Source organism: Aotus nancymaae, unplaced genomic scaffold, assembly GCF_030222135.1.
Source record: "Aotus nancymaae isolate 86718 unplaced genomic scaffold, 86718_ANA_hifiasm-v0.15.2.pri h1tg000014l, whole genome shotgun sequence".
In the NCBI taxonomy this organism is placed as follows: domain Eukaryota; kingdom Metazoa; phylum Chordata; class Mammalia; order Primates; family Aotidae; genus Aotus; species Aotus nancymaae.
In genome coordinates this window covers 71660990-71898184 of record NW_026988425.1, presented here as the reverse complement: position 1 = coordinate 71898184, position 237195 = coordinate 71660990, and the positions used below count along the sequence as shown (strand labels likewise).

General features: G+C 38.6%; 1 protein-coding gene, 1 long non-coding RNA gene, 1 other non-coding gene and 1 pseudogene across 3 annotated transcripts; 3 read left to right on the top strand and 1 right to left on the bottom strand.

Moving 5' to 3' along the window:
• Positions 1-21553: 21553 nt before the first annotated feature.
• LOC135274839 (large ribosomal subunit protein eL8-like) lies at positions 21554-23993 on the bottom strand (annotated as a pseudogene).
• A 12061-nt stretch (positions 23994-36054) lies between these two features.
• Positions 36055-177537, top strand: HOMER1 (homer scaffold protein 1). Its single transcript, XM_012462095.2, has 9 exons — positions 36055-37434; positions 93676-93832; positions 98887-99018; positions 102879-102971; positions 111199-111338; positions 146310-146466; positions 151440-151550; positions 152164-152244; positions 174600-177537. Exons 1-9 carry the CDS (start codon positions 37430-37432, stop codon positions 174786-174788), a joined length of 1065 nt encoding a protein of 354 aa, XP_012317518.1. The 5' UTR covers positions 36055-37429; the 3' UTR covers positions 174789-177537.
• LOC135275026 (small nucleolar RNA SNORA21) lies at positions 81180-81315 on the top strand. Its single transcript, XR_010342749.1, has one exon. It is a non-coding gene; the product is annotated as a small nucleolar RNA SNORA21 (small nucleolar RNA).
• A 2181-nt stretch (positions 177538-179718) lies between the features above and the next one.
• Positions 179719-185410, top strand: LOC135274878 (uncharacterized). Its single transcript, XR_010342604.1, has 3 exons — positions 179719-180598; positions 183560-183612; positions 185333-185410. It is a non-coding gene; the product is annotated as an uncharacterized LOC135274878 (long non-coding RNA).
• Positions 185411-237195: the final 51785 nt, after the last annotated feature.

Genomic DNA, 237195 nt, shown 5'->3' with positions numbered 1-237195 from the left:
AACAGAGAATCACTCAAGCTAACTCAAGAGAAGGGCTGGGCTGTGGGTATTTTTAAGATGCTGCAGTGATATTGTGGTGATCCAAGCACAGGAAGCCTCATGGGAAATGGGGCTGGTCCAGAGCAGCCCTTTCATCTCTTGTCATGTCACACCGTCTTTCCATGTATGTGCTCTAATGCTTTTCGCTCAGCTCCGTTTTCATTTTCCTGGTAACTTGCCTGTGAATTTTGGCTATAATTCAAGTCCCTAACATACTTTCACTTCTTGCCCTCACTATGTCCTCCCTTTTTCTCAAATTTCAGACCCATAAGGGAGAACTCTAATTGACACAGTTCATCTATTTGACCCAAGTCACAGTCATTCATTTATCAAATATTTACGGAACACCCAATATGTGCCAAGGACTCATCTAGATGCTGGGGTAAAGACAGTGAAAAAGACAGATAAACATGTCTGCCCTCATGGAGTTTACATTCTGTCCACCACAAGTGAGTCACTGAACTGGCAATACCTAGGCCAGACGCTATCTTTTGACATCATCACCTGGGGTGGAAGTGGAGAGGCAGGGTCATGTGGCATAAAACATGGCCATTTGGTCAGCAAAGGTGGGCAGGGGAGATTCCCCAAAAGGAGGTGTGGGCAGGCATGGAAGGACTTCAGCACAATTTTAGTTTGAATTTTCTCCATATTATTCAGATCCCTTTACTTTATTCTCCTTGTTTCCTATATATCTCATATTATGGCTTTAAAAGCTTTTTTTAAATCTTACCTTCCTTGATTCATGCAAGGACATCTTGATATCTGAACACATTGTTACATCTTCTAATCTTGAAAAGTAATTGGAAAGACTTTACCTTAAGAAAAATCTAAAATTCGAAATGTTTTTCAACGCCTATAGAGCACATTCCAAGACAGGACGGTTAACCTTCTACTTTGAATTTGTCTTGGCTCACTTTGCAAGTACCAGATGTTGTTATTCCCATTTCTATCTTGTAGTTGGGGACAAAAGAAACTACTTTAGAAGCCTTTAGTAACAAACCCTAAATGCCATTAAAGTGTATCTTTCTGTGTGAGTCTGCCTTTCTTTTTCTTTTCTTTTCCTTTCTTTCTTCCTTCCTTCCTTCCTTTCTTTTTTCTTTCTTCCTTTCTTTCTTTCTCTTTCTCTTTTTCTTTCTTTCTTTTTTCCTTCCTTCCTTCTTTCTTTCTCTTTTTTTTTTTCAGAGTCTCACTCTGTTGCCTACACTGGAGTGCAATGGCATTATCTCTGCTCATCACATCCTCCACTTCCTAGGTTCAAGTGATTCTCTTGCCTCAGCCTCCAGAGTAGCTGGGATTACAGGCATGCGCCACTACATCCGGCTAATTTTTTGTATTTTTAGTAGAGATGGGGTTTCACCATGTTGGCCAGGCTGGTCTCGAACTCCTAACCTCGTGATCCACCCGCTTTGGCCTCCCAAAGTGCTGGGATTACAGGCATGAGCCACTGCACCCGGCCATGAGTCTGCCTTTCTAGGATGACTGTGTGCATGGGCACAAGTGTGTGTTTGTGCACAAAAGTCAACACGTCATATTATTTTCACTGTCTCTTAATATGTCTGTCTTTATTTCTTTGTTCATCTTTTCCTCCCTCTACCTCTCCATTTTTTCTCCCTTCTCTTCCCTCAGCCCCCAAGTCTGTTTGTCTCCCTCAACTAATGATGATATAGAATTGAAATCAATGTTTCAGTACTGATGCCACCACTTGACTGATGTGAAATGATAGATTAGTACCCCAAGACTAAATTACCATTTGGTAGTACGCCTAAAATTCAGTTAGCTGCCAACAGATGAGAAGTAATGACTCAGCTATAGGCCTATACTGGAAGGCTTCTTACAGGAGTAGCTCCCATCAAGTGATACCTTTTCACTTACATAAGTATCCGTAAGATACTGAAATGCATAAATGCATTATGTAAAATTCATAATGATGTTGGTCATAGATTTTTTATTAGAAAATGGTCACAATGCATGACAGTGTCAAGAAAAATCTAACATCTTTCTACAGTCAAGAACTTTGCTCATTAAACTTAACCTAACTATAGTCAAACACTCTCCTCAATAATCCTGTGCTTAAACTAGCCCAGGGTTACTTAGGCCTACACAGATTAAATTTGCCATAAATATCTTCAAATCAAAAGTCTACAAGGGTCCTGACTCCAGGACCATGGGACTTTGTAACAACTTACCATAAATAAACTCTTGTTGGTAGTTTTCACTCTGCTTCTATTTTAATTTTAACTTTATATAATAATTTATTCTCTTATTTTTAAAGACAGAATCTCAGTCTGTTGCCCAGGCTGGAGTGCAGTGGCGCGATCTTGGCTCACTGCCTCCATTTCCAGAGTTGAAGTGATTCTTCTGCCTCAGCCTCCTGAGTAGCTACGACTACAGGCACCCGTCACCACACACAATTTTTTTTTTTTTTTGAGACTGAGTCTCTCTCTGTTGCCCAGGCTGGAGTGCAGTGGTGTGATCTCTGCTCACTGCAACCTCCACCTCCCAGGTTCAAGTGATTCTTGTGCTTCAGCCTCCCAAGTAGTTGGGATTATAGGCACAAACCACCATATCCGGCTAATGTTTGTATTTTTAGTAGATACTGGGTTTCATCATGTTGGCCAGGCTGGTCTTGAACTCCTAGCCTCAAACAATCCACCCGCCTCAGCCTCCCAAAGTGCTGGGAATACAGGTGTGAGCCACAGCACCCGGCCCACTCTGCTTTTAAACTCCAAGTGGATCTATGACAGTTTGCTTACAAATTATTGAAAGCTAGCATTCATTACTTTCTCTAACTCTCCTTGTTCCTTCTTACCGCATCTCTTTGATCTCTTAGCAAAAGTGTATGGCAGCAAGAACAGGGGTAGGGGAGACAATGTTTCAGCATGATCTAGACTGGAATAAAAATCCTAGGATGATCCTTTTTCAGTCAAAAGGCAATTCTACAACTGTTGACTAACTTCATCCGATTCCTTCCACACTGGTAATTGAATTTATACCTACACTTGCCATGTATATATTATTGACTCATTTCAAACAGCTTTAATAACATTATTCCATCTTTTTTAAAAACTTGCTTCTTAATGTGATACAATCTTGAAGTGATATTAGACATTACCCTCTTGTTCTAAAACATTTTTGAAACATGTTAAACTAACGAGAATTTTAAAACAATTTGTTTAATTTTTCACCAAACATTTATTGAGCCCCCACTAGTGCTAGACACTAAGAATATACCTGAATACAACAGATAAGAATCTTGCCCTCATAGAGCTTACATTCTAGTGGAGATGAAAAAGACACAACAAAGTAACTAACAAGTATGCCGTATGCAAAAAGAAGTGTTATAGAGAAAAAAAATGAGAAAAGGTAGATATGAAGTTGGGATTGCAATACAAAACAAGGGGATCAGATAGGCTGAGTCTTTTGAGATAGTTTTGTATTTTATTGTGTGTGTGTGTGTGTGTGTGTGTGTGTTGTTTTTTGTTTTTCTTTTTTTGAGACATGGAGTGCAGTGGCGCGATCTCAGCTCACTGCAAACTCCACCTCCCGGGTTCAAGTGATTCTCCTGCCTCAGCCTCCTGAGTAGCCGGGATTACAGGCATGTGGTAATTTTGTATTTTCAGTAGAGACAGGGTTTTTCCATGTTGGTCAGGCTGGTCTCGAACTCTTGACCCCAGGTGATCCACCCACCTTGGCCTCCCAAAGTGCTGGGATTACAAGTGTGAGCCACCATACCCAGCCACTTAAATACTCTGATTAAGTATTTGGATCAATACTTAATCCAAATACTGATTAAGTGTTGGATCTTCTGCCAGAAAATAAATAAATAAATAAATAAACTAAACCAGAGCTTAGGTTTTGCTGGTTGTCTCTGGTTGCTTCAATTTATCAACTTTATAACAACATTCTACTTTCTGAATTGACTGGCAATTTTGGGCATCAGAAGACATGTACCTAAAAGCTGATGATTCCAGAGAAAAAGAGTACTCTAGATTGTCTGGGACCAAAAAACTCTGGTGAAGCTGTCTGATTTTAGTCACGTCAAGTTAATGAAGAAAATTCTTGCATTTCATGTCCATTTCACGTACAACAGATAACAATACTAAACAACTATAAGAGCAATTTAAATTGTTTTCAAGTCTATGAGAATGGATTTAGGTTATCTATTTCTGTTGCTTTCCTGCCTTTTTTTGAGTACTTTCTCTTTTTTATTTTTATTTTTCTCTCACCTTGGAAAAAACCTCTATAGAGTACCTACTTAGCAGCCAAATAGTTATGGGACATCACTTAAGCTTCTGTTAAACCAAACCAGTGGTGCTTAACCCTGGCTGTGCACTGGAATCATCTTTTAAGATTACTGATGTCGGCCAGGCACGGTGGCTCATGCCTGTAATCCCAGCACTTTGAGAGGCCAAGGCAGGCGGATCACGAGGTCAGGAGTTCAAGACCAGACTGGCCAATGGTGAAACCCGTCTCTACTAAAAAATTCAAAAATTAGCTGGGCATGGTGGCTCATGCCTGTAATCCCAGCTACTTGGGAGGCTGAGGTTGGAGAATTGCTTGAATCTGACCTGGGAAGCGAAGGTTGCAGTGAGCCAGGATCGGTCCACTGCACTCCAGCCTGGGCTACAGAGCAAGACTCCATTTCAAAAAAAAAAAAAAAGATTACTCATGTCTGGGCCCTGATTCCAATTTAACCAGAATTTCTAGGAGTGGGACCCAGACATGAGTACTTATTTATTTATTTATTTTGCAATCAATCATGTTTTCATTTTCTTCCTCTCTTCCTACATTGCTTCTTTCTTTCATCTTTCATTTGTTCACATATGCCTCACATATATTTATAATTTTAAATAAAACCATGCCATTATACTCCACATTCTGACTTTTTAAAAAATTCCAATTACTTTGAAGATTCCAATGCACAGCTTAGGCTAAGAATCTCTGAACTTAGCCTACAAGCCCCCAGCAGCCTCCCACCCGGCACCTCTGAGGGTGTTCTAAGGTAATCAATCAGTACTTTGTTACCTCTGTGGGGATTTCAGCTTTCACCTCATTCTCTTATCCTTTCAACTCCTTTCCTCCCTCTCCTTTACTTCTTGTCCCCTCTTGTCTGCTGCTGCCTGAGGCCTGCTGACAGTACCTGCTAACACTGTTTAGCCCCATGGGTGGCCAGCATTGGGTTAGATTTTCAGCCCCTGATGCAAAAACAGATCTTGTTACCTGGAGATTGCCCACTCATCACTTCTGCGGCTGCTTCTGTGGTTCTCTGGGGCCTCTCCACACCTGCCAGGCTGGCTGCTCTTCATGGCTGATGCTGCCATGAGCCAATCCCAAGATGGCATGCTTTGAATTCCTTAGAATTCCTTTCTAAGAAGTGCTATCAAAGCATGTGTGTATGCTCTCAGTGCGGCAGGTAAGGCGTTTCATCATCTGGCCCTTTCCCTCTGTCCCATCTCACTTCCCACTATCACCACCGCAGCACTCCCCAGCTGCCATACACACATGTCACCTTATGTGTGCTATCATGTTTCCCTAGATAAAACCTTTTCTGAATCTGGAAAAATGCATATTCATTCTGCAGAATGGAACTCAGCTGTCACTCCCCTAGGAAGCCTTCTCCAATCCCCTTGATCACAGTGCTGTTCACATTGCATCCTGCTGGCTTGTGTGTTTATGTTCCTGGCTTCTCTAGGCTCAAGGCAGAGGCTGGCTCTTTATTATAAATGTCTTTAAATAGATAAGAGCTTCTCAGTAAATGCTGAATGGAAGAAAATGTGAATAGACCCAAGGAATGTACATGGCAAACTACAGTTACCTTGTGGACCACATCTGGCTCATCATTTGTTTTTGTATCTAGAGTTTTGTTGAAATACAGCTACACACATTTGTTTATGTATTCTATACAATTGCAACAGAGACCATATGGCCCACAAAAGGCAAAAATATTTACTCTCCAGCCCTTTGCTGAAAAAGTTTGCTGATCTCTGGTCTAAAAAAAATCTGAGAGATCTCCTCAGTAACATATCCAGTAGAAAGATAATACAAGCCATACAGGTAATTTTAAATTTGCTAGTAACCACATTAAAAAAGAAAAGAAACTGGTAAAAATTATTTTAATAATATATTTTATTTAATCCAATATATGCACACATTATCATTTCAACATGCAATTAATATAAAAATTGTTTTGTAGTGAGATATTTTACATTCTTGGTGTGGTACTCAGTCTTTGAAATCCAATGGGTATTTTATACTTACAGAATGTGTTAATTTTGACTAGCTTCATTTTAAGTGCTCCATAGTTACATGTGTGGCTAGTGACTATCTTATTGGACAATTCTAGATCAAATCCATCAGGTTATAGTTGAAGAAATCGGTCCAGAGAGAGTAAAAGTTTAATCTAATGTTACATTTAGTGGAAAAATTGGGCATTAAACCTGGCTGTCTTTATGCCTAGCAAAGTGATTCTGTCACATCATACCAGCTTTGGCCTTATTGTTTGTTCACTAGAAGAGATATGATAAGAAGATCTAGTTCCTAATTCTGTACAAGCATTAATAAGTTGTGTGACTTTGGGATATTTCTTAGCTTCTTAGGATTTTCATTTCCTCATCTGTAAAATAAAAGCACTCAACTCTGGGAGGCTGAGGCGGGTGGATCACGAGGTCAAGGGATCGAGACCATCCCGGTCAACATGGTGAAACCCCGTCTCTACTAAAAATACAAAAAATTAGCTGGGCATGGTGGCGCATGCCTGTAATCCCAGCTACTCAGGAGGCTGAGGCAGGAGAATTGCCTGAACCCAGGAGGCGGAGGTTGCAGTGAGCCGAGATCGAGCCATTGCACTCCAGCCTGGGTAACAAGAGCGAAACTCCGTCTCAAAAAAAAAAAAAAAAAAAGCACTCAACTCACTAAATCTTAAAAGATTTTTAGTTTTAATGTTATCAAACCACACTACAGTTATGTTGCCTGAGAATTCTTTTCCTAAGAAGCTGTGTGCAAATATGAATTCAAGGCTATGTTGGCTGTCCCCATAACTTGAGGAAAGCTCTTAGAGGCCAGATTTCTGACGGACAATCCATCCACAACTACATTTTAGTAATTAGGACCAAGAGATTTGGAAATGATCCAAGAAAAGCAAAGAAGGGACTGGTGTTAGGGTACATATGGGGCAGCAGAATGGCTTCCTTTCTCTGCTATACAGCACCAGGGTCTGTCACAGGCAACAGAGCAGTGAAAGGAAATGCAGCTGGCATATCTATAAGAAATTAGGGGATAGGAAACTGTGACCAAGATTAGATAACCACATATGATTATTTAATTTAATTTTATTATTTTTTTGAGACAGGGTCTCACTTTGTTGCTTGGGCTGGAGTGCAATGGCACGATTTTGGCTCACTGCAACCTCGATTTCCTGGACTCAGGCGATCCTTCCATCTCAGCCTCCCGAGTGGGTGGGACCACCAGGCATGTGCCAACACGCCCAGATAATTTTTTTGTATTTTTTATAGAGGCAGGGTTTTGCCATGTTGCCCAGGCTGGTCTTAAACTCCTGGGCTCAGGCGATCTGCTTGTCTAGGCCTCCCAAAATGCTGGGATTAGCCACTGTGCATAGCTTTTATTTTGTAAATAGCAAATATTGTAACAGAATCAATAGCTTTATTAAATTTGTACTCCAAACCACAGAAGAAATGTAACAATGTAGGAGAAAGGCACATTGAAATGGAGAAATAGAGGTGGGCAGGCACCAAAAACAAATGTGCTTTTTAAAAAAAGCTTACCTAAGATTAATTGTGTTTGCCACGTATGCACCTATGCAACAACCTTGCATGTTTTTCACATGTACCCCAAAACCTAAAATGCAATAAAAATAAATAAATAAATAAATAAATAAAACCCATTTACACCTTGCCCCTTCCTCTTTTTTTTTTTTTTTTTTTTTTTGAGACAGAGTTTCGCTCTTGTTACCCAGGCTGGAGTGCAATGGCGTGATCTTGGCTCACCGCAACCTCCGCCTCCTGGGTTCAGGCAATTCTCCTGCCTCAGCCTCCTGAGTAGCTGGGATTACAGGCACGCGCCACCATGCCCAGCTAATTTTTTGTATTTTTAGTAGAGACGGGGTTTCACCATGTTGACCAGGATGGTTTCGATCTCTTGACCTTGTGATCCACCCGCCTCGGCCTCCCAAAGTGCTGGGATTACAGGTATGAGCCACCGCGCCCCGCGGGCCCCTTCCTCTTAACAGAAACATTGCTTTCCTTCAGGGTCTGGAGAAGATTGCAGCGCAAAGCAAAAGGTATGGGCTTTGGAGTTAGACAGACTTGAGTATGAGCCCCAGATCCTCCAGTAAAAATTATATGGCCTTGGCACAAGTTCGTGCCTCAGTTTCCTCCTCTGTAAAATGTGCATAATAACAGTACCTACCTCACAGAAGATTAAATGATTAAATGAGGCAATATATGAAAAGTTCTTAGCACAGTGGGTATCACATATTCAGCTCTAAATTAACCTTAGCTATTAGTCTCATTCTAAAAATAGGATTCAAGAGGCAGGAGAACTGCCAGTGTGATGGATCCACAGCTGGCTATAGGTGAATCAGAACTGGTCCACCATGTTTATGGAAATGGTGGTATAAATTAAATTGTGTACATGTAAATTAGTGCAACTCTAGAGCATTCCAAGGAGATCTGACTGTGCCACTGAATCCTCTGTTACAAATGCCTCTAGATAGTGAGTGGGCAGCTGGACATGAAGAAGTCTCCCAGGAAATTCTGCCAGACATCTTGGTTTTGTTACCTGATAGGTAAGTTCTTCAGAATTCTAAAACAGAGTTTTGTTTCTTTATGGCAGTATTTCATTTTTATAAGTGTGTGCATTGCTAACTGACTTTAGAATGGTTTTGTTATCTTTCATCTTTCTAAAAAAAAATGACGCAAGAGTTTAAGTGGCTTCAAGTTTACATCTTGTGTAGGAGAATTTGCCCCCCAGTACCAAATGACTTTATAAAACAAAACTTGTGCATTTGTGCAACCAGCAGAGGTGGGTTCCCTCCCAGCTGACTCATCTACCACACTTCCTGCAGGATGGATTCAATTTAGCATATTTGCAATCACTGGCCAAAGACCAAGGAGACAGCCCTGGGGATTTCTTCCTGGGACACTTCTCAAGGAAAACTCAGCTCCTTAGAACAGCAGATTTATTTTGAACCAACCATCAGCTACAATTGAACTAGGAGACTACTGTTTTTCATGTAATTTAGAGTATTTAAAAGAAATATACAATAATAATTACATCCAACACTTATGTAGCATTTACTGCCCACCACTATTCTGTTTTACTTTTATTAACTCATTTAATCTTAACAACCCTATGAAGTCCATACTGCTATTGTCATCATTCCCATTTAACAGATAAGGAAACTGAAGGACAATGAGGTTAAGTAACTTGTCTAAGACTACACAGCAAGTAAGAAGCAGAGCCTGAGATCAAATGGAAGCAGTCTGGCTCCAATCTGTGCCTTGTTTACCGGTGCCACCATCTACAAGTGCCTTTTTAATTTTTGGCCAATGTTTTTGATGCGACTGCAAATATGTAGACTTTAAAGACTTTTATTTAATCAAAATTATTTATAATATTTGATTTTGATACTAAGTCAGTTTGCACTTTTTCAGGACTTTTGAGTTGTTAGTTCTTTGCCAAAATGATTATGGGATTACAATACATTTTATTTTGTGGATAAAGAATGAGAAACAGGCCGGGCACAGTGACTCATGTATAATCCTAGCACTTTGGGAGGCCAAGGCGAGTGGATTACTCTGAGCTCAAGAGTTTGAGACCAGCCTGAGCAACATGGCAAAACCCCGTCTCTACAAAAAACACAAAAATTAGCCAGGTATGGTGGCGTGCACCTGTAGTCCCAGCTACTCAGGAGGCTGAGGCAGGAGGATTGCTTGAGCCCAGAAGGAAGAGGTTGTAGTGAGCTATGATCTCACCACTGTATTCCAGCCTGGGCGACAGAGGAAGACCTTGTCTCCATTAAAAAAAAGAGAGTTATGTGGAATTGTGGTATTGTTTTTTTTTTGTTGTTGTTGTTGTTTTTGTTTGTTTGTTTTTTGAGACAGAGTCTCGCTCTTTTGCCAGGCTGGAGTGCAATGGTGCAATCTTGGCTCACTGCAACCTCCACCTCCCAGGTGCAAGCAATTCTGCCTCAGCCTCCTGAGTAGCTGTGATTACAGGCGTGCGCCACCATGCCTAGCTAATTTTTGTATTTTTAGTAGAGACGGTGTTTCACCATGTTGGCCAGAGTGGTCTCAATCTCTTGCCCTCATGATCTGCCTGCCTCGGCCTCCCAAAGTGTTGGGATTACAGGCATGAGCCACTGCGACCAGCCGGAACTGTGGTATTGTATCTAAAGTATTATGATTATAAAATATATCTTTGCTTTTTTGTTTTTTGTATGCTGTCATTTTTCATTATTATTTCTATGAAGAAAATATCATTTTTCATTGTGTTAAAATGAGCAAGGGTAAACTGGGCGCGGTGGCTCACACCCGTAATCCAGCACTTTGGGAGACCAAGGCGGGAGGATCATTTGAAGTCAGGAGTTTGAGACCAGCTTGGCCAACATGGTAAAACCTTGTCTCTACTAAAAAAATACACAAATTAGCTGGGCATGGTGGGGCATGCCTGTAATCTCAGCTACTCGGGAGATGGAGGCAAGAGAATTGCATGAACCCACGAGGCAGAGGTCGCAGTGAGCCAAGATTGCACCACTGCACTCAAGCCTGAATGACAAAGTGAGACTCCATCTCAAAAAATAAAAACAAATGAGCAAATATACACACATCAGATTTTAGCGGAACAAGGAGCACAGCACTGCAGCTCAATTACACACATAGAAGCAAATACATTTATGTAACCACTTAAATTTTACCACTTAAGCACTGCTTTTTACAAGAATAAAAGTAAAGTTATTATATTGCATAATCTTTGGTTAAAATTAGTTGAAAACCAATATGGTTCTAACATGTTGTAATTTACCTAGCAGCCAATATTAACAATATATTGTTTAAAATCCAAAATTTATGTAACTTCTGCTACTAAGCATATTTGCATGGCCTGAATTAAAACAAAACTTAAGCTTATGCTACTTCTAACTGGCTTCCCGAGTTTAATATAAGAGCTCTTTTCAATTAAATTTTTTTGATCAATATTTATAATTTATTTTACCATTCTAAGAGAATATAGTTTCACTCATTTAAATTATAAACATGTTGCTGTTCACAATGTTTTTAATATAAGTATTATGAATCCTGGACCTCAGATTCCCTACGGGGCTTTTGGGAACTTGTAGTAAATATTTAATAGAGGATATGAGCTTTCTTTTTTATTTTAATCTTTATTTTTCCTGAAGGGGATATTATTTGATCCATCCATATTTACTCTATGTTTCTGTAAGATAACGCCACTGGGGATGTAGTGGATTTATGGAATCTAACTTCCAAATTCCCAAAGGCTCGTTGTATTTTGTATGTTTGCTATAACGGGATATTGCAGTCTAGTGAACAAAGTGAAGCAATTAGTCAAAGGATGTCAAAAGAACAATTTTTGTTCCTTTTTTTTTTTTTTTTGAGACAATTTCTTGCTCTGTTGCCCGGGCTGGAGTGCAGTGGCGCGATCTCAGCTTACTGCAACCTCCACCTCCTAGGTTCAAGCAATTCTCCAACCTCAGCCTACTGAGTAGCTGGGGCGACAGGCATGTGCCACCACACCCGGCTAATTTCTTGTATTTTTAATAGAGACAGGGTTTCACCATGTTGCCCAGGCTGGTCTTGAACTTCTGAGCTCAAGTGATCCACCAGCCTAGGCCTCTCAAAGTGCTAGGATTACAGGTGTGCAATCCTACACACCTTAGCCTACAATATTTTTTCTTATGCACATTTACAACTAATTGTGAAGATTTCTAAGAATTAATCTAGAACCAAACTGGTTTTGCAAATGAAGTACTGGAGAATTTTTTTCTTCATGTACATCCTTTGAGATGTAAAAAGAAGCTATTATTTTCATGGAGTCATCTTGCCTTAAAAAATATTTGTGTTGTTTTTAAATGTGTGGGTTGCTCTATTTTAAAACAATAACAATGGGAAATTTTATTTTATTTTATTTTTATTTATTATTATTATTATTGTTTTTTGAGATGGAGTTTCACTCTTGTTGCCCAGGCTGGAGTGCAAAGGCGCGATCTTGGCTCACTGCAACCTCCGCCTCCCGGGTTCAAGCGATTCTCTTGCCTCAGCCTCCCAAGTAGCTGGGATTACAGGTATGCACCATCATGCCTGGCTAATTTTGTTTTTAGTAGAGACGGGGTTTCTCCATGTTGGTCAGGCTGGTCTCAAACTCCCAACTTTAGGTGATCTATCTGCCTCGGCCTCCCAAAGTGCTGGGATTACAGGCATGAACCACCACTCCCAGCTTTATTTTATTTTTTGAGATGGCGTCTCCCTCTGTCGCTCAGGCTGGAGTGCAGTGGTGTTGTCTCAGCTTACCGCAGCCTCTGCCTCCCAGATTCAAGCAATTCTCCTGCCTCAGCCTCCCAAGTAGCTTGGATTACAGGCGCACACCACCATGACTGGCTAATTTTTATATTTTTAGTAGAGACAGAGTTTCACCATGTTGGCCAGTCTGATCTCAAACTCCTGAACTCAAGTGATCCACCTGCCTCAGCCTCCCAAAGTGCTGGGATTACAGGCATGAGTCACCACGCTCAGCCAATAATGGGAAATTTTTAGTCACCCATAATCTCACCATCCTCACAAAATAAAATTTCATTATTGTATGTTTCTGCATCGTTTTGCATGTTGCTAGACAGGCTGTCACATTATAATTTTAATAACATCATAGTTCCTCTCTCTCTCTCTCTCTCATATATATATATATATTTTTTTTTCAGTCATCAATCAGGCATTTTTAACAGGTATGAAAATGGACGAACACAGGAAAATAAGGGAGGATAACCATTTGTCTTTGAAATGGCTGAATCTTTTAAGTATCTCCCTTTGCAGACAATCTACACTCTTCATGGTTTGCTTCTGACAGCAAATAGCAAAGCTAACCTTGGTCATTACCAGTACTACCTTTTGTGCAAGTCCAAGTTGACCTTGTTCAAACTACATTCTAGCCATTTTAGTTGATTTCTCTCTGGGGGTTAGAATGCATCAACAAACATGTGGATCTTTGATTTGTTGGCCACAAACAAAAGCTAAACATCTTACAAGAGGATAAAACTCACCTTTGTTTCAGCTTCTGTTAGCAGGAAGAGTTGTTTCAGCCCCATGGACACTCTGAACAGTATTTTGAACTTACTGCCTGGTGCTTCAGAGCAATGGGATCAATATTTGGAGGCATTTTTTCAAATCTTACAATTCCAAATCAACCTCAGCAGATCAAACTAAACTTTATCTGGTCTTAACAATACAAATATTCAATATTTCTTTCCAGATGTTTGCAAGTCAATCATATCTGCTCTTTAATGTGTTTAGGTTTTGTTTGAAGCATGGGTCTTTCATCGTTTGTAATCTTAACTTTTTATGCTCATGAAAGTAATATAAGCTCATTATTAAAAGTTAAAACAGTACATAAATATTGTAGAAAATTAAACTTTTGTGATGTAGAGAGCCATTGTTAATAAAGAAATAGCAGATATTCATCAAAAATGTTTTCCTGATTACTAGTACATATCCCTATATAGACTTTTTAAATTCAACAATTCCTTGACCATTATTATATAGCTCTTAGAAACATACCAATCATACATTATATATTGCTTTGCACATTGTATCATCTTATATCTCTTAGCTCTCTTTCCCTGTTAGGACTTAGAAATTCTACTTCATTCTTTTCTTTTTTTTTTTTTTTTTCTTTTTTTGAGATGGAGTCTCACTCTATCGCTCAGGCTGGAGTGCAGTGGTGCGATCTTGGCTCACTGCCACCTCTGCTGACTGGGTTCAAGCAATCCTCCTGCCTTAGTCTCCAGAGTAGCTGGGATTACAGGCACGTGCCACCATGCCCAGCTAATTTTTGTATTTTTGGTAGAGACAAAGTTTTACCATGTTGGCCAGGATGATCTCAATCTCCTGACCTCGTGATCCGCCCCACCTCAGCCTCTCAAAGTTCTGGGATTACAAGTGTGAGCCACTGTGCCTGGCCTTTACTTCATTCTTTTTATTAGTCACATAGTATTCACGTATATGTACATATACATATATTAACTTAAATCCATAATGATGGATATTTGAGTTGTTTTCAGATTGGTTTTGTTTCTTTGTGTTGTTTTGTCATACCAATGCCACTGTGAATATTCCTTTTAAACATACCTGTATATATGTGGAACACAGTACTTTAAAGCTTTAAAAAGGAATGTAATGAAATCATACTATTTTAATGTATTTCATTCTTGTTAGCAGTTCATTATTACCAGCCTACCAAGTGTGTAATAAATATTCCAAAAATTTTGTTCAATGCATTTTTCTAGAATTTAAGAATATTGTCCTACAAATGACCTTCCAACATGGCCTTTTATGATTCATTGAATGATAGTAATAATGATTCCTTGACCATTATATAGCTCTTCAGTTTACAAAGCACCTTCACATAATTATCTCATCTGACTCTCACATCAATGTGCTGTATGCAGGACAGGTTTATAGGAAAAAAATGATGCTGAGTTGGAAATTTTTACTGCCTAAAATAGTATACAAAGTCCTTTGTTCTGCTAACTCAAGGGGTCAAGTCCACTGTCATGATGGGATTGTGGTATCATATTGGTACCTTAATGTGAAAAAACACTTCTACATCACTTCAATAACTAATGTTAAATTACTATCCAGTTTTCAAGCATTTTATTTAATTATCTGATGTCTAGAGATTAGGCTCAGCAGGCATTTTTCAGATAAGTGCTCCAGTAATTGCTACTCCCAAGCCAAGTATTTAAAAGACATTTACGCAGTAGTTGTTAAAGGTTGATGAGTTTCAGTGCCACTTTTTCTTTTTTAGGATGGGAAGAACAGAGGGTAAATATGGGGGAAAAATAGTCCATAGAAATACAGTGCCAACAGGACAGTGCCTGCTAAGACTGGAAATTCCTATCCCCACCCATTATTATTTCTGTGTCCCTGTGATCCTTCCTTTAAACAGTGCCTATAATGATTAGGTGCATAATAAATGGTGATGCTTCTCTCATTTCCCACACTCCTGGTAGGAAGTAGGCTCCTATACAGGAAGAGAAAATCATTGTCCTGTTGCCTCCCACTTTGAGAAAGGAAGCAATCTTGAATGACACTATTGTTTCCATAGCTGTAAATTTACTTTGTCTCATTAGTAAATCTATCCACACCCTCAGTTTAGCTGAGAATGCACTTCTGAATTTCCTCTCTTCCTACATCTACTGTAACATGTACAGGAATTCAAAATCAGTTCCCAGATCTGAAATCTTATGAGATTGTCTAAGTCCATTTTCTGTTGTTTATAACAGAATGTCTGAATCTGAGTAATTTATAAAGAAAAAGAATTTGTTTCTTACAGTTATGGAGGCTGAGCAGTCCAAGGTTGAGGAGCCACATCTGGTGAGAGCCTTCTTATTAGTAGGGACTCTCTGCAGAGTCTCAAGGAGGCACAGGGCATCACATGGTGAGGGGTGTGAGTGTGCCAACTCAGGTCTCTTTTTCTCTTCTTATAAAGCCACAAGTCCCACACCTTGGATAACCCATTAATCCATGAATGAATTAATCCATTAATGAGAGCAGAGCCCTCAGGACCCAATCACCTCTTAAAGGCTTCTCATCACTGCCACACTGGGGATTAAGTTTCAACGTGAGTTTCAGAGAGGATCAATTTTCAAACCATAGCAGAGATCCAGTCCACTTGAAGCTCTGCTTGAATATGATAGCAATTTCTAAGCAACCATGATCGTACAGAGTGGCTACATTAATATTTAAAAATCAGTTATATTACTTACAGAGAAATCACATTGCTAATACTTTGAAATTCTGATGCAGTGTTCTTTTCCATCAATAGAATTATAGGAAGTTGATCTGCCCTTATCCCATCTGTCCAATATTACTTTGTACTGCTTAAATTGTTCTTGGCTATCAAGTCTTCACTGTCTGGTCTCTTCACTGTCCTGTGTGTAACACCTAGCTCATTCTCACTTCTCTGCCTTTCCTTATATTGTTGCTGTCCTTCAAATCTTCCTGTCTGACCTATATGAATTCAAATCAAGTTTTGAGAGCAAACTCCCAAGTCACACCACATAAAGCCTTCCCTCCTGTGACAAATAGCCCCACTGTTGTTGGTACACAGCAGAGAGAACTCAACACCTTTCTACACATTCTGATGTTTTTCTATTCCTAACTTGTATCAAATCGGTACTCTTGAAACCAAACTTTTAAAACAGTAACATGTTTATTGGGTTGCAATAATCATATTAGACACCAGAGTGTAGCATATGCCTTGCCCATTGTCACATCCCTAGGGCCTTCTCTCTGACCCATATGGGGAGATATACTGACTAACAAGGTTGGGTTTTAATGCATATCTCTTGGTCTATCAAAATACTCCCATTGAAAATAAGAGTCATCAGTTGATCAGTTTCTTATGCAAGTAGTGTATGGGAATGGTAGATAGTTCCAGATTGATCAACGGTAAATGTCCTGCCCTTCTTGTTTGACAAACAAATTCCCCTTTTGTACACAAGAATGACCTATTGGCCCACATGATATTTATACAGCAGGTACCTTTGGACACATTTCACTGACTCAGGGTATTTTGAGCATGAATATTCCACAACTGTTGACATTTCACTAACATATATACATATATATATGTATATATGTATATATATGTATATGTATATTGGAGACACAGGAGTCTTGTATGTTGCCCAGGCTGGTCTCTAAACTCCTGGGCTCAAGCTTATCCTCCTGCGGTGGCTTCCCAAAGTGCTGGGATTGTGGGCATGAGTTACCATGCCCAGTTTTCACTAATACTTTCTAGTTCACAACAATATATTTCATGTCTAATGAATTAAAAAATTCCAATTCGGATCATTTTAAAATGCAGGCACTCCAGCCTGGGCAAAAGAGTGAGACCTTGTCTCAAAAAGAAAAGAAAAGCTTAAAATCTCCCAAATAGGCTCCCCTGACTTGTTCTGTTTTCTTCTACTTATGTTCTTTAAAAAAAAAAATTATCTGATTTCACCTGGCTAGTCCTATGAGCTACCTAATTTAAGATTTAAAGCCCTAAGTTACATGTTAATTGTTTAATGTGTTGATCGTGCACTTCCTAACTAGATAATAAACTTCTCAAGGGCAAGGACATGACACAAATGACTTTTTTTTCTTAAGGCTAGTCAAGTGAAGCAGTGGGAGTGGAGAAGGAACAAAGAAATCTGCAACTGGTTGTGATCAATTTGTTGTAGACACCACTGTACTTGGGCCAGCCTTAAATGGCTCTTGTACCTGTCATAGCTCATGGTATACCCTTAAGCACATCAAGATGCTCAATACGTACTCATTGACTGAAGTCAATGTCATCTTTGGGATGAGGTGCTTAAATTCCAATTCAATGAGTTTTAGGTAAGTGATAGTGAATCAGATGGGGTCCTGGGGAAGAAACAAAATTCATCCTAGATAGTTCAAATGAAGAGACTTTAATGAAAAGACTACTCAAAGATATGTAAGCCAGGTTAAGAAAAGAGACAAAGTTCTGTGAGATACCCAGGGACCAGCTTCAGAGGGAAAACCACTTTCCCTCTGAAGAAAGGGCTATAGAAACAAAGAAAGAAAATAGAATAATTAGCAGGGCCCAGTAGAAGCTGGTTCTGGGAAAGAAGGCCAGTTTGGTTGGGAAGTGTGCAGCTATTGTGAAAGATGGGGTGCCAAAGTGGGGCCAGGGAAGACATACCTGACTTTACACTCTTAGATCTCCTATGTGTTTCAATTCAAAACGACTTATGGAAACACAGTTAGCACATTTCAGCCTTCTGAGGCACAGTGCAGGGCAGAGATGGGGGTGAAGAGATGCAGGTGGAGAAGAAAGGGCAGGACTGGGCAAGATTGGCAAACTAACCAGCATAGAAGGTTTCCATTATAAATGGGAACAAGGAAAGGCTGGATCAGTATGTACAGAATAAGAAAAGCCTGGAAACCCTAAAATTATCTGGGAAACACTAAATCTAACTTAGCCAAATTTAGGCCACACAATTATAGGATGTTGATCTGTCCCATCCCATCTGACATAGTGTTAATTTCTTCATTAAATCTCTCTGAATACACTCTGAATAAATAGATTAAATACTATTAACATTCAGTTTCAATTTTTGCAGGAAATAAACATATATATCTATCCCCCATAGCAATGAATAAAATTCATTTACAGACATAACTGCTGTCACACTCAAAAGTTAGGGCTCTACTGCTTAAATGAGCATCTCTGTTTTCATTTGCTTTTGGCTGCAAAGTAAAACAATAAAATGAACATGTATCTTCTGTTAAAATTTATTTTAAATTTAAATTTAAAGTTTTTTACTTTGGTTTTGTGCTATTCATAACCACATGGGGGTTAGTGAATATTTACATAAATAGAATCACAGAATAGAAAACATTAAAGTCTTGTAATCTATCGTCTCATTTAGCAGGTTCCCACCAGTTAATTCACCTGGCGTTGATCAAATAGTTGGTTGTGGCAAAGCCAGACCAGAATACAGGTAGTCTGCATCCTAATCCACCTACCAATAGTTCTAGAAACGCTTGATTTAGTTCTAATTAAATGGCAAAAGAGCATAGAGGTTAGGGGCAAAGGTTTGGAATTAGGCAGATTTAGGTTCAAATCCAGGTGGATTTTAGGCAAATGACAAATTCCTACTCATCTTCTTTTCCTTCCCTATAAAGATGGCATGAATACAAAATACCTACCCCATTAGGGTTGTTATGGGTTGGCTGAGGAAATATATATTAGCATAATGCTTGGTATATAGTTCTCTCTCTTTTTTTTTTTTTTTTTGTTTGAGACAGTCTCACTGTGTTGTCCAGACTAGAGTTCAGTGGTGCGATCTCATGATCTTGGCTCACTGCAACCTCCACTTCCTGGGTTCAAGTGATTCTCCTGCCTCAGCCTCCCAAGTACCTGGGATTACAGGCGCCTGCCACTACGCCTGGCTAATTTTTGTATTTTCAGTAGAGATGGAGTTTCACCATGACCTCATGGTTTCCAACTCCTGACCTCAGGTAATCCACCACCTCAGCCTCCCGAAGTGCTGGGATTACAGGCGTGAGCCAATGTGCCTGGCTAGATTCCACTTTTGAGAGCAGTTTTAGGTTTACAGGAAAAATAATTACCTTTTGATTCACAGAGATTGATATTAGACTCAGTGAAAAGCTGAAAATAGCTAAAAAGCATAAAGCACTATACAAATATAAGTTGGTATTTTTCTTATGAATAAATAGTGGGAAATGCCCAGGACCTAGTTAACACACCAAAAATAGATAAATCAACAGAATTTGATCTAACTAGGATTTTAAAGAATATCAAGGGTAAAGTTGTGCAATTGCTAGCAAAGTTGTGTGCTCTGTTATGGCAAACTTTCCAGAGGACTGATGAATTGCCTATCTGAATTCTATCTTAAAAGAAGAATTGCAAGCATGGCTGTGGAAACATACACATAGTGAATATAACACTATACTGGACAAACTAGTTGAATCTGTAATTAAATGGTATGATCACTGAAAAATACAAAAACAATCTACTGGGAAAAGGCACCACGGCTTATAAGGAAAGTTCATGTAGAAATATTGTGAGCTTTTTAGGGAAATAATGACTATTTTGCCAAAGGGGAAACCAGCAAATAAAATTTACAGACATAAGACTTCTCAAAAATCTTTATATGTAGAGACATTTCCTATTCTTAAATAAGAATTTTTTTTTTTGAGACAGAGTCACTCTGTCGCCCAGGCTAGAATGCAGTGGCAGAGTCTCAGCTCACTGTAACCTCCACCTCCTGGGTTCAAGTGATTCTCCTGCCTCAGACTCCCGTAAATAAGAATTTTTAAAGATTGGGTTATCATTGGATTGGCAGCACTTTAAAAAAATATATGGGACAGGGGCAGTGGCTCAAGCCTGTAATCCCAGCACTTTAGTAGGCTGAGGCAGGCAGATTGCTTGAGCCCACAAGTTCAAGACAAGCCTGGCCAACATGGTGAAAACCCGTCTCTACAAAAAATACAAAAATTAGCCAGGCATGGTGGTGCGTGCCTGTAGTCTCAGCTACTTAAGCCTGGGAGGCAGAGGTTGCTGTGAGCTGAGATTGTGCCACTGCACTCCAGCCTGGGCGATAGAGTCAGAACTTGTGTAAAAAAAAAAAAAAAAAAAAAAAAAAAAAAAATATATATATATATATATATATATATATGAATGGGATGGGAGCTGGCTTAAATTGAAGCAAGAGTATATGAATCAATGGAGAAGCTAAACTAAAGAGCAAGATTTCAAAGATCCCTCTGCTGGGACAAGTATATTTAAAATTTGTGTAAGCAATCTGGAGGACAGAATACAAGGGTCATAGATGATTCTGGCTTCTTCTAAGTAGAGAATGCCTACAATAGCAATGAGAGAAATGACAGGAAAACTTCAAGTTCAGGCAAGTAGGGTAGAAAGGTAGCAGCTTCCATTCTTTTATACTAAATGTACAGGAGTGTTGATTCCCTTTTTAAATGAAGGGATCACAGGGAGATACTGTTTTTCAAGGGAGTGCCATGGGCAAAAGGAAAGCTCCATGTAGCTGAAGCCTCAGTGTTCATTCTAAAGTAGGTTTTGGGCAAGGGATAGAGGTGGGCTTTCTCTCTGGGTCTAAAATGTGCAACATCCTGTCATTCCAGAGAAGTCTTCTATAGGAGTGGGGTGGGCAAAAGAACTATGAAGACAGGCTTTTCCCTTAAGGGTAAATGCTTTGTGGAGGGTTAGCTAAAAATTGTAGTTAGGTACTCTAATGTATGAGCTCAGTTAACTCATGGGCAAGCTTTGAAGGCCAACTTTGATGGAGATTTCCTAAGGCCTTCGAAAGATGACATGAGCTTTTTTGCAAGAAAAGGCATTCTTAAAAGGCCATGAGTTTATCCTGGTACCTAAGCGATAAATCCAAGTCAATGATAATCTGAACTCCCGTTTACAGATGAAAAAGACCAAAATGTAGCTTAGTTCAGAAGGATTCAGAGATCACTGAACAGGAAGTATAAAAGATTTTCTATTTGTATGCTAGAGTCTCTGTTTGCTTTCCTTTTACACTTGATAAGATCACAGAGTTGGTATGGTATGCCTCTGTGTAAAAAAAACACAGGTTTTGGATGCTTTAAATGAAAAGAATACATTTCAGAAAGTATTTTGAAGTCAGTTTCCCTAATTCTTTTTTTTTTAAGGAAAATTTGTATTAATTACTTTTATGTACAGAAAGCTCAACAGTGTATATTCAGCCCAGTTTGGTGGCACATTCTTTAGCCTATGGGGATCACTCCACCAGCGTAGAGACCCCTCTGTGTCTCCGCCATTACGGAGTTAGAGCCTGGACATATTCTCCCCCCGCTGAGGGCAGTTGAGCTGAGGAAAAGAAGGAAGTGAAAGAGGCCTGAGTTTGCAGAAGCCTATTCTTGATCCACTGAGCTAATGGCATGTCTGGGTGAGGCCTGCATGACCATTTACGAGACTACTGTCTCCCTTGAAGTTCCCATTCTGGGCTGGTTTTATGACTCTGTTTACCTGCATTCACTAAATCCTGTGATCGCTCACATGTTACTAGAATATTGCTACCCCTCAAATTATTGCTTGCCTTGATGTTACTTACTGTAACTGTAGTTATTGATAAGAGGATAAGAATCTTTATAGGATAAGAATCTTTTGTTTGTTTTGTGTTCAGTGACCTTTAGATAAACCTGTATGCTACCCCCTCCCCTGCTTACTTTGTAATCTTCTGTTCCCTCCTGATAAAACTTTTGTAATGGGACCTACGTCAGTCATATGTAAAAACATATATAAACTCTTGTGCACGAGAATAAACTGCTGTCTTGGGCATGGCCTGATTCAGCCCTCCAGACCTCATTCTTTCTGTCATTCTTTTCTTCCGCACACTCTCTCTTCCAGATATTGGGACCCTCTTGCTGGTCAGGAGACCCCCGGCAGACGTGCTGATCTCACGGACCACAACATTAGCCTCTGCCTTTTTGAGCTTGCCAATGTGAGCCATAGACTTGGGACCCAGGATGTTGCCTCCCCAGTGACGGTGGATCTCATCATATTTGTCATTGTAGTTGGTCCTGATAGCTTCCAGCTTAGCCCAAGCTCCTTTGTCTTCCAAGTTAACCTATGTGAAGGTGACAATGATGCAGGTCTTCCTGTGGACTAGACAACCCAGTCTTGCTTCCCCCTTGATAAGCAGTAAGGGATCCCTATTTTACAACACAGGGCAGGCAGGAAGACAACCAGCTCGAGGGGATCCATGTCGTGTGCAATCACCACCAGCTGAGCTTTCTTGTGCTCCACCAAGGTTCGACGGTGTAAACTCCTGCTTGAAGGACAGGTGGTCTCTTAATGGGGATATCCCCTTTGCTTGTAGCTTTCTTCTCAGTCAGGCCAACAGCCTCTGCTTCTTCTCCTTGTTTTGTCACTGGCCTGTACTTGTGGGCTAGCTTAAGCAGCTAAGTAGCCGTTTGGTGGTTCAGGCCTGAATGAACTGGTTAATCACAGGAGGCACTTGCAGCCACTTGTGGAGGATGGCTCTCTGCCACTGCAATGTGATATAGCAAGGCCATTTCACAAAGCGGGTGAGGTTTCTTTTGGGCTGGATGTCCTGTCCAGTGCCAAAATTCTTAGGCCTTTTCTCAAACAGGGGATTCATCACTTTCTTGGCCTCAGGCTTCTTCACGACAGCAGGGACTGGAGCCACCTTCTTCCCCTTTGGCCTTCTTTCAGTTTGGCATGTTGGACGGTAGAGGAGAGAGCCAGTTTCCCTAATTCTTACATAGTCTAATGTTCCCTTTTCATTTTATAGTTCCTCTTAAGTAGCTGATTATAAGGTAATATAAGCAGTAGAAAACATACAACTAATTTTCACATCAGTAAAAGAAACAGAAAACTGACAACTGTCTTTCTTATGTAAAGCATGCATTTACTAAGCATTTGCTTAGTAAATATTTTATTTAATTATTATAACAAACCCTTCAGGTACTAACATTATTCACATCTTAGAATCTGGGAGACTGAGGCTCAGAGATATTAAATAACACATCCTGTGCTACCTGGCTAGGCCAAGAGAACTCAAACTCAAAATCCATGTTCTTAATATCCCTATATAAGAATTTACTGATATTCTCAAAGTTCATGTTTGTATTTGAGTGTGATTAGTATTAACATTACAAAGGGCAGTTTCATTAAAATTCTTTCTCTTTTTAAATCTCTAATTATCTTTAATTTCTGCTTTTTTTTTTTTTTTTTTTTTTTAGATGGAGTCTTCCTCTTATCACCCAGGCTGGAGTGCAATGGCACTATCTCAGCTTACTGCAACCTCCACCTCCTGGGTTCAAGCAATTCTCCTGCCTCAGCCTCCCAAGTAGCTGGGACTACAGGCGGCTGCCACCACGACCAGCTAATTTTTGTATTTTTAGTAGAGATGGGGTTTTGCCATGTTCACCAGGCTGGTCTCAGACTCCTGATCTCAGGTGACCCGGCTGTCTCAGCCTTCCAAAGTGCTGAGATTCCAGGCATAAGCCACCGTGCCTGGACTTCAATCTCTACTTTTAAAATATTTTTCATTTTATTCTACATGCAGCTTACCCTGTTAGTACAACATCCAACATTATAGATTCTAAAAACTGTTTTTCAATAGGGACATGTTGCTGAATGTCATGACTATTCATGTGCTGGTTCTGGTGCTTTCAAATACATTTGCTTTGTGGTGCCCACTCTACTGCATTTTGAGTAGGTTGTAAATCTTGTTAAAAACCAATAGAAAATATAATTTCAGAATGTTTCAAAAGTAATCTCTCATGTTACTGGAATCTCAAATCTTTTATGTTTCTACTTCTTTGCACAGTTCAAAAGGAATTCTGATAAAAATAATTTTATCTTTAAAATAACATTTTATTCTGATTCCAAAAGGTAATACATGCTCACTTGAAAGAATTTATAATACATACAAATGTACAAAGAAAAAGAGTATTCAAAATTTCATTAACCAGAGATAAAATATAATGAACATTTTAATGTACTTCCTTTAAATATATATAAGACCAAAATGTTAACTTTGGTTTCTTTTGGGGGCGGTGATGGAAAAATTTTAAGTAAAGCTATATGTATATATTCATCTTGGGTATTCATCTCAGTTTTCAAATGCTTTCTCTAGCTTAAACTTATCCCATTTCTTTACATAGCGACTATGAACTGTTATGATGATAAGCAAAAATGTGGCTAATTGGCCGGGTGAAGTGGCTCATGACTGTAATCCCTGCATCTTGGGAGGCCAAGGCAGGCAGATCACCTGAGGTCTGGAGTTCAAGACCAGCCTGGCCAACACAATAAAACCCCGTCTCTACTAAAAATACAAAAAATTAGCTGAGTGTGGTGGCACGTGCCTGTAATCCCAGCTATTCAGGAGGCTGAGGCAGGAGTATCACTTGAACCCGAGAGGCAGAGCTTGTGGTGACTGGAGATCGTGCCACTGGGCAACAAGAGCAAAACTCCGTCTCAAAAAAAAAGTGTCTAATTAGAATAGTTGTGAACTGAAAAATGTAAATTAATGAGATATAACAGAAAATTTGGCATTTTTGTGTGTTTTAATTGGCTTTGTTTACAGTGACATGTAGTCAGTATATACAAATCAAATAACACAGAAAAGTCTTAAAAATAGCTAAGATTTGTTGAGTGCTTTTTGTGGACCAGGCACTGTTCCAAGGGTTTGTTTGTTTTCATTCACTGAATCCTCACAACTGTTTGAGGTAAGGACTATTATTTATTCTCCATTTTACAAAAAAGAAAGCTTAGGCATCAAGAGGCTAAGTAATTTGCTTGAAGTCTTGGTTTGCCAAGAAACCAATCATGGCAAACTAGAATTTTTGTTGTTGTTGTTGTTGTTCATTGGGTTACTTAAAATGTAATGGGAAAAGAAAGATGATAAATTAGGGTATTATCATGGACATATTATATCTTCATTTCAGGAAGGAAAATGATAGTTCCACATGATGTTCTTGTAGATGAAGAAGGTATTAATAAAAGGGGTGAATGCACTTCTAAGAGAGACTGGAGCTGGCTGAGCCCTTGGATTGAAAGGGCAGGTTAGTGGATCAGTATCAAGAACATGAAGTTACTAAATGACAGAGCTGAAATTCAAACCCAGACAGGATGTCCCCAGAGTCTATACTTAACCACACCCTAAATTGCCTCTATAAAGTATAATGAAGAAAGTGGCAAAAAGGAAGCCAGAGTCTTCGGATTCCATGACCCAGTGACAAGTGCCATCACTTTGTTTTTTTGTTGTTTGTTTTCAGAGACATGGTCTTGCTCTGTTGCCCAATATGGAGCGCACTGGCATGATCATAGCTTACCGCAGTCTCGAACTCCTGGGTTCAAGTGGTCTTCCTGTCTCAGCCTCCTGAGTAGCTAGGACTATATAGGTGCTCTCCACCACATCCGGCCAATTTATTTTTTTATCTATTGTAGAAACAGGGTCTCTCTGTGTTGGCCAGGTTTGTCTTTAACTCCTGGACTCAAGTAGTCTTCCTGCCTTGGCCTCTCAAAGTGCTGGGATTACAGGCATGAGCCATCGTGCCCAGCCCATTACTTTGGCAAACATATTTCCAGACCTTTTTTCATGCAAGCCTTAACTGTAGCTGACATAAATTCTGGCAGAATATGTTGTGATCCTCCTGGAACATGAGACCATGGGAGGCTAGGGAGGAGTTGCTTCAAGGCCATTTCTCACTTGCCTCCCTGACTTTCAGGAGGGTGTCATGAGATAGTTTCTCATTGTCTCTTGGGTTCTGAGGCAGTATGAGGTTTTTTAGCCTGCAATGCAATTATCCTGCTAACTACTTGGACTTAGGTAACATTTCACAGGCTAAGGGCACAGTCTCCCATGAGACTGACCTCACTTCAGATACCAGCTACTTACATTTCTGATCAACTGGCTACAAACTCAGGGGGCCCCACTATCCCCTTCCATTAGCTAACTTGCTAGAATGATTCACAGAACTCAGAAAAGTGCTACACTTATGATTACAGTTTTATTATAAAGGACACAAGGCCAGTTGTAGTGGCTCACACCTGTAGTCTCAGCACTTCGGGAGGCTGAGGTGGGTGGATCACGAAGTCAGGAGATGGAGACCATCCTGGCCAACATGGTGAAACTCCATCTCTACTAAAAGTACAAAAATTAGCTGGGTGTGGTGACAGGTGCCAGTAGTCCCAGTTACTTGGGAGGCTGAGGCAGGAGAATCACTTGAACCTGGGAGGTGGAGGTTGCAGTGAGCTGAGATGGTGCCTGTACTCCAGCCTGGTGACAGAGTGAGACCTTGTCTCAAAAATAAAATAAAATAAAATAAAATAAAAGGATACAAATCAGGACCAAACATGTAAAAAGACATATAGGGTAAAATCTTGGAGGGTCCCAATGTGAAGCTTCTGTGTCCTCAGGACACCTTCCTGGCAACACCAATGTATGATCACTAACCAGGGAAGTCCATCTGAGCCTCAGTGTCCAGAGTTTTTATTAGCGATTCTTTAAATAGGGATCATGGATTGATTCACTGGCCATGTGATTGAACTCAGTTCCTAGCCCCTTTCTCCTCCTCAGAGGTTGGGCTGATAATGTCTTACTCAAAGTCCTCACCCTCTAATCATATACTTGGTATTTCTGGTATGGCCTAGCCCTGTCCTAAGTAATTTCATTAGCTTAAATTCAGGTATGATCTAAGGACCCCCCATGAATATAAATTATTTTTTTATACAACACTTCCTTCCCCTCTTAACATACAACTGTAAAACTGCTTAGCTGCCTCGTAGAATTGACTCTTCAGCAACAGGGTATCCCACCATTCATGTTGCATTGTCATAAAAAATTGTTTCTGTGTTGTTCTGTGAGATAAGAGACATGGGAGAATGGGCACTTTTGCTGTTTTTTTTTTTTTCTTATCTGCTATCTATGTGAGTAATAAATTGTCTAAATTGTAAAAGGGCTTCTTGTTTCTTTATCAGCCAAATCTGTTAGCCTTGCTTATCCTATCATGTACAGAAATAAGAAGGATCCCAAGAGGAAGAGTATGAGGGGAGTTAAAGTGTTTAACTTGCTTTACTCATTTTGATTTTTAAGAACATGTAAATAGACCATTTCAGTGGGCTAGATGTGAGAATCAAGCGTGGAAGACAGTGCCAAAACTAAGTTGTGCAGTGGCAATGACTGACACCAAAGGAAAGAATGAGTCATTTGAAAGAGACAAGGTAGGGAAGTTAATGGTGAAGGACAACTTTGATGTGAGCTCAGACTTGAGTTGTCATAACACTTTGAATAAAAGTTGACTTTGGGGGCTTTAAATTTAACCTATTATCTGATGCAAGCATCTTTTCTACATCATTCCAACAACTGATCAAGCAGCCAGTTTCTGCTTCAGATCTAATGAGGAAGAGCTAAACAAATTATTCTCAGGGCAACCAATTCTACTGATATAGATCTGATTGTTTTTGCATTCTTTCTCATACTGAGCTGAAACCTGAATTTTAATACTTTATAAAACCCTTGATTCTTTACTATCTCATGGAGCACATATTTATATAGCCATTATTTATCCTTTGTGACAGCCCTTCTATGAAGTCAACTATCGTATCTCCCCTTGATTTTGTATTCAGCAAATTAAACATCTGTCTTCACTGATGCTCACATGGCCTTGTTTTGGTCTTCACCATCTTGGTTATCCTGCTATCTCATCAGTATCTCTCCTAAAATAGAATATCCAGATCTGGTTTCATCAGTGATGAATACAACAGAATTACCACTTCCAATAAAATACTTTATTTCAAATTTTTCTTTTTATAAATGTATTTTGTAAACTTATAGTATTTTCTACCAAAAAGGATATAAAGAAAAGGAAGATAGGAAAATTAAATGTATATAAATGTCTTATTCTGTCCTCCTGCATTGAATTTTAAACATATTTGTGTATTTTTAATGTTTTCAAAATAATTTGGTTTTGTTTTGTATTATTACAATAATATATACTCATGATAAAAAATGCAAACAATACAAATGCTGTTAAATTTTTTAAAAAATGTCTCTCTCTAAATCTATTTAAAATTCCACTCCCTAAAGTTAAGCACAATTCAATTTATTATATCTATCCAGAATTTTTTTCTGTATTAGACATCTTTCCATATCAGGGTTGTGCACCTACCTCATTGTTTTTAATAGCTGCATAGTATTTTATTATATGATTGTACCAGTCCTGTATTGATAGACATACAGGTTGTCCCCTCTCCCTTTTTTCATTTTAAAGCAACATAAAAAAAAAAACTATGTGTTTCTTTGAACACTTGAAAAAGCATACCTGTAGGATAAATTCCTTAAAGTGGAACTGCTGTGTCAAAATTTATGTATCTCTTCAAGGTTATACCAATTTACACTCCTACTAACTGTGGTAGTACTTGTTTTCCCATATGCCAAACTTTAAAAAAATTGCTAATCTAATAGCTGAATAGAATAGAATTTGGCCTGGATATCTTTAGTTTGCCTCTCCAGATCCATCTTTGAGCTTTCTTTCTCCTGCTCCTTGCCCCAGGATGATATGGACTACATCACTGGGCTCCTCTGCCCAGCTTCCTGTATGTCAGCTTTAGAAGGAGGAATGCAACAGGAGATGGAAGATGGGGTGGGAAGGAGAGTAAAGGTGAGTGATTCATTTTCTGGGCTGCCACCTTGTGAGGTCTCTGTGAGCAGCCTGTGACCCTTAAGCAAAGCACACAGCTACTTCAGGCAATGCTTTCCACACAGCTGTCTCCGACTCCAGGTTCCATTCATTGCTCCTTCCTCCTGTCCTTTCAGGCACAAAGGGGATAGTCTGTGCTGCTATGTCAGATACTGTCCTCTCTCTTATGGTTTTCCTATACTGTGCCCCACCTTTGTAAAGAGTAACATTTTGTTGGGCATAGTGGCTCACACCTGTAATCTTAACACTTTGGAAGGCTGAGGCGGAAGGATTGCTTGGGCCCAGGAATTTGAGCCAGTATGAGCAATATAGTGAGACTCCCATCTCTACAAAACATACAAAAAATAGTTGGCTGTATTGGCACGTACCTGTAGTCCCAGCTACTTGGGAGACTGAGGGAGGAGGATCACTTGACCCTGGGAGGTTGAGGCTGCAGTTTTTTTTCAAAAAAAAAAAAGCAGGTTTTTTTTGTTTGTTTGTTTGAGACAGAGTTTTGATCTTGTTGCCCAGGTTGGAGGGCAGTGGTGTGATCTCAGCTCACTGTAACCTCTGCCTCCCGGGTTCAAGTGATTCTCATGGTTCAGCCTCCCAAGTAGCTGGGATTACAGGCATGTGCCACCACACCCAGCTAATTTTTGTATTATTAGTAGAGACAGGTTTCACCATGTTAGCCAAGCTGGTCTCAAACTCCTGACCTCAGGTGATCCTTGGCCTCCCAAAGTGCTGGGATTATAGGCATGAGCCACCATGCCTGGCCAGGAAAACTATATTTTTAGCATATATTTTTATCATATATATCAAGGGTCTCCAACCCCTGGGCCATGGACTGATATGGGTCCGTGGTCTGTGAGGAACAGGGTAGCACAGCAGGAGGTGAGTGGTGGGTGAGTAAGCATTACTGCCTGAGTTCTACCTCCCACCTTCTGTCCAATCAGCAGCATGAACCCTAGGAGCATGAAGGTTCAGGGTTCTTTCTCATACTAGCATGAACCCTATTGTGAACTGTGCATGCAAGGAATCTAGGTTGTGTGCTTCTTATGAGAGTCTAACTGATGCCTGATGACCTGAGGAAGAATGGTTTCATCCTGAAACCATCTCCCCCACCCTTCCCCCGAGAAAAATTGTCTTCCACAAAACCAGTCCCTGGTGCTAAAAAGGTTGGGGACCGCTGATACATATGATAAAAATATAATATATGCTTCATTATTAACAATAATAGAATATTGACTAAAGATATGAAGGTTTGAGTGTCTACTTGACTGGCTTAAGGGATGCACAAGTAGTGAGTAAAGGATTATTTCTGGGTGTGTCTGTGAGGGTGGTTCTAGAAGAGAATGGCATTTGAATCTGTGGACTGAGTACAGAAGATCCACCCTCACCAATGTAGGTGGGCACTATCCATCTGTCGAGGACCTGGGTAGAACAAAAAGGCAAGGGGAAAGGAAGATTGTCTCTCTCTTCTGGAGCTGGGACACTTGCCTTCTCCTGTTCTTGAACATCAGAACTCCAAGTTCTCAGGCCTTCAGCCTTGAGCTGAGAGTTACATCATTGGTTTCCCGGGTTCTCAGGCCTTGTAGACTGAGACTTAATTATGCTGCCAGCTTCCCGAGTTCTTCAGCTTCATACATTGATTTCTTGGCCTCCATAATCACATGAGCCGTGTCCCATAATAAATCTCCTCTTATCTATCTACGTATCTATCAATCATCTACCTACCTGTCTACCTCTCTTGGTTCTGTTTCTCTAGAGAACTCCAACTAATACAGATACATTTACCATTTCCATTTTAATATTTAGAGAAATTAAAATTTACAACAAGGTTTTTAAAAATAAAAAGCCTCATAAATAATTCATGAAATATTTTGGCTGAAACCCCGAAGTGTTGAGAATCTTCATTTATTTCTGACTTTTTATGCTTGGGAGAAACTTTAACATGGGTTATAGGTCTTGCTTCTGCCCGCTTTCGCCATAAACATAATATTTATCAATTATGTTCTGCTTCAGAGAGTTTGCAATTGCCATCGTAAAGCCCCATATCTCTTTGAAATACTCCAGAATTTTTGCCTCAGCCTGTCTCTCTGAAAAGGCAATTTCCTTCCATAAGCATGACTGTCCTAAATATCCTGCGAGTTGTTTTTGTTTTAGCTGGCACCAAAACAGTCACAAAATAAGGTAGCTCATTTAAAACATTTTCCTCCTGGTTGTTCTATTCCCCCATTCAGGAAAAAGATTATTGGTTACCATGGCAATCAGCTTCCACAGCATTCCATTGTAAGTAACTGTACAGGTACAGCACAAGCTTTACTCCACATTCCTTACTGTAGTTCTCTGCAGATCTGCATATTTTTCTAGTCTGTTTTCTCTAACTCTTGCTTAAAACAATCAACCAACCAACTCGGGTTAAGCCAGACAATTTTTTTCAAAGGCACCATATCCCCATTTTTTCTGAATATTTAAAAAATTTAACATAGACAGTTGTACTACCATTTCTTTGTTCTATCTGGGCCCTCAATGGCACCTAACTGAAAGCTTTCTATTATCCTCTTTCACTATCCAGAATTATATTTGTATCCCTCTGACCATATTTGGAAAATAAATGAATTTACAGTAAAAATCAGAGCAGGAGGTGGTTCTGAGATTATTTCCCATAGCTATCTACCATAGTTTTCCTAAGGTGAATTCTTTAGCTTCCTCTCCTCTACCACTCTCAAACCTCACTGACACATTGTCCTCAAGCCTTTGCCTTGAAGATGCCAAATACTTGTGTTCCCACCCTTGAGACTGTTTAATTACTTTGCTTCTGTTCAGAACATTATTGATAATAAAAGGTGGTTTTCTACAGGCCATACACAACGCAATGGTACCTGGTATCTGCTATATCATGGAGGAAGTGGGATGACTTTGGAAAGTCACTGGATAAATTGTTTCCCTGCAACTCTTTCATTCTTAATCATTATGTTGACTCTTTGCTGGTTAGTTTCTTCATGACCATATATTATAAACTAGGAATTATGATATTTCTTTTATATGGAGAGTTATCTTTTAGCCTATTTTTTAATCTGACTTTATTTGAATTGATAGTGGTATTTTGGTAATTAAAAAGAGGGCACTTAAAAGGAAATTGTTATTATCTAATGTAAGACAATTAAAAATAAAATCTGGCTTTTACACTCTTTACTGCAAAGTTTTTCTATCTCATAGATATCTTTTCATTGAAAAGACATATCTCATGACCAATCTATGAAAACGCCATTGAAGATTGCCATCTCCTATTAAGGGCATGGAAATAAACTCTGTAACTAAAACAGATGCCTTCGCCCACAGATTCTAAAATCAGAGGGTATTCATAAACCGCCCTACAAATTTTCAGAGCATAGTGGGAAACAGGAACTGTTAAAATCTGAAACTCTACTAAAGTACTTTCTTCCTCTTCCGGTAAAGGAAATATATTACTTTCTAGGAAGTTTACTATTTAAAAAAACATACAAAGAAATTAGGGTTGGGAATTCACAACTAAAATTTAGGATACATCAGCTCATCTTAGGAGAAAAGATATTTATTTACTTATAGATGAAAAGTCATAGAATGCATTTCTGAGTCCTCTTAAAACTGTACTGGAATTGTTTCAAGTAGGGAGAAGAGGCTATTTTCTCTGAGAAGACATGCCATATTACATAGAATGTTTCAAAGTTTTACATATTGTTTTGATTACATGGACATATGTACTTACTAATAATGATCCCATATAAGCTGGCAAGAAATTTATACCTATACTTAATCAATTATAGGTAGAATTTTCTAGATTAAGAGGCTGAAGTTAAATAATTGCATAAACTCTGAGTAATTATCACAGTGTACCATTAGATTGATGTAGAATAAAGCTGCTCTCAATTTTCAGTTGACAGAGCAGCTGAGAAGAGACGATGTGGTTGTGAAAAGCAGAAACTAATAAAGGGTCAGCGCTCTAAAGGCAGGGAGGCAGCTGAAAAGCTGTTTTGACAGTTGGGTAAATATAAGTGGAAAAAAGACTGTAAGTGAGAGGAAGTTGTGAAGAAAGGGTAGAATAAAGTGTTTGAAAATGGTAAAGTGAGAGCTTTAATTAACATGGAGAGAAGGTAAGAGAGAAGTTATTTAGTTAGGTAGGAAATAGTTTGTAGAGAAATCTTAGTGCAATAACATAATTTGTATTTTAATCTGCAAGGGCCAAAGGATGACATTATTTGAAGAATGACAGCTTTATTGTTTTAACATTTTGGATATAATAAACTCCACTTGTCTGAAATACAAATTGGTACAAGTTTCTATTAATCTGTTAATAATATACATTAGACAAATTGGCAAGCAGGGATCTGCCTTTCATTAACCTTTTGTTACAATCTTTAAAAACAAAAAAAAGGCCGAGGTGGCTCACGCCTGTAATCCCAGCACTTTGGGAGGCCGAGGCGGGCAGATCACGAGTTCAGGAGTTCGAGGCCAGTTTGGCCAACGTAGTGAAACCCATTTCTACTAAAAATACAAACATTAGCCCAGTATGGTGGCACACACCTGTAGTCCCAGCTGAGGAGGGACTGAGGGAAGCTGAGGTGGAAGAATCGCTTGAACTCGGGAGGCAGAGGTGGCAGTGAGCTGAGACCACGCCATTGCACTTCAGCCTGGGTGACAGAGTGAGACTCCATCTCAAAAAAAAAAAGAAGTAAAGAAAGAAAAAGAAAAGAAAGAAAGAAAAGAAAGGAAGGAAAGGAAGAAAGAAAGAAGAAAAAAAACTGGGCTGGGCAGGAAGCTCAGGCGGTCGGATCACCTGAGGCCAGGAGTTCGAAATGAGCCTGGCCAACACAGCGAAACCCCATTGCTACTAAAAATACAAAAATTAGCCGGGCGTCGCGGCGAGCGCCTGTAATCCCAGACACTTGGAAGGCCGCTGCACGAGAACTCCTTGAACCTGGGAGGTAGAGGTTGCAGTGAGCCGAGATGGCGCCACTGCACTCCAGTCTGGGCAACAGAGCGAGACTCGGTCTCAAAAAAGACTTCTAGTATTTCAAACTTTAAGCAAGATCATAATTTATAACGTGAAGATGATCAGAGTGTTTCAATCAGTCACAAATTCGTCTTTTTTTGTTGTTGGTGGTGTTCTTTAATCTTGGGCTCCTAAATTGAGCAAGAATGTAAATACAGAAAGCTGCAAAACAATGTTCCTTAATTTGGAGCCACGTGAGTAGTTTAACATTACAAGCAGTTTCTAAAAGTCACACGTGGTACACATTAGAGTTTTAGCTCTTTTATTTAAACTGTGTTGATAGTAATCTATAACTTTCCTAATAATCACTTCATAGTTTGGTAATTCTGATTTTCCAGGTCACTTCAGATTCAATTTTTTTTTTCTAATGTCAAATGGTATCTCTAGATTTTAATTTGGAAAACAGGGTCACTAAATTTGTAGACTAATTCTGAAACAGTTTTGGCCTTTGGCAATACGTAGCAATTCTATTTCTTGGCCATGATTATCAAGTTAAGTAAAATAAAAGTTTACTATATGAATTTACTCAATAAGCTATTTTAAAATAATGAGGACATTTAAGAACTCTGTAGTAATTTACAATTTAAAAAGCATTCATAATATGGCGTTTATAGACACAAACACATACATAGCTAGTAAACCTATAGATAGCTACTCACCCTTGCCATACAGAAAATGCAAAACAACACACTTAGGATATATTGTAATTATATATGATGTGGTCAAAACTAAAGAAGACAAAAATATGCTTGTGTTAATGAAAAAGGATTTTGTGGTCTTATTTTTAATCTCCACAGACCGAAACCCATATATATTTTCCTCTCTGTTTTATTGGCTGGAGCCAAGTGTCATGGAACTCAGCTTCTTGATGAAGAGGAACTGAGAGGACACACTGGCATTTGCTATGCGACGATAATTATCTGAGTGAACTAAGATTGACTAATTTTCCTGTCAAAACTGCTATTTTGCAAATAAAATTACTACCCTTCATAACATTATTTCGTGTGCTTATTGCTCTGGTCTTTATTCTTTAGTGTTTCAGGTAACCACTAAGAGAAAAAGTTAATTTAAAAGTCGACTCTGTCCAGAATGGCACTCATTAACTAAAAATTGAGGTGATTTTCCCGAAGTCCTGTTGGAAGTAAATCTACCAGTAGTGATCAGGCTCTCCCTCCCACATTTCCCTGCTAGTTAGGACAAGAGAAGCCCGGGTGCTGCTTCAATAGGGGTGGGAGTGGGAGATAGGATATTACCCGCTTGACAGTTCTGCACTTTTGCTACGAATGAGTCACTCGGGTTTGGCACATTTGTTGCAAGGAAATCTCCTCCTCCCGCCGCTTCCTTGTTCGAGCTCCTCTCGGGCTGTCTTCTGTGCTTTGGCCTTTAAGGATAAGTGAGAGCAGGTGGGCACACAGGAGCTCGCCGAGTCCTCCTCCCCCTGCTCCTTCCCTAATTTAGCAGTACTTCCGGCCGCGTGACATCATCCCCCGCACCCCGGTGACGTGAGCGGCGGGTGACGTGTGTGCGCAGAGGAGCGCGCTGACGTTGCTATTTAAAGGTCCTCCTGTGGGGAGGATGGAGACACAGCGCGAGCGCCTGGTGTGGGGCGCGGAGGAGGCTGTGGCGGCCGGGAGCGGGGCCAAGAGCCAGCGGAGGAGTAGAGCTCACTGCCCGCCCGTCGCCGGCCTGTAGGGGAGTGGGGGGAAAAGAAGGACGGACGAACTGAGGGCCTGTCCCCGGCCCAGCTCCCCACGGGGGCCGCTCGGCCCCGCACCACCAGCCTCTCCGCCGCCTCGCGGCTGCTGCTTTCTCCTGCTGCCCGCTGCCCGCTGCCCGCTGCCCGCAGGGCCCGTCGGGCTCCCGGGACCGCTCCGCGTCCCACCTCCCGGCCGCGGCTCCGCGGCGGCCACCGCCTCCCGCTCCCTCCCGCAAGCAGGGGGAGGGACCGCCCTCGCCCCCCGTTCTCTCCGCCCCCTTCCCGCCCCCCGCAGCCTGCTCTGCCGCCGCGCTTGCCTCACGCCGGCGGCGCTGACCGGGAAAGCGGCACCCTCCGCTCTGCCAGTCAGCGGGTGGAGGCAGAGGCAGCCGCGGGCTTCAGGCCGCCCTGGCTGGCGTTGTTCTCTGCCGGGCGGGAGCCGGAGGCCGGCGGAGGCGGGCGCTGATGGAAGTGTGAAGAGGCGGCGGCGGGGCCCGGGGAATGTGAGGCGGCGCGTGGCGGCGGCGCGGAGCGTGAGAGACGAGGAGCAGGGGTGGGGGCGCTGGAGCGGCGGCTGCGCTACGGCTTCAAGCCCAGCTCTCCTGGCCCCGACGCGGGCTTAGCCTCCTGCCTTGGCTCGGGCGAGCGCCCGTTGACCCTTCGGCCCTCTCCTCCTGCTGCTCGCCCGCCCTGGAGCTGGGGGCAGGGTGCCATTGGAAGCGTGGGGCTTGGCTCTCTGATTCATTCATTCTCCGCTGACTGGAGCCTCAGACCCTCTGTGCTCCGAAGAGAGGAGGGAAGAGGGGGCAGCCGCGAATGAAGGGCCGGGTGCGAGCCGGGCTCCATTGTGCTCGGCGGCGAGGGGCGGGAAGGGGCTGAGGGAGGTGGGATCGGGCCCCCTCCTCCAGCTCCGCGGCGTGCGCTGCGCCCCCAGCCTGCTGCCAGCCTGGAAATGGCTCCGTTTATTCTCCTTGGGAGAATGAATCGATCCTGCCTAGCCTTCTCTTCCTCCTCCCCACCTCGTCTCTGCTCCGAGTCTTAGGAGGAGAAACACTAAAAAAGACAGATTCCAATGTGGAGTGCCGTGCAGGTTGCGAGCTGCTGGGTTTGCACTTCGAGGAGATTTTTCTATGTAGTTTTTTTCCTAATGTGAGCGCAGGGAAACAGTGGCATTACTGCTTTTGGGATTTTTATTCACGTGCGCGTCGCGTTTGGTTGCTCGCTCCACCCCTGGGGACCTGGTGTGGAGAAATTTGAACCCGCAGCCTTAGCTCCGAAAAGGCCGAGTTACCTGGCTCCCCCTGAGTGTCGAGGAGAACTTGAGCGAAATGACCAGCGAACTCATTTTTAATAGGACTTGGTGAAGCCGGATTCTGCATTTTCCTACTTGTAGACTCATTTTATGGAATAGAGTTGATCGCTGTCTCCTCCGCAAAGCATTTTAACTCCAATAAGCAAATGCCGCCTCTGTTTGAACGTTTTGATATTTACAAGAGAGAAATCATTTTACCTAAGAGAACTAATTGAATTGGCAGCATCCTTGAAATACCTCCGGACAAGGATCTGGGGGTGGGGGTGGAAAAGCAACTGCGAAATAGCAGACGGAGAAATTCCTTTGGAAGTTATTCCGTAGCATAAGAGCTGAAACTTCAGAGCAAGTTTTCATTGGGCAAAATGGGGTAAGGAATTTTGTGCTTAACAGCTTCGAATCTGTTTATGTATGTGTATTATTTAGCAGTGGTGGCGATTGTGTTTTGTGTTTTCAAATAAACTTGCCACCTTGCTAAGCTGGTCATACTTTAAAGAAATAAGCATGCTAACCTTTTTGGTTATTTTTGCATTTTTGTAGAGTAGTACCAGAGGTCATAAATAAGGAGCACATATCGTTTGTAACTTGAATATGGATTTGTGAGTAATATTTACAAAGAAACGCATCCTACACTTTACTGGTCAGACCGTTGCATCAGTTTGTAATCAGAATCTCATTATCTTAGCTTTTGCTGATGGTTCTCTTTCAAAGAGAAGTACTGCATTCTCTCAGTACTTTTAGAATAATCAGTTGCACAAAGGAACGATTGTAGTGAGTGGTTAGACAACAGTCCTTGAAAGTGATCCAGAGTAAATTGTTGCCCTCACCGTGCCCTCTGTTTTGCCCTTGAATATTCAAAGCTAAAATGTATAGAATTGATTTACTGGAGAGTAAAACGAAAATCTGAAATTCAGTTTTACTGGTGCGGTCACCATGGTGCGGGTGCATTCCACAGGAAAAGGCTTTTTGTTGAAGAAACTTGTTCACTCCTTTGGTTTTTCGCTTTTAAGCTCAGCCCTTCAGTTTGTGTTAACATATCAAATCTACACCTGCCTTCAGACCCAGAGCCAACCAAAAGTGCATTTTCCAGCCTTTTATTAACTCTTCACATTGTGGGTTGATGAAATGCTAGTGACACTTCCTAATTTAAGCTGGAAACCCATAATATGTTAATGGAGTAACCTCATTTCATTGACATATTGTCAGTGCTTTTTGGCAGAAGGACTTTGAGAATTTTCTCTTTGTATGTGTGGTTGAACAAACACATCTAAAGTGTAGTTGAAGGACAGGTTTTAATGGACTCTGAAATTCATTGTGATGCTTTAGGGATGTACACATGCTTGAAACTTTCTGAGGAAAGTTCTTGAATAGTACCTTCTTTTTGGAGTTAGAATTTGAAGTTTAATATGCATAGCTTTGAACATTTAGAACATGTTGTAGGAGACTTTCCTCAGGAATTAATGACAAAAGTGATAATGGTTTTAAAAACTTAAATGACAAGTGATGAGTGTATATATAACTTTCATGATTTGGGGATACTGCTAAGAGTAATTAAAATACCTCATTCTATTTCTAGCGCTGCTATTAGTAGCTTAGTGATCTGAGGCAAATTACTTAACCTCTGTGGACTGTATTTCTTGTCTGTAAAATGAAGGAGTTAGAGATGACTTAAAGATTTTTCCAACCTATAAAAAACGAATTATTTTCTTTTTATTCTCCTCATTTCAGTGATCACTATTTGGTTTCTGGAAGTAGATCTTTCTGATGGAGACCTTTTTCTCTCTAAGCAGTTTAAGCACTTACGCTGAAAAATAATGGCATTTGAAAAATGTTTTGGATGAATTGCACCCATTTAAAATGAGAGAAAATACTGAAAAATACTACTGTTCAAAACCTTTGAAATATGGCTTCCCTTGAGCATCTGCAACTCTGTTTAAAACATGTTGGAGGAAAAAAAAATCAAGCAGCAGTTTTTCATGTTGATGGCTGCATTTTGTCTAGACTGTGGAGTAGCAGCACCATGGAAGAAAATCAGTTTTCCACAACCTTTAAGCTGCATGAATGCCCGTCATTTTACCAAGGGAAGCTTAGAATGAATTTTTTTTTTCCTGCCTCAGATTTATTTGTATAAATACCACAGGAGGACCTCAGCCCCATGCAGACGGCGGCCTGGGCTGGGTGGTGGGGGTAGGGTCGCACTAGTCCTTCCGTCCTTACGTTGGTAAACAGAGATCTTTACTCTGAAGCCTTTGTAGGGGCCTGGGCACCTTTGGGAGCCTGAGCTGGAACTGAAGCTGGAGCTGCATGCAGCCTGGGCCTTGGTTTGATCCTTGGACTTGGCCTTGGCCTTTAGCCGGCACAGCCTGAGCCCCTTGGCAGTGCGGGCACGAGCATGCTTCCCAAGCTTGGGGTGGGCAATGTAGGCAAGTCAATTGGGCTTGCGGCTGACACCCTGTGGGATCTTGGGCTTAACCTCCTTGGGCTTTATGAGGACCTTGATAGCCTCGGCACGTGCACTCATGGCCTTGGTGGTGTTAGCCTGCATCTGTAGGCCCTTCTTGTTGTGCTTCTTGGCAAAGCACATGTTCCTCAGGAACTTAGGGTCCACCCCTTTAAGAGATTCGTATCTTTGTGATTGGAGTTTCTTGGTACCATTTCTGTGCCATTTTCGGGACCGGTTGTGTGTGGTATGTGGTTCTTGGACTTGGCCACGTTTGCACCTTAAGCCACTGCTCTCGAAGGGCCTAGAACTGGAAGAGAGGATAATTTAATACTGAGGGGGCTAGTGTTTAAAATGGGAGAGTAAGTGCCACACCTAACATGCCTTTAGACACTTAGCAAAATTAAATTTGTTTACAAATGAATGTATCCGCCCTTTAGTTAATAAAGTCCTATGTGTGGACTGAGGAGATAAAGGAGTGAGCATTTGTGGTGCGTTTTTTTTTTTTTTTTTTGGAAAGCCTATATTTGGAGTTGTGACCCTTTCTGACCCTTTCTCATTGATAGTGACTTGTTTTATCTGAGTTGAGAGAGGAAGGGTAGGTGGAAGTAGAAGAGAAGAGCATACAGCAAAGGCATTTGCTGACATTTCCACATTTTATGGGTATTTATGCCTAATATTTGTGGAATTAGCATAGCTGCCTGGACCTATTTAAAACAAAAGCAAACAGGACTTTAAATGGCCTTTTACCTGGGCAATCCTTAATAACCTTACTGTAATAGATACCTAAAATTAAATACTGTGAGTAAAGTGTTTCACATATTACAACTTTTTTTTTTAACTAATGTTAGGTTGTAATAAGGATTTATCTTTGTCTTAATTGTAGATATTATTGCAAGTCTAGGGGCAATCTAAGCAAAGGAATTATTTTTAATAAAATAAGTGATTGGGCAGAAAAAATTTATGGCTCCCCTAATAGTAGTTGATGAACTTTGTGGAAATGGAAAAGAACAGCTGAAACTTGACAGTTGGCAAAGTCTGTCAAAGTATCTTGGATGCTGCATGAACTGTTGTTAATTGCAGTGAAGACAACTAAAGTAAGGGTTTGTAAAATAGGTGTATCAGATCCCCTAAAAATTAAGGCATTCATTTACATAAAATGAAGTCTTTGAAAAATTTTGAAGCCTCAGTGAGGAGCCCCTGTTAGGTATGACCTCCCACCCCCAACCTCCAAATACTATCTCATAATGACAGCAGTGAATCAGTAGCTATTTCAGAACTATTAGAGTAAGCAACAGAAATCTAGTAATTTCAGCCAGTTACTTCATGATACCCTTTGTTTTTACTTACCTCATATTGGTGACCTAGTGCCATCAGCAGTGGATAAGAATTCTTTCTCTCTTTTCCCCTATTAAGAGCTAGTTATACATAAAATGGGGCTCTCCCTGCTAATGGAATCTGTTAATGCTGTTTCTGATTTATCTCACCTGCCCATGGGAACCTCTGGAGTCCTTCCTCTCCCTTTTTCCCCAAATAACTTCCAGAAGCATGGAAATGAGTGCTGCTACATTGCAGCCCAAACTGAGTTTCTTTGCTGAAAGACACAAAGCTGACACCTCCTTCTGCCTCGGTCTGCATTCTGCTCTCTAGGGGTTGTAGCAAAAATGTGAAAATCTTGATCCAATACTGTGAATGGGTTTTTTGCAAGGATAATCATCCTATCATTCCTGACAACAGACGGGTTGGATGCAAGTCCTTAATTCTTCATTTGTTCATTTAACCAACTTTGAACCTGTATTATAGTGCATGTACTTAGCTCAGTGCTGCTGATATGAAGGCTGGTACAATGTACTCCTTCCCTTAGTTTATACTTTAGAAGTTAAGAAGACAGTCAAGCCTAAAATTAAAATGTGCAATGAAATTTTGTAGGAGCTATAATAATGTAGGGGGTTATAGAGACACAAAGTGTGTGTGTTGGGGGGGCATTCGCTGCTGAAGGAAGGATAAAAAGGCTTTGTGGGGAGGTGATAGGTGTTAAATACTGAAAGACGAGTACAAGTGAGCCTCTTAGACAAATTAGAGGGCATTCAAGGCAGAGAGAAAAGTGATTGACAATACTAAAATGAGGAACTGAAAGAAGTTTGGCATGACAAGCTTATTTGCTTGAGCTCCCTTTGGTGTAGCAAAAGATAGGTCTAGAGCCTTATTATTCAGGGGCTGAGTTAGAGAGCCATGTAGATAAATGAAAGATTGGATGATCCTGTAGTTTAGTGTGTTTGGAGGGTTTTTTGGCTATGACCCATTGTAAGCATCTTTACATTGCAACCTAATATGCTTGTATATAAATGATAAAATGTCACTACATGATACCTATGCTTTGTATGATCCACTCTGGTAGTTTCTATTCTGTTCCATTCTATTTTATTTTTAAGATAGACTAATGATGGTGACCCACTCTATTTAAAAACGCTATAGTAGCAACTGGTAATTTGAAAAGCACTTCTCTTCTGTGTGAAGATTACTAAAGGGTTTTAAGCAGAGTAAGGACATGATCAGGGAAGTAGAGTGAGGAAGCAGTTTTAAAAATCATTTAAAATTTGGTTTTGTGTCTTGCATCCTGTGGAAACACCAAGCCAGAACAATGAACCCTGGCTGGGTAGAGGAAGTGGATAGTTGGGCAGGCCCTGGAAAGTTCCAAAGTGGAGAAGGAAGGGATGGTGACTTAGAGATGTATAGTTGGCTGAGTGGGGCTCCTTCAGAATTAGGGCATTTCATGTGCAGAGGTAATAATGTAGCAAAGAGCATGGTGTGTTCCTAGCAAGGTCACTAACTCAGATGGGTCATAAAATAGTGAATTTGGGAGTTAAGGGGTTGATAGAAGAAACTTTCCTTATTCATAGTTTATAGTTTTGAGTGATTAAACATCTCAGAAGAAAAGATGGTAACATCCCCAAAGGTCTAACCTCCCTACTGCCATGTGATTTTTGTGTGTTTTTTTTTCTTAAGTCTTTAGTGTTTAATTGAAGTATTTATTTTTGGTTACTGGATTGTTATTTGGGATTAATATAACTAACTGGACAGAAGAATAGGGAAAATAAGTGCCGAGTGCTTAATGTTTACTGATATAATTTTTTCTCATGTATTTTTTAAGTGACTGACTACAAAACAATTTACGCTGATTTATATCTCGGGACCTATCTAGTGGAATGAAATGGCAGTTTTTTTGTGTGTGTTACATATTTGTAATGCCTTATGACCTATGGCTAATATTTATTTGCTTTTGAAAAATTGAGTGACTTTGAGGCATTGTACATTTTCAGGTTTGTTAAATATTTTCATTTCAAAATAATCTATATATGATAAAGAATATTTATGTAGATTTTAGGTCATCTACAAGAATTGAGATAAAATTTTCAAATCTTAATGAGTATTGCAAGAGTAGGTGAAACTTTTTAAAAGCGAATCATTCAGTGGTCTTCAACATGTGAATAAAATCATATATATATTTATATTTGTTTTCTTTCTTTCTTTCTTTCCTTCTTTCTTTCTTCTTTCTTTCTCTCTCTCTTTCTTTCTCTCTCTCTTTCTTTCTTTCTTTCCTTCTTTCTTTCTTTTTCTTTTCTTTCTTTCGAGACAGTGCAGTGGCCCATGCTGGAGTGCAGTGGTGCGATCATGGCTCATTGCAGCCTTGACCTCTCAGGCTCAAGTAATCCTCCAACTTCAGCCTCCTGAGTAGCTGGGACTTAGAGGTTCACACCACCATGGCAGGCTAATTTTTGTATTTTTTGTAGAGATGGGGTTTCATCATGCTGCCTAGGCTGGTCTTGAACCCCTGGACTCAAGTGATCTGTCTGCCTTGCTATGAGCCATCGCACCTGGCCAAAGTCATATATTTTAATCTTAATTTTTGTAGCACACCTCTCCATAGTCTCTAAAATTAGAACATCCATAATGACTCTCTGTTAAAAGAGTCAGTTTTATTGATGAACTTATGTTTTTAATTTTAGCATTTCATACCTTTTGATACTCCTTTTTCCATCTGTCCTGAGTGTAACATGTTGGTCATTTCTGTGCTCCTTCATGAAATGTCTGAGAAAGGAAAAAAGGGTGAAACTGGTAAGAATCCTGCTTGTTTAAACAGTATTTTTGAGGGAAATTATATTATCGACACATATAGTCTTGTTTTGTCTTCTTTCATTTTTTAAAATCATGTTTTTAAAAGTTTTAAAAAATTTGTTCACTTCTCTAGTAAGTACAATTTAGAACTATTATTTTTTTGTCTGCTAAACATTTCAGATAATGGAATTAATTTTATAGGGACATCTTTTTAACTATTCTTTCAATGAGGTTTTGACCCTCCAATAATGGATTGTGAAGCCAGTATGGCTCTTGTGTAGCTAAAATAATTTTATATATAGAACTAACATTTGTCTTAGTTAAGAACTGAATTTTATTTACCTTTATATGTGTTTTTTTCTTTTAAGGTAGGCTAGTAAAGGAAGGCAGAAAGTCACTGTTTTCTGTTTTGTATCAGAAAATAGAAGTGTTTCTAAACCTGCCCCCAAATCAGCAATCTAATCAATATTTTATCTTAATAGTATACTTACCTTTGCATTTTCTCTACCTTTTGAAAAATCACCATCTCTTAACACCTAATACTAATATTAGCTTAAAAAATAGCTTGACTTTATGAACATCTTATTTTAATGTTCTTCCACAAAATAAGAAGAGTTTCCATGTTATCTTTTGAGAAGTGTTGGCACTAAGTCGTCAAAACACAACAGTTGTAAGAATTGAGGACTTTTTGTAAAATTACCAAGCAAGAGTTAGGTAGAAATTAAACATAAGCAAATAACTGTGTTAGGAGCCACAGATACTAAGGCTATTTCATTGTAAGGTCATTGAAAGTCATGTTTATTATGTCAGATCTATTGGCATGTCTGGATCCATGTGGTCACATGCTTCAGAGTCCAGAGGCCTGTAGAAGAGAATGTCCTTGATTTCCCTCTCCCTTTTCCCCAGAATGGTTTGTTCCTCATTTGTCACTGTCTAGTTGGGGAGTCTTTTTTGAGATGGAGTCTTGCTGTGTTGCCCAGGCTGGAGTGAAATGGCTCGATCTCAGCTCAGTGCAACCTCCACCTCCTGGGCTCAGGTGAACCTCCTGCTTCAGCCTCAAGAGTAGTTGGGACTATAGGTGGCGCCACTATACCTGGCTAATTTTTGTATTTTTGTAGAGCGATCCTGACCTCAAGTGATCTGCCCACCTCGGCCTTTCAAAGTGCTGGGATTATAGGCATGAGCCACTGCACCCAGCCTAGTTGGGGAGTCTTAATAGAAATCTGCTGAGAGGCATAGCTCTGATACATATCTCTTTGGGTACTATACATTGTTCTTCCTAACCCACTAGTTTACAGTGCAGTACACATGTGCAATATTGGAAGGATTTGGGGGAATTAGTGCTCATATACAGAAAATCCTGATTTCCAGCAGTTGGGCCTATACAGTTATTTTTCTCATAATTTTTGTAGCTAAATTTTTGGATCCTTTTACCTTTATATTTACATATATCTCAATCTTAAGTAGTTATAATCTTTCTTCTGTTTTACTTAAGTATTTATAAGGGTTGTTCTGAACAAGACTTCGTGTGAGTTGGAATTTTCTGCCTAGTTACTTTCCAGTTGCCCTCATTAGGCTCTTAATGATCATCTTTAGGACATGACTATCAAAGACCTCAGAATACTCATGTTAGGAATTTCTGTCAGTAAGTCCTCCTGGAAGGTAAGTCTGTACATTCCTAAATGTATATGGGAGAGTTATTTTGAACCTATTATAATATTTAAGTTGTTTATCCCTTTACCTTTCTTTGCCCTTTTGTTTTTTGTTTTTTTTTTGCTTATTCCTTTGTAAAACAGTACTGTTTTCTCTCTAACTCTGTTGTTAGGAATCACTGTCTCATGGCTTTTAACATTAAAATTTGTGGGCTTTGCTTAATCACCCTGCCAGCTCTCAAGATGTTTACAGATTGAGGATTCCACCTACTCTTGTTTACTCAGTATTGTCAGGGATCTGTATACATTAAGCTCAATGGGACTATTCCCAAGTCACTCTTAAACTCATCTTTCTTGAGATTCTGTTGATTAAAAAAAAAAAAAACTAGGTCTTGCAGGCTGCTGTTTTCCTTACCCAACTGATAATCTATAAGATTTTAGTTGTGTATTTCATTGCTGCTTTCATTTAGTATTTTACTATTGTTAAATCGATATTTATTTCTATGCCTAATAGTGGAAATAGATATTAATGATGACATTACTGTTTAATTTTATTTTGCAACATGTTAGTACAGATGCTTTTGAACAACATAGGTTTTAACTGTGTGGATTCACTTATATGCAGAGTTTCTTCCACCTCTGTCATCCCTGAGAAAGCAAGACCAACCCTTCCTCTTCCTCCTCCTCAGCCTACTCAACATGAAGATGAGGAGGATAAGGATGTTTATGATGATCCAATTCCACTTATGGATAGTAAATACATTTTCTCTTACAATTTTTCTTTTTCTTTCTTTTTCCTTTGAGACAGAGTCTCACTCTGTTGCCCAGGCTGGAGTGCAGTGGTGTGATCTTGGCTTACTCCAACCTCTGCCTCCTGGGTTCAAGCAATTCTCTTGCCTTAGCCTCGTGAGTAGCTGGGATTATAGGTGCAGCCACCACGCCTAATTTTTGTATTTTTAGTAGAGATAGGGTTTCGTCGTGTTGTCCAAGCTGGTCTCGAACTCCTGACCTCAAGTGATCTGCCCACTACAGCCTCCCAAAGTGCAGGGATTACAGGTATGAGGCACCAAGCCTGGCCTGATTTTCTTTTCTTTTTTTTTTTTTTTTGAGACGGAGTTTTGCTCTTGTTATCCAGGCTGGAGTGCAATGGCGCGATCTCGGCTCACCGCAAACTCCGCCTCTTGGGTTCAGGCAATTCTTCCGTCTCACCTTCCTGAGTAGCTGGGATTACAGGCACGCGCCATCATGCCCAGCTAATTTTTTGTATTTTTAGTAGAGACGGGGTTTCACCATGTTGACAGGATGGTCTCGATCTTTGACCTCGTGATCCACCCGCCTCGGCCTCCCGAAGTGCTGGGATTACAGGTGTGAGCCACCGCGCCCGGCCCCCGATTTTCTTAATAACATGGTCTTTTCTCTAGCTTACTTAATTGTGTGAATACAGTATATAATACATGTAACATACAAAATGTGTGTTAATTGACTGTGTTATCGATAAGGCTTCTAGTCAACAGTAGGTTATAAATAAAGTTTTTGAGGAGTCAAAAGTTACATGCAGATTTTTTACTGAGTGTGGGTCAGTGCCCTTACCTCACAAATTGTTTAAGGGTCAACTGTATATTTTGAGTAATCAGTATAAAATCTAGGTTGTTACATTATGGCTATTCATGTGGTGGAAGCTGTCCCAAAGAATGTTTTCAAAGATGGTACAGTGGTCAATTAGAAATCAGGATGTGAAATTTTATGTTCTGTATGACCTCAAATATATAAAATTCTGTATATACATAAAAATGTTTGAAAGAGACTCATTAAAGCGCTACCATGTTTATTTCTGGGAGATAAGATTGTAAAATTTTGTTTTTTAGTCTTTCTGAATCTTGTAGTTTCTCTGTAGTGAGCATACTAAGTTTTAGAACATCTCTTGGGTTTTAAGGGTGAGGTGTTGAACAAGGAACTCTTGAGTTTTAAGGGTGAGGATTAAAAAGAGAACTTCTCTTGGGTTATTTATTTTGAGACAGAGTTTCACTATTGTTGCCCAGGCTGGAGTGCAATGGTGCGATCTTGGCCCACTGCAGCCTCTGCCTCTTGGGTTCAAGCGATTCTCCTGCCTCAGCCCCAAGTAGCTGGGATTACAGGCATGTGCCACCACGTTTGGCTAATTTTGTGTTTTTAATTGAGATGGAGTTTCTCCATGTTGGTCAGGCCGATCTTGAACTTCCGACCTCAGGTGATTTGCGCACCTCAGCCTCCCAAAGTGCTGGGATTACAGGCATGAGCCACCACACCTGGCCTCTCTTGGGATTTAAGGGTGAGAGTTTTAAAAAAATGTTGATTATCTACAGTAAAATATCAGGACCAGTCATTATTCCTACATCTAGATACATATATATATTTGTATCAATTTTAGCTTTATCTCAAATTCTATCTCATTCTTTTCAAGATTGGCTAAAGAATAGTTACTCTAGTGCTAGCAAAACTTGTTGAAGTGTAAGGCTTACGTCTCTTGTCAGTTATTAGAGTATTAGCACTAAACTGTACTTTGTATGGAGAAGGAGACGCAGCTCAAAGGGAAAGTGTGACTATGGGAGGTTGTGCAGCTTTGACATGGCAGAGAGTATGCTCGATCCCCTAGCTCCTTATGGTGCTTACCATTAGAACAGGTGCTCCTCAATGAATACTTACATAGATACAGATTCATTTGGAGAAGGGTTTCTGACTCCTCATAGTGCTTTACAAAGATTTATTTTTACTGCAAACTTAGTTTCTTATAGGTGAGTTCATTAAATGTATCTTGTTTTCCTTCTAGATGGTACTGAAAAAAGCTGCATTTTAATTTTAGTGTAAGTCTCTGCACAATGCATTATGCAATTGTCCCTTGAACATGGTGGAGGTTAGAGGTACTAATTGCCCCACCAACCCACATTTAACTTTTGACTCTCTCAGAGCTTAATTACTAATAGCCTACAGTTGATTGGAAGCCTTATCAATAACATAGTCGATTAAAACATATTTTATATGTTATATGTTTTATCTACTGTATTCGTACACTATAGTAAGCTAGAGAAAACAAAGTGTTATTAAGAAAATCATAAGGAGCCTGGCACAGTGGCTCACGCCTGTAATCCCCACACTTTGGGAGGTGGATCACTTGAGGCCAGGAGTTTGAGACCAGCCTGGCCCACATGGCAAAACCCCATCTCTACTAAAAATAGAAAAATTAGCCAGGCGTAGTAGCGCACACCTGTAGTCCCGGCTACTCAGGAGACTGAGGCACAAGAATCGCATCACTTGAGACCGGGAGATGAAGGTTGCAGTGAGCCATTGCACTCCAGCCTGGGTGACAGAGGGAAACTGTGTTTCAAAAAAAAAAAATCAGAAGGAAGAGAAAATATATTTACTATTCATTACATGGAAGTGAATCATCTTAAAGATCTTCATCCTCATTTCTTCATATTGAGTAGACTGAGGAAGAGGAGGGGTTGGTTTTGTCATCTGTGGTGGCAGAGGCATCTGCATTAAAAGCCTGTTCAGACAAATATCCTTTCTCCTCAGTGATTTTCCTAATGGTATCTGGGAACGCATGTACTGCTTTTTGGTGGGCAGAAGCTGCTTTTCCTGTTATCTGGACATTTTTTAAGCCAAAGCTCTTCTAATATTATCAAACCATCCTTTCCTGGCATTAAATTCTCCAGCTTTAGATTCTTCATCTTGTTTTTGCTTTAAGTTATCATAAATCTGCTTTTTCTCAAATCATATTAAATAGCTTTTTTTTATAGTAACCCTTCACCCACATAGAAGCCTCATTTTCAGTACGAGATTAAAAGGTATTTTGCAAAAATTGCAAGGTTTTTGCACCTGCTGGTATAGCAACAGAGATGGTTTCACAAATTGTCTTTCTTTTTTGCAGTGGTCCTTACTCTGAATTCATTTATCTTGAAATGGTAGGCAACTGCAGCTGCAGACCTCAATCTGCAGTACATATCAGGCAGTCAGCTTTTTCTTGTAAAGCATGACTTTGCTTCTTGGGAGCACTTCCAGCATCACTAGTGGCACTTCATATGGGTCTCGTGATGTTATTCAAAGTTTATGGTATTGCACTAAACAGGATGAAAAATATTCAAGAACTGTGATTTTACTGTGATACACAATTTACTGGGGCATTTTAAGCACATATTCACAGCACTTGAGCTCACTGCAATATCAACAAGAGTTAGCTACAAATTATTACAGTAGAATAATATGTACTGGTTAATGTTATGCTATGAGGTAATACTGCATCTTTATGTGTATTTGCACTTTTCTGGATGTGCCATGTATGGTCTGTAAGTTTTAGCCTAAGTTTTGATACATTTTAACTCTTTATAATAGATTTGTATATATTTTATGATAGTAAATGAAAAAATAGACTAGAATCTGCATATATTTTATGCACTCATAACGTCTTTTTCTTATTTTTTTTTTTAGTATTTCTAAGCTATGCAGTTCATCTGTAGATTTTTTTCAAATTATAGCAAATCTCCAAAAATTTCTCCAATACATTTATTGAAAAAATCAATTATAAAAACTATTCTGAGTGTACGGGTGCAGTTCAAACTCATTTAAGGGTCTACTCTACTGTATTTTGAATAAAGTACTTCTCATAAATGATTTGTTATTACATGTGTTTGGTATAGAGTTTTCAAAGTTGATATTAAAATCCATCAGTCAACCTTGTTAACTTTTAAAGTCCAATAACCTTTGTAGTTATTGGGCACATGAGCCTCTGGAATACTTATGTATCTATTTACATAATACATAGGCAGTCTCTAATTCTCTGAAGAACTCAAGACCAGAAAAAGAAAGCTTGAGACGTTATCTTAAAACATTTTTTCTGGAGCTTAAAAGTGGAGACCTACAAGTAGGTCCAAGAAGGACCAATCATAGCATATTGTACAATTTCTGAATCATTCCAAGGTAATTATAAGTTACTTGATTTTCTCACTTGTAAGGAGAAGGTTGGACCATATTGTATCCAGATTTAAAATTATTATTTTGGAATTATTTTTCCCAGAGCTTTCAAACTCTTATATTGTCATTGGCTGAGCAGAAAAATGTGTGATAGTATAAGGTAGAAGACAGTAGGGATTGGTGGAGACTATAGGAAAGTGAAGAGAAGAGGTCCTGCCTGAAGACATTCATATCCAGTGTATTCTTGAAACCCTCTGACCAAAGAAGGACACCTGAAGCCTGACCCCTTATTCAGCAAACATAATTGAGCTCCTACTGGCAATTGTGACACTCTAATATAGGTCAGATGCAGTCAGTTTGGAAATGCTTTAACTCTTGACTGAAGGAGGAAGACCAGAGCATCAGAGTCTAGTATGACAGTGGCAGAAATACTTATTAGATCAGTGGTTCTCAATTTTGAACCTGCATCAGAATCACCTTGGGGCCTTGTTAAAAGAAAACACAGATCGCTGGAGTTCCTTCACCCCCAGAGTTTTTGATTCAGTGGGTCTAGTAATGGGGCCCATGAATTTACTCTTCTAACAGATTCCCAGGTCATGCTGATGCTGCTGGTCCAAGGAACGTACTTCGAAAGTGGCTGCATTTGATAAATGAAGCTTAACAATCAAATGTGAGAAACTTTTGTCCATTCAAAAGTTTCAGTGACTCATAAAGCACTCTTGCTTCCTTGCTACCCCTTCCTTTTGAAGTTGCAAAACTAGAACCTTGAACTAAGAGGGATAAACCTGATTGAGCTGCCCTTTTTTTTTGTTTCTTTGAGACAGAGTTTTACTCTGTCTCCCAGGCTGGAGTGCACGATCTTGGCTCACTGCAACCTCCACCTCCTGAGTTCAAATGATTTTCCTGTCTCAGCTTCCTGAGTAGCTGGGATCACAGATGCGCACCACCACTGCTGGCTAATTTTTGTATTTTTTTTAGTAGAGATGAGACTTCACCGTGTTGGCCAGTCTGGTCTTGAAATCCTGACCTCAGGTGATCCACCCACCTTAGCCTCCCAAAGTGCTGAGATTACAGGTGTGAGCCACTGCACCTAGCCCTATCTATTTTTTATAAGTGAAAATATCCAAGACAACTTGAAATTGGTCTCTAATCTTTTTAAACCTGATTACTTTTAACAGTATTTACCAGTTATGTCCATTTCTTGGTTAGAGTTACTTCTGCTTTTTGATATTTCTGGATGTATTGTTTTTTAAGCTACCAGATACTACTTTGACTTTTGAAGTTTTCTGCTTTTGGAAGAAATCTTATTTACTTCTAAGTTAATTTATTCTCTCTAGATATCCTTAAGTTTGTTAAGATAAAGTCTTACTCTGTTACCCAGGTTGGAGTGCAGTGGCGTGATCTCAGCTCACTATAGCCTTCTGGGTTCAGACAATTCTCCTGCCTCAACCTCCCGAATAGCTGGGACTAAGGTGCATGCCACCACACTTGGCTAATTTTTGTATTTTTTAGTAGAGATGAGGTTTCACCATGTTGGCCAGGCTGGTCTTGAACTCCTGGCCTCAAGTGATCCACCCACCTTGGCCTCCCAAAGTGCTGGAATTACAGGCATGAGCAACCGTGTCTGGCCTGAAAATTTTCTATTCCCTAAATTATCTTTCTTTTGTGTTCCTTTGTTGTTAGTTTAGTTTATTTCATTTTGGAAGCTATCCTGGAATACCTGATGAGCCTCAGTTGTATATGATACTAAAAAGTTTTTTGTGAATCAGTGAGTCCTGTCACTGGCCGACTTCGTCTTAGAGATTTAGGTGGTGAACTGGCCTAATTTTTTTTGGCTAGTCCCCAAGTGTCATTCTGGGGAGATCTGTTGTCTAAGATGGTAAGTTTTTCTATGACAGTGTTCATTTTCTTTAGAGGCGAATCTTCCCATGTAGAGTTCTAATCTTGACATTCTGAGAGCAAGGTAAGTATATTTTTCTGTTACATACCTATAAGATACATCGTCTGCTGTAATCTGAAAGCCAGGAATGGGAAAGTTTTTGTAGGGGCAAGGTTCTGTTTGCAGCCTTTCTCTTGGTGCTTCTATTTTAGGCACCACTCCTGTCTTCTGCTATTGGAAAAGGTAGTTGACTGACTGTGGGAAGGGGTGGGAGTCTCATTGCTCTGTTATATAAACCTTCAGTCAGCTCCTCCATTTCAGTCCCATACTTCACGCCTCCTCTGTGGTCCCTTTGCCTCTAAATTCTAGCCAGCAGATTGTTCACTTAGTTCCCTCTTTGCATGCACTTTTATTATAGTTTCCTTGGTTTTGTCAAGCCAGGCATTATTTCTTCTATTTTCCATCTTTAATACATTTTGAAAACTGTATAAAGTTACTTAGGAACTACTGCTGCTTTTTACAGTCTTTGGTGTTTTAAGTTTAAATACTTTTTTCCCCTTCACTTTCATTTTAGTGGAATTTTGGAAAAGGAAGATAAATGAGTACAATTAATTTGCCATGTTTGACGAGAATCACTGAACCCTTAGCTTTTGAATTTCTATAAGGCATCTTTCAGAATGTGCTGACACTGTTGACAGTTAATTGATTGGAATTTGGTGGATGATAAAGTGTTGGCTTTCCAAAAATCGCTCCCTGTAACCAACACCTGAAAACTCAATGTATGATGTAAGCACATCTTAAAATTAAAAACTTAAAATTGATCATCAACCCAAACCTAAGGAAAACAGAGCACTGACTCAGCTGTGTCAGGTAACTTAAGGTATTGCCTAACACTGTGCCTCATGAGCACTTGTAAAAAACATGAAGCACTTAATTTGTGTCATGAGTCATGCCAGGCACTGGTAATACCAAGATGAATAGATGGCCATGTAAACAAGAAATTACATTACTGTGATTTAAGTGCTGTAATAGAAATGCATGTTGTGTTTGGGAGCACAGAGAAGGAAGTGCCCACCTCCACCTTGGAGGATCAGAGAAAGCTTCACATAGCCAGTCATGTTTGTTTTGAGCCTTAACAAACAAGAGTTGGGGAAGGGGAAGTTGTGTGAGGGGTTGTAAGGGTATTTTAGGCAGAGAGGTGGCATAAGTAAAGCTTCAGAGGTGAAGTATGCTAGTTAGAAAGTTAAAGTAGTTAAGGGAGATGCAACTAGAAGGATAGAGGCTAGATCATGACTATGTCATGTTAAGAGGATTGTACTCTTCCTCTAGATTAACGGTCTTCAAATGTTTTTGATGCAGCATCCATCTCAAAGATTTTGAACATCTTCTTCCATGTGTGTATGTTTATAAAATTACATGTACTCTCTGTATTAATATATATACATATTTAATGTGTTTGTCATAAAACATATATAAAAATAGAAATGACAGAGGGGAATAACTTCTTCCTGCTTACAACTTTAGAAGCTATTAAGTAACGGTGAGCAGTAGAACAATTTTAAGTTGGTATTATTACCATGCTTGCATGTTAGATCAACTACTCAGGCTGCAATATGGAGGAAGTTTTGGACTTGGAGAAGGCAGGTAGGGGTGTGTGTGTGTGTGTGTGTGTGTGTGTGTGTGTGTGAAAGAGAGAGAGAAATGCTTGGGGGTCTTAGAGACACTCAAATTTTATTATTATTATTATTTTTTGAGATGGAGTTTTGCTCTTGTTGCCCAGTCTGGAGTGCAATGGCGCGATCTGGGCTCACTGAAACCTCTGCCTCCTGAGTTCAAGTGATTTTTCCCACCTCAGCCTTCCTAGTAGCTGGGATTACAGGGACCTGCCATCATGCCCAGCTAATTTTTGTATTTTCAGTAGAACTAGAGTTTCACCATTATGGTCAGGCTGGTCTCAAACTCCTGACTTCAAGTGTTGACCTGCCTCAGCCTCCCAAAGTATTGGGATTAGAGGCATGCGCCACCGCACCCAGCTGAGACACTCAAATTTAATTGCAAGATAGGTTAATTGCAGCAATTTAGTCAAGCATAATGGCTTGAATTAAAACAATATAACAGGGCTTGAATTCAAGAGATTTAAGTAGTAATGTTTATAGAGTTGACAGTGAACTGGATAGATATTACTATTTTGGAAACAGTTTCACAAGTTATCCTATCTTCCTTATTCTTGGTAAATATTTTAGGTCTTTCTGGACAGGGTACACTTTTCAGTCAAAGTAGTTTCACACAAAATAACTTTACCTGTATACTAATTCTATTATATCCTCAGTCGTGGATTTTTTTAAACTAGGGGACTTACATGATGATGGAATGCATTTAACTACATTAAGCAATATTTGTTAAATGATAATAAGAAATAGTTAAGAGACAGAGGCCTCAACATGAAATTTTACTTTATCCTTTGTTACATAAAACATAACTTCATTATTAAGCTCTAAATTGATTGGACTGGATCCTTTAGAGGACTTTAAACTTTGGCATAGAGATTTAGGCCACAAAAGCTGTAATTACGATAAAGTGTAGCATGATACAGTACAGACCGAACAATTTAGCAATCAAGTGAGGTTTCTAGAGCCAGGTAGTGGCTATAAATTAGTGATTCTATCATGAGCTCCATTATCTTGGGCAAGTTACTTATGTTTTGTGTTTCTCAGTTTCCTCATCTGTAAAATGGGGATACAGTTACGAAGATTAAGGGATAAACAAGTTTGCTAAAAGTGTTTGTTGTACATAATAACTTCTCAATAACTCATAACTATGATTACTATGGATTTCTTTTTCTATATTTTACTTTACTGGATATATAAGGAAAACAACAAGTTGACTAACCAGTTCTAGAACTACTGTGATAGTGTTAATTGAGAAGGAAATGAGATTGGAAGGAAAACCTTTCATTTCTTCCCCAAACATATATTGCCAGTATCACAGTAACTCATAACAACACATGCAACACAGGCTGATTTTCAACATAAAGACAGCCCAAACAAGAGGGGTGAGTATTCAGTTATATTTCTAGTATTTAACTGAATTGTATTATTTAACTCCTTTTTTTTTTTTTTTTTTTAATAGACAGGGTCTCATTCTTGTCATCCAGGCTGGAATGTAGTGGCACAGTCTTGGCTTACTGCACCCTCGACCTCTGGGGCTCTAGTGATCTTCTGCCTCCCACCTCCCCTCTTGCCTTGCCACCAAGTAGCTTCGACTACAGGCACACCCCACCATGCCTGGCTATTTTTTGTAGAGATGGGATTTCGTCATGTTGCTCAGGCTGGTCTCAAACTCCTGAACTCAAGAGATCCACCCGCTTCGGCCTCCCAAAGTGCTGGAATTACAGGTGTGAGCCACTGGTGCCTGACCTGTAATTTTTTAACTTCTAAATAACATGAAAACATTAAAAAAAATTTTCAGTACTACTGAAGGCCAAAAGTAATTTTATGGAATGTATCTGTTCCTTCCAGTCAAAATCCACTTAAAATTTTTTGTTTTCCTTTTCTTCCCTTATATTTCCAAGAAACTTATCTATTTATTTACTTACCTATTTTACAGACAGGGTCTTGCTTTGTCACCCAGCCTGCAGCCTCAACACCTGGGTTCAAGGAATCCTCCTGCCTCAGCCTCCCAAGTAGCTAGGTCTGCAGGCTTATGCCACCATACCTGGCTAATTTATTTTTATTTTTTTAATTTTCATTTTGGTAGAAATGGTGTCTCACTTTATTGGCCAGGCTGGCATCAAACTCCTGGCCTCAAGCAATCCCTCCACCTTAGCCTTTCAAAGTGCTGGGATTATAGATATGGACCACCATGTTCAACAAGCTTATCTATTTAATGTTCTGACTTCATTGATTCTTTTGAAATATGCTGATTTTAGGGGCTGTAGTGGAGCCATGAAAATATTACTTCTTAGTAAGCAATTTGAGGTTTAAATATCATTTATGATATGAGTAATCACTAATTCTACTGTTATAAATTTTATAAGATACACTTAAGTAATACTGTTTTTTATGAAAACTCTTCTGTATAGGTAAGCCATCTTATTGATTAGGCTACAGAAAAGTATTTAAATATGTGATTTGGTCTTATTAAACCTGTTCACCAGTTATGGGAACTTTAAGGTCAGATATTGTTACTTTATTCAGACTGGGGTTCAATATATGAAAAGTTAATTAAAAAAAACCAAAATTTATGCCTGTAATCCCAGCACTTTGGGAGGCCGAGGTGGGTGGATCACGAGGTCAAGTGATCGAGACCATCCTGGCCAACATGGTGAAACCCCTTCTCTACTAAAAATACAAAAAATTAGCCGGGTGTGGTGGTGCGTGCCTGTAGTCCCAGGTACTCAGGAGGCTGAGGCAGGAGAATTGCTTGAAACCGGAAAACGGAAATTGCAGTGAGCCAGGATCGCGCCACTGTACTCCAGCCTGGTGATAGAGTGAGACTCTGTCTCAAAAAAAAAAAACCAAAAATTGAACAAGCTCGTATTGTCTAAAAATATGTTTCTAAATTCTTATGGTAGCATCAGTTTATAAATGTCATGAGGGCAGGGATTACTTTGTCTATAAATTCATTTAACAAATGTCTGTTGAGTGCTTACTGTGTGCCTGGCACTCTTCTAAATGTTGGAAGTATGACAGCAGTGGACATAATAGAAAATCCCTGCCCTCATAAAATAGCATTTTTATGTAAGTTATATCTGCAGTGCTTGACATCCCCATGACCTTTAGGTGCCTCAGGCTGAGTACAGGGATGCAACCTAGACCTATTGCCTAGCTAGTTTCAGATACAGGTTACAAGTCAAGCTATGCCAGGGAACTTCATATGTCCCCTCATGAGTCAGTCTGTATAGATCTTGGGAATTTCTGAAGGATTCTAAGTATCAGAGTGAAATTTCAGTTCACCTAAAAAATGTAGCATCTATGCAAAAAATGTACTAATTTCACACTAGAGGGGCTGTTTTTCTCTTTTAGTAATTTTGAATGTTGTAGTCTAACTTGAGCAAAAGAGAAAATTACTATGGTAGTGTATTAACATTTTAAAGTTTAGAGATAATCCTGCCTTTTAAAAATTTTTAATGTTTTATTTTTATTTGTTTTCAAGTACAGAATGGCCTCTTGTAAATTGGTGTCTGTGTTATTTATTTATTTTTATTTTTATTTATTTATTTTTGAGATGGAGTCTTGCTCTGTTGCCCAGGATAGAGTACAGTGTCACAATCTTGGCTCACTGCAACCTCCGCCTCCTGGGTTCAAGCAATTCTCCTGCCTCAGCCTCCCAAGTAGCTGGGATTACAGATGCGGTGCCTGTGTTATTTTTAAGTGAGGTAACTGAGGACTTTACCCAAAGTCCCTGTGCTAGCTGGTGGTAGAGCCTATCCTTCTGTTGCTTGGCCATATATTCTTTCCTTTAGAAATAGAAATGTCTGCCACTTAGTACGGTAATCCAATTAGTACAATGTCAACCTAAAAATTGGCTGCTTAATGAGTTTGGTTCTTGAAGGTGTTTTGAAGTCTCTCTCTCCTGAATCCTCATAGTGCTTTATATTACCTCCCCATGGCATTTATTGCTTTCCACTCATAGTGTAATTATCTTCTATTTTTTTGTATCATTCTTGACTTTGATTTTCTTTCTCTCTGTGTGTGTGCGTGTGTGTGTATAATTATCTTCTATTAACAGGATTCTTTTTTTTATTTTAAATGAACTGTCTTTGAGAATAAGGTCTTTGTATGTTTCTTCTTTGTGTATTCCCCACAGCTCTTGACAGAATGCCTGGCATTCACTAGGTACTCAAATTATTAAACATGCACTCATAGAGATTATATTTTGGGTTTGGTAACAATGTGAAACCATTGGAATCTATTTAATAGTCTACAACATTTTAAGAGGCTGTTTGGCGTACCATCAGATCTAGGTTTGAATTTTTGCTCCATCTTCATCTTGGCTGTGTGATCTTGAATTAGGTCACTTAACATCATTTTCCTCATCTGTGAAATGAGAATATGTGCCCCATCCAGGTAAGATTTAGGTAAAATGTATACAAAGGATCTAGTGCCTGATGTACTATTTGTTACTCAATGAATCGTAACTATTATTATTACATTTGAAATTTGTTTTCTATTTATTATAAATGCATTTTAAATGGGACTTTTAAGAACTGGGTTTACCATACAAAAAATCAGAGACTAGAATGGCAATAAATGTATAAACTAGAATAACAATTTATTTTAGTTTATTAATGTATAAACTAGAATGTCAAGTTATTAATAAGTCATTAAAAATGTATTCTCTCACATAGAAAACAAATGCCACAGTGGAAGCCAGATTATAATCAGAAGCTTGCTAGAGGAATAAGGATAGTGGATTGGATATCTAGTACTACATTAATCTCTTGCATCAATCTCAGCCTGCCACTTGACTACATCAGGACCCCTTCTCTTCTAGAGAGTGCTAAAGGCACTGCCTAATCACCTCTCATAAATCCCATGTTCTAACTTACATACATGCTGTCAGCTTTCAGATTGTGTGTTCTTAAAGCAGACAGCAAAACATTGGAGGAGGTTTTATACTTAGTCATTAGCCTGTTATTCCTGCTGGAGTTTTACAACCTCACTTTAGTTGGATTTTGGGAGCTTAAACAGACTTCTAAAAATGTTTTAAATTTAAACTTTGTATTAAGTGTACAGAAAATTTTAAGTATATAAAAACCTAGGAGGATTGTATAACCCTGTGTATTCATCACCTAGCTTCCACAGTTACTAACATGTGGCACATATTATCTGTACTGCCTGCTTCTCTCTAGATTATTTTAAAGTAAATTCCAGGCATCATATAATTTTACCTGTAAATACATGACCATGTATTACTAAGAAATAAGGACTCTTAAGAAAACACTTAATAAAAAAACTCTTAATAATTCCATAATAGCTATTAAGTGATCAAGTTCCCCAGTTGCCTCATCAGTGTCTTTTTTACTATTCGATTATTCAAATCAGCTTTCAAACACGGTCCACACATTATATTTGGTTGGTATTTGTGGATCTCTTTTAATCTATAACAGCCTCCTTCCCCTCCTTTTCTTGCTGTTTGTTTATCCAATTTGTCCTGTGGAATTTTTCACAATCTTTATTTGGCAGACTCATGGTATCCTTTAAAATGTTCCTCTGTTCTGTTTCTGGTCAACTTGTTGCTAGATCTGGGCATGCTGAGATTCAGGTTTTAATTTTTTTCCCTCCCAGGAATATGTCATGGGTGGTGTGGTATGCTTCCTGCCTGTTGGGTTATGCAGGGAGGCACATAACAATATCTGTCTTGCCATTTCTCTTTTTTTTTGTTTTTTTTTTTTTTGTTTTGAGACGGAGTTTCGCTCGTTACCCAGCCTGGAGTGCAGGGGCGCGATCTCGGCTCACCGCAACCTCCGCCTCCTGGGTTCAGGCAATTCTCCTGCCTCAGCCTCCTGAGTAGCTGCGATTATAGGCACGCGCCACCATGCCCAGCTAATTTTTTGTGTTAGTAGAGACGTGGTTACACCATGTTGACCAGGATGGTCTCGATCTCTTGACCTCGTGATCCACCCGCCTCAGCCTCCCAAAGTGCTGGGATTACAGGCTTGAGCCACCGGCCATTTCTCTTTTTATGTGTTAAAGTTGATCATGAGGTTATGTGTTAAAGTTGATCATGAGGTTCAGTGTTATTAGCTTGATCCAGCCTTTATGAAATGTATGCTTTCTTTTTTTTTTTCTTTTTTTTTGAGACGAAGTCTTGCTCTTGCCCAGGCTAGAGTGCAGTGACGCGATCTTGGTTCACTGCAACCTCCACCTCCCGAGTTCAAGCGATTCTCCTGCCTCAGCCTCCAGAGTAGGTGGGATTACAGGTGTGCACCACCACACCCAGCTAATTTTTGTATTTTTAGTAGAGATGGGGTTTCACCATGTTGGCCAGGATGGTCTCAATCTCTTGACCTTGATATCCACCCGCCTCAGCCTCCCAAAGTGCTGGGATTACAGGCGTAAGCCACTGCGCCCAGCTGAAATGTATTCTTTCAATGAACTATTATATTTTGGGTCTTCTAATTTTATTCTCGAAGGGTATTTTGCTGTCAAATGTTAATGCCTTCTAATATGTTTTCTGTATGCAGCCAGCATGACTTTTAAATATAAAATGGATTATGTACTACTTACCTTGCTTAAAACTCATTTCTGTTCCATTGCTTGTAAACTGACACCTAAACTTCCTACCATACTCTATAGCAATCTGCATAGCTTGGCCTTTATCTGGCTTTCTAAACCTCATTTTATGCCATTCTGTCCTTTGAGAGGCAGTGTGGCATTGTTAATAGCTTGGGCTCTTGCACTAAACTGGGGTTGGGGTGTGATCTTGTGTAAGTCACTGAAATGCCCTGTTCCTCCATTTTTTTCATATCAAAAATTGGTGTTCTAATAGTATCTACCAGTAGGATTGCCATGATTAGATAAGACAGTGTCAATATTGTGATGATTAAATAACCAGTATCAGTCGCCTACAACAATGTCTGTATAACACAACAAATACCAAATGTTAGCTGTTGTGGTTGCTGATGATGTTGATGCTGTTGTTTTTTATCTCCGTGTTCAGCCACACTGTACTTTTCAGTTTCTGGACCTGCCAAGCACTTGCCAGCCTCAAGATCTTTGCACACTGTTCTCATTGTCTCTTGCAACGTGACAAATCATTCCAAATTTAGTGACTTAAAACAACAATCATTTAGCTTAAAAATTTGCAATTTCGGCAGACCGTTTGAGAGATAGCTCATCTCGGTTCCACATGGCATTGGCTGGGGTGGCTTAACTGAGGGCTATGGGGTTTACTTTTAAACGAGTCACTTGTGGTTGGCAAGACAGTCTTTACTCTTGGCCAGAAAGTCAACTAGGGTAGAGGTCTTGATTCCTCTCCATAAGCTGCTTGTCCTTACAATGTACTGGCTGGGTTCTAAGAGTGAGTAGCCTAAGAGAAGCAGGCTGAAGCTGAATGGTCTAATACAATGCAGACTCAAGAAGTACACCGTGTAACTTTTGCTTTATTATTTTGATTAAGGTAGTCACAAAGGTCCACCAGGCTTAAGGGGAAAGCACATAGACTCTACCTCTTGATGGGGGAATAATAAGGTTTTCTAAAAGAGGAGCAGGAGATACTGTTGAAGCCATCTTTGGGAATGTACTTTGCCATACACATGTTGCAGCCTGAACCTGAAACGCTATTCTCTGTCAGATTCCCACTCTTTAGCAAACTAACCAACTTCAATTAGGTCCCTCTTTTTCCATTGCCTTTGTTTGCTCTCTTTCTCATAGCTCTTTATTTTCCTTGGTAACACTTCCCACAGTTTGTAATTTTTTAAAGTCCATAGGTGTTAGGACCTGTTATGTACTAAGTACCTAGCATTGAAATGTTGAAATGTTAAAATGTGTTGTTACTTACAAATCTAAACATCGTGTCACATTTGCACTAAGGAAAGCATGTTCCAAACTTTGTGGAAAAAAAAGAAACAGATACACAGAAACACCAGGAGTCAGTCCTTTAACTCCTTATATTTCATGCCTTACTTAGCTTAGGGTGAGGATATTATGAAGAAAAACATACGTAAAAATGTTGGGGTGGGAGGAGAACTCAGTTGGAATAGCTGAATCCCTACTCACCCTCCCCATACTTTAAAAACACAAACCCACAAATCTGTTTTCTATTCCTCTATCACTCTGTTCATGGCAAGAAGTTTCTAGCTGGTCCTTAAAATATTTTTGTTGACAAGAAAGCATGACAACTGAGTAAAGTAAATATACTTTCCCTGAGGAAAGTAAATACACTTGGCTATTCCGAGAGTATCTCTTATTTATTTTTAAGAATATCTCTTATAATATTTCTTATTTAGTACTCTCACATATTTATAAATATAATATTTATGAGTATCTCTTATATTTCTTATTTAGTACTCTCAAGGAATAGCCAAGTATATTTACTTTACTCAGGGAAAGCAAAACACACCTTCAGTCAGTACTAGCGTTCTTTTACTTTTGGCACAGTTCTAACAAGATTGGTTATCAGGTTTCTCAGCCCCCAAGAGACTGGGCAGGGAAAAGAGAATAGACTTTTGAAGTGAGGTATAGATAATAGCAAGGAGAATAGCTATTGATGGCCTCAGATAGGAAATAGTTTTTTAAAACTTTGAGCTCTAGAGGGACAGAACTAATAATAAATAAATAAATAGAAATAAAAAACTTTGAGCAATGATGACGTTGTAGCCTGGTAATCATAGTAATGTGGGGTAGAAGGTCCCACAAATTTTAAAAGGATTTCATTCACTTAACAGATATTGTATGCAGTCTTGCTGGTTGTTGGAGACACAGGGTGAACAAAATACACATGGCCCCTGCCTTCATGGAGATTTCATTGTGGGGATGGGGCAGACCTTCTGGTTAGTGTTTGCAAGGTATATAGTTTTCCATCCTCTTTTAACCTATAGGTGTCTTTATATTTAAAATGGTTTTTAAGGTGGTCTTCAAATGATTTTCTTGTAAGCATCATATAGTTGGTGGTTGCTTTATATACAATCTGACAGTTTCTATCTTTTATTTTTTAAATTTTAGTTTATTTTTTAAGAGACAGGGTCTTGCAGTGTTGCCTAGGCTGGACTTCAAATTCCTGAGCTCACTTCAGCCTTTCAGACAGCAGGGACTGTAGGCAAATGCCATGGTACCTGGCTAATCTCTGCCTTTTAATTGTGGGTGTTTAGACCATGTACACTTAATATGATTGATATGCTTGGGTTTAAGTCTACCATCTTATATATGCTTGGTTTGTCCCATCTGTTCTTTTTTTTTTTTTTTTTTTTGAGATGGAGTCTCACTCTGTCACCAGGCTGGAGTGCAGTAGCATGATCTCAGCTCACTGCAACTTCCGCCTCCCGGGTTCAAGTGATTCTTTTGCCTCAGCCTCCCAAGTAGCTGGGATTACAAGTGCGTGCCATCATGCCCACCTGATTTTTGTATTTTTAGTAGAGATGGGGTTTCACCATGTTGGCTAGGATGGTCTCAATCTCCTGACCTCATGATCCACCTGCCTTGGGCTCCCAAAGTGCTGGGATTACAGGCGTGAGCCACCATGCCCAGCTGCCCCATCTGTTCTTTATTCCCCTCCTCCTTTCCTCTTTTGCCTTACTTTAAATTAAGTATTGTTTAATGATTTATTTAATAAATCATATTTCATGTGAATTATTTCATATTTTACTCTTTTGTTAGTTTACTAACTATACCTCTTCCTTTTAAATAATTGGTGCTCTTCATTCCTTTGAGTAGATCCAGATATCTTTATGGAAACCTTTTCTTCTTCCTAACTTTTCTTTAACATATTCTCACAGTCAGGTCCACTAATGATGTATTCTTTCAGTATTTGTATGTCTGAGAAAATCTTTATTCCACTCTCTTGTTTTTAAGAGGTTTTTTTTTTTTTTTTAGGTAAAATTCACATAACATAAACCATTAACCATTTAACAGTGCAATTCAGTGGCATTAAGTACATTCACAGTGTTATGTAACCATCACCTCTGTGTAGTTCTAAGACATTTTCATTACCCTAAATTCACCTGGGTAAATTTTGAAAGATGAAAGATGTTTTTTGCTCTGTAGAAAATTTTTAGGTTGACAGGTTTTTTTCCTTTCTATACTTTATAGACAATCTGTCTTCTTCTGGTTTGCATTGTTTCCAATAAGTCAGCTGCCAGGTGGGTGGATCACGAGGTCAAGAGATCGAGACCATCCTGGTCAACATGGTGAAACCCCGTCTCTACTAAAAATACAAAAAATTAGCTGGGCATGGTGGCGCGTGCCTGTAATCCCAGCTACTCAGGAGGCTGAGGCAGGAGAATTGCCCGAACCCAGGAGGCGGAGGTTGCAGTGAGCCGAGATCACCCCATTACACTCCACTCCAGCCTGGGTAACAAGAGCAAAACTCCGTCTCAAAAAAAAAAAAGAAGTCAGCTGCCATTCTTATTTTCATTTGTATGTAGTGTGCTCCATACCCCAAGACTCTGCTTAAGATTTTATCATTGGCTTTAAGTAATTTAATTATGTTGCCCATTTGCCTTTGGTATGGTTTTCTTAATGTTTTTTGTGCTTGTGGTTTGTTGAGCTTCTCAGGTCTGTGGCTTTATAGTATTACCAGATTTGGACATTTTTTTCAAGCAAAATTCTTTTAAAAAAATTTATTTTGGAAACAGATATTCCCGTTGCCCAGGCTGGAGTGCAGTGGCACGATCACAGCTCACTGCGGCCTCGACCTCCTGGGCTCAAGCAATTCTTCCACCTCAGCCTCTTGAGTAGCTGGGACCATGGGTGTGAGCCACCATGTTTGGCTATTTTTTTTTTTTTTTTAATTTCTCATAGAGACAGGGTCTCGCTATGTTGCCCAGACTGGTTTTGAACTCCTGGCCTCAAGATTCTCCCACCTTAGCCTCCAAAAGTTCTGGGATTACAGGAATGAGCTACAGTACCAAACCCAATTTTAAAAAAATCCCTCCCACCTTTGAGGACTTAAGTCGGACGTATATTAGGCTGCTCGAAGTTATCCCACAGTGATCAATCACATTGGTAGTATATATATATATTTTCAGTGTTTTTCTGTGCTTCATTTTGGATAGTTTTGATTTTTATCTCATCAAATTAACTGGTTTCCTTTTTTTTTCCTGTAATGTCTTTTTGCTTTTTATTTCATCTAGACATTTTTATCTCTAGAAAATTGATTTGGGGATTTTTTTATATATTCAAGTGTAACTGCTTATGTGTTCGTCTGCCTTATTGAACACGTAGACTGTAGGTTTAATAACTATCTTAATGTCTTTGTCTACCCGTTCTCTCATCTATGCCATTTCTTGGGTGTGTTTCTGTTGACTGAATTTCCTGCTCATTAAAGGTTGGGTTTTAGTTACTCGTTGAATGTTAGGTATCTATGATTTTATCTTATTGGGTGCTATTTTTATATTCATTTATTTATTTATTTAGAGACGGAGTCTCGCTCTGTCGCCCAGGCTGGAGTACAGTGGCGTGATCTTGGCTCACTGCAACGTCCACCTTCCATGTTTAAGCAGTTCTCCTGCCTCAGCCTCCCTGAGTAGCTGGGACTACAGGAACACACCACCACACCAAGCTAATTTTTGTGTTTTTAGGAGAGACAGAGTTTCACCATATTGGCCAGGCCGGCCTCGAACTACTGAACTCGTGATCCACCCACCTCGGCCTTCCAAAGTGTTGGGATTACAGGCGTGAGCCACCACATCTGGCTATTTTTTTTTTTATCTTTTTGAGACAGGGTCTTACTCTTGTTGCCTAGGCTGGAGTGCCCTGGTGCAGCCGTGGCTAACTGCAGCCTCAACTTCCTGGATTCAAGTGATCCTCCCACCTCAGTCTCCCAAGTAGCTGGGACTACATGTACACACCACCATGTCTAGCTAATTTTTTTTTTTTTTTTTTTTGAGCTGGAGTCTTGCTCCGTCGCCCAGGCTGGCGTTCAGCGGCGCCATCTTGGTTCACTGCAACCTCCACCTCCCGGGTTCAAGCGATTCTCCTGCCTCAGCTACCCGACTAGCTGGGACTACAAGTGCACACCGCCACATCCGGCTAATTTTTTATGTTTTTCGTAGAGACAGGGTTTCACCATGTTGCCCAGGCTGGTGTTGAATTCTTGGGCTCAGGCGATCTGCCTGCCTCCGTCTCCCAAAGTGCTGGGATTACAGGCATGAGCTACCACACCCAGCCAATTTTTTGTATCTTCAGAAGAGGTGGAGTTTTACCATGTTGCTCAGGCTTGTCTTGAATTCCTGCGCTCAAGCGATCTGCCTGCCTTGGCCTCTCAAAATGCTGGGCTTACAGGTGTGAGCCACCATGCCTGGCCATGTATTCTTTTAAATATTCTTGAGCTTTGTTCTGAGACTCAGTGAAGTTGCTTGGAAATAGTATGATGTTTTCAAAGCTTGCTTTTAAGCTGTATTGTGTGGGACCAGAGCAACCTTTTACTCTACAGCTAATTTTAGCTCACTACTGAGGAGATGCCTTTATGGAAACTTTACCCAATGTCCCATGTCCTTTCCCTTCTGGCTGGATGAACATGAACTGTTTCTTGTTTTATGTGAGTCCTGAGGATTGTTCTACTTGCTCTTCCTAGTGGTTCTTCTCCGGACTTAGACTGTCTTATCAAAGGTATATACTGATCACTAAGCTGAAAACATGAGAAGAATCCTCTATCGATTTCGAGTGCTTTTTCTGTGCAGCTCACCTGCGTTCAGCTCCCTTCTCTTTAATACTCGGTCCTGCAGATTTTAGCTGCCTTACCTCTCCAAATGTTCAACCTTGTCTTAAACTCAGTGCTTTGTTATGACTCCCTTTCCCGTGCTGTGGTCTGGAGCCCTCTCCAGTCAGTAAGCGAGAGTATTTGTAGGGCAAGGTTATTTCCTGTCTCTCAGAGATCGCAGTGCTGTGCTATTTTGCAGTGTCTGAAAACTTGTTTCGTATATTTTGTCTAGTGTTTTAGTTATTTAAGGTGGGAGGATACATCTGGTACTCCATAACTATCTGGGGGTAGACTCTTAAAATACCACAGATAAAAATAAAGTTGTAGGCCGGGCGTGGCGGCTCACGCCTGTAATCCCAGCACTTTGGGAGGCTGAGGTGGGCAGATCACTTGAGGTCGGGAGTTTGAGACTAGTCTGACCAACATGGAAAAACCCCGTCTCTACTAAAAATACAAAATTAGCCAGCCGTGGTGGTGCATGCCTGTAATCCCAGCTACTCGGAGGGCTGAGGCAGGAGAATCGCTTGAACCCGGGAGGCAGAGGTTGCATGAGCCGAGATCGCACCATTACACTGCAGCCTGGGCAACAAGAGTGAAACTCCGTCTCAAAAATAAAGTTATAACTGTGACGTGTCAGGAAGGAGAAATAACTGGTGCTGTGAGAGTGTTTACTTGGAGAATCTGAAAGTGCGGCCCATTAATCATTCCATACCTAAGTGTTGAAAGAAAAAGCAATTAAGAAGATGGAAAGTGTGAAATGTAAATGTGTTGTAGATAGATCTGTATCATAAATGATTAGTAATCACTAATATAGATTATTGCTTTATGTGGGGCAAATAGAGCATTGTGATGGTTGGAAAGTATCTTTTTGTTCTGTTTCTTTGCATCATTCTTTGATGACACATCACACATTGTAACTTTTGATTATTTAGTAGTCTGCCTCCCCTCCCAACTAGACCATTAATTTGACAAGACTAGGACCTGTCTGCTTTAATTGACATTGTGTCTAACATAAGACACAAGTAGATAGTCAATAAATAAATGTTGAAGGAATGACTAAGACCATGTTTCATACTTGAGGGTTTTCAGTTAAGCAAAGTTTGTTTGCGTGAGCAAAGTTAAAATTCTCAGTTTGTAAAAGGGCCTGGCCTAATCGAAGAAATAAAATATTTTCTAACATTTACATGGAAGTACAATAATTTACAGGGCATAGGGCTGTCTTGGAGTGAGAAAATAGAATGTATTTTGCCAGCATGACAGTAACAAAGATTTATAATTTATGAGATTTTTGAGTTGGTCATTGAGTTATTTAGAAGTAAAGAAAGAAGAAATTTAAGTTTAGTTTTTTTTTTTTACCAGATACCTTTTTTTCTTTGGCAGTAGTGAAAGATTATGGGCTTTGGAGTTAGTCTTGGATTTTAATCTCAAGAATACCAATACTAGCTGTGACCTTTGGCTAGTTATTTAAACTGCTCCCTCCTCCAACAAGTCTCATTATCATTATTTTCTACTTTTATATCTTAGAGTTGTTTGAAATATATATATATATATATATATATATATATATGGTGTTTACATGTAATAGGAATTCAACAAAATGTTTCTTTCTCCACCTTTTCAGATGTTTTATTTTTGTAACAGTTGCTGCTGCTACTTTTCATTGTTTTATTATTTAAAAAATTTTTCTTCTTGTTTCTTATTCTCTGGTTGAATTTCATTATTTTTATTTTTGCCTCTGAAACAGTGCTACTTCTAAGTGACATGTTGGTTTGCTGTTTAGTGAAAAGAGAAAAATACACTTACCACTCAACTGTACTTGTTACTTTTGAATAATTGCTATAACTTGTCCCATGACAGTAATTTGTTGTTCTTGAGCTTTAATTTTCATCAGATTACATTGCAGTTGAAGATACCCAGTTGGCAAACATACTGCCTAAAATTGCTTTAATAAGTATAAAGTTTTTATTAAGAGCTTATGCTGGTTTTCAGTCATTGTATCACTATTAAACATTCTTAATAAAAAACACGTAATAGAATTTAGAATAATTCTAGGTGGTGGAGAGTTGATAGATTTTAACTGGATGAAGGTTCTATCACTATTATTGTATTAGTTTCCTGTATCTACTATAACAAATTACACAAACTTGGTGGCTTAAGACAACACACATTCATTCTTATATAGTTCTAGAGTGCAAAACTATGAAAGCAGTTTAACTGAGCTGAAATCAAAGTGTCAGAATCCCGCACTCCCTCAGGAGGCTGTAGGGGACAATGGTTTCCTTGACTTTTCTAGCTTCTAGAACTGCATTCCTCGTTCATGGCCTCTCCTTTCATCTTCAAAGCTAGCACATGGACTCTTCAGATCTGTATCTCCTTCATCATATCAGCTTCTGTAGCTAAATGTCCCTTTGCATCCCTCTTTTGAGGATAGTTATGATTACATTTAGGGCCGGCCTGGCTAATCCGGGGTAATCCTCCACCTCAAGATCCTTAACTTAATCACATCTGCAAAATCCCTTTTGCCAAATAAGGCAACATCCACAGGTTCTACATATATATAAAGTTCTAGATTTCTTTGGGGGCCACTATTCAGCCTTCTACACTCATTTGAAGGGGCTATCAACAAATCTGATTTTTCAAACGTTAGAGTGTTTTTTATGCAGCCCTACATTTAAAAGTCTGTCAATTTATTGAAGTCTTCTGTTGATCTTCCCTCTTCTATTTGAGGTTTCACCCAGCGAAGTATGTTTTTCCTTCTTTGCTTGTATCACAAATATTTAGTTGTGATGATTCAGAAGAAAAAAAACCTACCTTAAAAGTTGCATCATTTTCAAAGAACTAATAATAAGTACTTTCTAAAATAGGCCATAGTAAAATTTATTTTTATAGAATCCAGGCTTGTTTTTTTTTTTGTTTTGTTTTTTTGAGGCGGAGTCTTGCTCTGTCACCCAGACTGGAGTGCAGTGGCATGATCTCAGCTCACTCTAACCTCAGCCTCCTAGGTTCAAGTGATTCTCCCGCCTCAGCCTACTGACTAGCTGGGATTTCAGGCACCTGCCATCATTCCCAGCTGATTTTTGTATTTTTGAAGAGACGAGGTTTCACCATGTTGGCCAGGCTGGTCTTAAATTCCTGACCTCAGGTGATCTACCAGCCTCTACCTCCCAAAGTGCTGGGATTACAGGCGTGAGCCACCGCACCTGGCCAGAATCCAGGCTTTCTGACCACATGTGTGCATGCCTATATTTGTGTTTGTAGTAATCCTGTAATGACTCAGAAAGCTTTTACAAAATATATACAACTTCCCCACAAGTACAATTAGTAGAGAATTAAATTTTTAAAACTAAAGCAAGTTGTTTTCCTGGAAAAACTTCTTTATCAGAGACTGAGGAGCGTGGACTAGCTATGACATTTTATCTTAATGCATTTTGGGATGTTGTGAAATAGTGATACTATGGTTGTTTTGTTGTTGTTGTTTTGTTTCTGTTTTTGTTTTTGTTTTGAGACACAGTCTGTCACCCAGGCTGGAGTGCAGTGGTGCAATCTTGGCTCACTGTAACCTCTACCTCCCAGGTTCAAGCTATTTGCCTGCCTCAGCCTCCCAAGTAGCTGGGATTATGGGCGCCCACCATCATGCCCTGCTTATTCTTGTATTTTTAGTAGATACGGGATTTCACCATGTTGGTCAGGCTGGTCTTGAAGTCCTGACCTCAGATGATCTGCCTGCCTCAGGCTCCCAAAGTGCTGGGATTACAGGCGTGAGCCACTATGCCCAGCCTATGGTTGACTTTTGACAGATTGGAATTATTATTTTGAATGACATTTTAAGGGAAATTAAGGTCATTGCACATAGCATGAGTTTAAAAATAATCCAGGTTGTTTGGCAAACTTTTTAGTACTTTATATTTCTAACTAAATTCTAAAGCTTTCCTTTGAACCATCTAGCAAAATTTTCATTGGCCAGTTTAACAAGTCTTGGCATGTTACAGGCCTCTTTATCCTTCTATAATCTGAACACCATGCATAAAGGTATTAATTATTATTATCAAGAGTTTCTGAAATGAGAGTATAGTAAGTATTTCAATGCATGTGAGATTTGTTGGAGTTCTACAGCAAAGGTATATTGAAATCAGTACAGAACAGTAATAGAACTCTGATTTTGGAACCAGAAGATGTGGTTTCTAATCCTGACTCTCTAAATGCCTTGTTGTAAGTATAAAAATGGTCTTGTTCAAATGCCGTTTCTACTTCCCAAGACTGATTATGAATACAATTGATAGTCCATGCTAACTGAAAATAATTTATTGTACCAATGCAGACATTTTTAGCATTTTGTTATTCAGTCTGTGGCGTACCTTTAGGTATACTTTCATCATCTTTTCTCTGCTGACATTTCTTACCAAGGAAGGAGAAAATAAAACCATGATAAGGACTGATTAAAAAAAGTCGTGTGAAGCATGCTTACAACTCCTGGCTAAACTTAGATTTAGAATTTATCTTGGACCTGTTTTCTATCTCTTCTTTGCTTTTATTACAATTTAAAGGTGGTTGTACTAAAGCATCCATGTCATTGTCTTCTCTCAAATTGCTTTTTTTTTGCTCTCCATTTGCTTGGTAAATCTTCCTACATCCCTTTATTTTGAGCCTTTGTGTATCCTTGCATGTGAGATGGGTTTCCTGGATATAGCACACCAATGGGTTTTGGCTTTTTATCCAATTTGCCGGTCTGTGTCTTTTGATTGGGGCATTTAGCCCATTTACATTTAGGGTTAATATTGTTATGTATGAATTTGATCCTGCCATTTTGATGCTAGCTGGCTGTTTTGCCCCTTAGTTAATAAGGTTTCTTCATTGTGTTGATGCTCTTTACCATTTGGTATGTTTTTGGAGTGGCTGGTACTGGTTGTTCCTTTCTATATTTAGTGCTTCTTTCAGGAGCTCTTGTAAAGCAGGTCTGGTGGTGATGAAATCTCTGAGTACTTGCTTGTTCATAAAGGATTTTATTTTTCCTTCACTTATAAAGCTTAGTTTGGCTGGATATGAAATTCTGGGTTGAAAGTTCTTTTCTTTAAGGATGTTGAATATTGGCCCCCACTCTCTTCTGGCTTGTAGGGTTTCTGCTGAGAGATCTGCTGTGAGTCTGATGGACTTCCCTTTTTGGGTAACCCGACCTTTCTCTCTGGTTGCCCTTAGCATTTTCTCCTTCATTTCTACACTGGTGAATCTGATGATTGTGTGCCTTGGGGTTGCTCTTCTTGAGGAATATCTTTGTGGTGTTCTCTGTATTTCCTGGACTTGAATATTGGCCTGCCTTGCTAGGTTGGGGAAGTTTTCCTGGATAATATCCTGAAGAGTATTTTCCAGGTTGGATTGATTCTCTCCGTCACATTCAGGTACACCTATCAAACGTAGATTAGGTCTTTTCACACAGTCCCATATTTCTTGTTGACTTTGTTTATTCCTTTTTACCCTTTTTTCTCTAATCTTGCCTTCTCGTTTTATTTCATTGAGTTGATCTTCGACCTCTGATATCCTTTCTTCTGCTTGGTCAATTTGGCTCTTGAAACTTGTGTATGCTTCGCAAAGTTCTCGTGTTGTGTTTTTCAGCTCCATCAATTCACTACTATTCCTCTCCAAGTTGTTTATTCTTGAAAAAAATCTTTTTTCAAGATTCTTAGTTTCTTTGCATTGGGTTAGAACATGTTCTTTTAGCTCACAGAAGTTTCTTATTACCCACCTTCTGAAGCCTGATTCTGTCAATTCATCAGACTCATTCTCTCTCCAGCCTTGTTCCCTTGCTGGCGAGGAGTTGTGATCCCTTGTAGGAGGAGAGGTGTTCTGATTTCGGGTGTTTTCATCCTTTTTGCACTGGTTTCTTCCCATCTTTGTGTATTTATCCACCTGTCATCTTTGTAGTTGTTGACTTTCAGATTGGGTCTCTGAGTGGATGTCCTGTTTGTTGATGATGAAGTTATTTCTTTCTGTTTCTTACTTTTCCTTCTACCAGTCAGGCCCCTCTGCTGTAGGACCGTTTAGATCCGCTCCAGGCCCTGCTTGCCTGGGGATCACCTGCAGCAGCTGCAGAACAGTAAGATAGTTCTTCTGCTATCTTTGTCCCTGAAGGATACCCACCTGATGTCAGTCTGAGCTCTCCTTTATGAGGTGACTCTTTGGATATACAGGGGTCAGGGAGCTGCTTGAGGAGATAGTCTGTCCTTTATAGGAGCTCAAGGGCTGAGCTGTGAGCTCCGTCGTTCATTCAGAGTTGCTGGGCAGGTACGTTTAAGTCTGCTGCAGCTGAACTCAACCCCCTTTTTTTATCCCCAGGTGCTCTGTCCCTGGGAGTTAGGGCTTTATTTATGAGTTTCTGTTGTGCTGCTGGCTTTTTTCAGGGCTGCCCTGCCCAGTGAGGAGGCAGCCTACTCACTATCTGCCTGCAGAGGCTTTGCTGAGCTGCTGTGGGCTCCGCCCAGCTGCCATGTGAACTTCCCTGCAGTCCTGTTCATACGGGTGTAGTTAGAACTGCCTCAGCAATGGCGGCCCACCTCTGTAATGGCAGACACTCTCTGTAATGGCTGGCTGCCTTGGCAACAGCAGGCTGCCTCAGCAATGGCTGACTACCTCCGTAGTGATGGAGTTCCTCGGTAATGGTGGATGCCCCTCCCCCACAGAGCTGGACTGTCCCGAGTTCAGTTGTATTTGCTGTGAAACTCTCAATCCAGAGCATTTCCCATTGCTGTTTTTTTGTGGGGGTGGGACCAGCCGAGCCTGATCATCTGGCTCCCTGCCTCAGAGCCTTTTTTGTTGTCTCCCAGGTGTTCCAGTCACCTGTTGAAAAGGCACCAGTATGTGTGTGATTTCCTGTGCAGTGACCCACTGCACCAGCTGAAACAGCCGCGCTGAGATTCGTGGCGCTTTTTTGCCCGGGAATCTCCTGGCCTGGCTCCCTGTTTCAGTCCCCTTTTCTATCAGTTGAATGGGCGACTGTGTCTTCCCTGAGCTCCAATTGCCAGCTAAAACGGTGCCTGGACCCTTGTATTTTGTACGGAGAACCGCCGAGCTGGGTTGCTGGCCAAAACAGCTGCTCCGGCTGAAATAGCCGCGCTGGCCAAAACAGCTGCGCTGGCAACCCGTGGGGCTCCTCTGCCTGGGAATCTCCTGGTCTGTGGGCAATAAAAATCTGTCTGGAAATGTGGTGTCCACTCACCCTCCGTGCTTTCGCTGGTAGCTGCAATCCTGAGCTGCTCCTAATCGGCCATCTTGGATCTCTTTCCTGGCTCATAACTTTCATAGTCTTTGTTACAGTCTATATAATGTTGTTACACTGTTGGGGTGCTTTAGGCCTCAGAAGCAGTTCTCAGGAAATAGAATTTCTCTCTGACCTGTTTTTTTGTCCTCCTTTTGACCAGATCCTCATTTCAGAGAGGGTCCTGCCCCATACTCTAGAGAGAGGAATGTGCACAGAAAGGCCAGAAAAATCTGAAGAGACAGGCCTCATTGGTTTTTTCAATCAGTTTATTAGCATTAAATTACACCGTTTTTGTCCAATCACATTTTGACATGGTTATCCATGCTTCATTCATGGCTATCCAGTGAAGTCTCCATAAAAGGCCCAAGACAACAGGATTTGGGAACTTCTAGGTAGCTAAATGTGTGTGGAGGTTCCTGGAGGGCAGCATGCCTAGAGAGAGCCTGGAGTCTTCACATCCTTTCCCCCTTTTGCCCTACACATTTTTTTCATCTATATTCCTTTTAATATCCTCTATAATAAACCAGTAAATGTCAGTGTTTCCCTGAGTTGTATGGCTGTTCCAGCAAATTAATCGAACTCAAAGAGGGGGTTGTAGAAACCCCAACTCAAAGCCAGTTGGTCAGAATTTCTGGAGACCCAGAGTGGCAACGAGTGTCTCAAGAGAGGGCAGTTTTGGGGGACTGAGCCCTCAGCCTATGCAATCTGACACTATTTCCAGGTAGATAGTGTCTAAATTAAATTAGAGGACACCCAGCTGGTGTCTACTACAAAAATGATTGCTTGTTGGTTGGTGGGGAGAAATTCTCCACATTTAGTCACAGTCTTTTGTTTGTGTTAATTGTTGTTGTGGTGTGAGGGAAAAAAATAAAGCTTGAGTTCGTGTTTTTTCCACTCAGAATTGTTTTCTTAGAACCCTTTCATTTTCATCATTTCAATTGGAAGACATGTGGAAAGGAGGAGAGATGAGCAATGCCATCAATGCAGATGGCAGATTCCTGAGTGATGTTGATGACTGGATTCCTATTTACATAGTATTTGGGGGCTTTGTGCTATTACTATTGTCAGGTATGATATTTCAGTAACAGCACTGAGAGAACTGTGAAGAGCATGGTACTAGCATCCAGACTAAGTGACAAGTTATTGATAGATCTTCATAATTATCTCTCTACTGAATTTTATTGACAGTGGGATAGTACAGCAACATAATTATGATTACTTTTAAGGGTACCTGAGTATTTTCATGAGGTGTATATATGTGCCCTGATAACACATTTTATCTGTATTTTGAAGGCAGTTTGTGTTATAGTACTTCATTGGAGTGATAGTGTGGTTTGGAAGGCTCTGAAAGCTTATTTTCAGTCATTACAATTATTCTAGTTTTTGAGTCTTCCTTCTGCAAGGGAAAGTAATCTGTTTGATGAATGATCCCACTTCTGTAACAGATTATAAAAAATAATAATAGTTTTAGCCTTTTGAGGCTTTGAGACTGGAAGTTGGTTGTTCATTCCAAAGCATCTCATATTTGCTTTAGACATTGGCTAGATCTTATCACATGTGGTATTCTGAGAAGGATGACATGATAGAATATTTTGATAAAATAGGAGGTACAAAAATACCTTCTACTTTTCCCCTGCTATTCTTCTCATCTGGATTTGGTTTCTTTCAGGCCAAAAAAAAAAAAAAAAAAAAAAAGTCTAAGCATTTAATTTTTTCAGCATTTATTGAACACCTTGCATGGGTCAGGCATGAGTTTGCTAACAGCAGCAAACTCTCAGGTTTACGTGATAAAAGAATTATTCTCCCATCCAGTGACTCAGTATAAGATAAAGATATGGACCCTAGGGTCAGACTGTATGCCGGCTCTATAATGTGTCATCTTGAGAGGTTATATACTGTCTCCATGCTTCAGGTTCCTCATCTTCAAAAGGGGGATAGTAGTAACTACTTCATAAAGGCCGAGAGTTCAGTAACACAGGCACAGTGCTTAGAACAGTGTCTGACCACATAGTAAACTCTTTAAAATGTTAATTATAGCCAGAGAATGTACCACATATCCATTTTATAAGTTTAGGCCTTTGTCTTCAGATTTAAGAGTAGCATATTTAAATTAGTAAGTTTGAATTATGCAGCCTGTGGTTTCCTTCCTTTGGCACAAATGATGGAAGTTGTTGAGTAATTTGTGTGCTCATTAATATATGAAAGAAAAATTGCTGAGACATCACATAATTCCAACTGTAGAAGGTTAAAACTGTCATCAGCTTTTTTTTTCCTGTCACTGTTACTTTTTTGAGTTTGTCAATGATGGTTAAGCTATGCAGTTTTTATTATATTAGATCTGTAATCATTAAGTTTCTGCAGAGAATTTTTAATATTTTATAAAATCAGGAACAAGGTGAAACAGGATGGTTGAACACAATGTTGAAAAGAAAAAGATGAGTAAATGTAGCGGGAACCTGAGATGAGATCATTATGAGAGTGGAAAACGACCTGACTGAGTTTCTTGGCAAATGAGTGAGGAATGGATTGAGGTGTAGTCTTGTTTGAGTATAACAGCAACACACGATTTTTTTGCCTAGCACTGTCATTAAGATACTGAGTGGTGGCCGGGCATGGTGGCTCTTGCCTGTAATCCCAGCACTTTGGAAGGCCAAGGTGGGTGGAACCCAAGGTCAGGAATTTGATACCAGCCTGGCCAACATAGTGAAACCTCATGTCTGCTAAAAATACAAAACTTAGCCAGACATGATGGCGGGAGCCTGTAGTCCCAGCTACTCGGGAGGCTGAGGCAGGAGAATTGCTTGAACCCAGGAGGTGGAGGTTGCCGTGAGCTGAGATTGAGCCATGTACTCCAGCCTGGGCAACAAGAGTGAAACTCTGTCTCCAAAAAAAAAAAAAGAGATACTGAGTGGTATGGTGATCCAGTGGAAGTTTCTTTTATCAATCAATTCAAGAGCTTTAAATCTTAATTCAGTGAAAGCATCTTTTAGGGAATTGAGATAATCATAAATTTGCCATCTCACTATATTACTAATAAAGAGGGAAATAATTTTCGTCTTAAAAAGTTTAGAAAGGCCAGGAGCAGTGTGGCTCAGACCTGTAATCTCAGCTCTTTGGGAGGCCAAGGCAGGATGATCCGGATGATCCCTTCAAGCCAGGAGTTGTAGATCAGCCTGGAAAACAAAGTGAGACCCTGTCTCTACCAAAAAAAAGGTTGAGCATGATGGTGCACATCTTTAGTCCCAGCTACTTGGGAGGCTGACTAGGTAGGATCACGTAGCCTAGGAGTTCGAGGCTGCAGTGAGCTATAAACTATGAGCTGCTGTACTCCACCCTGGGTGACAGAGTCAGAGCCTGTCTCTATTTTTTTCTTTTTTAAAAAAGAAAGTTCAGAATACTTAACAGGCTCCTTAGTTAACAGGCTCTAAAACAAATACTTTTGCTCTTTCTGCCAAAGTACCTAAATAAATAACAGAAAAGAGAATACATTTAGGATATACTGGTGATAGGATAGTGTCAAATTCTTTGTAATGTTAGGGTATAACTTAGAAATTTACATAAACTTTGCATATTTCACCATAGTTTAGCCATACTTATTATTATTGGAATAAAATTTTTAAAATTACTGCCACTGATGTGAAATTGTTGCAGGGTGGTATGTTATGCTCATGCTGTTGTTTATAGTACCCTTGTAATTCTTATACCACTCCTTTCTCTTTTCTTAAGAAATAAGATTAACTTGTTCTTCTCAAATGTCTCAGAAGAGCACTTGATTGAAATTCTAGAACTCTTTTTCATGTAATGAGAGGCTGTTTTTGATTAACAAAGATTTAAGAGTAGGTATTACCACTTTGTCCAGACTCTGGGGCATGAATTTTTAAAGCACTAAAAATAACTGGTTCTTAAATGGTTGGATGAGGCAACCGAAATTGGAGTTCTAATATTAATATCATTGATTTAAATATTGTAAAATGTCTGCCAAATACAAAGACTTTAGTACAAGGGTGTCCAATCTTTTGGCTTCCCTGGGCCATGTTGGAAGAAGAAGAATTGTCTTGGGTCACACATATAATATACTAACACTAACGATAACTGATGAGTTTAAAAAAAAGAAAAAGAATCACAAAAAAGTCTGATAATGTTTAAGAAAGTTTACGAATTTGTGTTAGGCCACATTCAAAGCTGTCTGGGCTGTGTGCGGTGCACAGGCCATGGGTTGGCAAGCTTGCTTTAGTAGAATTGATACTTTTTCTATTTATAATTTGGGTCAGCTATTATTTATCTTTACTTGTTTAGTTAAACCATCTGTTATGCTGTGTTAGCTGGAGAACCAGTTAGGAATTTTTGTCCTGCTTTAGATGATTGTCTTCCTTAAAGTTGGTATTCATGGGATCCCTCAGGGCAAGGCTTGCTGGTTCACAATTAAAGCTATGTTGGTAGTTAAAGATTACTTTTGTAGGATAACTCTTAAGTATTATTAAACACTGCAGAGAGAATTCTGAACAGACACAGTTGATGGCAAAACTTCCATCAGTTGGAAATTTGTGGCTGATTTCTTTTGTAAGAAACATTCTCTGGACAAGAGTACCCCCAAATCTGTTTGCCAGGTGAATCTACTACCACTGGGGCTATAATTTTTTTTAATTATAAAAAATTATTTTAGAGACAGGGTCTCACTGTTGCACAGTCTGGAGTATAGTGGCACAATCATAGCACACTATAACCTCAAACTCTTGGCTAAAGTGATCGTCCTGCCTCAGCTTCCTGAGTAGCTGGGACATAGGCATGCCATGTCTGGCTATTTTTTATTTTTATTTTTAGTAGAAACAAGGTCTAACTACGTGGTCCAGGTTGGTTTTAAAGTACTGGGCTCAAGTGATCCTCCTACCTCAGCTTTCCATTCCAGGAATACAGGCATGAGCTACCACACCTGGCCTATGGCTATAATATTTTTAACTGGCATTTGCTTTGTGAAAAAATTTAAAGCATGTTGTATTCCGTAAAGTGCACAAATCTGCAGCTCAGTGGATATTTACCTATGTATTTATTTAAGACAACATTCCATTATCTGTGTTCTTAAAAGCAAGCAAATATATTGGATTAAAATTTGCTTAAAAAACAATTTTTCTGGCCGGGCGCGGTGGCTCAAGCCTGTAATCCCAGCACTTTGGGAGGCCGAGGCGGGTGGATCACGAGGTCGAGAGATCGAGACCATCCTGGTCAACATTGTGAAACCCCGTCTCTATTAATACAAAAAAATTAGCTGGGCACGGTGGCGCGTGCCTGTAATCCCAGCTACTCAGGAGGCTGAGGCAGGAGAATTGCCTGAACCCAGGAGGCGGAGGTTGCGGTGAGCCGAGATCGCGCCATTGCACTCCAGCCTGGGTAACAAGAGCGAGACTCCGCCTTAAAAAAACAAAAAAAAACAAAAAAAAAAAACAATTTTCTTATAAGTGTATGTTCACATAGAAAATTGAGATAAGAAAATATAAGTCACTTGTAATTCTACTGCCATGAACTCTAAACAATTTGATGTATAAACATTCATTTATTATTATCTGAATATCTAATATGTACCAGATATTTGAGATGCTGAGGATACAGCAGTGATTACAACAGTCAAAATCTTTGCCCTTGAGGAGATTACACTTACTTGGGGGAAAGGACAATAAATAAGAAAGTATGTTGTGTGTCAGATGGCGATAAGTACCGTGGGGAAGAGTAAGATAAATGAAGGGAAGAGGGGAGGGAGGCCTGGAAGGGGCTGTAATTTTTACATAGAGTGACCAAGAATAGCTCCACTTAGAAGGTAACATTTGAGCCAAGACCTGGAGGAGACAAAGGAAGGTGCTGGACAGGCCTGAAGGAAAAGAGCACTTCAGGCAAAGGCCTTGAAGGGGGCAGTGCCTGGAGTGTTTGAGAAACATCAGGAAGGCCACTGTGGCTGGAACAAAAGAGGGCAAAAGACAAATGAAGTTGGACAGGGAGCAGGGGGTCGTGTCCTCTAGTTCTCCCTCCTGGCTACATGTGAGAATTACCTTAGAGGCTCTTAAAAACCACTGATGCTGGGCTCCCCACCCAGGCCACTGATTCTGGGGGTAGAAGCTGATTTCTAATGTGTAGCCAGGGTTGAGAAACACTGGTACAAGGCCTTTAGGCCTTTTTTTTTTTTTTTTTTTTTTAATTGAGATGGAGTTTTGCTCTTATTCCCCAGGCTGGGGTACAAATGGCGCCATCTTGGCTCACTGCAACCTCCGCCTCCTGGGTTCAAGCGATACTCCTGCCTCAGTTTCCTGAGTAGCTGGGATTACAGGTACATACCACCATTCCCGGGTAATTTTTTGTATTTTTAGTAGAGATGGGGTTTCACTATGTTGGCCAGGCTGGTCTTGAACTCCTGACCTCAGGTGATCCACCCGCCTCGGCCTCCCAAAGTGCTGGGATTACAGATGTGAGCCACCACAGCCGGTCTCCTTTAGGCCATTTTAAGGACTTTGTATTTTACTGTTAGTGAGATGGGAAGCCTTTGGAGAGTTTTGAGGAATGATCTACCTGTGTTTTATTAGTTTAAAACTATATGTCAGGCCAGGCACTGTGGCTCACACCTGTAATCCCAGCACTTTGGGAAGCTGAGGCGGGCGGATCACGAGGTCAGGAGAGAGAGATCATCCTGGCTAACACAGTGAAACCCTGTCTCTACTAAAAATAAAAAAAAAATTAGCTGGGGGTAATGGCACACGCCTGTAGTCCCAGCAACTTGGGAGGCTGAGGCAGAGAATCGCTTGAACCTGGGAGGTGGAGGTTGGAGTGAGCCAAGATCACACCACTGCACTCCAGCCTGGGTGAGAGTGAGACTTCGTCTCTCAAAAAAACAAACAAAAAAAGCCCCTATATGTTATTGAATGTTCTGGACATACAGAAAAGGACCCATCATCCAATCCACTTTAATAAACTATCTGCATTTTGCCATGCTTGCTTTATCTTGCCTCCCCACTCCACTTTTTTTTCCCAGGGTATTTCAATGCTAGGTTGAGTTTTGAGAAGGATCGTTCTGGTCTCTGTGTTGAGAGAAGGGGAGGCAGAGCAAGGGCTGAAGTGTTTCTTGCATGTATTTTTTTCTTATGCTTTAGAGACGCATTTTTTTACAGTATCCACTAATTTATAAACTGTTTTCTTTACTGGACATTTTCTATCACTGGATATGCTACAACTTTGTTTTCTCATGGCTATATAATGGCTTTTGATATGCATTGCCAAGATGTTTTCTAGAAAGACTTTACTAATTTATCCTCCCACCGGCTGCTTTGGAAAGTGTCAGATTTCTTTAAGCTCTCACTAACATTGAATTCTGCCATTTAAAATGTTTTCTATTTTGACAGGTAAAAAAAGATAACTCATGGTTTTAATTTTAGTTCTTTGATGTCCAGTAAGGTTTAATTCCATTTTTATCTGCATTAAACACGTGGCTTCCCCCTTTTTAAAAGCACTCAATGGGCCTGTGGCTAATGACCTATTGAGCCGTCAAGAAAGGGGAGAATGAAAACACCGCTTTTGGGTGAAGTGGCAGCATGTTGTGTTGTTTTGCTTCAATCAGTGGTGTGACAAGGCGTTAAAAAAAAAAAAAGAGGCTTATATCATTTGCTAGCTGTGTGACTTGAAGTCACTCAGGAACCCTGTTTTCATACTGTAAGATGGGTGGTGTGTATCTGCTTCATAGAATTTTCATGAATATTAAATAGAAGCATTTCATATGCCAAGGTCTTTAACCTTTTGACCATAATCTGCAGTTAAAAAAAAATTCATCTTACATTGTGACCAGCATGTATAAATATATGGCTGAAAGTTTCTTGGAACAACATATATGTCCTCACCAAGTATGGTGCACTTCTGATAGTTTACAGTTTCATTCACTTTTAAAAATACCCCTTGTTAACCATTAAATAGATCATGACTCCCTGAGTTGTGACCTAGGGTTTGAGAAACATTGTAGTAAGCTTGTTTTGTTAAGGGGCCCATTTATCTATAGGATTACCTCTCTCAGGTAGCTCAGAAGTCAGTCTCTCCCTACTTCTAATAAAACTCACTTTCAGAAAAGCCAATAGGGAAAAGGCCTCCCACTTAGCTTATTGTATTCCTGTATCATATTTTTGGCTGGTGAAAAATGTTAATTGCTTTTCACAGTCAGAAAATGTATTTTGGTTTCTATGATGCCATGATGACTGGGTTGTATTAACACCACTTTTATGAAATAGATTGAATGCATCTAAGCACAAACACTACATCACTACAGGGATTATATTTGCAAGACCCCAAATTGAGACATTATCTGACAAAATAGTTTTGTCTATAGTTTTTGTTACATGAAAAGCTGACAAAAATAGAAAGTAACGTGGGGCAAGGTAGCTTGTGTCCAAAGTCCCAGTGGGAGGTTGAAGTCAGAGGATCCCTTGAGACCAGGAGTTCAAGTTCAGCCAAGGCAACATAACCTCATCTCTTTAAAAAAAAAAAAAAAAAAAAAAAAAAGAAGTCGCTTTTAGATATATTTAATACAGTCTCTTTTCAACAAAAAAACAAATATGAAACCTGGAATAATCTTGGGAAGTTGAGACTATATGAGTACCATACATAAAATAACAGATGCTACTCATTGGTAGACTTATAGCTGGATGACTTGAGGACCACACAGAAAAGACTTAGCCAGCTGTAAGCTGTGACTAGACAAAACTTGATCAGATGAAAGTTAAAGTCACTTTCAAGTATCAGGGATGCTGGATTGAAAAATGCATAGAGAAAGTGGGAAATTTACTGTTTGAAAAACACCCAGGAATTTAACTTATTTGGCAATAGAACTGTGTTACTTTTGACCTCTATTTTAACATTAAATAGGTTTTGTATAAATTGTTTTTTGATACTGAGCCAGGAAAACATTTTAAGCAGCTGTAAGTTAAAAGTTTGACTAACGTGCATTTACTTACTCCTCCACTACCTCCACCAGCTCACCCTTTCATAATGGAATAATTTAGAGGAGTATTGGAAACATTTTGGTATGGAAAAATAAAAACTAAATTTTATGCCAAAGGACTGTAATTTACCTTTTTGTGGTTAGAATTGGATATATGAGATGTGGTTTGAGTGTTGAGCTTTAAATTCTGGCTTTTTCACTATTGGAGCTAAAATAAGGTTTTAAACAAGCTCAGAAACGAGTATAGCAATTCACTGGGCTCAGATGGCCCAGAAATACATGAATAGCTGCTGAAGCGCACTAGTGATCAGGGATATGCAGATTGAAACTACAGTGAAATACCATTTCCCATGTCCAAAATTGGCACACATTAAAGATGTTACTTGGACATTTCCAAATGTTGGGAGGGTATAGTATAAAACTAATGAGTATAAATTGGTACAGGTGCTGTGACCTATGCCAATACCCTGTGACTAGGAATTCTTCTAGTGTATCTCTTGCATGTGTGCACAAGAAAACACACAGGAACGTTGTTTGTAATGCTATTTTGTAACAGTGCAAAAATGAGAACTACCTATATGTCTGTCAGTAGGGAAATGACTACAGAAAATATTGTCTAGTCCAACATTCCCCACTAGAAATATGATGTGAACAACATATGTAATTTGAAATTTACTTTTACATTTCTAAAAAGGAAGTCAAAATCAGTTTTTATATATTTTGACACAGTCTATCCAAAATGCTATCTTTTTAAAAGTGATTAATATGAAAGTCATGGAGATAGATTATATTTTAAAAATCCTGAGTCTTTGAAATCCATTATGTATTTTGCATTTAGAGCACATCTCAATTTAGATGTCAAATGTTTATTGGAAAACTTGATCTTAATTTAAATTTCATAAAATTTCTATTGGAAAATGTGGATTCACATACCCAGGTTGTTCCATATATACTTAAAAGCTTTTCAGACACTGACTTGAGTATCAGATAAAGTTTAAATTAATTCACTTTCTCAGTTGCATCAACTGAATTTCAAACGCTCAGTGGTCAGGTGGCTAGTGGATACCATATTGGATAGTGTAATTATAATCATAGCATGTATTGTTATGTGGCCTAGGCTGGGCATGGTGGCTTGCACCTTTAATCCCAGCACTTTAGGAGGCGGAAAAGTAGGAGGATCGCTTGAGCCCTGGAGTTTGAGACCAGCATGGGCAACATAGTGAGACCCCATCTCTACAAAGAAAAAAATAACCTGGACACGGTGGTGCACGTGCACCTGCAGTCCCAGCTACTCCAGAGGCTAAGGCAGGAGGATCACTTAAGTCTGAGAGGTCAAGGCTGAAGTGAGCTGTGATCGTACCACTCCAGGCTGGGCAACAGGACAAAACCCCATCTCAAAAAAACCTGGCCTATATTATATAAAGTAAAATGTGGTGGATTATTCAAATTTTGCATTGTCAATAAGAATTCCTAGAGAAGTGCCGTGAGGTTTTATGGTTTTTTGTGAGCAATTTTAAATATTCACAATAATACAGGGAATAATATACATGTATCTACTTTTCAAATTTCACAAATGTTAACATTTTGCTAAAGTATCTCTGGATCTTTCTCTTCAGTCCTGAGTTTATTAGAATATTTTTTTGTTCAGATATTGTATGGACTGAGTATCCACTCAGTTTGTAGCAGGTATAAAAGAAAAGTGTACCTAAAGCGTATTACGAATCTTCTTTGAAGGTTATATTAGCACTTAAACAATCTTTATAACATTTCATTCGTTTTTGTTTGTTTGTTTGGTTGGTTTTTTTGAGATGGAGTCTCACTCTATTGCCCACGCTGGAGTGCAGTGGCATGATCACTGCTCGCTGCAACCTCTGCCACCCAGGTTCAAGAGATTCTCTTGCCTCAACCTCCCAAGTAGCTGGGATTATAGGCGCCTGCCACTGTGCCCGGCTAATTTTTATATTTTTTAGTAGACATGGGGTTTCACCATCTTGGCCAGACTGGTCTCGAGCTCCTCGTGATCCACTTGCCTCGGCCTCCCAAAGTGCTGGGATTACAGGCGTGAGCCACTGCGCCTGGCCTTGTTGTTACTCTTTAAGTGTATTTTTATAATTTAATAATCTTAATTTCCAAATGGAAATTTTAGATTTGATATTTTCTTCAAATATGCCAAGTAAATACTTAATGTCGTGAAAGAACTGTAATGCAAACAATGATTTTTTAAAACCTTAAATTTCAGTGTTCACTTAAAGGATTAAAACATCAAGAAATTCAGATCATATTTTTTTTTTTTCTTTTTTAAAGAGATAGGGTCTTGCTTTGTCACTCATCCTGGAGTGCAGTGGCACAAGCATAGCTCACTGCGGCATCTAACTCCTGGGCGCAGATGATCCTCCTGCCTCAGCCTCTTGAGTAGCTGAGACTATAGGCGCATGCCACCACACCCAGCTAATTTTTAAATTTTTTGTAGAAGTGAGATCTTGCTGTTGCTCAACCTGGTCTGGAACTTGTGGGTTCAAGCTGTCCTCCCACCTTGGCCTCACAGAGCACTAAGACTACACAGGAGCCACTGTGCCTGGCCAGATTATACAATTAAAAAAATCCTTCCAGAAGACGTTTTGTAGCTATGGGTGTCATATTTTTAAGTCTTGATACCTCTGTTACAGCAAGGTCAGTTTACAATTTTGTATTTGCTACAGAGTTAACTTCCAAGTTTTAAAAAACATGGACCTGCTATATTTTTGGTTCATCACTAGATGGAGTTCTTGCAGTATAACTATGTGTTGGGTAGCCATTAGTAGAAAAATCTTTGCAGTTCTCAAAGTTTGTATATATAGTTCTTAAAAAAGAACATTGTATGTATAAGCAATCAACTTATTACACATATCATGGTAATAGGAACATACAATTGGTAGTATGTTAGATTATGCAATCATAATCTGGGTAGCATCAAAACAGGTATCTTAATGAGATTTTTCTTAGGGTAGGATTTATATTATATATGAGAAAGAGGGGGTGGTGAGATTTAAACCAGTTCTCTGATAATCATGTACAATTTCAATTTATGTTATTAAGTTGTACAGGATAATTCTTTCTAGGAAATTCCAGCGCTTGTGCTGATGCATCTGAAGTCATGCTATGCCACTTCATAGCGGCACTGAAACTAAATTCTCCAGCCATTACCTATCAAGTTAAACGGTAATTAGTGTCTGTCTGTTCCTGGACTTACGCTTGCCATTCTCATTTTGACCTTAACAAGTATTGTTCTCATGCCACTTCAGTCCCCCGAAAGCAAGCTGAAGGTAGAATGTTTTTTGTCTTACTTTCCTGTTTACTTCAAATCAAGGAGGGTGTTTTTTGTCAGGAATTGGATGTACCTTCAGCACTTGCAGTCCTACAGTTAGGCATATTTGGATTTCTGCTCCTCTCCTACTTTCCCTCATTCCTCAGTTGAGTTCAAACCTATTAAAACTGTCATTCTGTGATTATTTGGCAGTCTTCAGAAGTGGCCCCTCAAGCATTATTTTCCATTGTTAATTGTTATGTAAGTGTAATTTCTTCATAGTGCCATTTTAGAAAGATATTTTAATACCTATCAAGTTTAAGAAAAATTAAACAATACTTAAAAGATAAGAAAGAGAAGTAATAGCCCCTATCTCATCCCTTCCTTCAATGAGCCCCATCCCCAGAGGCAACTACTTTTAAAAATTGTAATTTTTATTTCTTTTGGTGGTTGCCTCCATAGGTCTAGTAAGCTCTTATACTACTATTTTTAAATTAAAAGCTTTGGATTTTAAATCCTTATTGCAGAAAGTCAACTGATAGTCAACTTTTGCCATTTCCACATTTCCCTTTCCATTTCCTCCTCTTCCCACCCACCTCAATGCAGTTATTCTTATAAATTTCTCTGTTGGTTCTACAGTTTTAAATGGGGATGCTGAAATTAAATTGTGTATATATGAGGTGGTGTTATGAAGTGAATGAATGACCAGGGTGTAGCTTGTATAGTTCTGAACTGCCACCAATCACATGTTATTTGTTGGGGGGTGGGCATGTTACTGCAGAGTTTATTGTAAGTAAACTTCTTCCTCAGTTTTCATTTGTATAGTTTTTTAAATGACAACTTTTTGAAACAGTTAGCAAACCTTATTATCACATAGAGGCTTGGAGATAGGTGAGTCATTGGTTCAGTGATACCATCAAGGAACCAGAGTCTTTGTTTTTCCATCTGCTGTTATTAATTGAGAACATTGGCTTTGTTCTCAAGTATGCGCCCCTCACAGTACTAAGGGTTTCTTCAGGTCCTGATGTCACATGCAAACATATTGTTTCGGAGAGTATTCCTTCTTACATGTGTACTGTCTGTGAGTGTACCTAGAAATTTCTAGCAAACTTTTCTTGGTTATTTCTTGGAATTGTTTCAGAAGTCCATCTCTAACCCAGCTTCTGGCAATAATGGGATTACCATGATTATCCTTAGTGAAGCTCACAGTCACACAGAAGAGGGTAGAGTATCTGAGGTTTATTGGGGAGCAGTATGGAAGAACAGTTCGTAGATAGCCAACAGGGTCTGCAGCAGAGTCAAATCCTTGGTGGAAAATATTACCAGGCTTATTTCTAATACTTCTTAGAATACTTAGAATACTTCCAGGCTACTTTCTTTTGGAAAATTAAAAAGAAAGGGAATTACTTGAAACCATAACCTTCTTTATAATCCCCTTTGCTACAGTAGCCATTTGTACTTACAAATCTGAAAAGCACACTTCTAGGCATTAAAGGTAGACTAGGAAATGTACAATTTCTTTTCCTTTCCTTGAGTTTGATTGTATTTATTGGACCTATGGCTTTGTACTCTCTTGGGATAAAGATTTACTGGGTAATCATAATATTTGTGAAAGTATAGACTTCATTGGTAACTTTAAAATAGCATCATCACTGATTTTTAAAAATCAAAGCTATCCAAGTGACAAATATTAGCTGTCTGCTTTTTTTTTAGACCTAGAACTTACGTATCTCCTGGAAAATATTTTTTTGTTTTGCTCTAGTTTTTTATGATCCTCATTTCTTTCTTATTACACAGATGCCTGAGAGCTAAATGTAGTAATTCTTTATGTCAACTCTAGTGAGTTTGAGTAAGTCTTATTTTTAAAATACAATCTGATTTTGCTACTTTTTTCTCAGGGTTATCTTAATATTCTTCTAGTTTTCCAAATCCATAGTAAGTTTTAGCATTCATCACTATATATAGTACTTTTACAGAATTGTAGCTCAAGATGAAGAACTTGAGAATGATTGTTATACCAGTTTCCTAGAATTATTTTATGAATCAATAGAAAAATACTCCAGTAAGCTTTTCTTATATCAGTAAAGTAGTTTGAATTACTTATTTTTCTGGTTATTGGTGTAAGAGGTTATGGAATAGATGGTGCTCTATGATTAAAGAGTGTGTGTGTGGGGGGTGGGGTTTGCATCTCTAAGCTAGTTTAAAGCATTTGAGAACAGTTGTGGTTTTTATTTGTTTTTCTTTTTTGAGATGGAGTCACCTAGGCTGGGGTGATACTGGCTCACTGCAACCTCTGCCTCCCGGGTTCAAGTGAGTCTCCTGCCTCAGCCTCCCAAGTAGCTGGGATAACAGGCATCTGCCACTGTGCCCAGCTAATTATTGTATTTTTAGTAGCGATGGGGTTTTATTGTGTTGACCAGGCTGATCTCGAACTCCTAACTTCAAGTGATTGCATTCTCCTTGGCCTCCCAAACTGCTGGGATTACAGGCGTGAAACACTGTGCCCAGCATGGTTCTATTTGTTTTTAAAATAGATTTTTAGAGTAATTTTTAAAGAATTTTTTTTTTTTAGTTTCTTAGCAGAGTTACTTTGAGTGTTCTTAGCAAGTATCCATTTACGAAATAATACTGTAGTCATTACTGAATAAGGCTTGAATTTTATATTACAAATATAATTAATAATATCGGTAAAGATGGTAGATTATCCAGACCAACTTTCAGTGAGATATTTACCTCAGAATTTGTCTTTTGATTCTCGTAGTATAGTCATAAATATAAATCCTAGGAGATGTAAATATATTACATGAAAGATTTCTAAGATCAAATAATTTACCAGATGCTGGATTATTTGGGGTTAGATTGATTTCTTTACTGCAGAACCTTTAACATACTAATGTATATTATAATGTATATTCTCAGAACCTTTAACATACTAATGTATATTGTAAATATTTTAGAATAAGATATAACAGTGTTTGCAAAAGTTATTTAAACATAGAGCATTCATTTCTTGGGTTGTCGTTCAATACAAATACACTTTGGGAAATGCTGGTATTTGATCTAGTTAGTATTTGTGTGAATTGTTGTATAGAAAGTAGTGTCGAACCTTTATGAGTGCCATTCAGTTTATGAAAAGATATTAACTTTAATGCTTGGACACTTGGAACAATCAATTTCAAATGTATTACAGGTCTTTTTAAGAGATTAAGAGCTAGCTTTTTAAGATTTCAGGTATATGTAAATTCTTTAAAGATTTCGGATATAGCTTCTATACTGCTGCTTATACAGCTTTTTTCTAAATGAAATTTATGAGCATGCCTAGCATTGAAACATACCCATCATAAAATCTGGTGATTCCCCAAACTCTGCACACCAGCTTGGTTTTCTCTGAGCTCCAAACTAGTGTTTTTAAGTTCCTGACCCAAGAGTTCTACATGCAAACCCTATAGGCATCTCAGTTCCTTCAAAACTGAGCTCAAGAACAGGCGATCCCAACACTTTGGGAGGCGAAGGTGGGTGGATCACAAGGTCAGGAGTTTGAGACGAGCCTGGCCAAGATGGTGAGACCCTGTCTGTACTAAAAATACAAAAATTAGCCAGGCATGGTGGTGGGCACCTGTAGTCCCAGCTACTCGGGAGGCTGAGGCAGGAGAATCACTTGAACCTGGGAGGTGGAGGTTGTAGTGAGCTGAGATTGTGCCACTGCACTCTAGTCTAGGTGACAGAGCAAGACTCCATCTCAAAAAAAAAAACCAAAAAAAAAAAAAAAACTAGGCTCATCTTCCCCTTCCTCTTCCCTAATCTCAGATTCTACTTTCTGTGTTCCATCCTTGCTAGTGGCACTGTCTTCTTTTCAGTTACCCAAACTAGAAACCCAGGAGACTCAGATTCCTTCTTTGTCTTACACACTAGGATTTCTTAACCTTGGCACTATTGATATTTTGAGCTGGAAAATTCCTTGTTGTGGGAAGCTGTCCTGTGCATTGTAGATGTTTAGCAACATCCCTGGATGCTACCCACTAGATGCCAATAGCAGTTTCCTTCATTGTGACAACCAAAAATGTGTCCAGACATTGTGAAATGTCCCAAGGAACAAATCACCCCAGTTTGAGAACCACTGCCCTATATCCAATCCATTACTTACCTACTGATACGACTTCCTAAATTTATGTTTAATCCCTAACCACATCTTCATCCTGTTCCCTAACATCCCATCCTCTTTATTTGTTAATATTCGGGATTCTTTAGTAGGGTTCTGACTAGTCTCTCTGTGTCCAGTGTTTCTTTCCAACCCGCCTTCTTTTTAGTGCTGCCAAATTTATATTTCTTTTGTTTTGCTCTGTGTGTGTGTGTGTGTGTGTGTGTGTGTGTGTGTGTGTGTGTGTGACAAAATCTGGCTCTGTCACCCAAGTTGGAGTGCAGTGGCATGATCTTGGCTCACTGCAATCTCCGCCTCCCAGGCTCAAGCCATCCTCCCACCTCAGCCTCCAAGTAGCTGGGACTACAGGTGTGGACCACCACGCTAGGCTAATTTTGGTTTTGCCATGTTGCCCATGCTGGTCTCAAACCTGTGAGCTCAAGTGATCTGCCCAGCTCAGTCTCCCAAAGTGCTGACGTTACAGGCATGAGCTACCACACGTGGCCCAAATTTATCTTTCTAAAATGCAAAGCTGGCGCTGAGCTAGGTGGCTCACTCCTGTAATCATAGTAACTCAAGAGGCTGAGGTGGAAGGATTGCTTGAGGTCAAGAGTTCAAGACCAGCCTGGGCAATATAGGGAGAGCCTATCTCTTAAAAAAAAAAAAAAGCAAAACTGTTTCCTGTTTATAATCTCTCAATAGCTTTCAGTAGAGACCCTCATGAACTGTCTTCTCTCTTTTTCATTCTAGCCTCATTCTTCAAAGGCACTCATACTTACTTACCTATGCTAAGGTTCTTGCCACACAGTGTATGTAGCCCTCTTCCCACTGTGCAACAGTTTGTTTCAAACTCTATTTAGGCATCTGTTTTCTATCACAGCTGTCAGTTACTTATTTTTAGAGAATCTGTCATGGTGAAGAGGATTTTGTTTTTAACGTATCCATCTTTTCTCACCAAATTGAATTTTTCAAGGGCAGGGACCGTCTTGATCCTACATCTTGGTATGTGATAGATATTCAATAAAAGTTTGAATCATTTATTAGTATGTCCTGTCAGATGCCATAACATCCTCATTACTTCTAGGAGTTCTGTTTCCTGTATCCATAGTGAAAATTATTTCCCTAGTCTTTATCATACAGACTTTGAAGTGCAGGCTTTTGACCACAGAAATCTTAAACTATAATTTTCTTTAAGAAACCAGGTATTCAGAAAAGAATTGAAGAAAGCTGAGTACTTAGTTGATATTTAAATATCATTTGCTTATAAGATAGCTAGTTTACTTTAAAGATTTTTATTCTGAAAAAAATTAAATTGTGTGGATTAATTAAATATATGACTTAATATGATGTAGAAAGTCTTCACCATACTAAAAACATTGCACTTCCATTGAGTAAGGATTTGTTGATTATAGAAAGCTTGCAAAAGCAATATTATATCTTAATACTAATTCAGCATTTTAGAAAATATGTTTATCAGAACACACTTCTATAATCACCAACTTGTGTTACTTAGGTGAATTTCAGATTTTTAATCCCTATCAAATTAACAACAAAAAATCAAGTAATCAAGTTAGTAAAGAATAGAGTGTCCTATCTCCCTTCCTTATGTGCCTTAATAGAGTTGTGTATGATTAGATGTCCCTGTGACTTGGAACTAGCCACTCTCAGCCTGACCAACAATACTTTTACCTCAGACTTTAATTAGAAGATAGAAAAATAGGGGTTGCAGGGCTTTTGGAAGATAACCCTATAGCACCAGCTCACTGAAAGTCAGTGGTTGAGGATGGGAAACAGGGAATGAATGAGACCTAATACCAATTCAGAGTTCATCATCCTGGTAACTGCCAAATTGTTCATAATTATTTGTTAAATGAATCCATATATAATGGCAGTTAAACAAGAAGTAATGGCTCCACTTCATTTTTTTAGGGAGTGGCACAAAATATATCACTTTCTTTTAAGAAAGAGTCTTTAATAAAAAAAAGTTATATAGGAGGTTTCCAGAAATAAAACTAGGAAAGAGCCAGGTTACCTACAGGGAAGGTACCTCCCTTTCACACCGATTCTTTAAGGGCTGAAATGGATATAGGAGACACCCAACCTCTTATTAACCTTAGGAGCCATTTTGGCATGGACTCAGATTTGCCTTGCCCGTTTTTCTAATTTTTCTCCTCCATATTCACCCTTCCTTTCTTCAAATTTAAAATTTTAGAAATTAAAAAATTCTTCATAATTTAAAAATCAATTTACTTAATAAATATTAAATTTTTCTTTATGACCTTAAACTTCTTTATAAAAGAAAGCTGTGTAGTGAAATTAAAGAAATGAGCTTTATTTGGGCTCTATATAAAAAAAAAGACTTGATAAATTCTGCTTCTAAAAGAGTTTTTACTCAGAACTTGGAAATTTTTGAATTATAATGCTTCTATGTACACATTGTCTTATGCTTGTTGTTCATACTGTAAAGAATTCTGTAATTATATTTTAAATAAGTATTTTTTACTAGTTTTGGTTCTTTATAATTTTTTAAATCTCCATATCTTTAAGGCCCTGCTTGATTTAAGTAAGAGATATTTGTGGTTTCAGCAACTTTGTTTTCCATATACTTTAAAGCATAGTAGAGATTATAGTAAATGTACACTATCCTAGTAAATTCTTTACCTATTCCCAGAATAATGTGATTTTAAATGGGTAAAAATATTAACCTTGTGAGGATCAAATATAAGATACTTATATTTTAACAAAGCACAGTTTATTCTCATTATTCACAGTAGTTATGTTCTATGAAGGTGCCAGCAACACTAAGTTAGCAGATACTGTACTGAACCATTGACCTTAGGGAAAAATACTGTGTCATGTTCCTACAAGCTTCTGGTCATGACATTTCTGTCAACTAATCAATATATAACCATGTTTTATGTGTGTTTCTATTTAAAGACACCTTGCTTAATATATATTCTTAATCTATTAACATTGAACTGATGGCCAACAGCACTGTAACTCATGTCTCAGTGAGACTTATCTAACACACATATTTTCTCCACATTACAGCCTTCTTGCGCCTAGGAACAGCTAGCATCTGGGAACACTTCAGCATGATGCTTAGGGGCCATTTTAAACAGTGAAAGCACCAATAAAATGTGAAATGTCAAAAACATGGTGTTAAATAGACCACAAAAAGGACACTTGTGTATGTAGTATGAGAACTGAAACAAGAAGGCAATGTCACTTTGTTCAGCTTCAGATGGAAATGTGCCACGTCAAGTGACGCATGGTTTTGCATTGCCCTGTGTGTATCTGTGAAAGACTAAGAATGTGCTGCAGTATTGATTTGGGGGTTACAAATAAATTTTAGTGAGTAGGTTAATTCACATATACAGAATCTTCAAATAATGAGGATTGACTATAATAGTTTTTAGAAAGCTTATGATTGAATACTTAGAATATGCAGATTTGAAAGTTTCTCTTTCAGGGATGTGGAAATTGTTGATTAAGCAGAATCATCCTTGCAGTTTTCATGTTCTCTTGTCTAGTGAAATAAAACTGGCTGCTTTCAGTTCATCATTTTCTTTTCTGCCCTGCAGGGAACAACCTATCTTCAGCACTCGAGCTCATGTCTTCCAGATTGACCCAAACACAAAGAAGAACTGGGTACCCACCAGCAAGCATGCAGTTACTGTGTCTTATTTCTATGACAGCACAAGAAATGTATATAGGATAATCAGTTTAGATGGCTCAAAGGTAAGCTATGTTTACTTCTAATGATCTGGCTGTTTTTGCTTTTTTCAGTATGGCATTTTAGTTTTATTCAGAGAATTTTACCTTCATTAAAATAAAATGTTTCCTTTTGAGTTCTTAAAGCTTTTAAGAAACAAAACTGATTATTAAGGTAGCAACATGTTTTGTCCGCTAAATTACTTTGATTAACCACTTTATTGTTACATGCCAAAATAGTCTATAAATTTGAGGTCATTCCATTTATTTAATATTCATTGCGTATCTGTTGTGTCAGGCATTATGCCAGGTACTAGGAATATAATGGTGGACAGAATAGACATGGTCTAGAATTCTAGGAGCTCTAATTCTTTTCAGATATACTGCTATAGACTGGTAGCAGTTCAAAGTCCCTACATCTTAGGAAGTGTGCCAATGTCAATACTAAAACTGACATTTCTTATCTGAAGAGAAGTATAAGGACAAAACCTATTGTTTTATTTTTAGGAGAGGCAGATAGTGTAACAGTTGGGAGCAAGGTCTCCCTGGGTTCACATCTGAACTCCACCATCTACTGAGTGTTTTGTCTTTGGGCAGATTACATCTCTGATCCTCATTGTTCTCAACTCAGTACTGGTAGTTGTTGAGGATTAAATGAGTTAATTATTATTATTATTATTATTTTTGGAGACGGAGTCTTGCTCTGTTGCCCAGGCTGGAGTGCAGTGTTGTGATCTCGGCTCACTGCAGCCTCCACCTCCTGGGTTCAAGCGATTCTCCTGACTCAGCCTCCCTAGTAGCTGAGATTACAGATATGTGCCACCACACCTGGCTAATTTTTATATTTTTAGTAGAGACAGGGTTTCACCACGTTGGCCAGGCTGGTCTTGAATTCCTGACCCCGTGAGTCACCGCGCCCCAGCAGGGGATCCTTTTATCATCAGTGAACTGTGTAGAACTCAACGTAGAGAAATTCTAAAAAAAAATCAGACTCTAAGATTGTAGATTTAAAGGGTGTAGAAAGATGAGGTCTTCAGTTTCTTAAAGCCATGAGGCCTTTCCACTTCCAGGAATTTTAGCAATTAAATAAAGGGGTTAAGTGCACAGACTGTAGAGCCAGACTGTAGAAATGTTTGTTTCTACCACCTGCTTGCCATCTGTATTAGCCCATTCTCATATGCCATGAAGAAATACCTGAGGTTGGGTAATTTCTAAAGGAAAGAGGTTGAATTGACTCACAGTTCTACATGGTTGGGGAGGCCTCAGGAAACTTAGAATCGTGGCAGAAGGTATGTTTTCACAGAGCAGCAGGAGAGAGAATGAGAGCAAGCAGGGGAAATATCAGACGCTTATAAAACCATCAGATCAGATCTCCTTCGACTAACTCGCTAGCACAAGAACAGTATGGGGGAAACTGTCCCCCCATGATTCAGTTACCTCCACCTGGTTCCACCCTTGACACATTAGGGATTACAATTCAAGGTGAGATTTGGATGGGGACACAGAGCCAAACCATATCACCATCCCATCTCAAGTAAAGGACTTGAGAAATAGGAATAGTTCATTTCTGTGAAGCTTTATTTAGTGAAGAATAATTTTGTCATATTTTATAACTGTCTGGTTTAGTGAAGTTTGACAGATATTAGATATTATAACCTGAGACTCTAGAGTGTTATTTTATTTCTTTTCCCCATATTTGAACCTTGAATTCTCTGCAGTCTGTTTTTTTTCTGGGCCCAAATGACAGACAACATGTCTCCTTTAGAAAGGAGGATTAAAAGAGATAACAGAAAAAGATAACAATCCTCCTTTATTAGAAAGGAAGGTTAAATATTCTAGACAAGTAAAGGTCAACTGAAGTAGTCCCATGTACAAGAAATGAAACCATATGGAAGTGATTAAATAGATTTCATTTGCTAATTTAACCTTCACCAGATTAAAATACTTTGACTTATTTTAAAGGAAGGAATTTTAGTAATTAAATAATCCTCATGTGTTCTTCCCACCAAAGCAATATGAACTGTTGCTCTGGCATTTCCATTTCTGAATATACTTTACTGATTGTAATTATTAGAATCATAAGTCTTTGGAAAAGCTTTTTGTTTTCTATCTTCTGTAGCAGAGTTCTATTTTCTAATTATTTTCTAGACTAATGGTCTTAACTGCTGCAGTTCCTACAGGAGTAGTTGTTTTTTAAGTCAGCAGTAGTGGTTTGACTCAGCTAAACAAGTGTTTTCTCCTTCCCACCCCCACTTCTGCTCTTCATGATTCAGTTGAAAAGCCCTTAGGTGCCCTGCCTAGAAAATGTGCACTTGTTCTCACTTAGTGCCTCTACTGTGCATATGAAGTTTGCCTTAAGGTTTTCCGATTATGCTACAGAGACATCAGCATGGCCATGGGCCAGGATCAGGGCATACTGTGTGATCCGTACATGAGGTAGTAATGACACTGCATTTCTGTCTGTTTTCATTAAAAGGACTAGAACTCCAGGGTTGAGAGACATATTTATTTTAAAGAACTAGTCAAAGAAACTAAGAAATCAAGCTTTTAAAAAGTGTGGGATCAGGGCCAGATGCAGTGGCTCACACCTGTAACCCCAGCACTCTGGGAGGCTGAGGCAGGTTGATCACCTGAGGTCAGGAGTTTTGAGACCGGCCTGACCAACATCGAGAAATCCCGTCTCTACTAAAAATATCAAGAGCAAAACTTTGCCTCAAAAAAAAAAAGTGCGAGATCATCTATCATTTTAAGGTTTTCTTCGTTAAAAAGAACAAGTAATACAGAGACAAAGAAAGGTTCAGATTGGAGATTAAAATAAAACTTATAAAAGCAGAAAGAAATTAATTTGAAATAGTTAAAATAAGGGGGCTTAGTGACCAATTAACAGCACATTGGCCAGTTTTCTTAGTTGCCTAATAAAACCTGTTGTTGACTCACTTTTGAGTTATTAGGGGCACATATAAAATGCCCTTATCTTTTAGAAAACATGGAGATCCCAGCTGAGATGTGCCCTCTTCAGGACCAGCAAATCTAAGACAGTGCCTGCCAGTCTTGACCTTCTTGCCTTTCACTCTGTCACATCCTGGTCTTCGCAGTACTTACTACTCTCTGAAATTACATTGGTCAGCTACTTATTTATTTATTTATTTATTGAGACAGAATCTTGCTCTGTCACCTAGGCTGGAGTACGGTGGCACGAACTCAGTTCACTGTAATCTCTGCCTCCCAGGTTCAAGTGATTCTCGGGCCTCAGCCTCCCGAGTAGCTGGGATTACAGGTGTGTGCCACCATGCCTGGCTAAATTTTTGTATTTTTAGTAGAGATGGGGTTTTACCATGTTGGTCAGGCTGGTCTCAAACTCCTGACCTTGTGATCCTCCCGCCTTGGCCTCCCAAAGTGCTGGGATTACAGGCATGAGTCACTGTGCCTGGCCTGTCAGCTATTTATTTGCATGTGTGTTTACTGGCCCCTCTTATTCTAGACTGCAATCTACAATTACATTGCCCTTGTTATTGTTGTGTCTCAGATTTTTAGAACTGTGCCTGGCATTTAAAAGGTATTCAATAAAAAAGTTGAATAAATGAATGATTTTTTACCATTTGTTAATAAATTCTTTTCCATTTAGTCTTTTCATTTGATGCCGTTCAAGTTAGAGCAGTTAGTAGCCACATTTTACAGATCCAAAGTGACATACTAAGAAAAGCAGTTTTTGAACTGAAGGATAAGGAAGCTGTATAAGCATGAATATGTAAATTTTGTCTGAGGTAAAAACACTTAATTGAGGATAAGGGTTCTTATATCATAATAGATGACACATCTTCTGTTTGAGAGAAAGGAAGGGACCACTCTGGTTTTTTTTTTAGTAGGACAGGTGTCATGCATTCATTTTTATGACTTCTTCAATTCCTGCATAGCTCATAAATATTTACTTTTATACTGTTGTTCACATGGTAAGCAAATTTAGTTTTGTTCAGAAAATGCTTGATTTTTCATTCCACATTTAAGAGTTCAGCAGATGACTGCTTATGGATTTGTTAACATATATCTATTAATATTGGAATCACTTTTTAATCTTAAATTTGGAGTGCATTAGACTAAAAAAAGATTCCTCACTTTTATGGTATTGGCAGAGAGAATGAGTTAATTTTATGACAAGTGAAATTTATTATGGTGATCACCAAAGTTAATATTTAGTAACATGTTAAAAATGCTGGTTTTCTAAGAAATTATATGTTAAACAAAAATGATAGCAATTCTCAACATCATGAATCTATACCATTTTATGAGAAAAGAAATGAGTATACAGTTGACTCTTGACACTGGTTTGAACTATTCAGGTTTACATATACATGGATCGAAAAATAGAGTATTTGTATGATGTGAAAACCAAGTATTAGAGGGGCTGACCTCGTATATGCAGGTTCTTCAGTGCTAACTATGGGACTGGAGTATGCATGGGTTTTGGTATACACAGCAGTCCCAGAACCAATCTCCCAAGCATAGCAAGGAATGCCTCTATATTTAGAGATTTGTTTTTTCCTTTAGTAAAGGGAAAAAGTACTGAACAATTGAAAGTCTTTTCTGTATCATAATGTATTTCAGATAAATCAGCTTGAAGAAAACTCAATTATGGATTTTAGAAAATCAGTGTCATATTTTCTATGTATATATTCATTTTTGAAAGATTCTTTAGAGGGTGGCACCCTACTTTTAAATAAACCACTATTAAGGTCTACTTTCCTCTAGTGATTATCATCCAAAGTTAATAAATACTGATTCTAAACATTCAAAAAGAAAAAACTGACCACATTAAAAACTCTTTGACAATTTTTAGATCATAGGTAAACTTATTGAGTGAAAATGTTGAAATTTTTGATAGAGTGTCATCATATTTATATTTTAGTTAACATTATTTCCATACTGTCACTTACAATGCCAGAAACTGTTTCTGTAACTATCTTTATGTATTTAAGATTGTGGCTTATTAATAAATCTATGTTTTTATGTAACAGAATGGTCTTGTATTTAAATGCCTGTTTGCTAATTTTTTGTTGGTTACTCATACTTGCTTTATTTTCCAGGCAATAATAAATAGTACCATCACCCCAAACATGACATTTACTAAAACATCTCAGAAGTTTGGCCAGTGGGCCGATAGCCGGGCAAACACTGTTTATGGATTGGGATTCTCCTCTGAGCATCATCTTTCGAAAGTGAGTTAAATCATAAGATTTGAATGAAAATCTTCATCTTCAAGTCATATATCTTAAATATATAATACCAAATGGAGAGTATAAAATAGAGGAGAAATTTATTTACTATTCTCAGAACAACAGTAGCAACTTCAGAGCAAGAAGCAAGAGATCATTAGATTCTACTGTCACTTTGAAAATGTATCGTACACATTAAAAACAGGCATCATTGGTTGAGAAGGATTTGTGTGGTTAATTGTATGATAGGAATGAAAAGGTGAGGATTATCACTTCAGAATGGATTTTTTGTCAGAGATTAGCACCCTCAACTGGAGATGGTCTGCAAGAGAAGCAGATACCAAGCTCTTTTGAATTGTGAAAACTCACTCAGACAGTGATACAGATTTCAGCATTTTGATGTGAGAGCAGGTACATATAAATTACTGTGTTTAGAGAAAATTGTGCTTTATCTGGATGTGGAATATTCTGAGCTCTGATGCAGTGCAGACTGAGATACTATAGACATCATGAGGAATTTTTAGATAATACCAAGTGACCAGAAAGGCCAATGAAATGCAGATCATCTGCAGGCTAAGTAATGGAAATAAAACAGTTCTGTCAATAAGGAAAAGCCACGTAATGTTTATACCACCAGCACCTCGAGTTCTTGTGGATGTTACACAGAAAATAATATAAGAAAAAAGAAACAATCTCAATATACTAATATGATCGAGGAGAAAAGTACAACTCACTTTCATCTTCAAATCTTGGGCCTACCAGACTTAAAGATTTACACTTAAAACCTCTGTTTGAAGTATTCAGTTAAAAGGATAACCAGATTTTTAAAATACTTTACATGTGATTTGGTATATGCAGGATCTGATACTAAAACCCAGGCTAGAAAGCTGAAGTTATTCAAGTGCAGAGAAATCAGGCTCTTGTAGATGTACACTGTTTATAGTCACATTAAACTTTAAGCTGTTTTTCTTTATAGAAGTTATTCTGTATTTAAATTCTTAAAACTGTGTTCTTTTCAGAAATCTTACACTTTTGTGAATATGTATTGAATTTATTTTGTTTCCTTCTAATTATAAACATTTCTTAACACTGTTTTCAAGTGTTTTTGTTATCTTTTGGATATGAATTATAGTTTAAATCTCAATTTTAAGGCTATTTTAACTTTTGCCTTGGTGATTATGAATCATTTTCTGTCGAATGATTAAAATAAATATTAAGACCAGGCATGGTGGCTCATGCCTTTAATCCCAGCACTATGAGAGGCCAAGGTGGGCAGATCACTTGAGGCCAGGAGTTGACAGGCCTGGTCAACATGATGATACCCTGTTTCTACTAAAAATACAAAAAAAAAATTAGCCTGGTGTGGTGGCACACATCTGTAATCCCAGCCACTTGGGAGCCTGAGGCAGGAGAATCATTTGAACCTGGGAGGTGGAGGCTGCAGTGAGCCAAGATTGCACCATTGCACTCCAGCTTGGGACAGAGCAAGACTCTGTCTCAAACAACAACAACAACAACAACAAATAAATATTATCTTTGGTTTCTCGTATATACATCTTATTCTTTAAATATATTTCTTGAACTGTGGTGAAGATAAGAGTTTTACATTCAAAGTATCTCAGCATAACTAGGATACAGGTATCCAGTGAACATTTTGCCCTTCCATAAACAGTTCTATTGAGAAATTATATGTTTAATATTTTTGCCATCATTCAGAACCTTTTTAGAACTTGGGGCTTTTTTTTTGGTTTGTTTATTTGTTTTGATTGTCTATTAAAGACTATAGCAAAAAAAATCTATAAATATATCTACTTGCTGAATTTCTTAACTTGACAATACAAGAACTAAATCGTGGATTATTTTCTCAAACTTGCCTTAAATGCTTTTTGGGCTAAGTAATTTTGTCTATAAATTAAGTTCTTCATTACCTCTTTCAGGTTACTGAGCAGCTAACTAATGTAGCAAAGGAATAGTTTATTAACTTCCGTCAATTCTACTCTTTTCCCTTGTTTCAGCTTTTCTCTAAGAATGGCTTTTATTTTTCAAAAAAATTTTTTTTCTTCTTTAAAGTAAGCATATGCCTTTGACCAGTCTGCCTGGTGGTAAATCTCCTAGTATTTGAGGGTGGTTTGAATATTGGGAAACAGCTCTTAAGCTCTTGGAGCCAATTCAAGCTTATATATTCCCAGAACTTGGCTCCAGGAGCTTAAGATCAATCTCTCCTGAATGTTTTGATCAAAGATGACAAAATCATAATTTATTTTTCCAGGCTACCTTGTAGACTAATTTTGGTGTTTTGTAGACTGTAGAAGACTCAAAGGAGTTTATAATCTTTTACATAAACGAAGCAAGTGTATAAATATTCTAGCTTGTTTCATCATTTAAGTCATGAGTAAGTCAAAACATTATAAGTATTTGGAGAAGGCAATTCTAGACAAAGACGTCTCAAAATAAGGGAAAGTAGCATCATTGGAAAAAAAATATGGTCTCTTAAGATTAACTGGTATGAACAAAATTCCAGCTATGCTTGGATTGTTAGAGTGCTTACTAAGTTGTATTTTGTTATCATGGAAACCTAAGCTGTCACTTTTTTCTTTTGCTGAAAACTCAGGATATAAAAACTAGCAATAGTGTAAATTTTTATGAAGTTGAGAAGGATTTTAAACATTCACTATTGTGGAATGTTAAATTAGTGTAAGAAAAACCTTGTGTACTATTTCATATAACATAAAGAGAAGTTTTGTTTTGATTTCATTTCTACCAGTGTGAGTTGAGACCCTTGTAACTTTGTATTCAGATGTTGTGCTGTTTGGAGATACTCTGTTCAATTAGAGAAGTATAGTAGCACGAATTCACTTTCCTGAGCTACACATTATAGGTAGAAATGACAAGGTTTAAGGTAAGAAGGAAAAGTTATGATAATGACAGCTTTAATTTTGACCCTCCTCCATCTCTCCAAGATTAGAATATCACAAGCCTTTCTTGCAAAATTTTTCTTCCCAAGATGGAAATTAAATCAGAGTTGGTTTATGGCGGTTTGAGAATATAATTTCATGTTTTAATTGCCAACTTTAACAGATACTTTAAGTTGCATAGAGATTGGGGGTTTTAATTGTAGTTACTGTGTAGTTTTATTCTCTCTGATAGTAGTGATAGACTAGCTTCCACTTCCAAAACATAAATAGATATTCTTTGTGGCCAGGATGTTTTATAGTTTCCTATCAGCTCCTAAGAATTAGCATTTCATGTACAATAATTTTTGTTTTGAAATTGTTATCTATGTTAAAGACTGCCGAGTATTCCTTTCTGCTGCTGTACATGAGCTATTTAGGAATCTTTGGAAATGAATTTTTCGTTGTGTCAGTTAGTGCAAATACTAAATATTATTTGTATTGAAAATAAAATGCCTTGTGTGTTATGAGAGTTTATATTTTAGTAAAATTTAAAAACATTTTCTAAATACTGTGATATTTACAAGTGGATATTTGTGAAATTCAATTTTCTCAATGATAAAGATAGCACAGTATGTTTATGTTTACTGATTCTTTCCCCTGCCTTGGTCTTAGTAAATTATTTCTGAACAACCAGGAGGCCTTTAGGTAAGCTAGCTGACATTGAAGTCTAACTTAGATATATCATGATATTTTAAATAAGATTTGTCAGAATACTTCAGAGTGCACAGACAAATGTTTGGAACTAGGTTTCATTTCCTGTCATTTTCATATTAGAAGCTATAATTGATTTGGAGGCTATGTTGCTTGTGTAGAGTCAGTTATTCAGAAAATGAATAACTTTATTAAGGTAAAGGTGGGCACTATTGCCTATTTTTATTTGGCTAATGTATGTAGTCTTTATACATTCAGTTTGCAGAAAAGTTTCAGGAATTTAAAGAAGCTGCTCGACTAGCAAAGGAAAAATCACAGGAGAAGATGGAACTTACCAGTACACCTTCACAGGTAGGTATATAATTTCTATTCTTAATTATGAGCCTTGTTCATTTCAGATAGTATCGTTTATGCCAGAATTAAATCTCCAAAGTACACATAGAAATGCACCCTTTAGTGTGGTGGTTCATGCCTGTAATCCTAGGACTTTGAGAGGCTTAGGTGGGAGAATCACTTGAGCCCGGGAGTTCAAGACCAGTCTGAGCAACATAGTGAGACCTCATTTCTACAAATTAAAAAAAAAAAAAAAATTAGCCAAGCGTGGTGGTGCAAACCTGTGGTCTCAGTTATTTGGGAAGCTGAGGTAGGAGGATCACTTGCCTGGGAGTGCAGCTAAGGCTGCAGTGAGATATGATTGTGCCAGCCTGAGCAACAGCAAGACCCTGTCTCAAAAAAAAAAAAAAAAAAAGAGAGAGCGAGAGAGAGAGAGCAAATTGTACCCTTTAGTTAATTTGTGCTGATGGAAAAAGATTTCTCTATATGCCAATGTCTACACTAATATTTTTAATCAAAATAATCAGTTTAGTAATTAAATTCAAATTACTTAATGTGCTTGTAACTTAGCAAAAGTACATAAAGATCATGTGATGATCAGTCAAATGTAAGCACAAGGGGAGTCATAGGAAAAGTTCAGGAAAACAAGTTTGTTATACTCACAGGTCCTAGAAACAGGGAAAGTCTTAAGGTGGTCAAGAGACAGAAAGCAGGAGTGAGGGGAAAGCCAAGGTAGAGCCTTTATTGGAATTTCCATGGGAATGACAAACCAGGGGAGAAGAAATAGTTTAGGATTGGCTGGTTTGAATAATTTCAGGGGCTCTGAACTATAGGGGTGGTCCATCATTGCCTAGTAACTGGCCATGGAATAATTAATTTAGAGGAATATTGTCTCCTGGGATGTATGGACCAGATACAGGAGATATGGCTCTGGATTGGCTAGTTTACATATCAGAGGCATACTCTGGACTGGGCTCTTGCTGTCCTTAAGAATTAGCTAGCCCTAGAGGGAAGAAGCAGTCTCTTTCCAGCCAGGAAATGTTTTTTAAAGATGTCAAAATGTCATAATATACATAAAGTTAAAATATGCATGCATGCACACACACATATGCACAAACAATAGGGTTTGTTTTACATACTTTATTTATTTATTTACTGACTGACTGAGATAGAGTCTTGCTCTGTCACCCAGGCTGGAGTGCAGTGGCAGGATTTTGGCTCAGTGCAGCCTGTCTCCCAGGTTCAACTGATTCTCCTGCCTCAGCTTCCTGAGTAGCTGGGATTATAGGCATGTACCACCACACATGGCTAATTTTTGCATTTTTAGTAAAGGTGGTGTTTTATCATGTTGGCCAGGCTGATCTCGAACTCCTGGCCTCAAGTGATCCAACTGCCTCACCCTCTCAAAGTATTGGGAATACAGGCATGAGCCACCTTGCCCAGCCTGTTTTACATACGTTTAAAATATACTTAAATCTGACAGTTAGAACATCTTTATGCTTAGTACTGAGACAATGGTTATAGGTTTTACAAAAGTATCACTTTTTCTTTTACCAAAGGACCTTTTACTTGTGCATCATAATCTTTCTTCATTGGAAATTATATCTCTAAGTAAAGTTGATTAAATAGTTACATTTGGTACTTTTATAATACAAGAGTTTTACTGTCTGATTCATATAGAATGCTAATATTTTCAGCTTTTTAATAGTAGGCTTTTCTAAAATTAATTTTTATTTAAATTGTGTTTTTAAGAGTAGGATTCAGCTCTGTGCTGTTCTCCTCTGTAGTAATTGTTTCTGAACTGTACTCAGTAACTTTTATGGAAAGGAGGAATCAGATGTTACAAATATTTCTCTGGAATAATGTCAGTAGTAGCAGATTTACATGGAACTTTCTTGAAGTAAATAGGAATTGCCTTGGAAGTTAATGACTAACCAAATGATTGGAACAGTTCAGGAAATTATTTGTTCTTTATCTCCCTCTCTTTTTTTTTTTTTTCTTTTTGGAGACAGAGTCTTATTCTGTTCTGGTTGGAGTGCAGTGGTGCTATCTTGGCTCACTGCAACCTCCGCCTCCTGGGTTTAAGCGGTTCTCCTGCCTCGGCCTCCTCATAGCTGGGACTACAGGTGTGTGCCACCATGCCTAGCTAATTTTTTTATATTTTTAGTACAGACAGGGTTTCACTTTTTTAGTCAGGATAGTCTCAATCTCCTAACCTTGTGATCTGCCCATCTTGGACTCCCAAAGTGCTGGGATTACAGGTGTGAGTCACTACTCGTGGCCCTCCCTCTTCACTTTTATCACTCAGCTGTATTTGGTAAACTCTACTGGTATAGAGTTGATTTTTTTTTTATAAGAATAAAGGAGAGCTCTGTCAAATATGCTTAAAGTACATATTCCCTCATAGACTAAAGGTGTACTCCGGATTGAAGCCAAAGCTTCCATTATACGTCTGTACATACAATGACCTGGAATAACTTAGATGACCATTTTGAAACTTCTCTTGAATCTGCCTTCTCTAAGTGCTGTGAACATGTAGTGATACTTTTAAACATAAAAGCACTTTTAAAATTAAGTGCCAATACATGTTGGGAGCTCTAATTCCTCTGGTGAATGATTCCAGTGTTACAAGAAGATGCAACCAACAGCACATTCAGTAAGAGAGTACTCAAAGGATTTTAATAAAATTGCAATGAATTAAGCTTTACCATTGTATTAGTTCCTGTTTCTCTAATCATAACTTCCATTTTTGTTTAATTGCTCATGAACCATTATAAGTTGCTGCTAAGACACCTGTTCCGCTTTGGTGGAAAGAATGATTTTAAGCCTCTGCTTTGATTAAAAGAATATATCAAGGAGGCTTATATTTGGAAAATACTATGAAATATAAAGAATAAGGAAATATCTTAAGTTTATCAATATTTGATAACCAAAATAAATAGACCTAAATTTATCTTATGAAAACATTTGAGGTCTAATTGTCAATTTAATATGCAGAGGCCAGAGAGAATTGTTGTTTAAAAAGCATTTATCAGCCAGGCATGGTAGGCACCTATAGCCCAAGCTACTCAGGAGGCTAAGGTGGGAGGATTGCTTGAACCCAGGGGTTTGAGGCTGCAGTGAGCTACAGTCACCTCACTGCACTGCAGCCTGGGTGACAATATCTAATGTGTCTGTTTTAGTTTGAATTGTATGACCATTGGCCATGCCTACCCTACTTGATTCTCACTGGTTTAATGCCATCTTGCTGAATTAATGCTGCCTGAAGAATGTAACATTACTCTGGAATTTAGCAAAAGAACTGTTAAGTGGGATAATTGATAATAGGTTAAATAGGAAAATCAATAATAGTAGAAACTTGGTTGGTCATAGATTTTGGTTTTATTTGAGGGAGGTATAAGAGACTGGTTAAAAGTTTGAGTCTGACAAACCTAGACATAAATTATTTTTGTTGCTATGTATTACACTTGGTTGTTTAACACAAGTGTGTTTATACATTTATAGCATGAGTATTACTTACAGGATCATTGAAATAAATAAGTATGGTAATCACACAATATCAGGTCATGGTTAGTATTAGGGGCTCTAGAATTTGGATTTGAATCTGGGCTCCAACCCTTAATAGTTTACTGAGCTTAGGCAAGTCACTATTTTTCCTCCTCTGTAAAATGAGAATGAGAACAATATGTCCTTATTAGAAATATTGTGAGAATTAAATGAGGATTAGGAAGTGCTTAGCATGTAGTAGTAAATGCCTAAAAAATGTTAACAACTCATGTAGTTGTAATGGGGAGAATGATGATACCTAGTGTCTGGCACTAATGGTTATCTTTAAAAATTCAGATGCCTTAATTGTATATTTATACTATATATATATATATATATATATATATTTGCAAAATACTATACATCAGAATTCTGTATCAGAATTCCCTGAAAGACTTGCTAAAACTCAGATTGGTGAGCCTCACTCGCAGAGTTTCTGATTTAGTAGGTCTAAGATGGAGCCCGAGTATTTGCATTTCTAACAACTTTCTAGGAGATGCTGAAGCTGTTCCTATGTTAGATATTATATTGTAAAATATTATTTATGCCTAATTCAGGTGTGGGTTTTAATTTTTAGCCATTTACATTTTAGTCATTTCATAGTATTTAGCCTGGCTCTCATTAAAATAACCACTCTAGTTTTTCATTCAAAATCAGCAGTTTACATAGTACTTAATTCAGTTATATAATTATATAAATAGAATTGGCATAAACAGGTTTGGAACACATGCAGCTGACTCTTGGTAAGCATTTAATGCAGCTGGTGAGTACAAAACATCCAAGCAGAGTGACAATTAACCCACTAACCCAAAGCATCTATCAGCCAGTATACTTTACATAGCGAAGGAAGAGCATAAATTAATCCAGAAAGTCAGATTATAAGAACTTCTGTGATTGTTACAAAATGGATTTCAGAAAAGTGGCTGTAGATGGTGATCAACTATAGGAAAAATGTGCGACAGAGGATTTGGGGATCTTGTTTGAGATCTCAGCCTCATGTTCCTTTATGTATCCTTTTGCCGTCTTTTTGGTCCCTTTTTCTTTCTTTCCATTCCCACTGTTATGGGATCTCAAGACTGTTAGCTCCTCCTCCAGTTTTTCTGTCCGACCCTGTTCAGAAAAGAGTAGTGTTCTCATCTTTAAGTATAAAACACTAGAGTGGACTGAGTCTTCTACAAATGTTTGTTAAATGGTAAAAAGAAAGGGCCTTGTTTTCCTTAAGCCAACAAGGATGAAACTGTAATGGGAATTTAATTTCAGGTTTTATTGGCATGAAATGGAAGATGGCAGTGCTATTTGGTATAGTGGGTCATGGGAGTGCTGCTGCCTACCTCCCCAGCCCACCCTTCTAATACAGAGTAGGTCTGCAATACCACCCTAAAGGCTTGTCCTAGAGTAAGGGTCAAGGTCAATTTTTTTCCATGTGTTTCAGAATATTTCTCATTTTTTGGCTTTCATAGCCAAAAATTCAGCTGTGGGTTTTATTTTAATTTTCACTTAAGTTACCCGCTTCACAAATGGGTAGGAAGAGAGAGAATTCTTAAGCATTTTCTGAATCTCACATCTGTGCTTAGGCGCCTTTTTTATAATAGGTTGCATCTGCTAGTTTTGATTTCCTTGATATTCTCTCAGATTTTTACTTCCAAAAATATATTTTTTCTTCAATGTTATTATCTTTTTTCTTCCTGCAGATTATTTGTTTTGGTGGGAGGTATAGGGAGAGTTTCTCAGAAACAAAATGAGATGTAAGTGGTTTTATTTTCTCAAAGCAAGGATATAAAGGGTATAGAAAGGTTCATTTGATGTGTTTTTATTTCATTTTATTTTTTGCTTTTTTTCATTTTTCTTATCAGCTTCGGGTACACACACCAAAAAAGAATAACTGAATTAGGATGTTTAGGAAATTACACAAAATTTAGATTTAAAAAGAAGTAGATGCTTAGAATATGTTAAATAAAAAACTTTTTTCAAGTACTATTTTTAGCATATGTAAAATTTCTGGAAGGTTTTACAGAATACTTTTGGCTACCTCTGGCTTAGTTGGAGGGAAAGAGGGTTTCATTTTCCTTTTGTGCCCTCATGTACTGTTAGAATTTTTTCTTGTTTTTCATCAGTAAATACTAATTTTATATTTTTTAAGCTGACTTTTAAAAAACCCAATTTCTCAGTTGGTTCAGAATGAAAAATGAAATTAAAAAAATAAAATACCGTGCCTTGGGTGGGCTTTTTGTTTTTCATTTTAGGTATAATGATCTAGGATAACTAACTATGCCGTTAGTTAAATGTAGCTAATTAAGTTTTCTGAAGAAAAGCTTGCTGCATTGAGATGTTGAAATTGCTACAACCTCTATTTCTTTCTCCCCTTCTTAACTTGCCCCTGGGAACAGTCTACTTTAATAGCATTTAGATTTGTAACCTCCTCAAGTCCCATACCTCAAACTCTACTCCCTGTTATTTTACCCTCGACGTGACAGGAGCATTTATCCCAGAAGATGGTAACAACGATGAGTCAAACTGCTACTCCTCTTCCTCTCTCTCTTTTCATCCCAATGTACTTTTGCACACTCTTATCAACCAGTTCCAGTAAATCCCTGAGTTAATCCTTAATTGCTAACCCTGGTTATGCCCTTTAAGTTTAACAAGGTAATTTGTTTTGTTTTTGGTTTTTTGGTTTTTTTTTTGAGATGGAATCTTGCTGTGTTGCTCCAGGCTGGAGCGAAATGGCACAATCTCAGCTCACCGCAACCTCTACCTCCTGGGTTGAAGCGATTCTCCTGCCGCAGCCTTCCGAGTAGCTGGGATTAGAGGTGCCTGCCATCATGCCCAGCTAATTTTTTTTCCATTTTTATAGAGACGGAGTTTTACCATGTTGGCCATGTTGGTCTTGAGCTCCTGACCTCAGGTGATCCGCCCGCCTCGGCCTCCCAAAGTGTTGGGATTATAGACATGAGCCACCACGACTAGCCAGTAATTTGTTTCTGTTGTCATTTCTACTGAATTGAATCTTCACCAATTTAACTGTTTAGCAGATTGTACATTCAACCTTTCATTATTTTAGTTTGGCTTGGGCTGTCTTGGAGAGAAATAGGCGTGATTTATTAATACCAGAGATGATTATTTTATGGTTTCTTACTGGCTGGTTAAATTTTTTCTGACTAATTAATATGGTCCATAACTGACCTAGAAGTAGTCACTTTGTGGTTGCTGTTCCCATTATTCACTTAATAGGATTTTGACTTTGTTGTAAAACATTTTTATATTGTCACATTATACTGTAGATTTTATTCATGCACTGACTGCCAGCTAATGGAAACAGTGGATTTAGGAGAAAGATTTAATAAAAATGAAATTAAAGGTCAAAATACAGGTTCTGCTGAAAATTGAAAAATAGTTAAATGATAATGTAGAATTAAAGTGTCCTTTTGATCTTTAATAGCTTGAATAGTTTATAGCATTATGAAACTATTAGTTAAAATACTTAAATGTGAAGTGAAATATATACAGCACTATAAAACCAGAAGTCCCAAAAACAAAAGTCTCACCATGTTAATATTTTACATATATTTTCTAGCACATCATGTGTAACGTTATAAATATGAAATATATAAATATCATAACCTAGATTCTGCTTTATATTCTGATATTTAAAAATTATATGTATTTTGCTACATTGCTCATATTTGTCTTTTATTAGAGGAAATCTTGTATTTTAAGTTGACAAATTATGACCATTTCTAACCACTCCCCTGTTGGACACTTATTTTTTTCCCCAAACATAGACAGATATTTCAATTGTGACATTTTATTGCCAAGGGATCATAAGAGGTCCACCAAGCTGCTCTTTAACAGTCTGATTTTAATGCCTCACCTAGTTAATAGGTCTATCAAATGACTTCTCATTCTGATTTCCAATAACAAATTTAGATAATCTGATGGTGGCGGACATAAGTGTCAGCTTGAGTTCATTTTAATTCAATTTATTTAAAATGAAATAAATTTCAATGTTATTTAAATAAATTTAATTTGAAAGGCAAATCTTAATGAAAAGTAGAAATAAGACAGGAAATTTTGTGAAGAAAAATAATTTCATTATGAGTACCAAACAAGATAAGCTGAAATGCACTAACATCATTATAGATAATAGGTTATAGAGGCATTTCTGCTTGTTTTTCTAAGTAGCACTATAGGGATTGAAAAGTAGGGCGGATAAAAAGTGTTGCAAATCTCATTCAGCCCTTGGCCTCCTCCTCTCCTCACCCACTTCTTCTCCTGTACCCTTTCCATTATCTACTTCTTCCACCAAAATCACATCTTCTCGAATTTTCGTGTGTCTTTTCTTTGGAAGTATAGTAATTCTTTAAATATCTTTTATTCTGACCAATTAGTTATATAAACCAAACATTTTTCAATTATTTGAAACTGTGTTTCTAAATTACATTATATTTCCATTTCTAAATTGTATGTTTCAGAGAGTTTTCTTGTGAGTTGCCCAGCTTCAAAAAACTTTTCTTTCATAGCTTGCCATGAATAAAAAATAAAAATTTCCAAGTTTTATTTTATAAGTCTTTGACTCAAATTTCAGTTGAAATTTGGTTCATCAGTAAGCATACGTCAAAGGCAGTTTTAACCTCAAGATGATATCGTGCACTTTAACAAAAGTGTAACTCTTTTTTATTCCCACCCCCTTTTTTTTTTAAAGGAATCTGCAGGTGGGGATCTTCAGTCTCCTTTAACTCCAGAAAGTATCAACGGGACAGACGATGAAAGAACACCTGATGTGACACAGAATTCAGAGCCAAGGGCTGAACCAACTCAGAATGCATTGCCATTTTCACATAGGTACAGATTCAATTCAGCAATCATGATTAAGTAAATGTGTAAATATGGAAATGTTTGCTTTCAGGAACCCTTGTAGTTACAAGCTTTAAGTGAAAATTCTAGGTTGACTTTGACTTTTTTTTTTTAACTGCTTCTGTTAACCTCAGAAACAAAATACACAAACTTTTTATTAATTTATAGTTTGTAGTTGCCTAGACAGACTGCAGTGAACATATCCTTTATGTAGAAAAAGGAGCACTAAGCTAATTACAGTACAAATGTTTTTCAGTGAAATAAAATAGTGTAAGTTGCTTCTACCTGTCTTTTAACATAGCCTCTAAAAGGCCTCCTTTATTAACCTGGTTTCTGTTTTTGTGTATGTTCCTAAAGTTTGTAAGTTGTAATTTTTTTTTTTTAAGTAGGCTTTCCACTCTGAAATTAAGTTTTATCATAGTCTTCGAGGCGACCACATGATTTCACAGAAGGAAGCTGAGATAACTTCTCACATGGGATTGTTAATGTTAATGGCAGATTTATCTTTGCACACCAACTAACAGGAGATAAGTCTTCACTTGCTTTAGAATCTTAAAAGAATTTGATACTCCGAAAAGATATAATTTATCCTAAATGCATTCCAAACCAGTTATATTAATTATTGGCCATGCTTGGTATTTTTAGGGTATAAGGAGGTCTGTGCAATTGCAGTCTTGGAAATGTATAACAAATACCTATCAGTCATCTGTTTAAAAGTTAATCTTTATCCTTCTTTGGAAACTTTTCACTAGGTTAATTTTAGTTAAAATTAGGAAAACAATTTTCCTTTATTGTACATTTCTTCGGGGACCAATTTTTTGAAAAAATCCTTTGGCATATTAGCAAAATTGAAATGAAGTGAGATACTCTTCAACTGTTTCTCATGAGAATTTTTATTTCAGCTGAAATTTGTTGAATATTAAGGGCATAGGATTAAATATAGTAGAGGCTAACATTGAGAGACCTCATTGTCAGGCTGAGAAGGAAGAAAAAATTAGTTAAGGTCTTTAAAGGAATGGCCAGGTACAGTGGCTCATGCCTGTAATTCCAGCACTTTGGGAAGCTGAGGTAGGAGGATCACTTGAAGCCAGGAGTATGAGACCAGCCTGGTCAACATAGTGCGACCCCTGTCTCTACAAAAAATGTGCAAACTTAAACCAGGCATGGTGGTGCACACACCTATAGTCTTAGCTACTTGGGAGGCTGAGGCAGGAGGATCACTTGAGCCTGGGAATCCAAGGCTGCAGTGAGCTATGATTGTGCCACTGTACTGCAGCCTGGGTGACAGAGTAAGACCTTGACTCTAAAAAACAAAAAGATTTGTTTAGGAATGAACAGAGGAAAACTGACTGTGAGCCTATTCTAATTTGTTGCTAACAGTGCTAATAATTTTACATGAAACAGTAGACATACTTTGGAGTTATGGATTTATTGCTTTATTGCCATATAACCATATTTTCTTTTTATAGTGATAAAAATGACTGAACACATGAAAAATTTTAGTTCTGATCTGAATAATACATTTACATTGATTTCTTAAACATAGTCTTTTAAGATATGCAGTTACAATTAAATAATATTAGTATGCAATTTTAAAAAGTATTTTACTATGTTGAGGAAAGGAAAAATTTTTTTCCTATTAAATTGTTTTACATATCCATTTAATAAACAACCTAAAACTTCACTGAACATAATTCTATACTTGATTTTTTGGGCTAACACTTAAATTGAGCCATCTGTGTTGAATACTGTAGCATTTAGAAATAAGAATTTTGTATTTAACATTTGTAAAAGCTATTTTTAGTTTATGAGCCTAAAATTTTCTAAATTTCTTCAATTTTGTTAATCCTTAATATTTGGAATTACTACTTGGAATTGGTCTTCTCTGCTGATTTTAATCTGTTCTGAAGAGTCTAATTAGAGGTACTTTGACTTGAAGTACATAGCTGCTTTCACTATGAGAATTCATAGATTAATCATGGAGATACTTGACAGAGTTCTGAATATAAAACTTAGCAGGTCAATTTAAGTTTTTAATTATGTGAAGAGTATTACATAATCTTGTAGTTCTTATTATTTTAAAAGTACTTCACAGGATTTTATAAGCCATTCTCTGAACTTGTTTTGATTTTACATTAATCAGTATTAATCAGTATTCAACTAGTTACTTGACTGAAAACAAGATTTCCACCAGAGGTGTTGAACATTGAGTATTTTAAGTTAATGCTAGAATCCCAGAATATCAAAGCTAGAAGAGACCTTAGAGGTGATATAATCCAAGATTTTCCAAACTATGGTAGTTTGATATCAATTTAATAGGCTATTTGTGGCTTTCTGAAAAATGAAATATAATAAAACCAAAGAGAAAACATCAAAGTAAAACTCATATTAAGAGTAGAAACTGTTTCAATAGTATACATATATGTGTGCGTGCCGATTATAGTGTAAAATGTCAAAGTTTGAAAGCATGTGCCTTTGGCATGTGGAAGACTAAATCCCAGCAGTTAGGTGAGTTGCCTAAGTCACATAGTTCATTGGTAACAACTGTGAGTCTACAGCTTAGCTGTTTGACCCTGGTATGCACTGTCAGGTACAGTACATTAGGCAGATATCCAATGCAAGCACATTCTTGTGTCAGGAAGTTAGTAACTGTTACTATCCTAGGAGACCTATATAGAAATAAGATCTGTGATTCATGAATTAGAGACAGAATATTAAAATAACTTTAATTGAAATCTGAAACTCACAAGTGTTTAAACTGGGCACACTATTATTTTTTCCCATTGCAACCAACACAATTAAAATCTTACATTTTTAAGGCTTATTTAGACTATATTGCCTTCCTTCTTCATCATGTGTTTTAGCAGAAAAGAATGAGTAGCAGAAAAACTTTTGACCAGTTTTTCTCTGTTTTGGTTGATTCCATTTTACTGCTAAATAAGCAGCAAAATCACTAGAATGTCTATGTGCTAAGAAAAAAAAAATGGGGGGTCTATAGGGAACAGTGAATCTAGTCAAAGTAATTAAGAGTTGACTGTAGTAATAGCTACTTAGCAAGCCATTTGTTCTTTTCTTAAAATGCAAATTTTATGACTAAACCTCATGAATTTGTTAATTAACATATCAAAAGAAGGTCATGCTTTTCATTTAGCTCTGAAAGTTTTAGTAACGTGGTTACAGTTTGTTAAGTCTTTCTTAAAAAGTTACTTAGCTTTAGAAATAAGCAAGATTTAAAACATTTTTAATATTTATAACCTTTTACTATAAAAATTTTCAAGCATATATCAAAGAGAAAATACTATAATGAACTCCTCTAAACATGTCACCTACTTTCAACAGTTATAAAAAAATGGCCAGTGTTATTTCATCTCTGCCCTCATCTACTCCTCCTCCACTGTGTTGTTCTTAAAGCAAATCCCAGGCATAATTTCATCCACAAATACTTTTCTAAAATTACTTTTGAACTTTTGAAAAACTTACTAAGCTGTTACAACTTTTTATATCATTTCTGATTTAGTGGCATTATAGATTACCTTGAATCATTACTACTTTCTTTGATTTTTAGCTATGCAGCTGAACTAAATTTTTAATGTATAAGCGACTCAATACTCCTTAGTGAAGTGCTATAGGACTTTATTATATCCTTGTCATAAACTATGCAAAAACATTCTTATTGAATAAGCTTCAGTTAATTCATACTGTTTTAGTATACTTATTTTTAAAGTTTAGAGATGTGTAGAAAAGGGAGATCATGAGGATGAAATGTTTACTGATTTTTTGGGGGGAAATGTTATTATTTTATCTAAATTGTTATTTCTTTCTAAAAAATTTTTTTAACCTAAATTATAATGTCTTTTGAGATTGAGGAGGTATACACTTGAACCAATTGAAGTCTTTAGGACATCCTTTGAAACTAATCTTAGATTAGCTATACATCAAGTAAAGTCGCTATATACTAATAAGCTGGCATATACATAAGAGGGAAGGTTTTGTTCTCTTTCCAGGGAATTATTGTTTGCTTCATAGCATCCATTGTCTGGAATTCTAGAATTTACTTTCTTTTTTAAAATAAATAATAAATAGTAGATTGTTAAAAAATTTAAAGTCACTGAAAATTATATTGGACATAGTTGATTTTTATAGTATTCCAGTGCTGTCACAAAGTAATACTGAAAACTAAACATTTTTATTTTGTTCATTACAATTTTTTGATCCTCAGATATACGGTACTATATTGATAAATAACTGTTACCATATTTTTGAGAGTTCAGAAAAGACATATATACATTAGTTTGTGAAGCTATTTTTGTACTGATAAATTTTAATAATAGTTTGATTACATTAATAGAAAATGGCCTCTTTTAAACACTGATTATATTTAGATTCTTCTAATGTTTAGATAATGTGTTCTCATGGTGCTTCTAGAATTTATGTATTTTGGGGATATTGCATGTACCTTCTATTCTGTTAAAGAGATTGTTTTCTGCCACTTTATGTGTTTCCAACAAATAATCATTAAAGAATATATGCAGAAATGTCACTTTCTAGCATATTAGTTTTGCTTTAAATCAGTATAACTACAGTTTTGTCAAAATGTATGACATCTGTGTAGGTTTATTCCATTTATATTTATTATCACAGTTTTAGAAAGCCCCTACTTTAGGAATTTTTGTGCAATTTCAAAAACTAAGTTTCACTGGAAATTTTACATAGCATTTTAACTAAATGCTAGTTAAATACAAATACACCAAAAGAACTAAAAAATTTTTATATTTAACAGAATAAATACAAATTAAAATACAAAAGAAATGTTTAATCTTTTTTTTTTTCTTGAGACGGAGTCTCACTCTGTCCCACAGGCTGGAGTGCCGTGGTGCGATCTCGGCTCACTGCAACCTCTGCCTCCCGGGTTCAAGCCTTTCTCCTGTCTCAACCTCCCAAGTAGCTCTGGGATTCCAGGTGTATGCCACCACGACCAGCTGATTTTTGTATTTTTAGTAGAGACACAGTTTCACCATGTAGGCCAGGCTGGTCTCGAACTCCTGACCTCAAATGATCTGCCCACCTCAGCCTCCCAAAGGGGATTACAGGTGTGAGCCACTGCGCCTGGCCTAATCTTCGTGTGTGGGGGGGAATGGGGGGGTGAGTTTCTCATTTCTTTTTAAAATTTTTTATATATATTTTAAAATTTTTTGTTTTTTAATTTTTTAATTTTTAAAATTTTTTATTTATTTTTGTTCCTAATCTTAAATATAATTTGGATTTACTGTACTTTGAAGATGATAAAAACAGGAAAACAGTGAATGACTGTTAAGAGCTCTCAGGAACTATATTCTCCACACTGTGATGTTTCCTTTTTTAATGGGTAGTAAGCAAATCTTAGATTATAGTAATAAACTGAAATAGAAGTAATTTCTGTGGATAACTTTTGTTTGGATAAGACTGTGGCCTGTATATAAAGCTGGGACTTGATTTCACAAGAAGTGACTATTGTTGATAAAATTGTAGGTGAAAGATTTAAGTTGTAGGATTCTCCTTAATAATTGACTTAAATATCGTTATTCTTCCACCATCAAATCTCAAAAACTAGGTTTTTCTAGATTAATTTGAAGGCAAGGAACATTTGTGAGACATCATAACAATTTAGAGATGTCAGAATTTTTTTTCCTAATTCTGAACAGTAGTATTTTATAAGAAGTACTGTAGTAGTTTGGTCATGTACACTGTTCTGCATTCTCTGGAAAATGAGAAGCAATTTTTTTTTCTGAGACAGAGTTTTGCTCTTGTTGCCCAGGCTGGAGTGCAGTGGCATGATCTCGGCTCACTGCAACCTCTGTCTCCCGGGTTCCAGTGATTCTCCTGCCTCAGCCTCTCAAGAAGCTGGGATTACAGGCATGTGCCACCATTCCTGGCTAATTTTGTATTTTTAGTAGAGATGGAGTTTCTTCATGTTGGCCAGGCTGGTCTCAAACTCTTAACCTCGTGATCTGCCCGCCTAGACCTCCCAAAGTTCTGGGATTACAGGCATGAGCCACCACGCCCAGCCTAGAAGCAATGTATATATTTTAAAATAAGACTATATAAGAAATATAATTTAGTGACCTAGAGCATTCATTAGCTTTCTGTATAGATATATTTACATTTTCCTCTCTTTATTTTTTTTTTCAAAAACTAACCTTTATTCTCTAAAGATTTTGAGGAAAATGTTAAAATTTGCTAAACTATTTTGTCAGGCATTATCACTTGATACAGATTATTCACAAGAAGAAAATGATTCTTCATGTGAGATAAAGACATTATTAACTCACCTCCCATGGCGATTTGACTCTTCTTCTCCACCTCTGCCTTACTGTTACAATTAATGGGAAAGAAGATTCAACCCATTCCTAGTGATTGGCAGTTTCTCTTTTCAAGAAGACTAGCTGGAATTACAGGTTTGGTCATTTACCATGGAACAGATTGATCCTAGATTAATTATGATCTCCTTTTTATGGAGGGCTTTAAAAAATTCCTTTTTCCCCTCCCTTTCTGTTCTTAGCATGGTATAGCGGGGATTTCATTGAAAGGGAGGTAGGTGACATGGACAGTTTTGCTCTAGGACATAGGGAAGAATTTTTCTTTTCCTTTGAATTTGGCCATCTTTCCTCTTACCAACATAGTTAGGGCCAAGATCAAGGTGTAAACCTAGGCAGAGGCCAGGCAAGCCACAAAATACGTGACATTTGTGATATATGTGACAGTAAGGAGTGATGAGATCTTCAGTAAAATGCCATGTGCAGTGTTCACCTAAACATATTAAAGCTTTTTAAAATGAAGCCAAATGAGGTTGGAGACTAGGTAACCCATCTATCTAGTTTCTAGTCTAAACCTTCTAAAGGAATCTCTGTAAAGATTGGACGCAACTCTTGCTTCATGTGGATAATACGTAAGATTCACAGTTCATATGGAAATAAGCTCACAATCACTGATACTGAAAGTGGTCATTCTTCAGGGACTGTCTTCCTTGTAGAATGTGTGAAGTGTAGATATAACTAAACAGTTTAAATAAGTGTACATTGTACTTTTGTTTTCTCTCAGTTTGCCATTTTCCATTTAAAGTTTAGCTTGGCCATATATTCACTGTTGACCAAATTGTTAACTTTTAGGACTGTTTTATTATATCTCAGCTTTATTGAGATATAACCCACATACTAAATAACTTACCTATCTAAAGTATACTATTCAGTGGTTTTTAGTATATTCAAAGTTGTGTAACCAGCACAACAGTGAATTTTAGAACATTTTCATTACTCCCCACCCCAAAAAGCCTTGTACTCATTAGTAGTCATTCTCCCTATACACCCACGCTCTCCCTCCACCTACCCTAGGCAACCACTAACCAACTTTCTGTCTCTATAGATTTACCTCTTCTGAACATTCCTTATAAATGGAATCATAATATGTGGTCTTTTGTGACTGGCTTCTTTCACTTAGCATGTGTTTTTTTGTTTGTTTGTTTGTTTTTGAGATAGAGTTTTGCACTGTCACCCAGGCTGGAGCAGTGGTGCGATCTCGGCTCACTGCAACCTCCGCCTTCCGGGTTCAAGCAATTCTTCTGCTTCAGCCTCCCAGGTAGCTGGGATTACAGGCACATGTCACTATGCCTGGCTATTTTTATATTTTTAGTAGAGATGGGGTTTCACCGTTTTAGCCAGGCTGGTCTCGAACTCCTGACCTCAGGAGATCTGCCTGCCTTGGCCTCCCAAAGTGCTGGGATTACAGGTGTGAGCCACCACGCCTGGCCAGCATGTGTTTTGTTCAACCTCTACCTCCCAGGTTCAAGCGATTCTTCTGCATCAGCCTCCCAAGTGGCTGAGACTATAGGCACGCATCACCATGCCCAGCTAATTTTTTGTATTTTTAGTAGAGATGGGGTTTCTTCATGTTGGTCAGCCTGGTCTCGAACTCCTGACCTCAGGTGATCCACCCGCCTTGGCTTCCCAAAGTGCTGGGATTACAGGTGTGAGCTACCGTACCCAGCCATGTTTTTAAGGTTGATCCATGTTGTAGATTGTATCAGTATTTCATTTCCTTTTCTTGTCTGATATTCTTGTTCTATGGATATACCATGTTTTGTTTATCCATCTATCAGTTGATAGACATTTTGGTTGTTTACACTTTTTGAAAGTTCCAATATTATGAATAATGCTGTTATAAACATTTGTGTATGAGTTTTTGTGTAGACATATGTTTTCAATTCTCTTGAGTATATGCCTAGGAGTAGAATAACTGGGTTATATGGTAATTCTATGTTTAGCCTTTGGAGAAACTGCAAAGCAGCTGTGCCATTTTGCATTCCCACCAGCACGTATATAAGGGTTCTGATTTTTCCATGTCATCAACATTTGTTATTGTCTGTCTTTTTTATTATAGCCATCCTGGTTTAAATGTGAAGTGGTATCTCACTGTAGTTTTGATTTGTATTTCCTTGATGGCTAATGATACTGAGCATCTTCCCATGTGCTTTATTAGTGACTTGTATATATTCTTTGGAAAAATGGCTGTTCAGATCCTTTCCTCATTTTTAATTAGAATGTTTGTCTCTTTGTTGTTGAGTTGTAGTTCTTTATAAATTCTAGTTATTAGCCCCCTACCAGATAATGGATTTTTAAATATCAGTTGTCTTTTCAGTACTTTTTTTTTTTTTTGGTGCTTTGAGCACAAATATTGAATAAGTCCAGTTCATTTTTTTCTTGCTTAACTTTTGGTGTCATCTCTAAGAAATTGCTGCCTAATCTAAGTCTACAGTGATTAACACATATGTTGTCTTCTGAGAGTTTTGTAGTTTTGGCTCTTAGGTTTAGGTCTTTGGTCCATTGATTTTTACATGTGATATGAGATAGAGGCTCACATCTATCCAGTTGTTCCAGCACCATTTGTTGAAAAAACTGCTTTTTATCCACTGAACTGTCTTGGCACCATTGTCAAAAATCAGCTGACAGTAAATATGAGGGTTTATTTCTGGACTATTAATTGTGTCCCACTGATCTCAATGTTTATTTATGCCAGTACTACACTGTCTTTTTTTTTTTTTTTTTTTTTTTTTTTTTTGAGACAGTCCTGCTTTGTCACCCAAGTTGGAGTGCAGTGGGGCCATCTTGGCTCACTGCAACCTCTGCCTCCCGGGTTCAAGCGATTTTCATGCCTCAAAGTGATTCTTATGTTTCAGCCTCCCGAGTAGCTGGGATTATAGGCATGCACCAACATGCCTAACTAATTTTAGTATTTTTGGTAGAGACGGAGTTTTGCCGTGATGGCCAGGCTGTACTCAAACTCCTGACCTCAAGTGATCCTCCCGCGGCTTCCCAAAGTGCTGGGATTACAGGTGTGAGCCACCGTGCCTGGCCTACACTGTCTTAGTATCTTTGTAGTAAAGTTTGAAATTGGGAAGTATGATCCCTTCTGTATTATTTTCAAAATTGTTTTGACTCTTCTCAGTACCTAGAATTTCCATATGAATTTTAGTGCCTAGAAATTATGTATGAGTTTCCTTGTGTATTTCTTCAGTGAAACCAATTGGGATTCTGATAAGGATTGTATTGAATATGTAGATCAGTTTGAAGCTCATGGCCAAAATGTTCCTCTTAATGCTAACTTTTGTGATTCATGAACATGGGCTGTTTTCCCATTTATTTGGAGCTTCTTTAATTAATTTCAACCATGTTGTTTAGTTTTCAGAGTATAAATTTTCTTCTTTTGTTAAATTATTCTGATTTTATTCTTTTTGGTGCTATTATATGAAATTGTTTTCTTAATTTTACTTTTGAATTGTTCATTGTTAGTATATAGAAAGACAATTGATTTTTGTATAGTGATCTTGTATCCTACAAACTTACTGAACTCATTTATTAGTCTTAACCATTTTTTTAGTGGGTTCCTTAGGCTTTTCTATATATAAAATTATATCATCTGTAAATAAAGATAGTTTACTTCCTCCTTTCCTATCAGGATATTTTTCCTTTTCTTTCTTTCTTTTTTTATCTTTTTTTATTTGAAACTCATTGCTCTAGCTAGAACCTGTAGTACAATGTTGAATAGAGTGAACATCTTAATCTTGTTCCTGATAGAAGGAAAGCATTGAGTTTTTTTTACCATTGAGTATGATGTTAGCTATATATTTTTCATGGATGTTCTTTATCAGGGTGAGAAAGTTCCCCTATATTTCTAGTTTTGTAGTTTTTTTTTTCTATTAATATTTATTCCTATTGATTAATTTCCCCTTATACCCTCACAACTTGGTGGCTTTAGGAATTATTCATTGGCAAATAGAGCAATATGCTTTCCTATGTTTATCTCTTAAAAGGTAATTGATAGGTTATTTTAAAGGAAAAAATAACTGGGTTAAGGAGGAAGAATTCTTACTAAAACGTCACTATTTTTAAGAGCTCCTCACTGAGTATCAGTTTTCCTACGTAAAAATATGAAACCTTCCTGTCTTCTGGCTTTTTATCTCTCTAAAGTATGTGAAGTAGCTCTTACAGAGAGTGGGAATAGGGGTACATTTGCTGTTTGACTTTTAAAGAAGTTTAGTTGATATTTTTTCCTTTAATATTTTTTAATTGAAAGAAAATAATACAAATAAACCTTTTTTTTTCTTTTAAAAAAAAAAAGGAGATTGTAAACATTCCTTTAAAAATATACTGGATAATGCCAGGCCTGGTGGCTCACACCTGTAATCCCAGCTGTTTGGGAGGCCAAGGCAGGCAGATCACTTGAAACCAGGAATTTGAGACTAGCCTGGCCAACATGGTAAAACCCTGTGTCTACTAGAAATGCAAAAATGATCTGAGCGTGGTGGTACACGCCCGTAATCCCAGCTACTCAGTGGTTGAGGCGTGAGAATCACTTGAACCCAGGAGACGAAGGTTGTGATGAGCTAAAATCCTGCCATGCACTCCAGCCTGGGCAACAGAGCAAGACTCTGCCTCCAAAAAAAAAACAAAAAACAAAACACAAAAACCTGGATAAATTATAGCATTGTTCCGATGAATATAAAGCATGTTCTTACTAAATATGAATAAAAATACACATCCTAAAAATTATTCATTTCAAATAACTCTGATTTCTGGTGTAATTATTACTCTAGAAAAAGATTTAGCTTGTGTTTTTCCTTATTGCATTATATAAATGTCGGCTGATGATTATTTTAAAGGGCCAGTTATATGGTCAATACTTGTTTTACATAGACAGTGTTCTACCTAGTTTTTAATATAGAGGGTTTGTTTTTCTGGATACATGTCGTTTTGAGTATTCAGCATACTTGTATGTTAACCTTCCAGCAGTATAGTAATGCCATAATCATGTCAAAGGACATTTTAAAGGCTGCTGTATGTACGAAGTACAGAACTAAGTCACTAAATTAATCCAAAATTTTTTGATTTTTATGGATACATTATAGTTGTACATATTTATTGGGGTACATGTGATATTTTAATACATACAGTGTATTATGATCAAATCTGGTTAGTGGAATATCTATTACCTCAAACATTTATCATTTTTTTTTTTTTTTTTTTGCTAGGAACATTCCACATCTACTCTAGTCATTTTGAAATATATAATAAATTACTGTTAACTATAGTTGCTCTACTGTGCACTACCAAACTTTAGATCTTATTTCTTCTATCTAACTGTATTTTTGTTCCCATTAACCAACTCCCTTTTATCTCCCATTCCCCACTACCCTTCCCAGCTTCTGGTAACCATTCTATTCTCTACCTCCATGAAATCAATTGTTTTTAGCTTCCACATATGAATGAAAATATGCAATATTTGTCTTTCTGTGCCTGGCTTATTTCATTTAACATAACGTCCTCTAGTTCCATTCCTGTTATTGTAAATGACAGGATCTCATTCTTTTTTATGGCAGAATAGTACTCCATTGTGCATATGTAACACATATACCACATATACACAATGTGGTACTGTTGTTGGATATCCATTCATTGATGGACACTTAGGTTGATTTCATATCTTGACTATCATGAATAGTGCTGCAGTAAACATGGGAGTGTAGATACCCTTTTTGATGTACTGATTTCCTTTCTTTTAGATATGTACCCAGCAGTGGGATTGCTGGATCATATGGTCGTTCTATTTTTAGTCTTTTGAGGAACATCCACACTGTTTTTCATAGTGGCTGTACTAATATAACTTCCCCCTAACAGGCTGTGAACTTCCCTCTTCCTATCCTCACCAGCATTTGCTATTTTCTGTCCCTTTAATAATAAATCCAAATCTTTCAAGTCTCATTTACCTTTTTTTAAAAAAAATAGTGGTTCTTTTTGTTTTTTTAAACTTTAAATAATAAAAGTTCTCCATGACACTTAATGAGACATAGTTAATAGAGAAAGGTTCCCTTCATAGCCACATTGGTGTCTGTAACATGAGGCTGTTGGAACTTCATATTAGCAAAAGTGTCTTCAGAAAGCATATTTGATCCTAGGGCTTAATTGTTTTTTGTAATTGGATCATTTTAGGATATGCTTTACTCACAATCTAACTTGCTATTAAAGAGACCACCTAAAACCTCTTTGGCTCTACAAAATAATAGATTTTTTTTCTCTAGAGTTGCAGAGAATGGAGTACTGGTAATTTGTTAAGTTACATGAAGAACCATGTCATGGGATGTTACTTGAATCCAAGAACACTGCTATTATTTGTAGTTACATCTTTTCAGCTTTTTAGAACAGATAAACTACTCTGCCATTATTACATATGGTCAGAAAGTCTTAGGTTCCATAGCAAGGACGGAAGCTGATCTATAACTGTACTTTATCTTTGAAGTCTCGCAACCCAAATGATCTACTAGATGTTCAGCCCTGAACTAATACTAGGTATTTTTTCACATCTGGATTTTTTTTGCAGAGAGAATTATCTTGAGTAGTAAGTAATAAAGAAAAAGCATCATACACCTAAATAGTTTCTCTACCCTTTCCCGTTACCACTCTTAAAAATTTTTCTGCTTGAACATTTTGTCTTTTATGGAAAAGCTGGACTCTACTCTCTTACATCCTTATATCTACTGGATGTATTTTTGAGAGTCAGAAAAGATAAGTTCTCCAAGTTAGATTTTTTTTTCCTACTCCGGAGACAGCCAGTTTCCCTTGGTGGATGACATCTCTGATCATCTTTAGTTTTGGACCTTAGTGGAGTCACCATTTCTCACAGAAGAAGAGGATCTACAATTTATCCTAATTGACAAGATGCAAATAGTCCCTGACTGATAGAAACTAACATGAAAGAAACATGAAAATTTTAAAAGACACAATCATCACAGCTTTAACTTTGAAGAGTCAAAAGAAGTAGTATCTTTAAAGAAGACACTTAACTGCTTGGATTCCTGTGTATGCCCAGATTGCATTTAAGCGATCTCCATGTAGAGAAAGAAGAGAATGACTTGACATGGCATCCTGCATTTTGTTTCTTTGGCAAAATACCATTATACTTGCTCTGCTAATTTTTTAGAAGATTTAAAAGCCTTCAATGGAGAAAGATTTCTGTTAGTTGAAAATCAAAATAGCTGTTATTCCTGATAAATACAGTGAAAAATAAGCAACCTAATCTTCCTGGACTTCTTTGTAGAACTGACTCATAGATGCCGTTTCTTTTTAAGATTTAAAAATATAACCAGTTTTCTGCATGTAACTAGATACTAATATTTTGATCAATTTGGTTTGTTGTCATATGAGAACACTTACCTCCCTACCTCACAGGGATGTTGTGAGGCAAATTTTAAATGTTCCTAAGAAAAGTTTAGAAATAATAACTCTTGCCTGTCTCTTTGTGGGTAGTTCCTATAATCATAAGATTTTGTTTATTTTATAATTTACAAATGCTTTCCTATAATTATGAATAGATATTAGGTAACATTTTTAAATGGAAGATAATACAGTTGTACTTGATTTATCAATGAGTATCCTTGTATAAAGACTAATTTGCATGAAATGTTGCATTTTTTTTTTAACCAAGAGCTTTTATACAATTAAAGAAAAGCTAAAGTAAAAATGTCTGGTTTCCCCCTTTATTTAGTTGAGATTTAATTATACCTCTTCTGGAATCTAACACCAATAAGTTTTTTTTTAATTAAAATATTTAGAGAAAAGGTACTTCCTTCCCAAAATATGATATTAATACAACATGTGTGCTCTTCTATTATGGAAAGCAAATATTGAAGTTGGTGAAGACATACTTTAGAAATAAGGAAGACATAGAACAGTATTAGCCATTAGCTTAACAGTATTGCTTTTCTGGTATTTAAAACTTAAGAGGGCTTCTTGTATCAGTACCCATTTTATTATGGGAACAGTTTATAGAATGCATTCTGAACCTGACAAAATTCAAGAAAAAATAATTTCCTGGGAGAAAATGTGAATAATACAATGGTCTGTCATTATTTTGTTGGTCTCTAAAAATGTAACATATTCCTACCATCCTCTCTGTCTTTCAAAAATAAAAGGATTGTACTTGGGCTCTTCTAGCTGTGCCACCAGTCGTATTCACAGTCTTAGACAAGACTTTATCTCTTTGAGCTACAGCTTCCTCATATATTAAGTAAAAGGGATGGTCAGGTGGGTAATGATTTCTAAATCTCCTTATCTTGATTATCTTAAAGTGATCCTGCCTTTAGTCTAGGAAATGAGTAAGATATCCTCTATGGCCTTCCATGGCTGAGCGTGAGATTTAATAGTGCCTTTATAATCATTAAAACACTAGTAATGTTATTGTGCTATATTAAACAACCCATTACATAAGGCAGATTATACATTTCTGTCTTTAAATAGAACATTAGAAAAAAAAGTAGTGTCCTATGCTTTTGCATTATGCACACGCGTAATTAAAATTACTGAAATTCCTTCCAGATGGCACCATGGATTAAAAATGTGTGATCCATCAGTTACTACTTTTCAACAATAATGTAAAATTAGAGCACTAGCACGAGAGACAGCAATACTTCATAATATCCTGGAATGGATTATTATAATGGGATAAATTTCTGAACTATAATGCTGTGTAGTAACTAGGCTTATAGATTCAAACTAGATTAATAACTAAGCTTATACATTGAATTAAATCTTCTATACATTTTAGAAAATGTATAGAATGGGAATGGATTTTAGTAGTATTAAATCATAACCAGCAAAAAGAAACCAAAAAGCAACTTGTACTGTCTAGTGGCTCTCTTTGAAACATGATATCAACCAATGGAAAATAGTGAAGTCAATTATGCCGTTTTTGGGAAAGCAAGATGTAAGCATTTAATAACTGACATACTGCTATACTTGGAAATAGTATAGATATTTAGTGCTTCAAGTAGTGATGTTTGATATCTCACCTGTGAGTCATACCTTACAGTCCTTAATACAAGTTCTAGACTAACTTAAAAAAAAGCATTATATCTAAAAGGGCCAGGGAAGACTATCATCACTTGTTTTTAATTCACTGAAGTTAGAGATAACAAATGAGAGAACAGTCATCTTTGTTGTTCTTCATGTTTCTTCGTTAAGAGATCATCTTGTCTCCTCTCCCACTGCTTTATTTGACTAGCCTTTTAAAAAAAAGAGAGAGATCATCTTTTAGGAGTCCATTTATTCAGGAATATCTGAGTATAAAACTGAGTGCTAGGTAGTGAGCCCTATTCTTTATACTAAAATTAGATGGCATAGCGTATACAAGTCTATTCATTAAAGGGCCTACTTGGGTTTCTGTTTAATCCTATGTTTTCATAATTTTTATTTTTTATAGTTTTATCTCATTTTATTTTTTTTTACAGTTGTCTTATGGGAAGTAGAATGGATATGATTTCTGCTTTTTCAGGAAGCAAAATCCAAAGCATATGGTTAGGAAATTTTTCTAAAATGTATAGATAGTTACCAGAATTAGAACTTGACTCTAATCCCTTGCTTCTCTACTTCAGTCTTTCCTTAATCTGTCTTGAAGAAATTTTGTCACCATATGGAGACCAAATATCAAAAAGATGATCATTAACAATATCGATTTACTATTTGATGCAAAAATAAGTTATGAATCTTTAAAATGTGTACTTGAAATTCAATGAGTATTGAGTCTGTAGGCATTTAGCTTGTTTAAAAAAATACTGTGCATTTCAGTTAAAGTCAGCATGGTCATGTTGACTTTATTTTTATTTTTTATTTTTATTTTTGAGTTGGAGCCTCCCTCTGTTACCCAGGCTGGAGTGCAGTGGTGCGATCTTAGCTCACTACAACCTCCATCTCCCGGGTTCAAGCAATCCTCCCACCTCCGCCTCCTGAGTAGCTGGGATTACAGGTGCACGCCACCACACCTAGCTAATTTTTGTATGTTTAGTAGAGATAGGGTTTCACCATGTTGGTCAGGCTGGTCTTAAACTCCTGACCTCAAATGATCCACCCACCTCAGCCTTCCAATGTGCTGGGATTAGATGTGTGAGCCACCACACCTGGCGTACGTTGATTTTTTATTTATATTGAAAAATATCAGCTAGGTGCAGTGACTCATGCCTGTAATTCTAACACTTTGGGAGGCCGAGGCAGGCAGATCACCTGAGGTCAGAAGTTCAAGACCAGTGCGGCCAACATGGAGAAAACCTGCCTCTACTAAAAAAATACAAAAAAATTAGCCAGACATAGTGGCAGGTGCCTGTAATCCTAGCTACTTGAGAGGCTGAGGCAGGATAATCACTTGAACCTGGGAGGCAGAGGTTGTAATGAGTCAAGATCGTGCCACTGCACTCCAGCCTGGGCAACAAGAGCAAGACTCCTTCTCAAAAAAGAAAAATATCTTAACAGGGTTTAGTGTGTGTGTGTGCTCATAGTATTCTTGGATTATGTAATGGGTAGTTTATATTTACAAAGCAAAAATATTAGAGAATCTTAGATTTGGATATTTTACATGATTATAGGCCATAGTAAATTTTCCTTATATGCTTTCTTTGCTCTTTTGTCTATTTATTTAGTAATATAGTTAAGAAACCGGTCTGCATGTTTACCAAGTAGCTGGTTAAAAGTTTCAGTTCTGCTGAGAGTTAAGCTTTATGTTTCTGAAATCAGCATAGCATAACCAAACATTCGGAACACTTGTCCTGCAAGTTATCAGATTTGCATATAAGGGTATAGCAACCTTACAGCATCTGGGGAGACTTTGTAACAAAAGCCATGTCTTGAAATTGGAACTTGTAACATAATATCAAAGGTATTCTGCAAAATAGTGTCCTAATGGTTCAAAACTAGGTTCTAAATTCTATTTGAAAATAAAGAGCTCAAAAGTAGTTCTATTGTAAACCAGTGACTGAAACATATCAAGAGTTTGGGAGTACCTGGAAAGAACAGTTATCTTTGTGGAGTCTTTTATAGGCGTGTGTATATAATCACATGAATTGGAAATCATTTAACTAGCAAGTTATGTATATAAAATCACCATAAGCATACACACAAGCAGTTAGTGACCAGACTGAGCATGAGCAGCTCTTTGGCAGTTATCCATGCATAGGTCCATTTTAATAATACTTAGTTGAAAATTAGTATGGAGCATGTCTTTGTGCCAGGTCAAAGATGAATAAGATTGCCCTCAAGGAGCTTCATGAGGCAGCAGAATATATAAACAGTAAGAATGATGGAGAGGGTGGTGATCCATGGGGTGCTCTGGAAACACAAACAGTCTGCAAACTCTCTATAATTACTTCAGCATTCTCTGATGTTATACTTCCTTTATACAGTTTTAACAAATATTTGAGTGCCAGGCAAACATTGATGAAAAAATAAACAGTCCCTGTTCTTACGGTGTTTAAACTTCAGTGAGGGAATAAGAGAAATAATAGCATACTATATAATTACTGTTGTGAAAAGTGCCATGAAAGAAGAGATCAAAGTGAGGGAAGAGGGCAGGCGGTGGTATGGCTGGATCATGAAAGTAGGCTGCTTGTGGAGTCACACATAACTCATCCTTCTAGTGGATAGAAGTTGGCCTGTAAAGTGGGGAAGAAGCACTCCAGCAGAGGGAAGGGCGTCTACTTTGGCCTTTGAGACAGTTAGGTGTTTTAATGCCCTCATCTGAGGTCGTGGTAGTGACAACTGGAAAGAATTCATAGAGAAAGACTGGGATGAAAGAAATGAGAAAATTCTTCACTATTTAGCTCTGAGAGTAAAGAAATATAAAGATATTTCTAGTTTACTAGTCTATAACATCTGTATCCTCTAAAATATTAGATACATAAAAGACAATAGGTGTTGATTTATTACATTTAATACATTGATTGCTTAAGTCCAGAAATTACACAAACTGATAGCCAATTAGTTGTACATGACCGCCACAATACTAGCATCACATGTCTAAATAAATTAGAAATGCAAATTGTAATGTAGATAACAAATGAATGAACACTTCCTTAATCATTGTACATCTTCTCCAAATGAAACCCATGAGTTAAGATGTATAAATGCCCAAATTATGTAGATATTTGTCATGTGGTTCTCAATTGCTAAAAATTTTAGGCAGAGATATTCTGTGTTAAAATCCAGAATGTCATTTAGTACTGTTTGTTCAGATCTTCGGTGAACATCGTGTTAAGCAGTATTAGTAAATGGAATTTAAAATAAATGTTTATTTCTTCTTGAATTTATTCACTTTTACAAAAATGCATTTGAAAGAGTGATTTACTTTGAAAAGATCAACATTTTTTAGCTTGCATATGAAGTTTGTTGCCACAAGTCATTTTAATTCTTGAAGGATACTCAGCGTGGCAGATATGATTCCATATCTATATAGAATGTCTCCTAAGGCTTTAGTTTGTTTTCTATAAATAAGTAATAGTCACAGAAGTATAATTTAACTGGTTGAAAGATAAGGAAAAATATCACTTATCACAAGCTCATAAAATAAAACTTACATAAGCAGTTCACTAATATGCATGACCATAATGTATATGATAAAAGCCCCTCTCAAGCTTGGGATATGTAGTCATTTGGGATGGTTTTCTGAAAGCTGTTAATAAGCTAAGTAAACCTATAGAAGCACATTTTAGTACTTAGAGCCTAGTTTTAGTAGAATCTGCATTCATCCATAGAAAGCGTTCTAGCAAATACTAATAGTAAGGCCTGAAGTAGTTCCACAGATAGCCATGTTTATAAAGCTTATAGACAAAGCATCCAGTCATCCATCTTTACAATGTAGTCTTTCGAGTATTAATGATAGATACCTATTATTTCCATATCCTCAAAAAGAAATGTAAAGATCCTTCCTACTTTATCTGTCTATTCATATTTGTAACTATTCTGCATCTTGAAATATGTTTTGCAGATTTTGCTATGATATTTAAGACCCTTGGAACAATAACTTAAATCTGTTTAATCTATACTTTAGCAGACTTGTAAATAATTTCATCCCAACTTTTCCTTTTGGTTAGCATAATCCAATTATCACTAGTTCTTATTAATCCATATTCTAAAGTATTTTAAAAGTAGTCACCTATTTTTCAGTGATCTCTGTGTGGCATTCTCAACACTCTTATATATAACTGCATATAGTCAATCGTAAGTTACCTCTAAGGTAACGGAGCAGAGGAATAGCACATGTGAAAAAGACATAGTTCAGTTGAAAAACCTTACAGAGGGAGTCTGAATATTGCTGTGGTATGGAAGACAAAGCCCCTATCCATTACAGCATTTGAATTGAATAGCCTTTGTTAGTTAATTCATACTTAAGTTAAAGGAAGCCCAAGTCACTGGTCCTGATATCATACATCACAATATCATACGAAGAAAAATTCTTTCAAAGGCACAGATTACAAAAGAGGGTGTTAGATGTAGGGAAACTGAGTTTTTGTGATGAATATGCTCAAGACTGTTACTTTACTAGAAAAAAAAACAACAAAGCAAATATCCCGCTGAAAGGGATTTCTGTTGTGTCGTCTTTCTGTAGCTAAAGTGGTGACTCTTGCTGAACTAATCTGGAGTTAGAATACAGCCAGACTTCATCACATTGGCCAGTAAATTTGGTTCTTGGAGATACGAGACTTTTACTTCCATCAAGTCTGATCAGAAAGGCTTTAGAAGGAAAACCAAATATTGATAATAGCTGAGCAGTCCTTAGTGGACTAAGCTATTATTTATTCTGGGCTGTATTCACTTATTATCTCCCTTTGCTTAGATCATTTGCTTAATACTTTTTATCAGGGCCCTTACCTTTGCATATTATTTGCATAGCTTATATGTACGTTAAATAAATGAAGTTGGTAGGGATGATTCTGCCACAACTAACATGCTATTAACAAACATTTAAATACTTTGATGTTACATCATTTGATTCTGGCCTCCTCTTCAAAAACAAATTTAAACAGAACACAAAAGTTTTCTGATTCAAATAGTGGCCAGTGAAATTATTGATTACTACTGGTTTCAAAAAGATGAAAATTTATGACAAATTTGGAAACAGATTTTACTGTAAAATTATCCGTATCTTCTCACACAATTGTAGCTTTGGTAAAAATCTGTTAATAAGCATCTTTTCAATTCTGCCAGTACCTAGAGAGATTTTTTCTATTTTAATTATTATGTTGTTTCCCAACAACCCTACATATTGTGCTAAACAATTTTTAGGGTGAATTTTCCTTAAGTGACCTACTCTGCAAGGAAATAGTGGCATTTTTGCCTCCAAAGTTAAATCAAATTATAGAAGGCCAGATAAAAACATTCATTTCTATCTTGAATAGGTTATAATGATTATAATGCTATTACCCTGTAAATAAGAGAATGGGCTTGAAATTAATTGATCTCACTCTTGGCAAAAGATAGATGTATATTCATAAGTGTTGAAAGAAACATAATTATTTAGTATGTAAGACTGGTTTCCTGAAGACATCTCCCCTGTAGGATGGCCTAACATCATTTCCTGAATAAATTTCCAAAGCTTTTAATCAGTGGTCAGTTTTTTAAAAACAGAAATCAACAAAAATACTGACTTTTATTAATCTAGTAGATACAGAATTCAAAGTATCACCTTGGGTCAATTCATTTTTCTTCTCACTTAGGAACTAGCAGCAGGTCCACCAAATAGCTTTTTATTCTTTTCCCTTAGATCTGGCTCTCAACCCTCCAAATTCACTGATGTAGGGAAACTATGATTTACGTTAAAGTATTTAAAACACCTGTAAGGCACTTTGAACCTTTCACAAATATCCCTGAGCAAGAAGTTAGTATCCACATCTCCTTCCTAAAAGAGGATAAGCTGCTTAAAATTTTCAAAGTGAATTTCTTAAGAGGCCTTTCTTAAGGGGATTTCTTAAGAGTATCATGGGTGGGGACCAATAGTGAAGATACAAAGTAGAAGTGAAGTTGGACCTCCTGTGGCTCTTCACCCTTGTATTTTCATTCCTCTGTCACAGCTATATCAGGGTATGTGGCAAAGATCACAGGAGGCACTGTGCCAGGCAAGCAGTGCACAGATATTAGCAGATGTTACAGTATGGAGCTATCTCCAATAGGAGCTGCTCATCAGCATATAGAAATGTTGCTGTTACTGCTAGAAGCACAGTTATGTGAACCAGGACATTTCTCAGGGTCCCTATGGGACTACTCATTGTAGTGAATAAAAATGGAATTAGAGCTAGACTTTTGGTGTGGTCTCTCAAATGGGAAACTATGCACTGAAGTACAGAATGTTTTTATGGAGTACACATAACATAGATTCCCTTCTCCCCTCTCAAAATCAGAAATTAACCATACCACTTCTTAGAATCATTTCTGTTTACTTACTTTCTCGCTGCTTCATTAACTTGCTAAGTTTATTCTGAGGTTACATGAAAGGTTTAAACTTGATATAAATAATACATCTGTAGTAACTAAGAATGACAATATAAATCATTGAGTGCATACAATATAAATCATTGAGTGGGTTTGATTTAAATTACATCTATTTCAGTTCTTTACATCACTAATCAAAAGGAGCTGCTTTAAAATATTTAATAAAATATTTAATGTTAAATCTTTTTGGCTTTTTAGTAGCTTACAGAAGATTCTTTGAGGCTTTATTGACTGCATATACGGAAGGTACCACCATGTGAGTGTCTATTTTTTGTCTTCAAGAATACATTTACATAGGCTATTTACTTCTCAAAATCACCCTAGTTTTTTTGTTTTTGTTTTTGTTTTTGTTTTTGAGATTCTCCTGCCTCAGCCTCACGAGTAGCTGGGATTACAGGCATGCACCGCCACGCCTGACTACTTTTGTATTTTTAGTAGAGACGAGGTTTCTTCTTGTCTGTGAGAAACAATAATAATAAAAAAAAAAAGTAAAAAAAGTAGAGACGGGGTTTCTCCATGTTGGTCAGGCTAGTCTTGAACTCCTGACCTCAGGTGATCCACCTGCCTTGGCCTCTCAAAGGACTGGGATTATAGGCGTAAGCCACCGCACTCAGCCAATTCTATGAAGATAGTTGTTATTAATCCTAATTTTATAGATGAGAAACATTTAACACCTACTGAGGTTAGGTAACTTGCTCAAGGCCCATAACTATTAAATGACTATAGCCATAGTTTGAACCAAATCACCAGATTCAAGCCTGCACTTTTAACTAGCTGTTAGAGCAATTGATTCTTACTTAATACAGATGTTTAACAAAAGTCTTCAAAACTCAGATGTATTTATAGAGTGATAAAGGCACACATTATACATTTCGAAGTAATTTGTTTCAGATTAATTTTATATCTTCCTCAGAAAAGTCAGTAGTGTTTCACTTTTTTTACCATAGCTAAGTAAAATTCTGTATTTTATCTGATCTAAGATGCACCAAGAAAAATTATTGTCAATTAAACTATGACTGTGACAACTCTTTTAGATATGGACATAGATTTTAATATCAGCCTCTTTTGTACACATGTAATATATGTAAAATAAATGGCTTAAGGTGTTCTTATAACTTCATCATATTGAGGGTCCAGCTTTTCTCATTCACTTTCTGATTACAATTTATGTCCATGTTTTTTACTCCAATGTCATCTTTTTGTGCCATCAATAATATTAGTGATACATTGTTTCTTTAAAAACTATTCTCAGCCAGGCACAGTAATGCCAGCACTTTGGGAGGCTGAGGCAGGTGGATTGCTTGAGCCCAGGAGTTTGAGACCACCCTGGGCAATATAGAGAAACCTGGTCTCTACAAAAAAATTAGCTGGGCGTGGTGGCACTTGTCTATATTCCCAGCTGCTTGGGAGACTGAGGTGGGAGGATCATTGGAGCCCTTGGAGGTCACGCCTACAGTGAGCCGTGATTATACCACTGCACTCTAGCTTGAGTGACAGAGTGAGACCTTCTCTCAAAAAACAAAAAAAGCTATTCTACTTTTATTTCTGAGATTTTCTTCCAACGTTTATTATAAGTGTTAGTACTTAAATTCTGTTTTACTTCTGAGCACTATGTTTCCTAGAATTTGACAAAGTGATTTCTAGTTCACCATAGGAACTTCTGTAAAACTTCATCAGCAAACATGTATCTCAATCTGTTTACCCCTAGCCATCAGTTTCTATGTTGTATGTTGATCCAGGCATGGCAAACTATGTTGCAAAGGTGGTGGATTGTTAGGCAGGGAAGGAATCTGAGATGGAAAGTAAAACCTGGGGGATTTTAAAGGCAAACATTAAAAAAAAAAAAGGGGGGCCAGAGGAGGTGGCATTTAGAAGCAGGTGCCAGCAGGAGTATAAAGTATAGAACAGGACCAGGCACAGTGGCTCATGTGTGTAATCCCAGCACTTTGAGAGACAGAAGCAGAAGAACCATTTGAGTTCAGGAGTTCAAGACCAGCCTCGGCAACATAACAAGACCCCCCTCTCTACAAAAAATTTTAAAATTAGTCAAGTGTGGTAGTATGTACCTGTTGTCTCAGCTACTCAGGAGGCTGAGGCAGGAGGATTGCTTGATCCCAGGAGTTCAGGGTTGCGGTGAGCTATGATTGTACCACTGCACTCCAGCCTGGGCAACAGAGGGAGACCCTGTCTCTAAAAAATAACAGGCCAGGTGAACTGTTGGGAGGCTGAGGAGGGTGGATCGCTTGAGTCTAGGAGTTTGAGACCAGCCTGGACAACATTGCAAAACTGCATTTGTACAAAAAAAAAAAAATATATATATATATATATATATATGTATATATATATCCAGGTATGGTTGCATGCCTGTAGTCCCAGCTACTCAGGAAGCTGAGGTGGAAGGATTGCTTGAGCCTGGGAGGCAGATGTTGCAGTGAGCCTTGATCCCACCACTGCACTCTACTCTGGGGTGACAAAGCCAGACCTTATCTCAAAACAATAATATAATAAACTTTGTTTAAAAAAAGAACAGAACAATGCAAACATCCGATAAGAGGATCCCAAGGAGTACTGTGATTCGTAAGTTAATGAATTGATGGCAAATTGGAGGCTTTCAGTTATATCTAATAGAAAACTTCCTTCATATACTAGGCTATTTGCCTAGCAGGACCTGAATTCGCTACTCTTTTAGGTCTTTTTGACAATAAGTATTATTTATAAATAATGCAACATTACTCTGTTTTCATTTCTTTCCTTTACAAGGATAACTTTTGTAAAGAAAAATTCAGACCCTAAATTGTTGAAGATGTCATTATTTTCTAAGATGATCTATTATAACTTGGGGCCAACGGCTGATATGAAAGCAGGTAGCCCAGAAGGTGGCACACAAGTAGTTTTAAGTCAGAATTGGTTGCTTCTGTGTTCACAGTTATGGAATGGGAAGTGAGGAGACAAGTCAGCAGGCAGGTCCTGAGACAAGCAGTGCTGCAGAGTGATTTCATAGTTAGGGATTGACCTCACTATTGATACAGAAAATAATGTTGAAAAAAAACTATTGCAACCTATTTTTATTTATTTATTTATTTATTTTTGAGACAGAGTCTTGCTCTGTCACCCAGGCTGGAGTGCAGTGGTGTGATCTCCACTCAATACTATCTCCACCTCCCAAGTTCAAGTGATTCTCCTGCCTCAGCCTCTCAAGTAGCTGGAATTATAAGCATATGCCACCGTGCCTGGCTAATTTTTGTATTTTTAGTAGAGATGAAGTTTCACCATATTACCAGGCTGGTCTTGAACTCCTGACCTCAAGTGATCCACCCACCTTAGCCTCCCAGAGTGCTGGGATTACAGGCATGAGCCACCGCACCCAGCTGCACCCTGTTTTTAAATTGTTTTTTTCAAAGAGTATCGGAATATTTTTCTCAGTTCTACATAATTAACATGCCTGAAAAGTACATGCAAGGTATTACCATTAGAGATACTCTAGGCCCTGGAGGAATGGGAGAGAAGCAGCTTTCTTGGACTCTGTGAGTGACTATTCACATTTAGCATTCACTCTGCAGGTTAGATAAATATATTGCTCATACATTAAGCTCTTATTTTGAAAATACAACCTTTTGAAGTACTTTTTCTTCTTGATTATAACTAATTCAACCTTTTGAAGTACTTTTTCTTCTTGATTATAACTAATTTAATTAAGTTTAATACTTTCTCATAGAACAGCTTTGACTTTAATTTATTTATGAGACAGGGTCTCACTTTGTCACCTAAGCCATCTTGGCTTACTGCAGCCGCAACCTCTCGGGTTCAAGCAGTCCTCTTGCCTTAGTCCCACAAGTAGCTGGGACTATAGGCATGTGCCACCACGCCCAGCTAATTTTTCTATTTTTAGTAGAAACTGGATTTCGCCATGTTGCCCAGGCTGGTCTCGAACTCCTGAGCTCAAGCCGCCTGCCCGCTTCGGCCTCCCAAAGTGCTAGGGTTATAGGTATGAGCCACTGTACCTGGCCAGAATTTTGACTTTAGATAAAGGAAAAACTGTAAAATTCCAGTTTAAGGAATCTTTCAAATGATGTTTTTGGAGTGTTTTGAACTCTCTGTAGATTTAAAGCCAACAGGAAACCAGCTGGTCCATTCTGAAGGGAAACTGAACAGCCACAAGAATAAAGAATTATTTTGCCCTTATTCCAGCGTTCAGACATGAGATCATAATGGTGTTTCAGTATATCTTCTGAATCACTGGTTTCTCCAACTAAGTAATTTAGTGATTTCTTTGGAACAGTTTTAAGGTAAAACTAACAAAACTGTACTTATAAAAAAGAAACCAAATTAGCAGCCAGAGAACTCCAACAGTTATAAACAAATATTCCTGAAATGTGAGATGCTAACTTAAAATTTTGGTATCAGAATTAATCCTAAGGTATTAATTACTGCTAAGCATCAGTCTAATGGAGGAAGGAATGTGATATCTTAAAGATTAAAGAAAGGAACTTTTTTTTTCAAAATTAATGTGTGAAATATTGAGGGGTGTCGGTATGAGGATTGAACACATCTGAGATAGCTTCAGGATATCTTTTGGAATTTATTGTAAGTTGAAATTGTGTAGGGTTTTCTAATAGGAGCATTTATTATACTTGATGAAAGAAATATATGAAGAAGCTACAAAGAGAACAGGGAAGACTGACAAAAATCAGATACATTTTACTTCCTAAGTTGTATTTCATACTGCTCTAGAAAGACAGATGATTAAAGGAGCAGCTCATAAAGTAGAGGAAGCAAGAATGTTCTCAGACTCAAATTTGTAATACCTATGTTTATAGGTATTCTAAAAATTTATTTTTGGTATCCAAGAAAAAAATTGTAAAAATTATTTAAGACCCTGCTTTCACTGCTTTTGGGCATATACCTAGAAGTGGAATTGCTGGATCATATAATTCTAAATTTTTGAGGAACAGCCATACCATTTTCCATAGGAACTACACCATTTTACATTCCTACCAGTAGTGTACCAGGGTTCCACTTTCGTTACATCCTCAGCAACCCAACACTGACTTTGTTTTTTGATAGTGCCACCCTAGTGGATGTGAGGTTGTGTCTCATTGTGGTTTTGGTTTGCATTTCCTTGATGATAAGGATGTGAAACATCTTTTCAAGTACTTAGTGCCTGTTTGTTTCTCTTCTTGGGAAAATGTCTATTCAAGTTCTTTGCTCATTTTAAAATTGTTATTGTTAAGTTATAGGAGTTATTTATATATTCTAGATATCAATCCCTTATCGGGTATATAATTTGCAAATATTTTCACCTGTTCCATGGATTGCCTTTTCACTCTGTTGACTGTGTCCTTTGACACACGGAAGTTTTTAATTTTTATGTAGTCCATCTTACCTATTTTTTCTTTGTTGCCTGTGCTTTTTTGGTGTCATATTCAAGAAATCATTGCAGATCCAATGTTACAAAGGTTTTCTCCTATTTCTTTCTTTTTTTTTTTTTTTTTTTTTTGAGACAGAGTCCCGCTCTGTTGCCCAGGCTGAGGTGCAGTGGTGCAATCTCAGCTCACCACAACCTCCACCTCCCAGGTTTAAGTGATTCTCCTGCCTTAGCCTCTGGATTAGCTGAGACTGCAGGTGTGCACCACCACGCCTGGCTAATTTTTGTATTTTTAGTAGAGACGGGGTTTCACCATGTTGACCAGGCTGGTCTCAAACTCCTGGCCTTAAGTGATCTGCCTGCCTTGGCCTCCCAGAGTGCTGGGATTACAGGGGTGAGCCACTACACTTGGCCATTACATTGATTTTTGCATGTGAATCATCTTTGTATTCCAGGATCTCTTCAGTTTTTTTTTTATTTTTTAGACAGAATCTTGCTTCATCATCCAGGCTGGAGTGCACTGGCACGATCTTGGCTCACTGCAAACTCCACCTCCTGGGTTCAAGCAATTCTCATGCCTCAGCCTTCTGAGTAGCTGGGATTACAGGTGCCTGTCACCACACCCAGCTAAATTTTGTATTTTTAGTACAGACAGGGTTTTGCCATGTTGGCCAGTCTGGTCTCAAACTCCTGACCTCAAGTGACCCACCCGCCTTGGCCTCCCAAATTGCTGGCATTACAGGCATGAGGCATCACCTGGCCCTCTTCAATTTTTAAATAGTTTTGTTCAAAGAGAAGTTTTAATTTTATGAAGTTCCTGTGGTCAATTGTTTTTTAATGGACCATGTTTTTAGTAATCTAGAATAGCTAAGAAATTTTTGCCTAACCCAAGGTTATAAAGAATTTTTTCAAGTTTTATAGTTTTATATTATATAGAAGTTTCATATTTTTGGTTAATTTGTACATAGATTATGATACATGGGTTGAGATTTATTTATTTTTATATGTGGTTATCCAGTTGTTCTAGCACCATTTATTTAAAAGACTATTATGTCTCCTTTGAATTTTTATACATTTGGACCTTTTATAATTATCTTCATTTTAATAATTTTCAGATATTTTTATCTCTTTGTGTAGATCTGCATTTCTGTCTGGGATCATACTCTCACTTGAAGAATTTTCTTTAATATTTCCTGTAGTACGCATCTTCTTTATTAGATATAATAAATTATCTGAGGTCTCATTTACCTGGAAAACTCTTTATTTTACCTTCATTTTGACAAATATTTCTCCTTTGTGTAGAATTCTAGGATGAGAATTGTTTTTTTTTTTTAACATGGAATTTTGCTCTGTCACCCAGGCTGGAGTGCAGTGGCACAATCTCAGCTCACTGCAACCTCCACCTCCCAGGTTCAAGCAGTTCCCTGCCTCAGCCTCCTGAGTAGCTGGGATTACAGGCACGTGCCACCACACCTGGCTAATTTTTGTATTTTTAGTAGAGACATGGTTTCATCATCTTGTCCAGGCTGGCCTTGAACTCCGGACCTCATGATCCACCCACCTCGCCTCCCAAAGTGCTGGGATTATAGGCATAAGCCATCTTGCCTGGCCATAATTGTTTTCTTTCAACACCGTCATTCCACTGTCTTCTGAATTGCATAATCTGTGATGGAGTATCACTGTACAGTAGTCCCTCCTTAACCACAGGGGATATATTGCAATACTCCCAGTGGATGCCTGAAATCATGGATAGTACTGAACCCTATATGTTTTATGTTTTTTTCTGTAGCTACATACCTGTTATAAAGTTTAATTTATACAATAGGCACAGTAAGAGATTAACAATATGAAACAATAAAATAGGATAATTATAGGAATATATTGTAATAAAAGTTAAGTGAATGTAGTCTCTCCCTCTCTCAAAGTATTTTATCATATAGTAATATTTTCAAACTACAGTTGACCATGTGTACTGGAACCACAGAAAGAGAAACATTGAATAAGGAGCTACTGTAATTGTTATTTTTCTCTGTGAGTAATATGATTTTGTGCTTTTTGCATCTGTGGTTTCATGTCTTTTATTTTTTGAAAGTAGTCAGCCTTTATGTCTTCAGATATCTCCTCTGCCCTCCTCTCTTCTCCTTCTGTGATTCTGTTAAACATTTGTTAGACTGTTTATATGGCCCTTTACGTCTTGGAAACTTTTTTTCTTTTTTCTCTTTGTGTTTCAGTTTGGCTGATTTCTGTTGATCTATGTTCATCTTCACTGACTTTTTATGCAGCTTAAGTTCACTGAACCTGTCAAAGGCATTCTTCACTTGTTACTATGTTCTTTATTTCTAACATTTCTATTTGATTCTTTCTCATAGTTTTCAGTACTCTGCTAAAATTCACAATCTGAGTGAACATGATATCTGTCTTTCCACTAACACTTTTAACATGATGTTTATCTTCTTTCTTTGATATATTCAAGATCAGATTCATCTGTGAGTATGATTCTGTTGATTGCTTTCTCTCTTGACAGTGAAGTTAGGATTTTTTGGTGGTTTTTTTTTTCTTGCTTTTTGGTATGTCTTGTAATTTTTTTCATTGAATACCAAACATTGTGTGGACAATAGTGGTAAACACTATTTCCTCCTAGAAATGGCCATGACTCTTCTGCTAGGCTATTAATACAAAAGTTAATCCACTCAGGTTGAAATGGATTTTGATTTTGTTGTTGGTATGGTTACTGTGAGTATTTTATAGTCTTTAAACATCTCTAGCATTACCTTGTGCTTAGGGTTAGGGCTGGGTCACTAGAGGGGTCTACTCACTGCTTGACACTCATCTTTTGGTCTTTTGTGTGTGTGTGTGTGTATGCCTCAAAGAAGGTCTGTCTCTACAGTCTTGACCTTCCAGCAATGGAAGGCTGCTATTAGAGAGGACAGAATGGGGTTCTCTGTTGTTTTTGTCCAGCCTCAGTCTTGGGTAGACCCTTTGTCCCATGATCTCAGAACTGAGGCATTCTCAGTGATCCTGCCCCTCTTCCAGTAGCAGGTAAATTCAGCCTTGTGATACTTGAGAGTCTTGTGTAGGAGTTTCCTGCTTCCGTCCCACAGGTTAGAGACCTCTGAATCCAGGACTATTTTCTGTTCCTCTCACAGAGTTACACAGCTTTATTCTCTTTGCCCCCAGCCATAACAGGTCTTCACCTATGTCCAGGCGACAGGATTTAGGGATATCCTTCTCCCATTGGTTGAAGATTTTGGTCCTGCGGAGAAGAAGGGTCCTGGCTAGACTTTGTGACTTTCCCCAAGTGGAAGCCTCTCCCCTCATCCAGGCTCCTTTCTCTAGTCTCTCTGTCTCTGTCTCTCCAATCTTTCTCCTGAGAACCTGACAGAAGTCTGTGGTAAAGAGCCTGCAAAAAAGTGCAAACTCCCTTTTGTATCTCTGGCTCCCAGGATACAAAAGCTTAGAAATACTTCTGGTAGCCATTTTGTTCGTAAATACCATTCCAAGCATGAAATTGTGAAGTTATCTTCTTGATACAGGTAGAAAATAAAATGATTACACTTATCTAGGTTATATCATTAACATATAGTATATTCTAAGATTTTACCAGATTTATCTCTTAAACTTGAGCTTCCTTGGGTCTAAATATCAACCAAATATGAAAATACTGGAAAATGCTAGGATGAATTTGAAGAATCTGCTAACCTACTTTAAACATATACTTCAACAATCAAATGTTTTAAAATAATTGATTGGTGTTATAACTACCTAGACTGCTCATATAAAAAGTACTTCTGCCAATTGGCATTAAGTTGTAAATTACACCAAAAAAAGGCAACTTGTTCAGGAATAACAACGTTTTCTTAAACAGGTTTGTTGTAGATTCCCCAAGTTCCAGATCTGCAGTGTTTTATAGATAAAATCCCTGTTATCCTAAATGCACGCATGATAGGATTAAAATGGGAGTCAAGAAACTGCAGCATATGATTCTACTGCCCAAAACTAGTGTGAAATTCCGTCCCTAATGTGAAGGCTAAAATATTTATATGTAAGATTTTTATTATTATTGAAAACTTTATAAAATTAAAGTTATAAAATTTACTAATTAATTTGATCTGAGCTTGGTTTTGCAATTATTTCTTAATGAATACCTTTGCTTTTCATTTAGTTAGTGCACCAGGCAAGCACCAGGCTTTGCTGGTAAGTGACAGGATGGGTGTAATAACTGAAAAATACTTGTTGGAGAAAACTTGAATCAATGAAAGGAAAAAAAATGCAATCTTATAAATAGATTCTGAGTATAGAAAAAAATTGAACAAAAATTCATAGAATAAAATGAGAATCTGATTGTGAAGAAGAGCTCTCGCAGAAAAGCCAGCTTGATTAGAACAGGAAATATAATCCATGTACTTCGGTCCAGGAAGATGGGGCAAATTGATAGGCTACATAGTGTGGGTTTTTAAAAATTATGTTTATTAGTTTGCTTGAGCTGTCCTAAAAAAATGCTATAGACTGGGTGGCTTAAACTGTAGAAATCTATTTTCTCACAGTTCTGAGATCAAGGTGTATTCAGGGCTGTTTTTCCGAGGCCTCTTTCCTCGGCTTGTAGATGGCTGTCGTCTGTTTTTATGTTCATGTGTCTGTGTCCTTATTTCCTTCTCTTATAAGGACATCATTTATACTGGATTATGGCCCACCCTAATGACCATATTAAACCTTAATTACCTCTTTAAAGACTCTACTTCCCAATATAGTCATACTGTGAGATACTGGGAGTTAGGACTTCAATATATGAATTCTGGAGGGACATAGTTCCGCCTAACACACAGAATTGAAAAGGTAGTCAGAATGCAGGGATCATCTTGAACAGTACTGTCCAGTGGAACATTCTGTCATGATGAAATGTTCTGTATCTTTGCTGTCCAGGGTCATAGCCAGTAGTCATGTGTGGCTGTTGAGTGCATGAAATGTGCCTCAAATTCAAAGCTGATTTTTTTACTTTAATTTTGAACTATTACATTTAAATAGCTGCATGCTAATATTTGGATAATACAGATCTTGACTGATGGCTTCATTTGACATACAAAGAACTGAGAACCAAAGTGCTTGAGAATTGGGTCTAAGGTGACACAGATAATTACTGAAATACTTGTGATGTAAGCAGTTATAAAATTCTTGATAGATTTTGCTGTCTAGTGACTATAAAATAAAACCCAGATAAATATAATAGGAAAACATTGTGATTTTAAAATTCTTTCATCTGCTATAAATATGTGGTAATCCATTTTACTTTGTAATTGTATAATTTTGACAAATGGATTTTAGGAGTAAATAATCATTTTTTCTTCTGGTTAATTTTTAAAGGGGATTGCTATTGACATATATAAGTGTTTAAATTAGCTCACTAAGATTTCAATTGTCAGATTGAAGGTTCCATTTAAATAAAATGCATCTCTGAAGGGGGAAAACTGGTAGGTGGTTTAAAGAAAACTCTGTAATTCAGTTAGAGCAGTGAATCCATGCATGCTTTGTTCAGAAGATCTGAATCTGTAAAACCATTTCACAAAGGAAGAATAAGAAAAGAGCTTTCTTTTCAGGATAGAAATGGATTGTTAATGCTTAGCTTGTTGCTTGAGTTTATCCTTTCATGTTTTGATGAGATTTTCTCTGTAAACTTTAGGAATATTTTTAACTTTTCATTTTAAACTAGTTTTAGACTTACAGAAAAATTACAAAAACTGAACGGAGTCCCCATATACCCTTCACCCAGCTTCCCTTAACGTTAACATCTTGTGTAACCATAATACAGTGATTAAATGCAGGACAGTAGCATTGATACACTACTACTAACTAACTCTTCGTTTTCATCAATGTTTCCTTTCTGTTCTAGGAACCTACCTAGGATCCCACCTTGCATTTAAATGTATTTCTTCTTGTTTCCTTCATTTTATTTATTTTTTTTATTATTTATTTTTTTGAGACGGAGTCTCGCTTTTGTTGCCCAGGCTGGAGTGTGATGGCACGATCTTGGCTCACTGCAAACTCCGCCTCCTGGGTTCATGTGATTCTCCTGCCTGAGCCTCCTGAGTAGCTGGGATTACAGGCACCCACCACCATGCCCAGCTAATTTTTTTTGTCTTTTTAGTAGAGATGGGGTTTCACTATGTTGGTCAGGCTAGTTACGAACTCCTGACCTCAGGCGATCCACCCTCCTCGGCCTTCCAAAGTGCTGGAATAACAGGTGTGAGCCACCGTGCCCAGCCTGTTTCCTTCATTTTCTTCACATGTTTGGAGATTTTCAGCTATTTTACAGAATATCCCTCAGTTTGGGTTTATATGGTATTTTCTCATTATTTGACTGAAGTTACACATATATTGCAAGAATACTTTAGAAATAATCTTGTGTCCTTCTCTGTGCATCATATCAGGGGGTTCATGATGCTGATATGTTGTAATTCTGGTGATGAGCTTTAGAAATCTTGATAATGGAAACTATGCTTTTTAAATAAAATACATACTAAAATTACTATAAATATCAATCTATCAAAACATTTACACTAGAATACAAATGACTTATCAAACCCCCAAAAAATGGTGATTGAAGAAAGCTATGAGCATCACTAGTTAGTTAATGGCATGAGATGAGTAGAATTTTACTAATAGAAATAAACTTCAGTAATGAGAAAGAGAGAAACTTTCTAATGAGGCAATTATATCTTCATTGGAAAGTTAAGGAAGGAATTTTCAAGAGGAGTCTTTCCAACTAAAATAATTGTCTTTGTAGTAGAAAATTGTTTTAGTTGAGATACTTAACTGTAGTCGCTTATTAAGTAGAACATTAAATGAGGAAAAAAGATGATTGCTTTAGTCTTCGTCTATTTATGACACTGGAATTATATTAGAATTCAAGTCATTAGAACCAGTTCTAGGCATAGCCTTTAATATGAAATCAGTTTATTGTAGCAAATGTTTGTATTTTTGACATTTTAAAGTTCTGAATAAGATCAAATAAATCAACAATTTCCAAAGAAATACTACATTACATATCCCAAACCTTATGACATTTAAGAATCCTCATATGTTTTATTAAGGAATGAAATTGTACTGTAGGCTTTGACACTCATAAAAAATATAATACATTGTTAGGTTTTGCTTTTAGATGTTTTTCAGGCTACAATGTGTATTTCTTAAAAGAGAATGGGTGGAAACTCTTCTGTAGATACTTGTATCTGTCATAATGTCATTCCACATTAAACCTAGTACTTGGGTACTTTTTATATTTCTTCACTGGCCAGATTTTCTTTACTAGGAATATTTTGGTAAAGTATTTGTGTTTTTTAGTATTTTGGGGTTATCTTTGAAAACATTCTTAGGGCTGGGCACAGTGGCTCACGCCTGTAATCCCAGTATTTTGGGAAGCTGAGGCAGGTGGATCACCTGAGGTCAGGAGTTCGAGACCAGCCTGGCCAACATGGTGAAATCCTGTCTGTATTAAAAAAAATACAAAAAATTAGCCCGGCTTTGTGGTGTGTTTGTAGTCCCAGCTGCTCAGGAGGCTGAGGCAGGAGAATTGCTTCAACCCAGGAGGCAGAGGTTGCAGTGAGCTGAGATTGCAGCATTGCACTCCAGCTTGGGAGACAGAGTGAGACTCCATCTCAAAAAAAAAAATTCTTAGACTATGAATCCTACAAGAACTGAGTACTGCTGTCCCTTCAAAGTAACAATAGTCAGTGTAATGAATAGATTTTTCTTTTTCTTTTATTTTAGTTCAGCAATCAGCAAACACTGGGAGGCTGAACTGGCTACCCTCAAAGGAAATAATGCCAAACTCACTGCAGCCCTGCTGGAGTCCACTGCCAATGTGAAACAATGGAAACAGCAACTTGCTGCGTATCAAGAGGAAGCAGAACGTCTGCACAAGCGGGTAATTTCAGGGCTGCTGACTCTAGAGATTTAGGGCTAGCAGGTTTTCTTGATCAGAAGAAATTTACATGTAGATTCAGCACAGGGATATCTTCTAGTTCTAGGATGTCAGAACATATATATGGGTTGTATTATATGCATTTGTTTGGTTGAGAAAAACATTTTCCAGAGTTTAATAAGAATGAAGAATATACACCTTTTGAAGTCAACAAACCCGAGTTCATATTCCAGTTCTGCCAGTTATTATCTGTATGATCTTTGATAAGTTATTTCCTTCTTCCAGCTCAGTATTCTCATCTGTAAAATAGGAATAGTAAGTACTCTGTACAATTCCTGTGAAGATTAATTGAATACTTAGTTGGCATGTAGTTGTACCAAGTCAAAAATATGTATTCTGCACAATTCCTGTAAAATTGTTTGAGACACTTAAGTGCCATGTAGTTATACTGTCTCAATGAGTTGCAGTGAATCAGTGAGCTGCTTTTATTATTTTCTTTTCTTTTTTTTCTTTTTTTGAAATGGAGTTTCGCTCTTGTTCCCCAGGCTGGAGTGCAGCGGAGCAGTCTCAGCTCTCTACAACCTCTGCCTCCTGGGTTCAAGCTATTCTTGCACCTCAGCCTCCCAAGTAGGTGGAATTGCAGGTGCCCACCACCACACCTGGCTCATTTTGTATTTTTAGTAGAGACGGGGTTTCACCATGTTGACCAGGCTGGTTTTGAACTCCTGACCGACCTCAGGTGATCTGCCAGCCTCGGCCTCCCAAAGTGCTGGGATTACACGTGTGAGCACTGCACCTGGCCCTATTTTCTTTTTAAAGAAGGAACAATTTGAAAAATACAAGTAGAAAATTATTAACTTTGGTAGTATTAGAGATTTGGAGCGGAAAAAGAAAATCACAAATTCCAATGCCATTACTATCAGAAGTCCAAATAATTACTTGTAAATTGTTTTAATGCTTCAGGCCAAGAGTTTGAGATTAGGCTGGGCAATATGGCAAGACCCCATCTACACACACACACAAAAAAAAAAAAACAAAAAAAAAACAAAGCTGGGCATGGTGGCTCACGCCTGTAATCCCAGCACTTTGGGAGGCCGAGGCGGTCAGATCACAAGGTCAAGAGATTGAGACCATCCTGACCAACATGGTGAAACCCTGTCTCTACTAAAAATACAAAACTTAGCTAGGCATGGTGGCACGCACCTGTAATCCCAGCTACTCAGGTGGCTGAGACAGGAGAATCACTTGAACCTAAGAGGCAGAGGTTGCAGTGAACTGAGATCTCACCGACTGCACTCCAGCCTGGGGACAGAGTGAGACTCCATCTCAAAACAAAAAAACACTTTAAAAAAAAAAAATTATCCACGCATGGTGACACATGCCTTTAGTCCTAGCTAATTGAGATGCTAAATGGGAAGAATTGCTTGAGCCCAGGAGTTGGAGGTTGCAGTGAACTATGATGGCACCACTGCACTCTACCTTGAGTGACAGAGCAAGACCCTGCCTCTAAAAAACAAAAAAAAAAAAAAAAAGAATTTTTTTTTAAATTCAGGGCATAGAAGTGCTTCACCCAACAGGAAGCAGATGTCTTTAATTTTTTTAAAAAGAATTTCGAGCTGGGCACATTCGCTCACACCTATAATCCCAGCACTTTGAGAGGCTAAGGAGGATGGATTGCTTGAGCCCATGAGTTCAAGACCAGCCTAGGGCAATTTGGTGAAACCCCGTCTCCACTAAAAATACAAAAATTAGCTGGGTGTGGTGGCATGTCCCTGTAGTCCCAACTACTCAGGAGTCTGAGGTGGGAGCATCACTTGAGCCCAAGAGGCGGAGGCTGAAGTGAGCAGAGATCATGCCACTGCGTGCTCCAGCTTGGATGACAGAGAGAGGCCTTGTCTTACAAAAAAAAAATAGAAAGAAAAGGAAATGGAGATGAGACAGGGAGGGAAAATTAGAAACCTGAGTAAATGTTATTCTATTTTGTGAATAAAAATTAACTTATGAGAGATGGGGAGAAGGAGAGTTGTTTAAGGGCTATAGACTTTCAATTTTGCAAGTTAAAAAAGTTCTGGAGATCTATTTCACAGCAATGTGAATATATATACTTAACAGTATTGAATTATACACTGAAAATGATTAAGACGATAAATTTTATGTTGCATGTTTTTTACCTCAATAAAAAAACCAATTTATGACAGTTGTCATAGCCCAAAAATATTAAGGAACTATCATGTCTCCTTATTATGTAATCTCTATCCTTAAGGAATTTTCTCTTTAAATAGTCTATTGAATATTAAAGAACTTAAGAAACATAATATTTTTATTTACTCACATATTTTCAGTTTTCATTATGCTGCTTTCCTGTATTTCTGAATTTCTATCATCAGGTATTGTTTCCCTTCAGCCTGGATAACCTCCTTGAGCAATTTTTTTACTCCAAGTGTACTGCCAACAAATTATCTCTATTTTTATTTAGATAGATCTTGTGTTGATGATAAGTTACATTTTACTGTTTTTTCACAAAAATGACTAGTCATTTTTAATTGTGTATTGGGCATTGTAAATGAAGTGTTGTAGAGACCACAGATTATGTTATTTTTGAACAATGCTGAGTTTCTGTTTCAGGAGGCAGTTAAATTATTTGGGGATTATCTTGAATTTGTGGAGTTGTGTACTTATGCTTTGTTAGAATTCATTTATTTCAATTTTGCTGTAACCCTAGGGTAAATCACTTTGTCCTAGGAAATCTTTATGTCTAAGACATAACCCTTCCGAGGTTTCAGTGAAAAGCTCGAGGTATTTACCAAGACCCTCTAGTTTAGCCGGGACTAGCAGAACTTCAAACTGTCCTCTCTGTTGAGCACCATCACAGTTTAGGTCTTTCAGCTTTCTAGCCCTTTTCCTACTCCTATTTGTTCCAGGTCTTCTGTGGAGTCCTAAAATTCTCAGGCTTCTCAGAGAAATAAGAGTATGGATTTCTGCTTGAGTTCAGACAAGCAGTGCAGCCGGACTGCAGAGTGCCGTCAGGCAAAAAGATGTTGAAATGTGTATTTCACCCGAAGTGACTGCGTTTTTGCAGTCTTTTGCCCGATTTGGTTATTCACCAGGACCTTCAAACAGTTGATTTTTACATTTTGCCCACAGTTTGCAATAGTTATCTATAGGAAAGTCACTCCAATAAAAACTATGTCATCATTATTAGAATTGGAACTCCCCTTAAGGAATTTATTATATGATGAGACAAAGAAAACAAATACATATTAAACAATAAGAGAAATAATTCCCAAGATTTTTTAACAGATGCTTGGTGGTGTGAACCAGAGGAGAGCCTTGAAGGCTTGAGCAGATAGGAATGGCTTTCTGGAGAAAGTACGTGCTGAGCTAAGAGTTAAGGGTTTAGTTAGGTCTGAATGGTTTTCAGAGGCAAGAGAGGACATTCTAGTTAAATCAACAAGATGGGAATGAATATAGCTTGTTTTTAGGACAAGGAGATTTGCCTGCTTTCAGTTGGAAGTACTCGCTGAATGTCTTAGGCAGTATGGGTGGTTGAGAAGGTTGAGGCCAATATACAGAGGATCTGAAGGTTTAGATCTGACACTGTAAAAAAGATGAGCTGCTGAAAGTCTTTGAATGGGGTACTAACAGGATCAAAGATGAATCTGTTAGCAATTTAAAGAATAGACAAAAATAAGAAAAGGTTATAATTAAGTCCACTGGGAGGCTGTTGCTTTTGTTCAGGCCTGGGTGATAAGGGTTTGTAACAAGACTTTTAGTTACAAACCCTTGAGAAGAAAGGAAGAAAATTATATCACACCTGTAATCCCAGCACTTTGAGAGGCCGAGGAGGGCAGATCACGAAGTCAAGAGATTGAGACTATCCTAGCCAACATGGTGAAACCCCGTTTCTACTAAAAATACAAAAAAATTAGTTGGACATGGTGGCATGCGCCTGTAGTCCCAGCTACTCGGGAGGCTGAGGCAGGGGCAGGAGAATTGCTTGAACCTAGGAGGCGGAGGTTGCAGTGAGCCAAGATGGCGCCACTGCACTCCAGCCTGGCGACAAAGCGAGACTCTGTCTCAAAAAAAAAAAAAAAGAGAGTAACAGAATGTAGAGAAAGAGACAGAGTAACAGAATGTAGAGGGTGATTTGGAAAATGCCAGGGAGAGGGATTTACTCTGTTTCCTTAATAGTCTAGAATTTACTGTCTTCTAGTAAACCAAAATTTTATGAGCACATGATATATGCAAATAGCTGTGATAGGGTGTGTGCGCATGTGCATGTGTGTTTGTGTGTGTGTGTATGTATGTATGTATTTATGTTGACTTCTATTATTGATTCTAGTTTTGGATGGTATAACTTTAAGGACTGTGCCCCTCTGTTCTCTCAAAAAATACCAAGTGCTCATTAAAAGTTACATTACTCTTTAAGCACTCAGTAAATTCTTATTGACTAACAAAATATTGTCCTTCCCATAAGAGACACTATTGATGTAAAGTCATTCTAGTATCTAATGATTTAAGTTGTATTTTAAGCCTATTTTTTCTTCCAGATTGTCTTACATATTGGAAATGTATTTGAAAAAATTCTCACTTCTACAAGGCCAGTTTTCAGAATCCATATTGAATTTGAAGGCTACAGATGGAGGACAGATGGCCATATCTGATCTTGAATATGTTTTTGGAAGAAATTTTTAAAGAAGACTTTTATTATAGGAATTCTCTACTGTCATTAATCACTTAAGTTTTTCTAACCTTTCCATGACCAAACCATGTAAATAATTATTTTCTTTGGTCTTTTTCCCTTTCCTAGTTTTACATCTTTGAAGAATCTATTCACTCTACCTTGAGTGTCTTCTTAGTATTTCTCAAAATCAATTTTTATATATTTATTCAGAATATACTATTCATTGGGGCTTATGTCTTTAGCAAGAAAGTCTTTAAAGTTGAAATTAATCTGTGTTCTTATTTAATTTTAGGTGACTGAACTTGAATGTGTTAGTAGCCAAGCAAATGCAGTACATACTCATAAGTCAGAATTAAATCAGACAATACAAGAACTGGAAGAGACACTGAAAGAGAAGGAAGAGGTATTTGCTACTTTTTACTCATCCGTAATCTAGCTAATGTGTGTACAAAGTATTAGATTCTATGTCAAATTTAAAGGTAATTTATGGAATAAAGTAAAGTTGTAACCTTTTTTTAGGATGAGATTTTTTCTTGAATGATATTAAGCTTGCTTATATTTTCCCTATCCTTATTTCTGTTGTTATGAACTGTGGTGAGGCAATCAGACCGAGATACCGCCTATTGCCTTCTAGATGAGAGTTGCATTTATACAGTCAACTGAAAACTATTAGAGGTTAAATGAATTTTAAAAGCTGTTGCTTTCTCTGGATTCCAGTCAAAACTTTAATATCTTAGGAAAGAATCATATCCACAAAGCTTGAAGCAACATTAAAATTTTCAGGCTGTTACTTCTAAGCAGTGCTGTACCAGTTACACTTGTTGCTGTTGCTTAAGATTATTCTGTTCTAGACAACGTACTTATAAAGATGAATTCATCCCTTTAAAAGTCAGTATAAAGGAATGTTTTTTAAATCATCTTTTTCTAAGAACTGGAACAACAATTTCAGGGAAAAATAAGACCTTCCCTTTCCTTGATACAGTTGAAATGCTAAGACGTTGCTCTACCTTTTCTAGGAGATAGAAAGACTAAAACAAGAAATCGATAATGCCAGAGAACTACAAGAACAGAGGGACTCTTTAACTCAGAAACTACAGGTGAGCTGTAGTAAAAATTTTTATTCATTTCTGCATAGAAAGGCATCTGTTTTTTTACATAGCAGTGACTTTTTTTCTGAGATTTCATTTTGTAGGTTTTGGTCATTTTTGTTTTCCAGGACTTCTAATTCATGCCTAATCTTTGATTTTTAAAAAGTTACTTGGTAACTTCATCTAGTTAGCTTATAATCATCATAGATGGTCATTTATAAATTATGAATTATTTAGTAAATTCTTTTGGAAATTTCTACTTTTAATTTAAAAAAAAATACCCTGGGGTTGGGCGTGGTGGCTCATGCTTGTAATTTCAGCACTTTGGGAGGCCGAGGAGGAGGATCACTTGAGCAGAAGAGGTTGAGGCTACGGTGAGTCATGATCACCCCACTGTACTCCTCCAGCCTGGGCAACAGAGTGGGATCCTATCTCAATAAAAAGAAAAAGAGTAACAGAGAAAGAAAGAAAATCCTGATTTAAAGGAAAATTTTCAAATTGATTCATTCAATTTGGGAACATTCTTCTTCTTCTTCTTTTTTTTTTTTTACAATGTACTAATATACAAATTATAGCAATAGTTGTCCCTTAATGGAACACAAGTTAGTATTCTTCTTTCTTCAGTATAATTAATTTTACTCAATTTTTTTCTGCGTAAATAGTATGCTTTCTGATTCCAGTGTATAAAAGACATCATGTGTCAGTCAGTGGTAGTCAGACATGGTAAGGGATGATTTCTCAGAATTATTTCCAAAGTCTTCTCTTGCCAGCTCAGGCACTTTTCTTACACCCTTGGGGTTAGGAGCCTTAAAAAAGAAGGGTTAGAATGACTTTGGAGTAGAAATAAGTATGTGTATGTGTATGTGTATGTGTATGTGTATGTATATGTATATGTTTATGTATATGTATTAGTGAGGAATTTGGGATAAGGCATAATAATTATAGAGGGACCTGAAAGCTCAGGATTGGAAAGAGGACCTAGTTATAATAGTAACAGCCAACATTTATGTAGTGCTTACTACATACCAGACACTGGGCTTAGCGCTTTACCTGTATTATACATTTAATCCATATAACAGTCATAATTACCCAGATGAAGAAACTGAAGCTTGGAGAAGTTAACTTGTCCAACCTATATTTAAATGGAGGCAGTCAAATTTTAAAAACCATGTCTTTGACCACTAAAATAATGGTCAAAATACATTATTTTAGTGGTCAACATGAGCTTTAAACTCCTTCATAATAACCCTTCATGAAGAAAACAGATTCCTTACATAAAATGAAGTATTTCCTTCTCCGCTTCCCATCACTGGCATTTGGTAGTGTGGGAAAAATGAGATCACTTGTTTTGGTTAGCCCTATTAAGTGCTGTTTGTATATTTTAATCATCTGTGTAAATTAGTGTCATCAACTTGGAGCACTTTTGAAGCCCAGGGGACATTTAGCAATGTGTGCAAACATTTTTCATTTTCACAACTGGGGGGGCACCACTGATGTCTAGTAGACAAAGTCAGAGATGCTGCTAAGCATCAGATTATCCAACTCCAAATGTCAATAGTGCCAGGGTTGAGAAATCCTGATGTAGAACTTAAATACGAACCATGGAATCAGGGCTGGAAGAAAGGGGGAAATTCAGTCGAGTATGTCTTTAATTTGTTTTGGTTTTTGAGTACTTGTGATGATTCAGACATGTGTTAAGCACTTCCATACATTAGCTCTAATTCTCACATTAACAGGTGGGGTATCCCCATTTTTCAAAGAGAAGACAGCATTTCAAAGGTGTTAACAAATTTAATCAAGGCACTTAACTAGAAAGTGATAAGGCCCAGATTTATTTTATTCCAAGTCTGTTCTTTCTGTGTTAACACACTTCTTCAAGCAAGGAACAGCCAAGTCATCCTTAATGATTCTTTTTAAAAATACTTTCAGTTATATACACGTTTACGTTGTCTCACTTATGAAGGGAAACCAAGAAATTATATATTTATATCAAATTTCTGTGTCGATAATTCTAAATGTATTTGAAGCCATGTGTAGTGGCTCATGCCTATAATCCCAGTGCTTTGGGAGACTGAGGCAGGAAGATCTGACCAGTGCTTTTGGGAGACTGAGGCAGGAAGATCTTGAAGCCAGGAGTTTGAGGCCAACCTGGGCAACATAATGAGATGCTGCGTTTACAAAAAATGAAACAGTAGAATTAGCTGGGAGTGGTGATGTGCACCTGTAGTCCCAGCTACTTGGATCACTTGAGCCTTACTTGAGTTTGGAGCTGCAGTGAACTATGATCATACCACTGCACTCCAGCCTGGGTGACAGAATGAGAACACGTCTCAGTATGAATGGATTTCATCATTGATAGAGAAGTAATTGAATTTTATAGCTGGCACTTGAAATTGTGAATATAATTCTTTCCCATTATTTCACTGAATATCAGAAATATTGTCAAAACAACCTACCTGGAACAGGACAGGGAAGCTTTTAGAAAACCTTAGGATGAATTCTAAAAGAGCATGCTATAGAAAATAGCATATTTTTGCCAGTTCAAAGAAAGTTCCTCCTCTGCAGCCTTCTCCCTCCCACAGAAACATCTTCTGTTTATCAAAAGCCCCAGCACTCTTGAACCTTCATTCTTAAGTTCACTACAGAAAATTGGGATCATTAAATTCCTTGGATGGTAAAAGAACTCCTGATATTGCCATATGTAGAGTTGGATTAGAGGTATGAATGTGTATAGAAAATGTATAGTTATGGGTAAATTAAGGATACTGTGATACATATTTTCTAATTTATGAGTTTTTTATATTTGGCAATATTTGAATATTTCTGTTACAAATATCAATGAAACATATGCCCATTGTAAAAAAAAATAGAAAAATATCAAAAAATATCCTTAGCAAGGTAAGTATAAAATCATAATTCCATAATATTAAAAAAAAATCATAATCCTGTCATCTTAAGGCAAAGTAATTGGCATTTCCTTGTCCTTGTCCCAGTGTTTTAGATAATATTTTATTTTCTTTTTCTTTCTTTTTTTTTTTGAGATAGAGTTTCGCTCTTGTTACCCAGGCTGGAGTGCAATGGCGCGATCTCGGCTCACCACAACCTCCGCCTTCTGGGTTCAGGCAATTCTCCTGCCTCAGCCTCCCGAGTAGCTGGGACTACAGGCGTGCACCACTGTGCCCAGCTAATTTTTGTATTTTTAGTAGAGACAGGGTTTCACCTTGTTGACCAGGATGGTCTTGATCTCTTGACTTCGTGATCCACCCGCCTCAGCCTCCCAAAGTGCTGGGATTATAGGCGTGAGCCACCGCGCCCGGCCAATAATATTTTATTTTCAAGACATGTATATAGATACCTTTTTTTCCTTTTCTTTTTTTTTTTTTTTTTTTTCTTTTTCTTTTTTTGAGATGGAGTCTTGCTCTGTCGCCGAGACTGTAGTACAGCGGCATAATCGTGGCTCACTGCAATCTCCGCCTCCTGGGTTCAAGCGATTCTCCTGCTTCAGCCTCCTGAGTAGCTGGGATTACAGGCCTGCACCACAATGGCCAGCTAATTTTTGTACTTTTTAGTATAGACAGGGTTTCATCATGTTGGTCAGACTGGTCTCAAACTCCTGACCTCGTGATTCATCAGTCTCAGCCTCCCAAAGTGCTAGAATTACAGGTGTCAGCCACTGCGACCAGCTGCATTTTTTTATCTATGTACATTTTTATCTAACTTTATGTCATAAACCCAATGACTGCATAGAATTCTTCCATATAGAAGTATCAGAGTTTTCTTCCAGGATTCCTGTAGTGATGGCAATATATGTTGTTTCCAGTGTTATGCTATAAATAAATTACAACCTTTTTCTTTTGCCTTTCTATTTCTTTAAGATAAACTTTTAAAAGGGAATTGCTTGGTGTCAGTGTTTTATAATTTCTTATGCTGGGAAATTGGCATCTGCAAAAGCAGGGTACCCACTGGATATTGTTACCCCCCTGCCCCCATCTTTGCCATCTCTTAAGAATTGAAGTGTGACTCAACTATCTTATTAATTTTTAAATTATGAATAACATTGAACAATTATACACATGCATTTGGTCTTTATCAGCTTTCTGTATCTTGAAGGCACAAGTTCATTTTCACCTTAGAGCTTGTGGAATATCTTTGCCTGGAATTCTTTGCCCAGATCTTCAGATGGCTGGCTTATATTTTTAGTTTAGGTCTTAGTTCAGATGTTAATTTCTCTGACTTTTCTATTTAAGCACTATGCTACAGTCCCCAGTCCCCTAATCCCTGGTATTTTTTTGTAGTATTACCATTTTTTAATTTTCCTTTTAGTACTTATCAGTATCTGAAATGATCTTGCTTTTTACTTCTGTTTGTTTTTAAACTTTTTATTTATGTATTTTTATTTCAATAGGTTTTTGGGAACAGGCAGTGTTTGGTTACATAAATAAGTTCTTTAGTTAAACTTTTTATTTTGAAATAACTTCAGTGTTAACAGAAAAGTTGCAAGAATAATACAGAAATTTTTTATATACCCTTCACATACATTCCCCAAAGGTCATTTTGGCCACATTTCCTTTGTTTTATTCTGGATAGCTCTCTTCTCTCTCTTTCTCTCCCTTCTCCCTTTCCACTCCCCCAACTCCCTCATAAGACAGTGCTAAGTATTCATGTATTTGTATGTAAGCATATCTAAACATAGAAAAGGTAGATTAAAAATACAGTAGAAAAGATAGAAAATATACAGTAAAAATAAAGTAGAAAAGAGAAAATATTGTACACTTGAATAGGATACTTAACATGAATGGAACCCATAGGACTGGAAGTTGCTCTGGGTGGGTCAGTGAGTGAGTGTGAAGACCTAAGACATTACCATACACTGCTGTAGACTTTGTAAACACTACACCTAGACTATACTACATTTATTTTAAAATTTTTTCTTTCTTCGGCTGGGCACAGTGACTCACACCTGTAATCCCAACACTTTGGGAGGGCAAGGCGGGTGAATCATGAGGTAAGGAGTTCAAGACCAGCCTGGCCAAGATGGTGAGACCTCGTCTCTACTAAAAATACAAAAAATTAGCCGGGCATGTGGCAGGCGACTGTAATCCCAGCTACTCAGAAGGCTGAGGCAGAGAATTTGCTTGAACCCAGGAGGCAGAGGTTGCAGCGAGTGGAGATCACACCACTGCACTCCAGCCTGGGCAACTCCATCTCAAAAAAAAAAATTTTCTTTCTTCAGTAATAAATTAGCATTAGCTTACTGTAACATTTTAACTTCATAAACATTTAAAAAATTTATAACTTTTACTTTTTTTGTAATAGCTGCAAACATAAACATGTATTCAGCTGTACAAAACTTTTTTTAATATTTTTATTCTATAACCTTTTTTTCCTATTAAAAAATGATTTTAAAACTTTTTAAACTTCTTTTAAAAAACGAAGACACAAACACACACATTAATGTGTCAGTGATGTTGACCCCTGTGTAGAGTCAGGATCATCAACATCACTGTCTTCTACCTCCACATCTTATCCCACTGGAAGGTCTTCAAGGGCAGTAACAAGCATGGAGCTGTCATCTCCTATGGTAACAATGCCTTCTTCTGGAATACCCCTGAACGACCTGCCTGGGGCTGTCATATGATTAATTTTATTTTAAATAAATAGAAGGAGTACACCCTAAAATAACTTTAAAAGTATACTATAGCATAATAAATACATAAACAAGTGACATGGTTATTTATTTTTATGAAGTATTATGTACTATACATAATTATATGTGCTATGCATTTATACAACTGACAGCACAGTAGATTTATTTATACTGGCATCACCACAAACACATGAGTTCTGCATTGTTCTGTGATGATATGGTAGCTGCTGGATGATAGGAGTTTTTTAGCTGCCTTATAATCTTATGGGACCACTGTTGCATATGCTGTTCATGGTTGATCAAACATTGTCATACTGTGCATGACTATATTCAATGGGAACTCTTTCTTTTTCTTTTTTTTTTTCTTTTACTTAAGTTCTGAGGTACATGTGCAGAATGTACAGGTTTGTTACATAGTTAAAGATGTGCCATGGTGGTTTGCTGCATTCATCACCCTGTCATCTACATTAGGTATTTCTCCTAATGCTATCCGTCCCCTAGTCCCCCACCCCCTGACAGGCCCCAATATGTGATGTTCCCCTCCCTGTGTCCGTGTGTTCTCGTTGTTCAACTCCCACTTATGAGTAAGAACATGAGGTGTTTGGTTTTCTGTTCTTGTGTTAGTTTACTGAGAATGATGGTTTCTAGCTTCATCCATCTCCCTGCAAAGGATATGAACTCATCCTTTTTTATGGCTGCATAGTATTCCATGGTGTGCCACATTTTCTTTATTTAGTCTATCATTGATGAGCATTTGGGTTGGTTCCAATGGGAACTCATACTTTCTTATTTGCTATACTTGTTCTTTCTCATTTTCTTTTTTAATTAGCTAAAGTTAGTAGTGATGTGTCTACTTTGTGAAGTGTTTTTTTTGTGTGTGTGTGTTTGTTTCTTTTTTATTTTTGCTGGAGGGCAGTGGCATAATCACAGATAACCTGCAGCCTCGACCTCCTGGGCTCAAGCATTTCTCCCCACTCACCCTTCCGAGGAGCTGGGACTACAGGCGTGTGTCACCAAGCCTGGCTAATTTTTTAAGTTTTTGTAGAAATACAGTTTCACTGTATTGCCTAGTCTGGTCTCGAACTCCTGGGCCCAAGCAATCCTCCCACTTCAGCCTCCCATAGTGCTGGGATTACAGGCATGAGCCACTGCTCCCGGCCTGATTTGTTAGTTTTTAATGATATCCTTTGACTCTGAACTATTAACATACTAATAATAACGTGCTTATTCTGCTTTCATTTTTCCCTTTCTCTTGCTGTTTTTCAGTTGCATTATTTCTACCTTGTCAGAATACTTAGCAGATTATTTTTTTTAACCATTATCTACATTTGTTTTAGTCTTTATACATTAAATATAGTAAATGTTTTGTCTTAGTCCTTTTGTGCTGCTATAATAGAAAACTACAATCTGGGTAATTTATAAAGAACAGAAATTTCTTACACTTCTGGCAGCTGGAAAGCCAAGGTCAGGTATGGGCAGGTTTGGTTGTGGTACTGCTTTCTCCTTCCAAGTTGTTGCCTTGTTGCTGCATCCTCCAGAGGGAATGAATGCTGCCTCCTCACATGAGGGAAGATGGAAGAGCAAGCAAGCAACACTGCAGGGGAAACCTCTTTTATAAGGACCTTAATCCCGTTCATGAGGAGAGGAGCACTCATGACCTAATCATCTCTTAAGAGCCCCTCTGTTTATATATATTTATATGTAGATACTTTAAGTTCTGGGGTACATGTGCAGAACGTGCATGTTTGTTATGTAGGTATACACGTGCCATGGTGGTTTGCTGATTCTTAATAGTCAGCTACATTAGGTATTTCTCCTAATGCTACACCTCCCTTAGCCCCCACCCCCCTACTCTCTCTTCCCTGGCCCCCCACTTCCTGACAGGCCCCATGTATGATGATCCCCTCCCTGTGTCCATGTGTTCTCATTGTTCAACACCCACTTATGTGTGAGAACATGCAGTGTTTGGTTTTCTGTTCTTGTGTCAGTTTGCTGAGAATGATAGTTTCCAGCTTCACCCATGTTCCTGCAAAGAACATAAACTCATCCTTTTTTAAGGCTGTATGGTATTCCATGGTATATATGTGCCACATTTTCTTTATCCAGTGTATCATGGATGGGCATTTGGGTTGGTTCCAAGTCTTTGCTATTGTGAACAGTGCCACAATAAACATATGTGTGCATGTGTCTTTATAACAGAATGATTTATAATCCTTTGGCTATATACCCAGTAATGAGATTGCTGGGTCAAATAGTATTTCTAGTTCTAGATCCTTGAGGAATCACCACACTGTCTTCCGCAATGGTTGAACTAATTTACACTCCCACCAACAGTGTAAAAGCATTCTTATTTTTCCATGTCCTCTCCAGCATCTGTTGTCTCCTGATTTTTTAATGATTGCCATTCTAACTGGCGTGAAAGCCCCACTTCTTAATAGCATCACATTGGCCATTACATTTCAACACTTGAATTTTGGAGGGGACATATTCAGGTCATAGCACTCACCATCAGTCCTTTTTCTGAAGTTTCCACAGTAATCTCTTGGTTGGATAAAGCTTATCCTCTTGTGGATAGTTGCAAAAGAGCTCATGGATACATATATTCTGAGATCTTGCTGGTTTAAACTTTTTTTCTCATTTATTCAGGATTGTGGGGACAGCGGGACAGCTTGGCAAGATATTTAATACAAAATCCCTGGTTCATAATTTTCTGTCATTGAGTTACATGAAAATGACACTCCATTATTGCCTTGTTTTGTATATTGCTTTTGAGAAATCTGATTCCAATCTGATTATCTTGCCTTATAAATTTAGGACTCATTTTGCTTGTATGCCCTGAGGATTTTTCCTTTATATTTTAAATAAAGTCTAAATGATATGCTAGAATATTTCACAAAATCCATAGTTTTCCCAGGTACACAGTGGGCCTTTTAAATTTGTATATCCAGGTTTTTCTTTATTTTCAGAAAGTTTTCTTGCATAACTGTTTTTTTTTTTATTATTATTATTTTCTTTGAGACAGTGTTTTGCTCTTGTCACCCAGGCTGGAGTGCCGTGGGTGCAATCTTGGCTAACTGCTACCTCCACCTCCCAGGTTCAGGCGATTCTCCTGCCTCAGCCTCCTGAATAACTGAGATTACAGGTGCCCGCTTCCACACCTGGCTAATTTTTTTGTATTTGTAGTAGAGATGGGGTTTCCCCATGTTGGGCAGGCTGGTCTTGAACTCCTGACCTCAGGTGATCTGCCCACCTTGACCTCCCAAAGTGCTGGGATTACAGGCATGAGCCACTGTGCCTGGCCGCATAAAAGTTTTAAATACTGGTTCTGTTCTAATCTGTTGTTTTTCTTCTTCAGAGCTCCAATTTTATGTAATTTGATTTCTTGTCTTTTGCAACCTCTTTGTATTTTCTCTACTTTATCTCACTTTCATTCTCTAGGATTATTTAAAATAATAAGTAATTGAATTAAAAATAATTTTTATTCAAATCTATTTTTCCTTGGGTCCTTATAACTCGGTCTTCATTTCTGATAGATTTTGTCTTTCTCTTCTGTTTCTCTCATGAGTTCAATCAACCTTCCTGTTCTTCAGCGTTTTGTTTGATTTACCCACTTCCGTTCTAAGTTTTTGAATATCTAATTCAAACTTGTTTTTAAATGCTTATTTGAGAATATTTAGTTCAGAGTGGAATATTGAATTAGAGTTTTCTTCTGCTTCACAGTTGGTTTTTGGGAGATTTTTTCATCTACTCAAGTGTTTTTAGTATTTTCCATTTCCTTTTATAATAGTTTGTATAGATGAAGATTGCTTACACATTTACATTTTGTGGCTAGAATAGCAGTTTGATGTGGTTTATAAATTGTTAGTTCAAAAACACCCTCTTTTGCAGAGACAATAGGAAGAAAGGTTGTATGTCCTTTAATATTTTAGTTTTCTTTTGTCTTGGAAGGTCTTAAATTTTCCTTTCTTGCTTCTTTTTTCCTTTACTCCAAAAGATTCCTTTCTCTTCCTTTTATTTTCTGCTCTTTGGAATTGTCTTCAGCCTTTCCAAGACTACTTCCTCAAGTTTCATTTATACTGTGAAGTTCCTTTCTTGTCATGTGCTCTGGTTTTCTAGAACTTTTTTTTTTCTTCAGTATTCTGGTATTCACAGTGGTAATAGTCTTTCTCTTTTTGGGGTTACCATAATTTAGGCTGAGACCTTTTGTTCTCTTCTGGGCATTACACCCACAATTCTGCCTTCCCTCTTGCAAGGGGTTAGAGTGAGAGCCTGAGAAATCTCTCTGCTGGAAACTGATGCTTCTGTTTTCTAAGTAAAGGTAATTTGATATTTGTAATGTTCTGTGTCTGCTAGTTACATTAAAGTCATGGAATTTGCATGACTTTATATAGTTTATACAGTTTGGGGAGAATAGTTGGTAGATTGCAATGTACACAGTCACTATTACCTTGGCTGCTCAGAAATCTGTTCTGTTTACTTCTTTATTGCCAGCGTCTTCCTTTAAGAATGTATGCTCTATTAAAACAGGAACCATCTTTGTTTTATTTACTGCTTTATCCCCAATGCCTAGTACATAGAATATGTAATTATTGAATAACTTCTTCAAAATGTATCTGTATTTTACCCATTTTTCTATTAAATTGTTCATACTTGTCTTGATGATTTATATTTCCTATTATATAGAAGGTTAACTGTCTAATAGGGCAATAATACATCTTACTCATAAGAGCTTAAGATGTATATCAGATGTCAATTTTTCTACAGCTTCTATTTAGATTAAATGATGCAGGATTTAAATTTATAGAAAATTAAAGCTGGGTTTAGTACTGTCATCCCAGTACTCTGGGAGGCTGAGGCAGAAGGATTGCTTGAGACTACGAGTTTGCAACCAGCCTGGGCAACATAGTATGACTCTGTCTCCACAAAAATATTTTAAAAATTAGCTGGGCATGGTGGTGTGGACCTATAGTCTCAGCTACTCAGGAGGCGGAGGCAGGAAGATCATGTGAACCCAGAAGGTTGAGGCTACAGTGAGTCATGATTGCACCACCATACTCCAGTCTAAGTGACAGAATGAGACCTTGTCAAAAAAAGAAAAGAAAAGAAAGAAAATAAAGCTGATATGGTGCCATAGGTGGTAGTCCTAATTGTTATTTTTCTTTTTATCATTGTAGTATTTTAGGTTCTTAACAAATACAGAGCATAACCTTCTGCCTAGTAGGATTTTATACTTTGTTTTTGCCTTTGTTTCATTTTATTGATAATATTTTACATATTTATGGGATGCATGTGATTATTTTTTCTTTTTTTTTCCTTCAATATTTGAGTTCCGTGGTAAATGTGCAGGATGTGCAGGTTTGTTACATAGGTAAACGTATGCCATGGTGGTTTGCTGCACCGATCAATGCATCAACTAGGTATTAAGCCCAGCATCCCTTAGCTATTCTTCCTGATGCTCTCCCTCTCCCCACCACCCCACCACAGGCCCCAGTGTGTATTGTTCCCCCGCCATGTGTCCATGTGTTCTCATGATTCACCTCCTACTTGTAAGTGAGAACATGTAGTGTTTGGTTTTCTGTTCCTGCATTAGTTTGCTGAGGATAATGGCTTCAAGCTCCAACATGTGATTTTTTTACATGTGTAATGATCAATTCAGGGTGTTCAAGGTATTCAGCACCTTGAGTACTTATCTGTGTGTTGGTAATATTTCAGTCACTCTCTTCTAACTACTTTGAAATATATAATGTATTGCTATCTGTAGGCACCCTAGTCTGCTATCAAACATTAGAACTTATTTCTTCTATCTAACTATAAGTTTATACCCATTCACCAATCTTCTTTGATTTTCTCCTCCCACCATCACATCTTTCCCAGCTCCTGGTAACCATCATACTATACTCTATGTCCGTGAGATCAAGTTTTTCAGGTCCCACATATCAGTGAGAAGATTCAGTATTTCTCTTTCTGTGCCTGGCTTATTTCAGTTAATATAATGACCTCCAGATCTATCCATGTTGCAGCAAATGACATGATTTTATTCCTTTTTAAGGCTGAAAAATATCCCGTTGTATATGTGTATACCTCATTTTCTTTATCCATTTGTCTGCTAATGGACACTTAGGTTGATTCCATATCTTTGATATTGTGAATAGTGCTGTGATAAACATGCAAGTGTGGGTATCCCTTTGATATCTTTTCCTTTGAACATATATCCAGTATTGGGATTGCATGATTATCTGGTAGTTCTATTTTTAGTTTTTTAAAACATCTCCAATAGTTTTTAGTAGTTGTACTAATGTACATTTCCACCATCGTTGTGTAAAAGAGTGCCCTTTTCTCTGTATCGTCACCAGCATCTGTTCTTTTTTTGTCTTTTTAATAATAGTCATTCTATCAATTCAATTCTGATGTTATCTAAAAAATAATAGCCATTGTAATCACAGTAAGATGATAGCTTTTATTTTTTCTTTCTTTCTTTCTTTTTTTTTTTTTTTTTTGCTGTGTTGCCTGGGCTGGAGTACAGTGGTGCGATCTCAGCTCACTGCAGCCTCCACCTCCCAGGTTCAAGCTATTCTCCTGCCTCAGCCTCCTGAGTAGCTGGGATTACGGGTGTCCACCACCATGCCTGGCTAATTGTGTATTTTTAGTAGAGACGAGGTTTCACTATGTTGATCAGGCTGGTCTCTAACTCCTGACCTCAGGTGATTCACCTGCCTCAGCCTCCCAAAGTGCTAGGATTAAAGGCGTGAGCTACTGTGCCTGGCCATAAGATGATATCTTTTTTGGTTTTGATTTGTATTTCCTTGATGATTAGTGATATTGAGCATTCTTTAATATACCTGTTAGCCATTAATATGTCTTCTTTTGAGACTTGTCTATTCATGTCCTTTGCCTACTTTTTGGTGGAGTTATTTAGGGTTTTTTGTTGAGTTGTTTGAATTTCTTGTATATTCTGGATATTACTCCCTTGTCAGATGAATAGTTTGCAAATAGTTTTTCCCATTGAACAGGCTGTCTCTTCATCGATTGTTTCCTTTGCTGTGCAGAAGCTTTTTAGTTTAATATAGTCACATTTGTCTATTTTTGTTTTAGTTGTCTGTGTTTTTGAGATCATAGACATAAAGTCTTTGCCTAGACCAGTGTCCAGAAGTGATTTTTTAAAGTGTTTTCTTCGAATAATTGTATAGTTTTGTGTCTTAATTTAAGTCTTTTATCCATCTTGAATTGATTTTTATATACGGTGAGAAATAGGGATCCAGTTTCATTCTTCTGCATGTGGATTATCTAGTTTTCCCAGAACATTTGTTAAAGAGGACATTCTTTCCCAGTGTATGTCCTGGGCACCTTTTTTGAAATCAGTTGGCTAGAAATGTGTGGATTTATTTCTCTGTTCTCAAATCTGTTTCACTGGTCTGTGTGTCTGTTTTTATACCAATACTATGTTGTTTTGGTTACTAAGCCTTATAATACATGTTGAAGTCAGGTAGTGTGATACCCCTGTTCAGGATTGCCTTGGCTATTCTTGCTCTTTTTTAGTTCCATCTGAATTTTAAGATTATTTTTTTCTATATCAGTGAAAACTCATATTGGTATTTGATAAAGATTGCATTGAATCAGTTATTGCTTTGGACAATATGGTTATTTTAATGATACTAATTCTTCCAATATAAGCGTGGGATGTCTTTCCATTTGTTTGTGTCCTTTTCAACTTCTGTTACCTGTGTTTTGTAGTTTTCCTTGTAGAGCTCTTTCCTTAGTTAAGTTTATTCCTAGGTTATATTTTTTTGTAGCTATTGTAAATGGAATTGCCTGCTTGATTTCTTTTTATAGTGATTTCATTATTGATGTATAGAATTGCTACTGATTTTTGTATATTGGTTTTGTATTCTGGAGCTTTACGGAATTTACTTATCATCTCAGAATTTTTTAATGGAATCTTCTGGTGTTTCTAAACATAAGATCATGTCATCTGCAAAGAAGAATAATTTGACTTCTTTTCCAGTTTGGATGTCTTTTCTTTCTTTTGCTCAATTGCTCTGGCTAGGACTTCTAATACAATGTTGAATAGGAGTGGTGAAACTGGGCATCCTCGTATTGTTCCAGTTCTTAGAGGAAAAGCTGCAAGCTTTTCCTCATTCACTGTGATGTTAGCTGTGGGTTTGTCATTTATAGTTTTATTATTTTGAGATATGTTCCTTCTATGCCTAGTTTTTCGAGCATTTGTATCATGAAGGGATGTTGAATTCTATCAGATGTTTTTTCTGCATCTATTGATGATCATGTCTTTTTTTCCCTTCATTCTGTTGATGTGATGTATTGTTTATTAATTTATCTGTGTTAAACCATCCTTGTTTCCTTGGTATAAATCCCACATGATCATGGTGTATTATCTTTTTGATACACTGTTGAATTCCATTGGCCAGTATTTTGTTGAAGATTTTTACATCTGTGTTAATCAGGGATATATGCCTATAGTTTTCTTTTTTCATTGTGTCTTTGTCTGGTTTTTGGTATCAGAGTAATGCTGGTCTCATAAATAAGTTAGGAAAAATTCCCTTCTCTTCAGTTTTTTCGGAATAGTTTACAGAAGATTGTTATTAGTTCTTCTGTATATGTTTTGTAGAATTTGGCAGTGAAGCCCTCTGCTCTTGTACTTTTCTTTTTTGGGAGACTTCTTACTACTGATTCAGTCTTGCTACTCATTATTGTTCTGTTCAGGTTTTCTATTTCTTTCTGATTCAAATCTTGGTAAGTAGTAAGTTTCCAGGAATTCATCCATTTCCTCCAGGTTTTCCAGTTTGTTCATGTATACCTCATAATAGTCTCTCATAATCTTTTGTATTTTTGTAATGTGAGTTGTAATGCCTCCTTTTTCATATCTGATTTTATTTGGATTTTTTCTCATCTTGGTCTATCTCGTGATTTATCAATTTTGTTGATCTTTTCAAAGAACCAAATTTTTGTTTTATCATTACTTTTTGTTTTGTTTTGTTTTTTGGTCTTTGTTTTGTTCTGCTCTGATCTTTATTATTTCCTTCTGCTAATTTGGAGTTTGGCTTATTTTTGTCTTTTAGTTTCTTGAGGCACACTGTTAGATTGTTATTTGAAATCTTTCTACTTTTTTGATGTAGGCATTTATTGCTGTAAACTTTCCTCTTACTACTGCTTCTGCTTTTACTGTGTCACGTGGGTTTTGGTATGTTGTATTTCTGTTTTCATTTGTTTCAAGATATTTTTAAATTTTCATCTTAATTTCCTCATTCACCCAATGGTTGCTTAGGAGCATGTTAATTTCCATATATTTGTATAGTTTCCAAAGTTTTTCTTGGTACTGATTGCTGGTTTTATTCCACTGTGGTCTGTGAAGATAATTAATGATTTCGATTTTTTAAAATTTATTATGACTTATTTTGTGGCCTAATGTATGTTCTGTCTTTGAGAATGTTCTATGTACTAATGAGAAGAATTGTTGTATAAGATGTTCTGTAGGCTGGGCGTGGTGGCTCATGCCTGTAATCCCAGCACTTTGGGAGGTCAAGGTGGGAGGATCACCTGAGGTCAGGAGTTCAAGACCAGCCTGGCCAATATGGTGAAACCCCATCTCTACTAAAAATACAAAAATTAACTGGGCATAGTGGCGGGCAGCTGTAGTCCCAGCTACTCGGGAGGCTGAGGCAGGAGAGTTGCCTCAACCTAGGAGGTGGAGGTTGCAGTGAGCTGAGATCTTGCCACTGCACTCCAGCCTGGGTGACAGAGTGAGACTCCATATCAAAAAAAAAAAAGTGCTGTAGATGTCTGTTAAGTACAATTTGTCCAAGGTTCAGTTTAAGTCCAATGTTTCTTTGGTGATTTTCTGTCTAGATAATCTGTCTGATGCTGAGAGTGGGGTGTTGAAGTACCCCACAAATTATGGTATTGGAAGCTGTCTTTCAATCTAGTAATATTTACTTTATGAATTTAGGTGCTCCAGTGTTGGGAACGTATGTATCCTCTTGCTGGATTGATCTATCATTATATAATGACTTCATGTTTTTTACTGTTTTTGGTTTAAAGTGTATTTTATCTGATATATGTATAGCTACTCCGGTGCACTTTTGGTTTCCATTTGCATGGAGTATCTTTTTTCCATTTGTTTACTTTTGATCTATAAGCCTTTTAAAAAGTAAAGTATGTTTCTTGTAAGCAGCATATAGTTGATCATAATTGTAATTCATTCAGCCAGTCTATATGTTTTAAGTGGAGAATGTAATTCATTTTCGTTCTAGGTTACTACTGATATTTGAGGTTTTGTTCCTGTCCCATTGCTAATTGCTTTCTGGTTGTTTTGTTCTTTGTTCCTTCCTTTTTCTTCTATTGTTCCTCATTGTGATTTGGTAGTTTTGTGTAGTGATACCATTTGAATTCATTCTCTTCCTTTTTTGTGTGTTTGCTTTAACAGTGTTTTATACTTTCATGTATTTTCATAATGAAAAGTGTCATTCTTTCATTTCCAGACTCAGAACTCCCTTGAGCATTTCTTGTAGGGCTGGTATAGTGGTGATGAATTCTTTCAGCTTTTGCTTTTCTGGGAAAGATTTTATTTCTCCTTTATTTACAAAGGATAATTTTGCTGGATGTAGTATGCTTGGCTGGCAGTTCTTTTTTTTTTTTTCTTTCAACACTATGATACATCAACCCATTCTTTCCTGGCCTGTGAGATTTCTGCTGAGAAATGCCCTGTTGGTCTGAAGGGAGTCCTTTTTAGGTGACAAGATGCTTATCTCTTGCTATTTTTAGAATTTTGACTTTAGACAATTTGACTATAATGTGCCATGGACAAGATCTTTTATCTGTTTGGGGATCTCAGAGCTTCCTATATCTGGATGTCTAAATATCTTGCTAGATTTGGGAAGTTTTCATCTAGTATTTCATTAAATAGGTTTTCTAACCCTTTTGCTCTGTCTTTGCCTCCTGGAACCCTGGTAATTTGCATATTTGGCCACTTTATGGTATCCCATATGTCACAAAAGCTTTACTCTTTGTTTTTCATTCTTTTTTCTTTATTTTTGCCTATATTATTTCAAAATACTTGTCTTTGGTTTCTGAAATTATTTCTTCTGTTTGATCTGGCCTATTGTTGGATCTTTTGAATGTATTTTGTATTTTATTCAGTAAATTCTTTAGTTCCAGAATTTCTGTTTGATTCTTTTTTATAGTGTGTATCTCTTTGGTAAATTTCTCACTCATAGCCTGAATTATTTTTCAGATTTCTTTGTACTTTTCTTCTTTTTTCCTTTTTTTTTTTTTTTGAGATGGAGTCTTGCTTTGTGGCCCAGGCTGGAGTGTAGTGACACAATATCGGCTTACTGCAACCTCTGCCTCCCAGATTCATGTGATTCTCCTGCCTCATCCTCCAGAGTAGGTGGGATTACAGGCACATGCCACCTTGCTCAGCTAAATTTTTGAATTTTCAGGAGAGACAGGGTTTCACCATGTTGACCAGGCTCATCTCCAACTCCCAACCTCAAGCAATCTGCCCACCTGATCCTCCCAAAGTTCTGGGATTATAGGCATGAGCCACCGCACCTGGCCTCTTTGTACATTTTTTAGAATTCTCTCATATCTCACTAAGCCTCTTTAGAATCAATAATTTGAATTATTTTGGGGGGATTTTATGAATTTCTTTTTTATTGGGATGTGTTGCTGGAGAATTATTCTTTTCCTTGGAAGGTGTTACATTTCCTTGCTTTTTCAGGTTTCATGTATTCTTACATTGATATCTACACATCTGGTGTAACAGTCACTTATCCCAACTTTTAAAATTTGCTTTCATAGGGGAAGATTCTTTGCTGTAGATGTATCTATGGTATTGGTTTTATAGGGCACTTTGGCTTTGATTCCGAGTATGTTCAGTAGAATGGTCTCTGTATGATTTCGTTGGCTGTAAACAGCATCAATAGAACCTGTGATTTTCTTAGTGGCTTAGGGTGCAAATATTAGTGGAGGCTGTGGTGAAGTTTGGCTGGGAACTGGGACACCAGGTGGGCCAGTCTTTGGACCCTGATGGTGGCAGCAGTGGGCTGAGTGTACCTGTCCTTAGGTTCCAGGGCAATGTATGCTTGCACCAGTGTTAGCAGTTCCAAGCAAGTTGATTTTTGGGTCTCCTGGTGTCTTGGAAGCCAGTAGTGGCAGCAGTGCGAGGGTGGGTAGGTTCTCGGACCTCTGGGCAGCTGGTGTGGTATGGGCAATGGCAGTAGTGGGACAACCCTCTGTGTCCCATGAGGTGTATGCTGGTGTTGGTGGTGGCTACAAAGGGCTGGACAGGCCAGTCTCCAGGCCTGCAGGTGGCATATGCAGGTAGGTAGGTGCCAGCTGTGGTGGTAGCATCCAGGAGGTAGGCCCAACCTCATTCCCCTGGGAGGAGCATTCAGTGCCAACATTGGTGGACTGGGCTAGGCAATCCCTTCACCCCTCCTCCACCCTCTAATTGTATGATCTGGCATGGAGGGGATCAAAGCCAGGCCAGTTAGGCTAGTTTTCAGGCCTGCTGATGCTGTGTGCAGGTGCCAGCCATGGTAGGCAGGGGCAGGGCCATTCCCAGGAATGTTCACATTGTTGCCCTGTTGCTCAGGAGGACAGTACCACCTTCATTGGTAGCAGCCTTGGCCGATGTGTGGGAAATGTGCACACCACTCGTGCCTCAGCCTTGACAGCGGTAGCCTGTGCCTCAATGGCACTCAGCCTGGGTACAGTAGCCCACAGTCACTTGCACCTAAACACTGGGTGTTAACAGTCCGTGTTTCTCTTGAGCCTTAGCCCTAGCACTGCTGGGCTCTAGGACACTGCACTTCATTGGAGGTGGGGCTCTAAAATGGTACCTTGCTGCACCTGCTTAGGTTTCAGGGGATGTGTGGCTCCCAGCGCTAGCACTCTCCCAAGAGCAGTGCTGTCACACAGTCTCCCAACAGTGTTAGTTTCCAGTGCCTGTGAGGGACAAGAGGCTTTCCCATGGCTAGGATTGCAGGATTCATGGTGGAAATATGGACCACTGAGGTTCTCTTACCCTTTATATTGGGGAATCTCTCAGCTCCCCACCAATCCTGACCAAGGGCTTCCTTCTCTTTCCTTGCTCTAGGTATTTCTTGTCACTTTGTCTGTTGAATTCTAGTGTCCTCTCTTGGATGATCTATTTGAAGTATGGTTAGTCACTATTTCGGTTCTTCTTAGTAGAAGAGGCAAGTATAAATTGCTTCTAGTCAGCCATCTTGAAGCCTCTCCCACCTTTTAAAACACTCAGAAGGGAGTGGTGATTCGGGCCTACTGTGCTTTATCAGGGCTGAACTATGCCTCTCTCTAGTTGCCCCTGGTGTGTGCCTTACATCAGTAAAGGAAAAAAGGGAAATAACAGAGCAAAAATGATAATGAGCAGAAGAATGAGTTTGGAAGAATGAAAGGCAAGGCTGGGTGTGATAGCTCACGTCTGTAGTCCCAGCATTTCGGGAGTCCAAGGCAAGAGGATCACTTGAGCCCAGGAGTTTGAGCAGCCTAGGAAACATAGTGAGACCCCATCTCTACAAAATAATAGCAAATAAAAAGGCAAGAAAGGAATGGTGGGTTGGAAAATATGGACAAAAGGTGCTGGAGTTATTGCTCTCAGAATATATGCTGTATATATACACACACACACACACACACACACACACGTATTTCTCTCTATATATAGTCTACATATATATATATATATATATATATATATATGGACAAAAGTAGACACCTGAGAAGTGCCACTCACCATGGCTTCTGTTACATCTTGGCCTCTGTGCTCTAAGTTGTCTGTTCTTTCTCTAGGAACATATTGTCTTTGTCTAAAAATAGACTAGCACCATCAAGCAGTGTATTAGATCCCTTTTGTTATCTAACTAGTAAAATTCCTGCAAACAGAGATGCTCACAGTAGGAGATTCGTTCTAGAGAGAATAACACAGTTTTATTAGCTAAGGGAATTTTGTGTTTTGCTTGCTTCCATTAAAAATGTTTGGCTGTTTCATTGATTGGCAAGGAAACAAGGGAGCCTTTCATTTTTAGGAGGGCTTTAGAGGGCAAACTGGGTGGTGCCTGGTGAAGTGGGTGTCTTCTAGTGAATGACATTTGGTCTATTTTTAGAGTTGGAAACATTATACCCTTAAGCTTATTGTTTAAGCAGGCAAGAGAGCATGCTGCGCAGTCATGAGTGGAATTTTTGCATTTGATCTCAGGGCCTGTGTCCTCCCTCATAGTTACAACCTCTATGTTTTTTGGCTTCTGAATTTATAAATATTTTATTAGTCTCAGATTCTCTTCTCAATTTACTTATCTTCACCTTGCAGATTATCTAAAGGGAAGAGATACATACCTGGCTAACATCTAACAGTCGATACTTTGATAATTTGATTCAGATTCCTTAAATTTTTCCTTTAAAAATCATTATAGCTGCTTAATTCCTTTCTTATATTTTCTCAGGCTCTTGCAACTCATCTGTAGCACCCTTGCTTGAGCCTTGTCAAACCACTGACAAAGATAACTAAGAATTATTACTTTTTAAATGTATTTGAGCCAATTTCCAACTATTTTTCTTTTCTTTCTTTCTTTTTTTTTTTTTTTTGAGACAAAGTCAGGCTGGAGGGCAGTAACGCAATTTCAGCTCACCACAACCTCTGCCTCCCAGGTTTAAGCCATTCTCCTGCCTCAGCCTCCCACGTAGCTGAGATTATAGGTGCACACCACTATGCCCAGCTAATTTTTATATTTTTAGTAGATATGGGGTTTTGCCATGTTTTCCAGGCTGGTCTTAAACTCCTGACCTCAGGTGCTTCGGCCTCCCAAAGTTCTGGAATTACAGGCGTGAGCCCTGCCCCAATTATTTTTCTTGAAAGTTTAATTCTTACCTGTGAGAAAATTGTGTTTTTTTTTTCATTCTTTACCCAACTTGAGAGAATAATAAACTTTTGGAAAAAAAGTCTCCGTAATTTCAGCACCGGAACTATTTTTTATTTCCTGTTTGTACATTATTCCCCAGTGTTTGTCCTCATGAATATGAATTTTTGCCAGTTTCAGTGAGCTACTTTATATTCTGATATTTTCATTTAACATTTACCAGATTGTCTTTCAGCGATAGAATTTTTTTAAATTTCCACTGTCCTTTAGATTTGACAGAATTCCTTTAGAGATTAACATTTAAATGATGTATTAACATTTTGAAATGTCTTATTTTCTGAAGCTAATTCATGTTATGTAACTAACATCAAGATATTTTCATTGACCCATATAGTTTATATATCTTAATGTGATTTGTGTCAGTCACTTAATTCCTCTCAAACGTAAAAGGAGCTTTTCAGAAAGGATATATAACTTTCAATTCATTGCTTATCTGAATTGCTTATTTAAAGTGTAATAGTTGGCTTTCTCCCATTTTTCTCAATGTGATTTTTTAACCAAAATTAAATCATTAGCTTGATTTATGTCATTTTATTTTTTTAGACTCACTTTACTATATTTGTCACATTTAGAGATATTTTAAAAGCAGTAATAGGCCAGGTGTGTTGGCTCATACCTGTAATACTAGCACTTTGGGAAGCCAAGGCGGGTGGATCACTGGAGGTCAGGAGTTCAAGACCAGCCTGGCCAACATGGTGAGACCTTGTGTCTACTAAAAATATAAAAATTAGCCAGGTATGGTGGTGTGTGCCTGTAATCCCAGCTACTTGGGAGGCTGAGGCAGGAGAATGGCTTGAATCTGGGAGGCAGAGGTTGCAGTGAGCCAAGATCGGACCACTACACTCCAGCCTGGGGGACAGAGTGAGAGTGGGTCTCAAAAAGAGAAAGAGAAAGAGAGACGGGGGAGAGAGAGAGAAAAAGAGGGAGGGAGGAAGGGAGGGAGGAAGGGAGGGAGGGAGAAAGGAAGGAAGAAAGGAAGGCAGGAAGGAAGGAGGAAAGGAAGGAAGGAAGGAAATAACTTCTAAAGAATTTTTAAGTATGCCAGAATTTATTCTGTCAAAAAATTTTTTTACTATTTTTCTGTTGTCATAAACATTTGATTTCCTTTTGTCATTTTTTTTCTTTCCTTGATTTGCAATATTTTGGAACTATTAACATTATAATTCTCTAATATGTACAGTTATGTATCTTCACTACAGTTTCTAGCAATTGAGTGATATTCTCTACATACATGTTTACTTGATATTGAGGCAAAACAAAGAATAATTAACATATTCAGAGGTTCCTAAAATCTCATTTTAGAGAGTTACTTTATTGTCTACATCTTTCTCTATAGTTGCCAATAAACAGAAACAGTTAATTTCTTTCTCTTTCTCTGCCTGCTTTCACCTGCGATTGCTAATAATTATGCATTAGGAGAAGTAGGTAGACAGCAATAAAAATGAGATCTAAGTGATCCATAAATGGGTCTTCAAGCCTGTCTTGGTATTTGAAGTACCTAGAGTGTTGCCTGGCGCAGAATAATGAGTCAGTAGATTTTTGTTGCATGGTTAGATAGATTCATAGGCAAGCCAGTCAATAAAACCGTATTCCTTTCTGAGATGTCCAAGTCTAAAATCTCCCTAAATTGTGCTAAATTAAGATTCTGAAGCTCATCCTGATTGTCAAACTGCATTGATTACCACAATATTGATAATAACAGAGTTGTATTGTTTTCTAAGTGATGAATTGACATATATATATATGTTACACTTTTGTTTCTGAAGGAAGTAGAAATTCGCAACAAAGACCTGGAGGGACAACTATCTGACTTAGAGCAACGTCTGGAGAAAAGTCAGAATGAACAAGAAGCTTTTCGCAATAACCTGAAGACACTCTTAGAAATTCTGGATGGAAAAATATTTGAACTAACAGAATTACGAGATAACTTGGCCAAGCTACTAGAATGCAGCTAAGGAAAGTGAAATTTCAGTGCCAATTAATTAAAAGATACACTGTCTCTCTTCATAGGACTGTTTAGGCTCTGCATCAAGATTGCACCAAAAAGAAAAAAAAAAATTGAATATCACTCCTCCAGGAGGAGGATCTTTTGAAAATTGGAATTGTATATTTCACTGTAAATTTTAGAATCCAGCTTGTAGCTAGTTGGGGAAAAAAGAGATGAAAAACTTGAACTACAAATTACCTCCATGTATATTATTGGCCATAGTTAACTAGAAAGTTATAAATAGACACTTAATGCAATCTTTTTTCCTGATATTAGCCAGTGGGAGAATTAACAATGTCTGGGTCACATCCCCTTTTTGTGTTCAACACAGTGAAGATTATCTGCTTTTTAAATTAATTTATTTACGATATCTAGAGCTGTGTTTTGTGCAAAAACTTAGTGATGAAAGCCTGTCTTTTGTTGTAATCTGAATAATTTCTCAGGATATTTTTGCACTGCTGCGAAGCAGTGCCATTACCAATTAATTCTTGCCAGGAGTGAGAGAGAACCGTATCTCTAATTGAAATATACTATAACTGGGTGTATAGAGTTCTTCCCTTTTTTGTGCTGGAAGATATTTCACTCTGGTGACTACTCTGGTACACTCTGGTGTTCTCTAATCTTGTCTGTTGTATAGTTTACTTTTCCATATTGATTCCATGTATTTATGAGAAGATATTGTCTCCCATTTTATTACACATTTTAAAGCCAACTAATGAAGGCAGCTGAGTCCCTCAGAAATTTTTCTTTTTAAATTTCTAATAAATTTGACACACAGTACTGAAATACAGCAGTCCGTCATTGACGGTCTGGTCTAGCAATGTTAAGTATATTTACAGAATATGCAGTTACATTTATTTATATATTTTGCAAGAAATCTTTTCTGAATGATCAATGCATTTCAATTTACGAATAATAATGGTTATTGGGGAACTGTTTATTATAGATAATTTTAAGGTGTATAGCTATTTTAAAGGGGATCCATTTACATCAAACAGCGATCAGAGGACTCTTATCTAAATTGTGATCATGGCAGATAGAGATGGAGTCGTGTACTCCATCTGGCTCTACACATCAATTACATCTTTATTCAAACCTCACAAGGCAATATTCTGAACTGTTAACTAGGTATTTCAAAACAGGAATTAAATTCAATAGGCTCTTCTCAGTGAACAGGTTTTAATGTTGTTTTGATGTAATTTTAAAAGACTTTTAGCAAACATGCATTTCTTTATATGATATATTTCTTTTATGAAGCTATTTTAAAAGTAAGCCAAGTGCTGTCTAGTCTGCTTATAAAGTAGGAATTGCATCAGAGTACATATATTCTTGCTGTACAATGCCTGTGATGTTGAGGAGGGTTCTTTTTTAAAGTGTATGCTTGAGTATCTGACTCTATGGAGTCTATAAATGCACTGACTTCTTGTTTGTATCCCAAAATGATCGAATTGTTAAGTACAAAATTAAGCTAATTAACCAATTTGTAACCATTTTTTCACTCATAAACAGCTACTCAACATTAGACAATTTTGTTTTTTATGTATGTGTATGTACATAAATACATACATACTAATTTACATTAGAGTGAAAAATAAATGGTTTGTTTCTGAAGTTAGTTTCTAAAGTGAGTTTTCAGGTGTCTCTGAAAATTTTATAACAATCATCATGTATTATATGTGCTGTAACATCATGTACGTTACCTCCGTCTATTTTAGGATATTTTCCTCACCTATTTATTATAGGGAGAATAATTTAGATACACATGCTCAGAGCTGAGATAGTTCTCTGATAAATCAGGTAACAAAATGTATTTGATTGATGGAATTTTGAAGTAAATGTGATTTTATCCATCAGTTTCTGAGTAACAAAGAGCACCAAGTTTTAATTTAAATAGGGGATTTAACACTAGGGATCAGGGAGTTTAGTTATGAAGAGTTAAAAAAATTTTAAAAAACAGTGTAAGCTGTTGAAATGGCAAGTGAATTATTTTAATGATGTAATAAAATATTTTTAAATTTTGACATAGTGATCATTTAATGAAAAAACTCATCAAAATATCGCCACTTGAATTGTTTCGATAATGTGGGACATATGTGTAATTCAATATATACATATACCCATATGTATATACAGAAAATTATTTTTAATACTTTCCTACTGATATGAAATTTAAAATTGGAAATTTTGTGAGTGTTTTTCTTGTCCAATAGAGCCTAATTGTTTCCTTTTTTAGTGATTTAACAATCTCTTGAGGGCTGCACCTTTAAATTCCCAGATTGTCAATAGACATGTACAGTAATGGGATAAGGTGGACACAAGTGCACATATAAATAAAATCTTCTTAAGACTTTTAAATATTCATTTACAGTAGGAGAGTATGTAGAAATCATCATCTACAAGTCATAATTAGGTTGTGTACCTACTGTAGTTTTTTCCATTTCTGTATTATATAAACATTTGCATATTAAAATTTGATTTTTCCCAGAGACAAGTATTATATATTGTATCTATATTTAAATCAAATTGTGGTAATATATTTCTCAGAAAATTATGTTGGGGACTATAGCCTGAACATGTGGACTTGAAGCAACATGGAGGAGGAGGTTGATCCCGTTGTGTATAAGTTAATATATGATAACGATTGAATCTTGTACAAAAACAAAAATTGAAAAAAAAGAAAAAGAAAAACAAAAATACAGTTTTTATTTTGAAATACATTTGTTCTCTGGAGAATGTACTTTATCTTTTTTTCCTCCAGTCTTTTACAGATATTTAAAAGCATTTAAATCATGACAGCATTTACTTAAATCTTACAGGTGCTACTGGATTTTGCATTAGTGTGTTATGTTGTGAAATCCTAACTTTGACATAAAAGGTTTTATAAGTATTCCCCTGCCTGGAAAATTAGTTTTTGTTCTTCTCTTTCTCTCTCTCTTTCTCTTTTCCTCTTTCTTTATGCAGACTAAAACATACTCAGGAAGTTGCATCTCTCCTTGTCTCTGTAGAAGATCTCCAGTACCATCATAGATTTGATGTTCTGCTGTCACTGAACTGTTGGGAAGCAGTTAGAGGAAAAATTCACTGTTTATTTTTCAGGTGGAACTAAAAGGAACACTCAGAATTAAGCCACCCCCACCACTACCTTTAAAAACTAGTTTCTTTGCCCTGTTAAAATTAAATATATTCTTTAACATGTGGGCTACAGTCTCCCATGTTTTTATTTAACTCTGAAGTATATACATTTCAGTCACGTATCTCCTTGTAGTCCTGATTTTGTCAGTACTGGAATGGGAGGCAGGTCGGGGAAAGTTTGTTTGATGGCAGTGATTTATTTTTGTTGTTTTAAACCTTGCATTTGTTTGATATCAAATGATTTTAACATCCTGAAATTCTGTGCTTGAAATCATGAAATAGTTTTCATTGAATTTTTGCTTCCTAAATGTATAGCATGAAGTAAATTAATTTATACAAAATTTTAAAGAAGAAACCTTTTAGGTAAGAAGTAGTTGAGATTGGCCAGGCGCAGTGGCTCACACCTGTAATCCCAGCACTTTGGGAGGCCGAGGCGGGTGGATCACCTGAGGCTGGGAGTTCGAGACCAGCCTGACCAATACAGAGAAACCCCATCTCTACTGAAAATAGAAAATTAGCCAGGCATGGTGGTGCGTGCTTGTAATCCCAGCTACTTGGGAGGCTTGAGACAGGAGAATGGCTTGAACCTGGAAGGTGGAGGTTGTGGTGAGCCAAAATCCCACCATTGCCCTATAGCCTGAGCAACAAGAGCAAAACTCCATCAAAAAAAATAAAAAGTAGTTGAGATTGGCACTTTTAAAAATTTTCTCAATTTCCAAATTTAGAAATTACTAGAAAAGGAAAGGATGTGTCAGTCACCTTACTCCAAATTATGAAAGTATATTTTTCCTGTTAAATTTTACCTTAAAATTTTTATGATAGTTTTTCTTCATGAAAAACTGATGTATAGATGTCGTGCAAATATGAGCCAAGTTACTGAATTAAAGTAGTGAGTACTTTACATTTTTTGTTTATATATTACCTAGTAAAATAGCTAAAAATCATATCCCAGAAAACTCAAAAACAATCAGCATTACACTGCCTAGTGGTTTCTGCTTAGTACACTAAATAGAAAAACAAACACAATTTAAGTGATTTTTACCAAAAACATGAACTAGGGAGAGATTGCATCTGGACTAGAATAGACAGAAGGCCACAAACTCCAAGTTGACTTCTTGGCAAGTCTCTGATCTCTGTAAGGACCTCTTTATCCTTTAGGTTAAAGGACACGTCGCTTCTCCGCCTTTTGGCTAAGATCAAGTGTAGGTTAAAGGACACATTCCAGAAGATACTAAGAGTATATCTGGGTGGGAAGATATTTTTAGTGAAAGCAGATGCGGAAAACAGAATAGGAACATGCTGCCTTCAGTTTTTATCTAAGGCATATCAGGATAGCCAGAGACACAAAGTATACCCCCAGCTATTTTCTACCTTGCTGCTACTTTTAACTAAACAAATTCAGATTGCACTATTGAATTTCAGAGACTTTCAGAAAACCCTTCACTTGTTTTGTCAGGTTTTGTAACCTAATATAAGACACCTGACATTCAGAACTCACCATTTTGTGAGATTCTGACTTACTTTTTTTTTTGTGTGTGAAGGAGTCTCACCCTGTTGCCCAGGTTGGAGTGCAGTGGTACCATCTCAGCTCACTGCAACCTCTGCCTCCCAGGTTCAAACAATTCTGCCTCAGCCTCCCAAGTAGCTGGGACTACAGGTACCCACCACCATGCTTGGCTATTTCTGTATTTTTAGTAGAGTCGGGGTTTCGCCACATTGCCTAGGCTGCTCTCAAACTCCTGACCTCAAGTGATCCCCCCGCCTCGGCCTCACAAAGTGCTGGGATTACCAGATGTGAGCCACTGTGCCTGGCCTTGACCTACTTTTGTCAGTTATTTTCATATCAAATATACCCAGCGATAGAAATACTACTGTGTTTTCTTTTAACAACACCAAGTGAAGATAATGGGTGCCTGATAAATGCAAATATAAGGCCATTTCTGTAGCAGAGAAAAATGTCTTTTGTGTTTGTTCTATCAATATATTCATAAATATCAATTTATGATTTTTCTTGTTATCTGTGAATTATAACTACCTTACTGTACACACAGATATATTGTCAGTCACATCTGTATGACTTGTGGATATGACTTACTTGATTATTCTACCTTAATTTATAAGGAATGGCTCTCAAGAAGCATGACTAGAAAGCAGATGTGCTTGAAGTGAATGTTTGTCCCTATGACTTCAGTATGAAATGGAACATCAAGAAGTATGTATTAAACATCTGCTATGTGACAAGCACTGTACTAACTGACATAATTATTTCTATGGATAGTAACCTTTCCAGGGGTACTCTTGTGGGAAGGGAGGGGGATAAGGAAGGGAAGAGACTCAAATAATTGTACCTGCTGTTCCCATGGTGGTTGGTCTGATTATCCAGCACACTGGTGAAAAGGTGGAGGTTTTGCTCATATTTGTGATACAATTTTTTTAAGCTTTTCTGCCTTGCCTCCCTATCTCTGTTAGGGCACTTTTTAACTAAATATTTCATATCTGCTCTTCTGAACATCTTCAGCCTTCTTTGGTGTTTATAGTACTTCTTATGAAGTCATAAATTATACTTTCTTTGCAGGTGTCATTTATGCAATATGTTTTGGACTCAATTTTTTTTTAAACTTACAAACTTCCAATAATCCAACGAAAGTAAGTATTTATATGCATAATTTTAATCTATAAAATTTAAGTAGTAAACCATATGGCCTTGGGAAAGCAGCTCATCTCTGAAGTTTTTAATTAAATAAATTGTAGACCTGTAAAACTCATCCCCCAACACTAAACAGTATTTCAACAGGATATGGGTTTTGCTATCAGTAGTGGGTGACTTTGTGGTCAATTCTGGTTCTGCCAGAACTTAAGGTCTCTCTAGGTTGATCAGACCATTACATCAGTTGCAGAAGTAACTCATGGCTCTAGGGTCTTCAGACAGATGGTAACAAAGAACAGGGTGAAAACACTTCATTTTTGTTTTATGAGACAGAGTTTTGCTCTTCTTGCCCAGGCTGGAGTGCAGTGGCATGATCTCAGCTCACTGTAAGTTCCGCCACTCGGGTTCAAGCGATTCTTGTGCCTCAGCCTCCTGAGTAGCTGGGATTACAGGCACTCGCCACCACATCTAGCTAATTTTTGTATTTTTAGTAGAGATGGGGTTTCACCATGTTGGCCAGGCTGGTCTTGAATTCCTGATCTTGGGAGATCCACCCTCCTTGTCCTACCAAGGTGCTGGGGCCACTGTGCATGGCCTCAAGTGTTGAATTGTTAACCTTTCTTATTGTAATAAAAAGTACATAACAATTTACCATTTTCACAATTTTTAAGTGTATGATTCAGTGACATTAAGCACACTCACAACATTGTGTAACCATCACCATGTATCCCTTTCCAGAAGTTTTCATCATCTCAAACAGAAACTCTGTACCCATTTAATAATGGGTCCCTATTTGTTCCACCCTCTCTACCCTCCCCACCTGCCCCCACAGCATGTGGCAACCTCTGTTCTACTTTATGCCTCTATAAATTGGCCTACTCTAGGTACCTCAAATAAGTGGGATCATGTAATATTTGTTTATTTGTGACTGGCTTGTTTCACTTAGCATAATATTTTCAAGATCCATCCATGTTGTGGCATGTATCAGAATTTCATCACTTTTCAAGGCTGGATAATTTCCATTGTGTTGACATATGATACTCTATCCATTCATCTGTTGATGGACACTTGGGTCAATTCCATTGTTTGGTTCTTGTGACTGTTGCTGCTATGAACATTTGTGTACAATTTATCTGAGTTCCTGCTTTTTAGCATTCTTGTGGATATATACCTAGGAGTAGAATTGCTGGATTATATGGGAATTCTATGTTTAACTTTTTGAGGAACTGCAAAAGGATTGGGTTTGAATTAGGTAAACCTAAAAGATTTGTAGAACAACATGCTAACTCATTAGAAAATCAATCTTGGGGTTAGTGTCTGGTTAATAGACCTATATGTAATTAATTGGCCTCTGAGTCATGCCTTTTATCGTCTCTTTCCTAAAACATTTATTAAGCACCTACTATGTTTCAGGCTCCATTTAAGAATATACACCATAGAGAGAAGCTCACAGTTGATTGCAGAACACAGACAGTTACTTTGCAGTGCACAAGGTATATGACAAAGGAGAACACTCGCACAGGACAATCCAGAGGGAAGAGAGCTTGGGAAGTCTTTACCAGAGGAGTTGACATCTGCCTGAGGCTTGGTGGAGAAACAGGAGCTAGTTAGTTGAAGAAGAGGTAAAAGAGAGTTGCAGAAAATGTGCTGTGCAAAGGCTCAGAAGAGTGAAGAAAGTATTGGGACATATAGAAAATTAGAATGGATCAGTACAGCTAAAGCATAGGATGTTAGCGAAGGGCATAGCAAAAGATGGGGATGGAGAAGTAGCCAAAGGCCAGAACAGGGAGGACTTTGTAAGTCATATTAAAGATTTCAGTTTGATGCTAAAGGTAATGGAAAAATATTGAGGATTTTTTTTATTTTTGCAAATAAATGATGTAATCAGAAATGTATTTTATATAGCTATTATGTGCCTTTAAAAATCATAAAAAATAGGCCAGGCACAGTGACTCATGCCTGTAATCACAGCACTTTGGGAGGCCAAGGTGGACAGATCACTTGAGTTCAAGACCAGCCTGGCCAACATGGTGAAACTTTGTCTCTACTGAAAAATACAAAAATTAGCCAGGTGTGGTGGCAGGCCACTGTAATCTCAGCTACTCTAGAGGCTGAGGCAGTAGGATCACTTGAACTCAAGAGGCAGAGGTTGCAGTCAGCCGAGATCACGCCATTGCACTCCAGCCTGGGTGGCAGAGTGAGACTCCATCTAAAATAAATAAATGAATAAATAAGTAATAATATGTTGTATAAGTCAGGCAGCTATGTAAATCACAGTCCCTGTTGAGAGGCTGCATTATGGAAGGGGCAACGAGAATGGATTCAGAGAGTCTGTAGGCAGTAGAACCAGTAGGACTTCTTGACTAATTTAGGTGGCAAGGAAAAGAGGAACGCAGGATGCTACTCGTAGACAACCAGATGAATAATCCCATTTCCCCAGAAAGTGAATTCAGGAGGGGGAGAAACTCAGTTTTGTGAGTTCTGTTTTGCATTTTACATGCCTATCAAATATCCAAGTGGAACTGTGGGTCTAGATGGAGCTTGAGAGATAAATATGAGCTGGAGATAAGTATTTGGGAGTTGTCACTTAATGTAATGGTAACTGAGGGCATAAGAAATGGAGAGAATGCAGGGTGAAAATGTTGGCTTGGGCCAGATGCAGGACAAGAGCTTGTAAAAGGAATGGCCAAGAGGGATGGATGGACAGCCAGAAGGGTGGGAGCTCACGGGAGCCTTGAGTGGAGTTTCAGAAAGCCAGATTTCACACAGAAACATCAACAAATCAACTTTGTGTCTTGAGATGATGGCATTTAAACTGTATTCTATTGAGATCCTTCATTAATACTTGGTTTTAAAATATATTTTAACAAATTAAAAACTTAAATATGGTGTTTCTGACATTTTAAAACTTTGAAATCCAACAAACATCAGTGCCAGGTTAACTGTTTTTTTTTGTGCAGATGCCAGAATAAGGCCATCTCTGGTAAATTGAAGCGCTTCCTGGTATTTCAAGGTGAGCTGTTAAAAGAACTAGTACCATTTCTTGGTGTGAATCAGGACTTTCTCAGTGCTCTGTCACAGAAACAAAATACAGAAATAAGGTCTACATAAGATAACTTCTGTCTTCTGTAAACCTAGTCTCAAATGTTTGTTTTTGAAAATAATTCTATATTGAATGACTTACTGCTTAAGTGTGATATCCCATTCCTTCTGTTAATATATTGGGCTTTAATGTTGTCATTTTAAGGGGTGGGGAGGTGTAACCAAGAAGTTAACCAACACCACTTGCTTTCTGTGGTTTATTTGCCTCTCTTTAAAGTCAGGTTTTAGAGGCTTATGTGTATTGTGTGTGTCTTTTTACATGGATTGTTTTGATACCGAATACATCACGAGGACCACATAACTTTGTGTTTGCATTGCTATAGGAAGTTTAGAGTGTTAATATGGTCCTGACTCTTTTTTTATATTGACTCATAAACATAACTGCATACAAATTATCTCTGATAGAAATGCTCTCAAATGATATTCTTTGTATTTGGTTTTTAGACTACTGTATGGTATTTGATTTTTATTTCTAGTTTAAGTTACTATTAAATTTAGTTTGAATTCTTAGAGTAGATGTGACTTGCACTACTTGGTCAACAAATTGAGCATGTTCAATGGTCTGGGAAGAAAAAAGGAACGATCAGTACTCAAAATTGGCTCCAAATAACCCACAGACTTTGCAAATCACTTGCAAATTGTCTAATAAAGTCTAACTTTTAAACAACTTTTGTTTATATTTTTCTACTTAGTGATCAATCTTAGTCTCATTTAGCAGAGCCTTTATTTTACAATTACAATCTGTGCATTAAAATCTCAGCATTATACATAATAGTATAAAGCATAGAACTACATAGTCTATGGTGCATGGCCAGCTACACCATCTCACAACAGTTTTCATACAATTTCATGACTTCAGTGTTATTGTTATCCCCATTTTATATATGGGGAGTCTGAGTTTCAGCAAGATAAAGTGATTAGCCAAGTAAGAGGCAGAACCAGAAGTAAAACTCAGGTCTGTCCTCTGCCTCCTCCATGCCTCTTTCTCCATCATGCCTGAACCATGACCTGTGGGTATTTTTTAAGAAAACATGTACAAAAGTTTATCAGTTCTCAATATTTAGCAACTTATCACTTAATGAGAAGGATCAAATGGTTTTCAATTTCCCAATAGTAGTGTGTCTTTGAATTTCACCCTACTTTTTAGGAAAAAAAGTTTAATTTTAATTATATAAGTGGTTCATGTGTAGTTTCTTTTTGTAATCATTTTTAATAATACAGATAAAGCAAAAGTCATCCTTGACCTCTCAGTTCTATCCCCAAAAACTGTTACTATAAGCTCTTTGATGTGTATCCTTTCAGCATTTTATATGCATTTATATACAATATGTATGTACTTATAGAAACATGTAGTTTTGGAGGGCAAAGAGTCATAAATTTTATCATATGGTATGTTTTATTCTACAGTTTGCCCTTTTTTAACTTAATCTCATTAGACAGTGTGTCCAAGCTGGTAAATACAGATCAACCTTATTTCTTCTAACTCCTTCAGAGTGTTATTTCATTTTATGGATATAGATGGTTTATTTAAACATTTCAATATTTCATTATCGTCCTACCCACTTCTTCCCCACCTCGAGGCTACTTTTTTTTTTTTTTTTTTTGAGATGGAGTTTCCCTCTCTTGCCCAGGTTGGAGTTCAGTGGCACAGTCTTGGCTCACTGCAACCTCCGCCTCCTAGGTTCAAGAGATTCTCCAGCCCAGCCTCCCCGGGCATCTGGAATTGCAGGTACATGCCACCATGCCCAGCTAAATTTTTTTTGTATTTTTTAGTGGAGACAAGGTTTCACCATGTTGACCAGGCTGGTCTCGAATTCTTGACCTCAGGTCATCCACCCGTCTTGGCCTCCCAAAGTGCTGGGAGTGTGAGCCACTGCACCTGGCTATTTGTTAAATGTTAGCAATATTCAGGAATAATTAGTACCCAGTTACCAAATGTCCTGCGGTACTTCTAATGTCTTCTCCCACTGGGGATAATGAACTGTGGATGAACAAATGTTCCTGAAAACTAAAACTCAAAAATAAGTTTTACCAGTCTTGATGAAAATCTTTCTAAATTATACTACAAACAACATCTAGCAACATACTTTGAACATAATAAATGTGTCAAGTGAGTGAACATGTTTACTCATTGAACACAATAAATGCATCAAATGAGTGAACATGTTTACTGCCTTAGAAAAGAGAAGATACCACATGAAAATTTTTCTTTTTTTTCTTTTTTCTTTCTTTTTTTTTTTTTTGGAGACAGAGTCTTGCTCTGTTGCCCAGGCTAAAGTGCAGTGGCACAATCTCAGCTCACTGCAATCTCTGCCTCCCAGGTTCAAGTGATTCTCCTGTCTCAGCTTCCAGAGTAGCTGGGATTACAGGCATGCATCACCATGCCCAGCTTATTTTTGTGTTTTTAGAAGAGACTGGGTTTTGCCGTGTTGACCAGGCTGGTCTTAAACTCCTGACTTCAAGTGATCCACTCACCTTGGCCTCCCAAAGTGCTGGGATTACAGGCATGAGCCACAACACCCAGCCACCACATGTAAATTTTAAGCTTTGCTCAGTGACTTGGTCTTTCAACTACTGTACAGTGCCACCACCTGGAGATGCTTGGGGATCACCAAGGGTATATAGGACAGTTTAAAATCTAAAGTGCTGTGCTTTGTAGCCTTCAAAGTGGGAAAGAAAAAGGTGGGATTAAAAAGGAAAGAAGGAATAGGGAAATGTTTGAACCCCAGTATATTCAGACATTTCTCTCTCTTATATCAAGAGGCTTTGTCTCCTGATTGATGGCTTTGCTTCTGATAGCATCTTCTGCCAGTTGGCTGTTCAGTCAAACATTTTGTGAATACCTACAATGTCGTTAGTCACTGTGCTAGGCACTGGAATGCAAAGATGAGAAGACACAGCCCTACCGTCAAGAAGCTTACAGTCTAATGAAGGAAGCATACATGTTAACCAAGAAGCAATCAGACATCAATGCTGCTATGAAAGGAATATACACGGGAATTAGTCAGTATCACTGAGGAGGTAGCATTAGATCTAAGACGTGAAGGATAAATAGATGTTCACTTTGAGATTGAGTGATGGAGGAAAGAAAGCCACATATTTGAATTCACAGTCCTGACATATACTCTGGCTGAGCTTGGGGAATCAGAGAAAACAAGTCATATAGAGTCCAGACTGCAGACTTTGTTTCATGTCCTCAGCAGTTCTGACTTTTCCCAAAGGCGGTGGAAAGCCACTGAAACCTCTGAGGAGGAGACATACATGACTGTATGCACATTTTAGAGACAGTAAAATATTCTGACTACAGTATCAAGAATGGCCTAAAGAAAGCTTATGGGGCCTGTTACAGTGGCTCATGCATGTAATCCCAGCACTTTGGGAGGCTGAGGCAGATGAATTACTTGAGGTCAGGAGTTTGAGACCAGCCTGGCCAATGTGATGAAACCCTGTCTCTACTAAAAGTATAAAAATTCACTAGGCATGGTGGCACTTGCCTGTAATTCCAGCTACTCGGGAGGCTGAGACACGAGAATCACTTTAACCCAGGAGGCGGAGGTCACAGTGAGCTGAAATCGCACCACTGCTCCCTAGCCTGGGTGACAGAGTGAAACTCCGTCTTTAAAAAAAAAAAAAGACAAGAAAAAGAAAGGAAAAAGAGAAAGCTTATGGAAGGACAGGTGCAGTGGCTCATGCCTGTAATCCTAGCGCTTTGGGAGGCTGAGGTGGGAGAATCTCGAGTCCAGGAATTCAAGACCAGCCTGGGCAACATTGTGAGACCTCTTCTCTATAAAAAATAATAATAGTAAGTTTCTTCAAAAAAGAAAGCTATAGAAAACCATATTCAGAAATATCTTTTTTTTTAAATTGTAGCAATCCAGGTAAGAAACAGAAAAGTGTAAATGATGCAAAAATAGCTGAACTCAGTATGAGAGATGTTCAAGAGGTATGTGATGGGATGATATTTTGAAATGTGGATTTCTGCTGCTTTCCTGACATTTCCTGTTTTTTTGTTTGTTTGTTTGTTTTGAGATGGAGTCTCACTCTGTCACCCAGGCTGGAGTGCAGTGGCACAATCTCAACTCACTGCAACCTCCGCCTCCCAGGTTCATGCAGTTCTCCTGCCTCAGCCTCCCAAGTAGCTGGGATCACAGGCACAGCCACCTTGCCTGGCTAATTTTTTTTATTTTTAGGAGAGACACGATTTCACCATGTTGGCCAGCCTAGGCTGAAACTCCTGACCTCAGGTGATCCACCTGCCTCGGTCTCCCAAAGTGCTGAGATTACAGGCGTGAGCTGCCACACCTGGCCTATTCCTTTCAACAAATATATTCTACTCCCTTTGCCCTCAGGATTGGGTTATTACTGTAGTAATGTAAGGGTCGCTTCTTTCTTTTGAATTTCCCACCTCGAATGAGTTTTTTTTTAAATGACATCCCCCATGTATCAAGGAAGGAGAGTAGAAGGAAATGAGAGGGTGGCAAATATCACTATGGAGGGGCCCTGAGCACAACCTCCTCTCCCCGTTTGCCCAGTATATCAGCCTTAGATGGGAGCTGGGAGGGTAAAAAAATAAACCTTCCAACAGGATTGAAGATTGAAGAGCAGAGGATACAGAAATACCCTTGGGCCAGGGTGTTGTAGCAGCCACTGAGTAGAAATGACAACATAGTGTTTTTAGGCTAAGAGGGGCCCCATGCATATCTTGGAGCCCTAGTATGGCATAGGAAAGCATCTGAAATGTTTCTGTGTATCACCCGCTCCAGCAGGTATGACAAAAGAGCTACTGTGTTAGATATAGGACACACGTTCACCTGGGTGGATCTGGGACCAAAGACCAGATGGACATCTCAGTGGATGCTGGTAGAAAAAGGGGCCAGTGGACCAGGGCCAGAGGGAGCCCATCTGAGCAAATGCCAGCATGAATTGGTGAATCAAGAAACAGAACTTATGGCTGCCACAATGGCTTACGCCTGTAATCCCAGCACTTTGGGAGACAGAGGCGGGTGGATCACTTGAGTTCGGGAGTTTGAGACCAGCCTGGCCAACATGGTAAAACCCCATCTCTACTAAAAACACAAAAATTAGCTGGGCATGGGGGCGGGCGCCTGTAATCCCAGCTACTCAGGAGGCTGAGGCAGGATAATCGCTTGAATCCAGGAGGTGGAGGCTGCAGTGAGCTGAGACCATGCCATTGTACTCTAGCCTGGGTGACAAGAGTGATACTCTGTCTCAAAAAAAAGAAACAGAACCTGCCATGTCCCAGCCCTGAAATGCTTGAACACTGACATCACTTAGAAGTGACACAAGGGAGCAGGTGGCGGAGGAGAAACCCTAAACTCCCTGAGTTTATATCGAATTGACAAAAACAGTGTTTTGTTGTTGTTGTTTGGTTTTTGTTTTAATTTTTTTCTTTAAGATCAATCAATCCAGAGACAGAAACAGTTTCTACTCTCAGGCAGAATAAATGAATTTTAGAACAAAGTTTAGAAGAACGAAACTACATCCTTTGCATTCCCTAGTTATGACCTAAGAAAATGTTCCCACTACCAATAGAGATTGCAGGATGTGATACCACTCTGGAGGACTTTGAAGCTTCTGGATTTGGTTGAAGAAAGATGCTTTGGACATTCTGAATTTGAAGTGCTTCTCCAGAAGTCTATGGATTTGAAGCATGGGAGAGTGTATAAGCTGGGGAAATAAGTTTGGGAGTTACCAGAAAACAAGCAGTGGGTGAAGTCATGAGCAAATGAATTCAAATAGAGGATGACGAGAACAGGAGCCCTAGCAAACCCTGCCAGTTACAGAGCGTGCAGGGAAAAGGAATTAGAAAGGACCCTGTAAGAAAGATCCAAGATGACCTGAAGAAGAACTGGTAAGTGATGCCAGATAAACAGTAGCATCCAGCCCAAGGATAGTTCAGGGTTGCACACAAACTCTTTATGATGGCTTTCTTTCTTTCTTTCTTTCTTTCTTTTTCTTTCTTTTCTTTCCTTTTCTTTTCTTTTTTCTTTCCTTTTCTTTTCTTTTCTTTCCTTTCTTTTTTTCTTGATGTAGTTTGCTCTGTCACCCAGGCTGGAGTGCAGTGGCACGATCTTGGTTGACTGCAACCTCCAACTCCTTGGTTCAAGCATTTCTCCTGCCTCAGCCTCCCGAGTAGCTGGGATTATAGGTGTGTACCCCCACACTTGGCTAATTTTTGTATTTTTAGTAGAGACGGGGTTTCACCATGTTGGCCAGGATGGTCTCAATCTCCTGACCTCGTGATCCAACACCTTGGCCTCCCAAAGTGCTGGGATTATAGGCGTGAGCCACCGTGCCCAGCCTTAGGCTCTTCTTATTGATCAGGAAATTATTGGCCTCACATTGGAACTCAAGACCATGTTCTCATTGCCCAGGGATGCCAGGAGTCTGACTACAAGGGGCTAATTTGTGCTAATGCAGTGCAGCCTTACTTGTCATAATGTTACTGCAAGGTAAATTATAGTTCACATATACAGAGAACACTTCTGCATGCTTTGTCAACATGCTATTAGGATTTTTCACTGTATTACCCAGTTCTCTTTTTAAGAAGATCTCTCTCTCTCTCTCTCTCTCAAATTATTGTCAGTGATTAGGACTAGATAAATTTGTCCTTTTTGGCCTATGTGTATTCTAGCCAAAGAGGACTACATAAATCCATCATTTCCTCATCATTCTGGCTACTAGAAAGCTCAAGACCAGATTTTGGGCTTAATTGCTATAATGTTCCTCAGAGAGTTCCTATAATTCTAGTTTTTTCTTCCTCTTGGCCCTTAATTATTTCTTCCTACTCCTATTTCTTGATCAGTAGTTTGGTCCTGTTATACTGGTCTGACGGTACCTGTGTTTTTATCAAAAGCTATTTCAAATCTGTGGTGCATTTGGCAGAAAAGGATAAGTCAGTTGGCTGGGATGACTCATGCCTGTAATCCCAGCACTTTGGAAGGCCAAGGCAGGAGGATCACTTGAAGCCAGGAGTTGAGAGAAGCCTGGGCAACATAGTGAAACCTCATTTCTACAAAAAAGAAAACTAAAAATTAGCCTGGCATGCCCCTGTGGTCCCAGCTATTCAAGTGGCCAAAGCCAGAGGATCACATGAACCTGGGAGGTTAAGGCTGCAGTGAGCTATAATGAACCACTGCACTCCAGCCTGGGAGACAGAGCAAAACCCTGTCTCAAAAAAAAAAAAAAAAAAAAAAAAAAAAATATATATATATATAATTTTACTTTTCTTTAAACTATATCTTTAAGGTTGACCATCGACATATAACTGCTGTCTTAATATATTAGTTATAAAGCTCATTCTGATGAATAATTCAGAGAAGATTTTTCCCAATAGTCAGTCTGTGTATCAACAACCATAGCAAAAGTAACATTTGGTTGCTTGATGCTTTAGGACATTTAAAGAGCCAGAGTGATGAGGGAATGATGGATTTATGTAGTTCTCTTTGCCTGGAAGCAACACAGACCAAAAAGGACAAATGTATCTAGACCTAATTTCTGACAATAATTTGAGACAGAGATCTTTTCTTAAAAGGAGAATTGGATAATACAGTGAAAAAATCTTCGTAGCACCTTGACAAAACATACAGAAGTGTTCTTATGTCTGTGAACTGCAGTCTACCTTGCAGTAACATTATGGAGGTGAGTAAGGCTTTATTAACCCAGTCCAGTGATAGGAAGCTTTCCTCTCTAGCCTATTATCTGTGCTTATCTCTAGTGACCATTCTGGTTAGAAGCGTGGCCACTATATTATAAGTCATTAGTATAAATTTTTCCTTCTTCAAGTCCAGTGTCAAAGCTTACAACAAGCTTCTTGCTTTGACTGTTGAACTTTCATGAGCAAGCACTTCTGAAGGTTGTGAGAATAAAAATAGAGTCAGTTGTGTTAGAAAAAGGGCAGGGCACAGTGGCTTACACCTGTAATCTCAGCTCTTTGGGAGACTGATGTGGAAGGACTGCTTGAGGCCAAGGGTTTGAGACCAGCCTTGGCAATATAGTAAGACCCTATGTCTACAAAAAAGTTTACAAATTAGCCAGGTAACGATAGTACACACCTGTAGACCCAACTACTTGGGAGGTTGAGGTAGGAGAATCAGTCAAGGCTGCAGTGAGCTCTGATCACACCACTGCACTCTAGCCTGGCCAATGGAGCAAAATGGTGACTCTGTCTCAAAAAATATAAAAAATTGGCCAAGCACGTGGCTCACACCTGTAATCCCAGCACTTAGGGAGGCCGAGGTAGGCAGATCATTTGATGTCGGGTTCAAGATCAACCTGGCCAATGTGGTGAAGCCCTGCCTCTACTAAAAATAAGAATTAGCCAGGCTTGGTGCCAGGCACCTGTAATTCTAGCTACTCAAGAGGCTGAGGCAGGAGGATTGCTTGAACCTAGGAGGCAGAGGTTGTAGTAAGCCAAGATCACACCACTGCACTCCAGCCTGGGCAACAGAATAAGACTTCATCTCAAAAAGAATTCAATGGAGGGGAGAAAAACCCTAACAAATAGATCCAGGGAGGGCCATGAAGAGAGGGTTCTCACTTGCATGCCTGATAACAAAAACTATCACAAAAGGCTGCAAAACCCACAACTTTGCACAAAGGCCATCACAATCTTACACAAAAAATACTTGTATGAGGACATCTACCCACAACTACCTGTCCAACCTCAGACAGGCATCACCACTGTCGTTGATCTTGATAGTTTAGAATAATCATTTCAAAACAATTATGTAATCCTCCTCATTTTTCCTTTAAAATCTTTTGTCTTCTTTTGCCTCCCTGAATACACACATAGTTTGCTACAGCACTCATATTCCCATTGCAGTGCCTTACTCCTGAATAAATAACTTTTTTTTTTTCGAGAGTCTGTTATTTAGGGTGACATAAATAGAGTCTGGAAGCAGGACCTGAAGTAGGATCAGTTTTGGACAGATCTGGCAATTCTTGGTATCAGTGTGCAGCACTTACAGGAGGACTTTGAGCTCTCCATTTTCACAGCTCGCCTCTTCTGCCCTGGTGAGTCTTCTCTCAGGCTGAGCCTCCCTCATTTTGGTAGAGGCTTTAAAAAATGTTTTAGGATCTGCTTTGGTTATCAGCCTGCCTTAATAAAAGATCTTGTAGGCTGGCCATGGTGGCTCAAGCCTGTATTCCCAGCACTTAGGGAGGCAGGAGAATCCTTGAGCTCAGGAGTTCAAAACCAGCCTGAGCAACATGGCAAAATCCCATCTCTACAAAAAAAAGACAAAAATCAGCCAGCCATGGTGGCATGCACCTGTAATCCCAGCTTCTTGGGAGGCTGAGGTGGGAGGATTGCTTGAGCCCAGGAGGCAGACGTTGCAGTGAGCCAAGATGGTGCCACTGCACTCTAACCTGAGTGACAGAGTAAGACCCTGTCTCAAAAAAAAAAAAAAAAATTTAAAAAGGGACCCGGCCAAGTTCGGTGGCTCACACCCATAATCCCAGCATTTTAGGAGGCCAAGGCAGTTGTATCACCTGAGGTCAGGAGTTCCAGACCTACCTCGTCAGCATGGTGAAACACCATCTCTACTAAAAATACAAAAATTAGCTGGGCATGGTGGCAGGCACCTTTAATCTCAGCTACTCAGGAGGTTGAGGCAGGAGAATCGCTTGAACCCGAGAGATGAAGGTTGCAGTGAGCCGAGATAGCTGCCACTGCACTCCAGCCTGGGTGGTAGAGTGAGACTCTGTCTCAAAAATAAAAAAAAAATTGACCCCAGATCCCTCCTGGGATAATCAAAGACTTATTGTTTTTTTCTGGCAAGAACTTTTTGGTATAAAGACAAGTGTCTTTCTGGGTTCAGTAGTCCAAAATCTATGGAATTTACACTCTTTGAGGCATGTTTTTTTCTGGCGAGCTTACTTTGCTTCTTTCTGTGTACCTAGTTTAATATTTTGTTTGATCTGCAAACCTGGCTTAAAATTTTTGTGAACACTCTTACCTTGGTTTCATTTTGGTTATAGGCATCTGTAATTTGACTCTTTTCCCTTGCTTATTTCTGAAAATCTTCTGAGAGTAAAAAATAAACATTCTAAATAGTGGGCACAGAATGGCTAATTAAAAGCCTCCAGAGCAGTCACCACCATCTAAACTTGGTCCAAACTCCGGACACTCTTTGATAGGATTTATAGGATTTTCTTTGCTCTCAAGATATTAATAAGAAACAGAATGAGATTCTCAAACATTAAGGCATGCCACGTTTTCTGGGACTGAAGCCAGCTACATATTATGACCAGTTCTTGTGCATATGTTTTAACAGATAGGCAAATTACATCACGGAAAATTCGCAGCCAAAATGGTCGTTATTTTTAACTCTCTTTAAAAACCTTGCAACTATGGAGTTAGCATATAGAGAGCCTTCTGAGTTCTTTGTCTACCTCTCTCTATTTTTTTCTTCTGCTTACTTTGAATCTGCTGACTTTTTCATTGGTGTTCAGATAAAACTCACTGTTTCTGGCATTCCAGAAAAGGTCTTGGGCTGGGCATGGTGGCCATGCCTGTAATCCCAGCACTTTGGAAGGCTGAGAAAAGAGAATTGCTTGAGGCCAGAAGTTTGAGACCAGCCTGGGCAAAACAGCAAGACCTCATTTCTACAAAAAAAAATTTTTTTTTTTTACACTAGCTGGGCATGGTGGTACATGCCTGAAGTCCTACCTACTTGAGAGTGAGGCAGGAGGTTCACTTGAGCCCAGGAGTTTGAAGCTGCAGTGAGCTATGATCATGACACTGTACTCCAGCCAGGGTGACGTAGTGAGGCCCTTTCTCAAAAAAAAAAAAAAAAAAAAAGATTTTAAAGCTTTTTCTAATTAGTAGCTTTACAAACTACAATAGCTCCACGACAACTAACAATCTAGAAACCATTGGGAATATAAATTTAGGTGTTTGCCTGACTAATAGTTGTTTATTCTGATGAAATGAATAGTTGAAGGTTTGATAGTATAAAAGAAAAATAACCAAATAAATTATAAAGATTACACACTGAGATCGAATAGATCAAAATCTTGAGCTCTGAGCAATAATAGTATCTTTGTCCAGCATAAAAAATTTGCTTTGTCTGGCATGCAGGGGCCAAAAGAGGAAAGTCAAAACAAAAACAAAGCAAAGCCTACTAAAATGTTTCCCTGCCCACATTGACTAGTCAAACACACCAGACTGGCAAAAGATAGATTATTACTAAAAATACAAGGCCAGCCAGGTGTGGTGGCTCATGCCTGTAATCCCAGCACTTTGGAAGGCTGAGGCGGGTGGATCACTTGAGGTCAGGAGTTCACAGCATGGTCAACATCGTGAAACCCCATCTCTACTAAAAATACAAAAAAAGAAAAAACAGCTGGGTGTGCTGGTGCACTCCTGTAATCCCAGCTACTTGGGAGGCTGAGGCATGAGGATAGCTTGAACCCAGGAAGTAGAAGCTGCAGTGAGCTGAGATCACACCACTGCACTCCAGCCTGGGCAACCAATCAAGATTCTGTCTCCAAAAAAAAAAGGCCACTTAGAGATTTTGTTTTTCTTATACAATTGGCCAGTCCTGTCTAAAATGTAAACATTGAAACTTTGACACTAAACTTATTTGAAACTAAGGAAAAAAGGTGAAGGAGTTTTTTAAAAATCAAACTGCTATGGAAACTGCTTTACCCAACATTCTGGTCCACAACCTTCATTAGATTACCTATTTGGGGAAAATACAGTTTAGTTGTTCAAATAGGTCCAGTTTTGTCTGAAATTTTGTCATAATTTAGATCCAAGTGTGTTTTATAAACTGGTGAGTTTATATTATTATCTCATGAATAAAATTGTAAAATGAAAGCTATAACATCTTCATGTGTGTATGTGTTTAGGTATGTTTGTGCATATGTACATGTGTTATGTTGTGTCTGCATGATCAAATCTGCCGTGGTTGGCCAGAAATATTTAAGAAATTATTTTCAGGTTGGGCCAGAGGCAGTGGCTCACCCCTGGAATGCCAACTTTGGGAGGCTGAGGCAGGTGGATCACCTGAGGTCAGGAGTTCAAGACCAGTGTAGCCAACATGGTGAAACCCTGTCTCTACTAAAAATATAAAAATTAGCTGGGCATGGTGGCATGTGCCTGTAATCCTAGCTACTCGGGAGGCTGAGGTGGGAGAATTCCTTGAACCTGGGAGGTGGAGGTTGTAGTGAGCCAGGATCACGCCACTGTACTCTAGCCTGGGCAAAAAAGTGAGACTCTGTTTCAAAAAAAAAAAAAAATTTTCAGATTGGCTTAGATAAATGAGTGCTTATAGAAAATATGTGGTAATTAACCGAAGTGCCTTTTAGTTCACATGACTTAAGTAAATTATTAATAAGATGGTTTTAAAATTATTGGTAAAATAAAAATACGGATGTCTTTAGAAGTGTCAACAGGCATTTTTCCCAGGGTTACTTGTCAGACAGTTTTATATTTGTCTCTACTAGATGTTTTAAGTTATCCATGTTCAGCACAAAGGTTATATAACTATAAACCCAGCATAAAACAGAATGATATTTGTGTAATTTTTTGATATGTAAAACTAATGTATTATTGCTCATAATGAAAACAGCTTTACCTTATGAGTCATGGACAAAATACCTATATGTTTATCTTTAAAGTTCTGACTTAGGTGAATACCTGATATTCACAGGCTTTAGAAATGATTAATAGCAAAATAATTTGAAAGGGTTCTAGGCTTTGTTTCTAATATGTTGGTTTTTATAAGTAATCTAGATAAATTATTAAATTGTGTAAATGGTGTAAATATTTATAAAGAAACTTTTCATTTAATTTGAAATCTTAAAATTATGTTAAATTAAGTAATAGATACTCATTAAATGTCTGGGTCATTTCCAAATAAGATTGTTAAAAAACTGAAACAAATTGTTGAATACAAATATAAGTTTGTTTGTTGCTTCTTAAATCTTATACAAAGACTAAATATACTTAGGTGTATTAATACACACAATGTGTGTTTTTTGTAAGAAAAAAATTATAAGAAAGACATAAAAATGTGTACTTTATTGAATAATACATTTGTCTAATTTGGAGGCTATTTTTAAATTATTTTAAAATATGAATTTAGTAAGGAAATAAAAATGAGATAAAAAGGAACCTGTAGGTAGAAAAGAGAGAAAGTAAGTTATGTGCCACATGCAGTGACTTACACTTGTAATCCCAGCACTTTGGGAGGCTGAGGTGGAAGGATCACTTGAGGCCAGGAGTTTGAGACCAGCCTGGGCAATATAGCAAGACCTCATCTCCACAAATAACTAAAAAAATTTAGCTGGGTATGGTGGCATGTATCTGTAGTCCCAGCTACTCTGGTGGTTGAGGTGGGAGGATCACGTAAGCCTAAGAGTTTTAGGCTGCCGTGAGCTATGAATGTGCCACTGCACTCTAGGCAGCAGAGCCAAATCCTGCTTCATGAAAAAGAAAGATAGGCAGGCACAGTGGCTCACACCTGTAATCCCAGCACTTTGGGAGGCTAAGGTGGGTGGATCACCTGAGGTCAGGAGTTCAAAACCAGCCTGGCCAACGTGGTGAAACCCCATCTCTACTAAAAATACAAAATTTAGCTGGGCTTGATGGTGGGTGCCTGTAATCTCAGCTACTTAGGAGGCTGAGGCAGGAGAATCACTTGAGGCTGGCAGGCAGAGATTGCAATGAACAGAGATCGTACCACTGCATTCCAGCCTGGGAGACAGAGGGAGACCCCATCTCAAAAGAAAAAGAAAGGAAGATGTATTTTTGGTAAGAAAGGTTAAAAAGAAAAGAGAATAAATTTGTATGAGAAAGAATCTTACGTGGTAAATTTATTTACTTATTTTTCTTTTTTTTTGAAAGGCAGGGTCTTGCCATGGTGGTCTTGCACTCCTGGCCTCAAGCAGTCTGCCTGCCTTGGCCTCCTAAAGTGTTAGGATTGCAGGCATGACCTGCTGTGCCTGGCCTTTATGTGGTAAATTTTTGCCCTAAAGTAAAATGACTAGTTACTTAAGAGGAATTACAGGACAAACCAGAAAGTCCGAGCATGTTGTTAATGGTATGAGTAAGTCATGAAAAAGGTTTGTGGAGGAGAAACTTATGAAAAGAGTTGTGCATGTGATTCAGTTGGCTATAATTAGAGGAGAATTATTTATGAGTGTTTCTAAAGTGTTTCCTTGTTATTCGTGAGCTTTGATATTAAAAATACACTAATGTGGCTGGGTGCAGTGGCTCACGCCTGTAATCCCAACACTTTGGGAGGCCAAGGAGAGCAGATCACAAGGTCAAGAGATAGAAACCATCCTGGTAAAACCACATTTCTACTAAAAATACAAAAAATAGCTGGGCATGCTGGCAAGCACCTGTAGTCCCAGCTACTCAGGAGGCTGAGGCAGGAAAATCACTTGAACCTGAGAGGTGATGGTTGCAGTGAGCTGAGATCGTGCCACTGCACTCCAGCCTAGCGACAAAGCAAGATTCTGTCTCAAAAAAAAAAAAATTATGCTATTCAAAATTAAAATGTGGTTTCTTATGCTAGAACAACAAGGTTTTCTTTTTTAATTTTTTGTTTTTGAGAAAAGCTCTCACTCAGTCATCTAGGCTGGAGTACAGTGGCATGATCACAGCTCACTGCAGCCTCAACCTCCTAGGCTCAAGTGATCCTCCCACCTCAGCCTCCCTGGTAGCTGGAACCATAGGCATGCACCACCACACCAAGATAATTTTTAAATTTTTTGTAGTGATGGGGTCTCGCCATGTTGCCCAGGCTAGTCGATTTTCTTGAAATACTGATTTGCTAAGTAAAATTTTGATTTTTAAATCTGAAATCTCCTTTGTAACAACCGTCTTCTAAATTCCAGTTTATATTACTGCCATATTTCATCTTGAGATTCATTTAATTTTCATAGTTTCAGGTTAGAAATGCTGTCTATTTCATTCAGGATGGCAATTTCATTTCTTGAGGTAGAGTTTTCCTCTAGAAGTTTCTCAGATTCATATCTCTTTGTCTGTGTCTCCCTGCACATGATTTGCAGGGCATGTATCATTGTCTTCAACGCTCTTTTCTCATCTTGAAAAGGCATATCTTTTGGCTCAACTGGGATATTAACTTTTTCAGCTTTTTAGTAAGCTCTTCTGACTCTTTTTCCAGTTCTAACTCTGCTGTTATGGCCTGATGCTGAAATGACTATCTTTAAGGCCTAGAAAAGCAATGTTTTCCTCTAGTATAACTTGATGTTGTACTCTTAGCTTGTTTTGTTTTGTTTGTTTTGTTTTCGAGATAGCGTATTGCTCTGTTGCCCAGGTTGGAGTGCAGTGGCACAGCTCAGTAAAGCCTCAACCTCCTAGGTTCAAGCAGTCTTCCAACCTCAGCCTCCCAAGAAGCTGGGACTACAGGCAATGCCACCATGCCCAGCTTACCTTTTTATTTTTTGTAGAGACAGGGTCTCCCTATGTTGCCCAGACTAGTCTCAAACTCCCGGCCTCAAATGATCCTCCCACCTTAGCCTCACAAAGTACTGGGATTATAGGCATGAGCCACTGCACCCAACCAGCTTTTCTTCATGTGTCTGAATTGTTTCATATAATCAGGAAACTTTACATGCTTTTGCTTTTTCTAAGAGCCATGTACCCCTGCTCAATGTGCTAGTTTTCTTGTTTACATTCCTCTATAATATGGGTGTACACTCATAATCATGGACACATTCCCCTTGTGTCTGATTATGTTTTTCATCAATTTCAACTTCCAGATTATCTAGACAGGCTTCCCATAAGAAGCAGTTACAATGCAAGAGGATTTTCTTCACCTTTTTGGTAACTGGCCTTAAAAAAAACAAGGAATTTACATTTTATCAAGATAATTTCCTGTGTTGTCTTTATTATGCTTAGGATTAATTAGGAAAACTGAGCTTTGAAAAAGTTAAGGTTTTTATATCAATGTTTCTTCCCCCCTGCCCCCGATGTTTGGTGTCACTCTATCACCCAGGCTGGAGTACAGTGTTATAATCCTAGGCTCCCGCAATCTTCCTGAGGGCTCCTCAGCTCAGCCTCTTGAGTAGCTAGGACCACAGATGCATGCACCATAAGCAGCTAATGTATTGTATTTTTTTGTAGAGACAGGGTGCTATGTTGCCCAGGCTGGTCTCAAATTTCTGGGCTCAAGCAATCTGCCACCTTGGCCTCCCAAAGTGCTGGGATCACAGGCATGAGCCATCATGCCCAACCCATGTTACTTTCTCTATGGCGTTTGAAGTCTTTTAATCAGTCTGGTTAAGTTCATGACTATTATGTTACAGTGATTTGTGATTCTATGTTAGTCAAGTATTTAAAACCTTTTGACATCTTTCACAGGCTTCCCAAGAATCAGAATCCTAAATTAAGTCTTTTTTACTTAGAATCAGCTTTTGAGATGTTTCCAGTTGGGCCCCGGGAGAGCATCAGAGAATGTATTCTCTCATAGTAGAAATATTAAATGACTAGGCTTATTTGATAAATTATATGGGAAACATCAAATGATGAGTGATGCTAGATCTTCTTTTAGTTGCATTTATGGGTAAGTTATTCATATAAATGTTTCAAAAATTACATGCATTCATAGAAATCTAATATCAGTCATAGTTTTGTTATTAAGTTAAATCTTCTTTAAAGTTGTATTTGGCGATGATTGAGGAGGGGCAAAGATGGCTGATTAGAAGTAGCTGCAGTCCGTGGCACTCATGGAGAGGAATGAACAGGTGAGTGAATACAGCACCTTCAACTGAAATATCCAAGTAGTCACATTGGAACTGATCGAAACAACTTGACCCATAGAGAATGAAGAAAAGCAGGATGGGGTGACAGTCCACCTAGGAGCAACATGGAGCCAAGGGAACCCCCAGCCCCAGCCAAGAGAAATGGTAAGTGATTGTGTGACCCGAGAAACCATGCTTTTCCCATGGGTCTTTGCAACCCACGGATCAGGAGATCCTTCCCTGAGCCCTTGACACCAGGGCCTTGGGTCCAACACACAGAGCTGGGTAGTCTTGGCAGAACAGCCTACTCAGGCACACAGAGACCCAGGAGCTTTATGTACTCTGGTCCTAGGGTCCCCATCAAACATGTCTGCAACTCAGGCAAGGTGGGAGGTCTGCACATACTCCTGGGAAGGGGACTGAATCCAGGGAGCTGAGCAGCATCTTTCTGCAGGCCCCACTTCCACGGCACCCCACAAGACAAGACCCACTGGCTTGGAATTCCAGCCAGCCACTGGCAACAGGGTGGAGTCTGCCTGAGAGAGGAGGGGACATGTCCACTATATGATCAACCTGGGCTCTGGAGAATCCAAACAGACAATAAAGTGTTCACCCCAGAAGTGCAGCACAACGGCTCTGCCAGATTATGGCCATTCTGCTTCTTTAGGTGGGGCCCAGTCCATTCCTCCTCACTTGGTGGAACATCCCAGCCGGGCCCTCCAGCCATGCCACACATAAGGTACAGAGCTCTGTTCTCTCCCTGGGATGAAGTGCTGGGGGAGGGGAGGGCCACCGCCTGAGTTGGTTGGATAACTCAGCTGTTCCAGCCTGTGGGCTTTGGAGAGTCCAAGCAGACGGGCAGAGGCGGTTCCTCAAGATGACACACCTGTTTTGTCGAGGAATGGCCAGACTGCTTCTTTAAGTGGCGCCTGGATCCACTCTTTCTCATGGGGAATATCCTCCCAGCTGGGTCCTCCTAGCCAAGGCCTCAGGCCACCCTTGCCCATGCTCTACAGAGCCAATAGAACTCAAATTTCTCTCTGGGATGGAGTACCTGAGGGGTGGGGCAGGGCAGGCTGCCACCTTGGCCATTTGGGCTTCTCAGCTGATCCAGCCTGTGTGCCTTGGAGAGCCTAAACCAATCAGGGGCTGAAGGGATCCCCAGCACAGCACAGCTGCTCTACCAAAAGCAGCTGGACTCCTTCTTTAGGCTGGTCCCTGATCCCATTCCTCCTGACTTGAGTGAGACCTCCCAACCAGGATCCCCAGTCATCTCCTACAGGCACGTTTAGGCCAGCAGTAGGTCAGTACCACCTGGGATGGAGCTTCCAGAGGAAGGAGCAGGCTGCCATCCTTGCTGTTTTGCAGCTTTCACTGGTGATAACTCCAGGTACGGAAAGAGTTATCACCGAGGCAGCTAGGGTGTTTATCGGACCTCCAGCAAACTCCAGCAGCTCTACAGAAGAGTGGCCAGACTGCTAAAAGAAAAACAACACAACAACAACAACAACAACAAAACCCCATCCAAAGATCGGCAACCTCAAAGATCAGTGGTAGATAAGCCAACAAAGATGAGAAAGAATCAATGCAGAAATGCTGAAAACTCAAAAAGCAAAAATGCCCCCTTTCCTCCAAATGACCACAACACCTCTCCAGCAAGGGCTCAGAACTAGGCTGAGGCTGAGATGGCTGAAATGAACAGAAGTAGGCTTCAGAATGTGGATAATAGCAAACTTAACTGAGCTAAAGCAGCATGTTGTAACCCAATCCAAAGAAGCTAAGAATTATGATAATACAGGAACTGCCAACCTATTTAGCCAGTTGAGAGAGTAATGTAATCTGGTAGAGTTAAAAAAAAACACACTACAGGAACTTCACAATGCAATCACAAGTATTAATAGCAGAATAGACCAAGTGGAGGAAGGAATCTCAGAACTTGGAGACTGGCTTTCTGAATTAAGACAGGCAGACAAGAATAGAGAAGCTTGAAAAGGAATAAACATAACCTCCAAGAAATATGGGATTATGTAAAGAGATCAAATCTACATCTGATTTAGTTACCTGAAAGAGATGGCAAAAATGGAACCAAGTTGGAAAACATACTTCAGGATATCATCCAGGAGAACTTCTCTAACCTAGCAAGATAGGCCAACATTTGAATTCAGGAAATGCAGAGAATCCCAGTCAAATACTCCACAAGAAGATCATCCCCAACACACATCACATCAGATTCTCCAAGGTCCACATGAAAAGAAAAATGTTAAGGGCAGCCAGAGAGAAAGGCCAGGTCATCTACAAAGAGAAGCCCATCAGACTAACAGTGAACTTCTCAGCAGAAACCCTACAAACCAGAAGAGATTGGTGACCAATATTCAACATTCTTAAAGAAAAGAATTTCCAACCCAGAATTTCGTATCTGGCCAAACTAAGCTTCATAAACAAAGGAGAAATAAGATCCTTTCAGACAAGCAAATGCTTAGGGAATTTGTTACTACCAGATCTGCCTTGCAAGAGCTCCTGAAGGAAGCACTAAACATGGAGAGGAAAAACCATTACCAGTCATTATAAAAACACACTGAAGTACACAGACCAGTGACACTATGAAGAAACTAGTCTGTAAAATAACCAGCTAGCATCATGATAACAAGATCAAATCCACACATGGCCAACATGGTGAAACCCTGTCTCTACTCAAAATATGTAACATAGCTAGGTGGGGTAGCACACACCTGTAATGTCAGCTACTCAAGAGGCTGAGGCATGAGAATCGCTTGAACCTGGAAGGCAGAGGTTGCAGTGAGCTCACACCACACTGCACTCCAGCCTGGGTGATGCAGAAAGACCCTGTCTCAAAAGAAAAAAAAAAAATGGGCTAAATGCTTCAATTAAAAGACACAAATGGCAAGCTTGATACCATTGGTATGCTGTCTTTAAGAGACCCATCTCACATGCAAAGATACATAGGCTCAAAATCAAGTGATGGAGGAAAATGTATGAAGCAAATGAGAAACAGAAAAAAGCAGGAGTTGCAATCCTAGTTTCTGACAAAACAGACATTACACCAACCAAGATTTTTAAAAAGACAAGAGAATTATATAATGGTAAAGGATTCAATTTAACAAGAAGATCTAACTATGCTAAATATATATGCACCCAATACAGGAGCACCCAGATTCATAAAGTGAGTTCTGAGAGACCTTCAAAAAGACTTAGACTCCCACACAATAATAGTGGAAGACTTTAACAGTCCATTGACAATAATAGACACATCATTGAGACAGAAAATTAACAAAGATATTCAAGACCTGAACTCAGCTCTGAATCAAGTGGACCTGATAGATAACTACAGAACTCTCTACCCAAAAACAACAGAATATGCATTATTCTCATCACCACACAGCACTTATTCTAAAATTGATCACATAATCCGAAGTAAAACACTTCTCAGCAAATGCAAAGGAACTAAAATCATAACAGCTTCTCAGACCACAGCACATGAAATTAGAACTCAAGATTAAGAAATTCACCCAGAACCATGCATCTACATGAAAACTGAACAACTTGCTCCTGAATGACTCTTGGGTAAATATGAAATTAAGGTAGAAATCAAGAAGTTATTTGAAAGTAATGAGAACAAAGAGACAACATACCAGAATCTCTGGAACACAGCTAAAGCAGTGTTAAAAGAGGAAAATTTATAGCACTAAATGCTCACATAAGAAAGCTAGAAAGATCTCAAGTTTCTAGCTTTAGCTAGAAAGTTAGCAACCTAACATCACAACTAGAAGAGAAAACCAAGAGCAAACAAACCCCAAAGCTAGCAGAAAACAAGAAACAACCAAGATCAGATCTGAAGTGAAAGAGATAGAGACACAGAAAAACCTTCAAAAAAATCAATGAATCCAGGAGCTGATTTTTTTCCAAAAAATAAATAAAATTGATTAAATGCCAGCTAGACTAATAAAGAAGAAAAGAGAGATCTCTACACAATAAACACAATCAGAAATAAGAGGGATATCACCACTGAACCCACAGAAATACAAACATAGATAATACCATATACACCTGTATGCACATAAACTAGAAAATCTAGAAGAAATTTATAAATTCCTGGACACATACACCCTCCCAAGACTGAACCAAGAAGAAATTGAAACCCTAAATAGACCGATAAAGAGTTCTGAAATTGAGACACTAATAAATAGCCTACCAATCAAAAAGAGCCCAGGATCAGATGGATTCACAGCTGAATTTTACCAGCGGTACAAAGAAGACCTGGTAATATTCCTGCTGAAACTATTCCAAAAAAATTGAAAAGGAGGACCTTCTCTAACTCATTCTGTGAGGCCAGCATCATCCTGATGTGAAAACCTGGCAGAGATACAACAACAACAAAAATCTTCAAATACTGGCAAACCAAATCCAGCAGCACATCAAAAAGCATATCCATCACACCTAAGTAGGTTTCATCCCTGGGATGCAAGGTTGGTTCAACGTACACAAATCAATAAATGTGATTCATCACATAAAACTAAAGACAAAAACCACATGATTGTCTCAATAGATGCAGAAAAGGCCTTTGATAAAATTCAACATTCTTTTATGTCAAAAACTCTCAATAGGCCAGGCACAGTGGCTCATGCCTGTAATCAGAGCACTTTGGGAGGTCAAGGAGGGTGGATCACCTGATGTCAGGAGTTCAAGACCAGCCTGGCCGACATGGCAAAACCCCATCTCTATTAAAAATACAAAAACTTAGCTGGGTTAGGTGGTATGCAACTGTAATTCCAGCTACTCAGGAGGCTGAAGCAGGAGAATTGCTGGAGCCTGGGAGACAAAGGCTACAGTGAGCCGAGATCACCCCACTGCACTCCAGCCTGGGTGACAGAGCAAGACTCCATCTGAAAAAACAAACCAAAAAACTCTCAATAAACTAGGTATTGAAAGAACATACCTCAAAATAATTAGAGCCATATATAACAAACCCATAGCCTATATCATACTAAATGGGCAGAAGCTGGAATGCAGCTTTTGCTTTCAACTCCTATTGAACATAATATTGGAATATACAAGAAACAACCAAGATCAGAGCTGAACTCAAATAGAGACACCAGAAACCCTTCAAAACAATCAGTGAATCCAGGAGCTGTTTTGTTGTTGTTGTTGTTGTTGTTTTGTTTTGTTTTGAAAAAATTAGGGCAGGGCAATCAGGCAAGAGAAAGAAATAAAACGTATTCAAGTAGGAAGAGAGGAAGTCAAACTATCTTTATTTGCAGATGACATGATCCTATATCTAGAAAACTCCATTGTCTCAGCCCAAAAGCTTCTTAAGGTGATAAGTAACTTCAGCAATGTCTCAGGATACAAAATCAATGTTCAAAAATCACTAGCATTCCTATATAGCAACAAAAGGCAGGCCAAATCATGAATGAACTCCTACTCACAATTGTACAAAAAGAATAAAATACCCAGGAATACAGCTGACAAGGGAAGTGAAGGACTTCTTCAAGGAGAGCTACAAACCACTGCTCAAAGAAATCAGAGATGACACAAATAAATAGAAAAACATTTCATGCTCATGGATAGGAAGAATCAATATTGCGAAAATGGCTATACTGCCCAGAGCAATTTATACATTCAATACTGACCACATTAAACTACCATTGACATTCTTCACAGAGTTAGAAAAAACTGTTCTTAAATTCATATGGAACCAAAAAAGAGCCCAAATAGTGAAGACAATCCTAAGCAAAAAGAACAAAGCTGGAGGCATCAATCACATTACCTGACTTCAAACTATCCTATAAGGCTGCAGTAACCAAAATATCATGGTACTGATACAAGAACGGACATAGACCAATGGAACTGAATAGAGAACCCAGAAATAAGACCACACACCTACAACCATCTGATCTTTGAAAAACCTGACAAAAACAAGCAATCAGGAAAGGATTCCCTATTTCATAAATGGTGCTGAGATAGCTGGCTAGCAATATGCAGAAAATTGAAGCTGAATTCCTTCCTTACACCATAATACAAAAAGCAACTCAAGATGGATTAAAGACTTAAATGTAAAACACAAAACTATAAAAACCCTGGAAGAAAACCTATGCAGTACCATTCAGGACATAGGCACAGGGAAAGATTTCATGGCAAAGATGCCAAAAGCAATTGCAACAAAAGCAGAAATTGACAAATGGGATCTAATTAAACTAAAGAGCTTCTGCACAGCAAAACGAACTATCATCAAAGTAAACATAACCTACAGAATGGGAGAAAATTTTTGCAATCTATCTATCTGACAAAGGTCTAACATTCAGCATCTACAAGGAACTTAAACAAATTTACCAAAAAAAAAAAAAAAACCGTTAAAAAGTGGGCAAAGGACATGAACAGACACTTCTGAAAAGAAGGCATTTTATGCAGCCAAAAACATGAAAAAAATCTCAACATCATTCCTCATTAGAGAAATGCAAATCAAAACCACATTGAGATACCACCTCACACCAGTCAGAATGGTGATTCATAAAACATCAAAAAACAGATGCTGATGAAGTTGTGGAAAAAAAAGAAATAATTTTACACTGTTGGTGGAATGTAAATTAGTTTAACCATTGTGTAAGATAGTGTGGCGATTCTTTAAAGACCTAGAGGCAGAAATACCATTTGACCCAGTGATCCCATTGCTGGGTATATACCCAAAGAGTATAAATCACTCTGTTATAAAGATACATGCATGTGTATGTTCATTGCAGCACTATTCACAATAGCGAAGACATGGAATCAACCTAAATGCTCATCAGTGATAGAATGAGTAAGGAAACTGTGGTACATATACACCACAGAATACTATGCAGCCATAAAAAAAAACAAGATTATTTCCTTTGCAGGGACATGAACTGGAAGTTGTTATTCTCAGCAAACTGACACAGGAATAGAAAACCAAATACTGAATGTTCTCACTTATAAGTGGGAGCTGAATGATGAGAACACATATCGGGGAACAACACACACTGGGGCCTCTCAGAGGGTGAGGGTGGGAGGAAGGAGAACATCAGAAAGACTAGCTAATGGATACTGGGCTTAACACCTAGCTGATGGGATGATCTGTGCAGCAGACCATGGCATACATTTACCTGTGTAACAAACGTGCACATCCTGCACATGTACCCCTGAACTTAAAAGTTGGAAATCAAAAAGTTACATGGATACTTTACTGATGTGAGTATTATCAAGATTATGTGCAATTTATAAAAGTCTGTTGGTCCTGTTGTGATTCTGTCAGTTATGATTCCAGTTGTTATCTTAAAATGCCATATGTCATAGGAATAACTAAATTTTCTTGACAGTTGAACTTTCATGAGATTTTGAACCATTGCTATTCTAAGTTTTTTGTCATCCACAGTTATTGTTTTTAGTTCTGTTCAGTTTTGTTTTATAAGACAGGGTCTCACTCTGCCACCCAGGCTGGAGTGCGATGGCGCAAGCATGGCTCACTGCAACCTCAACCTCCCAGTCTCAAGTAATCTTCCCACCTCAGCCTCCCAAGTAGCTGGGAGTACATGTGTGTGTCACCACACCTGGATAATTTTTAAAAATATTTTTTGTTGCCAGGCGCGGTGGCTCACGCCTGTAATCCCAGCACTTTGGGAGGCCGAGGCGGGTGGATCACGAGGTCAAGAGATCGAGACCATCCTGGTCAACAAGATGAAACCCCGTCTCTACTAAAAATACAAAAAATTAGCTGGGCATGGTGGCACGTGCCTGTAATCCCAGCTACTCAGGAGGCTGAGGCAGGAGAATTGCCTGAACCCAGGAGGCGGAGGTTGCGGTGAGCCGAGATCGCGCCATTGCACTCCAGCCTGGGTAACAAGAGCGAAACTCCGTCTCAAAAAAAAAAAAAAAAAAAAAAAAAAAAAAATTTTTTGTTGTGACAAAAATTTTTTAAAATATTTTTTGTCCCGCTATGTTGCCCAGCCTATCTCCTGGGTTCAAGTGGTCTTCCCTTTTCAGCCCCTCAGGATGCTGGGATTACAGGCGTGAACCACCACACCCAGCCCACAGTTACTGTGTCAATTTTTCTCTAAAAGCATTTGTGATCGTTATAGTTCAAAACTGATTTTCCTGGAAAATACTCTAACACGTACTCTTGAATACAGACTTTTGATAACTTTAAGACTTAGGAATAAACAAAAACTTCCAGAACTCTGATAAACTGATGGATTCATCAAACTGCTAATAAAGATCAGGCAAAACAAAAAATTATGTGAAATTAAGTAACCGATGAACATAATGTTTTTTGTGACTTTTTTTTTAGGTGGAGTTTTGCTCTTCTTGCCCAGGCTGGAGTACAATGGTGTGATCTCAGCTCACTGCCACCTCCGCCTCCCAGGTTCAATTGATTCTACTGCCTCAGCCTCACAAGTAGCTGGGATTACAGGTGCCCACAACCATGCCCAGCTAATTTTTGTATTTTTAGTAGAGACAAGATTTCGCCATGTTGGCCAGGCTGGTCTCAAACTCCTGACCTCAGATGATCCACCTATCTTGACCTCCCAAAGTGCTGGGATTACAGGCATGAGTCACCGTACCTGACCTGTTTTTGTGTCTTTTATGTGAAACATTATTGGTTCTTTACATAATTTTTTTTTTAGATGTCTGGCTTTGTTGACCAGACTGGAGTGCAGTGGCACAGTCTCAGCTCACTGCAACCTCCGCCTCCCAGGTTCAAGTGATTCTCCCACCTCAGCCTCCTGAGTAGCAGGCACAATGCCTAATTTTTGTATTTTTAATAGACATGTATTTTTAGTAAGCTGATCTCAGACTCCCAGCCTCAGGTGATCCACCCACCTCGGCCTCCCAAAGTGTTGGGATTATAGGCATAAGCCACCATGCTTGGCCTACTTAAATGTTTTATTTCCTAGATTTAAGGAAATGTTTTCTCTTAAGATAGCTACACTTAAGCCAGCACAGTGAGTAAAGAAAAACATTATTGGTTCTTGACTTAAATGGGTTTTTGTTTTGTTTTGTTTTGTTTTGTTTTTGAGATGGAGTCTGGCTCTGTTCCCCAGACTGGAGTGCAGTTGATGCAATCTCAGTTCACCGAAACCTCCACTTCCCAGGTTCAAGCAATTCTCCCACCTCAGTCTCCTGAGTAGCAGGCACCTGCCACCACACCTGACTAATTTTTGTATTTTTAGTAGACATGGGGTTTTGCCATGTTGGCCAGGCTGGTCTCAAACTCCCAACCTCAGGTCATCCACTTGCCTCAGCCTCCCAAAATACTGGGATTACTGGCATGAGCCACTGTAGCTCAGCCTACTAAAATATTGTATTTCCTAGATTTAAGGAAATTTTCTCTCTTAAGATAGCTACACTTAAGCCAGGCACAGTGGCTCATGCCTATAATCCCAGTACTTTGGGAGGCCAAGGTGGTTGGATCACTTGAGTCCAGGAACTCAAGACCATCCTGGACAACATAGGGAGACCCCATCTCTACCAAAAAATACAAAAATTAGCCAGGCATGGTGGCATGCACTTGTGATCCCAGCTACTCGGGAGGCTGAGGTGAGAGGATCACTTAAGCCCGGGCATCAGAGGTTCCATGAGCCAAGATCACACCACTGCACTCCAGCCTGGGGGACAGAGCAAGACCCTGTCTCAAAAGAAAAAAAAAAGAAATCTATACTTTACAGCAATTTGGTAAATATACTTTTGTGAACAAAGACGGAAGCATTTGCTTTTTCTCTCTACTTGATCCTCCAAAATTCGGAAACTATTTGTGAGTATTCTTATTTTTATGAAAATATGGTTATTAGCATAAGCATAAGATCAATAAAACTCTGCTCTCTCTTTATAGCAGGATACAAGCGGACCCAGTGGTTATATTACCAAGGCATTGATGAAATATCATATTTGAGATTATGCACAGAATGTCTGACTTCAGAGGTGCACAGCCTTACAGTGAGTAAAAATGGTCACCTCCTGGCAGGCCAGAATCTTTCACTGTAGGTAAAATCTGAAGTCAACCTTGGTTTGGCTTCCTAGCCTCAAGAGGATATAAAGTCTGAGAATCCTGTATGATCAGTGCAGAGAGAAAAGACATAAAGGGTTTCTTGTTGTTGTTGTTTGAGGCAGGGTCTCACTCTGTCGCCCAGGCTGGAATACAGTGGCAGGATCTTAGCTCACTGCAACCTCCACCTCCTAAGTTCAAGGAATTCTGCCTTAGCCTTCTGAGTAGCTGGTAATACAGGCATGTGCCACCATGCCTGGCTAATTTTTTTGTATTTTTTAGTAGAGGTGAGGTTTTGCTGTGTTGGCCAGGCTGGTCTCCAGTTCCTGAGCTCAAGAGATCCACCCACCTCAGCCTCCCAGAGTTCTGGGATTATGGGCGTAAGCCACCACATCCAGCTGAAAATTTTATTTCTAAAGAAAAACTATGATATACCTGTTATTAGACTGTAGCTCTGTGCATTGTTTTCAAGTTCTTGTTAATCTACTCATAGACTATATTCTGAATTCTAGATTGCACCAATCCAGCCTTCTTCCAAGGAATTACTGAAAATGGGAGTTGTGTACTCTCTCTTACTTTCTCTCTTTTCTTCTCTCACTCTTCCACCACTCCCTTTCTCCTCTCCTCTCTTTTCCCTATTAAAAAAATTAAAATGAGCCAGGTGCAGTGGCTCACACTTGTAATCCCAGCACTTTAGGAGGCTGAGGCAGGTGGATCACAAGGTCAGGAGTTCGAGACCAGTGTGACCTACATAGTGAAACCCTGTGTCTACTAAAAATACAAAAAAATTAGCCAGGTGTGGTGTCACACGCCTGTAATATCAGCTACTAGGGAGGCTGGGGCAGGAGAATCACTTGAACCCAGGCAGTGGAGGTTGCAGCAAGCCAAGATTACGCCGTCGCACTCCAACCTGTGCATCACAGTGAGACTCCGTCTCAAAAAAAAAAAAAAAAAATTAAAATGTAAAAAAATGTAACTGCAGTCGCAGCACTTTGGGAGGCCAAGATGGGAGGATCACTTGAGCTCAGGAGTTTAAGACCAGCCTGGGCAACATAGTGAGACGTCTCCACTAAAAATTTTTAAAAATTAGCCAGGCATGGTAGTATGTACCTATAGTCCCAGCTACTCAGGAGGCTGAGGCAGGAGGATCACTTGAATCTGGAAGGTCAAGATTGCAGTGAGCTTTGATCATGCCACTGCACTCCAGCCTAGGCAGCAGAGCAAGATCCTGTCTCAAAAAAAGGGAACTGCTCTGTTTTAAAGTCCTATAAAGTGAAACTAGGTGAATGTTATGGAATAAACCTTGTGACTGCTGTATAAGCTACACAGAAAGTTCACCAAACCACCCACTGCCATAACCAGAGGCATTCAAACTGCATACCAGAATGAGAAGTTGATGTTTTCATGCTGTAGGCAGCTTTGCCCCAAGATGTCAGAACAAGATTCCATGTCATAGTGAGACTCTTATCCCCATTGATGCTACTTTTTTGACTTGGCAGGATAACGGTATAATTGAAATTTCATGATCAGTAGCTTCTGCCGGTAACTTGACAGAACCTGACCTAATCCTTTAGCCTCCATTGCTTAAATAAGGAAATGTCTGTGCTGTTGCTAATACTACCTGTACCTAGGTAAATTCCTTTTGGAAATTTGAAATCCATATATGTAAAATAAGAAAACAGGGATCAGGCATAGTGGCTTACGCCTATAATCCCAGCACTTTGGGAGGCCAAGGTGGGAGGATCACCTGAAGCCAGCAGTTCAAGACCAGCCTGGCAACATAGTAAGACCCTGTCTCTACAAAAAGTAAAAAAAATTAGCAGGCCATGGTGGTACATGCCTGTAGTCCTAGCTTACTCAGGAGGCTTGAGCCCAGGAGTTCGAGGTTGTAGTGAGCTGTGATCATGCCACTGCACTCCAGCCTGGGGGATAGAGCAAGACTCTATCTTTTAACAAAGAAAACAAGCCACATGCTTACAACAAGCATCACCTAATTCCCAATGGACATGTAATTTATTTGATTGGTTCCTTTAAACGTAGGTTCATGCCTCAAAACTATTATACAACCTGGGATTGTCATTTACTATTAATTTTAGTTTGTATTTTCCCTTTTCAAACTTTCTTACGACCAGGCATGATGGCTCACACCTGTAATCCCAGCACTTTGGAAGGCCGAGGCGGGTGGATCATTTGAGGTCAGGAGCTCAAGACCAGCGTAGCCAACCTGGTGAAACCCTGTCTCTACTAAAAATACAAAAACCCTGTCTCTACTAAAATACAGGGTGTGGTGCATGCCTGTAATCCCAGCTACTTGGGAGGCTGAGGCATAAGAATCATTTGAACCTGGGAGGCAGAGGTTGCAGTGAGCTGAGATCACACCACTGCACTCCTCCAGCCTGGGTGACAGAGCAAGACTCTGTCTCAGAGAAAAACAAACAAATAATTTTGTTACTTGTTAAATTTTTGTGGAAATAGAAACTCAGAATAACGCTGACCCAACACTTTGAGATGACAGCAAAAAACTACACAATAGATAAAATTGAAGTTCATAATGGAGTCCAGGCAGACTTAGCCTGAAAGCCACTCCCTTCCAACTTCCTTTTTGTGCAAAGGTATTTAAAAGAGTTTTGATAATGACTCCTAGTTGTCATTCACTTTCTCCATCGTGGGATGAGACCAGCAACCTGGGACAAGTCTATCCCAGCACCAAGGGACACCAAAATCCAACTACAGGGTGATTGACTAGTGATACTTTTAGAGAAAAATATTGATCAAAAGGAGGAATGTTTTGCTTGTGGGAACTAACAATAAAGTATAATAATGATACAAAAAAGGGGGGAATGTGAAAGTTAGCAGAATCACAATGGAGTCACTGTGTTAAAAAGGAAAAAAATAAAGCCTAAAAATAGAGTGAGGCAGTGGATCTCTCAGCAGAAACCCTACGAGCTAAGAAGAGACTGGGGGCCAATATTCAACATCCTAAAAGAAAATAATTTTCAAACCAGAATTTCATATCCAGCCAAACTAAGCTTCATAAGCGAAGGAGAAATAAAATCCTTTATGAACAAGCAACTGCTGAGAGATTTCATCACCACCAGGTCTGCCCTACAAGAGCTCCTGAAGGAAACACTAAACATGGAAAGGAACAACCAATACCAGTCAATGCAAAAACATACCACACGGTAAAGACTGTTGACATTATGAAGAAACTGCATCAACTAACAGGCAAAACAACCAGCTAACATCAAAATGGCAGGATCAAATTCATACTTAACAATATTAACCTTAAATGTAAATGGGCTAAATGCCCCAATCGGAAGACACACACTGGCAAATTGGATAAAAAATGAAGACCCATCAGTGTGCTGTATTCAGGAAAACCATCTCACGTGCAAAGACACACATAGGCTCAAAATAAAGTGATGGAGGAAGATTTACCAAGCAAATGGAGAGCAAAAAAAAGCAGGGGTTGCAATCCTAGTATTTGATCAAACAGACTTTAAACCAACAAAGATCAAGAGACAAAGAAGGACATTACATAATGGTAAAGGGATTAGTGCAACAAGAAGAGCTAACTATCCTAAATATATATGCACCCAGTACAGGAGCACCCAGATACATAAAACAAGTTCTTAATGACCTACAAAGAGACTTAGACTCCCACACAATAATAGTGGGAGACTTTAACACCCCACTGTCAATATAGACAGATCAATGAGACAGAAAATTAACAAGGATATCCAGGACTTGAACTCAGATCTGGACCAAGTGGACCTAAGAGACATCTACAGAACTCTTCACCCCAAACCCACAGAATATACATTCTTCTCAGCACCACATTGTACTTATTCTAAAATTGACCACATAATTGGACGTAAATCATTCCTTAGCAAATGCAAAAGAATGGAAATCATAACCAGTCTCTTATACCACAGTGCAACCAAACTAGAACTCAGGATTAAGAAACTCACTCAAAACCGCACAACTACATGGAAACTAAACAACTTGCTCCTGAATGACTACTGGATAAATAATGAAATGAAGGCAGAAATAAAGATGTTCTTCGAAACCAATGATAACAAAGACACAATGTGCCAGAATCTCTGGGACACATTTAAAGCAGTGTCCAGAGGGAAATTTATAGCACTAAATGTTCACCAGAGAAGCGAGAAAAGATATAAAATTGACACCTTAACTTCACAATTAAAAGAACTAGACAAGCAAGATCAAACAAATTCAAAAGCTAGCAGAAGGCAAGAAATAGTCTAAGATCAAAGCAGAACTGAAGGAGAAAGAGACACAAAAAACCCTTCCAAAAAATCAATAAATCCAGGAGCTGGCTTTTTGTAAAGATCAACAAAATAGATAGACCGCTAGCCAGACTATTAGAAAAGAGAGAAGGTTCAAATAGATGCAATAAAAAATGATAAAGGGGATATCACCACTGATCCCACAGAAATACAAACTATCATCAGAGATTACGACAAACACCTCTATGCAAATAAACTAGTAAATATAGAAAATGGATAAATTCCTGGACTCTTACACCCTCCCAAGACTAAACCTGGAAGAAGTTGAATTCCTAAATAGACCAATAACAAGGTCTGAAGTTGAGGCAGCAATTAGTAGCCTACTAACAAACCAAAAGTCCAGCACCAGACGGGTTCATGGCTGAATTCTACCAGAGGTACAAAGAGGAACTGGTATCATTCTTTCTGAAACTATTCCAAACAATACAAAAAGAGGGAATCCTCCCTAACTCATTTTATGAGACAACATTATCCTGATACCAAAACCTGGCAGAGACGCAACTGAAAAAGAAAATTTCAGGCCAATATCCATGATGAACACTGATGCAAAAATCTTCAATAAAATACTAGCAAATCAAATCCAACAGCATATCAAAAAGCTTATCCATCACGATCAAGTTGGCTTCATCCCAGGGATGCAAGGCTGGTTCAACATCCACAAATCTATAAACGTAATCCATCACATAAACAGAACCAAATACAAAAACCACATGATTATCTCAATAGATGCAGAGAAGGCCTTCAACAAAATTCAACAACCCTTTATGCTAAAACTCTCAATAAACTAGGTATCAATGGATCATATCTCAAAATAATAAGAGCTATTTGTGACAAACGCACAGCCAATATCATACTGAATGGGCAAAAACTGGAAGCACTCCCTTTGAAAACTGGCACAAGACAAGGGTGCCCTCTCTCACCACTCCTATTCAACATAGTATTGGAAGTTCTGGCTAGGGCCATTGGGCAAGAGAAGGAAATAAAGCGTATTCAAATAGGAAGAGAGGACTTCAAATTGTCCCTGTTTGTAGACAACATGATTGTATATTTAGAAGACCCCCGTTGTCTCAGCCCCAAATCTTAAGCTGATAGGCAATTTCAGCAAAGTCTCAGGATACAAAATCAAGGTGCAAAAATCACAAGCATTCCTATACATCAATAATAGACAAACAGAGAGCCAAATCATGAGTGAACTCCCATTCACAATTGCTACAAAGAGAATAAAATAGCTAGGAATACAACTAACAAGGGATGTGAAGGACCTCTTCAAGGAGAACTACAAACCACTGCTCAAGGAAATAAGAGAGGACACAAACAGATGGAAAAACATCCCATGCTCATGGTTAGAAAGAATCAATATCATGAAAATGGCCATACTTCCCAAAGTAATTTATAGATTCAACGCTATCCCCATCAAGCTACCAATGACTTTCTTCACAGAATGGGAAAAAACCACCTTAAACTTCATATGGAACCAAAAAAGAGCCTGCAGAGCCAAGACAATCCTAAGCGAAAAAAAAAAAAAAAAGCTGGAGGCATCACACTACCTGACTTCATACTATATTACAAGGCTACTGTAATCAAAACAGCATGGTACTGGTACCAAAACAGAGATATAGACCAATGGAACAGAACAGAGGCCTCAGAAAAAAAGCCACACACCTACAACCATCTGATCTTTGACAAAGCTGACAAAAACAAGCAATGGGGAAAGGATTCCCTATTTAATAAATGGTGTGGAAAAACTGGCTAGCCATTTGCAGAAAACGGAAACTGGATCCCTTCCTTACATCTTATACAAAAATTAACTTCAGATGGATTAAAGATTTAAACATGAGGCCTAACACCATAAAAACTCTAGAAGAAACTCTAGGCAGTACCATTCAGGATACAGGCATGGGCAAGGACTTCATGACTAAAACACCAAAAGCAATGGTAACAAATCCAAAATAGACAAATGGGATCTAATTAAACTTAAGAGTTTCTGTACAGCAAAAGAAACTATCAATAGGGTGAACCAGCAACCAACAGAATGGGAAAAAACTTTTGCAATCTACCCATCTGACAAAGGGCTAATATCCAGAATCTACAGAGAACTTAAACAAATTTACAAGAAAAAAAAAAAAAATCAAAAGTGGGCAAAGGATATGAACAGACACTTTTCAAAAGAAGACATTTATGCAGCCAACAAACATGAAAAAAAGCTCATTATCACTGGTCATTAGAGAAATGCAAATCAAAACCACATTGAGATACCACCTCATGCCAGTTAGAAAGGTGATCATTAAAAAATCAGGAGATGGCCGGGTGTGGTGGCTCATGCCTGTAATCCTAGCACTTTGGAAGGCCAAGGTGGGTGGATCACCTGAGGTCAGGAGTTCAAGACCAGCCTGGCAATCATGGTGAAACCCCATCTTAAAAAAAGAAAAAAAAAAATCAGGAGACAACAGATGCTGGAGAGGATGTAGAGAAATAGGAATGCTTTTAAACTGTTGGTGGGAGTGTAAATTAATTCAACCATTGTGGAAGACAGTGTGGCAATTCCTCAGGGATCTAGAAATAGAAATAGCATTTGACCCAGCAGTCCTATTACTGGGTATATACCCAAAGGATTATAAATCATTCTATCACACAGACACATGCACATGTATGTTAATTTTGACACTGTTCACAATAGTGAAGACTTGGAACCAACCCAAATACCCATCAGTGATAGACTAGATAAAGAAAATGTGGCACATACACACCATGGAATACTATACAGCCATAAAAAGGGATGAGTTCATGTCCTTTGCAGGGACATGGATGAAACCGGAAACCATCATTCTCAGCAAACCGACACAAGAACAGAAAACCAAACACCACATGTTCTCACTCATAAGTGGGTGTTGAACAATGAGAACACAGGGACACAGGGAGGGGAACATCATGCACCAGGGCCTGGGTGGGGATAGGAGAGGAATAGCAGGGGGTGAGGGGATTGGGGAGGGATAGCATTAGGAGAAATACCTAATATAGATGATGGGGTGATGGATGCAGCAAATCACCACCATGGCACATGTATACCTATGCAACAAATCTGCACGATCTGTGTATGTATCCCAGAACTTAAAGTATAATAAATAAGTTTTTAAAAATAGAGTGAGGGTAGGCTATGAAAAGAGGGTTCTTATATGTCTGATAACAAAAACTGTCACAAAAAAAACACAACCTTGCATGAAGGCCATTGGAGCCCTACACAAAAAATACTTCTGTGCAGACATCCGCCCAGCAACTGCCTGTCCAACCTCAGACTGGCCTCACCCTTGTTACTCATCTTTGTAGCCAAGGATAATAATTTCAAAATCATAATGTAATCCTCATTTCTCCTTTAAAACCTTTTGTCTTCCTTTTTACCTCCCTGAATACACACACAGTTTACTGCAGCATCCCTATTCCCATTGCAGTGCCCTATTCTGAAAGAAATTGTATGTTTTTTTTCTTTTTGAAGCCTCCCTCTGTTCTTTAGAATGCCAGACAACAAAAATAACTAATAAAACATGTTCCTCTGTGCTGTGTTTGGTTCATAACTTTGGGCTTTCATTCATTGAAAAGCCCAATTGTCTTAAACAATCATCGTCTTTTTTTTAGGTGCCAGGATCTATTTTTGTCATCACCAGCCAGGAAGATACAAGGCCTCTTCCAAGGTGAAGACAGAACTATTGAAAGATATTTTGTCAAGACCAAATCTTCCCCAAGAGCCTGTCATAGATTCCTCCCTGGGCAGGGTGCGTCCTCCTTCAGAGAGTGAAGATCACACCAAAAGCTCCTCTACTAAATTAATTATGAAGCCACATGAGCCAGGCTAGAATACAGTTACCAATCTGCTTTAATTCTCCCACTTAGATGGCCCAAAGCCACCTGAACTGAAAACTGGATGAAGTTCTGCTTTAAGTTTCATCACAGGGCATCATGTAGCCTAGGCCCTTAGCCAAGGCCTGCTAAATATTAGCTTGAGTCTCATTAAAGAGAAAAGGTCCAAATTCTCCCCTTGGCTAATGATTTATTCATCAAACCAACATGTCTCAGACCTGTAATTCTAGTTTTAATTGTTTTCTGAAAAGATGGCATTCTATTTGAAAGAGAAATAGCTGTAGGGAAGGAGAATAAGAACTTACATGGAGCACGTAGCACGTGTTGCACACTCGGCATGTAAAGTCCCTTGGCCTTTACTACAGCCCTGGGCGGGTGATCAGTGGCTTTGCTACACAGATAAGCATCCTGAGACTCCAGGAACTCAGTCGTCACCCAACACCCTCTACCTAGTGAAGAATGGAAGCTGATTTGAACTCAGGTGTGCTGCTTTTTTTTCTCCAGCAGGCATACTTTTCTTTGCCAACCTCAGTGATGAGAGTAACAGAGACAGAAAGAGAGAAGGAGTTGATTGCTCACTTACGAGGCTGTTACTGGACTCTTTAGGACAGAGTCACTGGAAGATTCTAGTATGTCTCCTAATTGCTGACTGTAATTCATTCCCTTCCCTCTTTTGCTTGGTTTGTTATTTGATCCCAAGACTGTGCTATAAGTTTTGGGTTGATAAAGAAGAGCTAAGAGTCCATGAAGTGCTCTCGCCTCCTATCAAATAACTGATTCCTGCAACGCCTGCTTCAAACATAATGGAGGAAATATTTGTAAGAAAGTTGCATGCAATGTGATTCAACTGTATTCTAAATACTATTTTCCTCTTGTGCCCGAGGAGATTAATTCACAGGGACTCAAAAGAGCCTTGGGGACAGGTTTTTGGAAAACCAGACCCTGGCATTCCAGATGCTAAAATGCTGGCAGTAATACTAAGAGTGCGTAGGTCTCCTATCTCCTCAGCCCTCTGGAAAGAGCCCCAGGGTTGTCAGAGTTGGGATCAAATAAAGGGGGTTCATTATGATAAAAAGTGGGTGACATACCCCCATTCCTCACCTAGGGAACTTTCTTAGTCTTCCCGTACACTTTCCCAGTAAAGAAGTACCTTCAACTTAAATTTCAATGTGAAGATTTTGGTTCCACCTTTACTGAATACTGGAAGAGTTTCTGTTGCAGGCTGGGAGTTGACAGTATACCTTCAGAGCAAGAATATGTATGGGTTCCTTGAAAACATGCAGCATGGCCTGGCACCATGGCTCATGCCTGTAATACCAGCACTTTGGGAGGCCAAGGCAGGCGGATCACTTGAGGTCAGGAGTTCGAGACCAGCCTGGCCAACATGGTGAAACCCCATTTCTACTAAACTTACAAAAATTAGCCAGGCGTGGTGATGGGTGCCTGGCTGAGGCGAGAGAATCTCTTGAACCCGGGAGGCAGAGGTTGCAGTGAGCTGAGGTGGCACCACTGTACTCCAGCCTAGGTGACAGAGCAAGACTCCATCTCAAAGAAAAAAAAAAAGCAACATGGAGCAGCATGAAAACCACAAAAATGACTTTGGGAGTCAACGTAATCTTCAGTCTATAAAAGCAATTGCTATGATGATGGGGGCTTTCTTCACCACAGAACCTAGGATGCCTTTGAGATAACCGACAAATTTGAAAACATGATAAAGATGACATCTCTCAGTAAGTTGTTATTTCTTCCTCTTCATTATTTGGTTCAAATAATTTTTGCATTTCATTTCAGTTTCTTTCACTTTGTGAAGAAAAACAGTCATTCAAGACACTGATTCTAATTCATTCCGTTCTAACTGATATATTCTTTTCCTATCACAAGTTATCTTCTCAATTTCATATCACAAATTCTCTTCACAAAAAAACAATGTTGTTTTTTCCTAAAGGAATGAAGTAATTTTATTTGTTGTTGAGGTTATGGTCAAATACTTCCAGATGACATATTTCTTCCTCAAAATATGCATTTTTTGATCTACCCTACTGTAACATTTAAAATATCATGCATCAAGCAGCATCCCATCTAAAATAAGATTTGCTATTTGATTGCTAAAAGTGATCTTATCAATATCCCTCCATAAATCATGCATGCTATTGACAATAGAGAGCAAACAGGAATTGATTTTTTAAATTAGAATTTTATGAGGCTCAGCTGGACACGGTGGCTCATGCCTGTAATCCCAGCACTTTGGGAGGCTGAGGCAATTGGATTATGAGGTCAGGAGTTCGAGACCAGCCTGGCTAACATGGTGAAACCCCATCTCTACTAAAAATACAAAAATTAGTCAGGCATAGTGATGGGCGCCTATAATCCCAGCTACTCTGGAGGCTGAGGCAGGAGAATTGCTTGAACCCGGGAGGTGGAGGTTGCAGTGAGCCGAGATCACGCCACTGCACTCTAGCCTGGGCAACAGAGCAAGACTCCATCTCAAAAAAAAAAAAGAATTTTATGCAGCTTATGTTTCAGATTAGGAAAGAGATGTCAAAGATTTGATTCCATTTTTATTGCAAATGAGGATAAAACAAACAATTATTTCCACTGGATTCTACTTGAAGGAGTTCAAAGTTTGCTACTGACAGTTTCACTTTTGGCAATGATGTGAGGTGTTTTCATAGCAGTGTGACCTACTCGACCTCCAAAGGCCTCGCTGTTTGAGTGGGCAGTGCCAGCCTGGGGCGACGTCACTGTCTGTCCACATGTCTGTTAAGTCTCAGGGCTGGGGTTCTGTCAGAAACTCATGCTAAAAACTGCTTTTTTCCATCAGATTCTAAGTTGAGAAGATGTGTTACCTAATATAAATGACTGAGGTCACCTTCAGCTGTGACAGTCCACAACTCTAACAATGTGAGCCAGCTCCTAGAGCCGTGGGGCTCTTCTTGACATTTCCTTCTATGAAGGTCTCCACACACGTATTTGCCATACAGTGTTCTTTACACAAGTGACCTGCCGAAATCTTTGATACAGCCTGTAACTCTTTGTTGTTATTGTTTTGGGCGTTATTTTTTATTTTTTAATCAAGATGTTTGTTTATTTTGAGACAAGGTCTCTCTCTGTTTCCCAGGCTGGAGTGAAGTGGCATGATCTTGGTCGCTGCAACATCTGCCTCCCAGGATCAGGTAAGCGTGATCAAGAGGCTGTAATCCCAGCTGCCACAGCCTCCTAAGCAGCTGGGATTACAGCCATGCGCCACCATGGTCAGCTAATTTTTGTATTTTTGGAAAAGAGGAGGTTTCACCATGTTGGTCAGGCTGGTCTTGAACTCCTGACCTCAGTGATCCACCTGCCTCAGCCTCCCAAAGTGGTGGGATTACAGGTGTGAGCCACTGCATCGGCCTTTTTGGTTTTTTTAGACAGGGTCTCATTCCCATCACCCAGACTGGAGTATGGTGATGTGACCACGGCTCACTGTCGCTCCAACTTCCTGGAATCAGGAGATCCTCCCATCTTGGCCTTCCAAGTAGCTGGGACTACTGGTGTGTGCCACCATGCCCAGCTCATTTTTGTATTTTTTGTAGAGATAGTTTTACCATGTTGCCCAGGCTGATCTTGAACTCCTGGGCTCAAGCGACCTCAGCCTCCCAAAAGTGCTGGGATTTATAGGCATGAACCACTGTGCTAGGCCTGTATGTAACTTCATTTTTGGCAGGTACCTTCATCTCACCAGGCCCTAACTTCCTCCTCTGCAAATGAGGGAAATGATTTGTAACTTGTTAAAACCTCTTCTTCCATCCCTGTTATATTCAAAACAGTCAGAGAAAGAGAACGTTAAAAATCAATGCCTCCAAAGAAACTCTAACAATCTTTTCATTGAGGGCAAAGGTGTGCCTAGCAATCATTTATTGTTGCTTCAGGATTTTGAGAACTTTCTTTAAACATACACCCACCATATGATCCAGTCATTTTACTCCTATTTACTCAAGAAAAATAAAAATACACATCTACACAAAGACTTGCACATGAATCTTCATTCACAATAGCCCCTGGAAACAACCTAAATACCCTCCAAGGGATGAACAGATCAATAAACCATAGTACATCCATACAATGGGTTACTATTTAGCAATAAAAAGAAACACACATGTTGGTACAAGCAACATGAACAGATCTCATGATGCTGAGTGAAAGAAGCTGGACACAAGAGGACATACTATTTGATTCTATTTATGTAAAATTCTGGAGACTGAAACTGATCTATATAGTGACAAAAAGCAGGTTGGTGGTTGCTTGTAGCAGGGGATAGAAGACAGGCCTGCAGAAGAGCCCAGGAATCTTTTGGTGGCAATGGCAGTGTGGAGATCTTGGTGGTGATGGTCGTTTCATGGTGTAAGCAACTGTCCAGACTCATCTAGTTGTATGTGTCAAGTCTGTATAACTTGTAAGCAATTTATGTCTCAGTAAAGTTGCTAGGGGGATATTTTTTGTAAGCTGCCGACTGTTGAGTCTGGGGCTAAGAAAAGGGTGTAATGGGCAGCCAGGAAGTTGTGTGGAGCCACGTCACCCAAAAAGCAACCCCCGGTTGGTGAGCCAGTGTTTTAAGGGTAATGTGATACACTGTTGAAAGCCCTTTGGTTTCTGGGAAGCCTGTGTGGAGTTTATCTTATGGTTTGGGGTGAACCCCCTGAGCAAAGAGCTCACCTGGGGACTGAACAGGGTGTTGGGCTTTGGAGCCTTCTCTTTCTCCAGCCCCCTGTGCAGCCCCAAGTGCCAGGTGCTGGTGGCGGGCAGCCTCTGGGTTTACTATGCCAGGCCCCTGGAAACCTGTTTCTTCCTGCACTCTGCCTGCGGTGGTGTGGCTTCCTCGGGGGTAGATTACACTCTACTTCCTTGATGCTATATTCAGAAACTAGGAGGCTGAAGAGCGTGTTCTTGCTTTATTGCCCACTGGAGTAACCTAGTTCATTTGCAGTGGCTCAAAAAATCATAGGATGTGATTTTTTTTTTTTTTTTTTTTTTTTGAGACGTTGTCTTGCTCTGTCGCCCAGGCTGGAGTGCAGTGGCCTTGGCTCACTGCAACCACTGCCTCCCGGGTTCAAGCAATTCTCCCGCCTCAGCCTCCTGAGTAGCTAGGATTACAGGCACATGCCACCATGCCCAGCTAATTTTTGTATTTTTAGTAGAGACAGGGTTTCACCATGTTGGTCAGGCTGGTCTTGAACTCCTGACTTCGTTATCCACCCGCTTTGGCCTCCCAAAGTGCCAGGACTACAGATGTGAGCCACCGTGCCTGGCCAGGTTGTGATTTTTCTAAGAAACCTCAGAGAGTCTACTGTTCAACCTCCTCATGTCCTGAAGGAGGAAACTGAGGCCCAGAGAAGCTAAGTGGCTGGCCTCAGGGCACATAGGACTAAAAGCCACTGCCCTCCAGGAGTTGCCCCTTCACCACACTCTCTCCACAACAGGCTGAAAAAGTGCAAATCTTTCGCTGTCTAAACTCACATTTGAAACCTAAGCTGCCTAGCTTGCTGCATGTGTGCAAAACAGAAGCTGGAGAATGGCAGGCTTCTAGCTGAGAGAAGGACACCAAAGTCTGGGATGTGCTGTGAGGACCACGAGGGTCAAGCTCAGCATGTGAGTGAATCAGAGGCATTTATGATTATTGTGAACTTGGCAGCAATTATAAAAGCCTGCTCCGTGGCGGAAGTGACCATGTTAAATTTCCATTCTTATTTGCATTTGCAAAAATAGAGTAAAATTATTTCTTGGGTGGAAACATTTTCTGTGACTAAACAGTGCTTCTCGCTTATGGCTGCTCCTTTTACTTTTCATAGATCTTTTTCCCATGACGGCTGTTGAAAGAGGAGATACTTTATACAGAGAGAACATTCATCACAGCACATTCTTTTTTTTTTTTTTTGAGATGGAGTCTCGTTCTGTTGCCCAGGCTGGAGTGCAGTGGTGTGATCTTGGCTCACTGCAACCTCCACCTCCTGGTTCAAGCAATTCTCCTGCCTCAGCCTTCCAAGTAGCTGGGACTACAGGCACCCACCATCAGGCCCAGCTGATTTTTTGTATTTTTAGTAGAGATGGAGTTTCACCGTGATAGCCAGGATGGTCTCAATCTCCTGACCTCATGATCCACCTGCCTCGGCCTCCCAAAGTGCTGGAATTACAGGCGTGAGCCACAGCGCCCGGCCCACAGCACATCCTTGATTGAAGCTCTATAATACCTGGGCAGGAGCGCCGAGTTCCCGGGGCAGAGACACTCCCCTTGCAGGTCACGATGTTCTCCCCCGGTGAAAGCCACATAGCGAGCACCATGCCAATGCTGGGCTAGGGGAGGCAGGAATGTCAGTTGTGCAAGTGAGCAGTGGGCTCCGCCCTTGGGTTGACCTGCTGTGCTGGTATCCTGTTTTGCTCTTCACACAGATTTCCCAGAAATCAGTTGCAGCGTTTGGCGAAAGATTTCAGGTTGTGAGAGAGTCAGCTTCCACACAAGAGCGGCAGCAGCCTTTCCTAATCCTCCAAGGGGACTCCTGGGTTCCTGAGGGACAGCACCTCTCCAGGTGCTGCAGGGCTGAGGCCACACCCTCTTCCCAGTGGACCCCTCTTACCTTTCTGTGCCACATTTTTCTCTCCTGATGGCCGTGCTGTGTTGTGGCTGCAGCAAATACCTCTTGCGTTTCAGCCATGGTGGGCACCTTGCATGGGTCTCACATAGGTGTCCAACACTTCCCACCTTACTGAGCACGGTGAGGACAGAGGCCTGGCCTTTGCAGCCTGTCTCTATCAACTAGTGTTGTAGATGTGTGTATCATGTCATATTGTAGGGGTTGAATGAATCCTGTTAAATGATTCAATTACTTGTTGAGCAAATGGATAATAAGATTACTGACCTGGCCTGGTGCAGTGGCTCACGCCTGTAATCCCAGCACTTTGGGAGGCCGAGGCAGGTGGATCATGAGGTCAGGAGTTCGAGACTCAGCCTGACCAACATGGTGAAACCTCATCTCTACTAAAAAAATACAAAAATTCGCTGAGCATGATGGCACATGCCTGTAGTCCAAGCTACTCAGGAGGCTGAGGCAGGTGAATCACTTGACTCTGGGAGGCAGATGTTACAGTGAGCCACGATTATGCCACTGCAGTCCAACCTGGGTGACAGAGCAAGATCTATCTCAATAATTAATTAATTAATTAATTTAATTACTGACCTTGAACGTGAACTATTCAGGGCAGTGCACTAGTGACGCAAGAAACTACTGAATATACAGTGGGAAAAGAACTGAAATTTTTTTCTACAAAATCAGTTTGTGACCAGAATAGACCTATGGCTATTTTCATATTTCCACATATTTCATAATTATATGGGTATTCCCCATATAATTATGGGGAACTGAGGCAGGTACTTGGGAATAAAAGTCATATCCTCCCTCATCTCTTATAATCCCTTGAATTTAAATCTTCCCCATTGTTGAGGTCAAAGGTGTTTAGGGACCAGAATTCCTGAATTGGAAATTTTATTTTCTATTTTCTTTTCTTTTTCATTTTTCTTTTTTTAGAGACAGGATCTTGCTCTGTCACCCAGGCTGGAGTGCAGTGGCATGGTCATAGTTTACTGCAGCCTTTGAATTCCTGGGTTCAAGTGATCCTCCCATGTCAGCCTCCTAAGTAGCTGGGATGATGGGTGCACACCATTTTTTGCAGAGACGGGGCCTTGCTGTGTTGCCCAGGCTGGTCTCCAACTCCGGGCCTCAAGCAATCCTCCTGTGTTGGATTCCTATAATGCTGAGATTATAGGCATGAGCCATCACTCCCAGCCCTCCATTTTCTTTATTAATTATAAATGTGAGCCGGGCACAATAGCTTACCCCTGTAATTCCAGCAGTTTGGGAGGCTGAGACAGTTGAGGTCAGGAGTTTGAGACCACACTGGCCAACATGGCAAAACCTTGCCTCTACTAAAAAATACAAAAATGAGTCTGGGCACAGTGGCTTACACCTGTAATCCCAGCACTTTGGGAGGCCAAGGCCGGTGGATCACCTGAGGTCAGGAGTTCCAGACCAGCCTGGCCAACACTGTGAAACCCATCTCTACTAAAAATACAAAAATTAACCAGGCATGGTGGTGGATGCCTGTAATCCCAGCTACTCGGGAAGCTAAGACAGAAGAATCGCTTGAACCCGGGAGGCAGAGATTGCAGTGAGCCGAGATCGTACCATTGCACTCCAGCCTGTAAGACAAGAGGCAAACTCCGTCTCAAAAAAACCAAAAAATTAAAAATACAGAATACAAAAATTAGCCTGGTGTGGTGGCAGGCACCTGTAATCCCAGCTAATTAGAAGGCTGAGGCACGAGAATCACTTGAACCCGGGAGGTGGAGGTTGCAGTGAGCCGAAATCACACCACTGCACTCCAGACTGGAAGACAGTGAGACTCTATCTCAAAAATATATACATATATATTATATGGATATAACACATACGCAGTCTTGTTTACCTCAGAAACAGGAATACAATTGCTATTTCAACCTTTTACTGTCTATTTTTAAAATCATCATACAAGCATGTCCTAATGGCTCTTACCTTTAAAAAACATCCTCCTTCTAGCTGTCAGTTGATTTCTTTTCTTCCTCACTGTAAAGCTTGTGTGTGCTCACAAATTGTCTCTACTTCCCTTCCATTCGCTCCTGAGACTTCTCCCTGGATTCAGCCCTGCTACTCTGCCGAAGTTGTTCTCACCAAGGTACCCAGTGATCTCCAAGTTGCCCGCTCCGGGAGCACTCCTGAGTCCTCCTCATACTGAAACACTCCTCAAGACCATCAGGGAATCTTCTGCTGCCGAATGTTTTGGGGCCTGTGAAGGGAAGCCTTACTCGAATTGCTGCAGGTAGAACTGTGAGTTTCTCTAATCCTTCTTTGACAATCTCCCCTCTCTCTCTCTCCCTGGGGCAGTCATCAGATGCTGGGAACTCTCCTCTGGTTGTCTTTTCTGTTTTTCAGTTCTTTGGGTGCTTAATCAGCTATAGGAGTTTCTTGCTCTACTTTTAAACTTCGTGTTAAATTTGTAATTGTAGCTCTCATAGTTTTAGTTTCTAAGTGTGGTTCCTTGTTCTCAGAATATTCCTTTTTATTGGAATACATTCTTGTTTCACAGATGCAGTATTTCACCTCATTTTTTCTGATTAAAAAGTCGTTTTTGTTTTTTTTTTGACAGAATCTTGCTCTGCCGCCCAAGCTGGAGTGCAGTGGTGCAATCTCGGCTCACTGCAACCTTCACCTCCTGTGTTCCAGTGATTCCGCTGCCTCAGTCTGCTGGGTAGCTGGGACTATAGGCGTGTGCCACCACACCAGGCCAATTTTTTATATTTTTAGTGGAGACGGGGTTTCACTGTGTTAGCCAGGATGGTCTCAATCTCCTGACCTTGTGATCACCAGCCTCAGCCTCCTATAGTGCTAGGATTACAGGCGTGAGCCACCGCGCCTAGCCTAAAAAATAATTTTGATTAAACTTCTTTTCCTAGTTTCTGAATTGTCTGTTTTCTCAGAATTGTTTTCTTTGATGTTTGTTTTGTGTCCACCGTGTGGACACTTTCTGAAAATGCCGCTTTGACTCGTGTGGTCTGTTTCTACTCTACAGTGAGATGCCGGAGCTCTGGGGTGGGGAAGCTGACTGCCTGCTGGCTTTGGAGATCAGTATCTTCAGGGAGATGGGGTGGGAAGGCAGCTGTGTCATGCGGCAAACCTTCCTCTCACCCCCAACACAAACATGGAGGGCTCTCATGGGGCCATTTAGTTTTTCCAGGGAGGGTCTTCAGACCCACTGGGTGGTATGTGCCTGGCTGAGTGCCCTCCTAGAACCAGGCAGAAGGCAGCCAGACATCTCATGGCCCTGGCAGCAGAGTTTATTCATAACGGAGTCCTCCGGTGTTCTGTGTTACCTTCGACCTCCTCTTGTTCCTGGTAGTTGAGTCCAGATTTTCTTTGGCTCATTTTATCCAGAAAATGAAGTCTAGTGTCTTGCAGTGGGAAAGGAGGGTATGCAAGAGGGGAAGGAGCTAACTGCTCCTGCTTCAAACTTTCCACCACTCCCTTTTTTCAACTTTGTCCTTCAACCCCACCTTCCAAAGAACACAGTGCCTCGAGTGCTGGGCCTCAGGGTTGCACCACAGACCCTCAGGTCAGGCGCCTCCAGTCGGTGAAGCCATTTACCCTTCATGCATCTTTCAAGCATGTGTGGGCATTCCTCATCCATCACTTTCTCCCCTTTGTTCTTTATCTCTCCGCTGCCATGTTAGGGCCTAAGGAGGGAGTATCAAGAAAAGCATGTTTTAATTCACCTTATTAAACTCAAAGTTCATTTGTGTTCATTATATTTTTAGAAGAGTTTGATTCTCCCTTTTTTTTAAAAAAAAAAAAAAAACAGAGATGGAGTCTAACCATGTTGCCCAGGCTGGTCTCAAACTCCTGGGTTCAAGTAACCCGCCTCGTCCTCCCAAGTGCTGGGATCACAGGCGAGAGCCATCGGCGATTGTTTAGGATCCATTTCCACAGAAAGTCAGAAAATAGAAATTCCGCATTCTTCAATTGCACCCAGTTCTACAAAGAGCAAACATGAAGGTAGGGATTTTTTATTTGTTTTTATTGTTAACTTAGAGTGTTCCGTACTGAATAACATTCATTTTGTGACATGTGAATGAAGCAGTTCCCATTTCTGTTATAAGGACATAGAGATGATTACTCATGCTTTTTCAGACCCGTCCAGGAGCATCTGTTTTAGCCTCAGAGGTTTTTGCTTCTAAATTACTCAGATCTTTGTGGTTCTTTGTGAATAATTTTGGCATCACCTCTTCAGGAGAACAATAATAGCCGACAGTTATGTAATTTGCCAGACACTCTTCTGTGCACTTTAAATATACTCACCCCGTGCAACAACCACAAGGTAGATCTCATTACTGTCTTCGTTTTACAGATGAATGAAAAAAAGCAGAGAAGTGACTTGCCCAGCCTCACAAAGCTAGTAGGCAGCACCACAGCCCTGGCTCTTATCACTATGTCATGCTATTTTGAAGCAGCTTTTTTCAAATTAAACTTTAAAAAATGCACACCCACTTCTCAAATGAAATTTTAAAAGTTAAAATACCTAGAGCAGGAGAGTTTATAAAACACACATACATACACAGCCAATTAAAAGGAGCAGAGAACTGGGCAACCCAGAAGTCTGAGATGAGTTGGCTTTTCCATTGGAGCACTAAATTTAGCTCTTAATTCTTGCCAGTTAATAATAATAATAAAAAAAGGCGAAGCTTGTTAGATTATATGGTTCTCATTGTTTTGTAGAGCAAGAACACTAATTATTTTGTGGAGAAAAAACTTTTTGGCAACTGAATTCTAGAAGTAATTTCTAGAATTTTAATAAAAAGCCCTTTGTTAGAGGTTTTAAAACACTTTTTATATCGTGAAATGTAAATGTAATACTTTTTTTTTTTTTTTTTTTAAAGACGGGTTTTCACCATGTTGGTCAGGCTGGTCTTGAACTCCCGACCTCAGGTGATCCGCCTGCCTTGGCCTCCAAAGTGCTTGGATTACAGTGAGCCACCACGCCCAGCCAAATGTAATACTTTTTAAAGAAAAATTTGTAAATATCCATGTACAGGTTACTGAATTATTGTAAATTACCCCTACGACCTCCCTAACCCAGAAGTAGAAATGTGACATCCCCACAGAAGTCCTTGGCGTGTCCCCTTCCCAGTCAGAAAGCGCTCCTCTCCTGCAAAGGTGACCACTATTCTGATTTTGTATGGTCATCACCCTCTTGATTTTCTTTGTAGCTTTGTTGTCTGAGTAATACCCCCTAAAACACTTCAGTTTAGTTTTGCCTATTTTGAAACTTTACATGACTAGAATCATATTTTATATATTCTCTTCAGCTCCTTTTGCTCAACTTTGTGTCAGTGAGATTCATTCAAATTGTTATGTGTAGCTGTATTCATTATGCTCTATCGGGCTCCACTGTGTGACCAGATTACACTTTAGGAATATACAGCAATTTGCCCATTCGCCTGTTAATGGACATGTGGGTTATTTTTAGTTGCTGGCTATTGAGAATCACGCTGCTACAGACATTCTTGCATGTCTCCCCATTCAGGCATACCCATATTTCAGCTGCGTAAGAAATTGCTGGGCCACAGAGTGAGCGTATATCGAACTTTTGTAGGTAATGGCTACCGGTTTTCCAAATAGTTGTTTCAGTGTACATGACCATGAGTAGTGTACGAACGTTGTTTTCCAAATACTTACTCACACTTAAAATTGTCAGTCTTTAAAATTTTAACCATTCTTAAGGTTAAATTTGGTTTATTTTTTGTTACTTTTTTGTGTGCATTTGGCCATCTGTATTTCTTCTGAGTTGCCTACTCAAGTCTCCTGCCCATGTTTTCACTGCATTGTCTGTCTGTTTTCTATTGATTTGTTAACGTTTCAAAACAATGATACTAATATATAGAAATTCAGTTGATATTTATTTATTTTTTGAGACAGAGTCTCGCTCTGTTGCCCAGGCTGGAGTGCAGTGGCGTGATCTCAGCTCACTGCAACCTCCACCTCCTGGGTTCGTGTGATTCTCTTGCCTCAGCCTCCTGAGTAGCTGGAATTACAGGCACCTGCCACTACATCTGGCTAATTTTTGTATTTTTAGTGGAGAGAGTTTTGCCATGTTAGCCAGGCTGGTCTTAAACTCCTGACCTCAAGTGATGTGCCCACCTTAGCCTCCCAAAGTGCTGGGATTACAGGTGTGAGCCACTGTGCCTGGCCTCAGTTGATATTTAATTTTATTATATTTTAAAATAAAATATAAATTAATTTTTAAGCAATATTACTAAACCTCTTAATCCTAGTAATTTATCTATTGATAATCTCAGATACATATATAACCATTAATGTCTGCCCCCAAAATGTCCATTTCTCTGTCTTTCCCTTCAATCCTTATACCTTTTCTTGCCTAACTGCAATGTTAGTACCTCTAATATGATGGAGAAACAAAATAGTGACAGAGGGCACCTTTGTTCTTTGCTGCAATCTCAAAGGAGGCTGCACTACCTGGCAGTGCACGAACCCTCTTCATTTGTCACAAAAGAAGAGAAAGATTGGTGCAATCATGGACTTTCTCTCTCAGGCAGAAAGTGACACACATTATTTGCTTCTTCATCTCACCTGGTAGAGTTAGTTATAAGGCTCTTCTGTCAGCAACCATGCTAGCAGATGTAGGGGGAGTTGATGAAATATCTGGTGAGCAGGCTCTGCCACCAAGGGGCCGACATAGAGGATAACAGGGGAATTACTTGAGGAAGAGCAGGAAGTTCTCTGTGAGGAGCTGTCATCTCAGTGGAAAGCTCAATGATGATGTCACAGCAGCTTCCAAGGCTGCTGTGACACAGGGCACAGACTGGCTGACTTAAACCACAGGAATCCCTGTCTCACTGTTCTGGAAGTCAGAAGTCCAAAATCAAGTTATCAGCAGGATTGGTTCCTTCTAAGGGTTGTGAGGGAGGGATCTGTTTCGGGCCTCTCTCCTTGGCTTATGGATGGCCTCTTCTTGTGTCTTTTCCTTCTTCTATAAATGTCTGTGTCCAAATTTCTGTTTTTATAAAGCCATTGGTCATATTAGATTAGGGTCTACCCTAACGACCTATCTCTGTAAAGATCCTCTATCTCCAAATAAGGACACGTTCTGAGGTACTAGGGGTTACAACTTGAACATATGAATTTTGGGGAGACATTTTGGCCATACTTACAGAAGGGAAGGGGGTGAACAGTTCTAGGAAGAGGGCAGAGTTTGTGCAAAGGTCCTAAGGTAAGAAAAAGATTACACATGTGGCTGGAGCCCAGTAAGCAGTGGAGTGGATAGCAGGGGACAAATCACATCTCGTTGTAGTTTATGGGAAGGAAGGTTGTGGCTTTACACGTTGTGGCTGTGGAATGAGTTGCAGGCAGATAAGAGTAGCAGTGGCAAGACAGGGCTGGAAGCCAGGGAAATGTCTAGTGGATATATGAAGTAGGCTGGGACCCAAGGATAGCAGGGGACAGAGAAAGAAGTGAGTGTGTGCCAGGTGTAAATTAGAGTTACGTATGATAGAACTTGGAGCATTGGATGCAGGCCAGGGAGTGAGAATGAGAAAGGTATCAAGGGTAACTTCCAGCTTCAGAATGGCAGAACTGGAGGATCTGTGAAAGATGGAGAAAAATGGGAAAATGTGGGTTTATGTTTTGATGGTGTTAGGGTCAAGGGAACTGTTTTGGGCATGTTATAGTTCACGTATGTGTGAGGCTTCCAAAGAAAGAGGTCACTAGGCAGCTGAACACATACGGACCTGTGTATGTACAGTGAGCTGAGAAGAGGCGCGGGACATGTAGTCATTATGAGACAGATGGTTATCTGAAACCATGGGAAAGAGTAACTAGGCAGAGAGGGAATAGTTACGAAGGAAGCCTAGAAATGCTAAGATATTTTTTGTTTCAACCATCCATGAAAGCTAAAGTACAAAATCATCGCGCTATGTAATGAGTGAAAACATGACTAGGGTTGAGCTAAAGGTTGCACTACTGCCTTCTGATCAGTCAAACTTGATGCAATGGCAAAACTTAATGGTAGAGAAAGTCAGAATTTGCATTAAAAACCTTTCAGCAAGTACTGGGTCATAATAAATGTTTGGTTGCATTTTCTCACAGTTGCTGGAAGTTTCAGAGTTAATTCTGTGCTTCAAAAATTGTGGGACTGACCCATAAGAGTGTTGCACAGGTAAACCACCCTGTTTCTGAAAAGGTGGGTCACAAAGTGGCCTGTAGGGAAGATGAAATGATTCCTCTAAAGGGTATTTGAGTCACCAGAACAACTTGAATACTTACTCAAAAAAGATAACAGAAGTTTGGGTCTTTAAGCATGAGAAAAAGATCATTTTGGTCTAAAACATGGAATGTTGTTGCCACCTGGACTGCTTCATCCCATGGAACCATTGTATGGCATCTGTAGAATATAATTTTGAATACATACAGAGATAATGTCACTTCATAGACATACCAAAATAATATGCCTAGGATGGCTAGGTTATAAGTTCCCCTCCCTTCCCTTAACCTCTCCCATGACTTCGGAGGTGATCTACTTAATAGCATTTATTCACCTAGCTTAAATATATACTTACAATTTAGTACAGTGTACAATACCTGCAAAACAAAGAATTTAAAGTAGGGTTTCTTATTTTTTACTTGAGACGGAGTCTTGCTCTGTCACCCAGGCTGGAGTGCAGTGGTGTTATCTTGGCTCACTGCAACCTCTGCCTCCCAGGTTCAAGCCATTCTCCAGCCTCAGCCTCCCAAGTAGCTGGGATTACAGGCATGTGCCACCATGCCCAGCTAATTCTTGCATTTTTTAGTAGAGAAAGCATTTTGCCATGTTGGTCAGGCTGGTCTTGAACTCCTGACCTCAGGTGATCTGCCCACCTTTGCCTCCCAGAGTGCTGGGGTTACAGGCATGAGGCACTGCATCTGGCTTATAAAATGTTTTAAGAATAATCATGTGATTAATTCCTGCTATACTTCCTTTCCATTGAAAAATGTTTACAAACAATATAAGGTTTCTTGTGGAGTTTTCCAGTCTCTCGCCAGTCTTTTATTACACAACACATCTGTTGATGCACTCAGGGATAAATAACCTTTCAATTGTTCTTGGTATTAAACAGTTCTGACAGAAATTGGCCAGTATATTTAATTGCTTAAGGCTTTTCCCCAAAACCATATTTTCCTCATAAATTTGCAAGGACCTGATAAAAGCATTATTTCACATTTCAATATAAAGGGCTCCAGATCACCAGAGGAATATGGCAAGACATTTACTGAGGATGGAAAGAGATCAAACTGGCTGCAGTCACTGGAATGTTCTAGCTCTGGAAGCATGTAAGTAGAAATTCCTGAGACTACGGGAAAATTCCAGAATCTACAGTTTTCAGAGTTATCACTGGAAGTGAGAAAAATAACTGCTGAGGCATTGGTGGGGAAACATGTTTTCTTTTCTTTTCCTTTCCTTTCTTTCTGATAGAGCCTTGCTCTGTTGCCCAGGCTAGAGTGCAGTGGTGTGAAGTTAGCTTACTACAACTTCCACCTCCTGGGTTCCAGTAATTCTCCTGCCTCAGCCTCCCGAGTAGCTGGGATTTGGGAGGTGTGTGCCACCACACCTGGTTAATTTTTTTATTTTTAGTAGAGATGGGGTTTCACCATTTTGGTCACGTGGGTTTCGAACTCCTGACCTCAGGTGATCTGCCCACCTCAGCCTCCCAAAGTTCTGGGATTACAGGTATGAGCTACCCCACCCAGACCCAGATTTTTTGTGAAGATTAAACAAGATGCTGTAATTCTTCCTTTCTCATCTTAGCTTTCTTATAATGTTCTGATTGAGAACACAGACAGGGAGGGTCAGACACACACTGCCCATGTGCTTTCCACATTAACACTCAATGGGTGGAAGTGAGACATCGTTGAGATAGGAAACAGGCAATTCAGGCAGACATGTGCAGGTGGAAGAATGGGATGAGCAAGTGAAATGGAGATAGTAGGGGAAAGGATTGGAAAGGAGACCAGTGTATGCCCACAGAAAGCTGTGTAGCATCAGCACATTTCTCTTAACCAGTGTGAAGGCAGGAAGCTCAGGATGATGCTACTTAATGCAGGGTAAGGACTGGCCATGGAAGTAGTGACAGGGAAGAGCTTGAAATCAGAAAGGTGCTCAATGCACTGGGTATACGGAATCATTCACAGTGATAGCCAAGAGCAGAATGAGGTGGTAGGAATGAAGGAAACAGGCAAGAGGAAGATGTGGTTAGATGATAGACACATATGGCCAATGTAGATAACAATTGACAACTAGCTAAGTTCAGAGAATCATGACGGCACACAGCTAGTGAGTAAAAGGATCTTGTGAATGGGCAAGTTTATTGGTAGAGATTTCAAAATGTTAAGAGTGAAGAACAAAGTTCCTAGTGAGCAAGAGTTGAGGTCTCTGTGGAAGGGTAGTCTCTTATATATCCGTGTAATAACTTGGCAGAGGAATAGAGGACTAGCAAATATGGTTAAACTTTGTTACCAGTCTGTAACAGTAAGAATATAATTGCATACTAATATGTTTGCATCAAAGGATTTTAAATGTCTCCAAAAATAGCTTCCTGTGCCAAAGAATTCACAAGGTTTTCACCCAGCTTATAGAACTCAGCAATGTCAGGATAGTGGACAGAGTCACAAAGGACTAAGAAATTTCAGTGAGGCCTGTATTTCCAAAGTAGGTTTTCACCTGTCTTAGTAAAGGTGAATAACCTGAGACATTATGCAGTAAATCCATCCTAAGCCAACTGTATCATGGCTTCACAAAGATTATCCTGAAGCCCTGTACCTAATTCAAGAGGTAGATGTTATTCTATCAGTTGGGCTGAAGTTCCTCCATTGAGCCCATTCTTCAAAGGCTCTAGTTATTAAAAACCTCTGGTTAGTTTCACATTTACATATGTGGAGGGAGTACACATTAGAAGGCCCTTCCTTGGGAGAAAGTTCTCCTATCTATCTTATTACCTAATCCAGGAGGTGAAGTAAAGTTTCAATGCCCATTCTGTTTAACCCATCACTTTTCTTTTTTTGAGACAGAGTCTCACTCTGCCACCCAGGCTGGAGTGCAATGACGCAATCTTGGCTCACTGCAAGCTGACTCTAGGGCTCAAGTAATCCTTCAACCTCAGCCTCCTTGAGTAGCTGGGACCACAGGTGTGCACCACCAGGGCCTGGCTAATTTTTGTATTAGTAGTAGTGTCTGGGTTTCACTATGTTGTCCAGGCTGCTCTCAAACTCCTGACCTTGTGATCTATCCGCCTTGGCTCCTGAAGTGTTGGGATTACAGGCATGAGCCATCATGCCCAGTCAACCCATCATTATAAATGACTACATCCAGGCACACACCTTCTTGGATCATGGTACAGGCTGTTCAAGGGGCTAGGCTAATGTCAAAAACAAGTTAGTCATGTAGGGATTACACAGTCCTAAAAATTTTTAAATTGGCAATAAAAATTCTGTTAACTAAGGGACAAAAAGCGGCCAGGACTCTCCAAGACTAGAGATGGGAACTGGAGCCCTTCCAATTCCTTTGGGAACTAAGTCCCTTTAAGCAGTGGTTCCCAACCTTTTTGGCACCAGGGCCTGGTTTTGTGGAAGACAATTTTTCAACAGGACAGGGCAGGTGGTTTTGGGATGAAACTGTTCCACCTCAGATCATCAGGTATTAGTCTCATAAGGAGTACGCAACCTGGATGCCTTACATGCAGAGCTCACAACAGGATTCATGTGCCTCTGAGAATCTAATGCTCCTGCTGATGTGACAGGAGGTGGAGCTCAGGTGGTAATGTCCACTTCCTGCTGCTTACCTCCTGCTGTGTGGCCCAGTTCCCAACAGGCCATGGACTGGTACAGGTCTGTGGCCCAGACATTGGGGACCCCTGCCTTAAAGGGCTTAGATGTGTGCTGCTTGTGTTGTGGGGACTGTATCAAGTCAACAT

What these genes read in the sequence shown, in the direction of transcription:
- HOMER1 (XM_012462095.2), top strand. An exon ending in CAGAACGTCTGCACAAGCGG is followed by an intron (nt 146,467 to 151,439) that starts GTAATTTCAGGG and finishes ATTTAATTTTAG; the next exon opens with GTGACTGAACTTGAATGTGT. An exon ending in CTTTAACTCAGAAACTACAG is followed by an intron (nt 152,245 to 174,599) that starts GTGAGCTGTAGT and finishes TTGTTTCTGAAG; the next exon opens with GAAGTAGAAATTCGCAACAA.